This window comes from Sus scrofa, chromosome 7 (genome assembly GCF_054392235.1).
Source record: "Sus scrofa isolate SSC_HxYL_T2T_F1_AM1 chromosome 7, Sscrofa_HxYL_maternal_Yorkshire_Landrace_v2.0, whole genome shotgun sequence".
Classification (NCBI taxonomy): domain Eukaryota; kingdom Metazoa; phylum Chordata; class Mammalia; order Artiodactyla; family Suidae; genus Sus; species Sus scrofa.
Genome location: NC_139389.1, coordinates 28,232,430 through 28,465,626, shown reverse-complemented (window position 1 = coordinate 28,465,626; position 233,197 = coordinate 28,232,430). Strand labels below are relative to the sequence as shown.

Genomic DNA, 233,197 nt, shown 5'->3' with positions numbered 1-233,197 from the left:
TTCCCACTAGGTTTCTTCTGCTGAGGTCTCTATACCCACAGCTGTCTCAACTAAGAAATGTGCTGGAAAATGACAATGACATGAATCGAACAATGGGGCAGAATCATGGACAGGCAACTCATGAAAGAGGAAACATGAACAGCCATTAAACAGATAAAAAATAATGTTAATCCTACAACAAAAGACAATTCAAAATAACAAGATTTTTTTTTTTTTTTTTTTTTTTTTTTTGCTTTTTAGGGCCACTCCAGTGGCATATGGAGATTCCCAGACTAGGAGTTGAATCAGAGCTATATCCACTGGCCTATGCCACAGCCACAGCAACATCAGATCTGAGCCGTGTCTGTGATCTACACCACAGCTTACGCCCAGATCCTTAACCCACTGAGCGAGGCCAGGAATCGAACCCGCAACCTCATGGTTTCTAGTTGGATTCATTTCCGCTGCACCACAATGAGGAACTCTGATTTTTTTTTTTTTTTTTTTTTTTTTTTTTACAGTTGCTCCTTTGGCATATGAAAGTTTCCGGGCCAGATGTCAAATTGGAGCTGCAGCTGAGGCCTATACCACAGCCACAGCAACACTGAATCCCATGGCAACACTGGATCCAAGCCACAGCTTGCCGAGCCACATCACGAACTCCAAGAGTTTTATCTTTTTTTTTTAATTGAAGTATAGTTGATGGACTTGCATAAGTTACAGGTGTATGATATAGTGGCTGGCAATTTTTATTCCCTGTGCTGTGCAACATATCCTTGTAGCTTATTTTACACATAATAGTTTGTACAACAATGAGACATTATTTTGAAGGTGGCACGGTCCCGATTCCCAGGGTCAGTGAGAGCATGGACAGGTGCAGACACTGCCGCCAAGAGTATAAAGTCCTGCCCTGCTTTCTGGAGAATGACACTTCGGTACCAAATGCTTTAGATATAAGTCTGTCCTCATTTGGAGTCTTCGTCTGCAGGGAAAAAAATCAATCTAGAATCCATTGGCATCGTTTAGTTTTCACCCAAGTTACTTTATGGCTACTCTCTATGGTCCGACAGAAAAAGATACTCTTTAAAATCTAAGTTTTAAAATAGGAGATTTTTTAAATATATGGAACAAATAAGAGTACTGGTGTGCCAGTACAGTATAGGGGGTCAGGAATGGCTGTAGTTTTAGAAACATGTAACCAGTGCTAAACACTGTATATTTAACTGCAGTGAATGTTAAAAAAATAAGTTGGGTTGAAAAAGAGAGGATGTGGAGATCCCGGCGAGGCTCAGCCGTAAAGAACCCAACTAGTATCCATGAGGTCATGAGTTTGACCCTTGGCCTCACTCAGTGGGTTAAGGATCCGGCGTTGCAGGTGAGCTGTGGTGTAGGTTGACGACACGGCTCAGATCCTCAGTTGCTGTGGCTGTGGCGTAGCCCGGGAACCTCTAGCCCGGGAATTTCCATAGGCTGCGGGTGTGGCCCTAAAAAGACAAAAAAGAGGAAGAAGAAAAAGGGAGGTTGGGAGTTCCCATAGTGGCACAGTGGTTAACGAATCCGACTAGGAACCATGAGGTTGCGGGTTCCATCCCTGGCCTTGCTCAGTGGGTTAACGATCCGGCGTTGCCTGTGAGCTGTGGTGTAGGTTGCAGACGCGGCTCGGATCCCGCGTTGCTGTGGTTCTGGCGTAGGCTGGCGGCTACAGCTCCGATTCAGCCCCTAGCCTGGGAACCTCCATATGCCGCGAGAGCAGCCCAAAGAAATAGCAAAAAGACAAAAAAAAAAAAAAAGAAAGAAAAAGGGAGGTTGACTTACAAGTACATTTATGTCCTAATTCTTCTCAGAGCCATATTTTAAAACGCTTTTTTCATTTAAGGCCTTAACGGCAGCATATGAAAGTTCCCAGGCCAGGGACTGAATCCTCACTGCCCCAGATCCTTTAATACACTGCACTGGGCTGGGGATCGAACTCACACCTTCACAGTGCCCCAAGCCAAGGCAGTTCAGATTCTTAACTCACTGTGTGTGCCACAGTTCGAATTCCTCAAAGCCAAAATTTTTTTTGAAGTCTATCCTTTGACCCTTTGACTTAGCAGCCTCCATTCAAAGAATTTAGCCTAAGGAAATAGACAGTGACTCAAATACGTATGTTCAAAAATATTTATTGCAGCATAGTTGATGATATTTTTAAAGACCGAGCTCCACCTAAGTGTCCTACAGTTGAAATTGGTTTCAGTGAACTAGGGCTCACCAAACAGTGGAATACTATTCAACCATTAAGAATGAGGTTAGTGAGTTCCTCTTGTGGTTCAGCTGAAACAAATCCGACTAGTATCCATGAGGATGCAGGTTCAATCTCTGGGCTTGCTCAGCGGGTTAGGGATCCAGTGTTGCTGTGAGCTGTGGTGTCAGTTGCAGATGAGGCTCAGATTCCACACAGCTGTGGTTGTGGTGTGGGCCTCGCGCTGTGGCTGTGGTGTAGGCCAGCAGCTATAGTTCCGATTTGACCCCTAGCCTAGGAACCTCCATGTGTCATTCATGAGTGTGGCCCTAAAACGCCAAAAAAAAAAAAAGATGATGTTGGGAGTTCCCGTTGTGATGCAATGGGATCAGTGGTATCTCTGCAGGACCAGAACACAGGTTTGATCCCCAGGCCGGCAGAGAGGGTTAAAGATCTGATATTGCCACAGCTGCAGTGTAAGTCACAACTGAGGCTCAGATCTGATCCCTCACCCGGGAGCTCCATATGCCACAGAGGGACTGAAAAAAAAGAAAGAAAAAGAAAAAAAAAATGCTGTTGGCTCCTGATGTGATGGGTTGAGAACAAAACACCACTTCTGTGGTATTCCTGGTGAAAAATGCATAAACTGAAGAAGCATCATCAGATCTGCCTAAATTTAGGATGAGTCTGCAAAACCTGTACTCTTCAAATGTGTCAATGTAATGAAAGGCGAAATGAGTCTAAGGAACTGTGTCTTTTTTTCTTGTTAAAATAAAGGAGACTGAAAAGACAACACAAATAAACGCAATGCAGGATCCTGGATTAGGTAGATCCTGGACCAAGAAAATAATCATTACAAAGGATATTATGGGGCAATTGGCAAATTTTGAATGTGGACTGTAGATTAGACAATGGTATTGTATCCATCTAAGTTTCCTGATTTCTATGGTCGTGTTTGGTTATGTAAATGAAGGTTCTTGTTCTTAGGAAATTCACGCTGACACTTAGAAAGAACAGGATGTATGTGTGCTGTTTACTCTCAAATGGTTTAGAAAAAATACTAACGTGTATTTAGAGAAATAATGATAAAGCAAATATGGTCAAATGATAGTAATTGGTGAATCTGAACAGAGAGTATCCTGGAATTATTTTTGGTACTCTTGTCTCTTTTCTGTGAGTTTTAAATTATTTCGAAATAAAAAGTTAATTTGGAAAAAAAAAAACTGGAGTTCCCATCTTGGCTCAGGGATTAACAAACCCGACTAGTATCCATGAGGACGCGGGTTCGATTCCTGGCCTCGCTCAGTGGGTTAAGGATCCGGCATTGCTGTGAGCTGTGTTGTAGGTCACAGACATGGCCCGGATCCAGGGTTGCTATGGCTGTGGCATACGCTGGCAGCTACAGCTCTGATTAGATCCTTAGCCTGGGAACTTCCATATGCCACAGGTATGGCCCTAAAAAGCAAAAAGAAAAAGAAAAGGGGGGAAAAAAAGGAAAAAAGAATAGTGCTAGCAAAGTACATTCACTGGTGGAGAAGGCTGAGCTGTGAGTGCCTCAATGGCTGGGGCTGTGGGCACAGCGGTGGATGACACCTCCAGCCATCCCAGACTCTCAGAGAAGAACTGGGTGTGTGGCAACCCCAAAGCTGTCCTGGGTTGGGTTGGATGAGTCAGGTTGTGAATTGTCTTTTGTGATTTTATTTACTCTGATTTTTAATACAATGACTGACATTCCTTGTGTCCCAGGGACCCCTGGGGTGGAGAGAGGGAGACGTGGCAGGAGAGGAACCTATCCAAATGCAGTGTCTGCTAAGGATAATTCAGACTTATCATCGGTGATGATCTTACACGGTCCCCTTCAAAAGAAAGCCAAGATCCCCCTAAATCAGCCCAGCATCTTGCCCATTCCTCCCAAAGGAGAAAATTAAGTCCCCAGCAAGGGTCAAGACAGAGACCCAGAAATCCCCTGGCTTCTTTCTGCCAAGATTAGTGGTTTCAATGTATAGAAAGGAGCAGATTCTCTGAAAAGCATCTGCACTGACCTTACAAAACATGCACCCTCTCCTTGCAAGAGGACGAGCTCTCTCATCACCCTAGGCCTCTGTTCCCAGGTCCTGCCCCACCCCTCCAGGGCAGGAGGAGAAAGGAGAGACCTCGCCAACCGGAGAAGGGGCTGGACCGCTCCCAGAGCCCCCACCTGCCCAGCTCTCCCCTTCTACCACCTGCTCCAACCAGGCTGTCCTTCTTCCTCGCCAGCTCCCCAGGGGTTGTCAAGGACAGAAGGCCCCTCCCTCATCCCCCTCAATGTTCCTCCACTCCCCACCCCCCAGCACTAGGGTGTCCAGGACATTGTGTGACTCAGGAAACAGCTCAGACGTGAGGTTCGCTGCTTGCCGAGGAAGAGGAAGAAAGGGCCTTGGAGCAGAGGAGGTGGTTGTTGCCTCGGGGAGGGCTCTGGGGGTCCCGGCTGGAGGAGGCAGAGGGCGTCCGGGCTGGGGGCAGGAGCTCTGGAATGCGGCCCCCTTCACTGCTGCTGCCTCCGCTGCTGCTCCTGCTGTGTCGGCCTGTCGTCCAGTCTAGAGGTGAGGCGTGGGGAGGGAGAGGTGAGGGGACCTATCTTCCTCAGGAGGATGTCCGGTGGGTTGAGGACAGAGGGCCGAGACCCAGGCTTTGAGGCCACACTGGAGGGGGAGCTTCTCAGCCCCCACATGGGGCAGCCGGCAGGGAGAGATGGCTCTGCCCCTGCAGCGACACAGACCAAGGCTACCGGCCTTGCGTCAGGCGTGGTGACCGTAGGGGGGGATGGGTGGGAGAGTGCCCACCCCCACGGAGAACCCGGTTGGCCCTGGAGCTGGGGGACAGCGTACTCTTGCAATCATGTTTAGGAAGACAAGAAAAAGAGTGAGCACCTGCTAGGGGAAGAGATAAGAGGGCATCAGGAGATGGAGACATGGGAAGGGAAGGTCAAGGGCCCAGCAAGTCCCTTTCCCAGTCCAGCTGTCCCTACCCCCACCCACCACAGCTCAGTACTGGGCCCTTCCGGGAGGAAATCCCTTCAATGTTGCAGCCATTCACCTCCCTGGAGTCCCCTCAGCCCCCCTCCTGATCCCTGTTGTCTTGCTTCCGAGGGATAGAGCCTGAAGCTGGACTTGGGAGGCCAGAGAATAAACAGGAAAGGAGGGGTGGGAATTAGTAACTCAGAGCCTGGGATCTAGGGGCTGGGGAGCCAGCTCCACGTGGGGACTAGGAGCGGGGTATAATGGCAATGGGATTCAGAGCACATGCATGAGGCCACACCAGCAGGTCCCCCCGGAGCCTCCAGAGGAGGAAAAGTGGAGTGTGGTACCCCCCCATCTCATCCTCATCTCCACCCCTAGGGCTGCAGTGTGGGAGTTTCCCAGGACCCTGTGCCAACGGAGGCACCTGCCTGAGCCCACCTCAGGGGCAAGGGACCTGCCAGTGAGTGTACCTCGTGGGAGTGGGAGAAAGGGAGTTGGGGGCAGGGGGAGGTGAGAAGAAAGGAGAATGGGAGGAGGTGAAGCGGATGGTGGGAAACAAAAGAAGGCAAAGGAGGGAGAGAGGAGGCAGAGGGGCCGGAACTTGAGTTCTCCTCTCTCCTCCCCTGTCCAGGTGTGCCCCTGGCTTCCTGGGAGAGACGTGCCAGTTTCCTGACCCCTGCCAGGATGCCCAGCTCTGCCAGAACGGGGGCAGCTGCCAAGCCCTGCTTCCCACCCTTCCTGGCTCCACCAGCCCTCCCTCTCCCTTGACCCCCAGCTTCTTCTGCACCTGCCCCTTTGGCTTCACTGGCGAGAGGTGCCAGGCCCAGGTCAAGGACCCCTGCTCTTCCTTCTGTTCCAAAATGGGCCGCTGCCACATCGAGGCCTCGGGCCGCCCCCGGTGCACCTGCATGCCGGGGTGGACAGGTGAGTGCTGATGGGAGTGGGGAGGAAGGGACAGGCAAGGGCAACAGGCTGGGCTATGGGGTAGGAATGACGGAACTGGAGCCTGAGAGAGTTGGAGTCCTCACAGGGCAGAGGGCATGAGAACCAACAAGCCAGGTCTTGGCGATTCATCTACCTGAGATTGACATTCACTGGTAGGGTGGCGCTGATTGTTAAAATGTTGTATTTCTGGGAGTTCCCAAGGTGGCTCAGCAGGTTAAGAACCTGACTAGTATCCATGAGGATGTGGGTTCAACCCCTGGACTCTCTCAGTGGGTAAAGGATCTGCATTACCATGGCTGTGACTTAGGCTGGCAGCTGCAGCTTTGATTCAACCCCTAGCCAGGGAACTTCCATATGCCACAGATGTGGCCCTAAAAAGAAAAAAAAATAAAACAAAACACTGTATTTCCAAATGCTAGCTGGTAAATAGCTACTGCCACAGCCCCCTTAGCACACCACCCTGACCCCTCTCCCAGCTTCCTCAAGCTCCCCTTGACCCAGTAACTAGAGGGTTAATGCCTAGCACAGCAGGGGACCTCCAGGACTGAGCACTCTGAGCTTCTGAACCACCTCTATTCTGAGTGCTAGGAGCCCATTGTGTCACCTGGGAAGACTGCGGAGGGAGAGGTGTGGTGGGGGTGGGAGCACCTGACCCGGATGGAGGGAGGGATGCTCATCCCAGGACCCTGGGGCAAGAGAGCAGGGCAAGAGAGCAGGGCACATGATGGGCAGGGTGTGCTCCCCAGAGGACGTGGCAGGGTGCGTGGACAGAGCTGGGAGGCCCTGGAGAGAAACGTCCCGCAGCTTCCAACTGGGATGGAAAGGGCTGGATGGGGAGCAAGGCCACGTGGGAAGAAAAGGCGTGGTGCCTCCAGGAGGCGTGGACTAGAGCCCTGGCTTCTCACCCTTGGGCAGGCACAGCAGTCATCTGGAAAGCCTTAAAAAGCCTGGTGCTCCCGTCCCAGAGAGCCTGATTTAGAGGCTCTGGGGTAGGCCCAGGGCATGGAGATTTTAACTGACCAGGTGGTTCTGTGGAAACTGAGCCCGAGACTGGATGTGAGAGACCAGGGTTGACTAGAAGGATGGTTCGTGGCAACTTGGGTTGTGCTTCAGGGAAGAGGCTCTGGACAGCACCCTCCTCAGCTTGCTCACCAGCTCTGCCACTGACCAGACATGTGACCATGCAAAGGCGTTTAAGCTGTCTGGGTCGCCTGTTGTCAGCTGACGTCCACACTTCATAAGGGTGTTGCATGGAGGATGGGGGTCGATGCTCGGGAAGTGCTCACTTAGCTCAGTACTGGCTGCCCCGCCTCACGGCTGCCATGCTCATTGGTGCATTTGACCGTGAAGCGAGTCTCCCTACCAATATCCCGTCACATGTCCTGATCTTTGCACCCACCTAAAGATCAGGACATGTGGACGAGAGAGGCAAGATGACTGGCCGAGGGCGCACAGCCACGCACAGCAAGGGGCTAAGTCTCCCGCCGGCAGAAGCTGCACGTTTCTCACCTCCCAACCAAGGTCACCACTGAAGGGACCCTGTGTCCCAGATTTTCCCAGGCAGGGCCTATTTGCAAGACTGTCATCAAAGCTACATATCCCGTTTTCTGTTTGAAAAATGCAGTCACTTTCCCAAGAAAGGCTAAAAGTAAGAGTCACAGGAACAGAGCAGAGGGAGTACAGAGGGAAAGAAAGGAAATATGGAAATGAGACGGAGGTCCCCTGTTGTGGTTCAGTGGGTTAAGAATCACATGAGAAGCCCGTATCCATTAGATCTTGGGTTCCATCCCTGGCCTTGCTCAGTGGGTTAAGGATCTGGCATCGCCGTGAGCTGTGGTGTAGGTTGCAGACACTGCTTTGGTCCCGCGTTACTGTGGCTGTGCTGTAGGCCCACAGCTGCAGCTCTGTCCCCTAGCCTGGGAACGTGCATATGCTGCAGGTGCGGCCTTAAAAAGAAAAAAAAAACAAAAACAAAAAAATAAAGACAGTGATAACCCAGAATGAGAGCTGGGCCGTCTCAGAGGAGCTGGAATTTGCACAGCGCTAGAAACGGCCCCCTCTCTCCTCTGCCTCAGGTGAGCAGTGCCAGCATCGGGACTTCTGCTCAGCCAACCCCTGCGTCAATGGAGGGGTGTGTCTGGCCACATACCCTCAGATCCAGTGCCACTGCCCACCCGGCTTCGAGGGCCACACCTGCGAACATGATGTCAACGAATGTTTCCTGAACCCGGGACCCTGCCCCAAGGGCACCTCCTGCTATAACACTCTGGGGTCCTTCCAGTGTCTCTGCCCCGTGGGGCGGGACGGTCCCCGCTGTGAGCTCCAGCCAGGACCCTGCCCTCCCAGGGGCTGTCTCAATGGAGGCACCTGCCAGCTGGTTCCAGGGAGAGATTCCACCTTCCACCTCTGCCTGTGTCCCCCAGGTACGTCCTCACGGGGGTCTTCCTGCAGCCCCTCTCTCTCTGGGCATGGAGCTTGTCCCCCAGGGGTTGCCCTCCCTCAGCTGATCACATGAACTTGTCAGGTTTCACAGGCGCAAGCTGTGAGGTGAACCCAGACGACTGTGTCGGGCACCAGTGTCAGAACGGGGGCATCTGCCAGGATGGGCTGGGCACCCACACCTGCCTCTGCCCAGAGGCCTGGACAGGTGAGACATTTAAGCCAGGCCCACGGCACCAGTGGCCCAGGTGGTCAGCCCCTGGCCTCCGCTCCTCTGAGGCCCCAGCTCTAGCACCTGTCCCCTTCCACCCCCGCAGGCTGGGATTGCTCTGAAGATGTGGATGAATGTGAGGCTCAGGGTGTCCCTCGCTGCAGAAACGGGGGGACCTGCCAGAACTCAGCGGGCAGCTTCCACTGCGTGTGTGTGAGCGGTTGGGGAGGCACCGACTGCGAGGAGAACCTGGACGACTGCGCTGCTGCCACCTGTGCGCCAGGATCCACCTGCATTGACCGCGTGGGCTCCTTCTCTTGCCTCTGCCCCCCTGGCCGCACAGGTGTGACGCGCAGGGCACAGGGAGGCGGGAGGCGGAGATGGCACATGAGCCAAGTACCTGAGAGCCTCCCCTTCCCCACCCACCCTGCCCTCCAGGCCTCCTGTGCCACATGGAGGACATGTGTCTGAGCCAGCCGTGCCATGGGGAAGCCCAGTGCAGCACCAACCCCCTGACGGGCTCCACCCTCTGCCTGTGTCAGCCTGGCTACACGGGGCCCACCTGCCACCAGGACCTGGACGAGTGTCAGATGGGTGAGGCACCCCCCCGCCCCCGCCGTTAGACCCTCTCTGAGCCCCCAGTCAGCTCTGCAAACTGGTTCTCAGATTAAAAACAGAAATGTCTCAGAGTTCCCATTGTGGTTCAGCGGGTTAAGAACCTGTCTAGTATCCATGAGGATGTAGGTCAATGAGGGTTCGATCCCTGGCCCCGCTCAGTGGGTTAAGGATCCAGCGTTGCCATGCTGCAGTGTAGGTCGCAGACCTGGCTCAGATCCCGCATTGCTGTGGCTGTGGCGTAGGCCGGCAGCTGTAGCTCTGATTCGACCCCTAGCCTGGGAACTTCTATATGCCGCAGGTGCGGTCCTAAAAAAAAAAAGAAAAGAAAAAGAAACGTCTCTTTTTCCTGAATTTGTCCAAGTGTGGCATCTCTTCTACACATGCCAATGCTCAGGCCTCCAGGCCCCATTTCATCTTTCTCCTTCTTGAAGACACAAACCCTGTCCCCACTTATGGGCCCATCGGCCACAAACCCATCACACTTCCCCTGCCAGTCTGGCCTCCTAGCTCTGCCCCCCGGCCCCTGTGGACTTCTTGCTCTCCTCTCCTCCCAGCCCAGCAAGGCCCCAGTCCCTGTGAACATGGCGGCTCCTGCCTCAACACGCCTGGCTCCTTTGAGTGCCTCTGTCCCCCTGGCTACACGGGATCCCGCTGCGAGGCCGACCACAATGAGTGCCTGTCCCAGCCCTGCCACCCCGGCAGCACCTGCCTGGACTTGCTCGCCACCTTCCACTGCCTCTGCCCACCAGGTACCAGCTGAATGGGGCCTCGAGTAGAGGAGACAGGGGGCGGGGGGGACGACTAATCCTGACCCCACCAGGCGTGACCCCTCCAGAGCATAGATAGCCTCAGGCCAGTTGGAGTCCGTCACCAAAGAAGACTTCTCCTCTCCCCACCCGGAGATGTAAACCCTGGGAAACCAATGGTCCCTAAGAGAAGGGCTGCCATAGACAAGTAGTGAGGTTGTGCACTGCTCAACTCTGGGGGGAGAAGGAAGCATTCATTTCACAGTATCAGAGAGTGCACAACCTGGTCCACTGTACAGAGGCCCATCAAGGGAACGCAGAGCAGCAGTTAATAAACTTTACCAGTTGCAGCCTCTGCATGTGCCAACTTAGAATGTCTCCCCTAAACACAGAAACTCCTCTATAGAGATCAAGAGTAACCCTTTAAAATCCCAAAAGGTGAGGCTCAGTGGGTTAAGAACCCGACTAGTATCCATGAGGATGCAGGTACGATCCCTGGCCTTGCTCAGTGGGTTAAGGATCTGGTGTTGCCATAAGCTGTGGGGTAGGTTGGCAGCTGCAGCTCCAATATGACCCCTAGCCTGGGAACGTCCATACGCTGCGGGTGCAGCCCTAAAAAGAAAAAAAATGTATATATATCCCAAGTGTCCATGTGCTTGAATTTGGTACAACAGGAAAAGCAAGGCTGCACTTACCTACAAGTTAGTGTTAAGAGAGGAAACATCTCCCCACAGCGACAGTGATGGAGCCAATATCAGGGAACTGAATGAAACCTGAAAAATAATAGCTTGCTTTGTGTTGGGCACTGCCTGAGCATCTCACATGCATTATCTTATCTTTACAACAACCCTATAAGGTCAGCATTGTTACTATGCCCATTTTATAAATGAATAAACTGAGGCTCAGAGAGGTTAAGTGACTTGTCCAAGGTTGCCCAGCTAATAGGTGGCAGAGCCAGGCTTCAAACTCAGGGCTTTGGTAGTTTTAACCACTACCCCATACAGTCTTCCTAAGCTGAGCAGCATCCAAGGAAAAGTGCTGAGAAAATTATCCGGAATCTAAGAGACAGGGTTGTAGACATCAAGGTGCTTCAGAGGCAAGAGGGAGGCAGCCAAGGTCCAGAGACTGATCCAGCTTCAGTTCAGAGTGAGACAGTGGAGACCAAGATGAGCCCAAAGAAACAGGACGAATATGGGGCAACACAACTTCTCAAATACCCTTCAACTCCCCACCCTGGGGACCCCTGGTGTCCCTGGCACAGAGGCCTACCCAGGTAGGACAAGAGGAGTGAATCATTTTCAGGCAGATACGCATTTGTCACATTGTTACCTGGGGCACCTCCAGGCTGACCAGCCCTCCTGCATGAGCCCCGCCTTCAGTGCGCAGAGGAATGGCCTCTACAGGCACCTGCCAGGAGCCCTCCCCCAGGTCCCAGCAGGCACCCTGCTCCCTGAGCTCTCCCATCTGAAGGGCAGGCACAGCACAGCATCAGGACCACACACAGATGGCACCCTTGGAGGGGCTGCCTGATGGGCGACAGGGCAGGACAGGGACAGGGCTGGTTCTAGAACCCTGGTCTCCTGGGCAGAAGGGGTGAGCAGCCAAGGCAAGGCTGGCCTGGCTGAGCTTGCCCCTGACTGCAGCCCCACATCCTCAGGCTTAGAGGGGCGGCTCTGTGAGGTGGAGACCGATGAGTGTGCCTCCGCCCCTTGCCTGAACCAGGCTGACTGCCACGACCTGCCCAACGGCTTCCGGTGTGTCTGCCAGCCTGGTGAGTGCCGATCCCACTCCAGCCCCCCAGCCCCCAGGCCTCTGGGCCCTTGCAACTCATGCCTGGCAATCACCCATGGCCTTTTGAAGGTCCCTCTAGCCTGGCCGAGTCTCATGTTTCTCCAGCTCCTTCTCTGCTCTCCAAACTCTTCTGTTCCATCCCCCAAATCTTCCTTTTCTTCCTCACCCACCCTCCTCTGTGTCCAGCCAAACCACCCAAACGTCCCCTCCCCTCCAGCCCTCCATCAGTCCTCTGCAGCTCTCCCTGCCTGCTGGGTCCCAAGCTGGTCTTGGCACGGCTTGCCACGGATGCAGGGAAAGTTGCCCCAGATCTTCCTTGTCCAGTTCATGGGACATCCCTCTGTTCCCTGCTAGGATAATAGCTGGTGTCTATTGGATATTTACTCCAGACCAGGCACTTGGCCATGAACTTTTCAGGCACTGGCTCTTTTAATCCTCTCCATGGTACCATGAGGCAGGTCCCATTATCATTCCCCTTTTCCAGAGGAAGCAAGTGGGGGCTAGAGAAGGTGAGTGGCTTGCCCACAGCCACACAGCTGGCAGGTGGCCAAGCTTCATCTTTTCTGCATCACCCTCCTGTCATCTCCACCTGCTCCAAGTGTCTTCTCACCTTCTCTCATCCAGGCTCACCTTTCTTGGTGAGGGGAAGGGCCAGGACTTGTATTTATTCTTTTGATAAAATGTATTTTTCAGGAGTTTCCATCGTGGCGCAGCGGAAACGAATCCGACTAGTAACCATGAGGTTGTGGGTTTGATCCCTCGCCTCGCTCAGTGGGTTAAGGATCCAGCATTGCCGTGAGCTGTGGTGTAGGTCTCAGACATGGCTCGGATCCTGCTTTGCTGTGGCTGTGGTGTAGACCAGCAGTTGTAGCTCCAGTTAAACCCCTAGCCTGGGAACGTCCACATGCTGGGAACGTCCACATGCCTTATTTATGTGAAGATTAAAGCCATCAAGTTGTGCTCCATTACATCCTGAAATCCAAACCCCTATTTGAGAAGCCCCCAAATTGGTGCTTTCATTATATAATGATTCCTTTGGGCAAACCCCCAAACCAAACCATTGGAAACAAGATTCTCTCCCTTGCAATTTGTAGCAACTTTATTTCTGTATTTGTATAAAGAAAGCTGAGTACCAGTGTTAACTCGTAATTTCTGGTTCGAATCCATGAAGTCATGTCTGTAAAGCTCAAACACTTGTAACAAACTCCCTAAAATCTAGAGAAAGTCAGGATTCCCGTTGTTGTCAGTGGGTCACAAACCCCACTAGCATCCATGAGGAGGCAGGTTCAATTCCTGGCCTCACTCAGTGGGTTAAGGATCTGGCGTTGCTGTGGCTGTGGTGTAGGCTGGCAGCTGTAGCTCCCATTCAACCCCTAGCCTGGGAACCTCCGTATGCTGCAGGTGTGGCCTTAAAAAAAAAAAAAAAAGAAGACCTTTGTCATCCCTCCCCACTCACTTCCTGCCCGACCAGGATTCACTGGCCCCCGATGTGAGGAGGACATCAATGAGTGCAGAAGCTCTCCCTGTGCCAATGGTGGGCAGTGCCAGGACCAGCCTGGATCCTTCCACTGCGAGTGTCTCCCAGGTAAACCGGGGCTCAAACACTGGAGGTGAGAGTGAGGACGGGGGCAGACGTCCATGCAGGTCCCTGACCCTTTGGTTGTGCCATAGGCTTTGAAGGCCCACGCTGTCAGACTGAGGTGGACGAGTGTCTGAGTAGCCCATGCCCCTCTGGAGCCAGCTGCCTTGATCTCCCAGGAGCTTTCCTTTGCCTCTGCCCCTCTGGCTTCACAGGTTAGCAGGAGAGAGGGAGGACATTAAAAGAACCGGGGGGATGTTTGAATCCATTTGGAGTAGAATAGAGATCTTTGATGGGTGTTTGAGGATTGGAATGTGAGATGAGAATGAGAATGGAATCCTTTAAACTTATGCAGTGCAAAACCTGAACAACTGTACAGGAGCTGAGGGCAAGTGTTATTGTAGGGCCGACACTGGACCCAAAGTGAATGGTGTGATTGGGGATCACAAACAGAGCATGGGGTTCAAATCAAGCCATTCATTTGCTTATTTAGTAAACATTTGTTAAGTGCCTATTATGACAGACACAAAATTGAGTAAGAGTTGTTATCCTCAAGAGGCTTTAAATCTAGTGCAGAGACCAACAATTCTATCATTGATGATGGCCCAGAGACGCGCTCTGAGAGAGGAATGCACAGGATCCCACAGGAACACGAAGAACCGACCAACCCAGATAGAGATGAGAAGGTTTCACAGAGGAGGTGATAGCTAAACTCAATCTTGACTAAGAGTTTGTCAAGATAAAATGCTAGAGAGCATCTTTTAGCTGCAGATATCAGCATGTGCAAAAGCATGGAGGGAAGAAAAGCACACTCCACTTAAGGGACAGTAGGACACCCCACTTAGGGTGCAATGAGGCAAAGGTGAGAAATGCACCCTTGTAGGAAGGTCGTGTCATGCGGGACCACGCGGGTCATTCTGAGGAAGTCAGTCTCCTGCGGCAACAGGGAGCCACAGGACAGGTTCATGGGGAGTGAGCAAGTTATGCATAAGTGGCCTTTGGCCCCATAAAGGAAGAGAAGGACACTGGTTTCTCTCTGACCCATCTCCCCACTGTAGGTCATCTCTGTGAATCTCCCCTGTGTGCTCCCAACCTGTGCCAGTCCAAGCAAAAATGCCAGGATCAGGAGGACAAGGCCCACTGCCTCTGCCCCGATGGAAGCCCTGGCTGTGCCCCTGCTGAAGACAACTGCACCTGCCATCATGGACACTGTCAGAGGTAACATCTTCCAGGCCCTCCCTATTAATAGTCTCCTCTGGGTCCTCCTCAGCTAGGGCAGAAGAAGACAGCCAATAAGGGGAGAGTCTGCAGGAAATTACCAATCGGAACTAGGAAGAAGATGGCCAAGTCCTGAGGTCACGACCAATAGGAGAGCTTGACTAATGAGTGTTTCCAGTGAGGGGAGAGAAAAATATAAGAGAAAACCCTCCCCTTTCTCTTTCTGACCAGATCCTCATGTGTGTGTGATGTGGGTTGGACAGGACCAGAGTGTGACGCAGAGCTGGGCGGCTGCATCTCCACACCCTGTGCCCATGGGGGGACCTGCCACCCCCAGCCATTTGGCTACAACTGCACCTGCCCCACAGGCTACACAGGTGAGGCCGTCCCTAAGCCATATGTGCTAAACTAAGGACAAGGAGAGTGGAGACAAGTGTCCAGAACTCTGGGTCTCAGTCACCAAGAAGAACTGGGCTTGGGCTCCAGGGGACGGGGGTGATGTGCGGGAGGTGGTGGGAAAAGAAAAGATGTTGGAAGGGGGAGAACAGTGGGGATGGAATGAGGAAGGGAAGGAAAGGGATGGGGAAGGGGAGAGAAAAGACGATTCAGGAGTTCCCGTCGTGGCGCAGTGGTTAACGTATCCGACTGGGAACCATGAGGTTGCGGGTTCGGTCCCTGCCCTTGCTCAGTGGGTTAACGATCCGGCGTTGCCGTGAGCTGTGGTGTAGGTTGCAGACGCGGCTCGGATCCTGCGTTGCTCTGGCTCTGGCATAGGCTGGTGGCTACAGCTCTGATTCGACCCGTAGCCTGGGAACCTCCATATGCCTCGGGAGCGACCCAAGAGATAGCAAAAAGACAAAAAAAAAAAAAAGAAAGAAAAGAAAAGACGATTCACTTTCTCAGACCCAACCCCCTTCCCCCAGGGCCCACTTGCAGGGAAGAGGTAACAGCTTGTCACTCAGCACCCTGTCTCAATGGTGGCTCCTGTAGCCCCAGCCCTGGGGGCTACTCCTGCACCTGCCCTCCGAGCCACACCGGGCTCCACTGCCAGACCAGCATTGACCACTGTGCCTCTGGTGAGCACCCGCCATGTCCTGGGTCTGGGCCACAGGAAGCTGGAGAAACTGGTCAGGGTATCTTTGTGGCATATTTTTTTTTAATTGGCTGGGGTCTCCCTGGTAGCTCAGCAGGTTAAGGATCTGGCATTGTCACTGCAGTGGCTCAGGTCATTGCCGCGGCACAGGTTCAAGCCCTGGTCTGGGAACTCCCAAATGCCATGGGCGTGGCTAAAAAAAATTGACTGGACACGGAGAGTTGTTTCGGTGGGGAAGTGGGCAGGGAGGCCGTGTGTGTGGTGTGTTGGAGGTCCCAGGCCAGGTTACAGGCAAGGAACCCCTCACAGCCTCCTCTCTCCAGCACCGTGCCTCAATGGGGGCACCTGTGTGAACAGGCCCGGCGCCCCCTCCTGCCTCTGCGCCCCAGGCTTCCAGGGCCCACGCTGTGAGGGAAGGGTCCGTCCCAGCTGCGCAGACAGGTGAGTAGGGCGCAAAGACCCCTGGAGGAAGGGAGGGAGCCCTTCCCGCACTTCTTGCCCACCTCTTCTGGGGCTCCACGCTGCCTCTCACCCCCATACCCTTTCACTCTGTTCCCCCCACCTCCCCCACACACAATCCCTCTCCTCATCTCTCGGACCCTCTTCTTCAGTGCCCTGTCTCTCATCCAGCCCCTGCAGGAACAGGGCCACCTGCCAAGACGGCCCTCAGGGTCCCCGCTGCCTCTGCCCACCCGGCTACACAGGAGGCAGCTGCCAGGTGAGAGGCACTGAGCCAGGTGTGCTGAGGAGGGAGGTGGCTGGAGAGCTTGAGTGAGATGGCCTCAGGGATTAGAAGGTGGCAGCAGAGACGCTCAGGAGAGGTTCGGAAGTCTAGGAGCTGAGGTCTAACTTCAGGCTCCTATGGAGTTGAAGGACTGAAAGGATTTCTGATCCCAGCAACTGTTCTGGGATGTGGGCTCAAAGGAAACCAGGAAGGGTAACCCAGTCCCAGACCCTGGAGGAGAGAGTTTGAGAGGCAAGGGGTTTTGAGGAGCTGGCAGAGGACCATGTCTGGGCTGGGGACCCTGATGCTCTCTTCTGCTTCCTGCTCCCTCCTGACCCTCAGACGCTGATGGACTTCTGTGCCCAGAAGCCCTGTCCACGCAATTCCCGCTGCCTCCAGACAGGGCCCTCCTACCAATGCCTGTGCCTCCAGGGATGGACTGGGCCTCTCTGCAACCTTCCGCTGTCCTCCTGCCAGAAGGCGGCTCTGAGCCAAGGTACCCACCTGGGAGCTGATGAAGAGCAAAAGGGTGTCCTCCTCAGAGCTCCCATTGTGGCTCAGTGTAACGCACCAACTAGCATCCATGAGGACAAGGGTTTGGTCCTTGACCCTGCTCAGTGTGTTAAGGATCTGGCATTGCCGAGAGCCGTGGTATAGGTCACAGACGTGGCTCGGATCCCATGTTGCTGTGGCTGTGCTACAAACTGGCAGCTGCAGCTCTGATTCAACCCCTAGCCTGGGAACTTCCATATGCCGCAAGTGTAGCCTAAAAAAATGAGCGGGTGGCCTCCTCTACCCCACCCCTAAGGACATCCACACACAACATTTGGCCAAACAACCAAGTAAGAGTCAAAGCAACACAGACCAACCAGTTATTGATGCTGCAACTCAACACCCAGGACAGCCTAACACAACTCAACTCCCAGCACCACATTCAACTCAACTTAAGCAACACTACCCAGCTCAGTTCACGAGACTCCAGTTTAATACAACCACCAGGGATATAATCCAGTGATCCGGTGTGAAACAACTCAGCACTGTCATTATCATCATAACTCAAATAGGGTGGACCCCATTCACCCAACTGCACTTGACACACTGTTCTATGCCACGCTCACTTGGATGTTATGCCAGCCCCCTTGTAAACGAACACGCTCCTTGTGCAAATAAGTTTCAATACAAGAAGAAGCAGGAAAGAGACAATTATGGGATCAGGAGTCACAGTGAGAGAACATCAGAGGATGCAAAACTCAGGGGACAGACCGGCCATTGGTTGAGCCTCATTTCCACACCTGAAGTTTCTCTTTGAGTTCTTTCTTGCTCAAGACTTGTCTTGGTTTTCATTTTTGTTTGAGACTTCTTTAAAGCTAAGAATACAGGAGTTCTCTGGTGGCTTGGTGGGTTAAAGATCCAGCATGGTCTGGATCTTGTGGCTCAGGTTCGAATCCTGGCCGGGGTACTTCTGCCAGGACATGGCCAAAAAAAATTAAATTTAAAAAATAAAGCTAAGAATACAGTTGCTTATAATGCCCTGATAAGCCAAATAAAGGTATTTCTCTCCATTCTGACAAAACAGGAAGGAGGGAGGAGCTTGATGATTTAACCTCCTCGGCACCAGCAGTTACTGACTCCTCAGGGCCCGAGTGGCCTCCACATTCCCCAGGAATGTTAGGGGCCCCCACAGACCTCTCTGCTCAGTGTCTGGGGCTCCTGACTGTCCTTCCACCTCACTTAGTTTTCTTTTCTTTTTTTTTTTTTTTTTGGCCACACCCACAGCATGCAGAAGTTTCTGGGCCAGAGATTGAACCCAAGCCACAGCAGGACCACGCTGCATCCTTAACCCACTGAGCCACAAGGGATCTCCCTACCCACTTAGATTTATCAATCCCTGTTTGTTTCTCTTCCCAGGCGCAGAAGTCTCTTCCCTGTGCCAGAACGGAGGCATCTGCGTTGACAACGGCCCCTCCTATTTCTGCCACTGTCCCCCTGGGTTCCAAGGCAGCATGTGCCAGGACAGGGTGCACCCGTGTGAGTCCAGGCCCTGCCAGCATGGAGCCACCTGCGTGGCCCAACCCAACGGTTACCTCTGCCAGGTGAGAGGGTCCAGAGGAGGCGAGGGAAGATGAAGTTGGGCTGGACGTGGGAAACAGTAGTCATGGGGCAGAAAGCGGGGGAAGGGGCATTTTCCTTTCATTTACCCACACACCCAACCAACCACCAGGCCATGCTATTTCACCTCCTAAATATTTCTCAACTCTGTCCCTGCACCTTCACCCTCATCCCACTGCCTTAGTCCAGGTCTTTGTATTCCGCCTGGACCCCTGCTTCCACCTCCTGTAGTCCCAGCCTCCACACTTGTCCTCCTAAAGCTTCAGCCTCTACTCCACCTCCAGGGTGCTCTGTTGAAAATATTAAGCTGGAGTTCCCGTTGTGGCTCAGCTGGTTAAGAACCCGGCTAGTATCCATGAGGATGCGTGTTCAATCCCTGGCCTCTCTAGATGGGTTAAGGATCCAGCATTGCCGCGAGCTGTGGTGTAGGTCACAGACGTGGCTTGGATCCCAGATTGCTGTGGCTGCCCATAGACCAGAAGCTGCAGCTCCAGTTCAACCCCTAGCTTGGGAACTTCCATGTGCCATAGGTGCAGCTCTAAAAAAAAAAGAAGAAAAAAATAAAAGAAAATATTAAGCTGACTTATGTCACTCCCCTGCTGAAAACCCTTCAGTGGCTGCCCACCTCCTTCACAATCAAGTCCAAAGTCCTGCATGACCCCAAGCCCCCGCCTGCCTCTCAGGCCTCATCTCTCCCCTACCCACCTCCCACCCTTCTCCCACAATACAAAACTGCTGCTGGCTTCGCTATACCCCATCCAGGCTCTTTGGTGGCTTTGCCCACCCCTCTTCTGCTGGATGGTACCCAGGAAGCACCTGTCTCAGTAAAATGTCTCTAACTTTTCTCCACACTGGGTTAGTGGTGAAAAGTTCTCCTTGGTGGTTCAGGTCACTGAGCAGGACAGGGAGGCAGCTGGGATTCGTGTCCAAGCAACACGATCCCTTACTCACAACCATGACTTTGGAGAGAAGGCATGAGGCAGATCCCCTCACTCCCCTCTTTCTTTAACTTTTAAATTTTATTTTGTGGAGTTCCCTGGTGGCTCATTGGATTAAGGGTCTGGCATTATCACTACAGTTTCATGGGTCAATGCTATGGCACAAGTTTGATCCCTGGCCTGGGTACTTCCAGATGCCACAGGTTTGGCAAAAACGGGGGGGTGGATTTTTATCTTTTAACTTTTTATTACGAGCATTTTCAAACACACACCAAAGTAGTATACTGATTACTAGTGAACCCCATGCACCCATTTCTCAGCCCTGCTTTCTCTTTCATGAAACTCCTTCCTCAGAAGTTTCCAAAACACTCCTGTCATCTGCCTCTCCCAGCCCTCTGGCCACCCCTCAGACTCTTCCCCCCACCCCTGCCCCACACCCAAAGCATATGGAAGTTCCTAGGCCAAGGATCAAACCTGTGCCACAGCAGTGACCCGAGCCATGGCAGTGACAACTGCCAGGTCCTTCACCTACTTCACCACAGGGGAACTCTACTCCTCAGAATCTTTGTGAATCCCTTTTTCTCCAACTTTCTGAAGCCTTCCTGGTACCCATTCTTGCATGCTCTCCTTCCTCCTGCAAAAACGGCGTGTGGTACAGACCTCACCAATGACCCTTCCCTCACTAGCAGAATAAGAAAAAAATCAGAAAAAAAGAAGCTCTGGTTGTGGCTCAGCAGGCTAAAAACCTGACAGTGTCTCTAGTATGCAAGTTTGATCCCTGGTCTCACTCAGTGGGTTAAGGATCCAGTGTTGCTACAAGCAGCAGCATGGGTCACAGATGTGGCTCTGATCTTGCTGTGGCTATGGTGCAGCCTGGCAGTTGCAGCTCCAATTCAACCCCTAAAACTTTTTTTTTTAGCTCAAAGAATTTTATTACATTTATAGTTGTACAACAATCATCACAAGCCAATTTTATAGCATTTCCATCCCTAGACCCCCAGCCCGTCCCCCCACCCCTAAAACTTCTATATGCCGCAGGTGCAGCTGTAAAGAGAAAAAAATATCAGAAAATGGTTAAGGGCATCAGTTATGGAGTCATAGGTTTGCACTGACTCCCAGCCCTGCCACCCACCAGCAGTGTGGCTTATGCAAGTCACTTTATCTTTAAAGGAATCAGTTTCCTTTTCTGTAAAGTGAGAATCAAATGAGACGATCCATATAGAGGGTTGTTAGGAGGGTTTTGTGAGATTATGTGTATATATCACGCAATAAACGCTGTCTCTCCTCTGGTTGACTGAGAACTTTGTGGAAGCAGAATGAGTTCTCATTTTCTCTGTATTCCTAGAGCCTAAGAAGGTGCCTGCACAAAGCAGGCATTCAATAAATACCTATAAGCTAATAAAGCATGGCAGAGATCAGGGGGTGTGTGGTTGGGGGAGGAAGGTTTTTATCAAAAACCGTGCTGTATTTAGAGGCAACGTATCATAGAGACAGTTTGGGATGGGAAGGGATTAAGCTGTGTGTTATTGAACAACTGTGTATCCTGGGGAGTTGAGATTAAAGGGTTCAGCTACACGTGGTTGTGATGGATGGGGAGTTGAGTGATGCTTTGAGCTGGAAGGTGGGGTGCTAGGCAGACCTTGAGCTGGGTCTTGAGCTGGGTCCTGAGCTGGGTCCCCTTGAGTCCCAGCATAGGCTCATTTACTGGTTCCCTGTCTAACCCTCTTTGCCTGCAAGTGTGCACCAGGCTACAGTGGACAGAACTGCTCAGAGGAACCTGATGCTTGTCAGTCCCAGCCCTGTCACAACCATGGAACCTGCACCCCCAAACCTGGAGGCTTCCACTGTGCCTGTCCTCCGGGCTTTGTGGGGCTGCGCTGTGAGGGGGACGTGGATGAGTGTCTGGACCGGCCCTGTCACCCCACAGGCACTGCAGCCTGCCACTCTCTGGCCAATGCCTTCTACTGCCAGTGTCTGCCTGGACACACAGGTGAGGCCTGGGAGAAGGGGCGCCAGCATCTCTGTGCACAGCTGAATTGACCATGGAAACCCAGACAGTCCCCACCCACAGGACAGCCTCACCATCTGGTCCATCCTGCTGCCTCCACGCCCCACCCCAGAGAATATGCCCCACTGTCCCTTTGCCTGGGCAGCTAGTGCTGGGGTGAGTCCCAGGAATGAGCTGGGAAGGAGGCAGCGACTAAAGCAGAGTGCCACGTTTAATCCCACCCCCACTGCAGGCCAGTGGTGTGAAGTGGAGATAGACCCCTGCCAGAGCCAGCCCTGCTCCCACGGAGGGTCTTGTGAGACCACAGCGGGACCACCCCCAGGATACACCTGCCACTGCCCCCAGGTAAGCGACTGCAAAGCTGCTCTCTCTGTTGCCCCCAATGCTGATGTAAGCTGAGGATGCCTGAGCCAGGAACCTGGAGGAGCGTGGGTGTGAGAATCACTGGAGAAGCCATCACAAGTCCCTGGCTCTCAGGAGCAGTCGTGGGAAAGGCAGGATCAGGTGGTGGCATGAGTGGAATTTTCAGAAATCATGGGCATTGCCTAAAGGAAAGTCCCTAAGGTCAAGCTGGGTGACCATGGATAAGTTATTTTAATTCTGTGTATTTGTTTATGGACCTCAGATGCACGAAACTGAGCTACTCTTAAGCCTTGGTTCATGACACACTAACAAACTGGTTTATGCACAACCTTCATTTATTTTATTATCCTTACAAAATAAAACACCCATGAACCTAATCCAAGAATTACAATATTAACAATAACTTTCATATACTTATGAAATTATAAGGGGCACTCTATTCTGTGCCCCTTCCAGAGAAAGCATATAATCCTATCTCCAGGATTAAGATAATATAGTATTAGTTCAATTACTGTTACTCTAGTACAGTTTAGCCTTCCTGGACTTGTATCATGATGCTACGATTCACCCATATTGTTGTGTAGAGCTGCGGTTCATCCTTTTTCACCGCTGTATACTATATCATTGCGTGGGGAAAAACCATGGAATGGGGTTTCAACGTCTGTAAAATGAACTTGATGTTCTCTGAGGCCCCCTCCTGATATGCGAATCTAGGACCTTCTGCGTTATCTTAACCCAGGAGTTTGCTTGAGGGGAAGTGGGAAGACTAACACCAGGTCCTTCCCCAATCTCTCTCCTCCTCTTGCAGGGTTTTGAAGGCCCCACCTGCAGCCACAGAGCCCCCTCCTGCGGCCTCCACCACTGCCACCACGGAGGCCTTTGTCTGCCCTCCCCCAAGCCTGGATTCCCACCACGCTGTGCCTGCCTCAATGGCTATGGGGGCCCTGACTGCCTGACCCCACCCACCCCTCCTGGCTGCGGCCCTCCTTCTCCATGCCTACACAATGGCAGCTGCTCAGAGACCCCTGGGCTGGGGGGTCCTGGCTTTCGATGCTCCTGCCCGCCCAGCTCCCCAGGGCCCCGGTGTCAGAGGCCCGGAGCAAAGGGATGTGAGGGCAGAGGTGGAGATGGGGCCTGTGATGCTGGCTGCAGCGGCCCAGGAGGAAATTGGGATGGAGGGGACTGCTCCCTGGGGGTCCCGGACCCCTGGAAGGGCTGTCCCTCCCACTCCCGGTGCTGGCTTCTCTTCCGGGATGGGCAGTGTCACCCTCAGTGTGACTCTGAAGAGTGTCTGTTTGATGGCTATGACTGCGAGACTCCTCCAACCTGCACGTGAGCCTGAAACCCTGACCTGGTTTGCGGGGGCGAGGGTGGGGGGCGGGCAGGGTGAGGCAGGAGAAAGGACATGGGTGTCTCTGAGTTCCAGTGTGACCACAGCCTCAAGCTCCAGGGAGTTTCCACCATAATCACCACTGCTAGGTAGGGGAATAAGATGCTAGAATCCAACCAAAGGAATGGGGCAACATGAATATTTAATGTAGGGTCCAAGAAAGAGGGCACTGCCTCTGCCCGGGCTCCCCTTCAGCCGTGGGAGCTCTGGCCTCAAGCTTCCCTAAGCCCTGTTGCCATGGAGTACCTCCCCTAGCAACCAGCATCCCTGAGAAAAAGGGCTCACAGGTAGACAGAGAGCTTGGAGGGTAAGAAGAGGGACGATCTTAGGAAACATGGGTGTCAGCAGACGTCGGGTGTCTGGACTACCTACCATCCAGGGACTAAGCCCACTGCTTCAGAGCCATCCCAACTTAGCAACCAGAGTCCTAGAAGCTGAGGCATACCAGGAATCCTCTCCAGGAGGAGGGGATCAGGTTCCTTTTGGGCTCCTGAGCTCCCATCTCCTCACCCCACAGTCCAGCCTATGACCAGTACTGCCGAGATCACTTCCACAATGGACACTGCGAGAAGGGCTGCAACACCGCAGAATGTGGCTGGGATGGGGGTGACTGCAGGCCCGAAGATGGGGGTTCAGAATGGGGGCCGTCCCTGGCCCTGCTGGTGGTGTTGAGCCCCGCAACCCTGGACCAGCAGCTGCTTGCCCTGGCCCGGGCGCTGTCCCTGACTCTGAGGGTAGGGCTCTGGGTGAGGAAGGACAGTGATGGCAGGGACATGGTGTACCCCTATCCTGGAGCCCAGGCTGAAGAGGAGCTAGGAGGGACCCCAGACCCCTCTCATCAGGAGAGAGCAGCCCCACAGACACAGCCTGTGGGCAAGGAGACAGACTCCCTCAGCACCGGGTAAGAAGGCTGGGGGACCTGGGGCCGGGGGGCAGACACTAGTGTTTCAACTGGCAGAGGGAAGGGAGCCAGGGACCAACACAGGGGTCTCTGAGCCGCCTCCCCCACAGGTTTGTCGTGGTGATGGGTGTGGATTTGTCCCGCTGTGGCCCTGACCACCCTGCATCCCGCTGTCCCTGGGACCCTGGGCTCCTGCTCCGCTTCCTGGCTGCCATGGCGGCAGTGGGGGCCCTGGAGCCCCTCCTGCCAGGACCCCTGCTGGCTGCCCACCCTCGTGCAGGTACCGGTAGGTGACCTTGTCATTTCCCCAGCGTTGCTCCCAGGCCAGCTTTCATGCCAGCAACCCGCAATGGAGGTCAAATGAAACAGAACCACTGGGACCCCCAAATGTTCCTTATGGAGACTTACCATTGTTAATCTTCTCTTGCTAGATCCCCCTCATGGCCCATTTGCTCTTCAGTCTCCTTCTTTGTTTCCCTAAGTACGTTATTCTAAATTCTGTCATAGGCTCACTGGAAACGAACCGACTATCCGAGAGGATGCGGGTTCGATCCTGGCCTCGCTCAGTGGGTTAAGGATCCAGTGTTGCCGTGAGCTGTGGTGTAGGTGGCAGATGCAGCTCGGATCTGGCGTTGCTGTGGCTGTGGCATAGGCCAGCAGCTGCTGCTCAGATTTGACCCCTACCCTGTAACTTCCATATGCTGCACCTGCAGTCCTAAAAAGAAAAATAAATAGACCTCCCACAAACCTTAGGTTCTGGCCTATTCTCTCCAGACCAAGAGTATCCAATCATCCCCATATCAAATAGTTCGCAGCACATGAGAGAAAAATAACTCTTATACAGCCCTTACTATGTGCCAGGCCTAAGTGTTTTGCAGTATTCTTTAGTCCTCCCACCAACCCCATGAGGCAAGTGCTATTATTCCCATTTTACAGTTGAGGAAGCTGAGGCCAAAAGAGGTTACTGCACTTGCCCAAAGGTCTCACAGGAGGACCCGCCCAGCCTCACCAGGAACAACCTCTTCTTCTGTGTCTCTTCCTCCAGCGCCCCCTGCCAACCAGCTCCCCTGGCCTGTACTGTGCTCGCCGGTGGCCGGGGTGCTTCTCCTGGCCCTCGGAGCTCTTCTCGTCCTCCAGCTCATCCGCCGACGGCGCCGAGAGCATGGGGCCCTCTGGCTGCCCCCCGGCTTCACCCGAAAGCCTCGGTCTCAGGCAGTTCCCCGCCGTCGCCGGCCCCCCCTGGGAGAGGACAGCATCGGCCTCAAGTGAGAGTGAGAAAGAATTGGGGCTCAGGGAGGGGACTCTTTCCTGTGGAGATACATGTAATAAGAAGCAGTAAGAAGAGATGCTGTTGCATAAGCTGAAGACAGAGGAAGGGGCGAGGGGTAGGAAGACTGCTGGGACTCTTAGGGACCCTGAAGGTCCTCTCCCCACCCACCCCCTTCCAGGGCACTGAAACCAGAGGCAGAAGTTGATGAGGACGGAGTTGTGATGTGCTCGGGCCCCGAGGAAGGAGAGGAGGTGGGCCAGGTGAAAGCACTGGAGCAGAAATGGTCCCAAAGTGATGGACGGGTTGAAGGAAGGTGTCAGTGCTCCTTCACTCACCCTTGCTCTGATCCCCCAGGCTGAAGAAATGGCCTCACCCTCCAAGTGCCAGCTCTGGCCTCTGAGTGCCGACTGTCAGGAGCTCCCCCAGACAGCCATGCTGACTCCTCCCCAGGATTCGGAGGTGGATATCCCTGATGTGGACACCCGTGGACCTGGTACGTGAGCCAACCCAGACCGAGAAAAAGAAAACTCCCTTTGACCCATTTAGAATCAGAAGTTCCTTTGACATCAGAATTGAAGAAACTAGTGAGTGCTTCAGAACCCTCATTTTCAAAGTGTGGTCCTCAGGCAGAAGGATCAGCATCACCAGGGAAAGTGATAAAAATGTAAATTCTCAGGTTCCACTCCAGAGCGACTGATTCAGAAATTCAAAATATTAGGGACTCTATGTTTTAACAAGCCCTGCAGGTGACTCTGATCCAGGACTCAAATATGAGAACCACCGCCCTAGAATGTCAGCATATTAAGGTCTGCTGTTTCCTTTTACAAATGAGGAAAGTTGAAGCCCAGAGAAAAGTAGAAAAGACACTTAACGAAAGCCACACAAAATCAAGAGCCCAAGCTGGGCTTCCTGACAGCTCGGGCTGTAACTCTCCCTAAGCCTCCATGTTCTCCCCCTTTTCATATATATATATATATATTATATATATCCCCCAGGCTGTTATACACACACACACACATTTTTTATTAATGGATGGCTGTGCCACAGGGACCTATGCTGCAACTGCAGCATAGGTTAAAACCCACTGATTGAACCCATACCTCCCCAGTGACCCGAGCTGCTTAAAGTCTGATTCTTAACCCACTACACTACAGTGGAAACTCCCCCAGTTATGTCCTTTTGATTGACTTGTCTCTCATTCCTCATGTCTCTCACTCACAGATGGAGTGACACCCCTGATGTCAGCAGTCTGCTGTGGGGGAGTGGAGTCCAGGACCTATCAGGAGACATGGTTGGGAAGCCCTGAGCCCTGGGAACCTCTGCTGGGTGGCGGGGCTTGTCCCCAGGTTCACACCGTGGGCACTGGGGAGACCCCCCTGCACCTGGCTGCCCGATTCTCCCGGCCAACCGCTGCCCGCCGCCTTCTTGAAGCGGGAGCCAACCCCAACCAGCCAGATCGGGCAGGGCGCACCCCCCTTCACACTGCTGTGGCTGCTGATGCTCGCGAGGTTTGCCAGGTCAGTGTGCACTGGGGTTACTAAAGGAAACGGGGCTAACTTGCAAGAAAACCTGGGCAAAAGCATCCTATAGGCTTTGGCAAAGAGGAAGGTAATATGGGATTGGGGACTGAGAGAGAAACAAGAACAGGTGGCCGAATATGGATTGGGAGGCGGTCAGCAGTGTGAGTCCAGATAAACCAGGGGTCACTGGCCCTCTCTGGCGCCCCCCAGCTCTTACTCCGAAGCAGACAGACTGCCGTGGATGCACGGACAGAGGATGGGACCACAGCCCTGATGTTGGCCGCCAGGCTGGCTGTTGAAGACCTGGTTGAAGAACTGATTGCAGCCCGAGCAGATGTGGGAGCCAGGGATAAATGGGGTATGGATCTGGATAGATGTAGTTCTATAAAGAAGTTGAGAAAATGAGATGTGAGAAAAAATGCAAAAAAGGAGGCGCAGCATAGGGACCAACTAGAGGTTGGGGCCTTCCCTCCCACCCTGCTCTCAGGGTAGTAAATCTACGGTGAGGTAGCAGTACCACGTAGCACCTGAGTCTCCCCAGTTCGTCTCAAAAACGCAGACTGCCCTAACACACGGGGAACTAGCTTGGGGGAAGAGTGTCTGTGAGTAGGGGGAGGGGTATCGTGGGAGGGAGGTGGTCTGCCGGTCCCACCGACCCCAGAACAATGCCCCATTGTCCCTCCCGCGCGCCGGTGACGTCACTGAGGCAACGCTTCCTGCAGGCCGGCGGTCACCCGGGCAACGCTTCCGCCTTTGAGGGACCCGGCGGGCCGAGTAGCCCTTCCCCCAAGACTAGAATCCGTGGGAAACAGGAACCCAGGCGTCTGGCTCCCAGCTTCGGGGTAACAACCTCCTACGTCGTCCCCCTAGGAAAAACCGCGTTGCACTGGGCCGCCGCCGTGAACAACTCCCGGGCCGCCCGTTCCCTTCTCCAGGCCGGAGCCGATAAAGACGCACAGGACGGCAGGGTTAGACCGGGTAGCGGGCACCCCCGCAATAAAACGCGCGCGCAGGAGAGGTGCCAAGCGCGCGAACTCAGCAAAACCTGAAGGGGAGGGGGGGAGAGGTCCAGCGGTCAAGTAAGAGGGCCCGGCCTGTGGGCGTGGCCTTCGCTGACCTCGAACCCCCCACCCCCACCCCCGGCTGTTTCCTCCCGCGCAGGAGCAGACGCCGCTGTTCCTGGCTGCCCGAGAAGGGGCGGTGGAGGTGGCCCAGCTATTGCTGGGGCAGGGAGCCGCCCGAGGGCTGCGGGACCAGGCCGGGCTAACACCGGGAGACATCGCCCGCCAGCGAAACCACTGGGATCTGCTGACTCTGCTGGAAGGGGCGGGGCCACCGGAGGCGCGTCACAAAGCCACGCCGGGCCGCGGGGTCGGAACCTTCCAGCGCGCGCGGACGGCGTCGGGAAGTGTGCTCCCGCGTGGGGGCGGGGCTCTGCCGCGCTGCCGGACGCTGTCAGCCGGAGCCTGTCCGCAAGCCCGGACTTTGTCCGTAGACTTGGCCGCGCATGGGGGCGGGGCCTATTCGCACGGCCGAAGCCTATCGAAAGGAGGAGCAGGAGGAGGCCCGCCCCTCCGCGGCCGTAGGTTTTCTGCAGGCATGCGCGGGCCCCGACCCCACCCAGCAATAGTGCGAGGAAGATCCGGGGTCACGGCCGGGAGCGGGGGTGTGGCCTCAGGCGATCACTGGCCCTGCGATTGGGTGGCCTTAGACTCCTGCGGCCCCGCCTCCAGCACTCCAATCCCGCCTCCTTGCCTCACTCCGTCCCCGGAGCGGGCATCCCCTCAAGTTGCCTGGGGTCCCCCAGCCCACCAAGTAATACCCTTAAATGCGGGAGGCGAGGGTCAAAAATGAAAGGCTACGTGGCAGGGAAGGATTCCAAAAGTGAATACTCATACAGGCAGTCTGGAAGACCTCCAGATTTTAAGCCTCAGAAGTGAGGGCTTATGAGTGTAGCGTCCCTCCTAAAATAAGTGTTTGCTACACTGTCTCCCACGTGGAGAAACTGCAGCCCTGGAAAGAGGGTTTAGGGTGCTGGGATGAAGCAGGCCCAGCCTCTCTCAGAAAACAAGGGTGAAGTGTTACAGGAGGATGGGGTGGAATGGGAGGAGAACCCCTGAACTGGAACCAAGAACTGCAGACAGAATGTAAGATGTTCTTTGCTGTATATATACGGTTCCCAAAGGAAGCCTCTGTTGCCTGTAGCCCCCACTACCCCCAAATGGCTGACAAATATTTATTGAGCATCTAGTGTGTGCCAGGCACTGTGTGGGTGCTGAAGGAAAGGCCCAGGGTCACTCCAGCTGATGACTCCTTTCGTTTTCCCCACCTTACCGTACCCCCAAACAAACCACCATAGGGATGAAGTGCCACTCTTCTAGCCACCACTATCTCTATTTAAGAACCCCAAATGTGTCACCCCATAATAAAGCTGATTTGAAGTCTTACCTTTTTTGGAGGGGTTGTGGAGTGGAAAAAATATGGATTGACTGCATAAACTTGTCAGAATTTTGTGTCCTGGGTTCAACATTTGGATGGATGCTTTGAGTCCAGTTTTAAGAGCAAGAATCAATAGATTGGGGGGTCTTACTTTAATTTAAGGTATTGTCTAAAGGGAAGAGTCTCTAGGAACCCAGGGAGAAACCACACACACACTAAATCACGCCTACCCTTTGTCCCTCTTCCAAGGGCTTTTTGTTACAGGCATTTAGGAGATTCCTGAGGCCTCAAGTAGAGGGAGATGGAGAGAGCATCTCAAACTTTAACCACCAATCAGCAATACAGTTAATTATATCTCTTTTTTTCTTTTTTTTTAGGGCCTTCCCCATGGCATATGGAGGTTCCTGGCTAGGCGTCGAATCAGAGCTGTAGCCACTGGCCTACGCCAGAGCCACAGCAACGCGGGATCCGAGCCGCATCTGCGACCTACATGACAGCTCATAGCAACACCAGACCCTTAACCCACTGAGCGAGGCCAAGGATCAAACCTGCATCCTCATGGATACTAGTCAGATTCATTACCCGCTGAGCCATGACAGGAACTCCTAGTTATACCTCTTTCAAGGCAATGGACCTGAGACACAGAGGCATGAAGCATTTTTAAGGCTAATAATAACTACCATTTATTAAGCATTCACAATGTGCCAAATGCTTTATCACATTGAATCCTCATATCAACTCTATTTTTAAAAAACTCCAGAGTTCCCACTGTGGTGCAGCAGGTTAAGGATCCAGCGTTGCCTCCGTGGCAGTGTAGGTTCAATCCCCAGCCCAGCACAGCAGGCAAAGGACCCAGCGTTGCCTGGATTCCATCCTTGGCCTGGCAACTTCCACATGCGCACGTGAGGCCAAAAAGGAAAAACAAAAACGAAAACCTCCATTTTAATCTTTCAGAAACTGAGGCACAGATTTTATTTGCCCAAGATTGGAAGGCATTAAGTGGCAAAACTTGATCTTGTCATCATATTTCATGCTTAAAGTCACTCAGTTCATAGGACAGGTTGCTATTTGGAGGTCCCAAATGTCTCTGCTGTCCTGTTCCCACCTCGGCATCAGCCAATCTGACCAGCATCGAATAAAGAGAGACCAAGCCAGGTTTAATCCTCTCCCTTTCCTATTTCATGACTAGAGGGAAGCTTCCCCTGCCCCCTTGTCTCTTACGTGTGCTGCATATTTTGTCCCCTGAATAGACCGCAAGTACCCATAGGGCAATGATAACTATTCTACACATTTATTAGACACAGTGCTAGGAGGATATGTATATGTTTGAGAGCCTGACATCCCTGGATCTGAGTCTTCTGCTTCCCCCTGGAACCATGCTCCTCCCAGTCCCAGTAAGTCTGACAGAGGCTGAGGAAGAGGGTCCTTCTTGGGGAAGATACCTGGGGCAATGAATGGGGGGGGGGGTTGGGGGGGTTCTGAGGAGTGAAACCACTTCCTTTGTAGCTAGTTCCTGTGTTGACAGAACTGCAGGGGAGGAGGGGGGGTGGAGGGAACAGAGTTGGGGGGGTTAGGGGGCTACTGAGGCTCTGGAGATGAGAATGCCAAAAGTCCTTCCCCACCCTGAACCTCCACCACTGCAGCAGCTGGAGGAGCTTTTCCCAGTCTCTGTGCTCCCCTGAGGCAAGCGAGGTCTAGCAAGCAGCTCGGGTGGGAAAAGAGAACTGGAGGAAGTTGACAGGGATGGGCGGGGCCGGTGGGGGGGCTGACCAGGAACCCAGCTTCCTGCTCAGTACCCAGGCATCCAGCCCCCGGCTCACCCCCACCCCTTTCAGCCCCTACTCCCCTCAGGACCTCAGGGTTCCGGCCCTCCTCCCAAATCCCACCCCCCCCATCGGCTTCTCCCCTCCAGGGGATGGAGGCTGAGAGACCCCAGGAAGAAGAGAATGGTGAGCAGGTGAGCTGAGTACTGGGTCGGGGAGGCTGACACTGCGAGAGGGAGGTGAGAAGACCTGAGAAAGAGACTGAGTCATGGTGGACTCCGGGGACGCAGAGGGGCTTGGGCACACTGAGGCAGAAACAGACACAGAGAGAGGAAATGGGCTACTCGCCTAGCCCTCTGCCCACCCCACCCCTGCCTGACTGGCTGGAACCGCTGTCTCTCAGCATCAGGACCCCGATCAGGATGAGCATGGCTGGCCCCCTGTGAACACCAGCACTCGGCCTTGGCGATCTGCTCCTCCGTCCCCTCCTCCTTCAGGGACCCGCCACACAGGTACCCCCACCCACCCAGGGAACTCCCTGACCCTGGTGCCCACATCCTCCCTGATCCCGTTACCAAGCCCCACTCCATCACGGGCTCCTTCCCCACCTCCTCCAGACTCCCCATCACACCCCTGAGCCCTGATCCCAAGTCCCTCAACACCTTACCCTGCACCCCCCCACACACACACACCCCACTCCTGACTGCCAGCTTCTCTGGGTCTCTGAGCCCTCCCCCTCCTCTCCCAGCCGTGGGGCCCCGTTCGGCCTCCCTTCTCTCCCTGCAGACTGAGCTGCTCCTGGACCTGGTGGCTGAAGCCCAGTCCCGCCGCCTAGAAGAACAGAGGGCCACCTTCCATGCCCCCCAGAAGCTCCCAAGCCTAGGCCGAGTCCCACCCCGGCCTCTTGAGGACAGAGAACAGCTCTACAGCACTATCCTCAGTCACCAGGTGAGTCACCCCACTGCCTGCCCCCCCAGGAGACAAGGCCCAGGCTTCTTGGTCTCTTGGTCCCTGTTCTCTTTGGGGCCCCACCCCTCCTTCTCCCCAGGCACCTGCCCTAGTCCCCCATCCCCATCACACATGTCCTATATGCCCCTCACACCAGCCTGGCTCCTTTCAAGGCCTGCTCCTCTTAGAACCTTACCAACAACCTTCCCTGCCTCTCCTCCTCCAGTGCCAGCGGATGGAAGCCCAGCGGTCAGAGCCTCCCCTACCCCCAGGGGGGCAGGAGCTCCTGGAGTTGCTGCTGAGAGTTCAGGGTGGAGGTCGAATGGAGGAGCAAAGGTCCCAGCCCCCCACACACACCTGCTAAGACTTGAGCTCCCACCAGCCCTTCTGCACTCCCGGGGTTCAAAGCTGGGCGGCCCACTGCAGGCCTTGAGCCCTGCCCCGCAGGGGCACCAGAGACTGGAAGAACCAGCAGAATTCTCAATATTCACTGCCCTCATCCACCTTTCCTGGGAACTAGAGGGGGTGAAAGTCCTCAAACCCTGGGAATTGTCAAGGTAGGATGGATATTTAACTCCCCCTGTGACCAAGTAGGTGGGAGCTTGAGGCCGGGAGAGGATCCTAGGTACAGAGGGACACCTCACCCTTTCCTCTGATCTCAGGGAGGGCCTGGAGTCTTGGTCCTGAGCTGTGGGGACACCCTCCCCCCATAGTCTGGCCACCAGGTGGGAGCTGAGGGCTCAGGCCTCCACCTCCCAAGGAGGCAAATCTCCGGAGGTTCTGACCTGAGAGACAGTTCCACCCTTCTTCCCAACAAGAAGGGAGGAGAGGGCACAGCAGAGACATTGACTCTTCTCCCACCCCCCCACCCCCCCACCCTGGCACATCGCCCCCCCAGCCCCAGAACTGAGGGGCCTACAGCCTGTGGATGGACATTGAGCCCTGCCCACCCTCCCTCCCCACTGCTGTTCTGAACTGTCTGATGTTTGGTTATGTGAATAAATATAATTCCCCTCTGGACTGAAGACTGGTGTCTGGGTGGCGGGGTGGAGGGTAGGAAGGTGAGGCCAGAGGCCGCCACTCTCCCCAGTCTGGCCAGAGGCCAGCTCCCCTCCCTGGCTGGTTAATTACTGGCTCATTAAGCAGCGGCTAGAGACCTTCCTAATTATCCCCCCCAGCCCCCCTCTCCTGGTTTTAATTAAGTAGAACAGGGAGGGGAGTCATTAGGAGAAGAAATATGAACTAAGCTGTCTGTGAACCCAGGCATTCCCGCGGCCGGAGTCCACATCAGCTAGAACCCGGATTCAGAACCCCGGCGGCAGGTGCCCCCAGCCCCCAACACGGCGCCCTCCCAAGCCACAGAGGTCCATCCCTGGGGCCTTCCCTTCTTTTCCCCAAGGGCCAGTCTCCTCCCCTCGTCCCCTCCTCCACTTGGTCTCAGTTCCTCTGTTTCTGTGTCTCTCTCCGCCCCCAGCTCCTCCCTGTTCCTCCTCTCTTCTCCCCTCCTCTTCCTCCCCAGCTCCCCTCCCCCAGCCTCCTCCCTCCTCCCTCCTCCCTCCCTCTCTCCCTCTCGCTCTCTCGCTCTCTCTCTCCCCTCCCTCTCTCTCTCTCTCTCTCTCTCTCTCTCTCTCTCTCTCACTCACACACCCCCGCTTGGGCCTCCTCTCTCTCTCCGGCTCCATTTTCTCCGCCGCCGGGGGCCGGGGTCTCCTGTGGGGGGCCCAGACGGTACCCCAGGTCTCCCTCCAGGGCCGGGGCGGACCCCCGGGAGAGCCGGGAGAGGGGGAGACGGGCGGGGGTTGGGGTGGAGGGAGCAGCGGCCCCGGCGAGTTTGGGGGGGAAGGAACCAGGCGGGGGGGAGGGGCGGAGCAGGGAGGGGGCCTCAGGGCCCCCCCCCAACTATGGACGAGCGGCTGCTGGGGCCGCCCCCTCCAGGCGGGGGCCGGGGGGGCCTGGGATTGGTGGGTGGGGAGCCTGGGGGCCCTGGCGAACCTCCCGGTGGCGGAGACCCCGGTGGGGGTAGCGGGGGGGTCCCGGGAGGCCGAGGGAAGCAAGACATCGGGGACATTCTGCAGCAGATAATGACCATCACCGACCAGAGCCTGGACGAGGCCCAGGCCAAGTGAGTGCCCCCAACCCGGGACCCCACACAGACCCAGCAGAATGCCCGTTCACAAGCTCCGAGCCTGCTGGGAGCCCCCCAACTCCAGGACCCTCCCCAGGATCCTTCAGCTCTCCCTTCCTTTCCTTTCTCGCGGGAGCCCAGAGATAACTGATCCCTCTCAAGCCTCCTTTCAGCCCCAGTACCCGAAACCTTCAAAAGGGGGAACCCTAGGTGGTCTCACCCCCCCAACTCTCACTGACCCCCCCACTCTCCCCTGGAACACCCTGCCATCTCCAGAGCTCCCTTCTGGCTCCCAGACTAAGATCTTCTCCCCTAAACTCTCCAGCCCACCGTCGGCCTGCGGGCCTCCACACCCCTGCCCAGAGCTCCTACCATTCCTCTCCAGCCCTGGCCCAGCCTCCAAGGGGCCGAGCTCACCCTCTGCCCCAGCTCAGCTGACACTGGAAGCATCAGAGCCTCCCGCCCTGCTCAGTCCCAGGACCCTTCTTCACACACCTCTATACCGAACTCCCCACTCTAGCTTAGCACCTCTGACCCCTCAAACTCCAACTCTTCTCCTCCCCAGCCTCCTCTCTTCCTCTGAAATGTACCTAGTCACCCTCATTTCTGCAGTCACCCCAGGTCGCCCTCTCAACCCTTCTGGATCCTCTCCCACGGTCCTCCGCCCGGCCATGGTGCCTTTCGCCGGCTGCACCTTCCCTCCACCCATCCAAAGCCAAGCCGCTTCCCCGAGTGTCCACACACTGGGAGCCGATCTCTTCCTATGAACCCCCCAACTCCATTCTGCCCCGAACCCCACTTTCTCCCACCACAGATTTACCCATCTCCTCCCTTGTTCCCAGGCTCTCTCTCACCCTCCTGGGTGTGTCGCTTTGTGGTTGGGTCTTTCCCACTCCCCCGTTCCTGTAGCCTCTCAACTTTTCTCTCCCGTTCCTCCCAAGGAAACACGCCCTAAACTGCCACCGAATGAAGCCTGCTCTCTTTAGCGTCCTGTGTGAAATCAAGGAGAAAACCGGTATGTGGGATCCCCGTCTGACTTCTCAACTCTGGGGACAGAACCCTGTTCACTGTAGGACTCAGGCTGAGAGTTTGACAACTTGGGGCCCAGAGGAGAGTGGGGGTCAGGAAGATTTGCTGAGGAGGCCTGGGAAGAGGACCCACACCTGGAGACCTGGGTCTCCAGGAGGGCTGAGAGCTGGTGTGGGGTCCCCGGTCCCTAAGTCCACCCGCCTGCACGCTAGGCCTCAGCATCCGAAGCTCCCAAGAGGAGGAGCCCGTGGACCCACAGCTGATGCGCTTGGACAACATGCTTCTGGCGGAGGGTGTGGCTGGGCCCGAGAAAGGGGGTGGCTCAGCGGCAGCAGCTGCAGCCGCCGCAGCCTCGGGGGGCGGTGTGTCCCCTGACAACTCCATCGAACACTCGGACTATCGCAGCAAACTTGCCCAGATCCGCCACATTTACCACTCGGAGCTGGAGAAGTACGAGCAGGTGAGGAGAGGACGCTGGAGCGGGTGGAGGGAGACGCCCTTGGGGGAATCTCGAGGCCCATGGGCCCCTCCTCACCAGGCCACTGGCCCCCACTGCAGGCATGTAACGAGTTCACAACCCACGTCATGAACCTGCTGAGGGAGCAGAGCCGCACGCGGCCCGTGGCACCCAAGGAGATGGAGCGCATGGTGAGCATCATCCATCGAAAGTTCAGCGCCATCCAGATGCAACTCAAGCAGAGCACCTGCGAGGCCGTCATGATCCTGCGTTCCCGCTTCCTGGATGCCAGGTGGGGCCCAGGGCCCCAGGCCGGCCCCCAGCTCCGGGCTCCTTCCACTCGTCTCTCAGCCTCGGGGCTGCCATGTTGCAGAATACACAATTCTCCGTGACAGCGGTGCCCTCTGGGGTGCAGCAACATGGTGGCCCTGTGGGGACACCAACACCCTCCTCACCGGCCCCTCTCTCCTCCGTAGACGAAAACGTCGTAACTTCAGCAAACAGGCCACTGAGGTCCTGAATGAGTATTTCTACTCCCACCTGAGTAACCCATATCCTAGTGAGGAGGCTAAGGAGGAGCTCGCCAAGAAGTGCGGGATCACTGTCTCTCAGGTACTGGGGGGGCTTGGGGACAAGGAGTTTGGGGGCAAAACGCTCTCCAGTCCTGATGACTCAGGTGTTTACAGAGGGACAGGTTCCCACCTGAGCCTCCTTTCTGCCCAACACCCCGCAGGTCTCCAACTGGTTTGGCAACAAGCGGATTCGTTACAAGAAAAATATTGGAAAGTTCCAAGAGGAGGCAAACATCTACGCTGTCAAGACCGCCGTGTCGGTCACCCAGGGAGGCCACAGCCGCACCAGCTCCCCGACACCCCCTTCCTCCGCAGGTGGATCCCGCGGCTGCCACCCCTGGCTGGCTGTTTTGCACGCTTCCTGCTTTTGTTCCCACTTCCTGTCTAGGCAGGATCATAGCAGAGAGGGGGCCCTTTTGGGGTGAGCGGGACCAAGCTGAGATGGGATGGGGACCCCAGGGGACAGAGGCCACTCCAGTGAATTTACTTCTGCCTTTCTTCCGGCCACTGGCCAAGGAGGGCTCAGGAATAGCCCGTTCCCTGAGTGTTGCAGTGTTGTTTTGTGGGTCATTTGTGTATGGTGGCACAGCCCCGCAGAGCTAGGTCAGGGGCTTTTTGAAAACTGAGAGCTGTGGTGAGTCTCCTGTCTGCCACCACAGGCTCCGTTACACCCTTCCCTAATTCCCCCTCTGCTCCCCCAAGGCTCTGGCGGCTCTTTCAATCTCTCAGGATCCGGTGACATGTTTCTGGGAATGCCCGGGCTCAACGGAGATTCCTACTCTGCCTCCCAGGTCAGGTGGTCCATCCCGCCTTGAGTAGGGCTTTCCCAAACTCCGACTCCCTGCTTTAGGATGTGCGACTTTTTTTCTTCTGAGGCTTCTTCTCACTGTGTCATGTCCTCCTCCGTTGCCTGCAGGTGGAATCACTCCGACACTCGATGGGGCCAGGGGGCTATGGGGATAACCTCGGGGGAGGCCAGATGTATAGCCCTCGGGAAATGAGGGTGAGTGAATGAGTGAATACCACCAGGACGGGATGGCCTTTGCCGGGGCGGTGCCGGTCCCCACACTGGGTTCCCCAAAGCCCTACCCCAACTGTCTTGTCTCTTTTCCCAGGCAAACGGTGGCTGGCAGGAGGCTGTGACTCCGTCCTCAGTGACGTCTCCGACAGAGGGACCAGGGAGCGTTCATTCTGACACTTCCAACTGATCTCGCCCCTGAGGGCCACAGGGGTGGGGGCTCCCAAGGCAACTCTTGAAGAGGACGCAGGCATCCAGAGGACAAACCCAGACACAGGAGAAGCACAAGCTAGAGACGGGCCAACAGGAGCATCCCTTCCCTGGCCAGACTCTCTCAGTGCTGGGGTGCTGACTCTGTGGCAAGGAAGACGGGGTCCCCTGAGAGGAGAGTGGGGTCTATTTCCCCCTTTTTCCTTCATTTTTTCTCCACCTTTCTTGCTCACACACAAATACACACACCTAGAATCCTAGTTTTCAGAACTTTCTCCCCTCTCTCTCTCATGCATTCTGTTTCTCTCTCCTACCCCGCCCCCCTCTTCTTCTAGGCGCCCCCACTCTCCCTCCCCCACCCCCCTTATCTGTTCTGGGATCTATGGAGCCGCCAGCCAGCCCTGCCCGACCAGAGATGCCAAAAATGGGGACATGACTTCTGGACAGAGGACATGGGCCACGCCCCTGTGCCTCCCCACCCCTGCCCCTCCAGACGGCTTTATTACCTCATACGCAGCTCATCTTAAACCAATAGAATCGCTCGGTGGACGAGAGTGTCTGACTCAGATATCTACCTCGGAGGGAGTTTCTGCTACTTTAGGGAATTGTTGACTGGGCTTTGGGGTTGAACTTTTTTTTTTTTTTTTTTAAGGAAAGAAAAATTAACCCTGGATCCATCTGTATTTTTTTTTTTTTTAATTTCAGGGTTTTTTTGTTGGTGATGGTGGTTCTTAATTTTTAGTTTGGGGGAAGTAGATGTTTTTATAAATATGTTGATTTCGTTTGTTTCTTGCTTTCCCATATTAGGGGTGATAGCCAAAGGGGTCATGATAAGAGGACGGGGAACAGATAGAACTGGTGAAGAGGCCTGCCTGGCTCCAGTCCTGTCAGGAAGTACATTTAGTAGGGCACCAAGCCTGCCCCCCTAAAGCCACTTAGGCGTTCTCCTTTGCTTGTAAAGCCACTTAGGTGTTTGCTTGTGCAGGCAGCTTTCTGCTGCGTTTGGTGTGAAGGCAGTCGGGGCTTGTTCTGCCAACCTATCGGCCCCTCTTCCCACAATCCTTGGGCCGGGCCAGACTCTAATCTTGAGCAAATGCCACCTTCCCCTGTGAGTGACACATCTTTAAATCTTTTTTTAAAGCTACTATCTGCAGGTTGGAAGGGGAAGAATGGGGAGGGGGTTATTGCCAAATATGTTCCTTGGGGGTTGGGGTGTTTGTGTATGTTATCTCCCTCGATTTCCCCAGAAGTGAGGCATCTTTTTGTTTTTTCTCAGTCCAAAATCAAGAGGGTGGGGAGAGAGAGGAGAGAGGCTGCCAGGTTTGGGGGAAGGTAAAACACCACTGTCCTGCCCTTGGCCCTGAACCCTACCATCTGAACCCCTCAAACATCCTCAGGATTTTATAAGGCTGTCACAGTGGGGAATCTCTCCTGTCAAAGATCCCGGCAGGATTGGGGGGCAGGTTGGGAGTGTGATGGCTGGCGGGGGGAGGCATGGGCCAGGGGCAGTTCTCGCCTCACTTGTAAACTTGTAGTTTCACAGAAAAACAAAAAAACAAAAAACAAAAAAAATGCAGTTTTAAATAAAGAAATTTCTTTTTTCCCTGGGCTTAGTTGAGAATTCTTTTCAAAAAACATGAGAAACCCCAGAAAAAAATATTTTGCTCTCATCGAGCCCCAGATAGGTTTTTCTCCTGAGTCCCCCAGCCTTGCCCCCACCACCCAAGCCCCAGGTCTCACCCCTGCCTCCTCTCCAGGGAAAGAGCCAGGCCTGAACCCTGTTGCCTGGCAACACTGCCAAGTCAAGATGGGGCTCTGGTCCTCCAATCGTGGACTGATGGAGTAGATTGGGGTCCTGAGGGGCTGAAAGACCCTAGGAAATAAACTCCCCACCCCCATAGATGGTGGCTGTGCCCAGGGGTGGGGTGACAATTGTTTCTCTTAGTACCTGAAGGACTCTTGTCCAAGAGGCATGAATTCCTAGCATTCCCTGTGACGGGACAGGATGGAGGAGAGGGTACAAGCCCCACCTAGGGTGGTGGCCACAGCAACGAGGGGCAGACAGAGCCAGGAGCCTGGGGAGGAAGCAGGATGGCAGCAGGGACAACGGCCGGAGTCTGGGTGCTGGTCCTCAGTCTGTGGGGTGAGCCACTCCTCCCTGACACCAATCCTCCCCCCAGAAAGCACTCTGCCCCCTCCCCAAATCTTCCCACAACTTTCTGGGAACCTGGGTACTGCTTTTCAATCTCCCACATCCACTGGGTTCTAGTTTTATCAGACCCTCCTTCCTGCCCCTCCATCGTGGTGCTGCCCCCCCACCGCCCCGCCACTGTGATGTTGTGCCTCCCCTCCCCCCGCCCCCACTGTCCTGCCGTCATGGTGCTGTCTCCCAGGGGTAGCAGTAAGTGATCAAAACATCACAGCCCGGATCGGGAAGCCACTGGTGCTGAACTGTAAGGGGGCCCCCAAGAAACCACCCCAGCAGCTGGAATGGAAACTGGTAAGTGGGGCTCTCGTCACAGCCTTCCCACTCCTGGGGAGACCAGTGAGGATTTGCATCCGTCCTGCCTACCGCATCAGCCCTCTCCCCAAGGGCTTGCGCCACTTCGACCTCTCCCCTCTGACCCCAGAACACAGGCCGGACAGAAGCTTGGAAGGTCCTGACTCCCCAGGGAGGCCCCTGGGACAGTGTGGCACGGGTCCTCCCCAATGGCTCCCTCCTCCTGCCGGCTGTTGGGATCCAGGACGAGGGGACTTTCCGGTGTCGGGCAACGAGCCGGAACGGAAAGGAGACCAAGTCCAACTACCGAGTCCAAGTCTACCGTAAGGGTTCCGGGGCCTCCTTCGAGGCCCACGTCCCATCTCAGGAAAAGCCTTCCACCCCAGCCCTTGGCTCCCTGGCCCTGGCATTTGAGAACCTGCTTCAGCTGCCCCCATTCCCACACCCGGGCTGTGAGAACCTTCAAGGCTGCAGCCTCTGATAGGAAGTTTCCCTCCTTCAGAGATTCCTGGGAAGCCGGACATTGTTGATCCTGCCTCTGAACTCATGGCTGGTGTCCCCAACAAGGTAGCAGATGAAAAGGGGAGACGTCGAAAGGGGTCCTGAGAGTGGGGAGAGGAGTGCACCTGTGTGGAGTCTCTTATCGTCAAAGATGACGACGTCACTTTTTCCCCAGGTGGGGACTTGTGTGTCTGAGGGGGGCTACCCTGCAGGGACTCTTAGCTGGCACTTGGATGGAAAAACTCTGATACCTGACGGCAAAGGTGAGCCCCAAGGCGCCCCCTCCCGGCTGCCTTCCTTGTGGCCCCTCTCTTGCACCCACCCTGGATGCCTCGCCTTGTCTTCCCTCCACCACAGGAGTGTCTGTGAAGGAAGAGACCAGGAGACACCCCGAGACAGGGCTTTTCACACTCCACTCCGAGTTGATGGTGACCCCGGCCTGGGGAGGAGCTCCCCAACCCACCTTCTCCTGTAGCTTCAGCCCGAGCTTTCCCCGGCGCCGAGCCCTGCACACAGCTCCCATCCGGCCCAGTGTCTGGGGTGAGCACAGAGGTGGGGAGCTGCCCAAAGCTTGGGTGAGCACATGTCAGGAAGGAGGACCCTTGGGGATCAGAGGGTTAAGTCTGTGGCCACTGGAACCACACACAGGTTTAACTCTTCAACTCATGCCCGGCCCACCTCCAGAGCCTGTGCCCCTGGAGGAAGTCCAGTTGGTGGTAGAGCCAGCAGGTGGAGCTGTACCTCCTGGTGGGACTGTGACCTTGACCTGTGAAACCTCTGTCCAGCCCCCGCCCCAAATCCACTGGACCAAGGATGTGAGTGACCTGGAACAGGGGCTGGGAGGTGGTGAGTTACGTCACTGGCAGCTAGGAGGGCAAGGGGCCCATGGAGATAGGGGGCAGGAGAGAAGCTGAGGAAGACAAGGGTACCTGAGGATGTGGTTAATGGTCTCCTGCCCGCCCCCCCCCCCCCGCCCCCCAGGGCACACCCCTGCCCCTTTCCCCCAGCCCCGTGCTGCTGCTCCCTGAGGTAGGGCCTGAGGACCAGGGAACCTACAGCTGTGTGGCCACCCATCCCAGCCACGGGCCCCAGAAGAGCCGAGCCATCAGCATCAGCATCATTGGTGAGACTTCTCTCCAAAGGGCCCCTGGGGCAGGCGGAGGGACACCGCAGGCTCCAGTTCCCCACCTCGTTCTGGCACTGTCCCCAAGAGCCACCCCACCCCTCCCTCAGTGCAGCCACATCTAGGCCCCCTCTGCCCCATCCAAACCCCACCGAGAGAACGGGCGGCCTGGCCCCTCTCCCCGCTGAACCGCGGGAGGAGAGGGAAAGTCTGTGGGGGCTGCCGCTCAACAGCCCTCTCCCAAACTGAAGCCGTTCCTTCTGACCTGCTCCAACTTTGTCTTCCAGAAACAGGCGAGGAGGGGCCGGCGGCAGGTGAGGGGCTGGGTAAGGTCAGAGGGAAGCTGACCGCCCTCAGCACGACGGCGGGGATACTGGGCAAGAAAGGAACTGTGCGCGGCGGGGCTGTGCCCTCAGTTCTCCCCAACTCCCCACAGGTTCTGTCGAAGGGCCGGGGCTGGGAACGCTAGCCCTAGCCCTGGGGATCCTGGGAGGCCTGGGGACCGCCGCCCTGCTCGTCGGGGTCATCATGTGGCACAGGCGGCAACGCAGAGGACAGGAGAGGTGAGCAGAGGAGGCCAGAGGGCCTCCAGGCAGCAGGGAGGGGTGCGGGGGGAGGATGACAGAGTGCTGGAAATACGGCGAATTCTCCCCAACGCCCCCTCCCAGGAAGGCCCCCGAAAACCAGGAGGAAGACGAGGAGGAGCGTGCGGAGCTGAACCAGCCGGAGGATCCCGAGGCGGCTGAGAGCAGTGCAGGAGCGCCTTGAGCAGCCCCAGCCAGACGGCCACCCACCCTCTGCCTTTTCTTTTTCCCACACTCGGTTCTGGCCCCAGACCAGTTCACCCCTGTATAATCTCCACCCCGCCTCCCCAAGCTCTCCTCCACAACCAGAGCCCCCCACAAGCCATCATGAGTAAACACCTGACACATCTTGCCCCATTTGCTTGTGTTTGTGTGTGTGTGTGTGAGACACCCTCCCCCCCACCACACCAACACCCACTCACACCAGGGAGAAGATGCTCCCTGTTGTGGAAAGAAGGAGGGACAGGGACGGACAGAGGTGGGCGGAGATCCCATGAATACATCTCACCTTATTTATTGAATTTGTAAGAAAGGAGGTAGTAAGGGGAAGGAAGCACTGAAGACTCGGAGCCCACATTAGACACTGGGGAGGGAAAAATTAAATTAAATCAACAAGGGGAACGTGGGGGGAGCATCAGAGGGAGCCTTGCCCACCTGTCAGCATCAAATCAAGAAGTGTGGGGGAAGCAAAGCATTGGGAGGGAGGAGGGCCGGGCCTTCTCTTCGGTCCTCCCCCTCCCTGAGCTGGGAGTTACGTTGCTCTCGAGGGAGCCGTCCGTCCAGAGCAAAGGTTCTCCCATCCTGCAGATGTTGCCCCTCCTCCCCACACCCTCCCAGAGAGTGGCCAGGGTTGGCCTTAGGCGACAGAAATGGAGGGTGTGTGGGGGGGCAGCGAGGATCCGGGAGTAAGGAAGGGTCAGCAGGGACCCCCAATACTGATTCTCCTCTGGCTGGAGGTGGGCAGGAGGGAGACACAGCTCAAATACTGAGCAGCCAGAAAAAGAAGAAGATGGCGAGAAACAAGAAGAGGGAGTCCTGCCAGCTGGAGGCCGGGTGACCCTGTCCCAGATCCACACCTGTGGGAGAGAAGAAAGCTGTGGACGCAGCGGCCACTGGGAGGCCAGGAGGGAGGCAGGGCTGCGGGGGTCGGAGGGCTCGCCAGGAGCAGCTGAGGGAAGGCTCTTACCTGTCCCCCGACGAAATGGCTCGTGGGTATTGAAGACGGTGGTGAAAAAGCCAAAGGGAAAAGCACCAACACCAAACGAGAAGTGAAAGCCCCCAGTGTCGCCAAATGGCTGGAATCCCTAGGGAGGTGAAGAACGTCAGTGGGGAGCTGGGCAAGTCTTTGGCAAGGAAGGAAGGCAATCACACAAGACTCACCCCTCTGCTCTCAGGCGCCGGTCGCTGGCCCTGCGGGCGGGGTGGAGTTTTCAATCTGAGGAAGAGGAGAGGGATGATCAACAGGGAATAATACTCCCTCCTCTTCCCTTCCCTCAGCACTACCTCCCCTCTCTCACCTGGGATCCTGGGGCTTCTGGCTCCCTCGCCCATAGAGGGGGACAACCTTTTCTCTGCTGATCCCAGCTTTACACACTGGGCACTCTTGCCGCTCTGGCCGTGTCTCCAGCCACTGGGGGAAAAAAATGTAGTGGTTTCCAGTACACAGAAGCGTCTTCCAGCTCCTCAGACCTCCCCATCTCCCTCTTCATCTCCTCTGAGTACGCACCTGATGAAGACAGGGCCAACTGGAAAGGGGGAAAGAAAAAGGTCAGACCAGCTACACAAAAGACACAGACTCAAACTCAGGGTCCTAACTCGCCACCCGTTCCCAGGTGTTACCTGCTGTTTCCTGCCATATTTTCCACAACCTCTACTATGCCAGCCAAACTGGCCTCCCTGCTTCTCTGACTTTCCAATACCTAGAGCTACGTCCACCCTCAACATGCTCAACCCGCTCCTCTCCCCCTCTCTTCTCAACCTTTCAACTTAATTTCCAGTTCTCTTGACCATCCTTTTCCAGATCTCCTTTCAGCCCCAGCCCCATCTATGCCCCCATTAATCCCAAACCAAACCCCCTTTACCAGTATCTTCTTTTGCTACTCCTTTTCTTCTCTCCCATGTCCAATAAAGGGCCCTCTTTCCATAATTCCTTAACCTCTGGGGACTGCTCCTCTACAGCACCCCTGTCCCCAGGTTTGTCATCCTGCCCCTTCCCATATCTCACCGGAATGTGATCCCACGTTCCCCAGATCTCCCTTTACTCACCTGATGCCTATCTCCCCTGACCTTTGAGTCTAATCTGTTCCCAACCTCCCTGGGGTAAGGTGGCTCGGGTCTCATCTGCACCGCTGTGCAGCGCCCACCCCCTGTGCCCCCTTTCCTCTTAACACACCGTACGCCCCAGCTCCTAGTTTCTATGACTCCTTTCCACAGGTCTCCTCTGCACAGATGTGACCCTCTCGCCCACACATACCTAAAAAGACCTAAGAACCCTCCTGAGGCCTCACCTAGGAGAATGTGCCCTCTGATCATCTATAAGCCTATATGCCCCCTCTCACCCCCAGCCTCCATACTATAGAGGTGAGACCCACTCTTTTTCGCCCCCTTCCCAGATTCTCACCAGTACAGGTGGCCACACACGCTGACCACAGCTTCCCGAGCAGTCTCCAGACATATATTACATTCGAAGGTCGCGCCCGCCCCGCCCCGCTCGCGGTTTGGCCCTTCGGGGCCCCCGTCCTCCTCCTCCGCTGCTGCCATGGCCGGTTCTGCTTCGCCCCCGTGTACCCCTTAATCCCCCGAAACACACGTACAAGCGCCCCAACAAACGAGAAACCGCCTCCTGCCCACGATCTTTGGGCAGGCCTCAGGGTTTTCTAATTACTATAGGTCTGAATGCCTGTCAATCCCACAGGGTCAAAAGAAAGGATTGGTCCAAAGGGCAGGGGAGCAAAGAGGTTTGCGCGGTGCTGCCCTTGCACAATGTCTATTGGCTGACACAGTCACAGACAGTAAGCACGGCCACCGGATTGGTATTAACTCCACACGTCCTGTCGCCGGCCAGGGAGGGCTTTATTCGTTTGAGTAGCTGCCAGTCATAACCAAAGGCCAGAAGCAATTGGCTCCAGACTACGTAGACCTCGCCCACTAGAAGGCCCTTTCTTTCCTTTACTTCCTTCTTCACAGAATGTCGGGATTCCTATTGGACTTTGGAGCGTAAGGCTCCAAAGCAATTGATTGGCTAGAACTAGACGGAAAATGGTGGCTAGGCAAAATGCGCGTGCGCAGCCGGCGGAGGGGCGGGGAGGGCCAATCCTGTGAGGGTTGAGCCTTCTCTGATCCCACCCCTTCACCTCGCTCTCTTGTCGCCATGGTGACTGCTCTACAATTGGCGAGGTTTGGAGTTCAAAGGCCTCGGCTCGGCCTCATCCGGGTCCTCCGATCGTGGTTTTTTTTTTTTTCTCTCTCTCTCTCTCTGTCTCTCTGCTGATTGGGTTGTTCCTTTCGCCCCTGATTGGCCGAGATCGGAAAAGACAGCGAAGAGCTCGGAAAAGAGGACCATTACTGGGGTCGCAGGGTTCAAAATGGCTCCGGCCTCCTTCGGTGACGTAAAGAGCAGAACTTGGGTCCGCCCCTCACTCTTAGTGAAGAAGGGAGCAGAATTGGGATTAGCCCGACGTTTGGATGGTGCGAGCATCGATCTGCTGCGCTGGTGTTAATCCATCTCCCTCGGCTGGACGACTCAGCCCGCCCCTCCTTAGGTGATTTACACAGCAGAACTGAAGGCCCATCCCCCTTTCAGTGTGACACAGAGTAGAACAGGGTTGACCTCCTCTCCGTTTTAAGCCTTAAGAGCAAAAATCTCCTCGGCTTTGTGAATGGGTGCAGAAGAGGCAAGGCCCGCCCCTTTTTAGGCGACCCGCGGCGGGATGGGGTTAGGCCCGCCCCTTCCTTCACGTACTTGGCCTAGCTGACCTGGGGTCTTCCTCTGAGCTGTACCCCCAGGGACTTGGGCAACCTGCTATAGAGCTTGGGCCTTTCGTACGAGTTTGGTCCTTTTCTACAGTCAGTGGTCCTCACTGTGGCCCAAGAAGCAGAACTAGGTAACAGTCTTCCCATCACCAGTATTCTTTACATCCTCTTCCTCAGGGCTTGTAAAACGCTTGCAGGGCAAAGGTGTCTGAGAGGGTTGAGGCCCGACACAGGCTAAGGGCTGCTCAACAACATCCCGGCAAAAGGCCTCAGGTGACTCAAGTGAGGCAAGGTGAGATGTTAGTTGACGCCTAAGGCAGGGGAGGTAAGGGTTTAGGAGGCGCTTAGAGGTTTAGGGGAAACGTTTATGAGCGGAGAAGCAGAGACCAAGAAGGGAAGAGTGATGGAGTGATCCCGATAAGGGGCCGATGGGAATATGGGAAAGAGGGCAACAGGCAGGAGAGAGAGCTAGGTATGTGACTACAGAATTAAGGAGGCATGCTGGGCCCAAAGGAATCAGCATTCTTCCTCACAAGTCTTTTCCACAAAGCAACCCTATGCCCAGTTTCCATTGGAAGAAAAGAGTACATCTTTTCTATGTTGCGGAGGAGTAGTTTCAGCTTAGAGGAGTAAGGAGACTGATAGGAAGGAGAGAACTAGAAAAAGTACTGAGGTTTAAAGAACACGGAAGAACAGGGGCAGGGAGAGGGCCTGAGAGTATCCCTTCTCTCCAAAGGCCAGGAAGGGGGAAGGTGGTGGTGGAGGGAGCTGGGCTGCTGGGAGATAGTGGTGGGGGGTGGTGGGGACAAAGGGCAAAGAGATCAGACAAGAGGGCTGCAGGGTGAGGTGGAGTGAGATGGAGCCCTGGAGAGAACAAGAGAGGTGAAGAACTCAGTGCTTGGCGTTTAGTAAGTGCTTGATAAATATTTGGACTTGAACAGGGAACAGGAAAAGAGAGTTGGAGAAGGGATGGAGTCAGAGGGAATAAGCAGCAGATGTGGGAGTTCAGGAGAAAGGAAGAAACCAATCAGCTGTAGGAGGAGAGCTTTTTGCAGGCTGGGAAGGAACTGGCCAAGGAAGGAATACAGCACCAAGGGACCCAAGCCATGTGTGCTGAAAGGAAACTGGAGACAAAAAGGTGCCGCTGAAGCCACAGAAGGCCAGAGACACGGAGGCAGAGCCCAGCAGAGCTCTCGTGGGGTGGAGCTAGCCGGAGGAGACAGAAAGATGTGGGGAAGAGATGCCAAGGTCCCCGGGCGGCGATTGGCAAAACAGGGCGCCCATCACCGCCCCCTACTTCCTGGCCAGCCCCGGAAACGAGCGGGCGTGGGGAGGGGTGGCGGGGGATAGCGGCAGCAGCAGCCCCAGCCCTCCGAGACGGCAGGAAGGGAGGGAGGGAGGGAGGGAGCTGGGGGGACAACCCCCCACCATTCCTACCGCTATGGGCCCAGCCTCCCACTCTCACCTCCCCTCCATCGGCCGGGGCTAGGACACCCCCAAATCCTGTCGCCCCCCTTGGCACCGACACCCCGACTGAGGCAGAGACACAGCCACCCGCCACCACCGCTGCCGCAGCCTGGCTGGGGAGGGGGCCAGCCCCCCAGGCCCCCCACCCCACTGAGGTGGGGGCAGGAAAGGGATGGGAGGAGGAGGGAGGAGGGTGCTGAAAGGGACGTGGAGGAGGGGATGGGGGAAAGATTGGGTCTGGGAGGGCGGGCCGAGGAGACGGCTGGTGGGAAAAGAAGGGCCGACTGGGGAGAGGGTTGCTGGGGAAAGGAGAGGAGGCCTGAGAAGGAGGAGAGGCGGAGACCCTGTGCATTTGGGATGGGGTGTGGACAGGGAATCTTGCAGAGGGAGTGCCCAACACCTTCCCCAATTCCTTTTCTTGCCCTTTGGCCCCACCTGACTCTTGGGGGCTTGGGGCAGGCAGAAGGCAGTTTATTGCCCTTCTTCCCCCCCCTCCCCCCCCGCAGAATTTGCTTCCTAGGAATGCCCTCAGACACCTCTGTTTCTGTCTAGGCACAGAACCTCTTGTTTCTCGGTGGCCTCCGTGCTGTGCCCGACCCTTACTGACACACAGATGCCTTGTGGGGGCCATGTTTTCCACACTGAGTGGGTGTGCCTTTGACATGTTTAATGGCTTGTGTGCTGTGTGCAGCTGGGTTGTCCTATGCTGTCCACAGGCCGTGGAGAAACGATGGGTTATTTTCCATCAGAATTGCCTCCTCTCACATCTTATGTCCCTGCCTCACGTCGTCTCATCATGTTCCCATGTGTGTGTGTGTGTTATCTTTTGTGTCTATTATGTGGTTTCATGTTTCTTGCACATTGAATGTTTTTGCACGTTTATTTGAGCATGTAGAAATTCTCCTTGATTTTGTTTGGGCTCACAGGTTATGTCCACAGTCCCACCATGTGCAATCCTCTTCGTGTGTGGGATCCCGGGGCTTAGCTGACCAGCACACAGTCACGGTTGGCCTCTTTGCTGCATGTGTGTTCCCAGTCCCTGGTCACACCACACCATGCGTGCCCCTGCACGTGATGTGCTGATGTGACACGTCCAGAACTTGTATGCCCCCAGTTACACAAACTATTTATTTCATAATTTTATTGGCAGTATGTTTTGTGAGCCATCTGTTTGTTACCTCAATTGGCATTCCATTGTGCTTATAAATCCTTGGACGTAAATCCTTAGACATTCCTGCTCTGAAGAGGGTCACTTAATGTCACATGTTAGGAAGGTAACTGGGCCTCCACGTTCCTAAAGAACCCTCCCCACGCACCATGCCTTGCTGACCCCCCGGCCTGTGTCCCTTCACACGCATCACCTCCAGTGCCTGGGTACAGTCTTGTGTCCACGGAGCTCAGTGCATAGCACAGGGTCAGCTCTGCCCTGCACATCATCTGCCCTCACTCTTTGCACTGTAGGCACGCATTTGATGACAGCAGCATCTTTTGCTTGTGGCATGTTAATCCCTGTTCTGTATGTTGCTCTTGTGTGTGAGATGGTATGTGCCATTTTGCTTCTCGTCCCTCTGCCTTCACTGTGACCCTATATCGTTTGTGTCTCTTCAGAGTTGGTTACTGTCAGGCCTGGTGTGTTCATTGCCTTTTCCTTTCATAGTCCTCAAGAAGGTAGCTGTCTGGAGTTCCCATCGTGGCTCAGTGGTTAACGAATCCGACTAGGAACCATGAGGATGCAGGTTTGATCCCTGGCCTTGCTCAGTGGGTTAACGATCCGGCGTTGCCGTGAGCTGTGGTGTAGGTCGCAGACGCGGCTCAGATCCCACGTTGCTGTGGCTGTGGTGTAGGCCGATGGCTACAGCTGATTAGACCCCTAGCCTGGGAACCTCCATATGCCGAAGGAGTGGCCCTAGAAAAGGCAAAAAGACAAAAAAAAAAAAAAAAAAAAAAAAAGTAGCTGTCTGATTCATGTTCAGAACTTTGTCTCTGTCATCAATTCTGTCTGTGTTCTCTGTCGTGAGTTCCGTCTGTATGGGAATGTATACAGTCTTATAATCTATTCAGCAAATGTTTATTGAGCATCTTCTCTGCTTCCTTCTGTTCTGGGCATTGGGGATAAAACAGTCCCTGTCCTCAAGCTGCTTACGGGTTAGGGAGGGAAACAGAAATGGCTCTTGAATGGTTACACGCTGTCTAGTGTCAAGATCAGTGGTTTTCTAACTTGTGTGTACATCAGACTCACATGGAAGGCTTGTTAAAATAACATACAGATTGATGAGCCCAACCTCAAAAATTCTGATTCGGTAGCTGTAGAGTGAAGTTCAAGAATTTGTATTTCTAAGAGTTCCCGTTGTGGCACAGCAGAAACAGATCTGACTAGTATCCACGAGGACGCAGGTTCGATCCCTGGCCTCACTCAGTGTGTTAAGGATCCGGCATTGCCATGAGCTGTGGTGTAGGTCGAAGACGCGGCTCGGAGGCATGTGTTGCTGTGGCTGTGGTGTAGGCCGGCAGCTGCAGCTCTGGTTCAGCCGCTAGCCTGGGAACTTCCACACGCCATGGGTGCGGACTTAAAAAGAAAAAAAAAAATTGTATTTCTACACCTTAAGAACCAGTGATAAGATAAAATTGTAACGAAAACAGAGGTCTGGAGGGGTCTTCAGGAAGACTTCCAAAAAGTGCCACTGAACTGTGTGAGGCAAGAGAAGAGGCAGAAGAACAGTCCACCCAAAGGGAACAGTGTGTTCATGGCACAGGGGCATGAAAGATCACGGTGTGTCGGAGGAACCGAAGTCAGTCAGTGACTGGAGAGAAAAAGGAATTTGTGGGGATGGGGACAAAAATGTAAGCCAAAGTTGACTTGTTGGGAAGGGCCTTTGGGCAAGAGATAGGCTCTGATCTGTGTCACGGAAACACCCGTGGTTGCCACGTGGAAGGTGGCGGAAGGGGAAGAGAGGAACCTGTTGCAGATACTCCAGGGAGACGCTTGTGGGGGAGGTAGGATGGCCTAACCCAAAGCTGGCAGAGTCCCTCTTCTGTTGCCTATGTCCACCCTTGGCAGTGGGCTTACCATGGGCCACAGCCCTTTCGTCACTGGAAGGGAGTGCCTTTGGCCTTGGTATGAAACACAGACATTTGCCCTGGACACTCTTTGGGGGATTGTAATCCTGCTTCCAACAGTGGGGCAGAGTGGAGGAAGGAGGAAGAGCCTACCAAGCTGGTTCTGCTCGCCTGTGCCCTTCGTCGTGAGCTCTTCCCGCTCCCAGGGCAAGTAGTGTGATGTCCCTTTGACTCTGCCTTCCTTTGTTCACTTGGCAAGGTCTTCCACCCTGCCCGCCTGACCATATTGCCTCCAGCGACGCTGGACAGGAGGGAAGAAGGTGGTGGGATCTGTCTGTCTGTCTGTGGAGGCAGGATTAATGGATGTAGGCACTCCTGGTATGTCCGCGGGTTTATCTGGGAACAGGTGGAGTGGGGTTTTTCTGGGTAAACATTTACGATCCTTTATCTGTAAGGGGTGTGATTATAAATTTGCCTAGGCGTGTGAATAGGTCAGTCTTTGTTTGACTGTGTGTGTCCGTGTTGCATTAGTGATAGATCCTTTATTCTTGCCAGTCAGTCCTGAGAACATCGGGGTGTTCTGTCAGTTCTGCTTTATCTGCTGCGTGCTCTCTGTACTTTTGTGTATTTACACATGGGCGGCAGTTTAACCAAGTGGGTAGGAGCACAAGCTTTAGATAGGAAGTGTTTCTTAGGAGTCTTATCAACTCTCTGGACCTATTTCCTTTAAAACGCAAATTGTGTGGTTCGTATTTAAGGGCTTAACATAGTGTACAGACCAGCTCTGTTCAACAGAAATATAATGCAAGCCACATATGTAATTTTAATTTTCTAGGAGCTACACGCAAAAGATAAAAATTAACAGGGTGAAATTAACCTTAGTATATCAAACCCAGTATATCCAGGAAGTTACACGTTAAGAATGTAGTCAGGGCCTTCCCGTGTGGTGCAGCAGGTTAAGGATCCAGCACTGCCGTAGCTGTGGTGCAGATTCGATCCCTGGCCCAGGAACTTTCACATGCTGTGGGCACAGCCAAAAGAAAAGAATATAATCAATACCAAAGATTATTACATTATTATGGGATGTTTGATATTCTGTTTTTCATCCATTTTTGAAACCTGGTGTGTATTTTATACCTCTAGCTCCTCTCAATTCAGACTAGGCCACATTTCCAGGACTCGGTAGCCATATGTGGCTGGCAGCTACCATATTGGAGAGCAGAGGGGTGGACAGCTATAAGATCCTTACCAGCTACAGGCATTAGCTGTTTTTACTATTAATGTCCTTTTATTGTCATGTGTGTGGTGTGAGCCATGGATGTCCCTGTCTTGTGTCCCTTGTCTGAATACATCTGGAGCCCTCAGGGAGAGCAGTCCTGAGCTCCCTCCCCACCATCCGCATCCTAGAGAGGCTTCCTGGACAGGTTTTCCTGGAGCCCTGGCCCCATTCTGTGTCTCCAGCCTCGTCCCTGTAGCCCCCGGACCCTGCCTTTTGCACCTTGTCCACCCCGCCCCCCTCCAGGAAGCATGCCCACTGTCCCTTGCTCCATCCCCTGCAGGTGACCAGAATGGAGCTGTGGCCAGGGGCCTGGACGCTGCTACTGCTGCTCTTCGTGCTGCTGCTCTTCCTGCTGCCCACCCTGTGGTTCTGCAGCCCCAGTGCCAAGTACTTCTTCAAGATGGCCTTCTACAACGGCTGGATCCTCTTCCTGGCTGTGCTCGCCATCCCCGTGTGCGCCGTGCGAGGACGCAACGTCGAGAACATGAAGTGAGGGCCAAGGGGTTTGGGGTGTGCGGGAACCTAAGGGGCAGCAGCGAGATGCAGGTGGGGAGGGCAGTGGGAGTGTAGGGACCCTGAGAGCTCAGGGACATGGAAGAGGAGACGACTGCAGAGATGCCCAGAACCATAGGAGGGGAGGCCACCGCGGCCTGCAGGTGGGCGTCGAGGGACCCCGCCCGAACCCCTTGCCACGTGGAACCCCCACAGGATCTTGCGTCTGATGCTGCTCCACATCAAATACCTGTACGGGATCCGAGTGGAGGTGCGAGGGGCTCACCACTTCCCTCCCTCACAGCCCTATGTCGTCGTCTCCAACCACCAGAGCTCCCTCGACCTGCTTGGTAAGCACCCTCCCCTCCCCATGCCCGGCCTCCTGGACCGTCCCCGGGATCTCCTGCCCTAGAGGCCCTCAACCCTCGCTCGTCTGGGACGTTGCCCAACTTGCTCCCTCCCCGGGCCTCTTTCCCTGGGGTACAGCCACCCTCATAAGCAGGACAAATGCCTGCAGTCACCCTTCCTTCCTGGGGCCTCCCTCCCCCTCCCCCCAGCCGGCCTCTTCCCGGATCTCCAGTCCCTGGTAGTGCGGTGATGCCCTGGGAGAGGTGGGCTGCTTCCTGGAACATTCTGACCCTCACCCCACCCCCCTACCCCCGCCCTAGGGATGATGGAGGTCCTGCCAGGCCGCTGTGTGCCCATTGCCAAGCGTGAGCTCCTGTGGGCCGGCTCTGCCGGGCTGGCTTGCTGGCTGGCAGGAGTCATCTTCATTGACCGGAAGCGCACTGGGGATGCCATCAGTGTCATGTCCGAGGTTGCTCAGACCCTGCTCACACAGGACGTGAGTCACCCTGGGGAAAGGGGGGTTATGGAGTAGAATGATTGTAAATAAACTGATGTGCAGGACCCGCAGGCCTCAGAAGTCCCATTATAGCCTCACAACCATTTTCTTTCTTTCTTTTTTTTTTTTTTTTTTTTTTTTTCCTGTTAGGGCCGCACCTGCGGCATATGGAGGTTCCCAGACTAGGGGTCGAATGGGAACTACAGCGGCCGGCCTACACCACAGCCACAGCAACGGGGGATCCAAGCCGCGTTTGCAACCTACACCACAGTTCACGGCAACATGACGGATCCTTAACCCACTGAGCGAGGCCAGGGATCGAACCTGCAACCTCATGGTTCCTACTGGGATTCATTTCCGCCATGCCACGACAGGAACTCCTGACAACCATTTTCTGACCCCTCCATGTGTCTTCCTTGACCTTCTTTCTTGCCCAGGTGCGGGTCTGGGTTTTTCCTGAGGGCACGAGAAACCACAATGGCTCCATGCTGCCCTTCAAACGTGGCGCCTTCCACCTCGCAGTGCAGGCCCAGGTGATGCTATGCCCCTTCCTCTGCTGGGTCCCCAGCCCCCACCAGCCCTTCCTCTGCTGGTGGAGGCTTGTCATGGGAGCCTCAGAAGAGCGCTGGGGACTGATGGTTTTGCCCTTCCCTCAGGTTCCCATCGTCCCCATAGTCATGTCATCCTATCAAGACTTCTACTGCAAGAAGGAGCGCCGCTTCACTTCGGGTGAGGGCCCCAAGCAGGTCTGGGGTTGGGGGTGGCCAGAAAGGCCAGGCGAGAGGCCGGGAGGACATCCCTGAGAGGCAGGGGCTGGTCAGTGTCAGAACTGTGAGGTGTCCACAGGATCATCCAATGTGACCCCCACATCCAGCCATAAGTCCTCAGGAAGCGCCCCCCAGACCCAGCTAGATGGCTAATGTTTGCTGCCTCCAAGAGGGGCTGTTACTGCCTGGCAGGAAGGACAAGTCCGAGTGTGCAAAGCTGTAACTTTCGGCAGTAATTGCTAAACCGAGATGGTTGGGCTGGCAGGGTGCTGAGGGGGCGTCTGGACCTGGCCCCGGGACAGGCTCTGTGCAGGACCGGGCGGCAGTTGGCAAGCTGAGGGGCAGTTGTCCAGGGCAGGGGCAAGAGAACTGAAAAGTTGGGGAGGGGAGTATGTAGCAGGAGCGCTCATACACCAGGCCCCACCCGTGGGCAGCAGCCTGGCAGACAGGCCATGATGTGCTCCCCCTCCCGCTCCCCCACAGGCCGATGTCAGGTGCGGGTGCTGCCCCCAGTGCCCACAGAAGGGCTGACCCCAGACGATGTCCCAGCTCTGGCCGACAGAGTCCGGCACTCGATGCTCACCGTCTTCCGGGAAATCTCCACCGATGGCAGGGGTGGCGGCGACTACCTGAAGAAGCCCGGAGGGGTGGGCGAGGCCCGGCTCTGAGCTCCCTTCCCATCTGCCCCCCACCTTCTCCACACCCACTAGCCCAGTGGGCCTGAAGCTGGGCCAAGCCCTCTTCCTCATCTCCCCTCTCCCCACTCGTTCTCCTCCTTGGAATCTTCAGCTCCTGAAGTGAATGTGGTTACAGCACCGCTCCCTGCCCCCCTCCCCAGTGCCCCCGCCCCACGGACTCTTGCCCAGGTGCAATCTCTCCTGACCCCCACCTTCTGTGCCATCTTGTCTGTGGGACAGTTGCCTCCCCCTCATCTCCAGTGGCTCAGCCTACACAAAGGTAGGAACACTCCATCCCGCCCCCAGCGGGCCCTCCTCCTTCGTGGTCTCTCGCGCTCCGCCCCACATTTGCCAGTGAAGTCATTCATTCTGTGGAACAGTTCCGCACTCCCAAGTCCAGTGGACACATCCGTTTATGAGGAGGACTCCTCACACTGCGGCTGGAGGCTGATGCCTGGACCGCTCCTCCCGGGCTCATCCCAGAAACATTCCTCCACCCTCCCCCTCCCTCCCGTGGAGCCTCCTGTCAGCGGAGGCTGGACTCTTCTCAGAGGTCTCATCCCTGCCCGCATCCAGGTGCCCAGGGTGGAGCACCTGGAGGCCAGTTTGGTCTCCACGTTTCTGCATCCCCTCATCCCCTTGGTACAGCTGTTCAGTGGTCCTGGCCCCAGCCAGCGCCCCCGCAGCCCCGCTGTACCACTCTAACCAGACGCGAGGGGAAGATGCAGACCCCAGGTGCTGCACCCACTTCTCCCTGGGGAAAGGGACTGGACCCTGGCGGGAGGGGATGGGAGGGCTTTTAATTTATTTCTCTTTTCTTTTGAGGCTTCCCCTCTCTGAGCCAGTTTTCATTTCCTCCCGGTGGCATTAGCCACTCCCTGCCTCCCACCCCAGACCTGTGCCCACAACCAGGGAGGTGGGCTGGGAGCAAAAGGAGAGGGTGGGACCCAGTTTTGTGCGGTTGATTTTTATTAATTATCTGGATAACAGCAAGAAACCAAGAATAAAGATTGAGAGAGATCTGGGCACTTTCTGGCTGTGTTTGTTAAGGAGTTAAAAAAGCAGTCCTCACCCAGGCGTCTGCCCCAGCGGGCAGACTTGGAGGTGGGCCAAGACAACCTGCCCTCCTCCTGTCTTCAGTTTTCCAAAGTGTCCACTGTTCATTGCTCCTTAGGGGCAGATACCCTTATCTGCAGCTCCCCAGCTGGCCAATCCCAGAGGATTAGTGGATCCAGTTTCTGTATAAATTAGGGGGGCAGGGGCCCTGCAGAAGCACCTTATCTCCGCCGACTGAGGCCTGGGCCCAGGCTGTTGTCCTCACAGGAGCCTGGTTAATGACAAGGGGACAGGCAGACACATTGACTATGGATTCTTGGATGCCTGGAGTGGGCCCTGGACACTGAAGAGATTGACAGTGTCACTTAACAATAAATGGAACCACTGAGTTGGAGACAGGGTACCAGAAGAAGGGGTGGGTAAAGCGTGGAAATCTGGGGAAGGTGTGGGCTGAGTGAGTGCAGGGGAAGGGTTTTGTTTGTTTTTGTTTTTTTGTCTTTTTAGCACCGCACCAACGGCACATGGAGGTTCCCAGGCTAGGGGTCTAATCGGAACTGTAGCTGCCCGCCTAAGTCAGAGCCACAGCAACACGGGATCCGAGCTGCGTCTTCCACCTACACCACAATTCACGGCAATGCCAGATCCTTAACCCACTGAGCGAGGCCAGGGATTGAACCTGCAACCTCATGGTTCCTAATCAGATTTGGTAACCACTGAGCCACGATAGGACCTCTGGGAATGGGTTTTGGAAAATAGAAAACCCAGTGGGGGAAAGGTGTCTGATATGGAGGAGCTAGAGGCTGTTGTTGGGAGATGAGGGTCCCAGCAGAGAGAGGCAAGAGGACTCACAGGCGCCTAGCTTCTCCTCCAGCAGCAGCACCTGGTCACTGAGAGACTCGATCCGGTCGCCCCGGCCCCACAGCTCTGCCACCTGTTCGGGCTGCAGCTCTTCAGGCGGCATGGGCAGCACGGCTCGGACCCAGGCCCCAGCCTGACCTGCCCACTACAAAGGAAGAGGCACCTCAGGGTGTTGGGGATGAGGTCCGCCCCGCTCTGCAGCCTTAACCCCAGACATCTCCGCACACCTGCTCCAGCCGCTCCAGGCGCCCTCGCAGCTCGCGGATCTCCCGCCTCAGAGCACGATCTTCACGTCCAGCTTCCCGAACTGGGACAAAGGAGAGCGAGCATGACCACCGCCCTGGCCCTGACCCCAACGCACTCGGCACGCCCCCTGCTCCCACCCACTCACCAGCCACACTGAGGATGCTGGCACTGGTTGGGGGCTCTGAGGCCCCTTCTGCGCAAGTGCGCCCATCGGGGCCCAGCACCAGGCCGTGGGGGCAGCCACAGGTGAAGCTGCCTGCCGTATTGTGGCACCGGTGAGAGCAGAGAGTGACGCCAGTTCTACATTCATCCACGTCTAGTTACCGGAAAGAGGAGGGGGGCTGAGAGGGCGGGGCGGGAGGTCCCGGCCCCACCCCTGAGGGAGGGCGGGCCGACTCACCCACGTGACAGTGCCTCCCCCCCCAGCCCGGGGCGCACTCGCACTGGTCCGGCCGCACGCAGACGCCTCCGTTTTGGCAGGGCTTGGCGCAGATGGCTGCGGGCGCAGGACGTGGGATTCAGAACCGGGCAGACTGCCTGGCTCCCCAGCCCGGCGGGGCGAACCTCCCACGAGGCCTAGGAAGATCCAACCTCACCTTCATCACAGGTGAGCGCCCCGGGATGCCGCTTTTTCCAGCCCTGGCAGCACACGGCGTGGGTCTGCTGCACTTCTCTCCGCACCTCCCGCCAGGCCACGCGGTAGGTGGTCCTGGAACACAGCGCCGGGCTCTGGACATTGGCACATGGGTCCCGGTCCCGGTTCTTGGGGTTCCTCTTGAGAGACCCCGGAGTCCAGGCTCCCCATCCCTCACCTGTAGGTGCTGCAGACACGCCTTCCAGGGCACAGGGTCAAGTAGGGCTTATATACCGGTTGGCTGTAGGACTCGTTGTAACGGAGTGGAACCACCAGCGTCTGCCTGGAGCAGACCCCCTGACTGCGCCCGTGCCGGAGAAGGTGAGAGACACTGAGTGGGCCAGGCCCTGGAGAGCCAGGAGCCCCCCACTTCCCTTCAGGCTCCACCGAGGCCCACCCTCCCTAGAAATGACAGTCTCACCCCCATTCCGAACTTTGTTTTGCCCCGTGAAGCCCCACCTCCAGCAGGTTTCATGAAGACCTCACCCCTGGCCCTGCCCCCTCTGTTGTCACCTCTCTTTGAAGGAGCCACCCTTGGCCCCCTGGCCTGACATCAGTAGCAGGAGGAATGAGAGTCCACCTAAGAGGGTGTGCAGCTCAGCCCTGGACCCCATGATTCTCCTTAATTCCAGACTCTTCAGCTGCAGGCAAGAAGAGGTTAATGAAGGCCCTTCCCTTCCCCAGATAACTTCTCCAGCTCCAGCTCTTCTAAGAACAATCTGCGGGTGCCCTTTAAGGGGGCCAGGACATTCATTTGCACACTTGCATTGGCCAGGATTGTCTACACCTGCACGTACATTTAACTCACACCACCTTCGTTTAGCACATCACGGTGCCTGCATCATCCGACAAGCACACACCCCGACAACGCTCCCTCCATCTCCCTTCATGACCCTCCTATCTCGAACCTCCTCTCCTCTATCCTCATCTTCTCACCTTCAAAATCTCAGTTCTCATCATGCCACACTTGTGCACAAACCCACACACCCGGAAACCCTACCTTTTTTTTTTTTTTTTAATTTTATTTTTTTGCTCTTTAGGGCTGCACCCGCGGCATATGGAGGTTCCCAGGCTAGGGGTCTATTTGGAGCTACAGCTGCCAGCCTATGCCACAGGCACAGCAACGCCAGATCTGAGCTGCATCTGCGACCTACACCACAGCTCACGGCAACGCCAGATCCTTAACCTACTGAGCGAGGTCAGGGATCGAACCCGCAACCTCATGGTTCCTAGTCGGATTCTCTTCCGCTGCTCCGCGACAGGAACTCCCAGAAACCCCACCTTAAACATGTTTCTTCTACCCTCACACCCCACAGCACCACTCACCCTGGACCCACTCCCCTCCCCTCCAACACCACCCCCAAATGCACACGCACTCTAAGACTCTGAGTGATCCTACTCTTTCCCCACTGACTTTCTCTCCCCACCTGTCTGTGCCTCTGTCCGGGAGACTTCAGGCCGACCAGCCTCAGCAGTAGCAGCTCAGACTGGTGGGCGGGCTACGAGGGCTGCAAGGGAGAGGAGGGGCGGGCAGACAGAGCCCTCCCATTCCTGTCCCCTCCCGCAAGCCTCCTACACAGTTTGAGCTTGGTCCATTCAGTGGAGGCCAAATCCCGCTACCTTCACCTCCAGCCGAGCAAAGGGCGCCCTAGAAGTCTCGTCTCAACCCTCTGCGGCCCCTTATTTCTGGACCTCTCCCAGATCAGCAGAGGCTGCTGGCTTTATACCGCCAGCAGTACCTCTGGCGCTTGTCCCCTGCCCTTCAACCCAACACAGACCGGGGAACTGGGGGGCAGGGAGAGGCGGGGAACTGGGGGGCAGGCAGAGGCAGAGAACAAAGTGGGTCAGGTCATGGGAGAGAAAGCAAGCTCGCCGAGGAAAGAGAGAAGGGGACATCACAAAGGGGCGAGGGAGGGGGGCTGCCCAGGGCACTGAGGGCAAAATTGCCCCATTTCTTGATGACATTTGTGAGGGCCTTGGGGGGAGGGGGGCAGAGTTGAGTCAGCTGCCGCCCCCCATGCCAGAGCAGACAGGGCCTTATTGTCTCCACCAAGATTCCTTCTCTCAAGGAAGAGGAGGCTCATTGTGCAGCCCCTCACCCAGCTCTGGCCTACAAAGGTCGAAAAGGGGCGCAGCAAATGCCCACCCTGACCCTTAGCCCCCTCGTCTAGCCTGGGGGTGGCTGGCACATTCCACCCATGAGGCTGGGGCTCAAACCACTGGCGCCCTGGGCTCAGCCCCCTATCATAGGCTAGGACAGGAAGAGAATTGTCCACAGCAGGAAAGAACCCGCAGAGAATCAGGAACCCACAGAGAATGGGCATTGAGAGAGCGGAAACACCAAGGGGGTCCCACCCCAGAGCAGTTATCCGGGCACCCAGGCCTCAGGCCCTCCCTCCCCACCCTCCTTGGGGAGCCAGGTCCCCTTCACCTGGAAATGAGTCAAGCCACACTGAGTAAATGATACTTTATTTCCATAAATACAGGAGTGACACCCATTCAAGGGTAGCTAAAAGAGGGGCTGGAGCCTTAAAGAAACGAGGCTTCCAGAGGGCGCCCCAATACTGAGCATAGGGACTGGGGGAATCCCCAAACCTGAGATGGGCCTCGCAGGCCACAGATATTCCCCAACACTGACACTTCAAGAATGGAACTGTCCCCATAGGGGAGCCTCAGAACCCCACTGTCATGGGTGGTCCTTCCTGGGGGTCGGGAGCTCACAACAGGGGAGTTCAGACGGAAAGGGGACATGGGGAAACAGAAGCTAAAAATGTCCTGAGTGGCCTGGAAGGAGACCCCTGTGGTGGGCAGGGGCTGGGTTTGCCTCCTACACAGCCAGAGACGAAGGAGCAGCAGCAGGAGGAGCAGCCCCAAGTTAAAAACCTGATTTCTCACTTCCCAACCTTGGCCTTGGGAGGGTGGGAGAGCACAGTGCAACCCCCCAACTGAGAGGACATGAGATGGAGGAGGCCAGGCCTTGTCATTCACAGAAGAGCAGAGGAAGGGATTCTGGGAGCCCGGGTTGGTGGGGGCAGTGTGGGAGCAATGAGGTTGGTCACAGGCACACCAGGGCCTGACGTCCGAGCTCCCACCTGGTCTCTGGGCTGGGAAGTCCTGGAGGGAATCCGTCAGGAGAGCCAAGGTTCCATGCAGGTCTCATAAAGGGTACGGTTGGAGTGCCAGGCCGTGTGGGAGATCCCAGCCATTGGACACCTCACTATGGCCCCCCGGGCCAAGAGAGTCTTCAACCCAAAAGAATCACGAAGATAAACCTTGAAAGGGGGCGAAGGGGCATGGAAGAAAGACACAGGGAGAGACAAAGTGAGTTCCTGCAGGCGTCCCAGTCCCCCTCCCCACAGGGTGAACCCTTCAGCTGAGGCAGATCGGGCTACAGGCAGGTGGGACAGCGCATGCAGAAAGGGGAAGTAATTCCAGGGGACTCACCAGTTGCTCTTCCATCTCCAAGACCGTCTCATTTGCATCATAGAAACCAAAGAAGCTACAAAGAGATGGGGAGTGAGGGGGAGAAGATCATGAGGCAGGCTGGGGCCATCAGAACCTGATGGCCTACTGGGGTCACAAGGAGGCAACAAGGGCTCTCAAAATGTTTAACTGGGTATCATGCACCTCGTGAGGGGATGCACTGAGGACACAGCATTGCTTCTGCCTATCCCCATCAAATAAGCATAACCTGAATCCAATCACGAGGAAATAGCCAACAGACCCAAACCTAGGAACATTTGATAAAATGGATGGCTCATATGCTTCAAAAATATCAATGTCGGAGTTCCGGTCGTGGCTCAGCAGAAACAAATCCGACTAGTAACCATGAGGTTGCGGGTTCCATCCCTGGCCTTGCTCAGTGGGTTAAGAATCTGGCATTGCCGTGAGCTGTGGTGTAGGTCGCAGATGCAGCTCAGATCTGGCATTGCTGTGGCTGTGGCGTAGCCCCGGCAGCTATAGCTCTGATTAGACCCCTAGCCTGGGAACCTCTGTATGCTGTGGCTGTGGCCCTAAAAAGACAAAAGACAAAAGAAAAAAAAAAAAAGATAGAGACTAAAGAAACATGACAACCAAATGCAACACATGATCCTGGATTGGATGTTGCACAGGATTTTTTTTGTATGAGGACAATGCGGGGGGGGGGGGGAGCTTTTTAAATTAATTTGACCTCAGTCTACAGAAATTCTGTTTATTTTGACTTTATAATATTAGGAAACAACTAAAACACGAAATTTTAGAAAACATCAGAAAGGACACACAGTATAGTAAATAATTATTAGTCAAATCATGACCAGAAAGCCCCTATCGTTTCTCCCTGCAAATGTGTGAGTCTATTTTGGAAGCCTGCTTGCAATGCAGAATTCCAGTAAGCTGAAGTGGCATTATAACCAAACTTAATATGCGTTTATAGTTATTATAGTTATTGATGTTACTTTTTTTTTTTTTTTTTTGGTCTTTTTGCTATTTCTTGGGCTGCTCCTATGGCATATGGAGGTTCCCAGGCTAGGGGTTGAATCGGAGCTGTAGCCACTGGCCCACGCCACAGCCACAGCAACGTGGCAGACTACACCACAGCTCACGGCAACGCCGGATCGTTAACCCACTGAGCAAGGGCAGGGACCGAACCCGCAACCTCATGGTTCCTAGTCGGATTCGTTAACCACTGTGCCACGATGGGAACTCCTGACATTACTTTTTACAAAAATAATAGAATCGGGCAGTTGGGAACATTTGAATAAGGTCTACCAAGTACTGTATCGATGTTAATTTCCCAATTTTGAGAATTGTGGATATGTAAAAGAATGTCCTATACAGAGGAAATAGATGCTGACATACTGAAGCTTTAAGGGTAAAGAGACATCATGTCTGCAACCTACTCTCAAATGGCTCACACACATGTTCAGAGAAATACATACAGAAAGGAAGAGAAAGGAAAGGAAGCTAATGTAAACTTGGTAAAAATGTTCACATTTGGAAATCTAGGTGAAGAGCATATAAAATTCTTTGTACTACCTTGGTAATTTATTTATTTATTTATTTATTTTTATCTTTTCCTAGGGCTGAACCTGTGGCATATGGAGGTTCCCAGGCTAGGGGTCTAATCAGAGCTATAGCTGCCGGCCTACACCACAGCTCATGGCAATGCTGGATCCTTAACCCATTGAGCAAGGCCAGGGATTGAACCTGCAACCTCATGGTTCCTAGTCAGATTTGTTAACCACTGCGCCACGACGGGAACTCCAAAAAAAAAATTTAAAAATAAAAAGGTCTTAATGTTTTCTGTTTGTTTTGTTTTGTTTTGAGCCACAGCCACACCAGATCCTTAATCCACTGAGTGAGGCCAGGGATCAAGCCCACATCTTCATGGATACTAGTCAGGGTCCTAACCCCCTCCACAACAGGAACTTATGGCCTTAACATTTTTAAAGTTAAGAATATTTAACTGGCATTGGGCACTGAGTGGACCCTGGCCATGAATAGCTGAACAAATAACATTTGTTATTAACAAGAGTGTTAAGTCCAATGGGCCTTGGGAAAAAAGGAGAGGCCACTCCCCTAGTTTTAGAGCAACAACAAAGGCTTTGGGGTGATTTCCGTGGACTAGGTAAGGCTGCCCCCAGTAAATGGTACAGCAAGAGCAACACAGAGGTAAAGCCTGGGCAGGACATGGGGGTGTTGGGTTGGAGGCCTGGAGGCCATTGGTTCTTTTTGTTTTTGGTTTTTAGGGCCGTAGCGACGGCATATGGAGGTTCCCAGGCTAGGGGTCAAATCGGAACTGTAGCTGCCGGCCTACGCCACAGCCACAGCAACATCAGATCCGAGCCCTGTCTGTGACTTACACCATAGCTCACGACAACGCTGGATCCTTAACCCACTGAGCGAGGCCAGGGATCGAACCTGCAACCTCATGGTTCCTAATTGGATTCGTTTCTGCTGCGCCCCGACAGGAACTCCTGGAGGCCATTGTTGAAGGGTTAGATTTCACAAGGCACAGGAGAGCAAGAGGGGCACAAAGACATGGATTTGAACTCCAGCCCTGCCACACACTCCCCCCTGTGTGTGGTGGATCATGTTGCTTTTCTTCTTTGTCCTGTGTAAGAATAGCTCCTTTGTAGAAAGGAAGGAAAACTGTGGTTAAGTCGTCTGCCTGACTCCACTACTCTCTAACTCTATGAATGTAGGCAAGTTATTTAATCTCTTTGTACTTAAGTTTCTTTATATGTCAAAAGAGGATAATAGTATTACTCTGTAGGCTTGTTGTGAGGATTAAATGAGCTTATTTGAAAAGTACTTAGAATAATGGCTTGGGACATAAAAGGTGCTATATAACTTTGAGATACTATTATCTTCAGAGGATTGTAGTAGATGTGAAATGAGATAAAAATAAAGCCCATCACAAACAATTATAAGGCATGTTACTCCTTCACTCAAAACCCTCTAGGAGTTTTGTGGTGCAACAGAAATGAACTGACTAGAAACCGTGGGATTGTGGGTTCGATCCCTGGCCTCGCTCAGTGGGTTAAGGATCCAGCGTTGCCATGAACTGTGGTGTAGGTTGCAGAAGAGGCTTGGATCCTGCATTGCTCTGGCTGTGGTGTAGGCCGGCAGCTGTAGCTCCAATTAGACCCCTAGCCTGGGAACCTCCATATGCCACAGGTGCGGCCCTAAAAAGCAAAAAAAAAAAAACAAAAAAAACAAAAAACAACCCTCCAATGTGTTCCTCTCTCACTCAGAATAAAAGAAATCGGGCCAGGGAGAGGCAGGAATGAGGGAGTTATTACCATTCCTTAAACAGTGAGGGGTTTCAGTTTGGGAAGAAGAAAAAAGTTCTGGAGATGGTGGAGAAGGTTACACCAGAATGTGAATGGACCTGAAGCCACCTAACTCTACACTGAAAAATGGTAAATTTTATGTGTATTTTATGGTTTGGGTTTTTTTTTTTTTTTTTTTTTTGGTCTTTTTTAGGGCTGCACCCGTGGCACATGGAAGTTCCCACGCTAAGGGGTCAAACTGGAGCTGTAGCTGCTGATCTACACCACAGCGACAGCAACGCCAGATCTGAACCATACCTGAGACCTACACCACAGCTCATGGCAACGCCGATCCTTAACCCACTGAGCAAGGCCAGGGATTGAACCCGAATCCTCATGGATACTAGTCATGCGTTAACAGCTGAGCCACAAAGGGAATTCCAAATTTTATGTACATTTCAGAAAAAAACAAACAAAGGCCTTACTGTGTCACATAGAGGCTCTCTGTGAGTTCCCGTTACAGCTCAGAGGGTTAAGAATCTGACTAGTATCCATGAGGATGCAGGTTCGATCCCTGGCCCCATCCAGTGGGTTAAAGGATCCAGTGATGCGGTATAGGTCGCAGACATGGCTCAGATCTGGCGTTGTTGTGGCTGTGGCATAGGCCAGTAGCTACAGCTCCAATTTGACCCCTAGCCTGGGAACTTTCGCATGCTGAGGGAATGGCCCTAAAAAAAAAAAGAAAAAAAGAAAAACAGGCCATCTGTAATTGGCTCCTTGCTATCTCTTTCACCTCCTCTCCCACCCTCTCCCCAGCTCCCTGCACTCTAGCCACATGGGCCTCCTTATTCTTCACATCTGCCCCAGGGCCTTTGCAGGTACTACTCTTTTTCCTGGGCTGTGTCCCCCAGATTGTTGCATGGCTCCTTTGCTCACTTCCTTCAGTCTTTGCAACTCTTCCAGGACTCTCTGGCCACTACCTAAAATAGGTGCCAGTCATCCTCTAAGCCCTTACCCTGCTTTATTTTATCACCACCTGACATACATATTGATACTTTTCTTTTTTTTATGGCCACACTTGTGGCACATGGAAGTTCCCAGGCTAAGGGTTGAATCAGAACTGCAGCCGCCAGCCTATACCACAGCCACAGCAATGCCAAATCCGAGCCACATCTGCAATTGCATCTGCTTGTGGCAATGCCGGATTCTTAGCTTACAGCGTGAGGCCAGGGATTGAACCTGCATCCTCATGGCTACTACATCAGGTCCTTGACCCACTGAGCCACAACAGGAACTCCCACATTTACATTTACTATCTGTCTCTCTCTCTTTTTTTTTTAGGGCCTCACCCTCGGCATATGCAAGTTCCCAGGCAAGGGGTTGAATTGGAGCTGTAGCTGCTGGCCTACACCGCAGCCACAGCAACACAGGATCCAAGCCTCATTTGCGACCTACACCATAGCTCACGGCAACGCCAGATCCTTAACCCACTCGGCAAAGCCAGGGAAAAAGAGTAGCATCTGCAAAGTGCTCATGGATCCCAGTCAGGTTAGTTACTGCTGAGCCACTCTGGGAACTCCCCTATTTACATTTATTATCTGTTTCCCCCACTGGAATGTAAGATAAGTAATAACATGGATTTCTCTTTCATTTACTGCTTACCCCCAGGGCCCAGAACAGGGCCTGGGCACACAGTGCTCAGTGAGTATTTGTTGAGTGATTAAAGCAGATCTGGTGACATTTCAGATCAGAGGCAGGCACACAGTGCCATGGAGCCAGGGATTTTCCAGGAGTAGGAGAGAGGGGACAAGGCTGGAGGCTATTTCAGGAGTCCGGTTAAGTAAAAGAGGTGGTGGGAAATGTGATTCAATGGCATGGACACACATTTTGTACCCATGTCAATTTCCTGGTTTTGATACTGTGCTATAGTAGTTACATAGGATGCAACCATTGGGGGGAACTGGACAAAGGAGACACAGGACCTTTCTAAACTATCTTTGCAACTTCCTGTGAATTTGTAAATATTTCAAAGTTAAAAGTTTTTCCAGGAGTTCCTGTTGTGGCTCAGCAAAAATGAACCTGACTAGTATCCATGAGGATGTGGATTCTATCCCTGGCCTCGCTCTGTAGGTTAAGGATCCAGCTTTGCCGTGAGCTGTGGAGTAGGTCGCAGACAAGACTGGGATCTGTGTTGCTGTGGCTGTGGTGTACGCCAGCAGCTGCAGCTCGGATTCGAACCCTAGCTTAGGAGCTTCAAGATGCTGTACCTGGGCCCCTTAAAGAAAGAAAGAAAAGGTTTTTCCAAAGGGGGCATGGTAGGGATGGAGAGGAAGCAGAGTCAGCAGGGCTTATCGACTGGCTAGATACAAGAGGTTGGGAGATGACTCCCAGGTCTTGGTCTTGGGTGGCAAGAGGGATGGTGAGGGTGTTCCCTGAACAACAGGAGGAACAGGCTAGTTTTAGAAATGAGATAAAGATTGGTGGGGGCTGGGGGTGTCCTTTAGCCAATCTTCATACAGTCCCTTATTACCTGGACTGCCAGGGGGTAATGACACCATCATCAGGGCCCCCAATCAGCACCAGGCGGCCCACACGAAGAAAGTTCTTCCGCCAAGCTGCAGGATGGGAAGAAGAGAGCCTGAGTCAGTCACCAGGGTCAGGCCACGCTGGAGAGGGGAACATGGGGGGTGGGGGGCAGGGGTCAGAGAAGCAGAAAAGGAGACCTCTGTAGGAGCCTGGGCTCTTACCAGTAGCATTGGGATGGTCTCTTTCCCCATTGATCAGGGCCAGAAAACTGCTGGCATTGAGGTACAAGTCATCATGATGGGGGTCTGGGGACAAAGAGCAGGTGGAAAGATTGTCAGAGAAGCAGGGCGAGGAGGCAAGACCAGACAGAGGATGGGAGACCCATCAGGAGGCTAGAGTAATAGACGGAGTGACTAGTAATATAATGGTAGTAATAATAATAATTTTAAACATGATAGCAAACATCTTTTCCTACACCTATTAAGAGCCAGATGCTTTTCAAAGCACATTATGTTTATTTATCTTTGGGAATTCTCTTGTGGTGCAGCAGGTTAAGGATACAGCATGGTCACTGCAGCAGCCCAGGTTGCTGCTGTGGTGCAGGTTTGATTCCCTGGCCCAGGAACTTCCAAATGTCGTGTGATGCGGCCAAAACAAGATTTTTTAATTTAACCCTCATAACCACTCTATGTACTATATTATTATTTTACAGATAGGGAAAACCGAGTCACAGAAAGGTTGAGTAACTTGCCCAAAGTCATCCAGCAGGGCAAGCCTTCAAACTCAAGTAGTCTGGACCCAGCATCCACGGTCTTTAAAACTATACCAGGCGTTTGCAAGCTATGACTCATTAGCTAAAGCCACTTCACTGCTTCTTTCTCTAAATAAATTTTTCTTTTTTGCTTTTTAGGGCCACACCTGCAGCATATGGAAGTTCCCAGGCTAGGGGTCATATCAGAGCTACAGTTGCCAGCCTACACCACAGCCACGACAACGCTGGATCCACTCTGCATCTGCAACCTACACCACAGCTCACAGCAACACCAGATCACTGACCCACGGAGCAAGGCCAGGGACTTGAACCCTCATCCACATGGATGCTCATCAGATTTGTTTCTGCTGCACCACAACGGGAACTCCTGTAAGTAAATTTTTACTGGAACACAGACACACTAATTCACTTACATATGGTCTATGGCTGCTCTCTCAGTACTGTGGTACCACACTGTGGCAATACATGGGTTGTGACAGAAACTATATGGCCTGCAAAACCAAAAATGTTTCCTATCTGGCCCTTTAAGGGTAAAGTCTGCCAACCCCTGCAACAGATCATAGTCTCTGCTCTCTAAAATGATACACATGAAACATTTGGTTTCTGTTCTTTCTTTTCCTTTTCTCTTTTCTTTTTTAAATTGGCTGCACCTGGGAGTTCCTGTTGTGGCACAGTGGAAATGAATCCGACTAGGAAACATGAGGTTGCGTATTCAGTCCCTGGCCTTGCTGTCTTGCAGATGTGGCTCGGATCATGTGTGGCTGTGACTGTGGCTGTGGCTGTGGCTGTGGCTGTGGCTGTGGCTGTGGTGTAGGCCGGTGGCTACAGCCTGATTGGACCCCTAGCCTGGGAACCTCCATAGGCCACGGGTGCGGCCCTAAAAAGACAAAAGACAAAATAAATAAATAAATAAATAGGCTGCACCCGTGGCATGAGGAAGTTCTAGACCAGGGATCAGACCTGCCACACAGTGGTGCCCCAAGCTGCTGCAGTGACAATGCCAGGTCCTTAACCTACTGTGCCACAAGAGAACTCCACACATAAAGTATTTTGGGTTTTTCTGTTGGTTTGTTTTTTTGGGTTTTTTTTGCTTTTTAGGGCTGCACCCGTGGCATAGGAAGCTCCCAGGCTAGGGGTCAAATCGGAGGTGTAGCCAATGGCCTATACCACAGCCATGCCAGTTCCTTAACCCACTGAGCGAGGCCAGAGATCACACCCACGGCCTCATGGATACTAGTTGAGTTCGTTACCGCTGAACCATAACGGAACTCCTATTTTGAACAGTGCCTGTTCACATAGTAAGTGCTCAATAAATGCAAGTTATCATTACTATTGCTGCTGGTCATGGCAGAGGTAGGAGCAGCAGGCCCACCCTCCAGGATGCCCTTTCCATTGTTCCATGAAGGCCCCAGTTCGGCATGCCCTACTCACCGTGCCAGTAATTGCAGATGGAGAATTCCTGGCCCCAGGGGCTATAGCAGATCCGGTAGAGGTTAGACCTCATGGAGGTAGGGAATAGCCACTTCAAATAGTCCGTGTCTGGCAAGAGAACAGCAGTGCCAAGTGGCCCCAAACTTTGTGCCCTCAAAACTCAGGGCCCCCCTATGGAGCCCACAGTGCCCACTTACCTCCATACTGTCCCATCTGTGGAGAGGAGAGAGAGATGAAAGAGTCCACATTGTGTTCATCCATCACAGAGAGCAGTGCCCGGCACACCAGGCCCCCTGCAGGCAGAACACGACATTGGGCAGGGACTTGGGGACAGCCAGGCCAAGAGTCCCCCCACTCCGCACCCTCCCCCACACACATTATGGACATAAAGGAAACCAAGGCCCAGAGCAGACCACACACCTTGGGTCAAAAGCTCCCACATGGTGTGAGTGACAGAGCCAGAATTTGATTCTGGGTCTTTGGACTAACTCTAGGCTGCTTTTTACTGTCCCCATATCCCTTATGTCATGGGGAAAGAAAGGGACAGCAGTGCAGGAAGCCTCCCTCCCACTCAGGACACACACAGAGGTAAGACCCAGGTGCTAAGGGAAGTCAGAAAGGGAGGGCTCAAGTACTGGGCCCCTGGCTGAAGCAGTGTAGTTCAGAAAAGGGAACACCAGGCAGGGTCGCTCTGATAAGGATCAAGCCTCAGACAGGGCTTAGGAGTTGGGGTGGGGGGGTGCCTACCCTGCGAGTAGCAGATGAGATGCACCCCTTGAGGGGCCTTTGCCATGATGGGGGCCACAGCCTCTCGGAACCCTTGCACCTGTTCCCACAGGGGCCGCAAACTCTCTCTCCCATCGAAGAGATCAAGCACTGTCACCACAGTTCCGGGATGTGTCTGTGGGAAGGGGGCACTGCTGCAAGCGGGGACGGACTGCAAAGCCCGGACGTCCACACCGTCCCCTGGCCAGCGCCCGCATGCCTATCGTGCCCTGCTAGAACCAGGGCCCTCGTCCCCCAACTTTCTCCACGCCACCACCAGCTCCCCGAGGAAGCCCAGCTTTCAGTTCCTCATTCTCCTTTCCCAGTCACTGTGGACGCCTCCAACGCCCACAACCCGGTGTCCCCTGCCAGACCTCGTTGATGTATTCCAGCAGGTGGCGGAAGCTGTACGAGCTGTCAAAGAGCCCATGCACCACGATGACCGGCTTGTAGGAAACCCGGTGGGGCGCAGGGGCTGCCGGCAGTAGCAGCAACAGCAGGAATGGCAACAGAAGCAGGAATCCCGCCGGTGGGAGCCGCAGCCCTTGGAGCCCCAGCATGCTGCCGCCTGAAAAGAGGGCGATGAGGGCCTGTGAGAGAGATGACAACACCCCCTTCCCTACGGAACAGACGCCGGCAATCCAGCATCCGTCGCCCGTTCCCATGCTAGGTCCTAGTCGCAAAATATCTTTCACTCCAGTCCTCTCCCCGCAAACACACCCCCCTACAACGTAGTAGACGCACCAATGCGCACCCAAGCCCCGCCCCCAACTCAGCGGGGACTCGGTCCCTAGGCCCAGGGTCTTCCTAAAGCATCGTCCCAGCCGTACAAGACCGAGGTTTTGCAAAAGAGACCCCAGAGCAGCAGCGCGGGACCCCAGGAGGGTGCAAACTCCCACCTGGCCTGGGTCCGTGAGCCTCTCTCCGCCCGCTGTTTACCTCCCCCTAGCTTGGAACGCACGTGGGGGAGGGGAAGGGTGTAAGGAGACCGCGCGCAGGGGAATGACGGATGGGAGATGGGTGGCTGCTCGGGGTCGCGCTTAGCCGTCACGTCCGGGGCTTTCCCTAGCAACCGTACCAGCGTCCCCCGCAACGCAGGCCCGAGACAGGAGGGGCAATGGGACAATCCATTGCGCCCTAAGAGCGGGGGGGGGGAATAGGCGGAGCGAACCATTTAGACTGGTGGGGAGAGAAAAAAGCGGCGAACAAGCTGGGAATTGAGAGAAGGCCTCTTCGGGCCCTGCGGCAGCAGCGACCTAAGGATCCCATTTCCCGGCCTTGATTAGCCCTAGTTCCCAAATTCAGGCGTCCGGCTGCGCATCAGAACACGAAGTTCTCTTTCCCCAGGGAGGCGCTGGGGAAACAGTCTGGAGGAGCAGTCCGCATTTCGCCGTCCGCCAGTTGAGGGCTGGTTAGCCCAGGCAGACCCAGCCCCCAGCCCCTTCCCACCCGCCCCAGGTCTGCGTCTTACAACTCTTCATCCTGAAGTGCTTGTAGCGCCCTTGTCTCCAGAGACGAGGAGAGTCCTCGAGGCCTCTCGGGGTAAAGTGTGGCTTGGCTCAAGTTCTCCTACCCTACTCCACTCCGCTGCCCCTCTACGACCCACCCCCCAAGGGGCGGAGGGCCCCTGGGGCAGCTCTGACTCAAGCTCGCGTGGTTTTCGGACCAGTCTTTCAACTTGAGCGACCCCCAAACCTCGTCCCGGACTTGGAGCTCTTTGTGGGCGGCTCCTTACTCAGACCCTCCCACTCGGTCGGGACTTCTGAACTCCAGGCGTCCTGCACCTTTGCCCCTGTAGCCCCGCCCGATACCCAGGTGCCGGGTTAGGGCTTTTACTTAGCATTTAAAGACTTTTTCCTTGATAAAAAGAATTTCGCAGCTCCTCTGAATTCTTGCCTCTGTTCACTTTGCGTCTGAAGTCTCTCCTCAGATGCCAAACCAAACTGCATCCTCAGTTGTGTAGACTGAGGTTAGGGCAGCCGTAGGGGGTTAGGGGCGTTAGAAACCAAAACGATCGGCATGCAGCCGCGATCTAAATCTCTGGCGCCTGGGGCTGGCCCAGGCTAAGCGCCTCCGTCACAGCTCTGTAGTCTTCGCCTGGACTCAGCTTGAGAGAGCGACTGCCTCTGGCGGGGGCTGGAATGTCTAAAGGGGGAAGGTGGGGTGGGTAACAATGATTCCTGGCTCTGTTTTTGCAAAGAGCCCAACTCTGGTAAAGCTCGTAGACTGCTGATCTTCACCTCCCCTCCCCACGTACACGCTCCCGAGTTGCAATAAGCAAAATGAAAAGACTGCAATTACTGCGGTGCCCCCAGGTCGACTCAGACGGTGGCGCTGCGACTTGGCGGGGGTGGTGGGTGGACAGGATTTAAGGAATGGATCTGAACACGGAGGGCCCTGGAAACCCTAAGAAACACGATAAGCAAAGGGGAAAAGGAAATCAAGCATATATTCCCAAACCAAGCTTCCTAAAACGAGTGGTTGATTCTCCCACTCCTCCCAAAACTCTTCAGCTCTTTCACCCTGGAGCAAGACGGTAGCCACGTATCTCCCCAAGCTTCCTCTCCGTCCTCCCTCCCCCCACCCCCACCGTACAACCGGCTCTACTACCTCAGAGGTGCCCTGGACCAGAGTCTCTCAATTTACCTCCCAATTCATCCCAGGCCAGGGTGGCTGGTTGAGGTCACAACCCTGGGAACTTTCAGGCCATTGCTGGTCTCAATTCTGCACGCGATTCTCTCGCATATGGTTCTCTCTCCTACGGAGGGGAAAACCAGGGCTAAGGACTTGGGAAGAGATCCTGAGGTCTTATAGGGAAGCTCAGGAGGGGGAGGCCTGACCGATGAACCAGATCCAGAGGGAACTGAGGTATTGAATCCACTGAGCACCTACTCGCTTCCTCCCACAGTATAATCACTACAGCCAGTCTTGGAGGGGAGGACTCTAGAGAGTTCTTTCTCCTTCCTTCCTTCTCTTAGTACCACCCGCCTTGCCTGGTCTTGCTTGCCTCCCTGTTTCCATGACAACTCCAAAGGAGCCCAAACTGGGGGCTTGAATGCCGGGGTGAGAGGAGGAGAGACATAATCCAAAAGCGGAGAGAGACCGAGTGGGGGTACATCTGAGAGGCTCCCCCTCCCGTCTCGGTCCCTTTAAGCTCCCCCCCTCCCTGCTTTTCCTCCGCCCCCCGCCGCCACTGTCTCCATCTCTCCATCTCTGCGCTGCTGCCGGCTGCGCAATCTGCGCACCCAGCTCCGGTGCTAGCCAGGGACCCCGACTCCAGACTCCAGCTGCACGGATCCTGTCCCAGCGAGATCGCAGGCATGTCATCTGAAAAGTCAGGTAGAAAACAACAACAAACCCTCCTGCCCTCTCCACTGTCTCCTGACTCCCCCCCCTTTAACCCTCCCTAGCGGATGGTTCTGTTTCATTCCCCTTCTATCCAGCTCTCCACTCACTCCCAACCCCCCTCTTCTTTCTCTAACCCTCCGTCCTCTTCCCTTCCTCCTGCCAGTCTCAGCCTCTGTCCCTTGCCAACAACATGGGTAGGGAGGCAGGTTGAGAGGGTGAGGGAAGTATAAGAGTGGCTTAGCATCAGCCAGGTACTGCATGGATAGCATCATTGCAAGTGACAGATGGACAGATGACACTGGCTCACATGGAGACATCCAGAAGAGAAATAAGGAGAGATGATCAGATGGGGGTTGTCAGGGGAATTAAATCCAGAGGACTCTTCTTTAATCTGCCCTAAAAGAGGTACTGAGATTCCCAGAGACTAGGGCACCCCTCCCCACTGAAGGAATGGTAGAATGGAACATGTTACCCTACATGTGTTTATACAACTGTTGAACTGAGCCCATGTTAACACAGTGTTGCATGTCTACACATGTGCACGCACAGGACCAGCTCAGATAGGCAAGCCCAAAGGCAGTCATAAGCCAAGGAGGCTAGGAGATTGGGTCTGCAGGTTAAAGCTGGTGCCCACTGCTGAAGAAGGGAGAGAAGCAGGAGAGTTATGACCTCAAAACTAGATTGAAAAGAAGAGGGGGGGGTGAGGGGGTGATGGCCTAGATACAACACTTCTCCTGCCCCAAGAATGAGAGACGGCTTCTCACCCATCTCCTCTCTGTCTCTCCCATTATCTTTCTCCATCTCTGACCCTCTGTGTCTCCCCCTACCCCTCCTATTTCATCTGTCTGTCTTAACTGACCCCTTCCCCTCGCCTCTGCTCACTGCCCCCAGGCCTCCCCGACTCAGTCCCTCACACCTCCCCACCACCCTACAATGCCCCCCAGCCTCCGGCTGAACCTCCCGCCCCGCCCCCACAGGCAGCCCCTTCCTCGCACCATCACCATCATCACCACTACCACCAGTCCGGCACGGCCACGCTCCCGCGCTTAGGGGCAGGGGGCCTGGCTTCCGGGGCCACCGCTCAGCGTGGTCCCTCGTCCTCTGCCACCTTGCCAAGGCCCCCACACCATGCTCCGCCCGGCCCCGCCGCCGGGGCGCCCCCACCCGGCTGCGCCACCTTGCCCCGCATGCCACCCGACCCTTACCTGCAGGAGACTCGCTTTGAGGGCCCACTGCCCCCGCCACCGCCCGCCGCCGCCGCCCCGCCCCCGCCGGCGCCCTCTCATACTGCCCAGGCCCCGGGCTTCGTGGTGCCCACGCACACGGGAGCGGTGGGCACGCTGCCGCTGGGGGGCTACGTAGCTCCCGGCTACCCCTTGCAGCTGCAGCCTTGCACTGCCTACGTGCCAGTCTACCCGGTGGGCACGGTGAGTATGGGGCAGACAGGGCCGGGGGGAGGGAGGGGGGGTGGGGAAACGATGGAACAAGGACCTGGAATTGGGGACACACTAGGGGCTGGGGACCAGACGGTATTCTGGGACCAAGGGAGAGGTGGGACTAGGGAAAGGCCTGGGAGTGACTGGTGGTCGGTTGGCGTCAAAGACCAGGGTCTGGGAGGGGAAATAGGCTCAAAGTGCAGAGGAGATTTGAAAGGAGGAAACAACCTTCTTTCTCTGCCAGATGTGAAAAGTTGGTGGGCTCGGAGAGGGTTATGAGTGACCTCCTCTTCCTACAACCTTCTTTCCACAGCCCTATGCTGGCGGGACCCCGGGGGGAACGGGAGTAACCTCCACGCTCCCCCCGCCGCCCCAGGGCCCAGGGCTGGCCCTGCTGGAGCCCAGGCGCCCGCCTCACGACTACATGCCCATCGCAGTGCTGACCACCATCTGCTGCTTCTGGCCCACGGGCATCATTGCCATCTTCAAGGCAGTGCAGGTGTGTGTGTGGGGGGGAGGCAGAGTATGCAGAGGGGGGTTCACTAGATATTTCTTATTCCCAGAGAGTGCTGGACGTTATGGGAAGCATCTTAGAGGGAGGGTAGGGCTTGCAGCCAAGGTAGCAGCTCTCTGATTCGCTCTCCCCTACCCTCCCCTGCAGGTGCGCACGGCCTTGGCCCGCGGAGACATGGTGTCAGCCGAGATCGCTTCCCGAGAGGCCCGGAACTTCTCCTTCATCTCCCTGGCGGTGGGCATAGCAGCCATGGTGCTCTGTACCATCCTCACGGTAGTCATCATCATTGCTGCGCAGCACCACGAGAACTACTGGGATCCGTAAGGACACCCCTGGCCCAGCCCCACCCTGCGCCCCTCGACCGCCCAAGCGCGTTTTGCCGTCAAGCCCGGGATCCAATGGGGCGCCCGACACATCTGCTTCTGGGGCCACCGGACTTCGTTACATCCTAAACTAGGCCTCCACGGAAACTCTCGCCTTGCGAGCACGCTCCGAATCCAGTTCCTCAGGAACCCTGCCAAAACCCACACTAATAGGGCCTCCGCTTCCTGGGAATCCCCGCCAAAAGCCGGGCCCTCAGTCGCTCCAGGCCCACACCCCCTCTAAATGCAGCGCCCCCAGCCGCGCTCCCTCGGCCACTGCTCCCCCAGCCTGGAGATGGGTCCCTAAAGCCCCGCCTCCTCTATAGGCTCCGCCCCGGCTCTGACAAAACCCCGCCTCCAGGTCGGCAGGCTCCGCCTTCTTTTCTTCCCTGCGGGGTGATTCAGTCCGGTGATTGGGTTTGTGGCGCCAGGTCTCACCTCCATACCGATAGACTCCTCCCCTTCTTCTGGCTCAAGAGCCGAGTCTCAGCGTAGCCATGCCCTCACGCTCACTCCGGGTTTTTTTGAGTACAGTTCCATCTCTCTTCCACCCCATCCCTGCCTATTTTCTTGCTAATCTCAGAGCTTCTACCTACATTTGATTTTTGGGGGAATGAGATTTGGGAGGTTCGCAGTTTATGAACCTTCACCCTGAGATGAAGAGGACATCCCCTTCTCTGTAAATACTCCCTTTCTCCGATCCCAACTCCTGGGCAGCCGGGCAGGAGGGAACCCAGGGTACAAACCTCCCAAGGTCGGGAGGAAGCCGGCCGCTCCCAACTCCCCTCGATAGTTCCCTCCTTGTTCTGACCTGTGTGTGAGTGTGTGTGTGTGTGTGAATTTCTGAAAGACAATATTAAATAGACTACGTGGATGTCATCCGCAATTCCAGAAACTGCAGCCTTACAAAGGCCCTGCTCTTTTGGTTTCCCTTTTCACCTCCCCTCATTTACTCGTCCGGGGGGCAGGGAGGCAAAGAAAACTGACAGAAACAAAAGTGAGAAGAGAGAGATTCCCAGGATACCAGAGAGACCCGCACAAATATGGGAGAGGGCTCTCTGGGGATCCTACTGGGGATCCATCCATCTAACCGAGCACACCTTTTCCACTCCCTACCAGACTGGGCTTAGGGCTTTGCAGAGGAAGCATTTACAAACAGACCTGGGGCTTTAACCCCCAAACTCGAGGAAGTCGGGAAGAAGAAGGTAGACTATATTGAAAAAGTTGGCAGGAATAGGGTGGCAGGGCCAGGCAGAAGATGCCAACTGGCCACAGCTGTTCCTGCTTGCAGGCTGGAGGGTGACAGACAGCTTGGATTAGAGCCCTGCTTGGTGTGTTGTACCAGGCAGGCAAAGGGGACAAAGAGCCACTGGGAGTCTGTTTCAGTCCATTCGGGCTGCTCTAACAAAAATACCACCACTGAGTGGCTTATAAACAACAGAAATTGACTCAAATTCTGAGATCAGGGTGCCCATTCTGTCAAGTGCGAACCCTCTTCTGGATTCTAGATTTCCTCATTTGGCAGAAGGGGCTAGGGAGCTCTGTGGGGTCTCTCTCATAAGAGTACTAATCCCCTTCAAGAGGGCTCTACTCTCAAGACAGAAGTACCTCCCAAAGGCCCAGTCTCCTAACACCATTGTGTCGCACATCAGGATTTCAACATATGAATTGGGATGGGAGGGAAACAAAAATGGTCTGACCACAGCAGAGCACCAGGAAGGAGGCCAATAAATCTATCTGGGGCTAGTGGCCCTCTCCTAACCTGAGGTCAACCGGGAGACCTCTTGGGGAGAGGGAGGTGGCACAAGCAGAGGACTTGGTATCTTCAGTTGTACACCTGCAGGATAGAGTCCTATCCTGAATTCCATGCAGGATGCTGGTGAGACATCTTCCCAATGGCAGGTGTGAACAGTGAAATCATGAAGTTTATAACCTAGAAAGAAAACCATGCACTGAGATCGGAAGGAGACGTGGAATGAGGATGGGTTGGAGTATGGAAATCATGGGTTCTCCTTTGGACGTTTCAGGTTGAATGTACCTTCCTTACCAAACTTCTCGAAAAAAACTTACATTTGCAGCTTGCGCTTCCTCACCACCTACTCACTTTTCCCCCTTTAAATAGGGTCTATTGTTGTCAGAAATGTCTTTCTTCCATACCCACTGCTTCTTCACCTTTGGAAATGCTCCCTTTCCCTACTCTACTGCAACGATTCTTTCAATAAGTACACAATGACCAAAAGTTACCGGGAATAAAATCAATGGCATTTTCACAGTACTCTGCCTCTTTGAAACTTTCCCTGTTTGTCCTTGGTCCTGGATTCCAGGGTGAGGCACTTACTCTCTCCTCCCCCTCTGCTACACATGCACCTCAAGTCTCCTCTCTTGTTTTTTTCTTCTCCCTTGTTTTTTTTCTCCCTACCTTAAGTGTCTTGTTTTTTTTCTCCCTTGCCTTAAGTGTCTATATCTGAGTTTTGTTTCCTTCTCTGAGAATCTCCCTTGAAAACCTCATCCACTCCAAATTCAGACATTATTTGTAACCAAATGCTTCTCTGCTATAGACCGAATGTTTGTGTTCCCCTAAAATTTATACGTTGAAGCCTAATCCCCAATGTGATGGTGGGGCCTTTGGGAGGTGACTAGGTCTTGAGGGTAGTTCCCCGTGAATGGGATCAGCACCATCCCCAGAGATGCTCCCTTACCCCTTCCACCATGTGAGGACATAGCTAGAAGAAGGCTGGCTTTGGACCAGAAGGAACTCTCCGCAGACACTGAATCTGCCAGCACCTTGATCTTGGACTTGGCCTCCAGGACTGTGAGAAATCAATGTGTGTTGTTTATAAGACAGCCAGTTTACCGTATTCTGTTACAGAAGACTGAGTTGACTAAGACATTCTTCAACCTATGTATTTACAGGGAGACATTTTTCTGGTTTCTGTGGAAAATGGCCACATGGGCAATACTGCTGGTCCTCTAAACGTAGCATGTTCCAAAGCAGACTGATGAAATGACACTGAAAACATGCTTCCCTACCTCTGTGGGTGGCGCCATTTCCCCAATGCCCTTATCCAAAAACTTGATGCCTCCTCCATCTCCTCCCCACCTTTATTTTTGGTGAGCTATCAAGCCCAGTCAATACTACCATCGCGGAGTTCCCATGGTGGCACAGCTGAAATGAATCCGACCAGGAACCATGAGGTTGCAGGTTCGATCCCTGGCCTCGCTCAGTGGGTTAAAGATCTGGCATTGCCGTGAGTTGTGGTGTAGGTTGAAGACGTGGCTGGAATCTGGCATTGCTTTGGCTGTGGTGTAGGCCAGCAGCTGTAGCTCCAATTTGACCCCTAGCCTGGGAACTTCCATATGCCAAGAGTGCGACCCTAAAAAAGAAAAAGAAAAAAAATACTACCATGACAACATCTTCTGAATCTGTAACTTTCCCCCAACTCTTGCTGGAAAAATGACCTCATCTAGGAGTATTGCCACAGCTCCCCTAACAGGTCTCCCTCTTTCCTAACTCTCCCCTCTCCCAAGTCTCCCTTGACATTGCTGTGAGGTTATCCTCCTTAAACACACTTCTCATAAAACTTCAGTGCTCCAAAGCCCTTCAAGATTTCCCCCACTGATGGACCTGCTGTATAGCACAGGGAACTCTACCCAGTGTTCTGTGATAATCCATATGGAAAAAGAATTTGAAAGAGAATGGATGTGTGTATTTGTGTAACTGAATCACTTTGTTGTACAGCAGAAATGATCACAACTTGTAAATCAACTCTACTTCAATAAAACCTTTAAACATGGCAAACAGAAGATATCCATTGCTCACTCAACTATTTACAAAATTTTAATCTGGCCTTCCACTCCTTCATTAATTTAAAATCATCCAGCTTTCTTTGGAACCGAACTATGTTATTCATCATTCCCCCTCCCCAGGTCCTTACCCAGCTGTTCTCAAATCTTGCACGTCTTTTGCCAATCTCTGCCTGTTACAAACCAAATGGTTTGCTGCTTGTCATGTGTTTCAGACCACATTTAAGCTTTTTCTCATGATGCTCTCCCTCCCTTCATATCTGCTTCTCCACTTGGCCAAAATATCCTCTCCTTCAAGGCCCAGATCAATTCGTCCCTCCACTCAAGCAAGAAGGAATTTCTGGGAGTTCCCATTGTGGCACAGCAGAAATGAACCTGCCTAGCATCCATGAGGATTCGGATTTGATCCCTGGCCTCGATCTACGGGTCAGGGATCCTGCATTGCTCTGGCTGTGGTGTAAGCTGGCAGCTGCAGCTCCAGTTCGACCCCTAGCCTGGGAACTTCCATATGCTGTAGGTACAGCCCTAAAAGGCAGAAAAAAAAAAAAAAAGAGGAAGAAGGGGGAGGAGGAGGAGGAATATCTTTTTACTAAGAGATTGGGTTGGACTAAAGCCTAAAGCGGTGGTTTTCTAAACATAGCTCCAGACATTCCTTGGAGCAATGATTCTCACCCCTGGCTGTATGTTATAGTCACCTGGGGAGCATTTAAAAATCCCAAAGCCCAGGTTGCATCCTAGACCAATTAAATCACAACCTCTTGGGACTCAGGCATCAATATTTTTTAAGACATTCCCAGGTGATTCCAAAAGGCAGCTAAGGTTAGGAATCACAGGCTTAGAAGCACTTTAGGGACCACCATGAAAAGGAGAGGCCAAAAGTATGTGGTGAGGCTTTAACCAGAGCAACTCTTTTTGTTGCTGTTTGTTTTTTTTGTTTTGTTTTGTTTTTGCTTTTTAGGGCTGCACCTGTGGCATATGGATGTCTCCAGGCTAGGGATCGAATAGAAGCTAGAGTTGCCAGCCTACACCACAGCCACAGCAACGCAGGATCCGAGCCTTGTCTGAGACCTATACCACAGCTCATGGCAAGGCCGGATCCCCAACCCACTGAGTGAGGCCAGGGATTGAACACGAATTCTCATGGATAGTTGGATTCATTTCCGCTGTGCCACGATAGGAACTCCTATCTTGGATGATATCCAAGCCACAGTTTCAACCTACACCAGCTCCTTTTTTCTTTCTTTTTTTTTCTTTTTTTCTTTTTGTCTTTTTGCCTTTTCTAGGGCCACTCCCGTGGCATAAGGAGGTTCCCAGGCTAGGGATCTAATCAGAGCTGTAGCCGCTGGTCTACACCACAGTCACAGCAACTCGGGATCTGAGTTGTGTCTGTGACCTACACCACAGCTCATGGGAACCCCGGATCCTTAACCCACTGAGCAAGGCCAAGGATTGGACCTGCGTCCTTATGAATCCTAGTTGTGTTCATTACCCCACAACAGGAACTCCTATTGGTTGATTTTTATTGCCTATTAGCTTCACTAGAATATAAGCTATGGGCTTTTTTCCACTGCTTTATTCCCAGAATCTAGCACAGTGCTTGGCATAGAGGAGGCACTCAGTAAAGATTTGCTGAATGACTGAATAAATAGCTTATGGAGTTCTGTGTGAGGGAAAATGAGGTTATACCTGATACTTAGAGCAACGTCTGGGATTGCGGTCATAATGCATGGTCAGGGGTCGGGAAAGAGCTCTTATAATTAAACACTTCACTGTGGGAAAGGCTGCCTTTCACTTCCTCATCCTGCCTGGAAACCCTGCCCATAGTGGAAGCACAAGCAAATGGTTTGGGAGCAGAGAGGAGAGAAGAACTATTTTGACATAAATCCCAGCAGAACTAAAAGCCAGAAACCACCAAAGCTAAGCAGAAGGGAAAATTTATTTAGCCTTTGAAAAGCTAGAATTTTTGTCTCTTATGCTGATGATAAATGGCAAGAGTAAGCGCAGCATATGGTTCCATGTGGTGAGTATGGAACGCAGGGGAATGTGAGGGTGTAAAAACTTCCAACCGGCTTGATGCCTGGTGACAGGGCAGCACGAACAGGAATAGTCTGGGAAAGCTGAGTCTGATGAGCCGGAGATGAACCAGGCCGGCGCAAAGGGGCTTTCCTTTCCTTACATCTCCTGACTTCTGCTGCTTCCTCCAACTGCAACAAATTCGTTCAATCTCTACATGTCAAAATCGGGGGAGTTCCTGCTGTGGTGCAATGGCATTGGCAGCATCACGGGTTCGATCCCCAGCCCAGCACAGTGGGTTAAAGGAAATGCAGCTGCGGTGTGGGTCACAACTGTGGCTTGGATCTGATCCCTGGCCCAGGAACTCCATATGCCTCGGGGTGGCCAAAAAAGAGAAAAAAAAATTATGGTCATCCTCCAAGGCACAAATCAACCATTTGGAGTCCTTTTAAGGTCACTCGCAGTTGGAAATAAATCCCGGCCACATATCACTTTTGCCCTTGTATCTGGACTTTATTTTTTAAACTATGACTCTTTACTTTTGTTGGACAATTGATGGGTCATTCTGTATTTATCTCCATGTCTCACTGACTAATTCTGAGTACTCAGTAAGGATCACTGAATGGATAAGAAAAGAATTGTTAACCTGAAAACCGGGTTTACCTCTTGGTGGTTTTGAGCCAAAAGATACACCTAAGCCAAAGAACGGGAGAAGGAGGCATTTATTACTTGCAGCAAGTAAGGAAAACATCAGGGATCTTCGCCAAAGCGTTGTCTTCTCAAACAGTAAAACTGGGGAAGTTTTAAGCCAGGGTGCATGCATACTCATGAAGGGGCTGGATCGGAAAAGAATTCGGCACAGAATTGGAGCAAAGGTCGATAGACTCCAAGCTTTAGTTGATTGAAGTCATGAGGGTCAGAAAACATCAACATCAGCATCACTTAGGTTCAAGTTGATTCAGCAGTTGAGTGTTTGGCGGGGGACAGTTAAATTCTGCAGAACAACTCAAGAAAGTGCTTCTGGCTGATTCTTACCATTGAAACAAAACTGGGAGTATTTACAACAGATTTATTATCTGTGCTATTGCTATTTCTCTTGCTTGGCAACAGTCATTGTTCCTGTAAGACCATTATTTACTGAGATCTCTTCAAGGGCAAGAATTGTGGCCAGGCTTAGATCACAAAATGGCTTAGACCTAAAATGGCTTCTCATGTTAAAAAGCTATTGTCTGGTTCTTTTCTTCTGGGCATCCCCTCTATTCTATCTGTTTACAGAATCTTACTTCACCCCTTTTCACACACTCTCTGTGTGTTGAGACAACACGGAACAACCGCCATCCCACAAATTACCTGCACCAGCTCTCGAACCTCTCCTTGGGTTCCACCACCAGATGAGATCTTTAATGAAGGCAAAATAATGCCCTTACAGGGTAGGGCAAGGAGAGTAGCTGAATAGGGCCAGGTCCTCTGAGATTCCACGTTCTCCAGCCAGGCCGGGGGATGTAATCCTCTGGGCTTGTTCCCCTTCTTTTTGATTCCTTGGTGATGTTCTCCAGAGAACAGGACCCTATCATGTTAGGACTCAAGGGGTAAGGAACTGGGAGAGAGCAGCAGTGTGAGTCAGTCAATATTCAGGTGGTAATACTTTGGGGGGACAGCCAATGGAATCTCCCATTTCTGAGTTTTCACATCTTGGCTCCTTCCTAGTCCTGTGTTTCTCAAGCTGAGACCTGGGGGAATCTACAGATCCATGAATGTCTTCTCTGGGGATTTCTCAGTCCTCTTATAATACTTAAAATTTGTTTTCTTTTTTCTTTTCTTTTTTTTAAAGTCTTCTTAGGGCCGTACCCGACGCATATGGAGGCTCCCAGGCTAGGGGTCTAATTGGGGCTACAGCTGCCACAGCGACTCTGGATCCTTAACCCACTGAGCGAGGGCAGGGATTGAATCCCTGTCCTCTTGGATTCCAGTTGGGCTTGGTAACCGCTGAGCCATGGTAGGAACTCCTCCTATACTTTCATTTTTTTAAATTAATTAATTAATTAATTATGCCTTTTTGCCTTTTCTTGAGCCACTCCCACGGCATGTGGAGGTTCCCAGGCTAGGGGTCTAATTGGAGCTGTAGCCACCAGCCTACGCCAGAGCCACAGCAACACGAGATCCGAGCCGTGTCTGTGACCCACACCACAGCTCACAGCAACGCCAGATCCTTAACCCACTGAGCAAGGCCAGGGATCAAACCACAACCTCATTTGTTAACCACTGCACCAGGACAGGAACTCCTGTGCTTTCATTTTAATGGAACTTTTGCACTTCCACAGCATGTGTAAGTTCCCAGGCCAGGGATCAAACTGGTGCCTCCTTGGCTACCAGATCCTCTGCAGTTGGATCCTTAACGCACTGTGCCACAGTGGGAATGTCTACCTATGTTTATTTTATATATAGTTACAATAGTAACAAAGGGTCACTTAAAGAGACAAATTTGACCATTTAATTTAGTGTTTCTCAGTCTGGGGGTCTATTGGTGTGCTCTCAGAATTCGGTTCTAACTCATTCTTTATTTTTATTTTATTTTATTTTGCTTTTCAGGGCTGAACCTGCAGCATATGGAATTTCCTGGGCTAGGGGTCGAATCAGAGCTGCAGTCACAGTCACAGCAACTCAGATCCAAGCCATGTCTGCGACCTACACCACAGCCACAGCAACTCTGGATCCTTAACCAACTGAGCGAGGCCAGGGATCGAACCTACATCCTCATGGATACTAATCAGGCTTGTAACCCAGTGAGCCACAACGGGAATCCCAAAACTCATATTTTAGATGGCAGCAAAATGTCTCACCCTCAAGGGATATTCCCTGATCCCTCATTCCCTCTCATAGCATCTCACACTTATCCATACCACTGTAATTACTTCTCCCTGGCTAGACTGGTTCTGTCTCAAACATCTGTGTATCCTCAGTTCCCAGCATCCTGCCTCTGAAACAAAGCAGGTGCTCAATGATTTTTTTTTTTAAGGCTGCACCTGTGACATATGGAAGTTCCTAGGCTAGGAGTTGAATCAGAGCTGCAGTTGCAGGCCAATGCCACAGCCACAGCAACACCAGATCTGAGCTACAGCTGTGACCTACAGCTGCAGCTAGTGGTGATGCCAGATCTTTAACTCAGTGAGGCCAGAGATCCAACTTGCATTCTCAGTGAGACAATATTGGGTCCTTAACTCGCTGAACTAGGTTGGGAACTCCTCAACAAAATATTTGTTGAATGAATGAATAGAAGGCAATGAAACACAAAAGAAATAGAGGCAAGGTCCACAAACTGTGGAATGTATTGGAACTGAAATATATACACACTAAATAGTAAGAATACAGTACAGTAATTAAGAATACAGAACAGCAAGCAATACACGTAGCAGAGTACAGTTTCTTTTAATTGAGAGAAGCTATTCTTTGAAGGGTCATTGGAGTTGACCTCTCAGTTAAGGCACACATAATACAAATTAGCGACCCTTGTCCAGGGATAGGATGTAATCACATCTTTTGTGACTTATTCTAGACTTTCTGCCTTTGCCAGAAATCTCTGAAATAGAAAGGGGAAGAGGGAGGGAGAAAAGGTAGATTAATTTTCAATAAGAACATAAGGATTCCACGAATCGGAGTATTCAGCCTTAGTCACAGTGGACTAAGGTTACTCTGGCACAGAACCCAGAAATAAAACTTGAGGAAAAAAAGTCTAGGTTAGTGAGCTGAGGCTCAACACAAAACGAAAAGGACTGTTTTGGCACAAATCTGTAGCTAATGATGAAATTACCTCCCCTCCTGGCTGTCCTGGCATGGTTCTTATAGTCTGGGGCACAATGGTGGGGTGTTACAGAGCAGACTGGAGAGGGAGCCAAAATGAGGTACTGAGAGTGGGGTTCTCCTTTCCAGAACTGTGGTGGCCCAGCCTGTGCAGGGAGTTGGGCAAGCAAGGCTGAACCACAGAGGGACCAGCACCTTTCACTAGGAAGAGGAGGACCGGTTTTCCACTGACACTTCCAGTGGAGCAGGTTATACCAGTTATATATGTAAAATATAAGACAAACTAAAGGGGCACAGACCAAAGGGTGAAGAGAATGGGATGAAGTTATTCCAGAATCATGTTATTCAAAGTGGGGTGGGACCAAGAGCAGCAGCAACCAAGAGCCTGTTAGAAATGCAGAATTGCAGGCCCCATCTTAGACTTCCTAATTCAGAAGGCGCCATTTAACAAGTTCCTCAGAGGATGTGTATGCACATCGAAGTTTGAAAACCAAGATTTCTTGAGGAAGAAGACTTCTAAAGGCATTGATGAACAAGAGGGGAAAGGTAAGGCAAGCCTCAGGTAGTTCCCCAAGGGAATAGGACAGGCTGGGGAGAAATAGGGTTTATTTGGTAGCACCCTGGATTGAATGCGCGAAGGAGCAGACAGGTTGATTGGCTGGGAGCCTTGAGACTACCAATATGAATAGCACAGGTGGGCCTGAAGTCGCCATGCGGGCCCTCGTCGCTACCGCTATCATTCACCACCAGCTCCACCATTCCCCACCCTATCCTCATTCGCCCCAATCTCCCACTCCAGGCCTTCTCCAGACTTTAACTCTCAATAGCCAGGCTAGCTCGACCTCGCCCAGTTCAGTTCGATTTGGCCTAGTTCGGTTGCTAAGGCCTGGAGCTTCCCGGTTGCTGGGGGAGGGGAGGGAAATGATGTCACGTCCAGAAGGCGGGCTAACCAGACCTCTCCCTCCTCCCGATTGGTTGCCGGGAACTTGAGTAGATTCGCTTTCACGCGGGCTCCAGGGTTAGCCGTTAGTGTCTCTCCTCAGCTGTCCCCTGCTCCCCCTGACCGTCCTCTCCGCCCGAAGCAAAACTCTAATGACAGTGCTCAGTAGAGCTTAGCTTCGGAAGGAGAGGTGATTCGAATGGTCGGGCTACCGCCACCAGGAGAGGCACTTCGGCCGCCCAGGTACTTTTTGACTCGCTCGGGTTTCCGTAGTTGGGACAGTGGCCCAAGCCGCAGGGAATTGTGGAACTTATAGTTCGAATTAGTTCGGGGTTGGGAGGTAGGCTCGAATCCGACAGAGATTTTGAGGAGGGGGGAAAAAAAAAAGAGAGAACTTTAAGGACCGGAGGCCTGGATCCCAGAAGGACAGAAAAGAAGTCTAAATAAGATTCCTGCCAATAGCATTGTTTTGATTTTTTTTTTCTTTTTTAATCAGGTGCTGATCTGAATCTGATCCATACCTTTCTGACCAAAACTGTTTACCCACGGTGGAAGGGACTGGGTACCCAAATGGAGACGCCACCAGTCAGTCCACTGGGAGAGAAGAACATTTCTCAACCGCAACAACGATGGAAAAAGAACTCCCAGAAGATCCTTGATTCAACTACTCAGATTAGGCAGCAGCCCCAAGACCCTTCTACTGAACTTCTTGAGGGGAGAGTGAGCCCAGATCCAGCCGGCCAAATTCTAGAAAATCTTCAAGAAATTGAAAAGCTGGCCGTTGGACGTGAAGGAGATTCTGATAAATCTCATGGACCAGCCAGTGAGATGCCAGAGCCCCTTCAAGCTTCTGAACTCTGGTACTGCCCCGATGGGAGCTTTGTCAAAAAGATCCTAATCCATGGCCACGGCTTGGACAAACCCAAGCTGGGCTCCCGCTGCCGGGTACAGGTTTTGGGATTTCCTTTGGGGTCAGGGCTGCCAGAGGGCTGGACAGAGCTAACTATGGGGTTAGGCCCATGGAGGGAGGAAACTTGGGGAGAGCTTGTAGAGAAGTGCTTGGAGTCCATGTGTCAAGGTGAGGAGGCAGAACTTCAGCTCCCTGGGCGCTCTGGACCTCCTGTCAGGCTCAAACTGGCCTCCTTCACTCAAGGCCGGGACTCCTGGGAGCTAGAGCCCACCGAAAAGGAGGCCCTGGCCAGGGAAGAACGTGCACGGGGCACAGAATTATTTAGAGCTGGGAACCCTGAAGGGGCTGCCCGATGCTATGGACGGGCTCTTCGGCTGCTGCTGACTTTACCTCCACCTGGCTCTCCAGAACGAACTGTCCTTCATGCCAATCTGGCTGCCTGTCAGTTGCTGCTAGGGCAGCCCCATTTGGCAGCCCAGAGCTGTGACCGGGTGCTGGAGCGGGAGCCTGGCCATTTAAAGGCCTTGTACCGAAGGGGGGTTGCCCAGGCTGCTCTTGGGAACCTGGACAAAGCAACTGCTGACCTCAAGAAAGTGCTGGCAGTAGACCCCAAAAATCGGGCAGCCCAGGAGGAGCTGGGAAAGGTGATCATTCAGGGGAAGAAACAAGATGCAGGACTGGCTCAGGGACTGCGCAAGATGTTTGGCTAATTAAAAGTTAAACCTTAAAAGAGACAGGAACCTGTGAATTGTGGTCTATGTTGTGAGTTTTGGGGGGAGGGGCCAGTGGGAGGATTTCACCCACATACTTTTACCAGCTTTTGCCTTCCTAGGGAAGGTAGCAGTGGTCTTAGTATATGTACCTCTTTACCGTTTTACCATGAAAAAGCCTTATGGTCACGTGTGGTATATTTTGCGGGGCTTATCTATCTCCAAAGATGAACACAAGCTATCTAAACTTCTAAATTCAGTACTGTTTGGGGGAGACGGCGAACCTTCAAAACCCGCTACCTACGTTTCCTAGGCGCTTTCAGGCTGGGTCCGGCTTGGCGCACGCGCAAACTTCACTGCCTGGTATTGCGGAGGTGCTAGCCTCCGGGGCGCTCCTATTGGCCGGTCCTATACAGCCACCGCCTCTATTGTCTCACGTGCTCAATACCCAGGTCTCTTACTGGTTGGGAGAGCTTCCGGGGCGCTCCCCCACTTTTGAGGAGCCAGCCGATTAGTTGATGATGGGAGAGGCGGGCCTTGGGAACTGTCTCGTGGTTGGGGGGTGGGGGGGAAAGATGGCGGAGCTGATGCTCCTCAGCGAGATTGCGGACCCGACGCGTTTTTTCACCGACAACTTGCTGAGCCCGGAGGACTGGGGTGTGCGGAGTGAGGCCTCGGGGAGGGGAGGGGGCTGTGGCATATTGTGCCCCTGAGGCACGCAGGAGGAAGCGGAGGCCCAAAGAGGAAGGCTGGACAGATACGGAATCCATCATCCTGAGGAAGGCGGAACAGGGGGGCTGGTGGTGCTTTCGGGGAGATGCGGGAGTTGGGGCAGACCTCCCCTCCCTGCGGAAATATGGAGTTGTTCCGGGGTCGGGGAAGGAGGGGCTGGAGTTCTCTGGCTGGATCACTTTTCAAGTGGGCGGGCGGTGGATCTGGCCGCGCAGAGGCAGTGAGCGACGGGGCGAGGGCTGTGTGGGGTTCCGAACGCTGCGCTAGCGGACGACTCCGCTGACCCTCCGCCCCTCTTGCAGACAGCACCTTGTACGCCGGCCTGGATGAAGTGGCCGAGGAGCCGACGCAGCTTTTCCGTTGCCCGGAGGAAGATGTCCCGGTATCGCTCCCCGGGCCTTGGCCTTGACTCTTACCCTTGGTGGGTGGAAGTGGTCTCAGAACTGGGGCTTATGCCCAGGCCAGAGCTCATCCGGAGCCATCCCTTCAGCCTCACACTCCTGCCATCTAATACCCTCTCCTGTTCAGTTTGGCAGCAGCTCCCTGGACTTGGGGATGGATGTCAGCCCTCCCGAACCCCCCTGGGACCCTCTGCCTATCTTCCCAGGTAAGACACCCTTTGTGATTCCCTCATCCTTTCAGAAACCGTTATCTTCCCATTGTTTCCCAGCAACTATGCAGTTCCTCGTTTTCTCACACGAGTGCCCGTGTACTCCCCCCTTTTGATCTCTTATGTGTGCTCCTTCCTCCTCACCCCAGTGAGGGGCTCTTACCCCATGTCCTTGGGTACTTTTCAAACTTTTGTCAGGCTCTGCTTCCCGGTTATTTTCTTACTCTTTTCCCCCCAGATCTTCAGGTGAAGTCTGAGCCATCCTCCCCCTGCTCTTCCTCCTCCCTCAGCTCTGAAGCATCACATCTTTCCACAGAGCCCTCCAGCCAGGTGAGAGAGTCTTGTCCCTCCTACTTTCTGTGGCAGGGACTCTCCTCCCATCCCTTCACCTATAGATGCTGGTGGAATGATTTGTGTGTTATGAGTCCCGGTTGGGGGGGGGGTGCTTCTTTTGTGCATTTGCAATTTCTTTCATATCCTCATTTTCACATCACCACTCTGGTTGTCTAGAACTGAAGATGGAGTTTCTTTTTTTTTTTTTCTGTCTTTTGTCCTTTTTAGGGCCGCACCTGCAGCATATGGAGGTTCCCAGGCTAAGGGTCTAATTGGAACTGTAGCCGCCGGCCTACGTGAGAGCCACAGCAATGCCAGATCTGAGCGTGTCTGTGATCTACACCACAGCTCATGGCAACACCAGATCCTCAATCCACTGAGCGAGGCCGGGGATCGAACCTGCTACCTCATGGTTCCTAATCAGATTCGTTTCCACTGCGCCACAATAGGAACTCTGGAGTTTCTGATACACAGAAATAGGTGGCAGACATGGTGGGGCTGAGAAGAAAAGGATTGTTAACTCCTGAGTATTCTGGAACTGTTTTGCTTTTGCTTTTAGGGCTGCATGTGGGGCATATGGAAGTTCCCAGGCTAGAGGTTGAATCAGAGCTGCACCTGCCGGCCTACACCACAGCCACAGCAGCTCGGAATCTGAGCTGCATCTGTGACCTACACGGCAGCTTATGGCCACATCAGATCCTTAACCCACTGGGCAAGGCCAGGGATTGAACCCGCATCCTCATGGATACTAGTTGGGTTCATTACCACTGAGCCACAATAGGAACTCCTCTGGAACTGTTCTTGACGCAATTGTCCACTCTAAGGCAGTATTTGAAATATGAGACTTTGTCACCTCCCCCAAGAATAAAGTAGAAAGGGAGAACAAGGGGCCGGGGGCAGCTTAGGGAGAATGGTGAATACCATTCAAACCAGAATGTCAAGTAATGGGTGGCTTCTTAGCGCTAAAGCTCTTGTTCTTGCTCTTACCCTCAACGTGTCCTTTGTTTTCTTTCCTTGTTTCTGCCCCCCTGCTTCACCCTCACTCTTACCCAGGCTTCTGGTGTAGGGGAGGTGCTGGTTGTGAAGACAGAGTCCTTGGCGCCCCCACTCTGCCTTCTGGGAGATGATCCAACATCCCCTTTTGAAACCGTCCAGATCAATGTGGGCCCCACCTCTGATGATCCCTCAGGTAATGACAGCCTGTCATCCCCAGGCTTTAGCAAGGTAGCGTGTGTGTGTGTGTTTATGAGGAGGTGGAGGGTGGTCAGCAGGACAAGGAGGAAAGAATAGGGAGGACAGATGGCACATAACCAGGAGAGAGGCCAGGAGCAGGATGGAGAATTTTAGAAAATTGCAAAACCAGTGTTGAAAGAGAGGGATGATTTTTGATTCTTTTTTGTTTTGTTTTGTTTTGCTTTGCTTTTTAGGGCCACACCTATAGCATATGGAACTTCCCAGGCCAGGGCTTTGAATCAGAGCTGCAGCTCTACCCGCCTATGCCACAGCCACAGCCACGCCAGATTCGATCCATGTCTGCGACCTATACCACAGCTCACGCCTCAACCTTAACCCACTTCGAAAGGCCAGGGATGGAACCTGTGTCCTCATGGATTCTAGAAAATTTGTTACCATTGAGCCACAGGGGAACTCCCTTGTTTCTTTTCTTGTTCCTGGTAATCTGTTGTGAGATTTCACTTCCTGTTGGTTTTGCATTTTTCAAAAGGTTGTGGACATTTATATCTATGTTGCTTTTTCCCCTGGGGTTTTATTTTTTTATGATAAATTTCAAACATACGGAAAAGTTGGAACACACATACCCAATTTCTAGACTGTGCAAGTAACATCATTTGTGCTATTTTTAAAAGTGTTACTGAGTTTATCTACTCATACGTTTATTCATCACCTACATTTACTGAGCACCTGCTCCATGCCAGCTTCTGGACAGGGTGCTGGCAATGCAGAGATGAAGAACACAGAAGCACCGCACTGACTTAAAGAATCATGTAGTGTGTGGGCGGGGAGAAAGCCAAGTAAGGTGTGGTAATTCTAGGGTAGATGATTACAGGTTAATGAAATAAGACATCTCAGATGCTGAGATGAAGGCAGATGTGAGAAAGAATGAATGAGAGTGGAGGAGCTGCAGTGAACCTCTGGGTGTTGAAGAAAGGTAGGGGTCAAAGGGTGTGCTAGGCTTCTGGCTGGAGCAGCCCCCGGCGGGTGATGCTCCCTACGGCTGGATAGAGACTGCAGAAGCAGCAGCCCCCTGGTCTCAGGGAGCTTGATGAATTCAGTGTGTCGACTGTTGATTTCTTTTTTTGTCTTTTTAGGGCTGCATGCGCGGCACATGGAGGCTCCTAGGCTAGGGGTCCAATCGGAGGTGTAGCTGCCGGCCTACACCACAGCCACAGCAACTAGGGAACTGAATTGCATCTTTGGCCTACACTCCAGCTCACAGCAACACTGAATCCTTAACCCACTGGGTGAGGCCAGGGATCCAACCTGCATCCTCATGGATACTAGTTGGGTTCGTTACTGCCGAGCACGACGGGCGCTCCCTTGACTACTGACTTCAAAGTGACTTCTTGAGGGTTTTTGTTGAACGTCAACCAGAATTGGAAGGCAAGAGAGCCCCATGATGCAACCCATTCATGTTCCCTCCTGGGCCGCAGGGCAGGGAAGGATGGAGAGTGAGTTTGGAGAGATGAACAGCTTATATCCAGCACATGATTAAACGTTACAAAGAGGACAGACAAACTAAAGATAGAAAAGTCTATAAGAGTGAAAAGTCTATAAGAGTGAAACGTTACAAAGAGGACAGACAAACTAAAGATAGAAAAGTCTATAAGAGTGAAAAGGTTGTTGATGATTTTGCCAAGCATAATGTTTTTGGAGTCAGATTCTCCCCTATTATTTAGGTATGGATTGAGGGCCCATACTTTACCCATCACTTTAATAGATGTGAAGCCTAAGACATAGTCCTTGCTTTAGGAGAGTCTCATGAGGGTTATAATGAATGGCTAATAGTGCCAACGGTCGCCTCTGAAGGGGATCTGGGTGGCTGGTGGACAAGGAAGGGACGGAGATTCACCTTTTTTTTTTATTGAATTCTCCTTTGTTTCTTTGGGGTTTTGTGTTGTATGACTGTATTACCTACTCCTACATATATAAGTTGATTTGAAATTTTGAAATAGCAGGATTGCAGTCATATGATTAGGTGCCAAAATGCATGCTGTGGACCAAAGGTAGGAGTGGACAGTTGATCTGAGGGATGAACCTGGCCCTCAGATGGCTTCACCTACACAGAACAATCAACAGGCCTCAAGAGATTTCAGAGAGGCCGTGAAGGCTCAGATTTGGTGCCTAGAAGGCTGACGGAGTAGGAAGGGAATCTGTATGAAGGGACAAGCAGTGAGCCGTGTTTAAGGCCAGTTGAATTTGGGTGAACGGTGAGGCGTGAGAATGGAAGTGACCAGCAGGCAGCTTGGAAGTCAGGATCAGAGCACAGGGGAGCCGTCAAGGGGAGAGATGCAGACTCAGCATTTGTCGGCATGGAGATGTGTGATTGCACTGAGCCAGGCTGAGGTGGAAATCCAGGCAGACAGGAGTCTGGCTGGGTATGAATGCTGCCAGGTCCCCCTGCTTGGGCCTCCTCTGTGTGAATGGACAAGGTGTGGAGGCAGAGGGGGGAGGGCCGAAGTGCAAGGACAGCCCTGAGGGAACCTGAGCAGTGATGAAAAACCACGGGAGGAGAAAGGGAGACCTGGGTAAAGAGCCCAAGGAGAGGAGTTCCTGTCAGGGCTCAGTGGAAACAAATCCGACTAGCATCCATGAGGACACAGGTTCGATCCCTGGCCTCACTCAGTGGGTCAAGGATCTGGTATTGCCATGAGCTGTGGTGTAAGTGGCAGACATGGCTCGGATCCTCTGTTGCTGTGGCTGTGGTGTAGCCCGGCAGCTACAGCTCTGATTCAACCCGTAACCTGGGAACTTCCATATGCCGTGGGTATGGCCCTAAAAAGAAGAAGAAAAAAAGAGGTCATTGAGGAGAGTCAGATATTAGCAGCTCCCTGGGCTCACCTCCTCTGCACTGCCCTTCTGAGGCAGGATAGTTTTCCTTTTGGGTACAAAGAGAAGTGTCTCTCATTTCCCCCTCGTGGCCCGGTTCTCCTTCATGTATCCCTGGTACCCAGCTTTTGTGTCATGCTGCCGTCCTGCAGATGTCCAAATTAAGATAGAGCCTGTCTCTCCATCTTCCTCCATCAACTCGGAGGCGTCCGTGCTCTCAGCAGAGTCCCCCAACCAGGTGAGCAACCCCTTCCTTCTTCCTCCGGACTCTGAGAGGTGTGAGAATCTTCTTCAGCTCCTCCTCAGCACTCCTCCTGACTGCATGTCTTCTGGAATGCCCCACGCAGACCTTTATAGGGGAGGAAGTATTAGAAGTGAAGACAGAGTCCCCGTCCCCTCAAGGGTGTCTCCTGCGGGATGTCCCAGGCCCCGCACTTGGAGCTGTCCAGATCACCATGGGCCCGTCCTCCGATGGCTCCTCAGGTGAGGGGGCCTCCTGACTCCTGGGGTCCCTGGTAAGAGGCCTAGAGTCCTGACCTTCCTCCCTTCCTTTACCTTCCTTTAGGCAAAGCTCTGCCCACTCGGAAGCCACCGCTGCAACCCAAACCTGTGGTGATAACCACTGTCCCAATGCCACCCAGAGCTGTGCCTCCCAGCACCACTGTCCTTTTGCAGCCCCTTGTCCAGCCACCCCCAGGTACTGAAGGAGAGAAGGAGGCGGACTGGGTTGACCTTCTCAGGGTGCTCACAGCTGGTGAGACTCCCGATCCTTGGGTGCTCAGCTGTGAGTGTGGACACAGGCAGCCAGTGGACTGTCAGCTCTCTGAAATCCTTCTGTCCCCTTGCCCCAGTGTCCCCAGTTGTCCTCATCCAAGGTGCTATTCGAGTCCAGCCTGAGGGACCGACCCCCGCTGCTCCACGGCCTGAGAGGAAGAGCATTGTTCCGGCTCCTATGCCTGGGAACTCCTGCCCACCCGAGGTGGATGTAAGTGTTGGGAAGGGAGAAGCAGGGCCAGTGAAGGGAAGGGAAGAGAACTGTCATCGGAGAGAACTGTGGACTGAAAAAGGAGCACAAAGCGAGGAAGCAGGCCCATGAGACGATTCCGAAGGTCAGAGTGGACCCCTTTTAAATGTGAATATCGACTCTCTGTGGTTTTAGGATCCTTAGGTTTGCCATCACTGCCAATGGTGGTGGTCTTAGCACAGCAAAAGCAGGGGAGTCCTACTGTGGTACGGAAGAGGGGAGCTGCTTCCTAGGGGTAGACCGGGTCAGCTGTTCCTTAATGATAGCAGGCTTAAACTTGGGGTCCTAAAATGGAGAATTGAGAAGAAGGAAGGTCACTCATCAAGGAAAGGAGCTGCGGTTCCACCGAGAACGGGGATGGAGGAAGTTCCTCCTATAGTCTAACTTTGCTCGGCTCTAAGCCACAGGATTAGGGGTGGTTGAGAGACGGGCCCTTCCCTGCAGTGGTCTAGTGCAGGGGGAGACGCCCTTTCTGGCCTCGTGGGTGGGGGTTCGAAAGGCGGGCGGGTGGCCTCCTGGGGTCATGAGTCCTGGGGCTTCTTTCCCTCTCCAACCCTCTCTCATCCCAGGCCAAGCTGCTGAAGCGGCAGCAGCGAATGATCAAGAACCGGGAGTCAGCCTGCCAGTCCCGGAGGAAGAAGAAGGAGTATCTGCAGGGGCTGGAGGCGCGGCTGCAGGCCGTGCTGGCCGACAACCAGCAGCTCCGGCGGGAGAATGCTGCCCTCCGCCGGCGGCTGGAGGCTCTGCTGGCCGAGGTGGGACCTGCTGTCCTTGGGAGCCCAGCAGGAGCCCAAGCCTGGGGCTGACTCACCCTCACTGGCTTCCCTGTTTCTCTTCTCCGCAGAACAGCGAGCTCAGGTTGGGGTCTGGAAACAGGAAGGTGGTCTGCGTCATGGTCTTCCTTCTCTTCATCGCCTTCAACTTCGGGCCCGTCAGGTGAGAGCCTCCCTGCCCCCCCGGAACCTTCTGGATGGAGCCTGATTGCCTGCTTTGGCACAGTCCCTTTGATTCCACTTGCACACAGACAGCCCTGGTGTCCTTATCACTGATGGTGCGTCCAGCCTGGCCCTTGTTCTATCACTTCTTTCATACATGCTTATGTCCTCGAGTAGATGGTAGTGAGAAGATGGCTAAAAATGGTGACTTTGAAGCACCTACTGAATTCTGCACCCTAGGCAAATACATTGCTCTCCTCATGTTTTCTGGCGCTGTGGGTAGGGACCCTCTCCTCCCATCCTGCAGATGAAGAGGTGTAGTCTTATAGAACAGGTTGGGAGTAGGTGGATGTCTGCAGAGCCTTGACTCTGAACCAGCCCCTCAGTAAAGCTGGGATTCTTCTTTGTGCTCCGTCCTCCCCGGCCCGCAGCATCAGTGAGCCTCCGCCGGCACCCATCTCTCCTCGGACGAGCAGAGAAGAGCCTCGACCACGCAGACACTTGCTGGAGTTCTCAGCACAGGAGCCAGCCGAGCCCCCCCGGCGGCCCTCCCAGGGCCTGGAGGAGCCCCAGCCCAGCCCTGCAGGCCGGCCAAGTTTCAGGTGAGCAGAGGCCCCTCTTTTCATGTGTTAGTCTTTTTTTTTTTTTTTTTTTTTGTCTTTTTTTTTGTTGTTGTTGTTGTTGTTGCTATTTCTTGGGCCTCTCCCTCGGCATATGGAGGTTCCCAGGCTAGGGGTCGAATCGGAGCTGTAGCCACCGGCCTACGCCAGAGGCACAGCAACGCAGGATCCGAGCCGCATCTGCAACCTACACCACAGCTCACGGCAATGCCGGATCGTTAACCCACTGAGCAAGGGCAGGGATCGAATCCTCAACCTCATGGTTCCTAGTCGGATTCATTAACCACTGCGCCACGATGGGAACTCCAGAGGCCCCTCTTTTGGAGGTGCTGAGTGGGTCTCCCCAACCCTCAAGGTTAACTCTCCATTTTGTGGGGAGCCGGCATTGTTCTGCCACTGAAGATGGGGGCAGTGCCGGGCAGCCTTGGTCATCACCTCCTCCCTCCTTCACACCAGGAACCTGACAGCCTTCCCTGGGGCCGCCAAGGAGCTGCTGCTGAGAGACCTGGACCAGCTCTTCCTCTCCTCTGATTGCCGGCACTTCAACCGAACTGAGTCCTTGAGGTGTGGGGGAGTCACAACTGGGGTGTCTTCCCTGTTGTCCCGAGGCCCCTCCGCCAATGGCCTGGCTGTCCTCGCTGGCTGAGGCACTGGCTCTCTGGGCCCTGTCTCCTCTGTGCGTGGGCGAGGAGAGTGGGAGTCTTGGCCTGGCACGGAGGTGCCCCCCCCCTCTGCTTTCCCAGGCTTGCTGACGAGCTGAGTGGCTGGGTCCAGCGGCACCAGAGGGGCCGGCGGAAGATCCCCCAGAGGGCCCAGGAGAGGCAGGTAGGAGGCGGTGGCGCTGGTTCAGGGGAGCCCCCTGCAGACAAGGGCTGAATGTCCAGGGGATTTTGTGGGCCTCTCACTGTGGGGGTTTGGGGTGGTGGAAGGGTGGGTATGAGGTGGCGTCAGCTTCTAGGGGCCGTCTGTCTCTTTCCCTTTTCCCTTCACCCTCTTCAAATCCTTAGATACTTCTCCTTCCAGAAGTCTCAGCTACGGAAGAAGTCACCTCCAATTAAGGCAGCAGTCCCCACCCAATCCCCTGGGCCCCCAGAAAGGTGAGTCTTGGGGGGGGTGCTTATTGATTAAGTGCTAAAGAGCTCTACCCCCGAGGAACTGCTCTGTGCTTGTCATCACTGCCACCAATGGCATCATGCCTCCCTCCTCCCCTGGGGACCTCCTGTCTCTTTCTCTCCCATCCTTGTCCCCTCCCCCAGTGAGAACTGGGCCCTGGGCTTAGCTCCTTACGAATCCTGCCCCCTCACCCGCCCAGGGACACTGCGCGCCAACTGCAGCTGTATCGCCACCCAGACCGTTCACAGCCAGAGTTCCTGGATGCAATCGACCGACGGGAAGACACGCTTTACGTTGTTTCCTTCCGAAGGGTGAGTCTTTCCTCCTGGCCCCCTCCCACCGCCCCGGGTTCCCTGGCAGTCTGCCTGCAGGTTGGGGCTGTAGAGTAGGGCCGGGGAGCCTGTCCTTTCCTCTCCTCCACCCTCTGGTCCTGGCCCCTCTGTTTCTCAGGACCACCTGTTGCTCCCAGCCATCAGCCACAACAAGACCTCTCGGCCCAAGATGTCCCTGGTGATGCCTGCCATGGCCCCCAATGGTAATTCTTTCCCGGCCATGGGGTGGGGCCCTGACATTGAGGAGGGGAGAGTTCCAGTGGGGAGAGCCTGCTGAGTCAGCGTCAGCGTGGAAATGGGGAGAGGAGCGGGGTTCCAGAGAGAGGCCAGATGCTTGAGCAAGAAGGAGCCGGAAATGGGTGGAGAGAAAAAGAAAGCCCAGGAGAGGCAGGAGGGAGGGAGCTGAGGGTGCGGGTCCTCCCTAGGCGAAGGTGCGTGGGGTGCTGGGCGCAGAGGGCTGGGCTGGGAACCGTCTGGAGTCTTACTTCCTTTTGTTCTCTTAATGTCCTCTCCCCTGTGACCTCACACCCATCACTGCCATCTTCTTTTCCCGCTTCTTTTCCTTCTCCCCGCAACCACTCCATCCTTCCCCTCTCACTTACCTCCCGCTGGGCCCTGCCTCCTGCCATCGCCCTTTGCTCCCCTTCCTCTGCTCCTTTTCCAACCTCCCACCCCCCACCCCGTGCCTCCCGCTTCTCCTCTTCCGTAACCCTCCCCTCTCACAGAGACCCTGTCAGGCCGGGGGCCCCCGGGGGACTATGAGGAGATGATGCAGATCGAGTGTGAGGTCATGGACACCAGGGTGATCCACATCAAGACCTCCACAGTGCCCCCCTCGCTCCGAAAACAGCCAGCCTCAACCCCGGGCAATGCCACAGGTGGCCCCTTGCCAGCCTCTGCAGCCAGCCAGGCCAGCCAGGCCGCCCGTCAGCCCCTCTACCTCAATCACCCCTGACCTCTGACGCACACTGACTTAGACCCGGGGGCGGGGTGGGGGGACCAAGCGGAACCGTTTCGAATCTTCCTGATCCCCAGGCTTGGGGCAGGTGGTGAAGCAGAGACAGGGTATGGGGGCTGAGCACTTGTTTGGAGGGAGGAGAAGGTTGCCTCTCTCCTCACCCCTGTGTGCAATATAGGCCTCCTCTCATTGCTGTGAACCCCAGTCCCTGCCTCTTGGAGGGTGCTGAGTGCAGTTAGGTCTGGGGGGTGAGGGTGGGCTCCCGTACACTCTTTACTCTTGTTTCTGTTCGGGGGGTGGAGGCGGGGATTTAGTCCCCAGGCGGGACAAGGGCAGTTTTTTACACTTAGGAGCTAGTTCCCGGGAGTAATGGCGCAGTGGTGGAGGGGGTCAGGTGTATGTACGGGCGTACCTTCTTTTTTTATTTTTAAATAAACAGCTTGGAGGGAGTCGAAGGAATGAATGGTGGCTGCCTTCCTGGCTCATAACGGGGAGTGTGGGGCAAAGGGGCTTCTGTAGGGCCAGTGCCTCAGAGAACCAAGCGCTGGAGACATGGCTGGCTCTGGGGCAGGGTGGGCGCACGATCGCAGGCCTCGTGTCATCTCTTATCCCCACCCGGGCCACACAGGGGTGTCTGGCGTCCAGCGGGGGAGCGGGGAGGAGTGTCTCACGGCGTGGCAGCCTAGAGGACGAGGATCCTGGAATGTGTCTGGGTAAACAGGAAGGACAGGGGGCCCCACCCCTGCAGGGTGAGCAGCCTCCCTGGGTCCCTTGTGTTCTAGCAGGTTTTCCCCCTTTGCTTTCCAGGACCGAGCAGCTTGAACAAACAACAGAGCTGGGCCCAGGGGCTGTGAGCCCAGAAAGGAGGCACCACAGTGGAGAAGGGGGCAGTGTGTGGAGGGGAATGGGACACTGGGGAACCTCTTAGCCCTAAACTGGAGGGGATGGAGGCTCGAGAGTCCAGCTGAAAAAAAAAGGACAAGCGTGGGACTGTCAGAAAAGGCTGTGCTTTCTAAATGAGGAGGGAGAGGAACAGGACAGAGGGTGAGGGGCCAGGTCTTACTCAACCTGTGGGGATCCCCGTCAGCGGCTCCTGTCCAGCATCACCTTGGCCTGGCCCTGCAGGGGTGTCCTGGGTCAGCGGGAGGGTGCGGGCCAGGCCTGGGCTCCAAGCCCAGATGACTGGACAGGGGCCGCCTGGGCCATGAGCCCAGGCCTGAAGGAGGGGGGAAGAACCTCACGTGTCCAGCCAGGCTCCCCCCCCTCCCCGTTACTGTGTTTGGGATGAAAACAGACCAAGTAACTATGGCAACCTGGAACTAGGGCCCCCAGGAACTAGGCCTCTCCTCCCTCCAGAGGGCAGCCCTGGCTCCCCCGCCAGCACTTCCTGTCCCAGGGTCCCTCGAGCCTCATCCAACCTTATCCAGGCAGCCAGTGCAGGAGAACAAGGATTTTGGAGGCAGGGCACGTGGGTTGGCATCCCTGCTCCGCCTTCTGTTAGTGGGTGTCCTTGGTGGGTAACTTACACACAGTGAGCCTTAGATTCCTCATCTGTAAAGTGGGGGTACCGCTCCCTCTCTCCTGATGGGAGGTGAAAGGTGGTGTTCACAGTGCGGGGGCGGGGGGGGGGTCCACCGTGGAGACACATGCTCATCCCCTGCTCCTTTCTCTGCGTTTACGTCGTCCTGTCCTCTACTCCGCTTTTATCCCACCTGAGCCCATCACTCTTTCATTGTCCCATCGCTTCTTTTCCGGAAAGTGAAGTGCTCGTGTCTCAGACTGTGGGCCTCTGGGGTGGAGTGTGCCAGGGGCGGCTGGCACTGTGGTGTGATCTGGGGCCCAGCCTCTTGGCCAAGGGAGCGGGCGGTGGGAAGGGTCAGGGCAGGTGTGGGGAAGGGCGTGTCCACAGAAGGCAAAGGCTGGTCGGTCTGGGCTGCTGCCCTCCAGGACCATGTGGCTCTCTAGCCACAGCCCTGTGGTAGGCACACTGGTCCCTGGCCCTCCTGCACCGCCTGGTGGCCCCTTCCTGGCTCAGGCCCTCTTTATCTTTCTGTTCTGCTGCTTTCTTTCCTTAGCATCGGCCTTTTGTTCCCCTTATCGTCCCTGACTCTCTCTTCTTCTTGCCTTTGAACTTCTTTTTTGCCTCTCCTTGCACTCCACCCACCTCGGGTTGTCACCATCTCTTGTGGACCCTTGATTCTCTGTTCTCCTTTGTTTCCCGCTGTTTCTGACTTTCCCTTCCTCCCCCGCTGCCTCGCTCTCTGCTCCCTTTTTTTTTCTGGGTCTTCTCTCACCTCCACCAGCCTCCGAGCCTTCCCCTCGTCCCTGTCATGCCTCCCCCTCTCCATTGCCCTGGCCACTCTTCTGTCCACATTCCTCGTTCTCTTCCATGACTTCCCCCCCCCCACCTCGGCCCCCTCCTCCTCCCCCCCGGCCCCCCTTCTGCCCTCACCTCCCCGCTCCTCTGTGCTCTCCCCAGCTGCGGGGCCAGGACTGGAGAGCCCAACACGTTTGCCTCATCGTTCTGCTATGGCTTCTGGATGCAGCACATCTGGATTCCGGGGCCCAGATGTGTGGTTGCCACAGCGACCTCGGTCCCTCTGGTAAATACGGGCGCCCACCCGCCCCAGAGCAGAGAACAAAATAATTGTGTGACTTTCTTTTGTCACAAGATAGAAATGTCCTCCCTCCTCCCTTTTCCCCACACCCATGTCTCCAGGCAAAGGAAGTTTTAAGGGTCAGCACCCATCCATCTGTGGCTCTCTTGCCCCCGCTTCAGCCCCAGCCTCTCAGCTCTCCCCCATCTTTCGCCTCAGGCCCAGGCTTCTCTCTCCCCCGTGTTCCCCATCCTCCCCAGCTCCTGCCCCCCAATCGCAGTGATGGCGTGTTGACTCCCCTTATACTTGACAATTTCTTCCAGTTCTGTCTACATAATAACTGGATGCGGGAAGATGTTTCAGAAGTCCAGCTCACCCATCCATCCTTCTCAAACAGGCCCTTCCAGGAGCCCCTTCCTGTGTTTCTGCCCTGTCTCCAATCTTTCCAGGGCTGTTCTTGGGGGAGGGGAAGGAATACAGGCTTTGGAGTCAGAAAACCGGGGCCGAGACCCACCTTCACCCCCGCTAGCAAAGTCTCTGGGACAAGGCCCTTCACATCAACGAGCCTTCGTTTCCTTGGCACAAAGTGGGATTAACAAGACACTGCAGTGTAGGAAAGCGCTTTGTAAACGGAAGCCCAGTACAACTGTTTTCTATCTTCTCTCTGGGACTGCTTCTTTGGATCGAAGCCCCTGGCCTCACTTCGCTCCCTCTCTCTATCCTTCAGGCCCTTGCCCTTAATTGCCCTTACTCTTCTCCGGCTTCCTCAGCTTCCCCGGCTTCCCCTTTCCTTCTTTGCTGTACCTTTTATGCCTTATCCTCCTAAGGTTAGGACAGGAACTTGGAGGCTTATTCAAGGGTGGGGTGCAGAACCGCAGACACCAGGGCTGAGGATTCAGAAAACCACCAGAGCACGGGACCCCAGCCTTTCTGCCCATCACCCAGGACACTCCGGGGAAGGCAACCCAGCTTCGAGCATGGGCCTTCCCTGCCTTCACGCTGGGGCTCCCTGCCAGACACCCTGGCCTCATCCTTCTCTCCCAATCCTTGTATTGACAGGCATTTACAAGGCATCTGCTCAATGCAAGGCTTGGTGCTTTTCTGATAAAATGCAGACATATGCAGGACATGAGCTCCTCCAAGAGCCCGAAAGCCAGGGTGAAAATCAAATTTTAGATAAGAATTATCTCAGAACTTGGAATTATGTCTGTCAAGCCTCCAGTGGCTTCTTCAAACGCCTTGTAAGCTTGTAAATGTCTGGAATCCAGCATTCCCTCCTCTGGCTCGGGCATCCCGGCTCTCCCCAGAAGTGGCCTTCACAACACCCAGGGCCATCCTTCCAGCTCTTGCTTCTTTCCCTCCAGGGCCTATCAGAGAAAATCCGTTCTCTATGCAGTCTGCTCTCTCCGTGTAATGCTGTTTCGGACCCTCCGCCCTTTCATCGACCTTCCCCCAACCCCTGCCTGGAGATCTGAGGGAAGCTGTTACCTATTCCAGGCTCTGGGGGCTTCGCGCCAAAGCAGAGGAAGGAAGTCGAGCCCAGCTCCATCCAAGATGCTGACTTCATCCTCCACATTAAAGCCAGGAAAAAAACAGCCATACTCACAGACACACGGACACACACGGGGACACCCACGCGAGAGCCCATGCGAGCCTTTGTCCTCGGCCACCGGGAGGTCATGGGGCGTATGGCGCAGCCACATGCGGTACTGACCTGCCCTGGCCCAGGGACACCCCACACCCATGACTGGGATCTGACCCTGGTGCAGACACCTGTGCCCCAACCCAAGCGACAGAATCAGGCACATGCTGGCTCCTGAACGTCCCATTCACTCATGACCTGTGACCTGGCCAGTCTACACCTCAGTGGTGAGGATTGTGCCTGGGTGGCAAGAACTTTATCCTTGGCGTGAAACTTGTGGGTGTGTGTCGGGGGGTGTCTTGCTGCCCCTGCCCAGGGGTAAGGTTTTTCTCGTCTGGCAAAAGTCTCCTTTTCAGCCCCTCATCAGGGTAGCAGAGCACACGGGGCAATGAGGCCAGAGATAGAGCCCAGCAGCCTGATGGCAGTGTGTCTGCCACCCTGTCCTCAGGTGTCAGTCTTCCTGTCTCTCCTGAGATCAGAGCGACCTTCTCTAACTCTCTGCTCCCACCCCCCTGCACCACCCTTCCACGGTCCACAAGGTCACCCCCCTGCGTGCCCCCACCCCGTAGCTGCCCCTGCCTCCATCCCTAACCTTCCTCCTAACTTTGAGGCTTCCCTTCCACCTCCCCTGAACCCCAAATTCTTTCCCAAGTGTTCAGCCAAGCCTTTGTCCAGCAGTGCACAAACCTCAGCTGCCATTTCTCTAGGAATTTGCTGAGGTGGGAGAATGAAAAGGGGGCATTGATCCTGAGCTGAGAACCAAAGGTGGACTGAACAGTACAGCCAGCGAGAGACGGCACGGGAACGGGGCGGGCCGAGAGGATAGAAGAGACAGGGCAGGTGGAAGCAGTGGGGCCGGCAGGGGCACAGGTGAGGGGACAAGGAGTCCTGGAAAGGGGCCCATGTTGGAGAGGGATTTAGGCTTGGGAGGGGGCTTTCCTCCTGCCACCCCTTACCCCTGCCCTGCCCGGAGACAAGGTGTGGAGATGAAGGAGTGGGTGCTGGGCAGCAGACAGACAGCAAAGATCCAAGCTGGAGCAATGTGGCAACTGGGAGGGGGATGCGGGAGGGGGGCTGGCCGTGGGGAAGGGTGTTGGTGGAGAGGAGAAAACGGGTCGGAGAGCAGGCGTAACAGGTAGGGAAATGGTGGGGGTGAGAAAGAAATGGCATGAGGGATGGGGGGGTATCAAGTTGAGCAAAAAAATAGGGTGAGGAGGAAGAATAAAATGGTATAAGGAGAGGTCGTGGGAGGTCAGACTAGGGCTGGAGGGGGCGAGATGAGGGTGTCGTGGGACTCGGTGATCCCAGACAGGGAGGAGAGAAGGGGTGGCATGTGATGACGGCTGGGAGGGCCTGCCCTATCTCCGCTCCCCTCCCTGACCTCATGCTGGTCCTCCCCTTCTCCTCCCCCTGCTCGCTACAGGCTCCCTCCTCCTCCCTGTCGCTGCCCAGATCGACGGTCAGGTCGCAGCTTAGTGAGCCCCTGCTGCAGGGAACAAGCAAGGGGACATCCAGGGCTGCCAAGGGAAGCCCACCCACCCTGCCCTGAGCGCCCCCTTCCCAAGGTCGGGGGCAGAGCAGGTGCAGAGGCATTGTGGCCGCTGGTTACCCAGGTAAGGAACTGCTCTCAGGAGATGGAGGGAAAGGCAGGGAGATGTGGGGACTTCTAGCCCCACATCCCAGGTGAAGGTTGGCAGGAGAGCCTCCCAGAGCAAGGACTTTTGCGTTGGGGCAGAGGGAATAGGACCACGCACTGGGGACTGGAGTCCCTGTGGACGGTGCGTCTGGGAGGATGGGTGCTTGGAGTGGAGGAGTGGATGCTGGGGTTTGGACAGGACCCTGTGCTGGCACCAAGGTGGAGGTGGTGGTCGGTAAGGTAAGGTGGGACTCTGGGCTCTGGAGGTGCCAGGGCTGGGAGAAACCAGGGGCCAGCTGAACCTCAGGAGGAAAATGCTGGTGGAACCCCAAGTTCTCCGGCTGGAGCGGCTGAGCCAGAACTCCAGCTTCTTTGCGCGTCCAGATGGGGACTCTCTGGTGGCAGCACATGCGCTTCTAGGCTGGAGGAGGGTCTGGGGGTCTTGAGCCCTTAGGAAATGCTGAAGCAGAGCAGGATCAGGACTCCCAGGTCTGGGAAGGGCACAGAGCCTGTAGAGAGAATCCTAAAACTTGTTCTTGGCGGAAAGCTTCGCACCCATGACTCACGGTTCAGCGAGGCCGAGATGACTGAGAGGTGCCTCCAGGGGCACAGGGGCTCCGTCTTTGCTCGTCCCCCTTCCAGGCTCTCCCTGCTCCTGTCCGTCTAAACCTCCCCCCCTCCACGTGACACACCCTGGGTGGGACGGGCGGGACCCTTATCTCGCCTGGAAAGAATTTAATGGCTTGGAAACAACTGGAAGTGGAACTGAGAGGAACTACTGGGAAGCAACTCGGAAACACGGAAACATCACAGCTGCTGGCCGTCCGCTTCCAATCCCCACCCACTTCCCAGAGCCTCAGCCCCCTCCCTTCTTTCCCTGACCCGGCATCCAAATCCCCAGGGACCCCGCACCTCGGTTCCTCAAAATTCCTTTCCCCCTCAGTCCTGGTCACTCCATGCAGGACCAGAACCTGCCTTCCTGTCCCTCACTGCCCCTGCCTCTGGACTCCTTCCCCGGGGGTCTGGAAATTCTTCCTTTTAATTTCCTTATCTCTCTCGGGTCCATTAGCTTCCCAGAATACAGGGCATCTCAATTCTCCAACTCCCTCGCTCCCGGTGCCTCCTTGTCACCTGGTTACACCCCAATATCTGGAACCCACCATCACCTCCGTCCTTCATCTCACGGTCCTGGAACTCTTTTACCTTCACTTCTCCTGTAGCATAAGGGGCAGAGGGGAGCATGGGGGTGGGCCCCCAACCCTCCCACCTTTGGGACATCCCTCGTGGAAGCCAGCCCCTTCCCCCACCTCTTGGGACCTAGAGTCCCTGATGAGCAAAGTGTCAAAATTGGCCACTGCATGAATACCCGGCAGTCTGAGTCACAGCTTGGGAAGGTGCCCCTATCCCTGCCAGCCCTCCAACTGTGGGGAGGATGCCCAGTGCATGAGGCCACATCTCCCCTCCTTCCCCCCACTGCAGAAAGCACCCCAGATGCGGCAGTAGGGGGGATGATGAGCCGAAAACACAGGGGACACCTCCGTTTTCCGCTTTCCTGGTGCTGACAGAAGTGTGGAATTCTTCCAAGAATTGAGAGTTGGGATTGTGGGGATAGTAGAGACTGGGCAGGAGAGGGGACTGGGGAAGGAGGCTCGGGGGTGTGTGGCCTATGGGGGCCATGCCTCTCCTTTCAGACCAGTTTACCACTTTCCTGCTTTTCTTCTTGCCACAGAGGCAACCCCCATTACCCCCCACCATGTGGGGAAAGATGCAGGATCCTGTTGTGGAGAGGGGGGTACTGGACAGCTCCCAAAGGCCTCCAGGGGTGTGGGGCACCCTGTATCTATCCTCTGTTCCCCACTGGAGAAGGGCCTCCTGTGTGGTTCCCCAGCTAAGGTCTTTGACTCACACAGCTTTTTTAGGCATCACCCACCAACTGGGTGTGGAAGAACCATGAAGAGAAGATTGTGTATGTGTGTGTGTGCGGGTGCACACGCGCGCCCATGCCCAAACTCAAATATGTGAGCCTGCAAAGATGCAGGCTTCTTTGAATAAACAAGGGCACACATATACGAGAAGTGTGTTCACATGTGCGTTTGTGGATGAGCACACACGAGTGTATCTGTATGGGTACGTATATCTGTGTGTGCCAGCACGGGGTGGTGTGCATGGCCTTAGACACGGGTCAGCAGGATCTGAAGGTGGGTCTGAGCCCACCTCACTCCCAACTGAGAGAAGGGCTGAGGGGCCCCGGGAAGGGCAGCTCTCTGCCTGCCAGGCCTCTCGGTCTGGCTTCGCGACTCGGCATGGCAAGGCTCTGTCCCCGTTGGCCAGCTCCCCTTTCATCTCTCGTGGGATCGTGGCGGGGGTGGGGCACGAAAACTCATTTTTCTCAGACCCAGAGGAGAATTTTAGAGTATGTTAAGGATCTAGCATTGGCACTGCCGCGTTTCCATCACTCCCCCTCCCCCCTCCACACTCCTCTGTTACCATGCCCCTCCCACTTCACCCCAAGCGCCCCACTACCTTTCCTCACCAACCTTTGCCTCCCACTTCTTGCCTCAGTGAATTCCACCAACAAATGCAACTGAGTAACCAGCACCCAGCTTAAGAAGCAGGGTGTTCTTAGCACCCCAGAAGTCCCCCACCATGCCCCTTCTGGTCACTACTCCCCCAAGAGTAGTGACCAAAGTAGTGATTCTTCTGACTTGCAGCACTACCGATTAACCACTAATATTGTGGTTATCCATCGATTAACCACTAGACTCAAACTTTATATAATATAGAATGTTACAGTATGTTCTTTTTTGTGTCTGACTTCTTTTGCTTCACCCCATATTAGTGAGACCCTGCTGTAGCTTGTTCTCATTGTTTTATTTTTTATTCCACTGAGTGAACAAATCACACTTCATGTAATCTATTCTACCGGTGTGAGACATTTGGCTGGGTCCCAGTTTGAGGCTGTTATGAGCAGTAGTGCTGTGGGAGGTATATTTCTCAGAGTGGAATTGCCAAGTCATAGGGTTTGCATTATGGCTCTAGTAGGTTTAATAGATTGTGCCAAATGGTTTTCCAACGTGCTTGTACCATGCAGCCCTGCCAGGATCCACACCTGGCCTGCTCCCTGCTCGGCAGCTGCCCCAGCTGCTGTTTCTAACCAACTTTCAGTCCCAGACACTGTCCGTGGTCCTAGCCCTGACCTTGGTCCTGTCCTTGGTTCCAGCCTTGATATTACTCCCAGGCTTAAGTTGAACTATGTAAATTGGCTAAATATCTATATAGTCCCTAAATATCTATTGAGCACCAGTGTGCCAGATGCAAGGATACAGCAGCCAAGAAACAAACAGGTGCTATGCCTGCCCCCAGTCTAGCAGGCAAGGTTGAGTGTGGGTGGGCAAGAAAGTAGTAAAATAATCCCACGACTAAATATATGATTATAAATGGTTATAAATACTACAAATGAGAGTTGCATGATACTGTGATATCATACGCTAGGGAGAACCTGACCTGGGCAGGAAAGGTTTCCCAAGGAAGTGATATGGGGCTGAGACCTGAAGGATGAGGAAGTCAAGAGAAAAAGGCAGAACATTCCACATAGGGGGAATGACAGATAGGAAGGTCTGGGGCTGGGAAGCGTGTGAGGGATCTCAGGCCAGTGGGACGCCGTGGAGAGAGGGAGAGAAGTGTTACAGGAGAAAAGTGCTGAGAGGTCAGCAGGAGCCAGATGATGCAGGGCTGTCAGTGTTGAAGAGAACTTGGGGGACACTAAAGAGTTTTTAGGGGGAGAGGGACATCCCAGTTGCATTTGCAAGATTATAAGGGGCAAGAATGGAAGCAGAGGGACCAGCTAGGAGGCAATTGCAGTTGTCTAGCAAAAGGCAGATGGTAGCTTGAACTATAAGGCTGCTCAGAGGGAGAGATGTAAGCAAATTAGAGACGTTTATGACAATATGGGTCAATGTGATGAACTATGGTGGTGTCGGATGGGCTGTTGGGCTGCTGACTTGTAGGGCTGGATGACTGACAAGGCTATGAGATGCAGCAGAGAACACTCAGGGGATGGGGTACAGGAAGGTTGATGGTGAGTTCAGTCTTAGTTGAATTTGAGGTGCCTAGGAGGGGATGTCAAATGGGAGGCTGGATATATTGCTTGGAGTTCAGAGAAAAGAGTTTGTGGAGTTCCCGTCGTGGCTCAGTGGTGAACGAATCCGACTAGGAACCATGAGGTTGCGGGTTCCATCCCTGGCCTAGCTCAGTGGGTGAAGGATCTGGCGTTGCCATGAACTGTGGTGTAGGTTGCAGACGCAGCTTGGATCCCGAGTTGCTGTGGCTCTGGTGTAGGCCAGCGTCTACAGCTCCGATTCGACCCCTAGCCTGGGAACCTCCATATGCCACGGGAACGGCCCCAGAAATTGCAAAAAGACAAAAAACAAAAAACAAAAAAAGAGGAAAGAGTTTGTACATTGGGATGCAGTTTGGAAATTAAAGTCATGGATCTGGATGGAGGTACCTAGATGGATACCCGCAGCAGTAAATGTCAGCTGACTGTGCATTGCAGTCACCTGGACCCTATTCTCTTCTGTCTATCCTTGCACAGTTACAATGAAAACAGGAGGTTTGGGGGCTCATGTAACAGTGGATGGGGGAGTTCCCATTATGGCTCATTGGGTTAAGGACCTGACATCGTCTCTGTAAGGACATGAGCTCAATTCCTGGCCTCACTCAGTGGGTTAAGTATTGGGCATTGCCACAACCTGCAGATGCCGTGGCTGTGGCGTACGCCTGCAGCTGCAGCTGCAGCTGCAGCTCCAGTTCGACCCCCGGCTCGGGAACTTCCATATGCTGAGACCAAATCTGCCCAAGGAGGGCATCCATTAAGGTTGGGCTGAATGTGGATTTTTCATACATGTGAGTCAGGTAGATTAGTTGTGAGTGGTGGGACTACTGGCGTGTGTGTGTGTGTGTGTGTGTGTGTGTTGGGAAAAGGGGGAGGGGCATCTTGTCTCCTTCTCTGTGAAGCTGCTCTAACACGAGTCCTCTCTCTCTGCAGCCTCCTGAATGATGCCAGCTCAATCTTCCCTCACCTCCAACCTGGCCCTCCTGGTACTGCTGGGCACGGTCAGAGCAGGCCCTTTCTCTCCACGGTCCAATGTGACGCTCCCAGCCCCACGGCCCCCTCCCCAGCCAGGAGGGGGAAGCCCTTCTTCTCAGCTTTATGAGCACACGGTGGCAGGAGGGGAGAAGCAGGTGGTGTTCACCCACCGCATTAACCTGCCCCCTTCAGCTGGCTGTGGCTGTCCGCCAGGCACTGAGCCCCCTGTCCCTGCTTCAGAAGTACAGGCCCTGAGAGTCCGGCTGGAGATCCTGGAGGAGCTGGTGAAGGGGCTCAAGGAACAGTGCACTGGGGGCTGTTGCACTGCGGCTGCGCAGGCCGGCACAGGTGAGCAAAAGAGCACAGGAAGGGGCACAGAAGGGGAGGAAGGTGGGGAAGTGGCTTAGGATTGGGGGGCATCGCCAGTCTACAAAAGGCCTTGGAGTGAATTAGAAAAAGGCAGCCTTGGAGTTCCCGTCCTGGCGCAGTGGTTAACGAATCCGACTAGGAACCATGAGGTTGCAGGTTCGGTCCCTGCCCTTGCTCAGTGGGTTAACGATCCGGCATTGCCGTGAGCTGTGGTGTGAGCTGTGGTGTAGGTTGCAGACGCGGCTCAGATCCCGCGTTGCTGTGGCTCTGGCGTAGGCTGGTGGCTACAGCTCCGAGTCAACCCATAGCCTGGGAACCTCCATATGCCGTGGGAGCGGCCCAAGAAATAGCAACAACAACAACAACAAAAGACAAAAAGACAAAAAAAAAAAAAAAAAAGAAAAAGGCAGCCTTGCCTTGCCCTTGAGGGTGGTGAGTGCCACCCAGGGCACGACTCTGAAAGGAGCCACCTGACCAGATGCCAGCCCTCTCCTCCCCAGCCTGTTAGGGCACTGGGAGGCCACATATATTGACAAGTGGCAGCCGGAAACTAAGATGGTGGATAGGAACTGAGCCTGGCTCTGCTGGAGGGGCCGACTCAGAGGATTAGAGGAGCACTAGGTGGGCTCACCCTCTCCCCTCTCCCTCTTGCTCCAGGCCAGACAGATGTTCGGAGCCTCTGCAGTCTCCATGGTGCGTTTGACCTGAGCCGCTGTGCCTGCTCCTGTGAGCCAGGCTGGGGTGGGCCCACCTGCTCCGACCCCACAGAGGCTGAGGCGCCCGCCTCCTCTCCACCGTCAGACGCCAGGTCCTGCCCAGATGACTGCAACGATCAGGGTCGCTGCATCCGCGGGCGCTGCGTGTGCTTCCCCGGCTACACCGGCCCCAGCTGTAGCTGGCCCTCCTGTCCCGGGGACTGCCATGGCCGCGGGCGCTGCGTGAAGGGCGTGTGCGTGTGCCGGGCGGGCTTCTCTGGCGACGACTGCAGTCTGCGATCTTGCCCTCGGGGCTGCAGCCAGAGGGGACGCTGTGAGGACGGGCGCTGCGTGTGCGACTCCGGCTACACTGGCGAGGACTGTGGGGTGAGGAGCTGCCCCCGAGATTGCAGCCAGAGGGGGCGCTGCCAGGACGGGCGCTGCGTGTGCAACCCCGGCTACACTGGCGAGGACTGTGGGGTGAGGAGCTGCCCCCGAGGTTGCAGCCAAAAGGGGCGCTGCGAGGACGGGCGCTGCGTCTGCGATCCAGGCTACACCGGTGAAGACTGCGGCTCGCGGAGCTGCCCGTGGGACTGTGGCGAGGGCGGGCGCTGTGTGGACGGCCGCTGCGTGTGCTGGCCCGGGTACGCGGGCGAGGACTGCAGCACGCGGACCTGCCCCCGCGACTGTCGGGGCCGAGGGCGCTGCGAAGACGGCGAGTGCATCTGCAACGCCGGCTACAGCGGGGACGACTGCGGCGTGCGCAGCTGCCCAGGCGACTGCAATCAGAGGGGCCGCTGCGAGGACGGCCGCTGCGTGTGCTGGCCCGGGTACTCCGGGCCCGACTGCGGCGCGCGCGCCTGCCCGCGAGATTGTCGCGGCCGCGGGCGCTGCGAGAACGGCGTGTGCGTGTGCAACGCGGGCTACAGTGGTGAGGACTGCGGCGTACGAAGCTGCCCTGGGGACTGTCTCGGCCGGGGCCGCTGCGAGAATGGCCGCTGCGTGTGTTGGCCCGGGTACACAGGCCGGGACTGCGGCACGCGCGCCTGCCCGGGCGACTGTCGCGGCCGCGGGCGCTGTGTGGACGGCCGCTGTGTGTGCAACCCGGGCTTCACAGGCGAGGACTGCGGGAGCCATCGGTGCCCTGGGGACTGCCGTGGGCGCGGCCGCTGCGAGGATGGCGTGTGCTTGTGCGACGTAGGCTACGAGGGCAAAGACTGCGGCGTGCGAAGCTGCCCCGGGGGTTGCCGAGGTCGTGGCCAGTGCGTGGAGGGGCGCTGCGTGTGCGAAAACGGCTACGAGGGCGAGGACTGCGCCATCAGACGGTGCCCGCGCGACTGCAGCCAGCGGGGCGTGTGCCGGGACGGTGTGTGCACCTGTTGGGAGGGCTACGCGGGCGAGGACTGCAGCCTCCGCACCTGCCCCTCCAACTGTCACCGGCGCGGCCTCTGTGAGGACGGGCGCTGCGTGTGCGAATCCGGCTACACCGGCCCCTCCTGCGCCACCCGCACCTGCCCAGCCGACTGCTGGGGCCGTGGGCGTTGTGTGCAGGGGGTGTGCTTGTGCCATGCGGGCTATAGCGGCGAGGACTGCGGGCAGGAGGAGCCTCCGGCTAGCGCCTGTCCTGGGGGCTGTGGGCCCCGCGAACTGTGCCGCGCTGGCCAGTGTGTGTGCGTAGAGGGCTTCCGAGGCCCAGACTGTGCCATCCAGACGTGCCCTGAGGATTGCCGCGGCCGGGGAGAGTGTCATGAGGGCAGATGCGTCTGCCAAGATGGCTATGCAGGGGAGGACTGCGGGGAAGGTGAGCAGGCAGCCTTCCCCAGTATGCTTGGTCAGGGAGGGGAAAACTGGAGCTAGTGGGAACGCCCGAGTCTGAGGCCTAGAAGCCCAGGGACCTGGAGGAAGAGTGATGGGTGTGGGGTGTGGGGGGGGGGTCCTATATTGGGATGATGGTGGGGCAGTCAGCAGAGACAAGGAGTCATTGTCTGCCAGGGTCTGCAGAATCATGGGGCCGAGCCTGAGGCAGGATGTTCAGATCTCTAATGAGCAGACTGGGGGCCCCTTTAGTTGCCTTTAGGGAGATTTGGTGTTCCTGGAGATGGGGGCCAGTACAGGAGACCCAAGGCCAGTTCAGGTCTCTGCCAGCTTTGCCCCTTTCCCAGAGAGAAGTGGAAGTCTGGATAGATTCTTAGATTGGCCGTGAGCAGGAGAAGCCTGGTGGTGGTGGTGAGAATAGGGGCGGGGGGCTGCCTTGGGCTAAGCAGCTTCTCATATCCTGTTCTCCTGGGCAGAGGTGCCAGCCATTGAGGGCATGAGGATGCATCTCCTGGAGGAGACGACGGTTCGGACAGAGTGGACCCGGGCTCCTGGCAACGTGGATGCCTATGAAATTCAGTTCATCCCTACGGTGAGAGCCAAGCTCCAGGAGGGGCCGAGTGGGTGGGATGGGGGGCGGGAGGGGGGTGCTTACCTCAAGTTCCAGGTAATCAGTGGTTGAGTCCAGATGGCTGATTCCTAAACCTGCAGGAAAGGCCTTCTTGTCCTGCCCACACAGGGTACAGAAGGCCTTTGCAGCATGGGAACACCTCTGGTGACCATGACCTCAGTACTTCTTGGGCCTGTCCAGTCCGTTTTTGCTCATCACTGCAGTCAGTTCTTTTTGTTCTTTCTGAACCATTCTGCATCCATCCATCGGCCCTAGCTGGCCCTTCACTAGCCATCAACGTGATTTTTCTTTCCCTGCATCTATACCACAGCCTTTCAGGTATTTGGAGGCATCAGCCATCATGTTACCCTTCATTCCTTCCAGGTTAAACCCACTGGTTTCTTCACTCCTTTTCTTTAAGGAATTGTTCTCTGAATCCTTCAGTTCTTGGTTTTCCTCCTCTAATGCATTCTGCCTTTTCCATGAGCATCCTGCTCCACTCCCCTCAAAAAATATAGGGGCAGAGAGGAACCCAGTCGTTCACCTGGTTAACTCTGGATACAACTGGCACTTTTCTCAGAGTTGACATATATGAACTTGTGGTCACACAAACTTTCAGTTGTTTTTATCCTATTTGATTTCTTAAGGAACTTTTTATTAGAAAAGTCATATAGGCTCAGTGTAGAAGCTTTAGAAAATCCAGATAAACAAGGAAAAAAAAGAGGAAGAAAGAAAAGAAGGAAGGAAGGGAAAAAGAAGACCTTCAACTACATAAACTTTTTTTTTTAAGCCTAAATATAAGCCTTTGTATTTGGGTCTGTTCAGTGTTATCTTTTTTGGTATGGGCTAGGCTGTCTAGGCTGTTGCAATAATTCAAGTCTGTGAGCTGGTTCTCCGCCTTCATGTCATCAGTGCATTGCAAACCTCCTTTCTCTCCTTTCAACTCACTCTTCAGCTATTTGGGGGGCATCCTGAGGACAAAGCCTATGGCCTTTCATCAGAGATCTCCCTTTATGCAGCTCAGGCTTTTATGAGGTGTTTGGTCTCCTTGTTCCAAATCGTCTGACGTTTCTGCCGTCCAACTTATATCTTCCTGCATCATCCCACAAATGCCACAGGATGTCGCGTGAGATGTAGGCCATGTCACTCTCATCTCTACCCAGTCAGGATTCTGGAAAAATAACTAAGTCCCAGGGCATATACCTAGGTGGCCTCTAGGACAGAAGGGACTGCTCAGAGGTGCTGGCCAGCATCCCCACCCCAATCAGCCTAGTTATTCCAAGTCTTGTCATTATCCCCTCAAGCCCAGGTCTTTACCATGTGCTCTCTCCTTACCTCCTGGTAGATGCAGAGGAAGACATCCCTACTTTGCTGCACAACCAAGATAGCTTAGATTTTTTTTTCTACTATTTAAAATTTTTTTTATAAAAATAATTTAATCACAAGACAAGAATTTGGCAGCTAGAGGAAAAAACAAATAATTCTTGGCTGTTTCACACTAAAACAAGCACTGTTAACATTTCAAAAGTGTTTCTCCCACTCGCTTCTTCTGTGTGTATATTATTTACATAGTTCTCATCTTGAGAGCGTAGGGGCTTTAATAATGGAAGGCAGCTATGCTCACCACTATACCACCAACGCACACAGGGCAGGGCTTTTAAAAGGAACTTTCCTAAGAAACTTCAGTGAAAGAAGAATTAAAATAAACAGAAGAGAGAGGGAGAGCTAGAAGGAGCTTGCAGGGCTGCATCGTTTCCTGCTTTTAGTAAACATGGACTTATCCTTCGTGTTGTCAAGAGATGCAGGCTCCAAACGAAGCCCTAGGCTTTCCCCGTCTCTGTGGGGCCGGGGTGGTGTTGAGCTGGCCTGGGCCCAGCTTGGCCATGCTCTTAGCTCATCTGCTCTGCACTGGGTATGGGCTTCTGTCACATTCTGGATTCTCGCTGAGCCTGGGTGTGGAAAATGCTCCTGTAAAATTGGTCCCCAGACACCTCTCTGGACTCCACATCAGCCTGTGCTACTTACTGGCCCTTGGGCTATGCTTTCTGCACTCTCTGTGGCTGGCTACTGGCAGTTTTTTCCTCTCCCCCCCCCCTTTTTTTCTTTTCAGGGCTACATCTGTGGCATATGGAAGTTCTCCGGCTAGGGGTTGAATTGGGACTGCAGCTGCCAGCCTGGACCACAGCCACAGCAGCGCCAGACCAGATCCAAGCCAAATCTGTGACCTACACCCCAGCTCACAGCAACGCCGGATCCCTAACCCACTGAGCAAGGCCAGGGATCGAACCTGCATCCTCACGGATACTAGTTGGGTTCATTTCTGCTGAGCTGCAAAGGGAACTCCTGGCTGGCCCCTGGGATATTGCCTCTCGCCTTGGCCAGTGCTCTATCCATTTGTTGGCATGGAGTATATTCAGTAGCTGGCTGTCCTCTGGCCACTGCCATCTTCCTAGAAGCCTCTCTACCTTATCCCCTCCCCTTTTCCAGAAACACTTTTCTCTCAAAGCCCAAACTCTTCTATTCCTGGCCAAGGGCCACACTTAGTTATTGGAATGAGCTTCAGAACCCAGAAGTGGAACATTTCTCCCTTCCCTGCATACGTGGCATTTCTTACTCTGACTCAGTGCCTCTCAAAGTGTGTTCCCTGGACCTGCCGCGCCAGCATCACCTGGGGGATTCGACCTACAGATTGTCGGTCCCCGCCCCCAGGTCTACGGAGTCAGAAACTCTAGGGGTGGAGCCCCTAAGCTGTGTTGTAGAAGCCCTCCAGGTGATTCGGATGCACCTCAGGCCGGAGGACCACTGTTGCTATTTTGCCAAACACAGCCTTCTCTCCGAACATGAGAGCAAAAGCCTGAGGAAGCTGAGGGAGGTGAAACCCTGAACAGTCTGGGGAATATTCCACAGCCTGGACACTCGGGCTTTTCCATGTTTTCACTGGGACACAGGACCTTGCAGCCTCAGAAAAAAGTGTATACTTGGGTCTGGTCAGAGTGAGGTAAAGTCCAGGGACCAGCCGAGGTGCAGTCCCCCGTCTGGGGCCGTGAGGTTGGGAGTGAGAACAGAGTTAGAAACTTGCCAAGGACAATCAGTGAAGCAGCCAAGCTTTCACCAAGGGGCATAGCCAGCTGCCAGCATCTGGCTAGAAAGCCGCCAGCCTCAGACCAGACAGATGGTCCTGAGAGATGGGGGTGAGACTGATAGTAGGACTTCCAGGGGACTGTTCCCAAATGGACTTCAGGATGGTCTATGGAGTGTCTCAAAGGTTCACGTGAGTGGTCTGAAGGGAGAAGGAGAACTCGGGATGGACTCGCCTCACTGAAAGGACCAGACATCATTAGGGGGGAGTCAAGGGGGCTGGTGGGGGGCGGGGGGTGGGTCGGGGGAATAAGAGGAGAGAGAGGAAGTTCTAGAAAGGATGAGGACCCCACAAGTCTTGAGGTGAGGCCAACCCAAGGCCTCCTAGACTGGGGGAGCCTAGGGCAGAGTGAGTAGGAGAAGGATGGGGCTCCGGTGAGCCCGGGAAACCTTTCCAGCCAAGAAAACTCTAACAAAGCTTTATTTCATCCCCAACCCAGAAATCTCTACGTGGCCTCTCATCTGGTTTTATACTTTGGTATTTACTGTGTTGCTTTCCCCACAGTTCTCTTGGTTTAGGAGAGTACCTTTTGAAATTTCCAATCCTACTTGGCTGAATGGAGGTGTCCCCATAACAGCCAACAGAGCTAAGAGGAACAAAGCGTCCTTATTAGCTGTCCTAGCTAGCCAGCCCAGCAAAAGGCTGGACCGCTAGACTGCTCACAGATGTCCGTTCCTCCTGTTTTCCCGTGGCTGGCACCCCAGGAGACCCTGCCTGGAGCAGGGGCTGGCAGATTTTCGGTGGGGTCACCGCAAAGAGTCGTAATACCCAAAATGGATACTTGAAAGAGAGTAGTTTCCTTGCAGGGGTGAACTGTACATGGAGCTTTGGGTGGAGATCTAATTCCACTTAAGATGCAGCCATACCTTAGGCTGTGAGAGCCTGAGCTGCCCGAGGACAACAACCGTATCTTTTATTTCTGCGTCTCCAGTGCCCAGAATGAGGCCAGGTCCAAAATCAGAAAACGTTTTTTTGTGGAATTTTGAGCAGGCGGGCCTTGTGTTCGAGGGGGCCTATAACCCTGCTGAGGAGACACATACCCAAAAGGAAGTGTCACGAAATGGGACACACACCCAGATCACATGGCCAAGAGCAGGTGTCTGTGGGGAGGCTCAGGCTGGGGCTTTAGGAGGAGGTGAGACTTGAGGTAGCAGCCCTCAGTCCTGTCATCTTACGACAGCAGTGGGCTTAGGAGAAGCCCCCTCGTGCCCAGATGGTCAGGGTTGTGGGGTGGGAGTGGGGGAGCCAGAAGGAGAGGCCTGGCGTGTGTCAGGTTGAGTTCTGACAATCAGCAGACAGCTGATGAACAGCCACAAAGGTAGTGTCGGTAACAGGGGGCTCTCAGGTCACATTCCTTGGGTTTAAATACCTGCCGCTTTCTTGGGGTTGGTGACCTCGGACAAGGCACTGAATCCTTTTGTCCCTCACTTTCCTCATCTATCCTATGGGAATAATAGGACCTACTTCATGAGATTCTTTAAAGAATTAAGTGAGTCCATACATGGAAAAAGCCTTGAAGAGTACCTGGCATGCAGTAAGTATTTTAGATGTGTTTGCTGATACCACCCACGCTCAGCAGCTGCATGGGGCCAAGTTCTTCACCGTCCCATGTTGACTTTGCCTGGAAGTGGAGAAAGAAACAATAAAGAGGAGTGTCCCGAGCTCCCGTGGTGGTGCAGTGGAAACAAATCCAACTAGTATCCCTGAGGATGCAGGTTGGATCCCTGGCCTTGCTCAGTGGGTTAGGGATCTGGCATTGCTGTGAACTGTGTTGTAGGTTGCAGATGCAGCTCCGATTCAACCCCTCGCCTAGGACCTTCCATATGCCACAGGTGTGGCCCTAAAAAGCAAAACAAAAAGGTGGGAGGAGTTCCCTGGGGGCTCAGTGGGTTAAGGATCTGGCACTGTCACTGCTGTGGCTCTGGTTACAGCTGTGATGCAAGTTCAGACCCTAGCCCAGGAAATTTTGCATGACAGCCAAAAAAAAAAAAAAAAATAAAGGATAGGGAGTTCCTGTTGTGGTGCAGCAGAAACGAATCTGACTAGGAACCATGAGGTTTCGGGTTCCATCCCTGGCGTCGCTCAGTGGGTTAAGGATCCTGCGTTGCAGTGAGCTGTGGTGTAGGTCGCAGACGCGGCTTGGATCCCACGTTGTTGTGGCTCTGATGTAGGCTGGCGGCTACGGCTCCGATTAGACCCCTAGTCTGGGAAACTCCATGTGCCATGAGTGCGGCCCTAAAAAGACAAAAGGCAAAACAAATAAAATAAAGGATAAAGAGGCAGGGACAAAAGTGGCAGGGGCAAGATTGCCAGCCCTGATCCGCCTGGTGCTCTCTCTTGCAGACAGAGGGGGTGAGCCCCCCGTTCACAGCACGGGTGCCCAGCTCTGCCTCAGCCTATGACCAGAGAGGACTGGCCCCTGGTCAGGAGTACCAGGTCACTGTCCGTGCCCTTCGAGGGACTAACTGGGGCCCTCCTGCCTCCAAGACCATCACCACCAGTGAGAACTGGAGCTTAGGGGCCGGGTCCTGGGGGGTGATCTGGATTTGAGAGGGGCAGCTGGGACTATGCCCTCTAAGAAGGCAGGGGGAGGGATTGGCTTGGGGCAGCAGTCGTAGAAGGAAAATGGGTGACTGCAGAACCGAACTCCCAACTGATCCCACCTCTCTCTAACCTGGCTAGTGATTGACGGCCCCCAGGACCTCCGCGTGGTGGCTGTGACACCCACCACGCTGGAGCTCAACTGGCTTCGGCCTCAGGCCGAGGTGGACCGCTTCGTGGTGTCCTACGTCAGCGCTGGCAACCAGAGGGTGCGGCTGGAAGTGCCATCCGAGGCGGACGGGACGCTGCTGACCGGCCTGATGCCAGGTGTAGAATACGTGGTGACCGTCACTGCCGAGCGGGGCCAGGCAGTAAGCTACCCGGCTTCTGTCAGGGCCAACACAGGTATGCCTGGCCAAGGGTCAGGGAAGTTTCCCAGCCTAGGAGCCCCTTCCTTGGGAGCCCTCGGGTAGAGGTCAGAGGCTCCTCGGGATGAAGTTGAGGGGGTGTGTGGTGGTCTCAAAGCGCCCGCGGGGGGCCTGGCTCTGGCCCAAGGGCTCAGGGGAGACAGTCCTTGGGTGCCTGGAGTCCTGTAGGAAGGCTGCGGGTTGGGGGTTGGGAGGAGCTGCCTCCTGGAGAGACGCTGTGAATAGGAGAAGCTGTCTGACCCACCCAGATGGGGGAGGTTCTGGTCCAAACTTGGGCACAGGGACAGCCCTTGGGCTCAGTCAGTGGTCGGATCTTGTAAGGATTGGAATTAGGCAGATTAGAGATCAGCACTCCTGTTGACTTGAGGATTGGGGTGGGGGGTGGGTAGCGCTCAGTAGTAATTTTCCACTAACCCTCAAGGTCTCTTAACAGCTGCCCGGATCTTTCTTTTCTTTTCCTGTGACAGAGGGAGCCCACCTCGCTGTAGCTCACAGCCTCCCTCCCACGCCCTGTTCTCTCCCTCAGACACAGGGCCCCACCCGCTGGTTTTTTCTTTCTAGGGCACCAAGAGTGGCAGGCTTGGAGGGCGAGGGGTGAGGGCTTCCGGGGACACTAACTCCTTTCTCTCTTTCCAGGTGGGGCTGGGGCCCAGGGAAGAGGCCTCTGGCTCGCGGGGGAGGGACGGAGGGCAGGACTGCAGTGGGGAGGAGTGCAGGGATTGGTGGGGGGGCTGCCTCTGACCCGCTCTCCCCCTCCCCCTTTTTCCGCCCTGGCAGCACCAGGCCACTACGGTTACGCGGAGGCGCACCCCCCAGCCCCGTCCCCCCAGCCCCGGCCCCGGCCGGCCCCGGCCTCGCGCACCCCGCGCCCCACTCGGCCCCCTCGGCCCCCTCGGCCCCCGCGGCCCGCGGAGGAGGGGCCGGAGGAGTCTCGGCCTGGGCAGAGCCCGCCTCAGCCCCCTCGGCGGCCGTGGGGCAACCTGACGGCCGAGCTGAGCCGCTTCCGCGGCACCGTGCGGGACCTGGAGCAACACCTGCGGGCTCACGGCTACCCACTGCGGGCCAACCAGACCTACACGTCGGTGGCGCGCTACATCCACGAATACTTGCAGCGGCGTCGCCTGGCGGCTGCCGCCCCCGCCGGCTCCCCCGCGTCCCCGCCCCGTCGCCCCCGCCCCACCGCCAGCCCCGACTCCGGCACCTGGAAGCGGGACTCCAACCAGGGCACCCACGGCCTCTCGCCCGAAGGCGTCGACCGGGGGGCTGCGCCCCGCCACCCCAAGCCCGAGGTGCTGGGCAGTTCCGCCGACGGCGCGCTGCTCGTGTCCCTCGACGGGCTCCGCGGCCACTTTGAGCGCGTGGTGCTGCGCTGGCGGCCCCAGCCGCCCGCAGAGGGTCCTGGCGGGGAGCTGACCGTGCCGGGCACCACGCGCACCGTCAGCCTACCCGATCTCAGGCCCGGCACCACCTACCACGTGGAGGTCCACGGGGTGCGGGCAGGGCAGACCTCCAAGTCCTACGCCTTCATCACCACCACAGGTAGCGTGGGTGGGGCCTCGGAACCACCCATCCCCTGCCCCCCATCTGCCTGCGGTTGCAGTCTGCATCCACGAGTTCCCCCCACTGCCTCGCTGCTGAGACTGCCACCCAGCCACGCCCTTCTGCCCTCAAGCCCTAACTGGTCCAGGCTCCCAGGGACCCCCACAACAGAGCACGACTTCCTGTGTCTCCAGAAGTCCCCTCCACCCCTAGGGTCCCGGTGGATGCCCAAGGCCTAAGAGCCCTGGTGTTTGGGGCTCCCTGATTTTCACGTGGGTTCCTGGGGAGCTTCTGCCAGAAAGCCGTTCTAGGCAACGGAAGGGGCATTTGGTGGGAGGGGCAGTGTCTGCAAAGACTCCAGCTGGAGCAGTTTGGGTGGGGTAGGAAATGAAAATTGTGGTTCCCCACGATGACTCACTGTGGTGAGGGTGGCTGAGGACTGTGGTCAGTGGTTACTATTTTCCACAATTTGGCCCTGACCTCAAAGGGGACACATCAGAACTTCTAGGGGGTGGCCTTGAAGCCATCAGGCAGCATGTATATGTGAGAGGCGAAACCACTGTTTCTTGAGCTGCTCTTCCAGACCTTCTGGCTCCCTTCACGCTTGTCTCTCCCACAGGAATGATGTCGGGGCTCAGGGAAGGGGCGCCCTGTGACTGCCATGGGGAGGGTTGGGGACCTCTTCTTCCCCCATAGGGCCCAGATGCCATCTGAGCTGGATGTCCACCCCGCCCCCTCTCCCCCCTCTTCTCTACTCCCCACCCTCTCTTGCATCTTCCTTCCCTAACACCACCGTTCCTCCTCTCTTCCAGGCTTCTCACTGCAGCACTAATGGAAGCTGAGACCACCACCCAATGGGGAGGGGGTGCTGTGGGAGGGACCTGGTGTCTGTGGGGGCTGGAGGTCATAGGAGCCTCGTGGAGGGAGGGATGGCAGGCTTTGTTTCTTTTCTTCTTCTCCTTTTTTTTTTTTTTTTTTTTTTTTTTGGCTGCCCCATGGCGTATGGAGTTCCGGGGCCAGGTATCAGATCTGAGCCACAGTCATGACCTGAGCCACAGCTGTGGCAACGCTAGATCCTTAATCCACTGTGTGAGGCTGGGGATCGAACCTGTGTCGCAGTGCACCCAAGGCACTGACAATCCTGCTGCACCACAGTGGGAACTCCCAGACTTCCTTTCTTTAATTTGTCCCCTGCAGGCCTGTCTGTGCAGGACTCTGGTGGACCTTTGGAGGATGAAGTGACCCAGGAGCAGAAAAGGGAGGGTCTGTAGGCTCTTAGCGGTTAGAGGGCAGAATCTGAGAGCTGGGCTTTCCTTTCTGGCTGTCATTCTAGACTCTTCTGTTTTTCTCGCCCTGCCTTTTCCCAGGGTCCTCTCCCTCTGGCCTCTTGGGAGCCACTGATGAGCCTCCTCCCTCTGGCCCTTCAACAACTCAAGGCGCCCAGGCTCCCGTCCTGCAGCAGCGCCCCCAGGAGCTGGGAGAGTTGAGGGTGCTGGGCAAAGACAAGACAGGGCGTCTCCGCGTGGCCTGGACCGCCCAGCCTGACACCTTTGACCACTTCCAGCTGCGTCTCCGGGTGCCCGAAGGGCCAGGGCCACACGAGGAACTACTGCCAGGGGATGTCCGTCAGGCTCTGATGCCCTCACCCCCTCCTGGATCCCCCTATGAGCTGTCACTTCGTGGGGTCCCTCCTGGGGGCGAGCCCTCTGCCCCTCTCATCTACCAAGGCATTATGGGTACATCCTGGATTCTGCTCAAGGCCTGTGTCCTGAGGTTGGGGGAGGGGCTGGGCCATTAGGGCTTCAGAGATGGGCTGGAGATTGAAGGGCAGGGCTGTTCCGGTCAGGATGGTAGGAGAAACAAGGAGAGAAAAGGAATTGAGAGTTCAGAGGCAAGAGGGCTGGAGGGGGTCTTAGAACAATGATAGGGTGGGTTGGGGAGGGGAGCAGAAAAGCTGGAGGTTGGGACAACGATTCCAGGAGAGAGGCTGTGGGCTCCTGGCTCTCCACTTGCAGCTTTCTTTGCCCTGTGACCTGCCTCCACTTCCTGATCTCCGATCGGCCCCTTACATCTCCCAGGGCAGGTGTGGGAAGGCCTCTGGTCCTGAGGGTACTCCCCCTCAGCCCCCTCCTCCCGTTGCCTTCCCTCAAGCCCCTGCCAGTTAGGACGGTGGTACTACCCCTGCCCTGGGAGCCCAGCCTGCAGAGGACAGCACTGCAGGGTCCCCTCAGTCAGTTCCCCTACGGGCGGAGGTTCCTGGGTGTCGGGCACCCCATGGCCATCAGGACTTGAGATGATGGGTGAGGTGTGTGGAGCCAGTGCAGGAGCCTGAGTTCCTGGCTCTCACTTTTCCCCTGATCCCTCTTTATGGGATGGGGTAGCCAGCTCTCCCAGCGACTCCAGACGGAGGTCACCACTGGGAAGAGGGTGGCGGGGAAGAGAAGTTAGGCCGAACAGCGGTGGGGAAGTGCTGAACTCTCAGGAAGAACCCTGGGGACCTGAAACTCCCCAAAGATCCTGGTGTGAGGAGGAAGGGGGGCCCCTGTGAGGGGTGGGGAAGCTGTCACAAGGGAAGAGCCAAAGCTGTCACTCCAGAGCAGAGACTGGGGAGAAATACCCCACTTTGCTTCACAGAAAAGCTGGTCCCAGAGGAAATGGAGGCTTGGAGGGAGGGAGCTGTCCACGATTGGGTGAGCCCGTGGGCGGAGGAGAGGGAAGGAGACTGGGGCCAGGCAGTGGCTGAGCCCACCTGCTTTGCTTTTGTCCCCCACACCCCAGACAGGGATGGGGAGAAGCCTGAGAAGCCCATGGCCCCGCCACGCTTGGGGCAGCTGACAGCGACCGACATAACCTCCAGCTCCCTGCTTCTGCGCTGGACGGTCCCCGAGGGCGAGTTCGACTCCTTCGTGATCCAGTACAAGGACAGGGACCAGCCCCAGGTGGTGCCTGTAGAGGGTCCCCAGCGCTCAGCCCTCATCTCCAACCTGGAAGTCGGCCGCAAGTACAAATTCGTCCTGTATGGGCTCGTGGGCAAGAAGAGGCACGGCCCCCTGGTGGCTGAAGCCAAGATCAGTGAGTGAGCGCGGTCACACCCCACCCCTGCCCCTGCCCCTGCCCTCTGTGGGGTCCTGAAGAGGGTCTCCCCAGTGCTTTGGGAACTCCAGGAAGGCTTCCTAGAGGCGGTGGTATCTGAGATGAATCCTGAAGGGAAATTTGTCGTGGGTCAGGCAGACAGAGCTGTGAGAACGAGGCAGGAGTGAGGGTAAGAGAATCAAAGTGAAATCTCTTTCCTCTGGAGGGGGGAGAGGTCACCTGGGAACTGAGGCCACTGATCTCATGTGTCCAGGTGGCTTAGACCTCGTTTGAGGACCCTAGGGGGCCTCTGATGGGCTTTAAGTGAGAGAGTGACATGATTCAACATCTGTCTTAGAAATAACACCGAGGCTGCCGCAGAGGATAGCTGGAGAAGTGAGTTAGGAAGTGGCAATGGCTGATGGTGGCCTGGCTGGCGTGGTGGCCATGAGGCTGGCCAGAGGAAGTGAGGGAGAGTGAGGAGGTCCCTGTTTCTGGGTCGGGCAGTCCTGTTCCCCAAGGCAAGGAACGGCGGGTGTGAGGGACAGTGCAGTGCGGGACTCTTACTTAAACATCTAGCGTTTGTTACGTGTCACGTGTTCAAGATGTGTATCCTCAATGTTTAATCCCTCTAAGCAGCCCCGTGAGTCATGTCCATTTTATAGATGAGGAGAATCCAGGCGCAGGGAGGGCAGGGTCACTTAAGCAGAACATGGTGCGGCCGTGGGGATTATCCTGCTGCCTTCATGGGCCTGGAGAACAGAGAAAAGGCCTGATGAGGGGCTGTGGGTGTCCCAGTGGACAGAAGCCTGGGTCGGGGGACGACAGGGCCACTGGAACCCTGGAGGTGGCCATGAGCAGAGGACAGGAGCCTGCTGGGCAGCCTGAGGGGTGAACTGGGGGAAGGGATGCCAAAACAAAGGGTGTGGTCAGACGTGTCAGATTCCGTAGGAGTGATTCAGTCCTATAGAGCGTGCACAGGACTTAGCGAGGTCACCACTGACCCTGCTGGTGGAGCTGCTGGTGGAGGGTGGAGCTGGATCGGGAGGGTGATGGAGGTGAGGACATGACTACAAGCAGTGTAGACATCTCTTTCTGGAATCTGGGCTGGCTGTCAAGAGCAAAGAGGGAGGGTGGAGGCTGGAGGGCCCGGTGCGGCTGCGGCCGATTGGAGGACCTTGTGTAAATGCAGATGGCGCAGCCCAGGGAGTGAAGGGTGGGAGGGAGGGAGGGGGCCCAGAGCACAGGTGTGGGAGGCTCTCCCACAGGAAAATGCTCCAAGGATTGAGCTTCCCTGTCTTGGGGAAGAAACCAGCTAGTCGTTAGGCCTGGAAGCAGTAGAAGCTGTGCTGGAAGACTTTCCCGGCCATGGAGACCTGAAAGGGGCTGGCTGGGCCTCCTTCTCTCTGAAGCCCCTCCCCAGGCTGCTGAACGAGTCAGGGCCACACTAGTCCATACGGTGCTTTTTTAAAATTTTATTTTAGTTTTATAGGGCCACCCCCGCAGCATATGCAAGTTCTCAGGCTAGAGGTTGAATCAGAGCTACAGCTGCTGGCCTACACCACAGCCACAGCAACTCAGGATCCGAGCCACATCTGCAATCTACACCGCAGCTCACGGCAACGTCAGATCCTTAACCCACTGGGCAAGGCCTGGGATGGAACCTGCATCCGCACGGATACTAGTCAGGTTCATTACCACTGAGCCACACCCGGAACTTCCCCATACAGTATTTTTGTGCTGCACCAAAGAAGACTTAGTACACAGCTTGGTGAGCAAAGTGCTGGCGGGATTTCAGTCCCTCGGTGCTCCCTCAGTCATGCGCCTTCGTGCAATGAACAGCCCACGCAACCTCACACAGCATCCCTCTATAGAAGATGGATTTCTCCCTTCCCCTTTGACTCATGCCCCTTCTTTCTCTCTACTCCCTCTTCCTAGTGCCTCAGACTGATGCCGGCCCAGCGACTCCACCCCGCCTGGGGAAGCTGTGGGTGACAGATCCCACCCCCAACTCGCTGCACCTCTCCTGGACTGTCCCCGAGGGCCAGTTTGACTCCTTCGTGGTCCAGTACAGGGACAGGGATGGACGACCCCAGGTGTTGCCTGTGGAAGGTCCCGAGCGCTCGGTCACTGTCTCCCCCCTGGACCCTGAGCACAAGTACAGGTTCACTCTGTTCGGGATTGCCAACAGGAAGCGGCACGGCCCCCTCACGGCCGATGGCACCACTGGTGAGTGGCAGCCACCTACGTCCCCATGTGACCCCTCCCAGTCTTTCACACGCTGGCCCTCAGCCAGGAGCCAGCTAGGGCCGCCCAGCGAGATGGCAGACTCCACGTCCTCACCCTGCTTTGGGGCTCAGGGCCAGCCAGCCTCCCCCACTCTGCTGGGCCCCTTTCATTCCGTTCGGCTGCTCCCCAAGGCCCAGGTGTGTCATACCCTGGCTGTGCTCCCCATCTCAGGGGTTCAGTGCTCATGCTAATCAGGTAGAGCCCCCCCGCCCACCCCCGCGTGCACGCCAGGGTGTGACAACCCCTCTGGACCCCAGGCCCCCATCCCAGGGTTCTGCCAGTTCAGCCCTGCCCTGGTCTTCCTATTCACAGCCCCAGAGAAGAGAGAGGAGCCCCACCACCAGGAATCCCCCGAGCAGCCCTTGCTGGGGGAGCTGACGGTGACTGGCACTACCCCAGACTCCCTGCGTCTATCCTGGACGGTGGCCCAGGGCTCTTTCGACTCCTTCACGGTCCAGTATAAGGATGCGCAGGGGCGGCCCCAGGTCGTGCCCGTCAAGGGGGATGAGAACGAGGTCACCATCCCCGGCCTGGAGTCCGACCGGAAGTATAGGATGAACCTCTATGGGCTTCACGGCAGGCAGCGCGTGGGACCTGTGTCCGTGGTGGCCGCCACAGGTGAGTCGGGGTGGCCTGGGCCTCCCTCCCCTGCCAACCCCCAGCCCACTGAATGGGACCTGGTCCAGGATCCTTCGCACCCGCCTCCGCCTTCTCTTTCTTGTCTCCAGTTCAGCCAAAGCCTCCACCCTCCTCTTCCCCATGTCCCAGAGCTTCGTGGCCACCTGCGAACCCCTAACTTCTTTCTTGGCCCAGCTTCTCCATCTCGAACAGGCCCCATTTCCCCCATTCTGAGCACTGGGACTCATCCCTCCACCCCAGGCTGTCCTCCCCCTAGACATCCTTAGCCACTGTGTTCTTCCGCCACGGGCGTTGCCGGCCTTCTTCCTCTGGCTCAGGCTGTGGTCTTTCCTGAGCTTCCGTTGCCTGCTGCCCACACCCTCCACCATGGCTGCTCTGCTCAGAGCTGGCAAACCCAAGGGACATGAGGGCCACGTTCCCGCAGCCTCCCACAGCTCCCGGCGCCCTGATTCCCAGCCAGTTTGGAGTGGGGCAGATGGCTCACTTCCAGTGCCCCCCCACCCCCTCCTGCATTCCTCCTTGGGCCCATGCTCCTAACCACGAGGCTACACAGCCAGGAAATGGCACTGGATTGGGGAGCTGGGGCATGGGCTCCAGAGCCAACTGCCTGGACTTTAATCCTAGCTCTGGGATCTTGTACAAGTTACTGAACCTGTCTGGGCCTCAGCTTTCTCATCTATCAAATGGGGATAATAATGGTAACTGCTTCATAGAGCTGTTAGAATTAATGAGTTAATGTACATATGACACTTGGAATAGCCTGGCACATCAAAGGTGCTACTGAAGGGAGTTCTTGTAGCGGCTCAGTGGGTTAAGAAACCGACCAGTATCCATGAGGATCTGGGTTCCATCCCTGGCATCACTCAGTGGGTTAAAGATCTGGTGTTGCTGTGAGCTGTGGTGTAGGCTGGCAGCTGCAGCTCCGATTCGACCCCGAGCCTGGAAACTTCCATGCACCACGAGTGTGGCTCTAAAAAGACAAACAAAACAAAACAAAACAAAACAAAAATCCCTGCTATGAAGCATGAGCTGCTATTTCTCCCCAGCTGTCTTACTTCACAATATCTTTTTTTTCTCCTCACTTCCCACCTTCCCCATCCTTGCCTGGGTTGTCATTCTTGCCTGCTGCCTCCTCAGTTTCCTGTCCCCTGAGCAGTCCCCCATGGACTGGGGGGCTGGGTCACAGAAAGGCTGGCTTCCCTTGCACCAGTGTCTCCACCCCACGGAGCCTCAGCAAAGACCTGGCTGCCACAGACAGGGACGGATGCCCTTGGAGCCGTGATTCTAACCCCAGCCAGGGACCAGCAGGACCCTCCCCAGCCTCCACCCCCATCTCCGAATCTTTCTCCTGCTCTTATCTGAAGTGGAGGGAGGGGCACGACTGTCCGGGGAGGCCTCAGCCAGAGCACATGCCATCCCTGCCCAGATGAGCGGCAGGCAGGCAGTTGGAAAGCCCTGGGGAGGAGCAGGAGCCAAAAGGGAGAAACGCAGGTGGGAAGAGGCCTCACTGCCCACTCACTTCCCTGAGGTCAGTGCTGTCCATGAACACAGTGTAGGATTCCTCAGTTTCCTCTCTTCCCATCTCACCTCCTTTCTCAGACATGAAACCCCCCACTCCCACAGAAACCCCAGTGTGAGTGGGCCAGCAGTACACAATGGGGTTTGGGGGCCTGTCTGAGCCCTGTCTCCTCTGATGAGTTACTGAATGGCTAATATAAAGGCTGCAGAAACCCCTAGGCCAACAGCTTGAAGAGCGTCTGCTGGCTGTGCTTTATTGTCACAGTGAGCATCGCCAGCAAAGCATGTCACCCTTAAAGCCTGTATCACCTGATCTGTTCTCTCAGCCCCCCAGGAGGTTGTGGACGAGACCCCCAGCTCCTCAGAGGAGGAGGAGACCCCCAGCCCCACAGAGATGGAGGAGACCCCCAGCCCCATGGAACCCCCCGAGGAGCCCATCCTGGGGGAGCTGACGGTGACAGGATCCTCCCCGGACTCTCTGAGCCTCTCGTGGACGGTCCCCCAGGGCCACTTTGACTCCTTCACCGTGCAGTACAAGAACGGGGACGGGCAGCCCAAGGCGGTGCGGGTCCCAGGGCACGAGGACCAGGTCACCATCTCGGGCCTGGAGCCCGACCACAAGTACAAGATGAACCTGTACGGCTTCCACGACGGCCAGCGCGTGGGCCCCGTCTCTGTCATCGGGGTGACCAGTGAGTGGAGCCTGGAAGCCCCAGGGTGGGGCCTCATGGGAGGGTCAGCCTCTCTCAGGTGGTGGGTGACTGGGGTTCAGGAGGCCCCTCTGCTGGAGGCTGAGCCATGCTGCCCTTTGTGCCCTCCCCCCGCCCAGTTCCTGGGCTGCCTGAGACCGGCGGGTCCTCCCGGGTAGAGAACGGCCTCTGGGAGCCATGCTGGTGGCTGCCCTGGTCCCCGCAGCTGAGCCCGGAGGCTCTGGGTGTGTCTGTGAGCTGCCAGCTGACCAGGACCACCCGGGCCCAAGGACGGGCTCCTCTGAACTGACCTTGGGGCCTGAGTGGGGGTCACAGTGTGGGAGGAGACCCCAGGACATCTCCCAGGGACCCTGGCTCACCCTGTCTGTGTCTCTCTTCTCAGCTGCCGAGGAGGAGACCCCCAGCCCCACGGAGATGGAGGAGACCCCCAGCCCCACGGAACGCCCCGAGGAGCCCATCCTGGGGGAGCTGACGGTGACAGGATCCTCCCCGGACTCTCTGAGCCTCTCGTGGACGGTCCCCCAGGGCCACTTTGACTCCTTCACCGTGCAGTACAAGGGCAGGGCCGGGCCCCAGGTGGTGCGTGTCGGGGGCGAGGAGAGCGAGGTGACAGTTGAGGGCCTGGAGGCTGGACGCAAGTACAAGATGCACCTGTACGGCCTACATAGGGGGCAGCGCGTGGGCCCTGTGTCCACCGTGGGTGTGACCGGTGAGTGAGGGCGGGGCCCTTGTTTGTTTTCCTCCCACCCGTGGCAACCGGCCTCCCTGTGGCAGTGGCCTCCCTTGCTGTAATGGAACAGGAGCTTGGGGAAGAACTAGAAAGAATAGTTCACTGGAGACTGGACTACGACCAGCTACACGACCTTGAGCAAGTTTTAAACTTTCTGTGCCTGTTTCCTCATCTGTAAAATGGGGATAATACTGCCTACCTCACAAAACTGTTGTGAGATTAAATGAGTTAACAGACTAAGAATGGTCCTGACACAGAAGACATGTGCTCTCAGCATTTGCTGCCATGACTGTTATATTTGTCCTTACTCTGGGTCTGCTCTGTCCCCTTTGGCTGGTTCCGTTTCTTAGATGGTCAGAATGTGCTTGAGCCATGGGCCTCTTCCCCAGTGCACCTGTGCACCTGGAAACTTTCTTTCTTTCTTTTTCTTTTCTTTTTTTTAAGTGCTGCACCAGTTGCATATGGAGGTTCCCAGTCTAGGGGTGGACGCTGGCCTGTGTCACAGCCACAGTGATGCCAGATCCGAGTCACATCTGTGACCTACACCAAAGTTCACAGCCACGCCGGATCCTTAACCCACTGAGCAAGGCCAGGGATCAAACCTGCATCCTCATGGATCCTAGTCAGATTCATTTCCACTGAGCCATGATGGGAAATCCCAAAACTTTATTACTCATCCAGTGAGTGCCTGGAGCCAGGGAGAATGTCCCTTCCACCCAGGTACAGGGCCACTCAGTCAGCACAGGGACCAGTCTGGGCACCTGCTCTCCAGAGCCCCAGTGCAGAGGGCCAAATCCCCCGCAGGCCTCTGGGGCCCTCCTGCTCACCTGCCCAGCTTGGTCCCAGCAAAGGGCATCTCTTTTTCTCTTAGTTACTGAAACAAAGATACAGCTTTTTCTTTTTCAAAGCAGCTTTTAATATAATGGGAAAGGTTTTTTTGTTTTGTTTTTTCCAGGGCTGTACCTACAGTATATGGAAATTCCCAGGCTAAGGGTCGAATCAAAGCCACAGCCGCTGGCCTACACCACAGCCACAGCAAGTCGGGATCCAGGCCACATCTGTGACCTACACCACAGCTCATGGCAATGCCGGATCCTTAACCCACTCATTGAGACCAGGGATCAAACCTGCGTCCTCATGAATACTACTCGGATTCTTAACCCTCTGGGCCATGACAGGAACTCCAGGAAAGATTTTAAAAAGCAGAAAAACAAGTTCCCAGAGCAAGGTTTCTGTACTTCTCACAGGGACTTGATTCATTTAGTTTCTAGAACCTTCCCCTCCCAATTTCTTTTCTTTTATCAGTCAGCACAGAGAGTAGGGAGAGGGGAAAGCCCTCCTGAGTCGCTCTCCTGCAGGCCCGCAGGAGCAGGGAAGAGGCTCGTGCCAGGCCCAGATTTCTCTTAGGGTCACCCTCAGTCTGTCTGTCTGCGGGGGGAGGATGGACTGTGTCAGGCACCGCCCACGGTGGTGCAGTCAAGGACAACCGAGTCTTGGAATTGGAGAAACAGTTCCATTCCTGGCTTCCCCAGTTCTTAGCTACATGAGGGTGCTCATTATCAGTTCAGAAGGGTGGTGGAGCCACTGAGCTGACCCATGGGCTGCACCTGGAACACAGAATGTGCTGAATTGTTGCTAGAAGAACTAGCATGTGGCTTTAGAAACATTTCTAAACTGGGAAAGGGGAGTTCCCGTTGTGGCTCAGCGGAAACGAATCCAACGAGCATCCATGAGGACACAGGTTCGATCCCTCGCCTCCATCAGTGGGTTAAGTATCTGATGTTGCTGCCAGCTGTGGCATAGGTCATGGATGTGGCTCTGATCCGGTGTTGCTGTGGCTGTGGATTAGTCTGGCAGCTGTGGCTCCCGTTCGACTCCTAGGCTGGGAACCTCCATATGCAGCAGGTTTGGCCATAAAAAGAAAAAAAAAAAAAAGATATATACTGCCTGGCCTGGCACCTGTACCCAGAAGAAGCTCAGTACATGCTGGTCACTCCCGCTCATCCTCCCTGGTTTTGTTTTTTTTTTTGTTTTGTTTTGTTTTGTTTTGTTTTGCCACACCTATAGAATGTGGAAGTTCCTGGGCCAGGGATTGAACCCATGCCAAGGCAGTGACCTGAGCCACTGCAGTAACATCACTGGATCCTTAATGCACTGTGCCACAAGGGAACTCCCACCAGCCCATTTTGAAAGCAGGTTTTATTTGTATGGAGCCTAGTCTTTTTTGTGTGTGGCCACAGTGTACATTGGCTTGATGTGGAATCTCAGTTCCCAGATCAGGGATTAAACCTGGGCTGTAGAGATTAAAATGCAGATTTAGGCGTTCCCATCGTGGCACAGTGGAAACGAATCCAACTAGGAACCATAAGGTTGCAGGTTCAATCCCTGGCTTTGCTCAGTGGGTTAAGAATCCGGCATGGCCGTGAACACAGCAGTGAATAAGGCAAAGCTCCTGCTGGAAGCTCACTTTCGATCAGAGAGAGATGAGCACCAAAGTGCATGGAGTGTCTGTGACAGTGACAAGCACTGGTGAGAAGAGCAAGGCCTGGTCGGTGAGATGGTGAGCAGGCAGGGAGGGCACGGGAAAGGACCTCAAAGAGGACCTGCAGGAGGGAGAGGACGAGCCAGTAGGCTTCGGGGGAAGAGGGAAGGTGCCTGGACATCTGTGGATCATTGAGGAATGTTTTGGAATGTTTTGCGATGTGAGGGATAAACAGGTCGGGCCTCAGGTCACTGTAAAGACTTGGCTTTTGGGAGTTTGCTGTTGTGGCTCAGCGAGTTAAGAACCCGACATAGTGTCCGTGAGAATGTGGGTTTGATCCTTGGCCTCAATCAGTGGGTTAAGGATCCAACGTTGCCCCAAACTGCAGTGTAGATCATAGACACAGCTTGGATCCAGCGTTGCTGTGGCTGTGGTGGAGGCTGGCAGCTACAGCTTGGATTCGACCCCTAGCCCGGGAACTTCTTATGCTGCAGGTGTGGCCGTAAAAAGGGAAAAAGAAAAGAAAAAAGAAAGAAAGAAAAACTTGGCTCTTGCTCTGAGCGAGAAGAAAGCCATTGCAGTAAACAGGCTCTGACTAATGTGTTAACAGTGGGGAACAGAGGGAAGGGGTGAGGCAGGGAGGGAGGTGATTTCGGAGACTGTGCTCCAATCCAGTACAAGCCCGTGGAGGTGGTGGCAGGGGAGCTGGGGGTCGGGTGCAGCTTCTGAAGGTAGTGCCAACAGAACTTACTTGCGGCTGGATGTGGGGTGGACGAGAGGACCCAGGCACGACCCTGAGAATGAAGTTGTGGTTGCGGTGAGGTGGGAGGGGGTGGAGGGAGCAGGTGTAGGGACAGCTCCTGAGCCTGGTTTCAAACTTGTTGAGTTTGAGACATCAGATGCTGAGCTAGCACCGGTCTGGAGGGACGGGCAAGGTCTGGATGGGAGGGCTTGGAGCCAGCGATGCCCTTCAGAGCCAGATGGAACTTCAGACACGTTCCCAGGGTCTCAGTGGTGGCTGACAGCCCTCCACCCAAGCACAGCCCCAGATTCTGGCAGGGACTCAGAGAAGGGTTGGTGGCCAGACAGATGTTGCCAATCAGTGTAGTCTTACATCAGAACCACCCCGTGGGTACCACAAAAACAATGGGAAAAGTTACTACCAAGGGGCCAAGGGGCTTTTCCTAATAGCCTCCCACCTTTTCTGTCGCAGCTCCAGAACCGGAAGAGGTTCCTCCAGCCACCGAGCCCCCGCAGGAGCCACGCCTGGGGGAGCTGACAGTGACAGATGTGACCCCCAACTCTGTGGGCCTCGTGTGGACCGTCCCTGAGGGCCAGTTTGACTCCTTCGTGGTCCAGTACAAGGACAGGGACGGGCAGCCCCAGACAGTGCCTGTGGCTGCAGACCAGCGTGAGGTCACTGTCCCCGGCCTGGAGCCTGCACGCAAATACAAGATGAACTTGTATGGGCTACATGATGGGCAGCGTGTGGGCCCCCTCTCTGTGGTAGCCGTGACGGGTGAGTGAGGGCCTGTCAAGGCAGTTCCCATCCCCAGTGACCCAGAGTCGCCCCTGCCCCCAGCCTCGCCCGTGGGTCCTGCCTCAGTGACCCCCATAGGTCCTTCCCGGGTCACGGGCACCCGAGTCCTTTCCCTGACCCCTTGGCTCCTCTCCTGAGCTGGAACCTTCCCTGCCGACCAGTCTCCGTCTCCACTCCGCCTCCTCCCCCAGCAGGGCTGTCTTCCTCTCATCTGACCTAAATCCAGCCAGACTCTCTCTCTGATTCCCCACAGCTGTTTCCTCCCCTCGCTTTACAACCCTGCTGTGACTTGGACCCAGCTACCACCTCCCCTGCTTTGTCATTGGGGTTAAACAACACACATCCCCTGAATCTCTTCTCAGAGGCCCTTGGCCCCCGGGCCTGAGCTGTGTTCCCTTCTGGCCCAACCAGAGTCTTCCTCCCTCAGGGCAGTGGCTCTGGCTCTTGGCTCCCAGCTTCTCCCCACCCCTCATGCTACCTAGGCACAAGCTGCCACCACTTTTGTACTTCAGTGTCTAGTGAAACTGATGAGCCCTTTCAGAGCAATGGTTTTTTTTTTGTTTGTTTTTTTGGTTTTTTTTTTTTGGCTTTTCAGGGCCGCACCCTCGGCATATGGAGGATCTCAGGCTAGGGGTCAAATCGGAGCTGTAGCCGGTGTCTAGTGAATCTGATGAGCCCTTTCAGAGCAAAGGTTGCTTTTTTTTTTTTTTTTCTTTTTTTTTGGTCTTTTCAGGGCCGCACCCTCGGCATATGGAGGATCTCAGGCTAGGGGTCAAATCGGAGCTGTAGCCGCTGGCCTACCCCACAGCCACAGCAGTGCAGGATCTGAGCTGCGTCTGCAGCCTATGGACCAAAGCTCACAGCAACACTGGATCCTTAACCCACTGAACAAGGCCAGGGATAGAACCTGCATCCTCATCTCATGGATACTAGTCAGATTTGTTTCTGCTGAGCCATGATGCGAACTCCTCAGAGCAATGTTTTAAAATCTACAAAATAAAAGGCATGGGATTACAAAGGAAACCAGTTATGTGGATACCCAGTTATCAAAATATCTTAAAATTCAAATTGGTGATTTACGAGTCTCCGTTGTGGCTCAGCAGGTTAAGAACGTAACTAGTATCCATGAGGATGTGGGTTCCATCCCTGGCCTCATTCAGTGGGTTAAGGATCCAACATTGCTGCAAGCTGTGGTGTAGGTCATAGAAGGGGCTCAGATCTGGCATTGCTGTGGCTGTGGGATAGGCTGGCAGCTGCAGCTCGGATTTGACCCCTAGCCTGGGAACTTCCATACGCCACAGATGGATCCCTAAAAAGCAAAAGAAAAAAAAAAAAAGATGATTTAGTAATATAGGAACTTGATTGTTAGTTCATTAAATAGCAAAATTTCGTGGCATGTGTGATAACCCTACCCACATTTAGAAGCAGTGCTGAGAGTAAACAGTATTTTGAAGTTTCTGCACTAGTCCTCAGGTGATGCCACAGCCTCTGTGATTCCTGCTGGTGATGGAGTCACAAGCCATGTTAGTACCACTGTGGCTGGTTTTTCCTATGTTCTTCCTCAAAGGAGATGCTACATTTCACTTAGAGGTCATTGATGATAGAGATGCGACTGTTTCTCATCTCAGTTTAAGGCCCCTTGAGGCCCATGAGGGGTTAATTCTCCCACTGGAATCTCAGCTCTGTTCTTTGTCTTCCTGGATCCTAGCCCCCGTCCCTCCAGCCCCAGCCACAGAGCCGCCCCCGGAGCCACGCCTGGGGGAGCTGACAGTGACAGACGTGACTCTGGACTCCGTGGGCCTCTCCTGGACGGTCCCCGAGGGCGAATTCGACTCCTTCGTGGTCCAGTACAAGGACAGGGACGGGCAGCCTCAGGTGGTGCCTGTGGCCGCAGACCAGCGTGAGGTCACCGTCCCCGACCTGGAGCCGAACAGGAAGTACAAGTTCCTGCTCTTTGGGATCCAGGATGGGAAACGGCGCAGCCCAGTGTCTGTGGAGGCAAAGACAGGTGAGAGGGGCCCGGGGAGGCGAGCCTGAGATCCCAGCCTTGCTGCCCGTCCTCACACCGCCCTGTCTCCTCACCCTTCTGCCAGGTCTCCCCTTCAGCAACCTCTTCTGTTTCTTTTTTTGTTTTTTGCTTCTTAGGGCCACACCCGTGGTATATGAAAGTTCCCAGGCTAGGGACCAAATCTGAGCTGCAGCTGCCAGCCTTTACCACAGCTCACGGCAACACCAGATCCTTAATCCACTGAGTGAGGCCAGGGATCAAACTCATGTCCTCATGGATACTAGCTGGGTTCGTTACCATTGAGCCACAATGGGAACTCCTAGACTTGGTCTGTTTGCTTTCTTTGACCAAGGAATGCACAGTTTGTGCTCTGATGGGACCCTAGGGAAATCCAAGGGTCCTGGGGACATCACAGGTCCCCAGGGGAAGACAGCTGGTGGGGACGTAGGACATTACGATGGAGGTGACCCTCACAGGACCTGGTGGAGGAGCGGAGGCTGCCTATGTTGGGGGGGCAGTGCGAGGAGAAGATGGGGAGCTCAGACAGGGGAAGGATCTGGTTTCTCCCCAAGAAGCCATCCGAGGCCTGAGAAGGAGCTGGCCTTTTGCCTTCCTGGACAGCAAGGACGCTGACGGCATTGTTGTTGTGAGAGTTTTCTGGCAACAGGGAGCCCCCAGGGGCAGGGGAGGGTCTGGACCAAAAGCCAGGAAAGGGCATGGCTGGGTTGGCCTGACTGGGCCTGGCTGGGCAGTCGGTCTTGGGCTCCTCTGGTCCCCAGTTTCTGAGGCTCCACAAAGAGGGCGAGGAGGAAAGGGGTCCCTCTGGGGAGGCAGATAGGGGACCCAGTGTGCCTGGGCCAGTAGGAAACTGGGTGAGTGTCAGAGGAAAGAACTTTCAGGACGCGATGGCCACACAGGGCCGAGGACCCGCAAGGCCGAGGGAGGTGGGAATGGCTCCAGGCTCCCTCCCCTGCCTCCCAGCCCCCCTGTTTCTCATAGTTCAACTTCCAGGAAGGGCTCCAAAGGAGCTTCTCCTGTTCAACAGAAGTAGGAATTATGAGAATTGGGGAAACGTCAGTAGGGGGAACTGATCCAGGAACTGGCCCCATTTCCCTGGTTCCCATCTGCTTGGGACGAGGCAGGCTTTTCAAATGCAACAAAAGAGGAGTTCCCTTTATGGCTCAGGAGTTAACGGACCCGACTAGTATCCATGAGGATGCAGGTTTGATCCCTGGCCTTGCTCAATGGGTCTGGGATCTGACATTGCTGTGAGCTGTGGTGTAGGTCGCAGACAAGACTTGGATCTGGCGTTGCTGTGGCTGTGGTGAAGGCTGGCAGCTGCAGCTCTGATTTGACTCCTAGCCTGGGAATTTACATATGCCACAGGTGCAGCCCTAAAAAGCCAAAAAAAAAAAAAAACCCCAAAACCCAAAACAAACAAACAAGAAAACCAGACTGAGTCTGGTTATCATAATAAGCTACACCTGCCAAAGAAATTGTCTCTGGTCAGTGGTTAGAGTCTGGACGGCAGGAGGAACAAGATGGGCAGAAAGTAGGGGGTCTCCTCTGGCAGGGATGTGTTGGGACAGAAGCCCCCTCCCTGCACCGGTTAAGAGGACAGAGGCGCTGCTGTTGGGGATGGTGGTGGGCACAGGAGGGTGATGGAAATATTTGGGGGAAGCACAGATCATTTGGGCAGTTCTGGGTTTTTCCAACTTCAGGGGGAGGCAGTCAAGCAGTCATTTTGGAAAAAAAACCAAACACAAGACCCTTTCTTCTCTGTCAGTGCCCCGAAGTGATGCCAGCGCAGGAGCCCCGCCCCGCCTTGGGGAGCTGTGGGTGACAGACCCCACCCCAGACTCGCTGCGCCTCTCCTGGACGGTCCCCGAGGGCCACTTCGACTCCTTTGTGGTCCAGTTCAAGGACAGGGACGGGCCCCAGGTGGTGCCCGTGGAGGGCCACGAGCGCTCAGTCACCGTGGCCCCACTGGATGCCGGCCGCAAGTACAGATTCCTCCTCTACGGGCTCCTGGGCAAGAGGCGCCATGGCCCCCTCACGGGCGAGGGCACCACAGGTGAAGCCCGCCCCTCCAGAGGCATCTCTGCTGGGACCCCCCACCCCCTTGACGGGTCGCGTGTGGTCCTTTGTGGTGGCTGCCCTCGAGGTTGTTGTTTGGCTCCGGCCGATCTGGCTGGGATCCAGCCCCATCTCCTTACACGAGCCCAGAGAACCAGCCCTGCGGGACGTCGCCCTGGCACAGCCCTGACTTTAACCTCTTGGGCCTTCCCTTCAGGGTCGCCCAGGCTTCCAGAAACAATTCACCATTTCTTCTCTGTGTCCCCATCTCAGAGACTCGGCGGGCTGTGGATGAGGCTGGAACAAAACGTCCCTCAAAACCCCGTCTGGGGGAGGAGCTGGAGGTGACCAGCGTAACGTCCGACTCTGTGGTTCTCTCGTGGGCGGTCCCTGAAGGCCACTTTGACTCCTTCGTGGTTCAGTACAAGGACAGGGACGGGCAGCCCCAGGTGGTGCCCGTGGAGGGCAGCCTCAGGGAGGTGACTGTCTCGGACCTGGACCCAGCCCGCAGGTACAAGCTGCTGCTCTACGGGCTGTATGAGGGCAAGCGTGTGGGTCCCCTCTCCGCCATCGCCGTGACCGGTGAGTGCAGCTGGCCATGTGCGCTGCCCCTCCTTCCCGGCCCCTCCTGGTCTGATGGAGCCCCACAACTTCTGAGCTTCCTGTTCCTCTTCTTGGAGGGAAAGGCTTTATAGAGGCAGAATTTATTTTATTTATGTATGTATTTATTTATTTTGCTTTTTGCTTTTTAGGGCTGCATCCGTGTCATATGGAGGTTCCCAGGCTAGGGGTCAAATCAGAGCTGTAGCTACCAGCTCACACCACAGCCCCAGCAACTCGGGGTACAAGCCGTGTCTTCGACCCTCACCACAGCTCACAGCAACACCAGATCCTTAACCCACTGCGTGAGGCCAGGGATCAAACCTGTGTCCTCACGGATGCTAGTCCAATTCATTTCCGCTGAGCCTCGATGGAATTCCTAGAGGCAGAATTTATATACAATAACATTTACTGATTTATGTGCATAATTCAGTGAGTCTGGTGAAATGTATAAGTCATGAGACCACTACTGTAACAAAGATATAAAACATTCCAGAAGTTTCCCTCCTCTCTTTTGCAGTCAGTTTCTCCCAACCCAGCTTCTGGCAGTTACTCATTGCTTTCTCTCCATTACAGTTTTACCTTTTTAAGCATTTCATCTAACAGAATCATTTAACAGAATCAGACAATACTAGACTTTTGTGTTTGGCTTCTGGCACTTAGCACAGTGCTTTTGAAATTCATCCCTGGGTATCAGTCGTTGGTCCTCTGGATTGCTGGCCTCTTGCCTTCGTCTCTTTCCCTCCCTCCCTCCCTCCTCTTGAAGAGTCTTGGTGCAGTGACAGACCAGTCACCCATCTCCACTTGTCTCTCAGAACCAGCCCCCAGGGAAGAAATGGAGGCCGAGGCCCCCAGCCTGCCAGCGTCTGAGCCCCGCCTGGGCGAGGTGACCATGGAGGAGGCCACGCCGCACACCCTGCATCTCTCCTGGACCCTGAGGGAAGGAGAATTCAACTCCTTCGAGGTCCAGTACACAGATGAGGATGGGCAGCTCCAAGTAGTCAGTTTAGGGGGCGACCAGAACGACGTCACCCTTTCTGGCCTGGAATCAGACCACAGATACCTGGTGAGCCTGTACGGTTTCCATGACGGCCAGCGAGTGGGTCCTGCCCAGGTGGAAGCTCTGACAGGTGAGCAAAGAGCTCTGCCCACTTGGCTTCCTTCCAGGTGGCCGTGAAGGCCCCAAGAGGGCAGAGTCCCCGAGGACCCGGAACCCCTCTCTCAGGTCCTGCTTTCTCCATGTCTTGTTCAGCCTCAAGAGAGGAAGAGGATGAACCTTCAGAACCTCCCTCTACCACCCCGGAGCCCCTGACCAAGCCGCGCCTGGAGGAGCTGACCGTGACGGACGCCACCCCCGAGTCCCTGCAGCTCTCCTGGACCGTCCCTGAGGGCCAGTTTGACCACTTCCTGGTCCAGTACAAGAACGGGGACGGGCAGCCCAAGGCGGTGCGGGTCCCAGGGCACGAGGACCAGGTCACCATCTCAGGCCTGGAGCCTGACCACAAGTATAAGATGAATCTGTATGGCTTCCACGACGGCCAGCGCGTGGGCCCCGTCTCTGTCATCGGGGTGACCAGTGAGTGGAGCCTGGAAGCCCCAGGGTGGGGCCTCATGGGAGGGTCAGCCTCTCTCAGGTGGTGGGTGACTGGGGTTCAGGAGGCCCCTCTGCTGGAGGCTGAGCCATGCTGCCCTTTGTGCCCCCCCCCGCCCAGTTCCTGGGCTGCCTGAGACCGGCGGGTCCTCCCGGGTAGAGAACGGCCTCTGGGAGCCATGCTGGTGGCTGCCCTGGTCCCCCCAGCTGAGCCCGGAGGCTCTGGGTGTGTCTGTGAGCTGCCAGCTGACCAGGACCACCCGGGCCCAAGGACGGGCTCCTCTGAACTGACCTTGGGGCCTGAGTGGGGGTCACAGTGTGGGAGGAGACCCCAGGACATCTCCCGGGGACCCTGGCTCACCCTGTCTGTGTCTCTCTTCTCAGCTGCCGAGGAGGAGACCCCCAGCCCCACGGAGATGGAGGAGACCCCCAGCCCCACAGAACCCCCCGAGGAGCCCATCCTGGGGGAGCTGACGGTGACAGGATCCTCCCCGGACTCTCTGAGCCTCTCGTGGACGGTCCCCCAGGGCCACTTTGACTCCTTCACCGTGCAGTACAAGGGCAGGGCCGGGCCCCAGGTGGTGCGTGTCGGGGGCGAGGAGAGCGAGGTGACAGTTGAGGGCCTGGAGCCCGACCACAAGTACAAGATGCACCTGTACGGCTTCCACGACGGCCAGCGCGTGGGCCCCGTCTCTGTCATCGGGGTGACCAGTGAGTGGAGCCTGGAAGCCCCAGGGTGGGGCCTCATGGGAGGGTCAGCCTCTCTCAGGTGGTGGGTGACTGGGGTTCAGGAGGCCCCTCTGCTGGAGGCTGAGCCATGCTGCCCTTTGTGCCCGCCCCCCCCCCGCCCAGTTCCTGGGCTGCCTGAGACCAGCGGGTCCTCCCGGGTAGAGAACGGCCTCTGGGAGCCATGCTGGTGGCTGCCCTGGTCCCCCCAGCTGAGCCCGGAGGCTCTGGGTGTGTCTGTGAGCTGCCAGCTGACCAGGACCACCCGGGCCCAAGGACGGGCTCCTCTGAACTGACCTTGGGGCCTGAGTGGGGGTCACAGTGTGGGAGGAGACCCCAGGACATCTCCCGGGGACCCTGGCTCACCCTGTCTGTGTCTCTCTCCTCAGCTGCCGAGGAGGAGACCCCCAGCCCCACGGAGATGGAGGAGACCCCCAGCCCCACAGAACCCCCCGAGGAGCCCATCCTGGGGGAGCTGACGGTGACAGGATCCTCCCCGGACTCTCTGAGCCTCTCGTGGACGGTCCCCCAGGGCCACTTTGACTCCTTCACCGTGCAGTACAAGGGCAGGGCCGGGCCCCAGGTGGTGCGTGTCGGGGGCGAGGAGAGCGAGGTGACAGTTGAGGGCCTGGAGGCTGGACGCAAGTACAAGATGAACCTGTATGGCCTGCACGGGGGGCAGCGCGTGGGCCCCCTGTCCACTGTGGGCGTGACCGGTGAGTGAGGGTCCTCTCTGTTAGGTTTCAGAAAAGGTCTCAGAGCAGAGCCTCAGAGTGTCCTCCACTGAGCTCCCAGGACCCTGAAACCTCCAGACCTCTACCTGTCCCTGTCCACTCAGCACCTCAAGACAGTTGTCATCTGGGGGAAGGATGCGTGGTCCCAGGGGCGTGCTTTGCCCATTAGAGAGGCCACTGGGGGTTGAAGCCTCCATGGCAGTGGTGCACTGACCTGTTTGTGGTTCTCTGCTTCGCCTGGGAGCCCTGAAAAGAACCCCCCCTTTTTTTTTGTCTTTTTAGGGCCACACCTGCAGCATATGGAAGTTCCCAGGCTATGGGTCGAATCGGAGCTGCAGCTGCCAGCCTGCACCACAGCTCATGGCAACACCGGATCCTTAACCCACTGAGCGAGGTCAGGGATCAAACCTGCGTCCTCGTGGATACTAGTCAGATTCATTTCCACTGAGCCACGATGACGGGAACTCCCCAAGAACTTTTTTTTTGAGTTTGGGACAAATGCCATGCAATATTAATTCTCACCACTAGTTATTATACAAAATGGTAAAATTATAGCCAAAGAGGAAGACTAGTATAAGGAACTCGCAGGTGTTCACCACCTACTGTAACCAAATACCAGCTCTGACCAGTCTGGCTCAGCCAGACCCCACTCACTTCCTGTCTTCCCCGACTAGTGTTTTCTTTATTAACAGCTTTGTCGAAGTATAATTTACAGACCATAAAATTCACCTGTTTTGAGCATGCAGCTGACCAACTGTGGCGTATTTGCAGAGTTGTACAACCATAATCACTACCTAATTTTACGAGTTTTCCGTCCCCTCAAGAAGAAACCTGGTGTCCCATTCCCACGCCCAGTTCTGGTCACTGCTTATGCACCTTCTGTCTCTGTAGATGTGCCTTTTCTGGACCCATCATATAAGTGGAATCAAACCATACGTGTTCTTCTGTGTCTGGCTTCTTTACCAAGCATGTTTTGGAGGTTGAGCCATGTTGCAGCATGTAGCAGGACTTCATTCCTCTATAGCCAAATAATATTCGTTGCATGGATATCCTGCTGTGATATTTTAAAACGTATTCTATTCACTCTGTACTTTAACATTACATATTTAAGTCTTTTCAAAAAAACTATTTAAAAATAACCACAATGCAATAATTGTACCTTTGAAAATGAACAGGATTAAAGAGTTCCCATTGTGGCTCAGTGGAAACGAATCCAACCAGTATCCATGAGGACTCGCTCAACGGGTTAAGGATCCAGCGTTGCTGTGAGCTCTGGTGTAGGTCACACAGCTCGTATCTGGTGTTGCTGTGGCTGTGGTATAGGCTGGCAGCTCTAGCTCTGATTTGACGCCTAGCTTGGAAACTTCCATATGCTGCAGGTGTGGCCCTAAAAAAAAAAGGCAAAAAAAAAAGTCATTAAAAAAGGAAGTCATTCCTTAATATGACCAGATATCCAAGCAGTGCTACAGTTTCCTGATTGCTTCATATTAATTGTTTTGCAATTTGTTGCTGGAATCTGGTCCAGATAAGAAAGATAGGCTGCAATTGGGAGAATGGGATTTTATTTATTCTTATTATTTTTTATTTTATTTTTGTCTTTTGATTTTTTTAGGGCCGCACCTGCAGCATGTGGAGGTTTCCAGGCAAGGTGTCTAATCGGAGCTATAGCTGCCAGCCTACGCCACAGCCACAGCAATGCCAGATCCGAGCTGCGTCTGTGACCTACACCACAGCTTATGGCAATGCCGGATCCTTAACCCACTGAGCAAGGCCAGCGATCAAACCCACAACCTCATGGTTCCTAGTCAGATTCACTTCCGCTGAGCCACAATAGGAACTCCAAGAATGGGATTTTAAATAGTGTGGTCAGGGAAGGCCCTAACGAGAAGGTGACATTTGAACGAAGACTTAAAGGAGGTGTGAACGAGAGCCACGCAGATGTCTGGGAAAGAACATTCAGGCAGAGGCAATAGTCAATGCAAAGGCCTTGAGGTAAGAGACTGCCTGGTGTGTTTGACGGACCATAAGGAAGCCACGAAGAGATTTTGATGGTCATAAGCAAAAATGGGTCTTAAGTTAGGCCCACGGAGCTGGCCCACCTTCTGGTCTGAAGCCAGGAGAGCAGGGCCTCAGCCGTTCCTTCCAGCAACAGGAACAATTCTGTTTGCATCTCTTCCCAGACCCTCAAGAGGAGCCCCCTGCCAGTCCCCCTTTGAAGCCGCGCCTGGGGGAGCTGACCGTGACGGATGCCACCCCCGAGTCCCTGCAGCTCTCCTGGGCCGTCCCCGAGGGCCAGTTTGACCACTTCCTGGTCCAGTACAAGAACGGGGATGGGCAGCCCAAGGCGGTGCGGGTCCCAGGGCATGAGGACCAGGTCACCATCTCGGGCCTGGAGCCCGACCACAAGTACAAGATGAACCTGTACGGCTTCCACGACGGCCAGCGCGTGGGCCCCGTCTCTGTCATCGGTTTAACTGGTGAGTGTCCAGTAGGACTCTGGCCCTGCCCTGAGCTGGACTAAGTTTTCTATTTCTTTGTTTTTTTTTTTTTTTTTGGTCTTTTTAAGGCCAAACCCACAGCATATGGATGTTCCTGGGTGGGGGGTGGAATCGAAGCTGCAGCTGCCAGCCTATGCCACAGCCACAGCAACTTGGGATCTGAGCTGTGTCTGATCTATACCACAGCTCACAGCAACGCTGGATCCTTTAACCCACTGAGTGAGGCCAGGGATCAGACTCGCATCCTCATGGATACTAGTCAGATTCTTAACCTGCTGAGCCACAATAGGAACTCCAACTCAATTTCCCCTTTTTTTGGGTCAGTTTGAAGGGGTTTTTGTCCTGCTAGTCTTTTTTTTTTTTTTTTTTTTTTTGCCTTTTTGCCTTTTTGTCTTTTTAAGGCTGCACTCAAGGCATATGGAGGTTCCCAGGCTAGGGGTTGAATCAGAGCTACAGCTGCCAGCCTACGCCAGAGCCACAGCAACGCCAGATCCGAGCCGCGTCTGCGACCTACACCACAGCTCACGGCAATGCCAGATCCTTAACCCACTGAGCAAGGCCAGGGATCAAACCCACAACTTCATGCTTCCTAGTCGGATTCATTTCCACTGTGCCTCAACAGGAACTCCTGTCTTGCTATTCTTGAGACTGAACTTCCTGAGCTCCTGGGAGTTCTGCTCCTGTCCTCACTCTGAGTCTTTAGTGTGCTCCCAACTGTCTCACCCTTTGCACATGGGCTTTTGGGGTCCTCGAAGAGGCAGGGCACCAGGGAAATAATCTAAACTCAGGCAGACCAGGGGCTGGCCCTCGCCTCAGCCCATTAGAGCTGTGTAACCTCAGGAGAGCCACTCAGCCTCTCCTGTGCCTCCCGTTCCCCATCCGCACAGAAGGAATAACCACACCTGTCTTGCAGGATGGGCATGAACGCGGCTCAGCTCACACTCGATGTTCGGTAACTACAGGCTTTCCCTTCTGAGGAAGAAAATTAGCTCCCGAAAACCCTTGGGGTGCAGTCTCATAATTATCATTGATTTCAGTGATTAAAATTGTATTTGTTCCCAACTCCCGAACTGATTACCCCTGAGTGCTATATCAACACTGAATCCTGCTCACAGGAATACTGCTTCAGTAGTTAGTGTTAGTCATTTGTGCAACTTGACAAGGCATTTTCTCTCCATTAATTACTCCCTACCACGACTGTTGGTTGCTTTTGTTAAGCTCTTTTGTAGCCGTTACCCCCTAGATGCTTAAAATCCCAAACATAACAGAGCTATGAAACACAGCGATTTGGTTTTTGGTATTTTTTGTTTTCTTTTGTTTTGTTTTTTTCTTTTTAGGCCCGCACCCATGGCATATGGAGGTTCCCAGGCTAGTGGTCGAATTGGAGCTACAGCTGCCGGCCTATACCACAGCCACAGCAACGCAGGATCCGAGCCATGTCTGTGACCTACACCACAGTTCATGGCAGTACCGGATCCTTAACCCACTGAACTAGGCCAGAGATTAAACCCATGACCTCATGGTTACTTGTGGGATTCGTTTCCTCTACACACAACGGGAACTCTGCAACACGGTGATTTTGTAAGTCAACTATTACAGCAGAGTAAAACCCTATGCAGAACAGAAAAGACGGAGGGATCTGGGGACTTGCTGGGTCATCCCTGCCATCAGCTGGCGAGGGAATTAATACAAGGTCCCAAAACAACCCAACTGCAAAGATGATCTCCTGTGGTCTCATCTCTTTGCCCTCAACTGTGAAATCTAAATTAGTGTCTCAAATGCTCAGAAATCCCTTCTAAACCAGAGGAGATATTAAAGGAAAATACTCATGAAGTGGAATTCCCGAACCTGAGCACCTGCACCTCCTGATGTGACGGGTCTCTTAGGAATGATGCTGTCATCAAGCCCTGGCCCTGTGCTGCTAAATGAATTCGCTCAGCGGCTTCCGTGCTGCACAGGTTGAGCGTCATCGGGGTCCCACCCTGCCATCATGGCATCGTCACAAGTGTGTACCCTGTTCCCTAGAAACAACATTCCAACCAGAGAAATGTTATCTTAACCTGGAGCGTTGGCATCCAGGTTTTGGGGCTCAGGTGTGTCTGGGAGAAATCCCAGAATTTGTCCCCTGTTAGGAGGGAACCCACACAGCATGTCCACCTGTTCTCTTTGTCTCCTGATCCAGCCCCAGGAAAGGACCAAGAAATGGCCCCAGCCCCAGCAGACCTGCCCGCCACAGCCCCCGAGGTGTAGTTCCAATTCAACCCTTAGCCTGGGAACTTCCATATGTCGCAGGTGCAGCCCTAGAAAGAAAAAAACAAAAAGAATAGGAGTTAGAGCTATCGTGGGCAGACACATCTTGGTCCTTATTACTGTATTTTTGTAATACAGCCCATAGTATGCTGCACTGAGGACCGAGGAGACCTCATCTGTCCCCTGTGTCTCTGTCCAGCTCCAGACTATGAAGCTATGACCACCGAAGTCCCTATCACCATGGCCCCCGAGCCCCCCACCAAGCCGCGCCTGGAGGAACTGACCGTGACGGACGCCACCCCCGAGTCCCTGCAGCTCTCCTGGACCGTCCCCGAGGGCCAGTTTGACCACTTCCTGGTCCAGTACAAGAACGGGGACGGACAGCCCAAGGCGGTGCGGGTCCCGGGGCACGAGGACCAGGTCACCATCTCGGGCCTGGAGCCCGACCACAAGTACAAGATGAACCTGTACGGCTTCCACGACGGCCAGCGCGTGGGCCCCGTCTCTGTCATCGGGGTGACCAGTGAGTGGAGCCTGGAAGCCCCAGGGTGGGGCCTCATGGGAGGGTCAGCCTCTCTCAGGTGGTGGGTGACTGGGGTTCAGGAGGCCCCTCTGCTGGAGGCTGAGCCATGCTGCCCTTTGTGCCCCCCCCCCCAGTTCCTGGGCTGCCTGAGACCGGCGGGTCCTCCCGGGTAGAGAACGGCCTCTGGGAGCCATGCTGGTGGCTGCCCTGGTCCCCCCAGCTGAGCCCGGAGGCTCTGGGTGTGTCTGTGAGCTGCCAGCTGACCAGGACCACCCGGGCCCAAGGACGGGCTCCTCTGAACTGACCTTGGGGCCTGAGTGGGGGTCACAGTGTGGGAGGAGACCCCAGGACATCTCCCGGGGACCCTGGCTCACCCTGTCTGTGTCTCTCTTCTCAGCTGCCGAGGAGGAGACCCCCAGCCCCACGGAGATGGAGGAGACCCCCAGCCCCACGGAGCCTCCCGAGGAGCCCATCCTGGGGGAGCTGACAGTGACAGGATCCTCCCCGGACTCTCTGAGCCTCTCGTGGACGGTCCCCCATGGCCACTTTGACTCCTTCACCGTGCAGTACAAGGGCAGGGCCGGGCCCCAGGTGGTGCGTGTCGGGGGCGAGGAGAGCGAGGTGACAGTTGAGGGCCTGGAGCCCGACCACAAGTACAAGATGCACCTGTACGGCTTCCACGACGGCCAGCGCGTGGGCCCCGTCTCTGTCATCGGGGTGACCAGTGAGTGGAGCCTGGAAGCCCCAGGGTGGGGCCTCATGGGAGGGTCAGCCTCTCTCAGGTGGTGGGTGACTGGGGTTCAGGAGGCCCCTCTGCTGGAGGCTGAGCCATGCTGCCCTTTGTGCCCGCCCCCCCCCGCCCAGTTCCTGGGCTGCCTGAGACCGGCGGGTCCTCCCGGGTAGAGAACGGCCTCTGGGAGCCATGCTGGTGGCTGCCCTGGTCCCCCCAGCTGAGCCCGGAGGCTCTGGGTGTGTCTGTGAGCTGCCAGCTGACCAGGACCACCCGGGCCCAAGGACGGGCTCCTCTGAACTGACCTTGGGGCCTGAGTGGGGGTCACAGTGTGGGAGGAGACCCCAGGACATCTCCCGGGGACCCTGGCTCACCCTGTCTGTGTCTCTCTTCTCAGCTGCCGAGGAGGAGACCCCCAGCCCCACGGAGATGGAGGAGACCCCCAGCCCCACGGAGCCTCCCGAGGAGCCCATCCTGGGGGAGCTGACGGTGACAGGATCCTCTCCGGACTCTCTGAGCCTCTCGTGGACGGTCCCCCAGGGCCACTTTGACTCCTTCACCGTGCAGTACAAGGGCAGGGCCGGGCCCCAGGTGGTGCGTGTCGGGGGCGAGGAGAGTGAGGTGACAGTTGAGGGCCTGGAGCCCGACCACAAGTACAAGATGCACCTGTACGGCTTCTACGACGGCCAGCGTGTGGGCCCCGTGTCCACCGTGGGAGTGACCGGTGAGTGAGATTGGGTCTCAGTGGTCCCAGGGGAGAGTTTCCTTTTCCCCACGTGTACCTGGCTGACCGTTCTCCTCTTTCTCCGCCCCGGTCCCTTTTATGCTTTTCTTCCTTGGCCCTGGGCTGTGATCCATGTGTAGTGGTCTGGCCTTTGCCAGACCTGCAGCTTCATGGTCCCACTAGCACAGCCTCCTGATGGTCAGCCACTGGCTCCCTCCAGGGGTGAGATGTGTCAGGCACAGACCAAGCCCGACTTTACTAGAATTTTCTTTTCTTTACATCTAAATCACAAATCACAGCATTCTTTTTTATAACCAAAAAAAGAGAAAAAAAAGAAAATAACCCAATACCTAACTACACTGAGATGATTAATTAGACAATGTCTACAAAATGAGCTAGATGCCATCTTTGAAATGTTTCAACATAAGACAGTTACTTTGTATTATTACAATGAAAAAAAGAGTTTCCATCTTTTTTTCCGATGTTAATCACCACCACTTGAAAATAACATGCTTGGTAAGACAACTGGAAGGGGATGCATGGTTCGAAGGACAAAATGGAATGTTCCAGTATTTTTTTTCCTGTTTCATTCTATTCTGTTTCATTTACATTTTCTTTTCTTTTCTTTTTTTTTTTTTTTTGTCTTTTTGCCTTTTCTGGGGCTGCTCCCGCGGCATATGGAGGTTCCCAGGCTAGGGGTCTAATCGGAGCTGTGGCCGCCGGCCTACACCAGAGCCACAGCAACGTGGGATCCAAGCCGCATCTTCGACCTACACTGCAGCTCACGACACCGCCGGATCCTTAACCTACTGAGCGAGGCCAGGGATCGAACCCGCAACCTCATGGTTCCTAGTTGGGTTCGTTAACCACTGCGCCACAACGGGAACTCCCATTTACATTTTCTTAAAAGACAAGCATTACTTTTATAATCAGGAAAAAATGTTTTTCAATATAATGTCTTCTCCTTTGCTGTGTCCTTTCCATCTTTCCCTCTCATCACTCCTGCAGCTTATTTCATTTCTAACTATGAAAAAGTTGCAATTTCTATTCCTTAAGAAATTAGGAGGGAAAAAACCCACAAGATGGATTTAATACCAAAATTACAGTCAGGCCAGCTTTCTGTCACAATCAGCCAGATTCTTATGCCTGGTGACAGTATTTCACAAGTGTTCCTCAGCTGGAGGACCCCAGCCCTCTAAGACTCGACCTGTTAGGGAGTGAGTTGCTGCCTCTGTGAGTTCACTCTCTTCTGCAAATAATCCGCACAGAGGAAGCTTCTATTGTGGCAAATCACAAGCATGTGCAAAGTACAGAGGGTCTCCCATCCCCATGCCACTCCCTACCCCCCCATTACTAATCTTTATAATCCAGACTTTCTTTTTAAGTTTCTATTTTTCTCTGAAATGAATATGACATGATGGGAAGTTTGGAAAGGTGGAAAAAAATTGCTCATTGGACCAGCTTCTGACCCCACAACCACCATTCATAACAGTGTGTGTCATGCAACCTCTCTGCCTGCATTTTCCATGCAGTGTGTATTTTAAGGTTGCAAAGTATTCATGCAGTTCTTTCTCGGCTCTTCTTCTTTTTTTTTTTTTTTTTTTTTTTTTTTTTTGTACCCAAAGTTATACTGAGAGCATTTATCCTGCGCTCCGCAACCTGCATCAATCATCATTTTAATGGTTATTTGATGCTTCATGGTGAAAGTGCCATAACAAAATTAATCTTCTTTCCACAGGTCATTTGAGCCCCAACTCATTTTGCTGTCATGAATAATCCCAAAATGAACTCCCATGATACAACTTTTCCTGCTTTTTAATAATTTTCTTAGGATAGCTGCCCAGAAATGAGGTTATTGGGTCAAAGAAAATGAGCACTGTTTTGGCTCCTGACACGAATGTCCAAATTGCCTTCTGAAGGTTTATGGCGCCAGCCAGCCTGTAGGTGACAGGGTCAGGCCTGTCTCAGTCTCTCCAGCAAGAGTCACTGAGTGCTGCATCCAAAGGTTGTGTAAGCTTCCAGTCCTGCAGCTTGAGGAGTATCTGCTGGATGCACCTGCTTGTCCCTATTGACGTTACCAGCAAAGCAAGTCACCCTCTAAGCCTCTGCCCCCAATCTCTTTTCTCAGCCCCCCAGGAGGTTGTAGAGGAGACCCCCAGCCCCACGGAGATGGAGGAGACCCCCAGCCCCACGGAGCCTCCCGAGGAGCCCATCCTGGGGGAGCTGACAGTGACAGGATCCTCCCCGGACTCTCTGAGCCTCTCGTGGACGGTCCCCCAGGGCCACTTTGACTCCTTCACCGTGCAGTACAAGGGCAGGGCCGGGCCCCAGGTGGTGCGTGTCGGGGGCGAGGAGAGTGAGGTGACAGTTGAGGGCCTGGAGCCCGACCACAAGTACAAGATGCACCTGTACGGCTTCCACGACGGCCAGCGCGTGGGCCCCGTCTCTGTCATCGGGGTGACCAGTGAGTGGGCCGGGCCCCAGGTGGTGCGTGTCGGGGGCGAGGAGAGTGAGGTGACAGTTGAGGGCCTGGAGCCCGACCACAAGTACAAGATGCACCTGTACGGCTTCCATGACGGCCAGCGCGTGGGCCCCGTCTCTGTCATCGGGGTGACCAGGGTGGGGCCTCATGGGAGGGTCAGCCTCTCTCAGGTGGTGGGTGACTGGGGTTCAGGAGGCCCCTCTGCTGGAGGCTGAGCCATGCTGCCCTTTGTGCCCCCCCCCCCCCCCCAGTTCCTGGGCTCCCTGAGACCGGCGGGTCCTCCCGGGTAGAGAACGGCCTCTGGGAGCCATGCTGGTGGCTGCCCTGGTCCCCCCAGCTGAGCCCGGAGGCTCTGGGTGTGTCTGTGAGCTGCCAGCTGACCAGGACCACCCGGGTCCAAGGACGGGCTCCTCTGAACTGACCTTGGGGCCTGAGTGGGGGTCACAGTGTGGGAGGAGACCCCAGGACATCTCCCGGGGACCCTGGCTCACCCTGTCTGTGTCTCTCTTCTCAGCTGCCGAGGAGGAGACCCCCAGCCCCACGGAGATGGAGGAGACCCCCAGCCCCACGGAACGCCCCGAGGAGCCCATCCTGGGGGAGCTGACAGTGACAGGATCCTCCCCGGACTCTCTGAGCCTCTCGTGGACGGTCCCCCAGGGCCACTTTGACTCCTTCACCGTGCAGTACAAGGGCAGGGCCGGGCCCCAGGTGGTGCGTGTCGGGGGCGAGGAGAGCGAGGTGACAGTTGAGGGCCTGGAGGCTGGACGCAAGTACAAGATGAACCTGTACGGCTTCCACGACGGCCAGCGCGTGGGCCCCGTGTCCACCGTGGGCGTGACCGGTGAGTGAGGGTGAGGGTGGTGAGTGTGCAAGGTGGGGAAGACGGGCCCTGGAAGACTTTCCCTTTATTGCCATCTTTGTTTTTGTTTTGTTTTGTTTTCTTTTTTTTTTTTTAATTGTCTTTTTAGGGCTGCACCTGTGGTATATGGAGGTTCCCAGGCCAGGGGTCAAATCAGAGCTGTAGCTGCCGGCCTACACCAGAGCCACAGCAACACCAGATCCAAGCCGCGTCTTTGAGCTACACCACAGCTCGCAGCACTGCTGGATCCTTAACCACTGAGTGAGGCCAGGAATCAAACCTGCATCCTCATGTTTACTAGTCCAGTTCGTTACCGCTGAGCCACGAGAGGAACGCCTATTACCATCTTTGTGGAAACGTAAATACTCCTGACGGCACCTCCTCTGTAGAATGTCAGGTGGCCTAAGAATCGTGTTAAAGGGCAGATTCGGATTCAGCAGGTCTAGGCTGCTGCCAGAGATTCTGCATTTCTAAGATCCTCAGTGATGCTGATGCTACTGGTTCAAGGATCACAATTTGAGTAGCAAATCTCCTCACAACAAAAGAATTGGGGAGTCCCCTTGTGGTGCAGCAGGTTAAGGATCTGATGTTGTCACGGCAGCAGTTCCAGTCACTGCTGTGGCTCAGATTCAGTCCATGGCCCAGGAACTTCCACATGCCATGGGTGTGGCCAAAAAAAAAAAAAAAAAAAGAAAAAAGAGAAAAAACCACCAAGCAATGAGACACTTTCTTAGAATCTGTTGGAGAGAATCATACTTGCATCCCTGAGTCCCCACAGAGACTCAGCCTCTATGTTGACGGAGGTGGTGAAAGAAGATGCAGCGTCTTGACTGTGGCGCCCCCTAACCTCATGGTTCAGGTATTAACAGACTTGTGACACCAGCAGGTCAACAAAGATGTGGACGACCTGAGCCAAGTTGCACTGTGGAAGCTCCCTGGGATAAACCTTGAACATGGTGGAGAGACCAGTTCTTACCCTGTGGGGCTCACGGTTGTGAGGAGATAGGTTGTGACGCCACCAGGCAAAGGGGGATGGACCTATGGCAGGAAGCCTCACGGCCTGCCCAAGACTGGCAGCCATGTCTATACCAGCCTGGCCACGGGTTCCCACAGGATGGCTGAGACCTGGCATCAGGCCAGTATTAGCTTGGTGACAGCTAGAGATAGGGTGAAGGGTATGTCAGATCAATGTCACAGCTGGTACAAAGCTTGGAAACTCAGAACATCGTGGCACCTGAGAGGATTTTGTATGAAATCTTTTGGGTAGGGGAGATGAAATCCTTTGAGATGAGGGTGGAGAGGTAGGAGCGGCTCAGGAAGCCAGGGGTTTCTCCCAAGGATAAAGAGGGTTGTTGCACAGTTTTTGTTTATTTGTTTTTTGTTTGTTTGTTTGTTTTTGTCTTTTTAGGGCCTCAGGAGTGGCATATGGAAGTTCCCAGGCTAGGGGTCGAATCAGAGATGTTGCTCCCGACCTACACCAGAGCCACAGCACCAGATCAGAGCCGCATCTGCAACCTATGCCACAGCTCAGAGCAATGTCAGATCCTTAACCTCCTGAGAGAGGCCAGGGATTAAACCCGCAACCTCATAGCTCCTAGTCGATTCGCTTCTACTGCGCCACGACAGGAACTCCTATTTGCTGGTTTGTTGCTTTTTAGGGCCACACTTGTGGCATGTAGAAGTTCCCAGGCTCGGGGTCTAATCAGAGCTGCAACTGCCAGGCTACACCACACCCACAGCAACACTGGATCCTTAACACACGGAGCGAGGCCAGGGATTGAACCCACATCCTCGTGGATACTAGTCAGGTTCGTTACCACTGAGCCACAAGAACTATTGCACAGTTTTAAGCTAATACTGACACCATCAGATGTGCATTTAAAGGCTCCTTCTGGCTCCCTGTATGGATAGATGGGAGCGGGAGCCAGAGAGGCCCATGGGGGGTGGTAACCAGGTGAGGAGTGAGGGTGGCCCAGAGAGGGGCAGTGGGGCTGCAGGTGTGGGGAGTGAGAAGATACTCTGAGTCTGACGGCAGCTGCAGACAGGAACCGGTCCAGGAAGATTCCAGGTTCCTGGTGGGGTGGTGGTGGTGTGCATGCATGGTTCTGACCTGTCTGGGAGCCAAGACAAGAGCCAAAGGGAGCGAGATGCCAACGAGACCCAGTAGAGGGAGGCCCAGGGTACTGTGTCTGAGAAGCGGTGGGCACTAGGGGGAGAGGGAGAGGACACAGGGTTTGGGTAGGTAGTGGGTGAGGGCAGAGCAGCTGAGGACAAGGTGACAGGAAGTCTGACATTAAAGGGAACAGAGAGAAGAGGAGTTAGAGGGTTCCCATTGTGGCTCAACAGGTTAAGAACCCATAGCATCCATAAGAATGTGGTTCTGTCCCTGGCCTCGCTCAATGGGTTAAGGATCTGGAGTTGCTGGGAGCTGCAGGTAGGTCACGGATGAGGCTCTGATCCCACATTGCTGTGGCTGTTGTGTAGGCCAGCAGCTACAGATCTCATCTGAGCCCTAGCCCGAAACTTTCACATGCCACAGGTGCAGCCCTAAAAAGGAAAAAAACCACAAGAGTTAGAGCTATCGTGGGCAGACACATCTTGGTCCTTATTACTGTATTTTTGTAATACAGCCCATAGTATGCTGCACTGAGGACCGAGGAGACCTCATCTGTCCCCTGTGTCTCTGTCCAGCTCCAGACTATGAAGCTATGACCACCGAAGTCCCTATCACCATGGCCCCCGAGCCCCCCACCAAGCCGCGCCTGGAGGAACTGACCGTGACGGACGCCACCCCCGAGTCCCTGCAGCTCTCCTGGACCGTCCCCGAGGGCCAGTTTGACCACTTCCTGGTCCAGTACAAGAACGGGGACGGACAGCCCAAGGCGGTGCGGGTCCCGGGGCACGAGGACCAGGTCACCATCTCGGGCCTGGAGCCCGACCACAAGTACAAGATGAACCTGTACGGCTTCCACGACGGCCAGCGCGTGGGCCCCGTCTCTGTCATCGGGGTGACCAGTGAGTGGAGCCTGGAAGCCCCAGGGTGGGGCCTCATGGGAGGGTCAGCCTCTCTCAGGTGGTGGGTGACTGGGGTTCAGGAGGCCCCTCTGCTGGAGGCTGAGCCATGCTGCCCTTTGTGCCCTCCCCCCGCCCAGTTCCTGGGCTGCCTGAGACCGGCGGGTCCTCCCGGGTAGAGAACGGCCTCTGGGAGCCATGCTGGTGGCTGCCCTGGTCCCCGCAGCTGAGCCCGGAGGCTCTGGGTGTGTCTGTGAGCTGCCAGCTGACCAGGACCACCGGGGCCCAAGGACGGGCTCCTCTGAACTGACCTTGGGGCCTGAGTGGGGGTCACAGTGTGGGAGGAGACCCCAGGACATCTCCTGGGGACCCTGGCTCACCCTGTCTGTGTCTCTCTTCTCAGCTGCCGAGGAGGAGACCCCCAGCCCCACGGAGATGGAGGAGACCCCCAGCCCCACGGAGATGGAGGAGACCCCCAGCCCCACGGAACGCCCCGAGGAGCCCATCCTGGGGGAGCTGACGGTGACAGGATCCTCCCCGGACTCTCTGAGCCTCTCGTGGACGGTCCCCCAGGGCCACTTTGACTCCTTCACCGTGCAGTACAAGGGCAGGGCCGGGTCCCAGGTGGTGCGTGTTGGGGGCGAGGAGAGTGAGGTGACAGTTGAGGGCCTGGAGCCCGACCACAAGTACAAGATGAACCTGTACGGCTTCCACGACGGCCAGCGCGTGGGCCCCGTGTCCACTGTGGGCATGACCGGTGAGTGGGGGGCAGCCCTGACCCAGGGTCCCTATGCCGCTCTCTGGTTTCCCCTTTGGGTCTCAGCACCCCTCAAAATGGGACTCTTGGTCCATCTCTTTTCTCACGTGGTCCGATGTCCCCGCCTCGCCTTGGGTTGAGTGAGGACTGGTGGACACTGTTCAGGGGCAGTTGGGCGTGTGGCCTGCACCTCATACAGTCTAGCTTTCTTCCTCCCATCTTGATCTGGAACCGCAGATTTGCTCGGTTGTTCATGTGTGGCTTCCTTAGCCTTGCTGACCGAGCATTTTAGTGGCTCGGAACATGGCTGCAGAACCAGCTTCTCCGAGTTTGAGTCTTGCCCTGACGGTACTGACTGTGTGGTTTGCAGGGGATTTTAACCTCTGTGCTGCAGATCCCGCCCAAGGAGGGGATAATGATTGTGGCATCTGCCTCACCTGTCGTGTGAGCATTAAGCACACTGTTTGCAAACTGCTTACAGCGGTGCCTGGGACTCAAGAAGCAGTTCGAAAAGTTTGCTACAAACATTCGTTTCACCACCTGGGGACAGCACTCCCTCTCATGCCCAGGGTCCTGCCATTGACCTCAACCTCCTCTGCTCTGTTCCAGCCTCCATGACCACAGAGCCCCCCGTGGCCCCCCGCCTGGGGGAGCTGGCCACGGCAGCTGTGACCTCGGACACAGTGGGCCTCTCATGGACCGTGGCCCAGGGCCGTTTCGACTCCTTCCTGGTCCAGTACAGGGATGCCCAGGGGCAGCCCCAGGCAGTGCCCGTGGCCGGGGACCTCCGAGAGGTCACGGTTTCAGGTCTGGCCCCGGCCCGCAAGTACAAGTTCCTCCTCTTTGGACTCCAGGATGAGAAGCGGCACGGCCCAGTGTCTGCAGATGCCAAGACCCGTGAGTGAGGGCTGGAGGCCGCCTTTGCCCCTGGAACCTCCTGAGCACCCTCCACTCCCCGGTGGAATTTCACGTCTCTGTGCTCCACACCCCAGACCCGTTGATTTACTGAGCTCTGGGGTTACATCTAGTTACATCCAGGTCCTGAGAACCCTCCGTGCCTCTCATTCCCGTCCTTCTCACCTCTCCTGCGTCCCCAGGGACACTTGCTTTCTTCCTCGGCTCCTCTTTATTTTATTTTATTTTTTGTCTTTTTAAGGCCGCATCCATGGCACATGGAAGTTCCCAGGCTAGGGGTCAAATCAGAGCTGCAGCTACCAGCCTACACCACAGCTCGTGGCAATGCTGGATCCTTAACCCACCGAGCGAGGCCAGGGATTGAACCTGTGTCCTTATGGATAGTAGTAGAGTTCGTTACTACTGAGCTGCATTGGGAACTCCTCTTGGCTCCTCTCTTATCTCTACTCTTCTGCCTCCTCCCTTCCTGACCCTCTCCCTGGTCACCGCCACCCCCACCCCCCAGTGCCCAGAGCCCTAGCATCCCAAGAAGGCTCTGTCTGCGTCTGTTTCTGTCACGTTCCATGCACCTCTCTCTTTTCCAGTCCCAGACACGAAACCGTCTCCCCGCCTGGGGGAGCTGACAGTGACAGGCGTGACTCTGGATTCCGTGGGCCTCTCCTGGACAGTCCCCGAGGGCGAATTCGACTCCTTCGTGGTTCAGTACAAGGACAGGGACGGGCAGCCCCAGGTGGTGCCTGTGGCCGCAGACCAGCGCGAAGTCACCGTCTCTGACCTGGAGCCCAGTAAGAAGTACAAGTTCCTGCTCTACGGGCTGGCAGGCAGGAAGCGACTGGGCCCCATCTCTGCTGAGGGCAGCACAGGTGAGCTGTGTCCCCCTGTTCCCCCCCACACACTCCTGCCCCCACTGCTTCCTGGCCTTTTCCTGGACTGCATTTCATCTGATCCCCCAGAGCTGGCCCCGGGGAATTCCTGCAAAGTTTATTCTCCGGTCCTTAGCCTTGTCATGACAATCATAACGCCGAAAGTAAATATTTATTGAGTCCCTACTAAATGCCAGGCACTGTTCTGAGCATTTAAAATGCATTATTTCCTTCACTCACTGATTGGTAATATAATAAAACGAACTCAGATTTTGGAGCCAAGTAGAACCTGTGTTCAAATTCTGGTTGCCAGCTGTGTGGCCTTGGATAAGCCACTTCTTTCCCTTGAACCTCAGTTTCCACCCCTGCGTCATGGCTGTGAATACTCTCTGCTGGGGTTCAGCAAACGTCCACATCCTCCCCCCCCATTCCGGCTCTATGGCAAGAAGTGGAAAATATGGGAGGGTTTGGCTGCGAAGAGTCTATGGAAAAATTAGGTGTCTTGTGCCCATGACTCAGCCCCCCAAGGAAGGGGTGGAGGTGGGTCGCTGACCCTTACGGCACCTCCAGGACTGAGTCACCCTGGCCAGACAAGAATGGGACACACAGACAGCTGGGGCCTGGGGCTCTCAGACTCCATAATTCTCTTCCCCAAACCCTCATTGTGAGACTGGATACAGGCTTCTCCAACCCCCATCAGTCAATACCCACACCCACCTAGACAGGTCTCTTCTGTGGTCTGCTCTGCCCTCTGTCCTCTCCCGTCTGCCCCCCGCTTCTCCTCCGCCCCCGCCCTCCCAGCCACCGTGGTCTAGTGGTGGTCGTGCAGGGCTGGGGAAGCAGGTGGAGAGAAAGGAGGGCTGGGCTGATGGTGTGTGAGGGGGGAGTTTATGGCGGGGCCATGGGAGCCCATGAGCCTGGCTGGCTGCCCAGCTCAGCTCTGACTGTTTGGGGGTGTCTCCCTGACAACCCAGACGCCCTCTGGGAGCCTTTCTCAGCTCCGGTCACATTCCTGCTCTGGGGGCTGGGGGTCAGAGGGAAACTGAGGCCCTTCTCTGCAATCCCAGACACCCCTCTCTCACGAGGTAACCTTTATGAGTTTACTGCGCCCTGATCACGGAGGGGAGGGAGGGGGCAAGAAGGAGTTTGGGCCTTGGCCTTGGGAGAAGACTGGGCTCCCACCTACAGGCAGGGCCGGAGCAGGCCTGTCTCCCCAAGTGACTGTCCCTGCAGCCACATTTCAGTGACCCTTTCCCAGGCCCTCCCTCCTCCCAGAAGTTTCCAGGGCTGAGATAAGGGCAGCTCCTGACTGAAGGTTTCTCCCCCACCCCACCCTCCCCACAGCTCCCCTGGAGAAGGAGCGGCAGCCCCCGCCTCGCCTGGGGGAGCTGACAGTGACAGCTGAGACCCAAGACTCCCTGCGCCTCTCATGGACGGTGGCTCGGGGCCCCTTTGACTCCTTCATGGTCCAGTACAGGACCACAGACGGGCAGTCCCGGGCGGTGCCTGTGGCTGCAGACCAAAGGGAGGTCACCATAGAGGGCCTGGAGCCCGGCAGGAAATACAAGTTCCTGCTCTACGGGCTCCAAGGAGGACAGCGCCTGGGCCCCGTCCCTGTCCTGGGAGTGACAGGTGAGCAGTCCTGCTTGGCCCTCGCAAACCGGCCTGGGTGGGTTTCCTCGTGCCGGTGCTGAGGGTCTGTCAGGAGTGGGTAAGGCAGAGGGGTGAGGGGGCCCTGCCCAGGGCTTGGGAGACAGGGGGGAGCAGCGGGGCCAGAGCTGATGGTGAGGATCGAGGGTTCCGTCAGAGCCGGAGCCGGGAGAGGCAGCACAGCAAGTCCCGAGCTGTGGGCCCAACCCCAGTGCTGCCAGCTGCTGCACCCCGTTACTCTGCTGGAGAGGCTCTTACCTCCGGGCAAGGTGGCCTTGCCCAGATAAAGGCAACCCCCCTCCCGTGGATGAGTCAGGAGTATTTTCTCAAATGGAAAATTACTGGAAAACAAAGCAGGCAAGCGGCATGGAAAGTAAGAGGAGTGGCTCCTCTCCAGACTTCCCAACACCCACCTCAGATCAGCCAGACGGGTGGGGGTGCTGCCAGGATTCGCCCTTTGCGTCCGCTATAGCCAGGTCCACTGCCAGCTTTTCTCAGCTGGGAGGACCATGTGCCCTGAGCTCAGGGAGGGACTGGGTCCCGCCTCAAGCCATTGGCACAGGCCTCCCAGCTGGGGTGGGGGCAGTAGGGCCTGTGCAGACATCTAGAGGGGGCCGTGATGGACATGGGGCGGGGGGGGGAGCAGGCGCCGTATTCAGGCGGCAAAGGAGCCCCACAAAGGGTCCCGGGGCCCCTGGGCTGGCGCTCAGAGAGGCCGAGGAGTGGCAGGAGTCAGCGCCCAGGCAGGGATGTGGCAGATTCAAGAGAAGCTGCTAGGAGAGCCTCCGTCCCCCTCCTCTCTCCCCTGGCCCCTCAGCCTCGGGCCAGCTCTGCATCCCCTCTGGAGGGTGAGATGGAGGGGAGGGCCCCACTGCACCTCCTGCTCAGCTTCTCCTGGGGCTTCTCCCACACAGCCCCAGAAGAGGACACGCCAGCCCCCTGGCGCCTGGCCACAGAGGCCCCCAAGCCCCCCGAAGGGCCCCGCCTGGGAACGCTGGCAGTGAGTGAGGTGTCCCCGGACTCCCTGCGCCTCTCGTGGCGCGTGGCCCAGGGCCCCTTTGACTCCTTCGTGGTCCAGTATCAGGACGCAGATGGGCAGCCCCAGGCCTTGCTCGTGGGTGGCGACCAGAGCAAGGTCCTCGTGTCAGGCCTGGAGCCCAGCACCTCCTACACATTCTTCCTCCACGGGCTCCACGAAGGGAAGCGCCTGGGGCCCGTCTCCGCCGAGGGCACGACAGGTACCAGGGGCAGGCTCTGTATCTTGGCCTCTAATCTGGAACTGAGGGGCCGAGGGGGGTGCCCAGAAGCGGTGACCATAGGCAAAGGACGGGAGGGTGCCGTGGAGGGAGGACCCCGCACAAAAAGCCTGTAGCCCCGGCTCTGCGCTCTGCCCCCCAGTAGCTCCATTTTACGGATGAGGAAACGGGGCCAGGGTGGGGTGGGGTGGCAGGAAGGGACCTGCCCCGGTCACCTAGCTGGGCTCCTTGTCTCCAAACCCTTCTCTCCCACACACTCTGCAGGGCCGGCTCCCGCTGGTCAGAGCCTGGGAGAGTCAGGGCCCCGCCTGTCCCACCTGTCGGTGACCGACGTGACCACCGGTTCACTGCGGCTCAACTGGGAGGCCCCATCCGAGGCATTTGACTCCTTCCTGCTGCGCTTTGGGGTCCCGTCCCCAAGCACCGTGGAGCCACATCCACGGCCCCTGCTGCAGCGGGAGCTGACGGTGCCAGGGACGCGGCGCTCCGCGGTGCTCCGGGACCTGCGTCCAGGGACCCTGTATACCCTCACGCTGTATGGGCTGCGGGGGCCCCACAAGGCCGACAGCATCCAGGGCACAGCCCGTACCCTCAGCCCAGGTAGGGCCCGTGCTGGGCTCATACGCACGCTGCCCCAAAGTGGGGGTCTTTGTGCTGCGTAGGGTGGGACCCAGTGCCTCAGCCAGAGGAGACGCTGTGAGTGGTGGGGAGCTTGGCGCCTGCAGTGGCTTCTGTTTCTAGTCTAGAGGAAAGGGGGTGGCGGTGAGCATGTCTGGAGGCCGTGGGGCCTGGGGAGAAGAGGGGGGCACCTGGGCCAGGAACCTCCTGCCCCACGCCCTGACCATCACTCCTGGCGCCCCTCCCCTCAGTTCTGGAGAGCCCCCGTGACCTCCAATTCAGCGAAATTGGGGAGACCTCAGCCAAGGTCAGCTGGATGCCTCCGTCATCCAGAGTGGACGGCTTCAAAGTTTCCTACCAACTGGCGGATGGAGGTGATCCCCTTTGCCCGTGTCCTCACTCCCTCCATTCCTCCCTCGCCCTGCATTCTGCCCGCCCTGCTTCCTCGCTTCCCTGGGCCGCCTCCCACGCCCAGCATGTTTGCAGGGGAGCCGCAGAGTGTGCAGGTGGATGGCCGAGGCCGGACCCAGAAACTCGAGGGGCTGACCCCAGGCGCTCGCTACGAGGTGACCGTGGTCTCCATGCGTGGCTTTGAGGAGAGCGAGCCTCTCACTGGCTTCCTAACCACAGGTGAGAGGGGCTGGGGTGTGGGCAGGAAGTCAGGGGAGAAAATGAGGGTACCGGAGTGTACCTGGGCTGGGCAGGGGCAGTGGAGGCCCCAGTGGCGGACAAGAGGTCCCGCAGGGTTTGGGCAGGTGAGGGGTGAGGAGAGCAGCCGGGGAACAGCTCTGAGCCCCTCCCCTCTCCCAGTTCCTGACGGCCCCACCCAGCTGCGTGCCCTGAACTTGACGGAGGGATCCGCCCTGCTGCACTGGAAGCCCCCTCAGACCCCTGTGGATACCTATGACGTCAAGGTCACAGCCTCAGGGGGTGAGCAGAAGGGCTGAGGCCTCTGGAGGGGCCTCGTTCAGGGCGGGCAGAGCAGAGGGCAGGCTGGGCTCGCGCAGGAAACAGACCTGCAGGTGCTGATGGCCCACCCCGCACCCTCAGCCCCTTCTCTACAGGGGTCAGCCCCCGGCAGTGCCGTGGACTATCCCCTGCACGGCCTTGAACTCCACACCAACTACACAGCAACCCTGCGTGGCCTTCGGGGCCCCAATCTCACCTCCCCAGCTAGCATCACCTTCACCACAGGTGAGGCCTGTGAGGTGCCCGGGACGGAGGGGAGAGGAGGTGCGAGAGAGCCAGGGTGGGGCTCCTCCATCTCCATCTTCTTTTCCTTCCTCTCCCTCCCAGGGCTGGAGGCCCCCCAGGACTTGGAGGCCAAGGAAGTGACCCCCCGCACAGTCCTGCTCACTTGGACTGCTCCCCAAGTCCCCCCAACTGGCTACCTGATCACCTTCAACACCCCTGGCGGACAGACCCAGGTGCCCCACCCCTGCCCCTGCCAGGTTCCAGTCCAGGAGGCGCTGCCTCTGCCTCTCCAGGTGGGGCTCCCCCTCCTGCTCCCTGCTCCCCTCTCCCCTGACCTGCCCCTTGTCTGTCCCACAGGAGATCCTGCTCCCAGGAGGGGTCACCTCTCACCGGCTCCAGGGCCTCTTTCCCTCCACCCCCTACAGTGCCTGGCTCCGGGCCATGTGGGGCGAGAGCTTCACCCCGCCCGTGTCCACTTCCTTCACCACTGGTACGTGTAGGCGCTGGGGCCTGCGGCCGGGGCAAGAGGGTAGCAGGTCGAGGGGCTGGACGAAGGACTGGCCCGAGTCTCCTCTCCGCAGGCGGACTGCGGATCCCCTTCCCCCGGGACTGTGGGGAGGAGATGCAGAACGGCGTCAGCACCTCCAGGACCACCACCATCTTCCTCAACGGCAACCGCGAGCGGCCTCTGAACGTGTTTTGTGACATGGAGACCGATGGGGGCGGCTGGCTGGTGGGTGGCAGCCGGAAGCCGGGGGGTCTGCACGGGGTGGCACAGGGCAGGGCTGCTGTGCCAGGAGCCGCAGGCCGACGGTGCCCCCGCCTGCTTCCCAGGTGTTCCAGCGCCGCATGGACGGAAAAACGGACTTCTGGAGGGACTGGGAGGACTACGCCCACGGTTTTGGGAACATCTCTGGGGAGTTCTGGCTGGGTCAGTGCCTCACTGGGGGCTAGGGGGCCAGGGAAGAGATGGGGGCCCTGTGGACACCAGGACGCTGGTAAGAGCACACGTGTCCCTCCCAGGCAACGAGGCCCTGCACAGCCTGACCAAAGCCGGCGACTACTCCTTGCGGGTGGACCTGCGGGCCGGGGAGGAGGCCGTGTTTGCCCAGTACGAGTCCTTCCAAGTCGACTCGGCCGCTGAGCACTACCGCCTCCACCTGGAAGGCTACCATGGCACCGCAGGTGAGGGCCGGGGTGGGAGGCGCGGGAGGGGGCAGGAGGCGGGAGGGGTCAGGAGGCGGGAGGAGAGGCCCTCACTGCTCCGTCCGCCCTCTACCCAGGGGACTCCATGAGCTACCACAGCGGCAGTGTCTTCTCCGCCCGTGACCGAGACCCCAACAACCTGCTCATCTCCTGTGCCGTCTCTTACCGTGGGGCCTGGTGGTATCGGAACTGCCACTATGCCAACCTCAACGGGCTCTATGGGAGCACGGTGGACCACCAGGTGAGAGGCTGCACGGGGGGTGCAGCTCAGAGCTGCAGGCGGGTGGGTCTCAGCCTGCCTGGGTGTGACACGCAGGAGGGGACACGTTACCCAGCCGCTCAGTGCCTCAGGGCCCTTGTCTGTGGCGCGAAACTGTAAGGCCAATTTCACCGAGTTATCTCGAGGAGGTGGTTTATTGGATGTCAAGGGACAGCTCGGGACTCGGCCTCAGTCCTTTGCAGTTGATGGTTATGAAGGAGAGAGGGAGGGAGGCGGATAGATGTCTGGGAGCCGTCCCCCCAGCGTGGGGCAGAAGTGGGCGCCGATGGGACGTCCAGCTCTGACTCGCACAACAAACCCCTTCCCAGGGAGTGAGCTGGTACTACTGGAAGGGCTTTGAGTTCTCCGTGCCCTTCACGGAAATGAAGCTGAGACCAAGGAGCTTCCGGCCCCCGGGCAGGGGAGGCTGAGCGGCCGCTCCCCGCTCCAGCGCCCACCACGACTGCCGAGCACTGAGGGGTTGCGCTGAGAGAAGAGCCAGGGGCCACCTTCACCATCCAGCTGCCAGCGGAAGCCTTCTCCACCCGCGATCTCACAGCACCATGTTTACAGGGGGGAGGGAAGGGGTTCGTACGGGAGCAATAAAAGGAGGAACTGAAGCACGTGACTGGGGTGCGTCCTGCAGGGTCACTGGTCACAGGTGCTCACCTGGGCCCTGGGCCTTCGCCCCTCCCCCCCCGGGGCTGCAGCCGCACCTGGAAAGGCTGTACCTTGAGGTTGATGCCACTGTGCGGATGGGGCTGCAGCGAAGGCAGGGCGCCCTCGGGCGGCAGCAGCGTGAAGGCCTGGAGCAGTTGCACCAGCACCACGAAGAGCTCGAGGCGCGCCAGCGGCTCCCCCAGGCACACTCGCGCCCCGCAGCCAAAGGCCAGCGCACTGGGGTTCGCGCCAGGGGCCAGGAAGCGGTCTGTGGACCAAAGGACAGACCCAGGTTCAGTGGCCACAGGCGCTTGGCCTCTGCTGCCCCCGTGCCAAGGGCACCCGCCCCACCACACACCTGGCCGGAACTCGTGCGGCTGCTCCCAGACCGTCTCGTCCAGGTGGGCACCTTGGAGGTTGGGGATGACAACGGTGCCCTCAGGGATGTCGTAGCCGAAGATGCTGAGGGAAGGGTGGAGTTAGAGGCCACCAGGACCCCAGTGGGCCAACCCCCTCACCCCTGCTCCTCAGAGTCACCTGCTAGGCCGAGTGGCTCGGTGTGGCAAGGCCAGGGGAACCACGGGCCGCAGACGCAGCACCTCAGCAATGGTGGCGTTGAGCAAAGGCAGCCGGGCACGGTCCTTGTATGGGACTCGGGAGCCCGCAGCTCCAGGGCCCAGCTCACGATCTAACTCCTCCTGCAGCCGCCACTGAATCTGGGAAATGGGGGCCAGCCTGGAGTCTGGGGTCCAAGCCCTGCCACTAGCCAACCCCAGCTGCCCGGCCTCACGCGTTCCTCAGAGCCACTCACAGGAGACTTTGTGCCAATTAGGGGAGCCCCCTCCCAGCCCACCGCAGCCCCACCTGACCCCCTCCCGCCAACACAGCCTGCATCGGGGTAAAGCGAGCTGGCTTCCTGCTGCCCTGGCCGTGCGGCGGGGAAGCAGCTTTTGCTGCCCCGGGACGTACCTCAGGGTGGTGAAGCAGGTACACCACAGCCCAGGAAAGGGTGTTCGCTGTGGTCTCAGTGCCACCAATGAAAAGGTCCACCACCGACATGTGCACATGCCCTTCCAGGAGCTGTCCCTGCCCCTCTTCCACTCTTTGCCTCCCCGCCTCCTGGAGCATGTAGTCCAGCATGTCCCTCCACTGGCCGGCCACCATGCTCTCCTGGGGAGGAGAGGGGGACCTTGTCTGAGTACCTGGCTTGGCCTGGGGGTTCGGGGGCCGGGAGCAACAGGTCCAGGACTGGCAGGATGCCAAAGAAGCCACCTAGCTCTGGGGCGGTAGCATCGCTGCTGTGGGCTGAGGGGGTCCACGCATGGCTCCCACCTTGTGCCGCCTCAGCTGCTTCTCCACGAGGTGGTCCCTGTTCTCTATGGCCTGCTTCAGCCTCCGGAGGCCAGGGCTGGGGAAGAACTGGGGCAGAGAGCAAGAGCGTGTCGCTGCTGGGAAGGAACCCTGCTCTCCACCGCCACCCTCTCTCTCAGGACCCTGTGGGCCGGGGCTCCACCTCCTCACCCTGAGAAAGGGAACCATGTCCAAAATTTGGATGGACCAGTGCTCCCAGGTTTTCATCAGGTCCTGGACACAGTCGTGAAGGGCATGCACTAAGGTGTCCTCCTGCCGGAAATGGAGGAAATCCTTTCAGATCAGGACCTGGAGAAGGTCAGGCAGCGGCTGAGGGGTGGGTCCAGGCACATGTGAAGGCAAGAGCCTTGACCTTGTCTCCAAAGGTGAGGCAACAGATGATGCTGCAGGTGAGGACAGAGAATTCCTTCTGGATGGTCACGGGGGTCCCCGCCTGGGCTCTCATGCGCTGTGGGGAGGAGCATGAACTCAGTAGGGGGCCTGCCAGGAGGGGGAAGCTGGTGCAGGATGGCTGAGGGGGTCCAGCCTCACCTCACAGAACTCCTGGGTCAGCTGCTCCACCCGGGGCTCCATGGAGCTGCGGACGCCCAGCAGCAGGGCTGAGCGGGTGAGTTTCTTGTGAGCTTTCCAGAACAGAGAGTAGTCCCCTAGCGAGATGTCGGGGCAGTGCTGAGACGCCAGCTTGTCTGTGAGTAGGGGTTGGGGGCGGGGGTCGAACTGACCAAGGAAGTCACGGACCTGACCTTCCCCGCCTCCTGCAGCCCCTGCCCCTTCCTTCAGGAAAGAGCCCCACCCCTTACAGGATGGTATCTGGGGTCTGCCGGCAAAGTCCACCCACTTCCTGACCAAGGCCTCCTCAATGGTCCGCTTGGAGTTCAGCACCACCACATCTGGGGGAGAGGAGACGAGGACATCAGTGGGGAGAGGGCCCCTCCCGGCTGTACGGAGCCGGGGCGGGAGCAGACGCTCACCTTGCAGCCCCAGACGGAGCCTGTAGATAGGCCCGAGTCTCTGCGTCAGGCCGAGCAGATAGATGGGGAGGTTGGGCTGCAGCAGGTGCAGGAAGCCGGGCACCAGAGGTGGGAGGTGGAGGTTCCTGAGCTTCCACTGGCCCCACAGCAGGCGTGCACCTGCTAGCAGGGTCAGCAGCAGCAGCAGCCCTACGAGCACCATGGCTGGAGACACGGGCAATGGCCCTGGCCTGGCCACTTATAGCTCCCGAGACCCCCATCCATCTGGCTACGTGCGTGGGTCGCTCTGAGGCCTCCCCCGACTCTTTCCCTCAGGTCCCTGCCCCCTGTCCCGCCCACAGAGTAGCACATTCCTGGAATGGCACCAGTCCCCTTGGCCTTGGAAAATCCACATTTCAAAGAACAGGCCTCTTCCCATTCATCAAGAAGAAAGGAAGGGAAACTCAACCCTGACCTTCTCCAATAGCCAGAATCAGCTTTCTAGCTTCACATCAATCATGCAGGAAAGCGTGTCCACTCTCTGGCCCGAGTCCTCTCCCACTCCCGCACCACCTCGGACCAGCTTTCTGCCACTGAGTTTGTCTCAGAAAATGACAATCCCTGCCTGATGTGCCCTCCGGAGTACCTGAAGAACAAGATGAAATGGACGTGCCCCGTGTGTTTCTCTTGTAACTTCCAGATGGGGAAACATGGAGCCTAGTTCGCCTGTGTTATCCCGGTTTATAGCTGTAGCCCCAGTGTAGTCGGCAGTAGTGCCCCGTTTCCTTCTCAAAAGCTGCAGGAGTGGAGTTCCTGTTGTGACTCAGTGGGATATGAGCCCCACTAGCATCCACGAGGATGCAGGTCCGATCCCTGGCCTCGCTCAGTGGGTTAAGGATGTGGTGCCGCCGTGAGCTCAGTGTAGGTCACAGATGTGGCTTGGATCCCATGGTGCTCTGACTGTGGCGTAGGCCTGCAGCTGCAGCTCTGATTTCACCCCTAGCCCAGGAACTTCCATAAAAAGTTGGAGAATTATATGGTCCCCCATGGAGCTCTCACCATGTACCTGATACTCTTTGGTTGCAAGACCCACTTGAGCTGACTTGAGTCCCAAATAAGAATTGTTGTACAAATACAGGGTATCTCATGGGACCCAAGAGCAGGAAAGTAGGAGGGACCTCACTGGCCTTGGAAGCCTGGGGATAGGGAATAGAAAAAAGCCCTAGAGAGGGGGTGCTTCCTCACTCTTCATCCCCCCGCCCCCCGCCTTTGTCTGTAGGCCTCTCCTCCCTGTCCACAGTCAGGCTGCTTGTGCTCCAGCTGCCTGCGGAACAGGACTGCCTTTGGGATTAGAGTCCACAGGTTACAGGTCTAGACACAGGGCAAGAGGGGACGGTTTCCAGGCATGACTGAACATGCCCCCCATGGATTCCGAAGTCCTCCAGAAGGGACGTTATAGCCACAGCTGAGATCAGGGGTCCAGCTATTTTGGGAGCTGTTGCCATAAGTGGTGGGGTCCCACTGGACCAAGTAGGATAATCAGGAGCCATTTTCATGGGTGAAGAGGCAGTTGAGGGGCTTATAGGGGAGGGGTCATGCTAAAGAGGGCTGGCAGGGCTCAGTGAGAGCTTGGGGCACCTAGGAGTGGGGGTGATGGCTTGGAGGTGTCCTGAGATCCTCGCATCCCCCAATTCCCCACCCCTGAGCGCAGGGGTGGAGGGTCCTCAGAACAAGGTTGTACCACCAGGGAGCCGAAGTCAAGATCTCAGCTCTGCCACCCACTAGCTTGAGGAGTGAACTGTTGGTGGAAGAAGCTCAGGCTCAGGCTGGATTCATGCCCAGCATGGGGAGGGGTAGGATTTCTGGGATTGGGCAGCAACAGCTGGCACCTCCCAGCCCCAAGCCAAGTCTTGCCACAACTGTAGTGGAATCTTTGGCTCTCAGAAACGGGTTTATGCCACCACCATGCTGACTGGCTCTGGGGAGAGATCTGGTGGGCAATGACCAGACCGTATAGACAACAGCCCTAGGAAGCCTCGGAAGTGCTGGGGAAGGTCAGAGCTTCTCAAAGTTACATGGAATAGGAGGGCACTCCATTTAAAAAGAAAGTGACCTGGAATGCTGGCAGGCTTGTGACCATCCCTTCATAAACAGGACGCCATTTAACTGACGCCATTTAAATGCCAGCCCCGTCTCTTCCACGCCACCTCCAAGTCCACATGCCAGACATGATGACTTATATGCTGTGCCTCCAAATGTGCTCCGTCCTGCCCCAGGCCTCTGGGCCTTTTAGATTCTTTCTTCTGCTTCCAACATCCTCATCTACCCCTACTCTCTTGGCTTGACTTCTCAGCCCTCAGAATCCAACTTAGATGTCACCACCTCCAGGAAGCCTTCCCGGCCCCCTTCTCATATCCCTCCAGACTGGGTCAGATGCCCAAACTGCATGCCCCACAGGACCAGACAGAGCCGCACCCACCCCCCGACATTACATTTTTCACAGAGGTTGGCGATCTCGCCCAGGGCATGGCATAGAATGAGGTCTCTGCAAATTTCTGCTGAATGATTGGCAGGCTGCTGAGCTGGCTCATTTTCCATCAAAATTGATCTCGGCAAGTTTCTCTCTCTCCCTCCTTTTTTTTTTCCCCCTGCTCCTGTGGCATGTGGAAGTTCCTGGGCCAGAGATCAAACCTGTGCCACAGCAGTGAATCAAGTGACTGCAGTAAAAACACCAGATCCTTAACCCGCTGTGCCACAGAGAACTCCTCAGCAAGTTTTTCTAGATGAATTCCTAGGTCAGCCCTGAAGACCCCAGGGGTGCTGCCGAATGGGGGAGAGCTAGGCAGGCAGGCAGGGAGGGCTGACCCCAGAAGAACAGTGGTTCCCCAGCGTGTTGACAGGCACATCAAAGTCGGCCTTCTGGCTTGTTTGAAATCTGTAACTAGATGAAGACATCACCAGAGCTGAGGATTGCACCAGATCTGAGGAAAGTTACCTAATGCTGCTGATAAAGGGATCAAGTATCAAACGCGCTTTCAACAGACCAGGTCTTGGCTGAAAGCAAGACCCCAGACCTGCCAACTGTGTGAGGACAGAGCGGGAGACGGGTGGCTGGACAGCTGCTCATGAGGCAGAAGAGCCAGCTGCTGGCTGAGCACTACCCCCACCTGAGGCCACGGTGACAGGCCACATGGGGGCTGGTGGTGCCCCGCAGGCCAGGAAAAGGGAGGCCTTGGGGTGGGCACTGGGTCATCCGAGCTCAGGGTGACCTGCTGAGTCACAGGGCTGCTCGTGGTGGTCCTGCGAGAGCCTGAGTTCCCCGGGCGTCACCTGGCAGGAGGGGGTGAGTGAAGGCAGAGCTGGACACCCAGCTCTGAGGGCTTCAGATTAGGCAGACCCTGGCCTGGGCCCCCCGGAACCTGGTCTCGGTGCCAGAGACACACACGGACACTCTGTTGCCAAAAGCCTTTATTGGGTGCCTGCTCCTGCCCAGGGCTATGTTCAGGGGACTGGGCCAAGCAAGGATCCAGGGGTGACTTTTCCTGGAGGAGGCAGCAGAGCAGCCCTTACACCTGGCAGCCCTGCGTGCTGTACTCCTGGATGAAGTCTCTGAGCTGGGCACAGGGCTCCCGATGGCGGGTGCTCCGGCACAGGCGCTCAGAGGGCATCTCCTCGATCCAGCAGTTCGAGTCCAGCAGGTACTGGGGGCTGTGGGGGCAACGGGGCGGGCAGCAGGAGTTAGGAGGATGGTCAGGCAGACGAGCACGAGGCACCTGGCCTCTGAGGGGGCAGGGGATCTGTTCCCTCGTCAGGGGTGAGGAGAGCAAGAACCCAAGGGGCCCAGAAAACTCACTCTCCCTTGAGGTCGTGGGTGGTCCCGTCCAGGCCCATGATCAGATATTCTTTCCCAGGTTCTAAGTGAAGGCGGCAAGAGGCTCGCACCAGGAAGTTTCGGGCCTGAGCAGCAGCGGCCTTGACATCCTTAGCTGAGAGGAGAAGGAGTTGTCAGAGGGGAGGAGAAGGGGTGGAACAGCGCGGGGCCAGGGGCTTTGCGCCAAGCCTCTCATTTGACCCTCATTGCTCCCCACGCAGAGGTGCCACTGCTGTCCTGATTATTGATAAGCCCAGAGCTTCCAAGGGGCCCAAGGGATCCGAGCTTAGATTTAGCTGACTTTTCACTCTTGCAGGCAGCCAGGCCCCAGAGGTCCCCCCGCCCCCACCTCCCCCCCCAGCCACGCCCACTCATCCCTCCCCTTCTTACTGAAATGTAGGACTTGGGTGATGCTCGTCTCAAAGAGGCGGAAAGCAGCTCTGCTGTCTTCTCGGAGAACCTTCACCTGGAAGGCTGGGGGCGGCCGTAGGGGGTGTTATGAGAAGAGGGGGAAGGTTAGGGCCCCCGAGGCTGAGAGGGCTCTAGGTCAGCACAGAGCGAAAAGGCCACCCGCGGGCCTGGGAGGAACAGGCACACCCAGAGAGAGGGTCAGGGCCCCAGGGCCCGGCGGGAGGACTGACCGTAATCCACGCGGGGCGAGTAGCAGGCAAACTTCATCCTGTAACCATCCAGGTCCTGCAGCCCCCGCTCCAGGGCCCGGCGCTGTCTAGGGCACTTGCCTGCGGTCAAGGGTCCAGATGAGACGGTGGAGGCCCCCACTGGGCCATCTTCCCACCCCCGCCCCCCAGGCCCCGGCTCTTACCCTCGGCGCACTGGCAGACATCAGCCGAGCACAATGTGGACAAGAATTTGCTCTTACTTGGCGCCCCGTAAAACACAGAACATTTGTGCTCTGGAGAAAAGCAGAGAGGGGAGAGTTAGGGCACAGGCCCCCCTCTGCCTCCCCAGTCCCCCGGAGTCACAGGACTCCCCTGGCACCCTTCACGGCCACCTAGCCCAACCTCCCGCATGGCCCCCAAGAGCTCACCGGGGTTGTAGTAGTCGTACAGGACGGCGCTGGCCGGCTGCACCAGCCCGATGGCCACCTCCTGCACGGCTCCAAAGCCCACACACTCCCGGGAGGTAGGGACCTGGCGGGGGGGCAGGGGTGGGGGGAGGTCAGGGACCCACCCCTGGGCCCTGCACGCTGCTGTGATGTCTTTCCTTGGCCCGTCTCAGCTTGGTTCCTGTTGCTCTTATCTTTCATGGCCTTTACATTTTGTTACCTTCCAGCCTCCGGATTTCTAAAAACTGCTCCCCAAGGTCTCTGCTGACTTCACCACCCACGTGGTGACCTCGTCCCAGTCTCCTCCACAGAGTCTCACATCACAGACGCGTTCTCTGTGACACTTGCCCTAAGCTGAGGATCAGCGTCTGGACCACCCTGGTTTCTGACCTGGTACTTCCTGATGTCCCCTCTCCCTCCCTCTAGAGGTTTGGTCCGGCCCTGGGCCTGGCCCTCCTCTGCGCTGCCCTGTGGAGGCCTCACCACTTCCTGGCTCTCTCTCCCCAAACTCTGCAGGCTGGTGATTTCCAAACAAAACTTTCAGCCTTATTCTTTTTCTTTCTTTCTTTTTAGGGCCGCACCCACGGCATATGGAAGTCCCAGGCTAAGGGTCAGATCAGAGCTGCAGCTGCCGGCCTTCACCACAGCCACAGCGAAGCGGGATCAAGCCACATCCGCGACATACACCACAGCTCCCGGCCATGTCGGATCCTTAGCCCACTGAGTGAGGCCAGGGATTGAACCCAAGTCCTCATGGGTACTAGTTGGGTTCATTTCCTCTGAGCCACAACGGGAACTCCTCAAATTCTTGCATTAGGATTTTTGCAGGATGTATTAACTTCTCCAGGTTTACTGTGCTTGCCCCTGGCCCCGACCCACTTACCATCCTAACAGCCTTGCTTTGTCACTGATGCAGCTGAGGCCTCCCTTATCAGCCACAGCCTAACGACGGGTGCTACCACTCTGCCCATCCTCCCTGACCCCACCACTCGTGGGGACCAGCTGCTCTCCTCGTGCCCACACTGGCCCAGAACCTGGTGTCCTGCAGTTCTCCTCCTAAGCTGCATGGTGAGTTCTGGTCTTGAAATCCTCCTAGTTCCTCATTTTCACCGTGTTCACCCAGACTCCTCTGCCTGGCTCCTCAAGATATGAGGGCCTGTCCCCTCTGCTCACACTGGGCAGGGACGGTCTCCCCAACCACGAAGACCTGCCTAATGGTATCACAGTATTAATGGGCCTTTTTCATATTTTCTTGAAGAGGTTACAGTAAATGTTCCAAAAAAAATTTTTTTGAGGGTCACCAGAGAGTTGACAACATTATATCTATATAATATATAATTCTATACACACACACACACACACACACATGCTTTGGCTTCTCAGGGCCTCACCATTGGCATATGGAAACTCCCAGGATAGGGGTCGAATCGGAGCTGCTGCTGCCGCCAGTCTACACCAGAGCCACAGCAACGCCAGATCCGAGCCTCATTTGCAACCTACACCCTAGCTCACGGCCAAGCCAGATCCTTAACCCACTGAGCGAGGCCTGGGATCCAACTTGCATCCTCATGGAGGGTAGTCAAATTTGTTTCCGCTGAGTCACAAGGGGAACTCCAGAGAGTTGATAACTTTGTTTTAGCCAAATAAGGCCAAGAAAAGACAAAAACAACTCATCTAGGATCACCATCGTTTTAAAAAACAAAATACGCTTTTATATCCAAACCAAAACCCGCAAGAAGGTCTACAACCTAAAAACCAAAACGAAGGCGGTCCCTGAAGTGGACCAAATCCATCTTTACGAAAGGCTCAGACCCAGCTCTTCCCTGCTGATGGGCACTGGGCCCCAAGCCGCCCACCTGCAGGCATCAGGCCCCCAGGCCGCCACTACCTCAGCTCTGGCCGGCTCCTGTCCTGCCTCCTGGCTCCCGTCACAAGTTCTCTCTAAGGGCACTAGCGTCTGCTACCTGTTGGGAAACCCCTTAGCCCCAGCTCAGGAAACCCAGCGCCACGGTGACCCCCTCTGTCACCAGCCCCCCGCCCCACCCCCGACTCACCGAGTCGAAGTACAGCAGGACATGGGGCCCCTCGGTCTCAAAGTGACTGACGTACCGGTCAGAGAGGGAGGTCAGCTGCGGGGAAGGGGAGCTGGTCACAGGGAGATAGGCTCGCACGCCCCTGCCCAGGACAGGGCTCAGCAGCGGCAGGGTGGGGGCGGTGCTGCGGAGCTGGGGCAGGGCTCCTGAGGGCACACGGGGTCCCTCTGGGTGACTGGCCACACCTTCTCCAGGTCAGCCCGCTCGGCATAGAATCCACTCAGGAGGGTGATGTCCGCGATGGCCATGCCCGACAGCCCCACCTGGCCGTTCCGCCTGCAGAGACATGGGCCCTGTTGTCCGGGGGTCCCCTCTGCCAGGTTGTGGACACCCAGCCCCACCTCGCTCCTGCCCCTGCCCCCCACCAGCCCAGCAGCGCCCCCCGAGCTCACCAGATGCACACGGTGTACTGCACCCTGGATTCCTGCTCTTCGGCCACCTTGGGTGCCTCCCTCCTGCGGCGGTTCCTCCGGCGGTCAAACAGCTGCAGGGGCGTCACGGGCTGGGAGTGGGCCCCAGGGTCATCCTGGGCAGGAAGGTCCTCGTACTCGTAGTCCTCGTAGTCCTCGTTCGCCTCCACTGCGAGGGGATAGCGTTGGCGCTCCACCCCGGCCCCAGACCCTCAGGGACCCACGGCCTCCGACCCCAACACTCACACATGTACTCGACGTGGCCCTTGACCGTCACTTCGATCTGAAGGTCCTGGCAGGTGGTGTTCTTCAGGTCTATGACATTGTAGGCACGGAGGATCTGGCTCAACAGGGGACGGGGAGAGGACATGGGATGTTTGGGGCCGAAGACCTCTCTCCAGAGCCAAACCAAAGGGTACCTCCCTGGGCTAAGGGATTGGAGGCCTCCAGTCCCTTCTCGAGCCCTCCCGGCTGTCCGGAAATAGGAATGGGCCCAGGCGTTGGGTCAGACGGTGACACAGAGTGGAGAGCAGGGACCTGGCCTGGGGCGAGTGCGCTACACCTGCACAGAGGAGGCTAGGACGGAACGTTCAGGAAAGGCTTCTGGCCGAGCCTTGAAGGAGGAGAATGAGTTTGTCACGTGGGACAAGAAGCAGGGGAAACACATTCCAGGCAAGGCCTGAGGAGGTGAGGGGATCTGTCTGGCTGGGCAGGTGGGCAGGGCTGGGGTGGGAGCAGAGGAGAAGTTTCTGGGGTCATAAGGATGGGCTCGGGTTGGGGGGGCACTAAGACGGCCTCCAGAGTGGCGGCCAGGCTCCTGGTGGGGAAGGGACTCCATCAGCCAGACAAGGGGACACAGGAGGGAGAAGGGGTTGGGGGCACAACCGTGTCTGAGGTGCTGTAGGACACCGGGACCGGAGCTTGGGGGGGAAGCTGGGATTGAGGTGCCTGGTGTTGGAGCAGCAGCACCAAGGTGTCAAGGGGACGACAGGGACCCAGCAAGGGTGCAGACCAGAGCTGGGGGGAAGCGCAGGGGACCCCAGGGTGTCTTCCTCCTCCCCAGCCATGGGCTCTGCCTGCCGGGCTCCCACTCAAGAACCGGCTTTGATCCTGCCGGCCCCAGGGGCCCAGGGCTGCCAGCTCTCACCTTCAAGGTTCCTTTGCTGTTTCCTCCCACCTTCACATTAATCTTGCTGCCCAAGGAAAACTTTGGGAAACAGAAAAGGGAAAGAGATGTGAGAAGAGCTCATGGTTGCTCCAACATACCTCCTCCCAAAAAACAACCCCGCCTCCTCACCTGCCTCGCATTTCCACAAAGTTTCCGCCTTTGCCTGCATTACCTCACTGCAGCCTCCTAAAACTGCTGTTGGGTAGACTCTGCCTGTATCATTCTCCTTTTTTTTTTTTTTTTTTTTTTTTTTTTTGCTTTTTCGGGCTGCATCTGCAGCATATGGAGGTTCCCAGGCTAGAGGTCTAATCAGAGCTACAGCCACCGGGCTACACTACAGCCATAGCAACGCCAGATCCCAGCCGCATCTGTGACCTAGACCACAGCTCAGGGCAACACCGGGTCTTTAACCCACTGAGAGAGGCCAAGGATCGAACCCACAACCCCATGGTTCCTAGAAGGATTTGTTTCCACTGCACCACAATGGGAACTCCGCCGTACCATTTTCGGATGAGAAAAATGAAGCTCAGAGGCTCAGTGACTTTCTCTAGGTCACACTGCCTGTCAGTCTTCCCACAAAGATAACAGAAAGGTGCCCGGGGCTAGGGACAGCTTCTGGCCTGGCCGAGGTAGGTCCCGGTGCCATGGCAAGCCAGCTGTTTCACCTGCAGCTCCTCCTCCAGGCCTTTCACTTGGTGGTTGGTCAGCCGCACCACGTGGGACTTGAACCCCCCGCGGGACATGGAGCTGAGGGTCACGTTGAGCTCCTTCTCCTCGGTGGTGTGCGACAAGATCCAGTACGCAGACAGGGCGTCCAGGGCGATCACTGTGTCCTGGGGAGGTTGGGCCAGGACTCAGGCACGTGGTCTCAGGACCACCCACCCCCCAGAGCCCCAGGGCAGCCCCTACCTGGGTGCTGCGGAATCCCCCTTTGTAGCTGCCCTGGCGGGTCAGCCAGGATGCGGTCTGGTCGGCCATCTCGGCCTTGCCCTCTCGGATCAGCAGGTGCAGCAGGGCATAGGCTGTGGTTTCAATCCACAGGGCCGGGGCCTGGGGCATGGGGTCTGTTGGTCTCTGAGGAGCCGGGGTGGGTGACAAGGTGTTGCTCTGAGAACTGGGGACTGTGCCCCAGAACAGATGATCTGGGAGAGAAAAGAGACCCACGCATGAACAGGCACCTGGCCCTCTGACGTTCGCCCGCGAGGCTCTCCGATTCTACTGCTGTCATCCCTGCTTGTACCCTGAGTCCCTCGGGGGGTCTGCATTCTTTCCTCCCCGCCCCCTCACTGGCTCACTGCCAGGACCCCTCACCGCCAATCTTCTGGGCCATGGCCATGAGGTTGTTGTGGGCAATATCCTGCAGTTGCTCGGGGGCCCCGGACAGCGACAGCGCATAGGCCGAGATGGCAGCTGCGTGGGAGCCCAGGAGCCCGGAAGACACTTTCTCCCCCAAGAAATCATTTGCTGTCGAGATAGCGTTTTCCTAGAAGAAAGTGGGGAGGAGGTGTGAGGGCTGGACACAGGGGTTCCTGAGGAGCAAGGCGGTCGTTGAGGGGCAGCCACATGGGTCTTACCACCCTCTTAAACTGCTCCGCATTCCTGTCCTGGAAGACGGCCAGCCCGTGATGAAGGGCGATGACCACGAAGGCTGTGAGCGCCACCTTCTCGTCATTTCCCACCAAGCCCCCCTGGGTGAAGGCGGGAAAAAAGGAGATGTCAGCCGGGAGGGGGAAGGGGCAGGGAGCGTCCTGGGCGCCGTGGCCCAGCCTCCCAGCCCCGCACCTGCATGTCCCTGTGGATAACAGGACAGGGGTCGTGGAATGACCCGTCCTCCTTCTGCTGCAACAGCAGCCACGCGGCCGTCTCCTGCAACTTTTCGGGTGAGCCGCCCACCTGTTCCTGGGCCAAACTCAGTACCTTCAGCACAAAGGCCGTGAGCCTAGAGGGGAGGGATGGATGTCTGGGGATAGGGACTGGTCCCCGAGGGGACACGGCCCCGCTCTCCCCTAGTACCTGGCTCTGCCCCCACCGGCTCTGGCCCCTCTCAGACACCCAGAACCACTCTCCCAACCTCACCAGGTGCTGCTTTCCCGATGCAACCAGGCCCCATAGGAACCATCATTTTTTCGAAATTCCTGGATCCGCGTGTAGCCTTGGAGAGGAGAAGCAGCTGCTAAGGTGACACTGAGCCTCCCGCTGCTTGGGCCCAAGGCCATGCTCCCCAGTTCCACTGGACACCCCCCCCATCTAGCCACCTGGGCTGCCCATCTTCCATTAATTGCCCTCTCCTGGCCCCCCTGTCAGCTTGCTGTTGCACCCAGAACCTTTCTGGATCAGATCCACGGCGTGGTCCTTGGTCTCAGGGGGCAGTGTGCTCCATTGCTCTGTCTTGTCCAGGTAGCGGGAAGCAGCCAGCGTTGGAGCCAAGTAGAACATGGTTTGTTCCGCGCAGCCCCGAGGAAGCCTCAGGAGGGAGGCCAGGCCTCCTGGTGACAAGGCCCCCTCAGAGCCCAAAGTGTCCAGTGGATCTGAGGCTATTAGGGGAGGGAGAGGGTTAAGGGTCAGAGAACAGGTCTGGGGACTCAGGGTCAGAAGGTCATGGAGTTATGAGATCAAACCAAGGTCCACAGGTTTAAATCCAAGGGTGGCCACTGGGAAGGGACTGGAGGACACTCCCACCTGTGAGACGGACAAAGCTCCTGAAGTCTCCATCGGGGATAACATTGGGATCCGAGTGGCCAGGAATTTCCAAGTTCCGGCCTAGGACGTCTAGGGAGATGAAAACGTTGGCAGTCTGTCCTGCTGTCCACATTCCCTGCCACCTCCCACCCTCTTAGGACACGGATGGCTCGGGTGGGGGGTGTCACTCACTCTGGGGGTTGAGTGCATAGACAAGCTCCTCCTGGTGAATGGCCCCTTCATTCTGTCTCGGGCAAAACACAGCTGTGAGAGGTCACACAGGAACACAGCCTGCCCCTCCCACTGCAGGCCCCCCAGGGCTTGGCGTGTGAACTTCGGGATGGAGTTAGATCAGAATTGTAGAAGATGCAAACAGACCAAAGCAGTGGGTTTGCGTGTTGGACTTCTGTCCTGGCCAGTAGAGAGGGTGCTGGGGTCGGGGGGTAAATCCAGGAGCCTGAGGATCTAGAGTCAGGGTGTTCCACTCACTGCAATTTGTAGAATCTTAGAAACTGCGTCCCCGACAGGGAAATCAAAGGATCCTCGAGCCACCACCTTCAGGGACACAGCAGCGGCTGATATGGGCACCACAGAGAAGCCAACGGGCCGGGCAGAACCTGCAGGCACCAGCACCTGCTGGGCGAGCCCTCCGCCCCCAGCCAGGCACAGCCCCTCCACTGGGGAGACGTGGACGCTCACCTGGGGGCAGGAAGAGGGGGAGGGCCAGAGCCCCGGCCCAGTTAGACTCCCCAGCCCTCGCCTGCCCGGCCCCCAACCCACCACGCTGTGCTCGGGTTCCCGAGAGGCCTCACGGGCACATCCTTATCCAGGTAGTTGTAAAGCACAGGCCGCAGCTCGAGCTGCTCAAAGCGGTGGATGGAGACAGGCAGGCGGAGGTGCAGGTGGAATTCGCGGAACACTCGGACCCGAGCCGGGGTCGCCACACACAAGCCTGACAGATGGAGGAGGCAGATGTGAGAGGCCTGGGGGCGTCACAGCCACAGGGTGCCGGAGGGGTGGGGCACGGGGGCTGCCCCAGCTCTGCCCGCCCCCCCGACCCCCGGCCCTGCTCTCTGGCCCCCCAGCCCCAGCGCAGGCGTGCAGACCTCCCCAGGTCTCTGCCCATCCTGCCTACACTAAGAGCGAAGGAGGAAGCAGGGAGCCTGGATCAAGGGGGAATGGAAGAGGGTGACCGCACCTGTGCTTTTGGACAGGCTCACGCCGTGGATCTCCCACGTGGTCAGAGAGTCCGGGAGCAGCGGTGACAATCTGCGGTGGGAAAGGCGAGAGGCTCCTTGACCCTCCAGGCCGACTCCCGAGGCGGCGAGAGACAAGGCCAGGCCCGCCACACGCACTCACTGGAGGGAATGGGGCACTTCCTCCACCCTCCACAGCCAGTTCTCGGGGAAGAAGCTGCGCACGGGGATGTCATCCTCCTCGATCAGTTCCTCCTCCTGCAGGAGCTCCATGGCTGGGGGACCAGGGTGGAGGGCAGTGAGGACCCGACCGTTCTGCCCCTCCAGATGCCCCCACCAGGCCCCTGCCAGTCTCACCTCGGGCAAAGCCCCCCTGGCCCCTGCGTGTCTTCTTGCGCAGGGCTTCAGCAAACTGGCAGCAGGACAGGAAGGGCTCCTGGCAGGCCGGGTTTTTCACACGGGCCACCCGCTCGGCACAGGTGCGTGCCATGGGCAGCTGGGTCAGCCCATCCTGGCAGCAGCGCTTGGCCAAGGGGGAAGAGTACCGGCCCACTGCGGGACCCGGCCAGGGCAAGCGTGAGGGAGCAAAGAGAAGACGCACCTCAACTCCCAGCCTGACGGCTAGATAACACCCTGAGGGACCAGGAACTCCAGAGCCACCAAAGGAAAGTGCCTCCCCCGCCACCCCCATCTCCAACCTCAGATCATGGACCTCTGCAGCCACCACCACCCTGGCTCACTCGGGAGTGGAGGGGCCAACAGGCGACCCCCATCCTGACCCTGGGGCCCACGTGGAGGGCTTCACAGGCACCCACAACTCACGAATCTCATTAATCGCCGTTTGGAAGTTCACGTTTCTCTTTCTCCGGATCTTTGCCTTCTTGGGACAGCCCAGACCTGGTAGAGAGCAGGACTGCAGCCATCCTGATGGCATGGGGCCTCCCCTCCCTGCTCCCCTCCCCTGCCCAGACCTCCCTGCCCTTCTTTCTTCTTTTTTTTTTTGTCTTTATACTGCTGCACCGGATGCATATAGAGGTTCCCAGGCTAGGAGTTGAATCAGAGCTGCAGTTGCTGGCCTATACCACAGCCGCAGCAATGCGGGATCCCAGCCGCATCTGTGCCCTGCACCACAGCTCACAGCAACACCGGGTCCCCAACGCACTGAGCGAGGCCAGGGATCGAACTTTTGTCCTCATGGATGCTAGTCAGATTCGTTTCCGCTGCACCACCACGGGAACTCCCCTTCCTTCTTCTTTATCTTCCCATCCCCACCCCCCTTCCTCCTCTGTTCTCACTCTTTCTGGTTGGGGTCAATTGGTCTCCATCAGAAAAGGCCAGACCGGCTGCCTCAAACACCTGAGTGGCACTGTCCCCACCTCCAGGACCACAGCCAAGGTCATAGTGATTTATAGCTTCAAAGACCTGGTGAGAAAAGGCAGGGATGTTGCAGAGACACCAGTGACCATGGGCTGGACCAGCCACTCAGCTGCAGGTGAGAGGGCAGCGTGCGGACAAGTATGAGAGACACAGAGAGCGGGGGGGTCAGAGGCCAGGGGGGCCAAGGCTCAAGGGAGGACTGGGGGGGGGTGTCCACGAGTGAGATTCGGGGCCCAGGGCAGCAGGACAATGAGCTGTGGAGGGGCAGGGTTAGGGAAAGGGCTTGACACACCTTGGCCATGTTGAGGGGCTTGTGGGACTTGCTGCCCACGGCATACAGAGCCGTGTCCACAGCTCCCAGCGCCACCAGGGCTGGAGAATCCGTTTGCAGGCGGATCTTTAGAGTCTCGCCAGGATGGTACGCCTTGCCACTGTCCACGTTCAGCTCCAGCTGGCAGAGGTGGGAGGTGGGGGGCAGTCAGGCTGGGGAGAACTTCTTTCGGTCTTGGGCATCCTCAGGCATCCCAACTAAATCCACGTCCTATCTGCAATTGTCTCCCCCTTCTCTGAACCTGCTAACGCACGCACGCATGCATGGCAGTTACCTTGCCCTCGCAGGCCCCAGCCTGGACGTCCACTCGCAGGGAGTTGGCCACCGGGAGGCCCCCTTGGTAGTAGAAGGCCACGAAGTGGAACGAGGGCACCAGGTGATGGTCCACAAACACAGAGACAGAGGTCAGGTCCCTCCTGAGCTCTCGATGCACAGACACGATCTGGCCCCGGGAGAGGATCTGAGGCAAGAGTGGGGTCTTCCTCATGGCGCGTCCTCAGCCCGGGGCTCTTTCCTGCCCCGAGGTCCCCTGCACCCCGTCCTCCTCCGCAACCCAGCTCGTGCGCACCATGTAGTAGAAGTGAGAGAAGCTCCCGACGAGGCCCATGGCTCGCAGGTTTAGGTTAAGTGTGTCCCCGACTTTAGGGGGTCGAGTGTCCAGCTGCTCAATGGACAGAAAGCCGGGGCTTCTTGGCGGGGGGGCTCTCACGATGATCGTGCCTGTGGCGGGATGGGGGGAGCCTGCAGACACCTAGAGAGAGGGGAGCAGGGGTGGTGGGGTTGGCGGCAGGGACCCAGGCACCCAGCTTCTCGCCCCAGCCTGGGACCCTCTCTCGTTCCGCACCCCCTCCCACGAGGGGGGCCCTACCGAGAGCTGCATTTCCGAGATGGTCTTGGGGATGCCAATGGGAACAGTGACGTGGCCCCTCTCGTCTGTGTTCTGTTGAAAATCCTGGTTTTTAGGAGCAGATCCAGAAAACAACTTGGCAGAAACCTTGACGGGAATGCCAGCGGCTGGGGAGCCTGACACATCTCGAACCAGGGCCTAGGGGGGGTAAGGGCGGGGTGGGGGAAAGTGCAAGGCCAGTGAGACCCTGCGCCCTCCTGACCACCTCCCTTCTCCCGGCGCTCAACCTCCCTCTTCCAGAAGGAACCTGCAGCAGAAAGGGGGCCCCAGGTATGAGGTGTCGCTTGGTTTTGCTTAGATCCAAGGAGAAGGGAGATGACACGAAACGCCAGGATGTGAGCTCTGCCTCCTCCATCTCCCCGCCTGCAAGACACAGGGTGGACAGAGCTGGACAACAGAGACCCAGGGAGAGAGGAAAAGGGGAGCCAGGGGAGGCAGCTCAAGTGTTTCCCACCCACAAGAGTGAACTCCTCGGGGCACAGGCCTCCTATTCCTCTCCACATTTGCTGAGGCCAACACAGGACCCAGCACTCAAACGGTGCCTAACATGTGTCTGCTGGATGGATGGAAGGATGGATGGTGGGTGGATGGATGGATGGAGGATGATGGATGGATGGATGGATGGATGGATGGATGAATGACAGATGGATGATGGATGGGTGGGTGGAAAAAAAAATAAACTGAGACAGGGGAAGGTGCCCCTTCCCCAGAAATGCAGTTGGAGAGAGGTAGTCTCCTGGCTCTTTCCTGGCTCTGGGGCCCAGATGAAGAGAAGGGTGGTGTTGGTGCTGGAGCACAGAGGGTTACCTCAAGGTCAGAGGTGAGGGTCTTGGGTTACAGTCAGGGGGAGCCACTCACCTGGAGACTCAATGACGGCTGCAACAACATAGAGGCGCTTCCCTGGGAGGTCATTAATTGTAATATTAAGCTTTTGCAGCGCACCCTGCACCTTGGCCTCTGGGAGGGAAATGTGACACTGGCCCTCTACCAGCTGGAGCAAAGGAGAAAACAGAGCAGGGAATGAGACGTGAGTCCTCCCCCCACCTCCTCCCCTCCCTCGCCCGCCTCCCCTACCCAGCACACCCCCACCCTCCTTCCTACCTTGGTCTGATTCTCCAGCCCCCGAAGGAAAATCTTTTTATCATCCTCATCCAGGAGCCCAAAGCGTACATATGCCACCCCCTGCACTGGCTTCCCGTAGACGTACCTGCCACCACGGAGAGAGGGGTGGAGGCTGAGGGCTGGAGGGAATAACGGAGTGGGCTGGGAGGGAGGAGGGCTGGGGCGGGGGAGGGAGTGGGGTTCCAGGGCACGTACATCTGGGGAACATGAATGGGGAGCCCTGGGAGCAAGGCCTTGCTGGGGGGCCAGGGGGTGTTACCTGGCTTGGATGACCATTTGGATTTCATTAAGAAAGCCAGGCGCTGTCAGGATGTAGGGCTGTTCGGGAGTGATCGTCACCTCAAAGTTGGGAAGGACTGACCAAGGGCAAAGTGAGGGCAGATCAGACTCTTGTGAAAAGACCCTCTTTTTTTTTTCTTTCTTTTTTTTTTTTTTTAATTTTAGGGCCACACCCACAGCATAAGGAGCTTCCCAGGCTAGGGGTCAAATCAGAGCTGCAGCTGCCAGCCTATGCCACAGCCACAGCAACGCCAGATCCAAGCCTCATCTGGGACCTACACCCTAGCTCACAGCAACACCAGATCCTTTAACTCACTGAGCGAGGCCAGGGATCCAACCACATCGTCATGGATACTAGGCAGGTTCATTACCACTGACCACAACGGGAACTCCCTGAAAAGACCCTTTAGGGACTCCTCCCCCCTCTTGGCTGGGGCAGCCCCATCCCCTGACCCTGCCCTGTCCCCACCCTCACCCCTTATTCCCTGCAGGAAAGGGGCTCTTACCATATTTCTTCACCTCGAACTGGGTGCTGCTGTTGGAATCCAGGCCATCTGAGAATCGGGCTGAGATCTTCCAAGTTCCTGGCCTGAGCACAGACAAGGCGGGCGGACTCAGCCCATGTGTGCGAGAGGCCAGCTGAGGGCCAGGGACCCCGCCCCCCCAGGAAGAGGGGAACCAGAGGCCCAGGGGGCTCCGGATGTGACTGGGTGGACGTGGGAGTTGGGGAGGTGGGAGGGAGCAGGTGGGGGTGCTCACTCGGCGATGTCTGGGATCACTAAGTCATCCTGGAAGATGGACGAGGGGACATACACCTCCTTCTTCCGCACGAGGAGGCCATGAGAGTTCTGCGATGGGAATGGAAGCGGTCAGGGTCGGGGATCCGATCGGCAGCCCTGGCCGATCCGGAAGGTCAGAGGTCAGGGACTCACCTCCACCATGACCGTGAGGGTTTCTTCCGTCGGGCGCATCTTCTGATCCAGAGCAAAGACCCGGTACCGAACTGGAAATGGAGGGTGAGGACGTGAGCCAGAGGCCAAGTGCCAGGAGAGGGTGGGCCCTGGCCCTGGGGCCCCTTCCAGGGAGCGTCGGGGAGGAGAATAAATATTTGGGAAGCAGCCTTCCTGTGGGGTACTTTCCAGGGCTGTGGGTGCCATCACTCAAGGGGCTGGGAAGGGCTGCGAAGTGGGGGCCCCGGGGCTGAAACGCACCCCGCTGGCCCGGGTTATAAACGGGCTGGTCAGTCTGCAGAAAGATGTGCCCCCGGCGAGAGGAGAAGAACAGGTTGACTCCCTGAATGTTGGTCTTTTTGGACAGATAGTCCTTGAGCCATGATGACTGGGCCACCAGTTGCACGTCGGGGGCTCTGCGGAGAAGATGGAGCCCACACTCCTTGGCACCTGCCACGGAGATCTGCCCAGAGAGGGAGCGAGAGTGGGTCAGAGACAGAGCAGAAGGAAAAAGAGACCCTGAGACAGAACCGGGGGAGACCCTGGGCTGGGAGGAGGGGAGGGGCGTTGGGAAGGAACAAGAGCACAGAGGACAGTGTGGCAGGCGGCAGGTGGTGGCGGCAGGGAGCGGCGGCCGTTACCTGGAGGCTGAGGAGTACAAAGTCTCTTTCTGAGCTGAGGCTGAACTCCACTTTTGGGGAGCAACGGTCACGAGTGCTGGATGGGTTTCTCAGGAACACCGATCCTGTCACCACCTGTCCTGGAGGAGCATCCTGGAGCTGCACCCCCACTGACAGGGGGACCCCCAGGTGAACCACAGAAGGAGAGAACAGGAGCAACCTGGGAAGAACAGGCGGGAGTCAGCAGCCACCCCACCTCAGGCCCCTCCACCCCTCACCCCCGAATCGGGTCCCCCTGCCCCACCCCACGCCTGCTGTCCCCTCGCCAGCCCTGGCCTTGCTTGGGGTCTCTAGCATCCTGCTTCCAGGACCTGGGCTTCTGCAGAGACAGGGCAAAGAAGCTGGATGCCCAGATCAGCACCCAGAGGAGCCTCATGGCTGGAGGACTCAGGAGGGATCAGACCTGTCTGTCCGCCTGCTCCTTTCTGGTCACCCTGGGGCTGGGAGCGGGGTTGACTCTGGACCTTGCTCCTCCCCTGGCCCAGCCAAGCTGGGAAACCACGTGACAGCCAAGAACAGCAACTGGCCCCAGGCCCAGGATTGGGGGGTGCGCCCCGGACACCTGGGTCTCTGAGGAAATCACGGCCCAGAGAGAGGTCCAGCCCTTCCCTGTTAACCCCTCTTATCCCAGTGCCCTGGGCACCTCCCCTACAGGATGTAGCCGGGTGTGTGTCTGCACCTACATGCTCTCAGGTGTAGCTTGTACACGAGGATACAGGTGCAGGAGGGCCCCACGTGGCTCAGCAAGCGGCTGGAGACACGTGGTTCCTTTGTTGGACCCACAAAACAAGGTACTAAGACACTTGTCTCTCACTATAACCCCCACAAGAACTGACCTCCACTAGGTTTTGGTGTGCTGGAGGCTCACTCAGAAATTCTGTGGTTTAGATCAGCATATCCTCACCACCCCACGGGGCGGGCGAGGGGGACTGACCTTGATGTCCCCTTTTTCTCTCTGAACAATGAGGCAAAGCTCAGGCCCAAGTTTGGCTGTACTGCTACCCCGAAATGAGGCGCCCGAACACACACGACACATTAAACAAGACATGCAGAAAATGTCACAGGCAGAAATACTTTATTTGGCAGTTTCAACCCAACATGTCGGGAGAAGAACCCTCCTTCGGCAGCCTCTCCAGATACCCCTGCTTCCCATCCCAAGACAGGGCAGCGGCAGCAGCTTGCTGCGTGGAAGGCAGCAGCCATGGCCTGGGCAGTTTCTGGTTCCACTTTCAGCAAAGGGCAGAGAGGCACTGCCCAAACCCCACCACTGGGTCGGAGCCCAGGTAAACAGCAGCGGGCACATCTGACCCTTTGCACAGACACAAGCCCAACACTCATCGTGGCTCCCAAACCCTCCCAAGGTGACCCTATGTCAGCCAGGGTGGGACGGCGCGCCTGGGCCCCTCGCTCCCCATGCTGGGGACATGTCCAACGATGAGCAGAATCCTCACGTCTCCGGCAGGCGGAGGAGGGTACCAGAAGTGGTGGAGACACTGGGCAAGAGAAAGACAAGGCTGGAGCCAGACACCTAGGCCCAAGGTCTAGGAAGAACTCAGAACGTGGCCAGGGATACTCCCGGGTTCCAGAAAACCAGAGAGGAGCTGGGCTTCGCTAGCGAATGAAGCACGAGTGGGGACGAAATCTCACCTTGGGTCATTGCTCTGTCCCCTGCCAGAGGCGAGGGGAAGGGGGGGGAGGGGGCAAGACTCACCAGTCCACCAACTGGGCCCCAATGAGGTCGTGCACGTGATAGGCCAGGCCCAGACGCACCGTGGCAGGTGCCCGCCGGCCCAGGAGTTCCGAGAGGAGGAGCTCCCGGTACTTGGCTTTCCTGACCATGCCCAGGACGGCCTGGCGCCCTGGAGGAGGCAAGGGCACGGGAGAGAGGAGAGGCGAGTAAGGCCTGGAGGCCTGAGGAGCCCCCAAAAGGTGTTCTTGAGGGGCTGCGGGCTTGAGCTACAGGCAGGATACCTTTAACAAAACACTTGATGAACCTCCCGGCTCCGGGCACAGCGAGCCACCAACTTCCAGCGTCTCGGACAGTGAGGACCCCGGCATTCACCAGCTGCCTAAGAGGGGGACATGGGCACTGCCTCTGAGAACCCTCTCTCCTCCCTGCCTGCTAATGTTTGGACCCTAAGTCTCCAGAAGCCTGGGCACCCAGGCAAGGGGACTGGACAACAGAAGCCCAGCCCGGGGCAGTTCCCTGCTCACACCACGCCACTCCGGGCCCCGAAGCAGCTTGCTTGCTCCCTCGTCCCACCAGACTGCCCTGTCCCCGCTCTTTCTTTTCCTATTATTGTTACCTGGTCACTAAAACATCTCCTCTCAGAAGCCTTCCTTGACTGCGTGCCCGACACACTCTCAGATCCACCACCGGGGAGAGACAAGGGCCTTCCTCCCAGGTTCCCGCCACCACCTACACACACCTCACAGCAGTTCTAACCCCACCTTACTGGAAAAAAAGTTTACAAAATGCTTCCGTGGGTTACAAAGCAGGGAGCCTGAGCCAGATACAGCCTCTTGGAAGGCTATCTGTATTTAACCCTTGCCCAGCTGCTGCTCTGTTGCATGTGAAAGCCTTCGGGGCATCAGAGCCCCAGCCAGTCCCTTTTCCCCTAAATATCAACATGATTCCCGTCAGGCGTTTATCGCTCCTGCCAGGCCTCTCTCTGTATTTGATTAGCCACCAGATTGCCTGATTTTAGTCCTGGGCTCTTTCCAAGGCCCCGGGTAAGACAGGCCTCTTCTCTTGGGGGAGGAGCACAGACTTAGGCCATTTTATTACAAAGAAGAGTCAGCCTTTACAGCAGGTTCACCGAAAGGAAGAGGACAAGGCCAGATGGCACAGGAGAGGGGCAGGGAGGGGCCCGATGCCTGATGCAGATGGTCCCCCAGGTCTCACGTGATCTCCGGATCCCTGAAGCCAAAAGTCTGTGTCATTTGGTCCTGCTGGAAGCTAAGGTCGCCACAGGCTGGAAGCACCGAAGCCAGGAACTTCTGCACTGTGCCAGCATAGGGGCGGCCCTCGCAAGCCTTGAGGACCTGGAGCCAGAAAGGAGAGACGTGGTCTGGCCCCACCTTCACCCTCCACCGACCTCGACCCCCAGGACAACCTTTCTCTTCCTGTGTTCTGCCACGTGCTCAGGGCCTTCGCCCTCTCATTCTTTTCCTCCTCCTCTGCTCCCTCTCCCTCATAGAAACGCTTACCGGAGCCCTGTGTCCGCTCTGTGAGAGGAGGGGTGGGAGAACCGTCTCTTTCCCTCGTATTTCCATTCCCCAATTTCCCCGCACCCCCGCCTCTGGCCCCCATGACACACTGTCACACGCACTCTGGTCCTGTAGTCCTCGGTGAAGATAATTCCTTGTGCGTCCAAGTCGAAGCCTAGCTGGATGATTCTGATCTCCCCCTGCTCTTGAAGTGCCTTCTGTCTCCAGAGGGATGAGAGTGAAAGGAAGGCATCAGAGTAAGACACTCTGCTATATACACTCCAGGTCCTCTGGGGCAGGGAGATTGATTGATTTATCTTTTTAGGGCCGCAGCTGTGGCAGATGGAGGTTCCCAGGCTAGGGGTTGAACTGGAGCTGTAGCTGGTGGCCTACGCCACAGCCACAGCAACACAGGATCTGAGCAGCATCTTCGACCTACACCACAGCTCACGGCAACACCAGATCCTTAACCCACAGAGCGAGGCCAGGGATCGAACCTGCGTCCTCGTGGATGCTAGTCAGATTCGTTTCTGCTGAGCCATGACGGGAACTCCAGGAAGATTTTACTTGCGAGGTTTTTCTTGGGGCGTTTCTCTACACGGAGAGAATCAGGTGGGTCACCAAATAGTCTTTTCTAATTAGTTCTCCACCTGCCCACCTCATCAGTTATCTGTTAAATAAGCAATACATAGTTTCTAAGACCAATCATATGCAAACACCAAGATAAAATAGTGATTAAGACATAGGCCCTGCCCTTGAGGAATTCACAGTCTAGATTTAGAGTGGGGGAAGTTGGGGAGGACTATGGGAGAAAATGTTTAAAACAAAAATAATGCAGGACTTCTGTTTTCAGGAAAAGAGCAAGACCAACTCACTCGCTGATAAGTAAAACTCTGGATAAATCATTATTTTAAACATTATTTAAGCATTAAAGAGCTCACAAGGGAGTTCTTGTGGTGGCTCAATGGGTTACAAACCTGACTAGTGTCTATAAGGATATGGGTTCGAGCCCTGGCCTCACTCAATGGGTTAAGGATCCAGTGCAGCCGTACTGTGGTGTAGATCACAGACGCAGCTTGGATCCCATGCTGCTGTGGCTGTGGTGTAGGCCGGCAGCTGCAGCTCTGGTTCAACCCCTAGCCTGGGAACTTCCGTATGTTGCAGGTGTGGCCCTAAAAAGCAAAAAGTGAAAAAAAAACCCTAACCAGAATACAATAAAGACAGTCCGAAAAAGAATGAAAACGCAGGTAAGAGGCTAAAAGACTTAAAGGATACAAAGAGAAGGTCCAATGTATGTTTAATTGGAGTCCAGAAGGAAAAAAAAAAAAAAGATAATAAGATATGGGAAATATCTGAAAAGCCAATAACAAATCCACAATCACAGAAGTACATTAGACCAACTCACATAAATGCGTAGAAAAGAAAAAATAGTGATCACTGTGGAAATAAAAGATTTCAAAAATAACTTTCTTTTTTTTCCTTTTTAGGGCCACACCTGTGGCATATGGAAGTTCCTAGGCTAGGGGTCCAATAGGAGCTGCAGCTGCCAGACTACATCACAGCCACAGCAACACCAGATCCAAGCCAGGTCTGAGACTTAATGCCACAACTCGTGGCAATGCTGGATTCTAAACCAACTGAGTGAGGCCAGTAATGAAACCCACATCCTCGTGGATAATAGTCAGGTTCATAACCCACTGAGCCACAATGGGAATTCTAATAATAACTTTGGTTACTAAGAAATTAATAACAGAATATGGAGTTCCCTGGTGGCTCAGCAGGTGAAAGAGCTGGCATTGTTACTGCTAAGGTTCAAGTCACTGCTATAGCATGGATTTGATCCCTGGCCCAGGAATTTCTGCATGCAGAAGGTAGAGCCAAAAACAAAAAGCACAGATAATCAACATAAAGAATGAAAAAAGGGTCATTACTGCAGCGTCTATGGACCATAAAATGAGATTTCAAATTTTATGCCAATAAATGGACAAATAAAAAAAAAAAAAATCCCCCCACTAGAATGGACAAAATGGGATATATTCATAAAATGCAAATCTATGAAAATGAATTAACTAACTATAGCTACATGTAACAACTTGGATAAATCTCAAAAATATTCATCTAGGGAGTTCCCGTCGTGGCGCAGTGGTTAACGAATCCAACTAGGAACCATGAGGTTGTAGGTTCGGTTCCTGCCCTTGCTCAGTGGGTTAACAATCCGGCATTGCCATGTAGGTGTAGGTTGCAGACGCAGCTCAGATCCTGCGTTGCTGTGGCTCTGGCGCAGGCCAGTGGCTACAGCTCCGATTCGACCCCTAGCCTGGGAACCTCCATATGCCGTGGAGTGGTCCAAAGAAACAGCAAAAAGACAAAAAAAAAAAAAAAATTCATCTAATGAAATAAGATATAAACAAAAACACATGGTATGGTTCTGTTTGAATCAAGTTTAAAAGTGAGCAAAACTAAAATATGTTGTTAATGGATAAACACGTAGATGGTAGAAAGAAAACCGAGGTAATGACTATCATACCAGCCAAGCATGTGACCTGCCAGGGACAGAGCAATATACGTGGGCTTTGGCTGTGTGTGACAATCTGACCTGGGTCACAGTTAAGTGGGCATGTGCATTATAAACATTCTTTAAATTGTGTGTTTCTATATTGTTTTGTGCAATTTTAAAAGCTCTTCTAAAATCAAGCTAACACCAGTAGGTTAAAAACAACAATGCTCTAAGGAGTGGGTGTGGGTCCCTTTCTTAAGAGACTGGAGCTAGTCTCCATCTTCCTTCTCTCCCTCCTTTTCTTCCTGAGAGAGTGTATGCTAACCTCCCAACCGCTAAATCCATGTGCATATCATTTCACTTGACCTCTTCGAAGACCACTGCCTGGAATCACAGGTTCTAACACGACCAACTACTCCACCTTCTTGAAAATCTCTACTTTCTCAAAAGGCCTTTTCGTGGGTTCTTCCTAACTCTGGCAATTCCTTCTCAACCTCTTTCACAGACTCCTCTTCCGCTGCTTTCCTCTTGCAACAGTGGATTTCAAATTTTAAGGCACATTAAGAATCAATTGGGGCATTCTCCTGTGGTGCAGTGGGTTTCAGGATCTGGCATTGTCACTGCCTTGGTCCAGGTCACTGCCGTGGCGAGGGTTCACTCCCTGGCCTGGCACTTCCACAATAAAAAAGAATCACTTGGGGCAGTAGCTTAAAAATGTAGATTCCGGAATTCCTGTCATGGCTCAGCAGGTTACAAACCCAACTAGTATCCATAAGGATGGGGGTTAGATCCCTGGGCTCACTCAGTGGGTTAAGAATCCGGCATTGCTGTGAGCTGCAGTGTAGGTTGCAGACAAGGTTCAGATGCAGCATTTCTGTGGCTGTGGTGTAGGCCAGCAGCTGCAGCTCCGATTTGACCCCTAGCCCAGGAATTTCCATATGCTGCAGGTGCAGCCCTAAAAAAAAAAAAAGTAGATTCCCAGGTTCTACCCCAAGAAATCTTAATTCATTATCATTGAGTGAGTTCCAGGAACCTGTATTTTTGAATAAAGAGGCCAGGTAATTTTCAGGGTCAGGCAGAACTCAGGACATACCTCGGGAACCACTGCCTTAAGGGTTGGTTCCTCCCAGCATTGGGGATTTGGCTCTATTATCTTTCATTGCAAACCTGGGGTCCTTAACTTTGGGCTGCAGAGGATCTGTGAAACTCTCTCCCCTCCAAAACTGTCTATATACCTTATATATATGTAATGTATATGCATTTTTCTGGAGAGAGAGACATAGCTCTTATTATCTTCTAAAGTTTGTAAAAAGGTTACAAACCACTCCTCTCCTCCCTCTTCCTGCCATTTTCACCCACTTCTACAGACTGAACCACTGCGCACATCTCCATGACTTCCAATTCTGCATTAGTGGCCCAGAACTCTCTCCAAACCCTCATCCAACTGTCTGCCGCACATTTGCATCTGGATGTTCCACAAGTACCTCCACTCAACCTGTACGCAATTAAAGACATCATCTGCCACCAATGTTCTCCTAGTCCCTTTGCTCCACCAACCACTCGGCCATCCAGAAAATCGAAGAGTTTTTCCTTCTTCTTCCCGCTCTCCACATTCCTCACCCATCCTCACCCTAATTTAGGCCTTCACCAGTTCTCAGATGTAAATATCTTTCCAATCGATCTCCCTACCTCGCCTACTCCCTCCAATCCATGCAACACACCCTTCTCTCTCCTATTTAACAGTCCCCGCCAGATCACCGCTTTCAATGTAAGACCGAAACGACACTGATGTACAAAGCCTGTCCTAATCTAATGTCTGCCTGCATTCTCAGCGCTGTAGGTTCGAACCATGCCCGGTGACTCAGTCTCTCCCAAAGCTTCACTCTTCCACACTCATGATTTGGCATGCTCTCTGTTGCCTGAGGCTCTGTAGCCTCCTCCCTGGCTGGCACAATGCTTGGCCCAGAAAGACCCAATGCTTGCTGAAAGGCAGAATAGGTGGTGGGCGAACTGAATGATGGGGAACCTCGGAAGTGCCCGCGAGGCAGGGAAGCGCCCTCCGTCGGTCGCTCTGACGCCCCTCACCAGCTGCCGGTCAGCCACCGTCCGGTCCGGCACGAGACTGTACACCTGGTTCCTCAGCACGATGGGCGGTAGCGCATCCTCAAACAGGACTCGCGGGAACAGCCGCACTAGCTCCGCGACTGCCGCGCGCGCAGATCCTGGGCGGAAAGACCTGGTCACTGAGACGTTAACTGGGACCGGGGCGGGGGAGCGGATGTACGCTGGGTCCCACCACACAGGGTTACCAGAGGCGAGGCCGCTCCCAGCTGAAGTCCCTAGTCTCGCCCTGGGGTTGCCATGGTTACCTGACTCGCCGCGCAAAGGATCTGCCTCTACATCCCGTCTTTCTCGCGGTCTCTTCAGTCCAAGGGTCTCTGGGACCAGGCGATGCCTCTTCCGGCTCATATCCCGGGATCTTAAGGTGCCGGGGAAGAGGTAGATGCTGAAGGAGAAGAACACGAAAAGTCTTCCGGCGCAGAGCAGTGACGTAGAGCGTCCCTCCTTGGAGGCCAGTCAGCCCAGTGTTACAGGACGACGTGGTGACGAAAGAGCCGTCAACCTGTCATCCCTCGGGCTGGGAGGGGCAGTGCCAATGCGGATACCGGCACCAACTGCATTGGCCGAGGCCCCACGTCCGCTGCTGATTGGCTTCCTCCGAGAGCGCCCACTTCCGGGGACGCCAGGGCAGTGCGGGAGGGGTACCGGTGGCCACGTTGTGATCAGCCTCCTGCTGTCCAGCACACAGGCCCCCATCCCAGAGGGGTTTGCCCGCCACTGTCGCTGAATAAATTGCGTCATCGAGAGCCGGGAAGACCATTTTTGCATCCCTCTTCGACTTCTGATGTACCTGCCATGACGTCATAGCTCTGCGAAGGTGTAAGTCGATGTTGGTGAGACCTGACATAACCAGCCAGATACGAGGCCAAAGGTACTTCCTAACCTCTCTGGGCTTGGAGGACCTGGGGATAGGGGTGTAAGTCAAGGGGAAAGGTGAAATGTGCACCTGGTGGTGGCCGTATTTGAGGACATGGGGCCTGCACTTTTCAAGGCCAGAGCCTGGCCATCAGTAAGCTTGCTTAGTCCTGACCTGAAATCCTCCTTTTCCAGCCCTCCTCTTTAAAAAGGGAACTTCCCCACCCTCAGGTCTGCATGGAGCCCAGAGGGACCAAGAGAGGAGCTGCAAAGATAAGAGTAGCTGAGCCCTGCAACAAACTCCCTCGCCCAGCACCCTCACTGCCCACAGACCCTGCCCTCTACTCTGGGCCCTTTCCTTTCTACCGGCGCCCTTCTGAACTGGGCTGCTTCTCCCTGGATACACAACGCCAGTACCATGGAGATGCTCGAGCCTTGCGCTACTACAGTCCACCTCCCACCAACGGTCAGAGCCCCAACTTTGACCTCAGAGATGGATACCCTGATCGATACCAGACCCGGGATGAAGAGGTCCAAGAGAGACTGGACCACCTGCTGCGCTGGCTCCTGGAGCACCGAGGCCAGCTGGAGGGGTGAGCAAAGCATGGCACACAAGTAGCTCTAGAGACCTGCACCTGCCCTCTGAAATTGGGAGAGCCCAAGCTGGAGAGAGGCCAGTCCTTAAGCTATTCTTTGGGGGCACCATAGCGCGAATGCTTGCGTCAGATCTTCAGCCCCTAATCCCTCCCTCTCAGGGGTCCCAGCTGGCTGGCAGGGGCCACAGTGACGTGGCGGGGGCACCTGACAAAGTTACTGACGACACCATATGAGCGGCAGGAAGGCTGGCAGCTGGCAGCCTCCCGGTTCCAGGGGACGCTGTACCTGAGTGAAGTAGAGACACCAGCTGCCCGGGTTCAGAGGCTTAACCGGCCACCCCTCCTCCGGGAGCTTATGTACATGGGGTACAAGTTCGAGCAGTACATGTGTGCAGGTGAGAGTTGCCCTGGTGCCGTAGCCCCCTCCCCCTTCCCCAGAGATTGAGAGCCCCCAGCCCTGCTGCTGTTTCTCTCCTTGTGCAGACAAACCTGGAGGCTCCCCAGATCCTTCTGGGGAGGTTAACACCAACGTGGCCTTCTGCTCTGTGCTACGCAGCCGCCTGGGAAACCACCCTCTGCTCTTCTCCGGAGAGGTAGATTGCACAGACCCCCAGGCTCCATCCACACAGCCCCCAGCCTGCTATGTGGAGCTCAAGACCTCCAAGGAGATGCACAGCCCTGGCCAATGGAAGAGCTTCTACAGGTTCAGGATGGGGGCGGGCAGGACAAGAACCTAGAATTGACCTCTAGCAAAGGGACTTGGGCGAAGAGGATGAGGCTGGAGGAGGGGGTCTCACTGGCCCCCTGCCTTTCCTGACAGACACAAGCTCCTGAAATGGTGGGCTCAGTCGTTCCTCCTGGGGGTCCCAAATGTCGTTGCTGGCTTCCGTACCCCAGAGGGTTTCATCTGCTCCCTCAAGACCTTTCCTACCATGGAGATGTTTGAACACGTCAGGGTAAGGCAATGCCGTCCCAGCTCCCGCCCGTATGCCCCTGTGCCAAGACCACAGGGCCAGCTGTCAGGCTGCAGCCTGCCTTCCCCTTTCCCCACCCTCGCCCTCACTGCCAGTCTTCTGCCTCCTCCTGGGCCCTCTCCAGAATGACCGTGATGGCTGGAACCCCTCCGTGTGCATGAACTTCTGTGCCGCCTTCCTTAGCTTTGCCCAGAACACAGTTGTCCAGGATGACCCCAGGTGAGGCATTCAGCTCCACCCCATCCCCCTGGATCCTGGATGTTCAGCCTCCGGGCCCTCAACTTGTGACTCCATCTGCCCCCCCCAGGCTCGTCTACCTCTTCTCCTGGGAACCTGGCGGCCCAGTCACAGTGTCTGAACATCGAGATGCACCCCATGCCTTCCTGCCTACATGGTACGTGGAGGCCATGACCCAGGACCTCCCCCCTCCCCCCAAGACACCCTCCCCCAAGGACTGATGCTTCACAGGGGCTGGTCCTGTTTCTGTGCACAGATAAAGGCCTGTTTCTAGGTGGTTCTCCCTGCTCTGTCTTTTCAGCTGAGTCATCCCCACCCAATGCCTGAGGTTCACGCCAGTGGTTTGCTGTTTTATTGTTACATTTTTGCACAGGGGTCGTTCACTGGGTGTAGAGGCTGGCCGCAAAGACGATGTCCCTCCGTAGCAGGGTGGCTGCCGTCTCCATCTTGGCACCTAGCACAGGCTCGCCCACCAGACGGGCCGCCCCTCGAAGTGAGCGACACATCTCAGCCAGGCGCTGGATGCAGCGCACCACCAGGCCCTCGGGGGTCCCAGAGAGCCCTGCCAACTCGGAGAAAGGCTGTGGGGAAAGCGAGGTGGGGACTGAATGGGGCAGGCCTGGGTAGCTCCTCCCTGGCCAGCCGGCCAGCCCCAGGGCCCCACCCCCCAACTACTTACCATGCCCCGGGCCCACTCGTACACGACCTCGACCAGTCCGAAATTCAGCTCCCCCACAAATTCCTCCACTGTCTGGTTCAGGCCACAGGCCACCTGGACCTCACCAATCCTCTTGGCCACAGCCTGGACACGTTCCACCCCCTGCAGGCACGGGAGGTGCGGTGAAGCCCTGCCCTCCTCCTTCCTTACAGGAAGGAGGCCCCAGCTCAAGAAAGAGGCAATGGCAGCCCTAATGGGCACTTACAGGGCTGGATGGGGCATGTGGGGAGTATGCAGGGGTGGGGACTAGGAAGGCCACAGCCAAGGGAAGCAGAGGGGGTGGGTGTCTCCTACCTGTTTGAGGGTGCTCGGGAGCTGATCGCCAGGGTCCCCGGGGCTCTGGCAGACCAGGCCAGAGAGCAGGGCAGCGATCTCCTCCGGCCGCAGGGCACTCAGCGCGTTGTCGAACATGAGCTCGGTGAGGAGCAGTTCATGGCTGCTCATGGCACAAGCCACCCGCCCTGCCAGCTTCACGGTGCCCGCCTCGTCTACATACCCCAGGGTTCGGAGCACCTGGAGAGATGGTGGGTGTCGGGGACCTGCAGAGCCCCTTCCTCACAAGCAACCCGGCCCTGGCCCCGGCCCCGGCCTCCCACCTCAACTCGCTGATGGTACTCGGGGAGCAGCAGCAGCGACTGATCCGACAGCAGGAAGCGCAGCCTCTCCATCTCCTTCTGTATCTGCATCCGCTCCCGCAGCTTCACGTACTACAGGGAGCCCCCCCGTGGGAGCACGTTAGCCTCCTCCTCGCCCTCAGCAGGGGTGCACTGAGGACAAGGGCTGAGATGGGGAGGCCAGTCTACAGGGGGCCCGAGAGGAAGAGCCACCCCCCTCCAGCTGGGAGCTGGCATCCAGGGACCCACCTGGGCAGGGAAACGAGGGCTGTGCACACACTGAGCCCCCCGGATCAGCTCCTCCAGCTTCCGGGCCCGGAGCCCCCCCTCTACCACTGACACATCCTTGAGCTGCAGGTCATTGACAGGGTCAAGGGTAGGAGGTCCTGCCAGGTGGGCCTGAGCCAGACGGAGCAGTTCCTGGACAGCCGTTGTCACAGCCGCAGAGGGAGGATCCTTCCTGAGGAAGAAGCAGGCTCTGAGACCTGGGGCAGAAGCTTCTCTCCGTGAGGAGCCCCCCTCAGGCTGGGAGAGCCTCCCCGACCACCCCCATCCCTCCCTAGCATCTCTGACTTGAATTTCGGCTGCTGCCTCTTGCTGAAGTCCTCCAGGATCTTCTCCCCATTCACCCGGAGCACCTTGGTGGTGATGGCAGCCACATCCCCCGGCTGGAGCTTGGCCACGGTGTGGTCGCAGGGCCCTGGGAAAAGGGGAGGGCGAGGTCAGACCTTACTGGGGATCCAGGCATCCTGCCTGCACGGCTGTCAGGAACCCGGCCATCTGCCCCAGTCTGACCTTCAGGCAGGAAGAGCTTGAACCCCACGAGGTCGTCTGGGTAGGGCACGTCTGGTGAGGCCGGCCCCTTCTGCTGTGGGTCCTCAGACATGGGCTTGTCACACAAGACCAGAGTTGTGAACACCCTGCTGGTGGAGGTTGAGGAGACCTAGGGGAGGCGAGGAGACCAGGACAGGGCATGTGAGGAGCGGACAGCAAAGGTAGCAGCCAGAAGTTCCCGCTGTAGAGCAGTGGGTTAAGGATCTGGCTTTGCCACAGCCGTGGTGTAGGTGGCAGCTGCAGCTTCGATTCTGTTCCTGGTCCAGGAACTTCCATATGCCAGGTGTGTGCCGTGGGTGTGGCCAAAAGAGAAAAAAAAAAGGTAGAAACCAGCTCCCCAGCCTCAGGCACAGATCATGGTGCAGCCATGCCAAGCCCACCAATAGGGGCTGGTAACCAAGCACTCAGAGCAGGCCTTAGGGGCAGGACTTGGAGGGAAGAAAGGCGGTGAGCGTGAAGAGGTGAGGATGGGAAAGAAAGGAGGGCAAGAGGGGACATGAGAGCTCAGGGAATACAACCAGCCCCCCACCAGGTGGGGAAGATAGAGGCAGGGCTCGCTCCTCACCCCCTGCCTCTGGGGTCCAAGCTCCCTCTGCCCTCACCTGAAGGATCACACCCAGTGCGTTGTGATGCTCCCGACTCTTCACAACCACCACCCTTCCCACGGAGAGAGACTTCAGCCCATTCACAGATTCCATGATGCGTCGCTGAAGAGCAGGCATGTGATCAAAGCGGATGAGGGAGGAAGTATCAGGAGCACCCAGAGTGTCACTTCCTCCCTCCTCCATCACCTCCCCCCACCTCACGCGCATGCACCCACACCTGGATCAGGCTCCGGGTCTCTGTCAGTTCCTCCCCCCAGCTGTAATACTCAGGCAGGTCGACGAGTTGGCCAGTCACGTCGGGCTCCTCCAAGGCCCCCAGCCTCTTGGTCAGTTCAGCCAGAGCCTGTTCATGGGCCTGGGCAGAAGCAGTGTGGGTGTGAAACAACAGTCTCCAGGCCCAGCACCCGGCCCTCTCACCCCCGGGGCCCCTAGATGCCCGCCTCTTCCCGACCTGGCTTCCCGGGTCCCACATCCTCCAGTCTCCTGGCCACGCCCACCTCCTCACCTTGCTGTCCTTGCGGGATGGAAACTCGGAGAAGCTCCTCTTCATCATGTCCTCCACCCTCAGGGCATCCACCCGCAGCAGGTTGAGGATCATGGTGTATGTGAGGCGGAACTGGGACTGCAGCTGGGACGGCTTCCCCTGGGCCGGGTCAGAGAAGCCAGTGAGGCCGAGGTGGCTGCTTGGCTGCTCTACTCCCAGCGGCTCTAGTCCCAGCCCCGCAACCACGGGGGCGGGGCCCTGGACAAACTGCCTGCTCGCCTCTGCAAAACAAGGGAGCGGAACTAGACAGACAGACCCTCCAAGGTCCCACCCGGCTCCGGATTCACAGTGGAGAAAGACCAGAGACGACAGCCAGTCTCATCCTCAGAGATGCTGGCTTCTCTCAGGCACAAGGACAGAAGGAGGGAAGAGGGCTGAGGAAGCAAGAACCCAGCAGGCGCCAGCGCTGCCCTCACGCTGCCGCAGCTCACCATCATCATGCGGTGCAGGTCTGCCATCTCGGGCACTCGGCCCTTGCAGAGCAGGATGACGGTGCCTGTGGGGTCCAGGCCCCTCCGGCCTGCCCGGCCCGCCATCTGCACATACTCCCCAGGGAGCAGGTCCCGGAAGGTGGAGCCATCGTGCTTGCGCATGGAGTCAAACACCACCGTGCGGGCTGGCATGTTCACACCCATGGCGAAGGTCTCCGTGGCAAACAAGACCTGGCGGCGCAGGGAGGTGTGGGGGGGTGATCAGTAATGGGGCCACAGGCAGACTGGGGCCCCGCCCTGGCCAAGCTGACTTTCTTGACCAAGGCTGAGCAGACACCAGGCACAGTCCCAGGCCATTAACTCATGAATGAGATTCACCACATCTTCAAGGGAAATCCACAGAGTAGATACTATCGGTTTTCTCAGTTTCTTTAGCTATCTGTTTCTCTTTTTCAGGCGGGGAGTGGGGGAAGTCACACCCGCAGCACATGGACGTTTCTAGGCCAAGGATGAAACCCACACCACAGCAGCAACCCGAGCCATAGCAGTGACAGTGCCAGATTCTTAACCTGCTGCGCCACCAGGGAACTCCTCGATTTCTTTCTTCTTGCCCCCTTATCCCACTCCTATCCTCCTGCTGTCAATCACCCCAATGTATTTAAAGAGTATCTCATGTGACTGTGTTTTGAGCATGTGTAATTTGGGTTCAGTTAAAGGCAGTTACATCTCTTTCTGTTCTCTTCTTCTCCACGGTGTTTTCAACATCCATCCATATTCCCGTGTTGTATCTAATCCACTGGGGCCAACTGCTCGGAACACTTTGTGGGGCTCATGCTCCCCCTACCTCCTCTCCCAGGGAAGGGCGCCTGGGTACCATTAACACCCTGACATAAGCATTCAGCCAACAAAAGAAAAGCAGACGTGTTCCCTCGTGGACCAGGGTGAGAATTTCTTTGTGATTTACACTCAAGAATAGCATTTAGGGACAAAGAGTGTGTTATATTTACTTTTGCCTCAAGAGTGCCAGGGCGCACTTTAGACCGGCCACCCTTGTATATGGGTTCCTATAATCCACGTGTCCCACGTCTTAGACAACACCTGGCATTAGTCAGTTTCCTAAATGTTACCAGTCTAATAGTTATAAAACCCCTCCTCTGAATACTTCAATTTGCATGACCTTAATATGCTTGCTAACTTTTTGGGTTTCTCTTCTGGATATTCTCTGTGCATGTCTTATGCGTATCTAATTTCTATCTTTCTTTTTTTCTTTTCCTGTTTTTGGCTGTGCCCACAGCATGTGGAAGTTCCCAGGCCAGGGATCAAACCTGCACCACAGGAATTGCTATGGTGGCTCAGCAGTAATGAACCCAACTAGTATCCATGAGGCTGCAGGTTCAATCCCTGGCCTCGCTCAGTGGGTTAAGGATCAGGCATTGCCATGAACTGTGGTGCTGTTTGCAGTCGAGGCTTGGATCCTGCGTTGCTGCGGCTGAGGTGCAGGCTGGCAGCTGCAGCTCAGATTCGACCCCTAGCCTGGGAACTTCCATGTGAACCCACTGTGCCACAAGGAAGCTACCCGCCTGCCCATTTTAAGATGGGACACCTAAAGCTCAAGGAGGTTTAAGTCATCTGTCCAAGGTCGCACAGTGAGTAAGTGGCGGAGCTGGGATTCACCCCCAGCGGTCTAGATCCAGAGCCCAGGTCCTTAACCACCGCACTTCCTGCCTAAAAGCCTGCCCCTCCCCGCTCCGGGCAGCCCCAAGGGGCCGTCCCTCTCCCCCCAGCACAGGCACCTTGACCAGGCCGCGGCTGAAGAGCATCTCCACAATCTCCTTGAGGATGGGCAGGATGCCGCTGTGGTGCACGCCCAGGCCGCGGTGCAGGAGCTCGGACATGTGCAGGACCTGGGGGAGGCCAGACCTGGGGTCAGGAACGGAGCTGTGGCACCCCCCGGTCCCCACCGGTCTCCAAGGCCCCCCTCCGCACCTGGGGCAGCTGGCGGTCAGATCCGCGGAGGCGCGCGAGGCAGCGCTGCAGGAAGAGGTGGATCTCACTCTTCTCTGAACTCGTGGTCAGGTCGAGAGAGGTGAGGCCCGAGGCCTGCTCGTCACAGCGGCCCCGGGAGAAGGTGAACACCACCACGGGCAGCTGCTCGCGGGCACGGAGGGAGGCCAGGAGGGACAGGTACACACCACGGTCCTGGGGAAGCGGAGAGAAGGGAGTGGAGACAGAGTCCCTGAACCAGCAGCGGGGAGGTGAAGCCGTGTCAACTCGGGCAGTGCTTGGAGCTCAACTCCAGACCCTTGGGGGAGGAGGGAAGAAAGGACAGGGCAGAGAGAGGCGGTGGCAGGTACAAAGCCTGCTGGCGCTCACCTGTGCAGGTCCCCCCTGATTCGTGGGCTGCTTGGCCCCAAAGGTCTGGGCGTGTTTGCTCATCCGCTCTTTCTTGGCCTCCACAGCTGCATAGTACCTGCGGCAGGGGAAGGGTGGCCTCTGGTCACAGCCAGCCAAGCCCAGCCTGGGCTCTCCCTGCTCTTCTGCTTACCCCTTTGTGTGGAAGGAGCCCCGCGAGTCCAGCAATAGGAAGAGCTCCCCCTGGGTCTTGGGGCTGTTCCCCGTGAAGAGATAATGCTCCAGCGGGACTGGCCGAGCAACAGTGCTGATCACATAGATCTGGCGACGCTTCAGCCGCCTGAGGGGACGAGAAGGCAGCCGATGGGGCGGGGGAGCATGTGGAAACCCACGTCCCCCTGCCAACCGCCTTCCCCTCTCTGGCTTCACCCTCACTTTTCTGGGAGTCAGACTGAAGGCTGGCCCGTCACCCTCTCTCTCGACACGTGAAGTGGTCTGGGCCCAAGTGGGATCCCCGGCCTCTCAAGCTGGATGTGTTTCCCCAGCCACACCCCTTTCTCATCCCCACCCCCAAGGCCCGACCACTCTCCCCACCGTGAGAGTCTATGGAACAAGCCCCCTGGACACGCGTCTCACCCGATCCAGTCAGCAAACTCCAGCGCGTTGGGGACAGTGGCACTCAGAAGGATGATGGAGACGTGGTCCGGGAGCATGATCAGCACCTCCTCCCACACGACCCCACGCTGCGCGTGAGCAGGGAAACCAAGTCACCAGCAGCTCAGAGGGGGCTACCCTTCCACCCCTGGGGAAGTGGCTCAGGCAGTGAGGGGCATGGGCTGTGAAGACAGCTCCACAGGAGAGGCCTGCCAGGAATCCCGGGCCCCCAGCCCCTTACCTCTGCATCGTTGATGTAATGCACCTCATCAAAGATGACCCACTCCAGGTCCCGGATGACATCCGAGCCACTGTACAGCATGGAGCTGGGGAAAGAGGCCGCAGGGGCGTCAGCCTGTCTCCACCCTCAATGCAGCCCAGACGCTCTCCCGGGAGACCTCAACTTCCCCACCAAACGCCCGCCCGTGCTGAGCGCCCATCTCTCACCGAAGGATCTCTGTTGTCATAATGAGGCAAGAGGCCTCTGGGTGCAGCTGCACATCACCGGTGAGCAGCCCCACGTCCCCGAATGTGTTGCGGAAGTCTCGGAACTTCTGGTTGCTCAGAGCCTTGATGGGCGAGGTATAGATGGTGCTGGAAAGAGGGCATGAAGTTAGCCAGTCCTTCGGCACAGACACCAGCCAGCAGCTCCTCTCCCAGCCTGAGCCTCCCAGAAGCATGCACGCACAGAGCTCGGTGCCCCCTTCGTCATTCCAACTTCCCTCACGTTCCCCTTCATGGCCTGACCCCGGAAAAACCCTGTCCCCCAACCCTTTCCTAAACTAACGTGGGTCGTTCTAACCTCTCTCCCTTTCCTTGCCATTTTTCTTCAACCTCGGCTCGGTTTCTCCCCCACACCTCTCATCTAAAGAAGGAGGAGGGGGAGTTCCTGCTGTGGCTCAGCGGTCATGAAACCAGCTAGTATCCATGAGGACGCCGGTTCAATCCCTCGCCCTAGAGAGTGGGTTAAGGATCTGGCATCGCTGTGGCTGTGGCGTAGGCTGGCAGCTGCAGCTCTGATTGGACCCCTTGCCTGGGAACCTCCATATGCCAGGGATCTGGCCCGAAACAGCAAAATAAATGAGTAAATAAATAAATAAAGGATGAGGCAGGGAAGCCGAGAAGAGATGAGACTTAGAAAGGGCGCAGGTGAGAACAGGGATGGTGAAGGGGGAGGCGGTGGCGGGGACCTGTACCGTGTCATGTGTTTCTGGGCGAGGGCGATGGCGTATTCAGCCACAACTGTCTTCCCCGCGGATGTGTGAGCTGCAACAAAGACTGAGTCGTGCCGTTCCAAGTGCAGGATGGCCTGTTTCTGAAACACATCTGGCTCAAACGCCCACTGTGGGAGAGAGCAGGAGATCGGGGCTGAAGAATGGAGGGGGTCTTCCTGCCTCCAACTTGAGGGGCACTCGGGGCAGCAGGGAGAAAGCCAAGGTGAGGCCAGGCCAGGACTGAGGTCCAACACTGGCCTGAAGGCATCAGGCCTCCGGTGGGGGGAGGACCCAAGGCTGGGGTGGGGGCGGAGGAGAGCGGGTGAGGGCTGCTCACACTACCTGGAAGGCTGGCTGGGGAATGAGGCGGTAGAAATCACCCACGGGGGAGGTGACATCCACGGGAATGGCCCACTCTTCCTGAGGTGGGGGCTTGGGAGGCTCTGGGGGGGCTACAGCTGTGGACGCTTCCTGGAAAAGTCAGAGGTAGGGGTGATAAAGACAGAGGCAGAGAGCATTCCACTACCACCCCAACCAAAAGATGCTCCAGTCTTTCTCTTGGACCCAGGCAGGCCCGCCCACCCTGTCCGGGGCAAGGCCCCTTCTTCCCTGCCTCAACAGCCCAGAACCACCAACCTTCAACACTAGGTCCTCCAAGCTGCTTGCTCGAGCCAGGGGAGCACTGCAGGGAGGGGCAGAAACAACGTCCCGTTGGGCACCTCCTGGCTGTCCCACTGCCTCACTCTCATCCTCATCGCCCCCACCCAAATCCAGGGGCTCCAGCAGGCGGCTGAGGCTGAGCAACCCAGGAGCTGGAGCTGAGTGATCTGAGGAGCAGGGCAAAAAACAGTCATGTCCAGCTCTGCTCTGAAGCAGTAGGGCGCCACTTCTTCTACGCCCCCATCTCAAAACTGAAACTCACCCTTTGGTGCAAAGTCCACACCTTTCTTGAAGCCGGGCGGAACAGTCAGAAGATCTGGAGGAAAGGGACAGAGAGAGAGAATCAGGGCTACTGCAAGCTGCTGAACAAGTCACTATATAAACCTAAAGGACATCATTCACAGTGTAGATGCTGTAGTTGGGGATATTTGTCATGACACTTTTCCAACAGTTGACAGCAGGGTTCCTTCTAATTTGCTCAAAGAAATAAGAAAGCCAGCAAGGACCCAGTGAGAGGCCCGGGCCCTTCCTCCTCGGGGCCTGGGCTCAGAGCCCTCCCTCAAAAGGGCCCATCCTGGCACCACCTCACCTTTCTCGAAGTCTATCTCCTCCTCTGCCTCCTCCCGAGTACTCAGATCTGTGATGCTAGGCTCATCCATCCCACCTGGGGAGAGGTTGGAGAAACAGGGATTCATGGGGTGGCCATGACTCAGGGGGGTGGAGAATAAGGGCTCCCTCTCCCCGACCATCCCATTTCCACAAGCATCACCTGGCCAAAAAGGGTACTGTGTTGGATTCCCCCACAGGGACTGGGAGGCGGGCCCTGGTGGCCGGCGAAGAGATAAGGAGGTTGTGGCCGACAGGTTTGTATTCTCTAGCAGGACCTGAGGCAAGAGATCAGAGCGCCAGTGAGGCTGAGTTGGCCTCTGACAACCCCCCCCTCCGGCCGCCACCCCCCCCACCCCACCCCCCCCACTTCCCAACTCTGCTTCTTGTGGCCCCTGACCTCTTACCTCCTTGTAGCCTAGTATCTGGCCTGTGGTTGGGTGTCTTTGGGCCTGCAGGTCGGAGGGGACTGGGGCCCCCAGTGTGGCCAGGAGAGACCAGGGATCCATCTTCCTCTGCCATTTTCTGGACAGAAAGAAATTTTCAGCTCTTTCTCCTCTGTCTCAACTTCCTTCAGGAACCCATTTCCCCTAGTCCAGGCCCCTCTAGACTCCTCACCGGGCTGAGTGCTCCACACCATGCAGAGGCAGCCAGGCTGGAGAGGACAGAAACAACTGTTCTGCTTCTTGCTGCAGATCTGGGGCACAGGGTGGGAGGCCGTGGGGAAGCTGGAACAGGGCAAGACGAGAGGCATGAGGCAAGGAAAGAGAGTAAGACACAGACAAAAGAGATGGTGACGGGCTTCATGTTTAGATCAGAAATGGTAGGTGTCCCATACAGGCTAGGACAATTAGGCTGAAGCAATAGTTTCCAAAGGTTGTCCTACTTTATAGGAAAAACTGACCTGCAACTGAATTATCTGGAGAGCTGTTTAATAATATAGATTTTGGATTAAAGAATTTCTGGAGATGGACCTAAGAATTTCTAATTTAGGAAAGCTCCCCCTCTAATCATGAGGCACACAGATTCTGATAATCACTAGTTTTAGGAAAAGGAGCCCCAGACCTAAGGATGAAAAACCGAAGGTGCTCAAGGGCTGACCTATCAGCCACCAACAAGTGCCCTGGTGCTTGGAGACAGAAGAAGATGCCAGGGAGAAAAGACCCACTGGAAAGAGCAGTTCTCAGAGCTAAAGTTATCCCCAGGGCTCCCTGCTCTGTCTTCTCATGGGCTCTGACGCACTGCAGGTCGACTGGGTTGGGATCCATCCCGCACCAGTCCAAAGCTGGGATGACAGGTGTCCAGAGACAGGTGAGCCAGGTCAGGTTAGACCCTACTGTGAGAAGGCTGAAAGGGGTTTTAAGCCCTATTAATAAGGGTCAAGGTTAGGTTAGAGCTAAAAGTCACTCACGGTGCTCTCTGGAGCCCCAGGCACATTCAGCAGCTCCCAGCGCCCGGTACATCCTAGCTCCAAGGCGCGGAGGGGCAGATCCAGGGGATCTGGGGTAGGCAGCACTATGGGAGGAAAATCACAGGTCAGGGGTCAAGGGTCATTCCCTGTCTCCTCCTCCTTCCCACCTTCTGCCCCCTCACCGAGTCGCTCCGTCTCCATCATCCTGGAGCCACGGTAGCTGCCGGGCAGCCCGGAAGTGTAGGGAGGAGCCGAAACCCGCGGAACTAGCGGCGACTTCCGGAACACACCCCGCTGGGGGCGGGGACGAGCACTACCGAGGGGCGGAACCCAAGCTGGTGGGAGGCCGGGCGGAAGTGTGCGCGCCGCGAGCCGCCTTGGTTACCGCGGTCTCCGCCCCTCGCTACGTCATCGCTCCGAGCCAGCGATCCGCTGCCCGCGCGGGCGCCGCCCGAGACCGTGGGGCTCCGGTTGCCGCCCCCTCAGGTAAGGCCTTCTCCGTCTCACCCTTCGCCCCTTTTTTCCGAGCTCCTTCTCTCTTCTTGCCCTGTTCGTTGCTCTGAGAGCGCTGCGCGGGTTCCACTGCCTCCTCTGCTTTTCGGACCCTGCGAATGCCATACTAACCCCAGCGAGGTAGGGGGGGTCTGGTGCCATCGTCTTCGCGACGGAGGGGGTGTTTCTCCCTTCCTGGGCTACGTGGTGCCCCAAGGCGCTGGTATCCGTGATTCCCGGAGAGAGAAGGGAATGCTGGTTGATCCCGACGAGCGGGGGCTTGGACGGCAGCTTGGTTTAAGCAAGGGGTAGGGAGAGGCAAAAGACAGGAGTAGGCAGGCCTGGAGGGGTGGGATTGGGTGCAGTGTGGACGGCGTGTGACCCCTGGGCGGTGACAGTGGAGAAAGATGTCTTGGGCCCTGCCCCTGAACCAGGAGCCACCATGTTGGTGATACCCCCCGGACTGAGCGAGGAGGAGGAGGCTCTGCAGAAGAAATTCAACAAACTCAAGAAAAAGGTGAGGGAGTGTGTGTGGGCATGGCCCAAACTTTCAAAGACTCTACACTGAGAACACCTGGGGTGAGTGTGAGGGGATGGGGGGGTGGGGGTTCTTCTAGCTCATACCTAGAGACATGGCACCTCTCAGTGTCCCTTCATGGGTGGACTTTCTCAAGGTGGATACTTGCTTTTCTCTCTTTTCTGTATAGTCTGCCATGGAGGTGTCTTCCTTTCCTCCGGCTTTTAGTACCACCTAAGAACTGGTGATCCCAGGCTTGGTTTTTTTTAGTTCCATCTGTATCTTGCCAATAACCTTCATATATTGCCGCTCTGGTCTTACCTATTCTAATCTTGGTCTTCCAAATAGGACTGACTCCATTCACTTCTCCCGCTGTTTGGAATCCAGATCTCGTCTCTGTCTTATTTGCGTAGCCAAATGTTTGCCGAGTCGTCTTGATTCCTCTTTTGAAGTAACTTCTTCTGTTTACTCCTTCCTGTGTATTCTCGCAGTCAGGCCTTTGCTGATGCTCACCTAGACTGTTGTAATCGTCTCTCAGCAAGTTTCTTTTCTCGACAGACTTTTTTACTTCTATTAAAATGGTGCTTTGAAAACACAAAACACTGTCCTTCTTTTTCTCAAAAGCCAGTGGTTTCACATTGTCTATAAAAGAGCCTTAATTTGGCAGCCCTTCCTCGTCAAATAGAACTATTCCTGGGAGTTCCCGTCGTGGCGCAGTGGTTAACGAATCCAACTAGGAACCATGAGGTTTCGGGTTCGGTCCCTGCCCTTGCTCAGTGGGTTAACGATCCGGCGTTGCCGTGAGCTGTGGTGTAGGTTGCAGACGCGGCTCGGATCCTGCGTTGCTGTGGCTCAGGCGTAGGCCGGTGGCTACAGCTCCGACTCAACCCCTAGCCTGGGAACCTCCATATGCCGAGGGAGCGGCCCAAGAAATAGCAACAACAACAACAACAACAACAACGACAAAAAGACAAAAAAAAAAAAAAAAAAAAGAACTATTCCTTAATCCCAAAACACACACACATACACACACACACACACACACACACACACACACACACACACACACCCCCAGAGTCTTATCTCTGCATCTTTGCCGCCTTGTTTTCTTTGTCTAAAATGCCTTTTCTTTTCTGTATGTTATTGTAGATTCTATCCAGGGCTCAGTTTAATGTGGGCATCAGGAAGGTCTTACTTGCTCTCAGCTATAGTCTACACTTCTTTAATCAGTCTTGACAATTTAGTCTGGTCATCTTATTTCTCAAACTCTAAGCTTCTTGAGGGGAGGATTTCCGTCTCATACTTCTGCATAGACCTGTTACAGAAATTCCTAGTGATGCTCTTTCTGATTAAACGTTTAGGGGGCGGACAGGTGAAGCCCCCAAGAAGGCATGGAGACTTACACTTAATTGCAGCTTGTATCTGCAGACTCTGGTCTATGATTAAACCCCTTGTCTTCGACTTGAGAAACGTGAGACTCTGGAAAGCCTCTGGATACTGTGGTTTGAATAGATTAGGTGTTGTTAGCATTGTAGATGCTCTGGGGGACCATATGTGAGAGGCAGGGCTGCCTCAGTGTGCCACTCTAGGGGCACCATTTGCATTATTTTCTCTGAGAAAGTTGTCCCCTGGAGTGATGTGCCCAGGGGCCTTGGGAGAGGACCTGGGCAGGGACTGGCCCTCACTGACCCCTCTCTTCTCACTCTCATTCCCAGAAAAAGGCATTGCTGGCTCTGAAGAAGCAAAGCAGCAGCAACACTGCCAGCCAAGGTGGTGTCAAACGCTGTGAGTGACAGGGGAAGTGGGGATAGACCGGAAGTGAGGAGCCCAGGCCGACCTCTGTCACAGCCTGGCCAACACAAAGCCTCTTTCCCCCGCCACTCCAGCTCTGTCAGAGCAGCCCGTGGTGGACACGGCCACAGCAACTGAGCAAGCAAAGCAGCTGGTGAAGTCAGGAGCCATCAGTGCCATCAAGGCCGAGACCAAGAACTCGGGCTTCAAACGTTCTCGAACTCTAGAGGGGAAGTTAAAGGTGAGCACAGGGAGAAAGATGGTTCAGGGCATCCGTGACTTCAGAGGGATCCTGCCAAGTTGGAACAGAGGTAGGTTTAGGGGGAAAGTAATGCTGGTTCAGTCCTGGGCAATTGCTCTGCCATTCTGAGCTTCAGGTTTCTTACCTCGAAAATGAAGGAGCTAGATGACTCCTAGATTCTTCTTTATTTTACACTTTCTTTGGCTCTAATCCACCTCATACTCTGAGAAGTTGAATCGAGATAGAAATGTCATCAGATCCAAGACTTTTTTTTTTTTGCCCACATCCATGGCATGTGGAAATTTCCAAGCTAAGGATCGAACCTATGCCACATGGCCCAAGCTACAGCAGTGACAACACTAGATCCTTAACCGTTAGGCCACCAGGGAACTCCAGAACATTCTTAGATAACTTACATGCTTTAAGTGTGTATTAAGTTATTTATGAAAAAAAAACACATAGTCAAATAAGAAACATATAAAAGAGTTAAAAGAAAAAAAGACAGGCCGGGGGAGCCAAGAAGTGGAGGAGGGAAAAGGAAGCCCCTCTGTCCCAGGGTTAGGCAGCCTCCTGCTCTTGCACTGAGGCAGGTTTCTACCCCCTTCCCAGGACCCTGAGAAGGGGCCAGTCCCCACTTTCCAGCCGTTCCAGCGGAGTATATCTGCCGACGACGATCTACAGGAGGTAATGGTTTCCAGTGTTGTGTCTCTCAGGGGCTGGGGGTTGAGAAAAATGACAAACCCACATATTGGGCTCTATGCCAGCAACTAGAATCGTCCTAACTGTCCTTGGTCTCTTTTCCAGTCATCCAGACGTCCCCAGAGGAAATCTCTGTATGAGAGGTTAGAGAAAGATAAGCCTGGGTCCCAGTTTGGGGGTGGGGGGGACTTGCAGCTTGCATGGGTCCTTAGGGGGATGGAGTGGGAGGAGCTGGGGCTGCAGAGGGAGGGTTGCATCTCCCTGGGATCTGGGAAGACAAGGTAAAGCTCCCCTTTGTTCCTCACTGTCTGCTTCTCCCCAGCTTCGTGTCATCCAGTGACCGGCTTCGGGAACTGGGGCCAGACGGGGAAGAGGCAGAGGGCCCAGGGGCTGGCGATGGCCCCCCTCGAAGCTTTGACTGGGGCTACGAAGAACGCGGCAGCGCCCGCTCCTCAACCTCCCCTCCCCGAAGCCGCAGCCGGGACCGCAGTCGTGAGCGGAACCGGGACAGAGACCGGGAACGGGATCGAGACAGAGATCGAGACCGGGACCGGGATCGGGACAGAGACCGAGATCGAGACCGGGACAGGGATCGAGACAGGGACCGGGATCGAGACCGGGACAGGGACCGGGACCGAGAGGGCCCTTTCCGCAGTGAGTGATCCTTGCTGGTGGGACAGTGACCTCAGATAAGGTGTAGGTCCCAATAAAGTGGACTCTTAGCGTGGAGGGAGAGGCAGACTGTGTCTGGTGACCAACTCCTTCCCGTAGGGTCGGACTCGTTCCCTGAGCGCCGGGCCCCTCGGAAGGGGAACACTCTCTACGTCTATGGAGAAGACATGACACCCACGCTTCTCCGTGGGGCCTTCTCTCCCTTTGGAAACATCATTGACCTCTCCATGGACCCACCCAGAAAGTAAGGATGACAAGGGCAGGCCAAGTGCTAGGAGAACCTGGGTGTAACATCTGAGGGAGGACGCCAGCCTGTCTGCACAGCCTAGAACCCTGGGTTTGGTTGGGTCCCAAAGAGCCCGTAGGCCCTCTACTGACCCTGTGTTTTCTCACCCCAGCTGTGCCTTCGTCACCTATGAAAAGATGGAGTCAGCAGATCAGGCCGTTGCTGAGGTTGGGACTTCCCAGATCTGTTCTGCCCACCCCTCCCGCCACCCTCATATTTTCTTTCTAAAATCCTGGGAGCCAGGAGGAAATCATTTCCTCTTGACAGAGAGTCACTCCCTATTCCTGCAGGAAGCCTTATATCGTCAGTTCCCTATCAGGCTGGTGATTCCTGGACATCCTCCTTTGGTCTGTCTGTAATGTTCCCCCCATCCTCTGCCCCCGCCCCTCTTCTGCCCCAGCTCAACGGGACCCAGGTGGAATCCGTGCAGCTCAAGGTCAGCATTGCCCGAAAGCAGCCCATGCTGGATGCCGCCACTGGCAAGTCTGTCTGGGGCTCCCTGGGTAAGAATGGGATTCCGCCCCCCTGCCCCCCAATTCTGTCCCCACAGCTCACCCCTTCTTCTTATTCCCCTGCATGTCCCTGGGTTCCCTAGGGATGAGAGAGTCTGGATTTGTGTGGCACACGTGGGGATGTCAGAGGCAGGAGAAGGGGAAAAAAAGTATGGAGAACAATTTGCAAGGTGCTAACAGGACTAGGAAGAAAGTGGAAATGAGTCAGGTTGGTGAGGAAAGTGAGTGCCTCACGTGCCGAGTTCATTTTGAGATGGGGTGTGGTTGGTTTTTATAAAATAAGCCTTTCAGAGTAGGAATCTGGGACTCTGGCGTGAGCTAAGGAATAAAGATGCAGACCAGAGTCATCTGTTCTCACAGGGTAGCTGCAAAACGGTAGCGTCAGAAGGGGAGGGTGAATTTGGAGGAAAAAATGACCCAGGACTGGGCTTGAGGACTGTTCAGAGAATATGTGAGGAGGCTGGGTTGTGTTCCTCATGCCCCGCATGTCCCCGGGCCTCCTGAGGTGTTCGGCGGAAGTTGAGGATGTAGCAAAGGAGACACGAGGAGAGGCCGTGGGCCGGGAGCCACACCAGAGGGACCTGGGCCATCGCAGCCAAAGGTCACCAGCTTGAGGAGGAAGTGGTCAGCAGTCAGGATACAAACCATCAAGAGAACAGGGGCTCATGTGGGAGGACTGCTCTAGCCCCAGAGGGGCAGGGATGGAGTCCTTGGAGATGGGGTGAAGAGAGGGACCTGCCAGAGGAAGGGCAAGGGACAGCGCGGGGCTTGTCAGCAAATGCTCAGGGCCGGGGCTGCACCCAGGACAGGTTCTCCTGGTGGGGCAAATAACTCATTTTGACACAGACGAGTGGCCACCAAGGGCCGAGAGCGAGAGGGGCCCTTCTATACAAGGGGAAGGAGCAGAAATGACCAGCATGTTAACAAAGGGCTGTAGAGATTTTCTCATTTTTAATTGTTGCTCTGACGACGGAAAGTAGTAGCAGGTTAACATCATTTGCACGTGTTAACAATAACATTTGGGGCTTTTCCAAGACGGAAAGTTCCTTACAGTATTTGCGCCTGCTGTGATAAGAGCACACCCTCTCCTGGGGCGATGGTTCCGAGCCACTGGCTAAGGAGGCTGATGGTAGAAAGGCCGTCCTGCCGCCAGAGGGCAGCATGGCAACTGGGCTTCCAAGAGCCAGAGGCCAGGAGTGGAGGTGGTCAAACACTGGGCCTCAGGTCTCCTCAGTGCCCTCCTTCAGACCCTAATGCGTCTTTCCTCCCTCCCTAGCTGTCCAGAATAGCCCTAAGGGTTGCCACCGGGACAAGAGGACTCAGATTGTCTACAGTGATGACGTCTACAAGGAAAACCTTGTGGACGGCTTCTAGGGAATGGAGCTGGATTCCGTGTGCCTCACCTGCCCCAACGCTGGTCTCAGTAAAACACTGAGGTGGAAGCTCACACATCTCCCTCAGCCTCTGGTTTTTCAGCCCTTGGGATTGGGGTCGAGCCTTTAAAAACGGCTGTTAGATTTGATCTCAGTTGTAACAACATGGCCAGTGCACGCTCCCCGTTCCTTTACCCCAAAAGGATCTTGAACACAGGTGTTGTCGCAGCTGTTTTAATTTGATCTCATGTCCCTTTCCAGCAGGAAACCCCTTAGAGAAAACCCAGATCCTCATCTTTGAGTTTCTCCTTGAGCCAGGGCAGCACTTTGTAGAGGTTGATGTGAAAGTCTCGGGCGTAAGAGGGTGCCTGCTGCTGCCGCTTGCAGATATCCACGACGCCCCAGCTGATCACGCCAACCTGGAGAGGGCGAGGGGGTGCCGGGAATCCTTTGGTAGAATTCCTTCTGAATCCCAGGAGGCACAGCTCCTCCCCCTTGCATCCGAGCTGACCCCAGAGGATTAGAGTAGGAGCCAGCTCCGTCCTGTCCCCTGGCACACAGCCCAGACATGCAGCCCTGAGTTGGCCAGTTCAAGAGGAGCCTGAAGGTCAGGCAGGCTCCACCCTCCCCTTTGCAGCCACAGTGAGTGGTCCCGCCTTGGAGCCTAGGCTGACTGCTTGGTCCCTCCCACAGAGAGGAAAGGGGAGACTCACTTGAATAAAGCGGCTCTTCTTATGAATAATCAGGGGGCCCCCTGAGTCACCTGCAGGAGAGGAGAAGCTGTAGGGAAAAGACCCTCAGGCCTTGGGAACTTAGAGCACAACCAGAGAGCCTTCTCTCACCTTTGCAAGTGTTGGGGTCAGCATAGGGAATCACCCCGCCAGTGCAAAGGAACCTGGGGGTGACCACCTCAGAGACGACTTTGACCTTGTCATAGCCTTGGGCTTGTAGAGCATCTCTCTCACAGGCAGCTTTCTGTAGGTGAGGGGGGGGACACCCAGAGGAGAAAGGGGTGATGAACAAAGCTTGCTTAGGAAGCTCGGGAGCCTGAAGGACAGCCTCTGGATCCCCCGTTCCTCACCCTTTCCCCATTCTTGATGTAAACCTCCTTCCGAGTCAGTATCTTCCTGTGATCCTTGGTCAGCTCTGACACAAACAGGGCTTTGACATCCTTTGCAGGCAGCAGCTCTTGCACTGGACAGGTGGACAGACTGGGTCGTTTCATCACGCTCCCTCCCCCCAGCACCTGTCCATTATCTTTATCACTCAGCAGATGTCCCTCAACCCCGGCCCAGCAGCTGGAGAGGGCTGGGCGTCATCTGCTCTTCCTGCCGCTCCCTCTCCCGCCTCCCTTGTCTCTTGGGATCTCACCCTCATGCTCTTGTCCCCGAAGGCATCTTACTCTGTTGCTGGCACGTGGTTGTCAGAGGAAGCCTCAGAGCTTGATTTGATCCCTCAGTGCAGGGGAGACAAATGGGCCTGGTGAGGAGGGATGGGGGGATTCAGGGATGGTGACCTCCGGGCCTGCCCCAGTCTTTCGGCCTCACCTTTCGCAGGCTTTTCTCCCTGGGGAGCCAGATGGCTCACCTGATGGTCTGGTCATACTTCAGCTTTTTCGAGAGCCTGATCAGGGCCACGTCATAGTCATAAAATTCAGGAATATCTTTTGCGGTCTTTGCGTTGAGGTCATAGTTTGGGTGAAATAAGACTTGGTCTATCTCCCACTCCTGCTTCTTCCCTCCTGAAGTACCAGAGCAAGAACAGTTACCTCTAGACCATGCGCTTCACTGTGGGCAGCCTCCACGTCACCCCTCACTCAAGTCTCCCTACCCCTCACTGGTCCAGCCCGCGAGGGAGCAGACAGGTGGAGTGTAGGCTCGTGAGGAAGTGGGAGGTGTCACCCAGAGGACGTGGCTGAGGCTCAGGATTGGTTGGTTGCATCCTTACCCAGGCTGACCTTGATGGAGTGTTTCTCGTCATCCACAGTGAAACAGTGTGCAGCTGTCAGCACAAAGTACTCAGACACCACGGCACCCATACAGCTCTCATGGCCCTTTGAAGGGCGCTGGGAACAGAGCGGCAGGAGGGGAAGCTTGGCTTTCGCAAACGCCACAATCTAATATCAACAGTCTGCTCTTCCTCTTTCCTTTCACCTTGACCTCACCAGCCACAAGTCCCCACTCTCAGGACACTGCACTTACAGTGATTGAGATCTTGGCATGCCACGGCTGCTTGTGGTAGTCAGTACCGTCCTTGTGCTCCCAAACCATGCCACAGAGACCCAGACTCCGGCTTTCATCTGGCAAAAAAAGGACTGCGCTGAAAGCTGGGACACTTCGTTTCCAGGTGGCAGCAGCCTTTTGGGGAGGGACACCCACAGAACAGGCGTACAGGAGGAAAAGGAAGGTGGGGGCACTCGTTTCCTTACGCTGAGGGCAGGGACGGACCCTCTAGGGTAGCATGAGAGGACCTGGGGGCTGAGATTAGAGACATGGCTGTTTTCAGACCTAGCTCTCGCTGATCTGTCGTTCCTTGACCTCTCTTGGCCCCAGTTTCCACATCTGTACAACGAGGGACTTGAGAAAAGATCATCATCTTTCAGAGCTCTGTGGTTCTAAGGGCAGGGTGTGGACAGTGCCAGGAAGCAAGAATAATAACTGAGGTCGAGAGAGGCCTTCGGGACGGCCAGAGCTTTGGGAGGAGTGGGAGAGTATGGGGGGCCTGGGGAGAGCTGAGGCTCCTAACCGTCTCCTTGTATCCTCCTGATAGCTTCCTACCAAGCATTTGGAAGAAAACATCCTCCAGGTTATCTACGTCCTTGAGTTTGAACACGTGTTGTTCCTTGTCCTTCTTGGAAGCCAAAGCATTGATGTTCTCTTGGTTCACCAGAGGCCCAACCCCAAACACGTAGATGTCTGAGGGAGAAAAGGGGCGAGTGAGGGTCCAGGCCCTCGGGGTGGGGGTGGGGGAGTCGGAACTGAGGAGGCAGGCTTCTGGGTCCTGGGCGGTCACACTCACCCAGATAATCCTCCCTTGGGTTTTTGCGATTTCTACCAATGTTCAGCAGGTCCCGAATATCATGAATGACCGTGACCGGATCCCCACCCATGTTGTGCAAGCCTGCAGGAGAGGCAGGGACCATGAAGGAAGGAGACGAGGAAGGATGAGGCTCAAGAAAGACAAAATGGCTAGACAGAGTGACACTTGGGGCTGAGTGAGCAGGCTGGGGGGAGACGTGTCCCTCCTTGTAAAGCTTCACGGGAAAGGTTGACAAGGTCGGGGCTCTGAGCAGCACTTGGGGCCCCAACCATGAGTCCAGCTTTACACATGGCCTTCAGGGCCCCGCAGTGGTTTGAGAGCTTGGGGTGTCAGGCAGGAGAGGGGGCCCTCTACCATCAGTCAGGAGGACAATGACATGGCGGGTGCGGTTCCAGTTATCAGGAAAGTTGTTCACTCCCCAGCTCATCATGTTGTATACTTCCAGGAGCGCCTTCTTGGTGTTAGTCCCTGCCTTCAACTTGTGGTCTGTGGAAAGGGAAGACATCATCACGTCACTGATCGTCCAAGCCATCCTTGACCCCAGAGGCCTCTCAGCGGCTGATAGGCCACATCTTGCAACTTTCTGAGTTAACTGTCACCCCCGTTGACTTTCCTCTGACAACAGTGACCCTCTCAGTTCCAACAGGTTCCCACCAACCCCTGTTCCGCAATGACCCCACCATCCAACCATGGATTAAAAAGTCGTCCTCCCCGCCCCACCGCATCCTCTCACTTCCCCTTCCCACGACACCCCGAGCCTTCTGACCTCTCTGACCCCCAACGAGCCTCCCTCCATTCCCTTCCCTGATGTCTGACCATCATAGCTGATTTTGTCGAGCTGTTCTGTGACCCAGTCTGCATCAGCACTCTTTGGGTTGGACACTCTGATCAAAACTTTGGGGTCTGTGGCATATGTCACTAGACCATATTTCGGCTTCACCCCATAGCTTGCCACCTGTGGGTGAGAGGAGGGTGGGGTCATGGCATTGAAAGTAGAATGTATAGCCTGGAGAATTCCGCAGCTTTGCGGGGACAGACAGGGAAAGCCACAGTAAGAGATTCAAGGACTGACTTGTCACCCAGGGAGGGGTTCATGGACCAGCCTGGGTTGAAGGTCAAAAAACTTCCTCAGGTAAAAGGGGAGGTGGACAAGATAGGACCCAGAGATTTTCTGGGACCCTGTGGCTCAGAGGGGCTAGGAACACCAGGGAATTAGTCCTGGCAGGGTGGCGAGGTCCATCGGGGTCCCCACATTCAGAGGGAGGGGGCTCCACCTTTTCAATGAAGTCTTTGAGGCAATTCTTGGCCCCTGTGAAGTTGCGTGCCCCAATGCTGTCTGATCCATCCAGCACCAGGTAGATATTCATGGAGCCCGAGGGGTCCAAGACAATCTTCCTCTTCTGTTGGTCCCCTGGATGCCACCAGAGAGATTCAGGCTCCAGCATGGGTGGTTCTCCTGCCCCGTCTCCATCCCTCCACCATTCTCTGCCCCGCCTCCCCTCTCGCCTCCAAACCTGGGATGTGCCCATCCTCGGCATCAACGCCTTCTATGGTCTCTGTCAGGGAAGACAGGAAGGCCTCGGCCACCTCTGCAGGGGTGTCGTACATAAAGGAGTCTGGGAGGGTCAGAAAGCAGGTCAAATGTCTGGGAGGGTCAAGGACAGAGTGACCAGAGAGAGGGGACGGTGGGTTTCAAGGGTGAGAAGGGCTCAGAAGCGAGCAAGGTCTACAGGGAGGTTCAGAAGTAGGGAAGGCGCTGGGTTGCGGCAGGGGGAAGGCGGTGCCCTGGTGTGGGGATGTGAAGATGGGAGAGCAGGATCTGACTTGAGGGTACCAATCGAGGGTCACCTTGGCAGGAAGGCTCTGTTCCACTCCAAGAGCCACCTTCCTGGCACGTTCGCCGCTGGGAGCCACGTAGGGTGAGCCCTCGGCTGCAGTAGTAGGTGACACTGTCTTCAAGGCGGTACTGGGTGCCCACCTTCCTCGTGCCAATGGGGATGCCTGGGTTCGGGCAGTACCCCGCTGCAGAAGCATGAGACATGGAGATGAGGGCCAAAGCCTGAGGCCGGAAGGGCGAGGGAGCACATACGTGCTACGCTGCCAGTTCCTCGGGCTGAGGGCGGCCAGGGAGAGGGTACTATCGTGGGAGGAGGCAATGCTTCTCACCTCCATCATCGCAGATGGCCGTTTGCCCATCCCACCGACCAGTCACTTGGCAGGTGCGATTGGCAGAGCCCCGGAGAGTGTAACCGTCATAGCAGTGGAAGGAGATCTCGTCACTTAAGTTGTAGTAGGCGGCCCGGGGCCAATACTCCCCATTCTCGAAGTCCTGCGGTCTGGGGCAGCGGATTGCTTTGGGGGCGGGGAACATGTAGAAGTCACCAACCGGGAAGGGCTGCCCTTTGGGGTACCCCTCCCGGTCTCAGGGACCTGTCACTGGGTCCCTCAGGATCCGCCACTACTCTCCACCCCAGAGGGATCCTAACCCATGAGGAGTCCTGCCGCTCCCCTCACTCCCCCCACCCCTTGTCTGGGTGTTCTTTGAACCACCAAGGCTGCGTGACACCCGTAAACGCCTAGTAAAGGTGAGCTCCCCTTCCTCCTCCCTCCAACCCACCCTCTCAGCTCCTACCCTTGCTCAGCCCAACGTGCTGGCCTGCCTGGTCCCAGCATAACTCTGATCCTATCCAGCTCTGTCCCTCTGTCGACCCAGACCCTCCCTCACTGCCCTCCAACCTTTGCATTCGGCCCTCTTGACAATCTTTCTGTCTTGGGTCTGCAGGGTGCTCCAGGATCCCGAGGATCGGCAGGTGCGAATCTGCACCGGGTACGGGTAGAAGCCAGAAGGACACACGTACTCCAGAACCAGGCCCTCCTTGAGAAGGTGGAAGGTGCCACCTTTGATCTCAATCCCCTCCAGAGAGCAGGGGCTTTGGGGCCTGGCCTCAGGCAATGGCGTCATGCTCACACCTAAAGAGAAAGGCTGGTGAAGCCCAACCTCACAAGGCCAAGGTCAGATCTTAGGGGCAGCAGGAGGGGGGCTGTAACCCTCACTCACCTCCAGACAAGAGGCCCAGGATCAAGGGTACCAGCCCAAGTCGGGGGCAGCGATTGCTCCCCATGGTGGTGGAAGACAGAGAGAAGCTGGGGCTGGGGGCAGGATGGCCTATCCTGGCTTCTGTTGCGTGTCTGCTTGGCTTAATGTCCCAGTGAAACTCCAGACCTGGGCCTGGTCACGCTCCCTTCCCCTGCCCCCCACAGGTCCAGCCTTTTATGCAATCTGTGCTCTGGCACCTGCTGTTCGCCCGGCCCGCCCTACCACATCACTTTCCGGAATGTCTGAGCGGGAGGGCCCCCTGGAGCTGCCAATCAAGGAAACAGAAACTTCAAAACCCCACCTTTTGCTTCCCGAGGTCCAGGACTCTCCCCGGAACACCTCCTCCCGGCCCCAGTTCCTCCCCAACAAGCCCAGACCTCCCCTTGAGGACCAGATCTAAGGCCCCCCGCTGGCGCCCCTGTTGACTCTGTTATGGAGCAGAGTCCAGCCGTTGTTTGTCCAGCAGGGTCTCTGACCTGCCTTCTTGCAGTTCCTGGAATCATCCCGGCCTTCCTCTCCCAATAGGCCAGCCCCCAGGCAGAGGCACAGGCAGATGTGGAAATCATTGATTTTTATTAATTTCATAACTGGGAAATTCCACGTGAAAGTGGGAGGAGAGCGAGCCAAGTAAACCGGAGGGTGGGGCCAGTGCTGCTGGGCGCGCTGGAGGTTCCCCAGCCCCAGGGGGTGGGGATACTGGAGGCAGGGCTCTACTCTACTCAGAGCAAGGAGTGAGGCTGGGTCATGGAGGCTGAGGATGGACCTCCGGAGGCAGGAGACGGGAGAGAGATGGCACATCCTGGCGGGACAGCAAAAGGCTCGAGAGCCGAGAATTAGAGGGGTAAAAAGTTCAGGATGCCCTCCAAGTGCTGCCTCAGCCAGGGCTGCAGGCGGAAGAGATTGATGTGGAAATCTCGTGGCGGTGGGATCCTGCCTCTGGGTGCCTTTTTGCGCAAGTTTTTATTGGAGCTGCTGCATGGGCTGTAGAGACCCCAGCTCACCAGGCCCACCTGGATGAAGGAGAGGATGGGGTGCGGGGGTGGCCACAGCCCTGGCTCCAAACCCCCGACCTCCCTGATCCCTTCAAAGGCCCACCTCGTCCCCTCACAAGGCCTGGATCCTGCAAGCCTCCCCCTTCTCACCTGAAAAAACCTGAATCTCCGCTCAAGGAAAACGGATCCCCCAGATTCTCCTGTTGGAAAGGAGGGACAAGAGACTGTCATCCTGACTCTCCTCACCACTGCATCCTGTGTCCTGGCATGCATGCCAGCCACAAGGATGCACTTGGCCTTCTTCTCTGGAATCCAGGCTCCAGGTGGGGGTGGGGAAGTGGGTAGCTGGGGGCTCACCCTTGCAGGGATTGTCATCCTCCTTGGTCCCGCTGCAGAGGAACTGGTCTGTCACCACCTCTCTGACATCGGTCAAGTTGGGGAACGTGACTTTGTCTTGGGAGACAGCCTGGATACAGCTTGTCCACTGCAGGAGATAGGACAGGGCTGAAGGATGGAACGGGCAGGCCCAGGGGACAGCTGGCCATGCAGCAGGGGCTGGGAGGAGGGGTGACTTGGAGTCAGACAGTGGAAGCAACCAGAGCTGGGGATAAAGAGAGATGTTCTGGGAGTTGCCACATCCCCTCCCCCCAGCATCCCGGGCCCAAGACCCTCACATCCGACCCTGTCTTGAGATGAACATTCAGCTTGCTCCCATTCAAGGCCACAAAATGAGCAGGAACGCTCAGTTGGTTCAGAAGCTCCTTCTCTGCAGCCAAGGAAAAGGCTGTTGATGTTGGTCCCTTTACCCAGCAGCCAGATTCCAACTTGGGGAATGCAGCACAATCCATGCCGTCACCCCCAAGCCTGAGTTCCCAGTCCCTCATGCACCCAAAGCCCCGCCCTCACCGTGGTCTCGGCAGGTGCTGCCTGGATGTCTCCGCAGAGCCAGGTTGGCCCCCACCGTGCAGGGAAGGCAGATGGGCCTGAGGAGAAGAACAAGGGTCTCAGAGGCCCATCTTTGGCATTCCCTCCTCCAGGGCTCCCCAGAGCACCCTCCCCCAGAGGGCAGTCTCACGTCCCAGACTCAAGCACCTGGCGTGGGTGGACATTTTCACTTTCTGGTCCAGCTTCAGCAGGGCAATGTCGTCACCATAGAACTCCGGGATTCCCTGATGCTTCTTGGCAGAGACATTGAACTCTGAGGAGATCACCGCCTTCTCAATTCGAAACTCTTTGCCCCATTGGGAGTTGGGATCCCCTGGTAAAAGTAGGGCAGATTAGGCTGGACCAGGACTCCTGAAGAGGCCAGGGACAAGGGGTAGGAGCTCTGGCCACAGGGTCGGGAAGCTTGTGCGGGCCCTTCCTTACCCACACTGACCCTCCACAGGGAGTGGTCCTCGCTGTGGCTGAAGCAGTGGGCGGCTGTCAGGACCCACTGGTCAGAGATGAGGGCCCCCCGGCAGGTCTCGTGGCTCTTGGGCTGCAGGAGAACAGGTGCTCTTCAGGAACCGCTGTGTCTCGGGCCCATGGCCGCTGTCACCTCTGGGACCCAAGCCCCCTCCCTCCTTCCTGATACCTTAATAGTGACATGCCAGGGTGTCCTCTCCTGGGCAGAGGCATTGGCAGACATGTTCCCTACCCCGCAGATGGTGTCCGTGAGCTGGGAGACATCTGTGGGTGGGAGGAGCAGATGTGGAGGGAGGGGGCCGGGGGCGCTGTGAGCAGGTGCCATCAGCCAGCTCAGTACTGGCCACCCCGCTCTGGAGAGGGCGAGCACACTCACCCAGCATGTGCTCAAAGACCTGGCTCAGAGCCTCTGTGTCCTTCAGAATGAACGCATGCCTCTCGCCATCCTTCTTGGAGCCCAGCTCATTCAGTTCTCTCCAGTCCACCTCCACGTTGCCCACGCCGATGGCGTAGATGTCTGATGGGGAGGAAATCACCAGGATCGTGTGGCCGAGGGGCTACCCCGTGACACAGGAGGCCGGAATTCGGAACTCGCCGTGTCCTATGGAGCCCTTCGTGAGCAGGACGCCCTCACCCCCACTACCTGCCGGCCCTCATCTCCTACCTCTCCTCACCCTTCACTCACTTCCCGCCACATGGCCTGCCTGAAGTTCCTCAAACAGCCAGGCACACTGCCACCTCAGGGCCTTTGCATGACCTGCGTCTCTGCCTGGTTCGCTCCTCCCCCCTCAGACTCCCCAAAAAGCTAAGAAACTGTTCGGTTGCTTTTTGCCTTTTTAGGGCCACACCCACAGCATATGGAGGTTCCCAGGCCAGGAGTCGAATCGGAGCTACAGCTGCCAGCCTACACCACAGCCACAGCAACACGGGATCCGAGCCTGTCTGTGACCTACACCACAGCTCATGGCAACACCGGATCCTTAACCCACTGAGAAAGGCCAGGGATCAAACCCACGTCCTCATGGATACTAGTCGAATTCATTACCACTGAGCCACAACAGGAACTCCAACTGTTTTACCTTTTTAAGTCCTGATTCAAACGTCACCATCTCAGGGAGGCCTTCCCTGGCCTCCTTCTATAAAACTGCCTTGTCCCAGACACTTCCATTCCCTCCCTGCTTCATTTTATATCTTAGCACGTGTCACGGTCTACTGTGCCATATGGTTTATTTATTTTGTTTAATGCCTAGAGTGGGTAGAACTGTGTCCCCCCCCCAAAAAAGATACGTTCAAGTCCTAACCCCCAGGACCTGTGCATGTGCCCTTATTAGGAAATAGTGTCGGAGTTCCCATTGTGGCTCAGTGGTTAACAAATCCGACTAGGAACCATGAGATTGCGGGTTCAATCCCTGGCCTCACTCAGTGGGTTATGGATCCGGCGTTGCCATGAGCTGTGGTGCAGGTCTCAGACATGGCTCAGATCTGGTGTTGCTGTGGCTGCGGTGTAAACTGGCAGCTGTAGCTCGGATTAGACCCCTGGCCTGGGAACCTCCGTATGCTGCAGGTGGGGCCCCAAAAAGCAAAAAAAAAAAAAAAAAAGGAAATAGTATCTTTGTGGATACAATCATTTAAAATGAAATGAAGTCGCACAAGATGGGCGGCACCATAATCTGATACCTTTATAAGAACAGAGGAATCTGGACACAAACAGAGAAAAAACCATGTGACAACCAGTGATACACTCAGGGAAGAAGGTGACATGAAGACAAGCAGAGACTGGTAGAATGCCTGGGGCCCCCGGAAGCTGGGCAGGTAAAGAAGGATTCTCCCCCGAGAGCCTCCAGAGGGAACCTAGCCCTGCTGGTACCTTAACTTTGGACTTCTGGCCTCCTGAACATGGAAGAATAAATTTCTTTCTTTCTTTTTCTTCCTTTTCACAGCCACACCCGTGGCATATGGAAGTTCCCAGGCCAGGGGTCAAGTTAGAACTGCAGCTGAAGTCTACACCATAGCTTAAGGCAATACCAGTTACAGCGAGCCTAAACCCACTGAGCCAGGCCGGGGATTGAGCCTGCATCCTCACAGAGACAATGTTAGGTCCTTAACCCACCGAGCCACCATGGGAACTCCGAGAATAAATGTCTGTGGTTTCAAGCCACCCAAGTCTGTATGATGTGTTGCCACAGGCGCTCCAGAATGACATCCACACGCAAGCGGGCATTTTCCTTATTTTGTTCACAGCTGCATCCTTGGTGGTGCCTGGACCAGAAGAGACTCTTAGGGAGTACTTCTACATGACTAAATGAATGAAAAGAATTCACGATGTAGCATGGAGGCAAAGCTTCACAGCTAGGAGTTTCCATCATGGCTCAGCAGTAACAAACCCAACTAGGAGTTCCCGTCGTGGCGCAGTGGTTAACGAATCCGACTAGGAACCATGAGGTTGCGGGTTCGGTCCCTGCCCTTGCTCAGTGGGTTAAGGATCCGGCGTTGCTGTGAGCTGTGGTGTAGGTTGCAGACGCGGCTCGGATCCCGAGTTGCTGTGGCTCTGGCGTAGGCCGGTGGCTACAGCTCCGATTCGACCCCTAGCCTGGGAAACCATATGCCGCGGGAGCGGCCCAAGAAATAGCAACAACAACAACAAAAAGACAAAAAGAAAAAAAAAAAAAACAAACCCAACTAGTATCCATCAGGACACAGGTTCAATCCCTGGCCTCGCTCAGTGGGGTAGGTATCCAGCATTACTGTGAGCTGTGGTGTAGGTTTGCAGATGTGGCTCAGATTTCGTGTTGCTGTGACTGTGGCATCGGCCAGCAGATTGCAGCTCTGATTTGGCCCCTAGCCTGGGAACCTCCATATGCCACAGGTGTGGCCATAAAAACCAAACAAAATAAATAAAAGATTTTTTTTTTAAAACTTCACATCTGGAGTTCCCATCGTGGCACAGTGGTAAACGAATCCGACTAGGGACCATGAGGTTGCGGGTTCAGTCCCTGCCCTTACTCAGTGGGTTAATGATCCGGCGTTGCCGTGAGCTGTGGTGTAGGTTGCAGATGTGGCTTGGATCCCCTGTTGCCGTGGCTCTGGTGTAGGCTGGCGGCTACAGCTCCGATTCGACCCCTAGCCTGGGAACCTCCATATGCTGCGGGAGCAGCCCCAGGAAAGGCAAAAAGACAAAAAAAAAAACAAAAACAAAAAAAAAAACCTTCACATCTGGTCTTCCCCTGCAAAATGTCAGCTCTGGGAGAGAGGCCTGGATCCACACAGGCCTCTGATTGAGCCGGAGGGCCTGTCAGAACCACCCTGGGGTGGCCCAGAGTCTGGTCTCCTCCCACCCTTTGTACCCCTGATGGTCCTTTTTCTTCAGTTATCATGGGAACTGGACAATTATCATGCCCCCTGGGTTTTTCCCTGCAGTTCCTGCCTCTGTTTTACTTTCTTATTTTTTCTTTTTAGGGCTGCACCCATGGCATATGGAGGTTCCCAGGCTAGGGGTCGAATTGGAGCTACAGCTGCCAGCCTATGCCACAGCCACAGCAATGCTAGACACAAGCTGTGCCTGTGACCTGCGCTGCAGCTCACGGCAATGCCGGATCCTTAACCCACTGAGCAAGGAAGGCCAAGGATCGAACCCACAACCTCGTGGTTCCTAGGCAGATTCTTTTCTGCTGTGCCAAGACGGGAACTCCTATAAAATGTTTTCAAGCATTGAACTCTGACCCAGTGATGCTAAGGAGTCAGGGAATGGAGTTTGGGTTTTGCCTTCCTCAGGCCAGGGTTAAGAGGAATCTGCATACCCCCTTACCCAAAAGGGGCAGGTGGAGTGGGTAGCATGAACAGAAAAGAGAGGACCCAAGGGGAAAATAAAACTTGGAGCCTCAAAACCAGCTGCCCTCTCTTATCTGGAGGACTTCTCTTTGAAGTTCTTTTCTGATCAAAGGTCAGTGCAATTTTTATTCAGTCTGAGTTAGAGAAATTGTTCTTTTGGAGATAGCAACTGCCAAAGCCTTAGTTATTTGCATTGGTAAAAGCGGAAAGGCTGGGGACAGTCCCCACAAAGAATCCAGGCCTTATCTTCAGAAAGAGGTTTGTGCAACCTAAGATGGTGGAAGAAAATGACACCAATGATGAAGATGGCGGTGGTGGCCGTGGTGGCTGCTAACATACACGGTGTTTCTCTGTGCCAGGCGGAGTTTGAGCATTTGCCTTTACTGTACTTCCCACCTCTTACAAGTAAAGAAACTACCCACAGCCACTGCCAATCAAAGATGAACCCAACGGAGTTCCTGTCGTGGCTCAGTGGTTAACGAATCTGACTAGGAACCATGAGGTTGGGGGTTTGATCCCTGGCCTTGCTCAGTGGGTTGAGGATCTGGTGTTGCCGTGAGCTGCGGTGTAGGTTGCAGATGTGGCTTGGATCCCTAGTTGCTGTGGCTCTATCGTAGGCCAGCGGCTACGGCTCCGATTAGACCCCTAGCCTGGGAACCTCCATATGCTGTGGGAGCGGCCCCAGAAAAGGCAAAAAGACAAAAAAAAAAAAAAAAGATGAACCCAAGGTTGAAACCACAGGCTGTTGGATTACAGACTCCAGTGTGACCCTCATATAGAAGGGCAGAGCCAGATCTCAGTAGAACGGCAGCCAAGATGCTGGAACCCACCCCCGGACCCCCACTTCGAGACTTGTGCCCCCCGCAGGGCAGCACAGATGGGGCAGGGGCAGAAGCTCACCCAGATAGTCTTTCCTCTTCTCTTTGATGTTCAAGATCTCTTTGATATTGTCAACAGCTGGCTTGGGAGAGCCACCCATGTTGGACTTTCCTAGAACAAAGAGGGAAAAGAACCATCCATCTGAATGGATGTATCCTGACTCCCCACAGCCCTGAAGAAGCCGGGAGGCATTCATCCTGGGATCTGCAACACCTGCCCTCCCTACTCAGGTTTCCCCACATTATTTCCTGAAACTCTCTGGCACTGGGCCAGGAGCTTCCAATACTTTCTCTCATTTAATTCTTAGGAAACTCCAGTAAGTGTGGGTATCCTCATTTTATAGAGAAGAAGGCAGGGAGTTCCCATCATGGCTCGGTGGTTAATGAACCCAACTAGGATTCATGAGGGCATGGGTTCGATCCCTGGCCTCACTCAGCGGGTTAAGGATCCGGTGTTGCCATGAGCTGTGGTGTAGGTTGCAGACACGGTCTGGATCCTGCGTTGCTGTGGCTGTGGCGTAGGCCGGCAGCTGTGACTCTGATTCCACCCCTAGCCTGGGAACCTCCACATGCTTCGGGTGTGGCCCTAAAAAGACCCAAAAAAACCCCAAACAAACAAAAGCAAACTATGTAAAGAAAGAAGAGCAGCTTCCATTACCAGCACTGCTGTGATTGTCATAACCATCCATCATCAGTGCTGCTTCTACTTTATAAATAAGAAACTGAGGCCAGAAGTGTCAGGGGGAGAACGGGAATGCAGGTCTCCCACCCCACAGAGGCTAGGTCGCAGAGACGATACTTACCATCTGTCAGCAGGATGATGGCGTGGCGGATTTCCTGCCAGGCCATTGTGTTCATACCAAGATTTTGCATTTGATTATTCATCATGATGTAGACACTATTTAGGGCCTCATAGATGTTGGTCCCAGTTCCATTTTCATGGTCTGGAATATGTGAAGATGAAAAGCTCTCTCAGTAAACGTCCCGCCTACCACCTGGGAGAAGGGCATCCCTATTCCCCACAAACACTGGAAATGCATTTATCAATTGGCTTGATAAACTCAGACCTTTGATATCCAGTTGGGGATTTGGCATCATTACCTGTTCAAACATTAAAAGCCTTTCCCTTCAGTAATGCTCGTTGCATAACCCCACAAAGGCCGCTTTAAAGTCCCAAGATTCAAAGTGGAATTTCTAGGGAGGTCCCATTGTGGCGCAGCAGAAACGAATCTGACTGGTATCCATGACGTTGCGGGTTGGATCCCTGGCCTCGCTCAGTGGGTCGGGGATCAGGCGTTTCCGTGAGCTAAGGTGTAGGTCGCAGACACGGCTTGGATTCTCCACTGCTGTGGCTGTGGCACTGGCCAGCAGCTATAGCTCTGATTCGACCCTTAGCCTGGGAACTTCCATACACTGTGGCTACGGCTCCCCACCCCTCCAAAAAAAAAAAAAAACAACCATCACAAAGTAAGCTTTCCAAAGAACTTGGGTTGTTTCAGCCATCCCACCTGGGGGGTTTCATGATGACCTGAAGAGACTGTGAAAACCCGACCAGGTGGTTCTGGCAACAGGAAGGCACGGAAGACCTGCACAATGCATTTGGACACATAGCCCATCCCAACAGGCTGTGCATTGCTAAGAGCTGGGAATCCCCACCATGAACCTGACTTAGATGCCACCCCCACCTAAGGAACCTCAGTTCCAGAGGCCAGACTACCACCAAGAGGTCTCACTCTCTCCAGTGTGCCCAGAATCTGTCAGCCAGAGAGCGCTCACTCCCTGCCCTTACTCCCCCCAACCCCCGCCCCACCCACTCCCATCACCTTCAGTTGATGACATCATACCTTTATAGTTGATGTTTTCCAGACTGTGGACCACTTCAGTCACATCCCGGGATTTGTCCTTCAGGACAGACATGATGATTTTGGGCTTCGATGCAAAGGTGATGATGGCGACACTAATATTGATCTCAAAGCTGAAGATCTGTGAAGGGCAAGTGAGAGGTAGAGTGAGGGCCCCAAAGCAAAGGGGAGATGATAAGAGAGCCAGCACAGGGCCCTGGAGGAGGCAGAGAGCCTGAACTGAAACACAGATACAAGGCCTACGGGTGGATGGCTGGGTGGGGGGTTCCCTTCCTGGGAAACTGCTGCTTGAAGAAGCCAGGAAACTGACATTTGCTGGCCCTCTCTTTAATCCTCACATCAATGCTGTGATGGTCCCTGTTTCATAGTTGAGGAAGCTGAGCCTTGTTACCTTACCCCAGATCACACCACTGGTAAGAGGCAGAGGTAGAATTCAAACCTATGGGCACTTCTCCGTTGCAATTTGCAGCCTCACAGCTTAGGGAGTTACTTAACTTTGTACATCTTTTTTTTTTTTTTTTTTTTGTCTTTTTGCTATTTCTTGGGCCACTCCCACGGCATATGGAGGTTCCCAGGCTAGGGGTCTGATCGGAGCTGTAGCCACCGGCCTACACCAGAGCCACAGCAACACGGGATCCAAGCTGCATATGCAACCTACACCACAGCTAAGGGCAATGCCGGATCCTTAACCCACTGAGCAAGGCCAGGGATCGAACCTGCAACCTCTTGGTTCCTAGTCGGATTCGTTAACCGCTGAGCCACGACGGGAACTCCAACTTTGTACATCTTAAGAGAGATACCAAGGGGCACAAAAGCTGCCTTCTTTAAAATGTAGCTGGTGGGGAGTTCCCATTGTGGCTCAGCTGAAACGAATCTTGACTAGTATCGATGAGAACGCAGGTTCGATCCCTGGCCTTGCTCAGTGGGTTAAGGATCCAGCATTGCCATGAGCTGTGGTGTAGGTCGTAGACATGGTTCGGATCCAGCATTGCTGTGGCTGTGGTGTAGGCTGGCAGCTACAGCTCCAATTGGACCCCTAGCCTGACAACCTCCATATGCTGTGGTTGCGGCCTTAAAAAAAAAAAAAAAAAAAAATTAAATCTCCGATTCCTGCATGGTATGCATATAGTCTAGGGAGACTTCTTGGAGGAAGTGTGCTGAGAGTGGGATTCTGAGGAAGGGAAGGAGACAGTGAGTGCCGGAAGGCCTCCTCAGTGTGCCTTCTCCTATTTCCAGACCCTGTCCACCAGGAGGGAGGCGCTCCTCTTGAAGACTCCAAAGTCCTCTTCCGACACACTCTGAGAGGCGTCCAGAAGCAGGTAGAGGTTCAGGTGCCCGGAGCGCTGGATTTGTATTTTTCGGCCCACGTTCTCTGGGAGAAATGCAGAAAGGGAAGATTCCGATCTCCACCTCCTACCGGCTCTCAGGCAAGGCGATCAGGCCTCAAAGCCTCCCCTGGAGTCAGCGCGGGCCGCCCCTCTGAGCCCCGCCCCTCTGAGCCCCGCCCCTCTGAGCCCCGCCCCTCTGAGCCCCGCCCACCAGCCCCTGGCCCCTCCCCCTACTCCCGCCCAGAACCCAGCCCCCACCTCAGGCGCTCACCCGTCTTCTTAGTCTGGGTGGGATTTGTGGCTCCAAGGAGGTGGGAGAAGGAGGTACCCAGGGCGGGGGTCACATCCTCAGGAAAGTCGTAAGAGTAGGGCTCTGTGGGAAGAACCACCGGGATGAGCCCTGTCGGGGATGCGGGCCTAGGAGCCCCAGGAGGGTCAGACCAGCTACTCACGGCGGCAGATGGGTTCCGTCCCACTCCAGACCCCGTTGTCCTGGCACTCTCGCTCCATAGACCCCGTCAGCACCAGATTCGAGGAGCAGCGGTACCTGACCTTGTCCCCAGGGCCGAAGCGAGACCCTGTCCGCACTGCACCCACAGAAATGCCAGGGTCTGGGCAGTGGCTGGCTGCAAGAAACAAAGTGAGAAGGAGGTGAGTAGGGACCGGCCTGCTCAGCCTCTGGGTGCTCTGCTCACCACCCTCTCCCTCCAGGCTTTTCCTCCTCTCCCACAGCTGTGCCTCCCAGGCGCGTGGATGGAAAACCTGAAGTAGGGGAAAGTGTAGAACTCAGTGGCCTCCAGGGTCAGCTAAAGCATCCCAGTCCCAACCCAGAGACTCTGCCTACAAGGGTTCCAGAGCCTCAGGGAGGATGTTGGCTGAAGAGCCCAACCCCGCCACAGAGAACATTTGCAAACAATGAGACATCTCCACCCACCCATCAGAATGGCTAAAACTAAAAAGGATAAAACAATGGGTCATTCCAAGTGTCAGAGATGATGTGGGACAAACAGAGCTGTTACAGTTACTGGAGTGTCAGTCCATAAACACTTTGCAGCCTCCACCAAGAGAAAACAGGTGCCAACCTGTGCCCCAGTAATTCCATTCCTAGATAATATGCTTGAGAGAAGTAAGTGTCCATATGCACCCAGAGTCACGTACAAGGACATTCATAGAGTTTTACTCGTAATAACCAAAAATTGGAACTGGTCCGAATGCCCATCGACAGGAGAACACATAGATAAACTGTAATATATTCGTATACTGGAATTACATGGCAATAAAAAATAACCAACCGCTGAGACTCAGCAAAACACGGACACATCTCACAAGCAGAAAGTTGAATAAAGGAGGCCAAATGCGAAAGAGCACAAGCTGTCTGATTCCACTTGTGGGAGGTGTAAGAAGAAGCTAAAAGAATCCATGGAGGCAGAAGTCAGAGGAGAGGCTACCTTGTGGGAGAGGACAGAGGGGCGCCTCCTGGGATGGTGGATGCTCAGTCATGGGTGTGATTAATCATGGGCAGATACACAAGTACAAATACTTCAAATTTGTACACTTTAGGAGTTCCCCGGCAGCCTAGCAGTTAAAGATCTAGCATTTTCACTTCTATGGCTCGGGTTCATTCCCAGGGCTGGGAACTTCTGCATGCCACGGGTACAACCAGAAAAAAAAAAAAAAAAGATTTGTACACTTTAGGTAGATTAAATCCCAATTTTCAAATAAATTGTATTTATGTTTCAATAAATGGCTATTGCCAAAGAATCAAGAACATGAATAGGGAGCCAACATCTGGGGAGAAGTGGAGGTGTGGTCCTGCCATCTCATGTACCCTGAGTCTTCTGTATTATGAACTCAGAACTGTGATCCAGGAAGCTCCCCAAACCCACAGACAAATGTGGCACCAGGAAATCCCAGGAACCCCGATTCTGTCAAGGAGAGCCCCCTGTCTTTCACAGGGGCAGTAATGACCATGACAAAAGTATACGTGGTACTTCGCAGATTCCAAGAGCTGTTCCAGATGCAACTCACTCGATCCACACAGCAAGCCCATGCAGTTGATACCCTCACCATCTCCATGTTACAGGTGTGCAGGCTGAGACACCAAGAGGTTAAATAACCTGCCCAAAGGTTGTCAAATGAGTCAGAGCTGGGCTTGGAACCCAAACAGGCTCCAGGGACAAGGCACCTGAGCACAACACTCAATGCCATGTAGCACATCCTTCCTGCAGAAGCCCAGGTGGCCTGAATACCAGTCTGGCCTTGAGGCATTTGGAAAAGCTGGACAGAGCATGTGGAGCCTTTATGTTGGATCTGAAGCTTAGCAGCAACTGCCTTGGGCCAGGATACCCACCGGCCGGAAATGTATGATTTATAGACCCCAATTTACCAAAACCCAGGAATATGATTTTGGCACCAGAAATACCAAGGCCTCTGTCCCCACAGAGGCTCCCCGGGCACACATCCGCCTCCCGGGAGACCCCCGCTGCTATGCAGTCACCTGTCAGGGCACTCACCGCCGTTATCACACACAGCCGTCTCCCCATCCCACATGCCATTGGGGCGACACTGCCGCACGGGCGAGCCCCGCAGCGTGAAGCCGTCCTCACACTCGAAGGTCAGGTTGCCGCCCACAGGATGGGACCCCAGCCGCGGGGTGTACACGCCGTTCTCAAAGGAAACAGGGGCTGGACAGCGAACAGCTAGAGGGAAAGGGGGCATGAGAATACAGGAACGGATGGATAACACCCTGGCTGGATACCATGTGGGTGACACTCAACTTGGATGCATGGAAATTGCCAACTAGTTGTCAAAATGATAGGTTGATGCCTGTGAAATTGCTACATTTGGCAATTGGTTGAATTTTGGCAATTTCACACAATTCAGCCTAATGGATTGATAAGCACCGCTTTTCTCAGTCCCCTGAGGGCCATGGCCACCCCAGCACCTCCCCTGGTGTCCTCAGATGTCCCATGAGCGAGTAACTAGAGGGGCGACGCCTGGCACAACAGGGGGCTCCAGGACCATTGAGCATCCATTCTGGATGGAGTGTAGTCAACAGTTAAATATTTTAAAATATCATCCTGGCTTTTGTACCCCACCATCACTATCAGAGCCTGCCTCTGATCGCCTTGCTATGGGCTGTTGACATGGTCCCCACTCTTTTGAAAATCCCCGTGGAAAAGCAGCTTTGCATCCCATCTGGTCAGGTTAAGCACCACCCCAAGCAATTCCTAAATAGAAATCCTGGGGTGGCCGCTGGCAGGGAGCCTCACGTTTGCAGACTGGCTTTGTTGACCGGGTGGCTCTCGGGATCTGCCACTGTCCGTTGCTGTTGCACAGTCTTGATGCCACCGGGAATGGGTAATAGCCCAGGGGGCAGGAGTAGGTGAGGATACTCCCAGGTGCCCAGCCATTACTGAGGGTGAAACTGCCCCCTGCGATATTCACGTTCTGAGGGCAGGAGGGAGCGGCTGTCGCTAAGCCTGTGGGCACGAGGGCATGACACAGAAATGGAGAAAAGAAGGAAGGCACAGATGAGAAAAGGAAACTCAGTCTGGGTGGCACCAGCCTCACCCACGAGACCCCAGCATCCTCCCCTCCCCTGTTCCTACCTGGGTACAGGGGCAGCAGGCAAAGGACGACCATCAGTGGGTCCATGGTGTCTACCTTAGGGACAGGGAGCGGCAGGGAGCCGCGAGGGGGAAAGGTCATCTGACTTCCCGAAACCCAGAGCTGGCTCACAGCTGCTTCATCTGCTGCCAGAGAAAGAAAACGAGGGAGTGGCAAGAGGGAACGTTCTCTGGTTCGGGAAAAAATAATCGGATCGGGGACTGAGCTGAGGGGGTGAAACTTTGCCCTGTCTCCGTAATCCCAGCACATCCACGGAGTCAGTTGATCGGCATCACAGACACTGTGGACGGCTCCCACTCCACCCCCACACAGACACACATGCACACACATTCTCGCAGGAATAGTCTAAAGCACACAAGCCCTCGAACCATCCAAGATATTGCAAAACATTTTATTTAAGTAAAGTTTCAGTTTTCTTTTGGTTTCACCATGTGAATTTTACTTCCTCAGAGTCTAGGATAGTATTGTCTTCTTGAACATAAACTCCTGAGAGATTAAGATTAATTTTCTTTGAGGAGTTCCCATCGTGTTCAGTGGAAACCAATCTGACTAGTATCCATGAGGACGTAGGTTCGATCTCTGGCCTCGATCAGTGGGTTAACAGTCCAGCGTTGCTGTGAGCTGGGGTGTAGGTCATGGACGTGGTTTGAATCCAGCATTGCTGTGGCTTGTATCTGGTTCTGCTGTGGCTGTGGCGCAGGCTGACAGCTGTGGCTCCTATTTGCCTCCTAGCCTGGGAACCTCCGTATGCTGTGAGTACAGCCCTAAAAACCAATAACAATAATAATCATAATTTTCTTTGAAATTCTTTTTTTTTTGATAGGCAAGAAATAGATTTATTAGGAAAGGACACTTGTGAGAGATGCAAGCGGGCAAAGGGAAGGAGGCTCTGCTAATGTGAAGTTCTTGCTACCTACGAGGATTCACCACCTTTTTTTTTTAGGATTCACCATCTTTTTCTTCCCTCCACCCCTTCGCCAGAGAGCATCTAGGGATAAAAATGAAATCAACGCTTTGTTTAGAAACTGGAAAAATGTTGAGACTATCTTTACGGAAAGTCCAGCAGATAAAAATCCCCTACTTATAGATAAACCCATGTTTGATTAACAGAAGCATGAAAGTACTTTTGGATCTGGGATGTGCCTTTAAATGACAGCCTGCATTTTGCATGAAATGAAGGAAGCAAAGAAACTCCAGGCTAGTAGGTTAGCCT

General features: G+C 55.6%; 20 protein-coding genes and 1 long non-coding RNA gene across 133 annotated transcripts; 12 read left to right on the top strand and 9 right to left on the bottom strand.

Moving 5' to 3' along the window:
* Positions 1-4,572: 4,572 nt before the first annotated feature.
* NOTCH4 (notch receptor 4) lies at positions 4,573-29,509 on the top strand. Of its 24 annotated transcripts, none has more exon segments than NM_001123147.1 (30): positions 4,573-4,782; positions 5,578-5,659; positions 5,831-6,123; positions 8,220-8,567; positions 8,669-8,791; positions 8,901-9,137; positions 9,233-9,388; positions 9,967-10,161; positions 11,816-11,929; positions 13,421-13,534; positions 13,621-13,743; positions 14,587-14,746; positions 14,978-15,123; positions 15,670-15,822; positions 16,163-16,280; positions 16,470-16,557; positions 16,906-17,059; positions 18,472-18,656; positions 21,348-21,600; positions 21,851-21,963; positions 22,790-23,313; positions 23,889-24,272; positions 24,383-24,558; positions 25,318-25,537; positions 25,721-25,802; positions 25,897-26,035; positions 26,764-27,059; positions 27,273-27,420; positions 27,933-28,030; positions 28,224-29,509. In NM_001123147.1, coding segments are annotated over 30 exon segments (5,985 nt in total). In that variant the 5' UTR covers positions 4,573-4,712; the 3' UTR covers positions 28,917-29,509.
* A 1,517-nt stretch (positions 29,510-31,026) lies between these two features.
* On the top strand, positions 31,027-33,232 carry GPSM3 (G protein signaling modulator 3). 2 transcript variants are annotated; one of them, NM_001123119.1, is made up of 4 exons: positions 31,027-31,458; positions 31,674-31,776; positions 32,013-32,212; positions 32,439-33,232. In NM_001123119.1, the coding sequence occupies exons 1-4, from the start codon at positions 31,417-31,419 to the stop codon at positions 32,574-32,576; spliced, it is 483 nt and encodes a 160-aa protein (NP_001116591.1). In that variant the 5' UTR covers positions 31,027-31,416; the 3' UTR covers positions 32,577-33,232. The 2 variants fall into 2 exon arrangements, with proteins under 2 accessions (NP_001116591.1, XP_005665877.3); XM_005665820.4 differs by having other exon boundaries at positions 31,328-31,458; positions 31,668-31,776.
* A 612-nt stretch (positions 33,233-33,844) lies between these two features.
* On the top strand, positions 33,845-39,232 carry PBX2 (PBX homeobox 2). The gene is made up of 9 exons (NM_001123157.1): positions 33,845-34,334; positions 35,279-35,352; positions 35,579-35,826; positions 35,925-36,115; positions 36,300-36,435; positions 36,557-36,710; positions 37,098-37,186; positions 37,312-37,398; positions 37,511-39,232. Exons 1-9 carry the CDS (start codon positions 34,114-34,116, stop codon positions 37,601-37,603), a joined length of 1,293 nt encoding a protein of 430 aa, NP_001116629.1. The 5' UTR covers positions 33,845-34,113; the 3' UTR covers positions 37,604-39,232.
* A 402-nt stretch (positions 39,233-39,634) lies between these two features.
* AGER (advanced glycosylation end-product specific receptor) lies at positions 39,635-42,688 on the top strand. Of its 7 annotated transcripts, none has more exons than NM_001123218.1 (11): positions 39,635-39,766; positions 40,017-40,123; positions 40,254-40,446; positions 40,626-40,690; positions 40,800-40,887; positions 40,982-41,164; positions 41,309-41,439; positions 41,606-41,747; positions 42,035-42,061; positions 42,184-42,310; positions 42,416-42,684. In NM_001123218.1, the coding sequence occupies exons 1-11, from the start codon at positions 39,715-39,717 to the stop codon at positions 42,513-42,515; spliced, it is 1,215 nt and encodes a 404-aa protein (NP_001116690.1). In that variant the 5' UTR covers positions 39,635-39,714; the 3' UTR covers positions 42,516-42,684. The 7 variants fall into 7 exon arrangements, with proteins under 7 accessions (NP_001116690.1, XP_084822829.1, XP_084822826.1 ...); XM_084966703.1 differs by having other exon boundaries at positions 39,683-39,766; positions 42,420-42,688; XM_084966700.1 differs by having other exon boundaries at positions 39,683-39,766; positions 42,035-42,073; positions 42,416-42,688.
* A 132-nt stretch (positions 42,689-42,820) lies between these two features.
* Positions 42,821-45,311, bottom strand: RNF5 (ring finger protein 5). Its single transcript, NM_001123224.1, is given in 6 exon segments — positions 42,821-43,407; positions 43,518-43,635; positions 43,712-43,766; positions 43,849-43,961; positions 44,058-44,076; positions 44,952-45,311. Coding segments are annotated over 6 exon segments (543 nt in total). The 5' UTR covers positions 45,092-45,311; the 3' UTR covers positions 42,821-43,309.
* A 567-nt stretch (positions 45,312-45,878) lies between these two features.
* On the top strand, positions 45,879-55,914 carry AGPAT1 (1-acylglycerol-3-phosphate O-acyltransferase 1). 8 transcript variants are annotated; one of them, XM_084966784.1, is made up of 8 exons: positions 47,630-47,925; positions 51,087-51,205; positions 52,387-52,595; positions 52,815-52,948; positions 53,267-53,442; positions 53,880-53,975; positions 54,099-54,171; positions 54,693-55,914. In XM_084966784.1, the coding sequence occupies exons 3-8, from the start codon at positions 52,396-52,398 to the stop codon at positions 54,875-54,877; spliced, it is 864 nt and encodes a 287-aa protein (XP_084822910.1). In that variant the 5' UTR covers positions 47,630-47,925; positions 51,087-51,205; positions 52,387-52,395; the 3' UTR covers positions 54,878-55,914.
* On the bottom strand, positions 55,838-59,169 carry EGFL8 (EGF like domain multiple 8). 2 transcript variants are annotated; one of them, NM_001123111.1, is made up of 9 exons: positions 59,108-59,153; positions 58,194-58,321; positions 57,859-57,981; positions 57,643-57,755; positions 57,447-57,542; positions 57,192-57,362; positions 57,028-57,107; positions 56,792-56,945; positions 55,838-56,213 (listed from the first exon to the last, which is right to left on the bottom strand). In NM_001123111.1, the coding sequence occupies exons 2-9, from the start codon at positions 58,292-58,294 to the stop codon at positions 56,164-56,166; spliced, it is 888 nt and encodes a 295-aa protein (NP_001116583.1). In that variant the 5' UTR covers positions 58,295-58,321; positions 59,108-59,153; the 3' UTR covers positions 55,838-56,163. The 2 variants fall into 2 exon arrangements, with proteins under 2 accessions (NP_001116583.1, XP_020953622.1); XM_021097963.2 differs by lacking the exon at positions 57,447-57,542 and having other exon boundaries at positions 59,108-59,169.
* A 963-nt stretch (positions 59,170-60,132) lies between these two features.
* PPT2 (palmitoyl-protein thioesterase 2) lies at positions 60,133-72,656 on the bottom strand. 6 transcript variants are annotated; one of them, XM_084966011.1, is made up of 9 exons: positions 72,576-72,656; positions 70,304-70,497; positions 69,912-70,065; positions 69,362-69,457; positions 69,165-69,272; positions 67,183-67,266; positions 66,966-67,050; positions 61,125-61,179; positions 60,133-60,952 (listed from the first exon to the last, which is right to left on the bottom strand). In XM_084966011.1, exons 2-9 carry the CDS (start codon positions 70,487-70,489, stop codon positions 60,809-60,811), a joined length of 912 nt encoding a protein of 303 aa, XP_084822137.1. In that variant the 5' UTR covers positions 70,490-70,497; positions 72,576-72,656; the 3' UTR covers positions 60,133-60,808.
* A 452-nt stretch (positions 72,657-73,108) lies between these two features.
* On the top strand, positions 73,109-76,464 carry PRRT1 (proline rich transmembrane protein 1). Of its 2 annotated transcripts, XM_084966000.1 has the most exons (5): positions 73,109-73,268; positions 74,169-74,704; positions 75,027-75,212; positions 75,375-75,547; positions 75,685-75,912. In XM_084966000.1, the coding sequence occupies exons 1-5, from the start codon at positions 73,250-73,252 to the stop codon at positions 75,758-75,760; spliced, it is 990 nt and encodes a 329-aa protein (XP_084822126.1). In that variant the 5' UTR covers positions 73,109-73,249; the 3' UTR covers positions 75,761-75,912.
* A 9,033-nt stretch (positions 76,465-85,497) lies between these two features.
* On the top strand, positions 85,498-87,788 carry FKBPL (FKBP prolyl isomerase like). 3 transcript variants are annotated; one of them, XM_021098042.2, is made up of 2 exons: positions 85,498-85,750; positions 86,641-87,788. In XM_021098042.2, the coding sequence occupies exon 2, from the start codon at positions 86,715-86,717 to the stop codon at positions 87,762-87,764; it is 1,050 nt and encodes a 349-aa protein (XP_020953701.1). In that variant the 5' UTR covers positions 85,498-85,750; positions 86,641-86,714; the 3' UTR covers positions 87,765-87,788.
* Positions 87,789-88,293: 505 nt separating this feature from the next.
* Positions 88,294-106,433, top strand: ATF6B (activating transcription factor 6 beta). 50 transcript variants are annotated; one of them, XR_014808859.1, is made up of 21 exons: positions 88,311-88,421; positions 88,799-88,878; positions 89,025-89,103; positions 89,345-89,436; positions 90,493-90,628; positions 93,657-93,742; positions 93,852-93,987; positions 94,070-94,201; positions 94,356-94,489; positions 95,098-95,283; positions 95,373-95,464; positions 95,895-96,065; positions 96,540-96,647; positions 96,827-96,908; positions 97,107-97,180; positions 97,396-97,507; positions 97,647-97,731; positions 100,966-101,089; positions 102,581-102,952; positions 103,433-103,595; positions 104,149-106,433. XR_014808859.1 is itself a non-coding variant. In XM_084965987.1 (19 exons), exons 1-19 carry the CDS (start codon positions 88,340-88,342, stop codon positions 104,393-104,395), a joined length of 2,238 nt encoding a protein of 745 aa, XP_084822113.1. In that variant the 5' UTR covers positions 88,311-88,339; the 3' UTR covers positions 104,396-106,433.
* On the top strand, positions 104,154-163,725 carry TNXB (tenascin XB). Of its 4 annotated transcripts, NM_001123204.1 has the most exon segments (47): positions 104,177-104,338; positions 109,409-109,798; positions 110,477-112,315; positions 112,806-112,921; positions 118,422-118,578; positions 118,761-119,024; positions 121,954-122,322; positions 123,365-123,658; positions 125,597-125,887; positions 126,260-126,565; positions 128,431-128,796; positions 129,197-129,207; positions 129,235-129,523; positions 133,240-133,545; positions 135,275-135,574; positions 137,361-137,648; positions 137,924-138,232; positions 139,066-139,380; positions 139,503-139,826; positions 140,226-140,236; positions 140,264-140,552; positions 140,957-141,283; positions 143,482-143,778; positions 145,982-146,043; positions 146,302-146,572; positions 146,970-147,296; positions 147,700-148,026; positions 150,155-150,490; positions 151,023-151,349; positions 154,783-154,814; positions 154,842-155,136; positions 155,746-156,033; positions 156,636-156,914; positions 158,259-158,546; positions 159,479-159,802; positions 160,085-160,420; positions 160,690-160,812; positions 160,925-161,068; positions 161,249-161,368; positions 161,489-161,632; positions 161,735-161,865; positions 161,990-162,122; positions 162,214-162,365; positions 162,467-162,563; positions 162,656-162,817; positions 162,916-163,079; positions 163,427-163,725. In NM_001123204.1, coding segments are annotated over 46 exon segments (12,414 nt in total). In that variant the 5' UTR covers positions 104,177-104,338; positions 109,409-109,416; the 3' UTR covers positions 163,529-163,725.
* CYP21A1 (cytochrome P450 family 21 subfamily A member 1) lies at positions 163,234-166,372 on the bottom strand. Of its 3 annotated transcripts, NM_214433.1 has the most exon segments (10): positions 163,763-164,025; positions 164,116-164,219; positions 164,295-164,473; positions 164,727-164,927; positions 165,090-165,176; positions 165,279-165,380; positions 165,481-165,576; positions 165,660-165,814; positions 165,929-166,018; positions 166,100-166,301. In NM_214433.1, coding segments are annotated over 10 exon segments (1,479 nt in total).
* Positions 166,373-169,537: 3,165 nt separating this feature from the next.
* On the bottom strand, positions 169,538-184,634 carry C4A (complement C4A (Rodgers blood group)). Its single transcript, NM_001123089.2, is given in 41 exon segments — positions 169,538-169,786; positions 169,932-170,064; positions 170,340-170,423; positions 170,591-170,689; positions 170,773-170,862; positions 170,998-171,100; positions 173,070-173,144; positions 173,294-173,384; positions 173,501-173,687; positions 173,765-173,858; positions 174,666-174,725; positions 175,352-175,519; positions 175,596-175,828; positions 175,998-176,169; positions 176,261-176,374; positions 176,469-176,625; positions 176,763-176,838; positions 177,011-177,220; positions 177,366-177,455; positions 177,558-177,609; positions 177,855-178,064; positions 178,178-178,317; positions 178,564-178,634; positions 178,725-178,836; positions 178,919-179,113; positions 179,384-179,458; positions 179,857-179,983; positions 180,231-180,389; positions 180,544-180,729; positions 180,838-181,020; positions 181,138-181,314; positions 181,424-181,539; positions 182,035-182,167; positions 182,278-182,383; positions 182,558-182,654; positions 183,084-183,166; positions 183,337-183,425; positions 183,510-183,580; positions 183,789-183,990; positions 184,169-184,367; positions 184,519-184,634. Coding segments are annotated over 41 exon segments (5,226 nt in total). The 5' UTR covers positions 184,584-184,634; the 3' UTR covers positions 169,538-169,644.
* Positions 184,635-185,254: 620 nt separating this feature from the next.
* STK19 (serine/threonine kinase 19) lies at positions 185,255-192,459 on the bottom strand. Of its 6 annotated transcripts, none has more exons than XR_014808888.1 (8): positions 192,284-192,459; positions 192,000-192,136; positions 187,915-188,011; positions 187,540-187,635; positions 186,514-187,252; positions 186,179-186,276; positions 185,919-186,066; positions 185,266-185,700 (listed from the first exon to the last, which is right to left on the bottom strand). XR_014808888.1 is itself a non-coding variant. In NM_001128450.1 (7 exon segments), coding segments are annotated over 7 exon segments (765 nt in total). In that variant the 5' UTR covers positions 192,384-192,428; the 3' UTR covers positions 185,255-185,654.
* Positions 192,460-192,531: 72 nt separating this feature from the next.
* DXO (decapping exoribonuclease) lies at positions 192,532-194,978 on the top strand. Of its 5 annotated transcripts, none has more exons than XM_005665805.4 (7): positions 192,532-192,906; positions 193,122-193,483; positions 193,646-193,881; positions 193,970-194,189; positions 194,307-194,442; positions 194,585-194,679; positions 194,768-194,977. In XM_005665805.4, exons 2-7 carry the CDS (start codon positions 193,128-193,130, stop codon positions 194,916-194,918), a joined length of 1,194 nt encoding a protein of 397 aa, XP_005665862.1. In that variant the 5' UTR covers positions 192,532-192,906; positions 193,122-193,127; the 3' UTR covers positions 194,919-194,977. The 5 variants fall into 5 exon arrangements, with proteins under 5 accessions (XP_005665862.1, XP_084821934.1, XP_084821936.1 ...); XM_084965808.1 differs by having other exon boundaries at positions 193,086-193,483; NM_001101826.1 differs by having other exon boundaries at positions 192,667-192,854; positions 194,768-194,978.
* A 48-nt stretch (positions 194,979-195,026) lies between these two features.
* On the bottom strand, positions 195,027-205,635 carry SKIC2 (SKI2 subunit of superkiller complex). Of its 3 annotated transcripts, none has more exons than XR_014808823.1 (28): positions 205,523-205,599; positions 205,341-205,444; positions 204,548-204,657; positions 204,337-204,454; positions 204,093-204,207; positions 203,913-203,987; positions 203,586-203,639; positions 203,300-203,490; positions 203,006-203,134; positions 202,646-202,791; positions 201,897-202,043; positions 201,691-201,775; positions 201,432-201,538; positions 200,989-201,135; positions 200,817-200,913; positions 200,430-200,642; positions 200,237-200,347; positions 198,444-198,674; positions 197,974-198,233; positions 197,686-197,823; positions 197,466-197,570; positions 196,825-196,972; positions 196,603-196,729; positions 196,279-196,489; positions 196,012-196,122; positions 195,710-195,928; positions 195,377-195,517; positions 195,027-195,278 (listed from the first exon to the last, which is right to left on the bottom strand). XR_014808823.1 is itself a non-coding variant. In NM_001101817.1 (28 exon segments), coding segments are annotated over 28 exon segments (3,741 nt in total). In that variant the 5' UTR covers positions 205,545-205,635; the 3' UTR covers positions 195,027-195,077.
* LOC146401480 (uncharacterized) lies at positions 198,104-202,254 on the top strand. The gene is made up of 2 exons (XR_014809872.1): positions 198,104-199,384; positions 199,738-202,254. It is a non-coding gene; the product is annotated as an uncharacterized LOC146401480 (long non-coding RNA).
* A 114-nt stretch (positions 205,636-205,749) lies between the features above and the next one.
* Positions 205,750-212,345, top strand: NELFE (negative elongation factor complex member E). 2 transcript variants are annotated; one of them, NM_001101825.1, is made up of 11 exons: positions 205,750-205,826; positions 206,267-206,349; positions 208,065-208,134; positions 208,236-208,381; positions 208,991-209,065; positions 209,186-209,223; positions 209,403-209,734; positions 209,852-209,996; positions 210,151-210,205; positions 210,439-210,541; positions 211,827-212,140. In NM_001101825.1, the coding sequence occupies exons 2-11, from the start codon at positions 206,275-206,277 to the stop codon at positions 211,922-211,924; spliced, it is 1,137 nt and encodes a 378-aa protein (NP_001095295.1). In that variant the 5' UTR covers positions 205,750-205,826; positions 206,267-206,274; the 3' UTR covers positions 211,925-212,140. The 2 variants fall into 2 exon arrangements, with proteins under 2 accessions (NP_001095295.1, XP_005665861.2); XM_005665804.4 differs by lacking the exon at positions 210,151-210,205 and having other exon boundaries at positions 205,759-205,826; positions 211,827-212,345.
* CFB (complement factor B) lies at positions 212,142-218,227 on the bottom strand. Its single transcript, NM_001101824.1, is given in 18 exon segments — positions 212,142-212,342; positions 212,637-212,686; positions 212,766-212,898; positions 213,005-213,117; positions 213,326-213,402; positions 213,511-213,664; positions 213,871-213,988; positions 214,125-214,222; positions 214,701-214,838; positions 214,942-215,043; positions 215,317-215,448; positions 215,779-215,917; positions 216,237-216,373; positions 216,477-216,578; positions 216,811-216,984; positions 217,129-217,314; positions 217,699-217,932; positions 218,021-218,227. Coding segments are annotated over 18 exon segments (2,298 nt in total). The 5' UTR covers positions 218,085-218,227; the 3' UTR covers positions 212,142-212,195.
* Positions 218,228-218,613: 386 nt separating this feature from the next.
* Positions 218,614-232,047, bottom strand: C2 (complement C2). The gene is given in 18 exon segments (NM_001101815.1): positions 218,614-219,069; positions 219,202-219,251; positions 219,409-219,535; positions 219,726-219,817; positions 219,958-220,034; positions 220,144-220,309; positions 220,420-220,531; positions 220,628-220,722; positions 220,835-220,975; positions 225,187-225,276; positions 225,968-226,108; positions 227,009-227,147; positions 228,265-228,398; positions 228,626-228,727; positions 228,807-228,980; positions 230,868-231,053; positions 231,627-231,836; positions 231,966-232,047. Coding segments are annotated over 18 exon segments (2,259 nt in total). The 5' UTR covers positions 232,012-232,047; the 3' UTR covers positions 218,614-218,892.
* Between the last annotated feature and the right edge of the window lie 1,150 nt (positions 232,048-233,197).

Bases quoted from the DNA above. Each gene is read 5' to 3' on its own strand.
- PBX2 (NM_001123157.1), top strand. From the start codon at position 34,114: ATGGACGAGCGGCTGCTGGGGCCGCCCCCTCCAGGCGGGGGCCGGGGG. The intron at 34,335-35,278 runs GTGAGTGCCCCC...GTTCCTCCCAAG, and splicing joins CTGGACGAGGCCCAGGCCAA to GAAACACGCCCTAAACTGCC. The intron at 36,436-36,556 runs GTACTGGGGGGG...AACACCCCGCAG, and splicing joins GCGGGATCACTGTCTCTCAG to GTCTCCAACTGGTTTGGCAA.
- NOTCH4 (XM_084966001.1), top strand. From the start codon at position 4,713: ATGCGGCCCCCTTCACTGCTGCTGCCTCCGCTGCTGCTCCTGCTGTGT. The intron at 8,792-8,900 runs GTGAGACATTTA...CCACCCCCGCAG, and splicing joins CTGCCCAGAGGCCTGGACAG to GCTGGGATTGCTCTGAAGAT. The intron at 13,535-13,620 runs GTAAACCGGGGC...GTTGTGCCATAG, and splicing joins CCACTGCGAGTGTCTCCCAG to GCTTTGAAGGCCCACGCTGT.
- AGPAT1 (XM_084966780.1), top strand. The intron at 53,976-54,098 runs GTGATGCTATGC...CCCTTCCCTCAG, and splicing joins ACCTCGCAGTGCAGGCCCAG to GTTCCCATCGTCCCCATAGT. The intron at 54,172-54,692 runs GTGAGGGCCCCA...GCTCCCCCACAG, and splicing joins GGAGCGCCGCTTCACTTCGG to GCCGATGTCAGGTGCGGGTG.
- PPT2 (XM_084966011.1), bottom strand. From the start codon at position 70,489: ATGCTGGGGCTCCAAGGGCTGCGGCTCCCACCGGCGGGATTCCTGCTT. The intron at 70,066-70,303 runs GTCTGGCAGGGG...CCCTTCCCACAG, and splicing joins TGCTGGAATACATCAACGAG to ACACATCCCGGAACTGTGGT. The intron at 61,180-66,965 runs GTAATAAGGGAC...ATCTCTTTGTAG, and splicing joins ATTACCCCCTGGCAGTCCAG to CTTCTTTGGTTTCTATGATG.
- TNXB (XM_084966769.1), top strand. From the start codon at position 109,417: ATGATGCCAGCTCAATCTTCCCTCACCTCCAACCTGGCCCTCCTGGTA. The intron at 126,566-128,430 runs GTGAGTCGGGGT...CTGTTCTCTCAG, and splicing joins GTCCGTGGTGGCCGCCACAG to CCCCCCAGGAGGTTGTGGAC. The intron at 147,297-147,699 runs GTGAGTGGAGCC...CTCTCTTCTCAG, and splicing joins CTCTGTCATCGGGGTGACCA to CTGCCGAGGAGGAGACCCCC.
- STK19 (XM_084966010.1), bottom strand. From the start codon at position 192,383: ATGAGCCGGAAGAGGCATCGCCTGGTCCCAGAGACCCTTGGACTGAAG. The intron at 187,253-191,999 runs GTGAGGGGCGTC...TTCTGGCTCCAG, and splicing joins CGGTGGCTGACCGGCAGCTG to GTCCTCAAGGCTTGCGAGGG. The intron at 186,277-187,112 runs GTGAGACCTGGG...TCCCCCTCTTAG, and splicing joins TTCAGGGATCCGGAGATCAC to GCAGCTGGTGAATGCCGGGG.
- AGER (XM_084966699.1), top strand. From the start codon at position 39,715: ATGGCAGCAGGGACAACGGCCGGAGTCTGGGTGCTGGTCCTCAGTCTG. The intron at 40,888-40,981 runs GTGAGCCCCAAG...CCTCCACCACAG, and splicing joins TCTGATACCTGACGGCAAAG to GAGTGTCTGTGAAGGAAGAG. The intron at 42,074-42,183 runs GTAAGGTCAGAG...AACTCCCCACAG, and splicing joins GGCGGCAGGTGAGGGGCTGG to GTTCTGTCGAAGGGCCGGGG.
- CYP21A1 (XM_005665806.4), bottom strand. From the start codon at position 166,301: ATGGTGCTCGTAGGGCTGCTGCTGCTGCTGACCCTGCTAGCAGGTGCA. The intron at 165,577-165,659 runs GTGAGGCTGGAC...TCCTCCCCACAG, and splicing joins TGACCCAGGAGTTCTGTGAG to CGCATGAGAGCCCAGGCGGG. The intron at 164,474-164,726 runs GTACGTCCCGGG...CCCATTTCCCAG, and splicing joins ACCTGCTTCACCACCCTGAG to ATTCAGTGGCGGCTGCAGGA.
- PRRT1 (XM_084966000.1), top strand. The intron at 74,705-75,026 runs GTGAGTATGGGG...TTCTTTCCACAG, and splicing joins CAGTCTACCCGGTGGGCACG to CCCTATGCTGGCGGGACCCC. The intron at 75,548-75,684 runs GTAAGGACACCC...ATCCTAAACTAG, and splicing joins CACGAGAACTACTGGGATCC to GCCTCCACGGAAACTCTCGC.
- GPSM3 (XM_005665820.4), top strand. From the start codon at position 31,417: ATGGAGGCTGAGAGACCCCAGGAAGAAGAGAATGGTGAGCAG. The intron at 31,459-31,667 runs GTGAGCTGAGTA...GCTGTCTCTCAG, and splicing joins AAGAAGAGAATGGTGAGCAG to CATCAGGACCCCGATCAGGA. The intron at 31,777-32,012 runs GTACCCCCACCC...CTCCTCTCCCAG, and splicing joins TTCAGGGACCCGCCACACAG to CCGTGGGGCCCCGTTCGGCC.
- ATF6B (XM_084965978.1), top strand. From the start codon at position 88,340: ATGGCGGAGCTGATGCTCCTCAGCGAGATTGCGGACCCGACGCGTTTT. The intron at 95,284-95,372 runs GTGGGACCTGCT...TCTTCTCCGCAG, and splicing joins TGGAGGCTCTGCTGGCCGAG to AACAGCGAGCTCAGGTTGGG. The intron at 96,909-97,073 runs GTAGGAGGCGGT...TTTTCCCTTCAC, and splicing joins AGAGGGCCCAGGAGAGGCAG to CCTCTTCAAATCCTTAGATA.
- SKIC2 (XM_084965799.1), bottom strand. The intron at 201,136-201,431 runs GTGAGACGCGTG...TCGTCCCCTCAG, and splicing joins GAGTTTGCTGACTGGATCGG to GCGGCTGAAGCGTCGCCAGA. The intron at 198,675-200,236 runs GTGCCTGTGCTG...CTGCGCCGCCAG, and splicing joins TCAGCCGCGGCCTGGTCAAG to GTCTTGTTTGCCACGGAGAC.
- FKBPL (XM_021098042.2), top strand. From the start codon at position 86,715: ATGGAGACGCCACCAGTCAGTCCACTGGGAGAGAAGAACATTTCTCAA.
- NELFE (XM_005665804.4), top strand. From the start codon at position 206,275: ATGTTGGTGATACCCCCCGGACTGAGCGAGGAGGAGGAGGCTCTGCAG. The intron at 209,997-210,438 runs GTAAGGATGACA...CTTCTGCCCCAG, and splicing joins TCCATGGACCCACCCAGAAA to CTCAACGGGACCCAGGTGGA. The intron at 210,542-211,826 runs GTAAGAATGGGA...CTCCCTCCCTAG, and splicing joins GTCTGTCTGGGGCTCCCTGG to CTGTCCAGAATAGCCCTAAG.
- EGFL8 (NM_001123111.1), bottom strand. From the start codon at position 58,294: ATGGGGTCCAGGGCTGAGCTGCACACCCTCTTAGGTGGACTCTCATTC. The intron at 57,363-57,446 runs GTGAGTCGGCCC...TCCGGTAACTAG, and splicing joins GGGGAGGCACTGTCACGTGG to ACGTGGATGAATGTAGAACT. The intron at 56,946-57,027 runs GTGTGCGGAGAT...CTTCCTTTGTAG, and splicing joins GCCTGGAGCGGCTGGAGCAG to TGGGCAGGTCAGGCTGGGGC.
- DXO (NM_001101826.1), top strand. From the start codon at position 193,128: ATGGAGCCCAGAGGGACCAAGAGAGGAGCTGCAAAGATAAGAGTAGCT. The intron at 194,190-194,306 runs GTTCAGGATGGG...CTTTCCTGACAG, and splicing joins CAATGGAAGAGCTTCTACAG to ACACAAGCTCCTGAAATGGT. The intron at 194,443-194,584 runs GTAAGGCAATGC...GGCCCTCTCCAG, and splicing joins AGATGTTTGAACACGTCAGG to AATGACCGTGATGGCTGGAA.